We start from the raw sequence: 288358 nt of genomic DNA, 5'->3' as shown, positions 1-288358 counted from the left end.
TACAGCCTAGAGCTGCGCTAGAAAAGGATATCAGGCAAAGACGTGAAGATGCAGTGCAGGGTCATTCCCGCGCAGGCGTGCATGTGGCCGTGGATAGTTTTGTCACGGATGTTTGTCGTAAGCGCTACTTTGTGCCAAGATGCCTTCCGAAAATAAAAAAATCTGCGATATAAACGGTATAAGACGCAGACAAATGCAAGGCAAAAAAAGAACATTGCGTACTTTGCCCCGCGACATAACGCTCTTGCCACCTGTGCCCTTGCCGTTTGAAACTACACGACTTGCGCACAGAGCTCTCAAGATCTGAGGGTCTCCTCTTAAACAGTCACTTTTTGTTGAAGTGCATTTGTTGGGATTAACTGCACTTTGCACACGAGCGCTGATATTAGTGGGGGCAAGCCATTGATTTTCACTGACAGACAGGGGAAACAATAGCGAAATAAAGGAGCAAACAATTATTTATGCCAATTTTCACTGTTTATTTTGTTGCTGTTGTAAAATTGGCATATATTAATACAGCAAATGGATCTAATTGTAATTTGATGTAAATATGCATTGGCAGATCATTGTGATCAGACAGGGTCGATCCGCTGCTGGATGAAGGCCTCACCCGGCCACCCGCTGTCCCTCTCGATCCTGCCATATGCAGGACAATACATCACAATGGGCGACGTTTTCGGCAATGGCTCTTCTTCATCGCAGAGAGATGTGTTGAGTTGCTATTTGTTCTTATGCACCACTGCTGACGCAGTATCACAGGTTATGTTTTTTTTTCAGATAATATGTCAAATTAGAGAGACAAAACGGTGAACTCTGGGAGTTTTAGTTTCTGGTGCAGTGGTAAAGTTGTTGTTTTTTGTCTGCGCTGGGTGGAGATAGTGCTGTACGTTGCGTGTTTTTGTTTTACCAGAACAAGGTTAGGTAACAAGACACTGAGCAGTACAAAAAACAACAACTTCTCATCTCGACACAAAAGGCCACGATTCAAGTGCATAATACATAACGCGTGTATGTGACCATAACATTTGGTCAGCCTCTGGGCAGGCTCAATCATTTTCCCTTTGCACAACCGAAGCCATTCCAACCCATTAAGTGAAACGTCTCTATGCTGAAATGTGTGTGAGGTTGTGTTCATCTCCATTTGAGGCCCTGAACCAATCCTCCCACAGCAGTGGTACAATACTCATATTTATTTACACCAGGTTTATGATGGGCCGAGTCGACTCCTGGCTCGGGAAGCAGTGAGCCTGCTGTGCAAAGTATTATTATTATTGTTGTTGTTGTTCGATACAACATCATCAACTTGCCACGTTTTGCTACAATTTAGAGGATAGCTCTCCGACTCGTTTTCAAGTTGTACCGTGTTTTTCACTATAAGTGCTGGGAGCAAAACGTCGGACATCGTGCCGGACTACACGCGGTACAACCCAACAGCACCTCTGATCAGCACGGTTGGCAACGTACGGTGCGATAGAAGTTCAACATACGTGCATCCATTGTAGAGCTGAGTCAACCGCCAGCGAAAAGATGAGATCGACTTTCCAATGGTGAGTCCAGTGCTCTTTTTTAGAGAGCTGCAGGATCAGATAGCGAGCACCGAGCACCAATGGAGACCAGCCTTGCATATATGAGGGGAAAGTGTGGCAATCACCATGAACGTTAGACGTGGGAAAACATTTATCCCTCTATTTAAGACTGAAACATGAGGATTTCTTCACAATTCTGGCTGTCGCCTGATGAGGCTGGTTGTAATTAAAGGTGAAACGTCACGGTACTCAATTATAGATGTTGTCGCTTTACTCTCCAACACACCAGTGTGCAGTACTAATGTAGTGATGGTAAATGGATCACTATAGCGTGTAGCGCTCAGTGCTGTAAAACAAGGACATATGGGTCACTAGGAGCGTGGTACCGGGTGCTTGCAGAAAGAGCCAAATGAGTCCTACCGACAGAATAGGGAATATCAGCCACTCCACCAGTGCGAGTAATTGCCACATACTTGGGAGCATGGTGGGGCTGTTGGCGGAGGGCTGCATGTGAGGACGAGTCACCCCAGCATTGGGTGAAGCACGTGATGGGCCGGGGTGAGGAGTGGGGGTCAAAGGTGACCGAGGGGACACGGGATGTGTAGCCGGGAATCTTCTAGAGAGTGGTTAAGGGCAGAGCCGGGTAAGTGACACGTGCAAAGTAGTGTGGAACCTTCGGAAATGTTCCAGAGGGGGGCGCGGCCGAGGGTGGAGCCAGGTTGCGCCGAGAGGAATAAAAGGGGAGCCCCGATCGCATATTGGGGCTGTCTGCAAGTAAAGTGGAACCCAAATTCTACGTAGTGATAGGTTTTTACCCTTTCAACTGGTACAAAAACTGACACCTTTATACAAGGCATCATGTTTGCAATAACCACAACACCAGCAGTAAAATCGCAAACAAAAAGAAACAACTCTGATAATGATAATGATATGCACTGTCCTTGAAGTTGATTGGTCCACACCCGACACAGCTTTTCTTAGAGCCTAGTCTCCATTGGTGTTAGACCAGATGATGCCAAAAGGTGTACAACTCAAAAACAGTGCACTATCAGAGTATCAGAATACTCAGAATACTCTGATAGTGCGCTGTTTTTGAGTTGTACACCTTTTGGCGTCATCTGGTCCAACACCAATGGAGACTAGGCTCTAAGAAAAGCTGTCTCGGGTGTGGACCAATCAACTTCAAGGACAGTGCATATCATTATCATTATCAGAGTTGTTTCTTTTTGTTTGCAATTTGACTGCTTGTGTTGTGGTTATTACAAACATGATGCCCTGTATAAAGGTGTCCGTTTTTGTACCAGTTGAAAGGGTAAAAACCTATCACTATATTTGCCACTGGTAAAGGAGGTCTCATCTTTCAAATGCTACGTCTTCATCTCCATCTCTGACGTCATAGTTCAGCAGCACGTTTGCTGCTCTGACCCGTTTATAGTTATCCCGTGTGCGCAAGAGATAGGTGTGTTATAGTCCCGTGTGTAACGGTGTTATGTAATGTAGAATAAACGTTGTTGCCTCCTGAATAGTGGTTCCGAAGCAACTCATTACACTAGTAACGAATTGGCTCGTTTTGTTTACTTGACAAACCTTGCTATTTGGCTGTCGGATGATGGCGGTTTTAACAAGACATTTATATTCACGCGATCTAACCCAAAAAAAATCCTCAATCGTGAGAACATTATTTGTGTTGCACCCAGTGTCGTTCTGCTGCTCGTTCCCTGAATTACAAATTCACTATTGGCACCGTCGCTTGAGACGAATACATTCCTATAAAGAAACCCCAGCTGTGAGCGGTGCATAACCCTGTGTCATAGAGCAGCCATAGAAGGTGATGTCACGTAACTACTCCGGTCATTTCGTCAATTGGACTATTTGTCCACTCTCAGGACACACGTTTTATATATTCTGCAAAGAGTGGTTCCAGACGTAATACACACAAATGAGCATATTATACCATGAAAGCATAAGCAATAAAGGGTGCTATTTAGTTATCCCCTTGTTTGTGTTACTAGATGCATAATTGAGTTCACGTGATCTATTAAAGCTAAATTGTATTTTCTGGATTTGTAAGCCTTGCAGATTAATGTTTTCCACTCGCATAGCTTAAACAGGTGATATGCTGAGAGAAGTAGACACTGGTCCTACAGTCCACCATCATCATCATTATCAGCCATTGTCCACTGCTGGATGAGGGCCTCCCCACATGGGATGCCACGGTGGCAAGATGTTAACTACATCACCTGGTATACAGGAGGTCGTTAGTTCCATCTCGACCCTGACTCCTGCTGTATTTTTAGAGTTTGTGTGTGTGTCTCTCTCTCTCTCATCATCAACATGATGGCTTGGAGATGGTAACTACCTGGCCTGGTATACAGGAAGGTCTGGGTTCCTTCTCAACCCTGACGCCTGCTGTATATTTGGAGTTTGCGTGTCTCTCTCATCATCATGGTCGTGGGTTCGATCCCGGAGTTTGCATGTTCTCCGCGTGATTGCGTGGATTTTTTTCAGAGCCTTCCGGGTTTTCCCTCCACATTCAGACTCAACATGATTTTAGAGTATTTTTCCGCTGTAAATTGACACACGATAAGCCACTTTGTTGAGCTATCATTTGTGGCGAAGTTGCTTGTGAAAAATAACTGAAAAACTCAGTGTGGCCTTACCTGGTAGAATAAAATTGAACATAGTATATTTTTTGACAGTTTTAGTTCAGGGCTTCCCTACATCGTTGCCATGCCTCACTGTCCACTGCTGTTGTCATCCATATCACGCCTGCTTCTTCTCTGCAGTGGTCGTATTTTTTGGTACAGGTCCCCTCGGTTGTTGTGCTTGATGCGGATTGGAAACAAAACTGAATGCACATAGTTCCATAGAGAAAATCGCATTTTACCTCCAGAAATTCAACAATCCCTCTTGCCTTGTGTTTAGTTGTTTGTCCTTCCCCCGCACCTCCAATTAGTACGGTGCCAAAGAAATTCTGCAATCATGCATTGCCTACTTTATTGTTTTGATTACATTCATTAAGCGAAGTAGCAGAAAGGCCTATACTAACTTACATTGCAGTTGAAATCATTATACACGTGTAATTTGCGTATATCATTGGCAGGGATTCTTTGGTGCAATAAGGCAATCTATTAGAAGTATTACTCTTTGGGGAAGATATTAATCCAGTTGCTGCATCTGTTTCCAAGTTAAAACAAGATATAATTTCCACGTGAAGGCGTTTTGTTTGTTGGATAGTCAAAAATAACTTCCATAACTAATTAGTATGTGCTGCTAGGGCCAAACAGCTTTTTAGATTATTATTACGTTATTTCTCTTGCACGTCCCTTGCTGTGTCAGGGTCCTCATAAAAAAAAAAAACGTACAATGTGTGGTTTATAATTCCAGAGATGTTCGTACTATAGTCCTCTGAGCATTTCACTAGGAGGTCTAAACTCCAGTCCAGTGGTTCCCAACCCATCGCCCGCAGCACCCTGCTGCTCCACTAGGCCGTGGGGAGTGCGATGCAACGCTGTTGCAGATGTATTTATACTGAATATTACGAAACCTCAGATTTTTGTTGTACTGCTGCATGGTGCGCCCACAAAAATATTGTTGAGGTCCAAAAAGGTTGAGAAAACACACCTCTATATCGTCCTAGGCGTACGTCTGCGTGTCATCAAAAATAGTTAAAAGTCTGCCTCTCCACATCACAAATAAAATAAAACTGCATTTTTGTCCCTATGTTTACCGATTTTCTCCAGCAATGTTTCATGGCAAACTCTTTAAAGAGTATCCCAACCTTGGACTGGTTTCAACTTTATGAATCAGGCCTGTTAAACAAATGCTAGTTGGCTGTTGGATATGTACAGTAGCATGCATTCTATAAGCAGTGTGTGTGTTTGCAATGGGTTATGGTCGCACAATGCTTTTATAGCAGGGGTGTCCAAACTTTTTGCAAAGAGGGCCAAATTTGATCAAGTGAAGATGCCCGGGGGCCAATAGTTCCTTCTGACATTTTTTTAACCACAAAAGTTACATGAAAATACACACTGTTATAAAACACAATTACCTTTATTTTTAAAATGGCAATGTAACCAATTATAAGCCACTCAGGCAGACGTGAACAACTCTAAAAACACAATTCTGCCTTTCATTCAGTCAGATAACATTGAACAAACTGTATAGAATACCTTAAATTTCCATGAGTTAAATATCTTTGCCTCATGAACATTTTAAAAAGGAGTTATAAGTAATGCAAAGTGGTCTGTTATCATTAAACTTTAAAACGAGTGAATTTTGCCCTTGTCTTTTACAAGATCTTTCATAAATCAATAGTTTTTGTCACATCTACAGGTACATAACATCAACAGTTATAACCAAATCTTATTCAAGAGTTCTAGATTTGAAGCTTTCGTGACTGCAAGGATTCATATTCTTCGGTTTTTGCGGTAAAGTCACGTAGGTAAAAAATTAAAATTAATAAAAGTAAAATAAACTAAAAATCAGGTTCCGTCTTCAGGTGGAACCGTCACAACCACGACAGCTGTATCAAGTAAATGAGAGATTACAAGAGCTACCACTCCGTATATATAATGGTTGAAGAGGGGAAGGGCCAAGTACGGCACACTTTTTATTAATATGGTAAGGTGAGGCTTAAGACTAAGAATAGACTGCATAACAAAAGACTGAGCCTTTGTTATGGAGAGGTACGGTTTGTGACTACGCCTAGCCTACATAACAAAAGTGTGAAAAAAGAAAAAACTAAACCTGGTAAAACAAAACTGGCTGTCTATCAATAACCTGTAATAGTTGTCTGTCAAATAAGATGGTCCAAATAAGTGTAGTTAAATTTGTTTTGCATGGTTAATAACATCTTTCCAATGATTACTCAGTTTGTAACCATCATCACGGTTGAAATTATGTCTATGTTTGTATATTTTTATGGCTTCGTGTACAAACCTTTGATGGTAACCAGGAGGTTTGCAGAGCACCTTGGTCTCGGAAAAAACAATTTCATGAGAGCCCACAGAGTTGTAGCAATGATCGGCAACGGCCGAAGAATCAGTTCTACCGTGTTTCAGATCTGACGTGTGCTCGCGGACACGATCAGAAACATGACGTTTCGTTTCTCCAATGTAGCAATCACCACAACTGCAACTCAATTTGTAGACTCCAGGATACAGTAAGTCAGGAACGACATCCTTCACAGATGGAACCAGATCACGGATTTTATGCACTGTACTGAATCGGACTTGGATCTTATGTTTGTTTAGAATTTTGGAGATCTTTTTGGTCACGCCTGCTATGTATGGTAACGTGATAGTTTTGGTCAGAGAGAATAAGGTTACTCCGATCTGAACTCGATAATTTAGACAAGACTCTCTTACAAACACATTTAATGTTAACCCAAAAAATGTCACCTTCCGATTGGAACCACGTTGATAACATGACTTCTGCTTCTGCTGACTCAATGTCAGCCAAATGCAAAGCTAACCTGATTTCTAAATTCAACCTCCTATCTAAGAAGAAACCAGAGGCACACATCACAAAGCTGGATGTTAACAAGACCGTGATTAATCAGAATAACATCCCAATTTCTGACAATCTAAAAACGGTACTGGCCAAAAGACTAAATTTCGCCGCCACCCCTAAATATATACCAGTAGAGGATGTGATTTCTCAGATTGATGTAGCCCTCAGAGGCATAGGACACATCCATGCAGATGTAGCTGAAATAGCCACTATTCTTAAGAATGCTAAGAAACCCACTAGTAACATCAGCAAAAATGAACACTCTGAACTTGCGGACCTAAAAAGGAGAGATGATATAGTCATCCTCTCGGCAGACAAGGGCAATGCCACGGTCATCATGGATAAAGATTCATACAACAACAAAATCCTGGACCTTCTTAATGATGGGAGTTACTCCAAAATTAAAAACGATCCCACTAAAAGCCTAACAACAAAAACCAACAGTATCATCACGAGTTCGACTTCCCTAATCGAACCAAGCAAACGTCCCTCTCTAAAACCATCGGCGGCTAGACCTCCCAGACTCTATGGTCTTCCCAAGATCCATAAAGAAGGCACCCCGCTACGACCCATCGTGTCGACGATAAACTCTCCTACCTACAAACTAGCCCGTTTTCTATCAGATACTCTGCTTCCCTTCACAAGCAAGACCTCTTCGGCAGTACTCAACTCAACCCAATTAATCTCTGTGTTTAAGGACATGGTACTATCTTCTGATGACATCCTCATCAGTTTTGATGTAGTATCTTTGTTTACCAAAGTCCCAGTACCGGACACCCTAACAATAATTGAGGACTTAGTCCAACATGGATTGAATTCTGATGTACCTGTGCTGGTTAGGCATTGCCTCACCAACACCTATTTTACCTGGAATGGCACCTTCTACAAACAGAATGAGGGTACCCCTATGGGCTTCCCCTTGTCACCAGTTATAGCCAACATGTTCATGGAAAAGTTTGAATCAGACGCCATCCAGACATCCACCCTGCGTCCTTCCCTGTGAAAGAGGTATGTGGATGACACTTTCGTCATCTGGCCACATGGCCTCCCAGCATTGAACCACTTATTGGACCACATCAATTCTAGACACCCATCCATCAGATTCACCATGGAAGTGGAGAAAGATGGTAAACTACCATTCTTGGATATTCTGTTTGAGAGGAGACCTGACGGATCCTTGGGATATTCTGTCTACAGGAAAGCCACCCACACAGATTCCTACTTGAAACCGGATTCCCACCACCACCTATCTCAAACGAATTCTCTCATCAAAACGCTATACCACAGAGCCCAAGGCATTTCTGACCAACACCACCTGGCCGGTGAATTAAGACATGTACATCGGGCCCTCAGGATCAACGGATACTTTGACCGCACCATCTGCCAAGCTGTTTCTCCCACCATACAGAAACAGCCACGTGAAACTCCGACCAAAACTATCACGTTACCATACATAGCAGGCATGACCAAAAAGATCTCCAAAATTCTAAACAAACATAAGATCCAAGTCCGATTCAGTACAGTGCATAAAATCCGTGATCTGATTCCATCTGTGAAGGATGTCGTTCCTGACTTACAGTATCCTGGAGTCTACAAATTGAGTTGCAGTTGTGGTGATTGCTCCATTGGAGAAACACAACGTCATGTTTCTGATCGTGTCCGCGAGCACACGTCAGATCTGAAACACGGCAGAACTGATTCTTCGGCCATTGCCGATCATTGCTACAACTCTGTGGGCTCTCATGAAATTGTCTTTTCCGAGACCAAGGTGCTCTGAAAACCTCCTGGCTACCATCAAAGGTTTGTACACGAAGCCATAAAAATATACAAACATAGACATAATTTCAACCGTGATGATGGTTACAAACTGAGTAATCATTGGAAAGATGTTATTAACCATGCAAAAAAAAATTAACTACACTTATTTGGACCATCTTATTTGACAGACAACTATTACAGGTTATTGATAGACAGCCAGTTTTGTTTTACCAGGTTTAGTTTTTTCTTTTTTCACACTTTTGTTATGTAGGCTAGGCGTAGTCACAAACCGTACCTCTCCATTACAAAGGCTCAGTCTTTTGTTATGCAGTCTATTCTTAGTCTTAAGCCTCACCTTACCATATTAATAAAAAGTGTGCCGTACTTGGCCCTTCCCCTCTTCAACCATTATATATACGGAGTAGTAGCTCTTGTAATCTCTTATTTACTTGATACAGCTGTCGTGGCTGTGACGGTTCCACCTGAAGACGGAAGCTTGTGTTGCCTCCGAAACGTCGTGATTTTTATTTTATTTTACTTTTATTAATTACATTTTTTTACCTACGTGACTTTACCGAAAAAACCTAAGAATACTTATTCAAGAGTTTAATAAAACATGTGCCATATGTCCAAGTGCATTAGTGTGTTTTAGGCTTTTCACTGTTAATAGTGACAGATGTTACCGTTCAAAACACTCAATATAAGATTGATCAAGGAACAGATAACTTGCTGACACTAATGAGAAGGGTGATACTGAGATCTAGATTTCAGTGAAGAGACCAGGTCTGGCTTGAGGGCAGTGGTTGAGATGCGTAAAATGTCACACAAGTGGGAGTCACTCATCCTTGACCTCAATTGGTTCTTGTTTAAGTTCATGATTGAGAATGTTTGCTCACACAAATATGTGGAGCCGAAAAAGCTCAGCATTTTCTTAGCGAATGACCGCATTTCTGGAAACCTGCTTTTGTCCATCTGCCGGTAAAAGTCAACAAGAGAACACTGCTGGTGTTTTCCATGGCACTCATCGTCACACTGCAGCTCAATGAGCTCCAGCTGCAGCTGTGGAGGAGCATCATCAGGGTCCACGGCGAAGGGAGAAGAGAAAAGCAACATGTCATTTTCAATAACTGCAACGTCCCGAAAGTGTTTGTTAAATTCCACAGAAAGAAATGCGAAAGCTGTTGCATAACTCTTCATTTGCGACCGATGTTGTCCTGTGGGAAACTGTCAATGACCTCTTTCAAAGCTGGGAAGTGCGCGGTGCAGGGCTCTGTTTGGGACAAGTGTCTTTGGAAAAGTTGCAGTTTGGTTCCAAAGGCCTTGATGTGAGCGTATAGCTGGCTCACCACTGCATCTTTTCCTTGAAGATTAACATTCAGCGCATTCAGATGCTTCGTTATAGCAACCAAAAAAGCCAGATTTGCCAGCCATACAGGATCGGACAGTTCTTCCATTGGTTGTCCCTTCTCACCGAAAAAATGTCCATTTTCCTCTTTGAGAGAGAAAAATCGCTGCAGTGCGGACCCCGACTTAGCGACCTCACATCGTTGTGATATATTACTTCACCGTATTCAGCCTGGATGTCACGCAAGAACTGCTGAAACTGTCGGTGGTATAGAGCTTTAGAGCGAATAGAATTGATTGCCTTTGCCACTGGTTTCATAACATCGTTTAATTTGAGATGTTTGGCACAGACAGCCTGCTGGTGAATGATACAGTGAAGTTTAATATTGTTATCTGCTTCTTCGCTGACTTTATTGCAGATCAGTGTGGACAATCCACTTCGCTCACCAGCCATGGCAGGCGCACCATCGGTAATGATCCCAGAAACTTTACTCCATGGTAGTTTCATATCATCAACAGCTTCACAAACAGAAACGAATACATCTGTTCCTCTGGTTTGCCCTTTAAGGCTTTTGAGGTCAAGCAGCTCCTCTGTCACGTTCATGTTGTCATCAGCTCCTCTTAAAAAAATAAGTAGTTGTGCAGTGTCAGATGCGTCGGTGATTTCATCGCAGGCTAATGAGAAATAATCAAAAGCCACTCCCCTGTCCCCCAGTTGTCTCTGAAAATCTGACGATATGTCCTCAACTCTCCATGCCACAGTGTTGCGTGCCAGGCAAACATTCATAAATTCTTGCTTCTTCTCGGGGCAAATGTTCTCCACCAATTTTTGCACCTTCAGTAAAAGGTTTGCCATGTTTAGCTATTAACATGGCCACTTCATAGCTGGCTTTGGTGATATTTTCCTTTGTCTCACAGGCCCGCGTGAAGAATCGCTGTTGCAATGCCAGAGTAGCCTGGAGTTTTTTCACTTTTTCAGCGCGGTCACTCCCTGTTAGCGTGTCGTATGTTGTAGCATGTTTAGTCTCGTAGTGTCTCTTTACGTTGAAATCCTTAAACAAGGCAACCGTCTCTTTACAAATTAGACAAACACAATTGCCTCGATTTGCAGTGAAGAAGTAATGTAATTCCCAACGCTCCTGAAAGCGGCGGCCCTCACTGTCAACTTTTCTCTTTTTTTGCAGTCACCATAGCAGAAATTACTCGAGAAGGGTTCGCGGCACGGATCCAGAGCCAGATAGTATTAGAATGGTGCTGCCACCGCGTGGTGAAAGAAGGAAATGTTATGATTTATTTATTCTGACAGATCTAGCGAGCCATAAATAACACATAAGACCGAAGCTGCGGGCCGTGTTTGGCCCGCGGGCCGGACTTTGGACATGCCTGTTTTACAGTGTCAATGCTTCAGAGACAGAGTTTCTAGAAGGCACTTTCTTTATTAACAACTTTCACGACCTCGTCCGCACACTCTTCACAGTAGCTTAGCCTAGCCAGTACACAACACTAGCCATCTAACACTGACAGCGCTGGCTGAGATAACCAACGACTATCTTTTGTAGCGCAATATCTAGTGGAGACGTTTAGTGACAACGACGATGAGATGAAAGCAACGACGAGATGAATTCATTCCCAGCCTCGAGCTCCCGCTCTTGGCACCTTTTATGCTACCAGCATCAGCCTGGCTCGGCCCTAACTGGGCCTTCCTTCTCGAACCCGCTAGTAGGTTCCAGGAGCCTCCAGATGGGGTCCTCCGTGACCCTTTCCCTAGTTCCTCTGCTCTGCCAACACACCCGTGCGCACGCTCACCAGCGTGTGTCCTGTCTGTCTACCACGGTTGGCGCCGCTGTCGAACAGCCGGTGCTATTACACTACATCACCCCATCCCCCCACCTGTTTAAAAAACCCAGCCATCCCGGCTGATACACAGCAATGCAACCTGGTGGACAGGCAGAGCAACTCCCACAACCGAGGAACATCACGAAACACCAAAAAACCCAGCAGCTAACCAAAACCATTGTCACGATACTCCTCGTGTATCAACAACCCAACACCTGCTCCACCCAAGCAAGTCGGCGTGTGAGCAACCCCACAGCACAACCGCGACGCCCCTGACGAAGCAAAAATGCAGCAGCTGTGAGACTCAGCGCGCAGTGCAGGAAAAAAAAACCCCGTCAGAGACAGCACATCTGCGACGCCTCCCCGAGAACCGACAACGCAACTGACATGGCACTCGGTGTGCGGCGCAGGCAAAAAAAAAAGTCCCCATCAACAACAACAACAAACACAAAGCACACAACACCACACAACCCTTTATCATTGCACGATACCCTTTAACAAGCCATTTTTCCCCAATCAAGTAGTACAAGGGAGAGTCCACTTTACTGGACATTATTCACGTGAACTGAGTCCTTGACGCCAGTCCCCCACCTTTGGAAAGATCTTGTACTTCTTGGGGGCTCCTAGGAACACAAAAAGAACGTCCTAAAAGGCGCAGCCCTTCCCTGGCGAGGGCCATCTGTAGGGCCCGCAGGGACTCCCCTTCCGTCTACCTGACGGACACCCAAGCTGCTTTGAAGCAATGACAGAATGCCGTCCAATTGCCTCCCGCCGCCATGATCTCCCGAACAGGAGGCAGCCTCCATGTTTGGCACCCGGCTCCTTGCAGCGCCGCTGGATGCGGTTCACTGCATCCCGTCCCAAATGGTGCCCGCCGGCCACACCATGCCCTCCGCGGCAAAATGGCGTCCGGCAACCGCGTGGTCTCCACCGTGGGAATTGCTACTCCAGGCGGCAGCTCTGGTGAGTCCCGCGGCCCACTCGCCGTACCCTGGATGGCAGATGAGGACAGTGTGCGACCAGCTGGCCGAAGGTCAGGTCGAGGCAGCCAACCACCGCATCCCACCCATCCTTAACTAATGACTCCGGAGGATCGGCATTCCCCTTCCGCTGATCAGTAGTCGCCGCTCCTGCGCCAATGGGGTCTTTAACCCGGGTCTTGGGTCCCGGGGCTGTCAGTGGGATGACCGTCTCGCCGTCCTCGTCCTCTGATGACACTATCCAAAGTGTTTCTGTTCCTAGATAACTTCGACATTGTTACTTATACCCTAATGTCTATTGAATTTCTGCAACCACTTCTGACACCAGTTGTAGTGCCAACGATTCAGAGACAGAGTTTCTAGGATGCACTTTCTTTATTAACAATTTTCACGGTCTCGTCCGCACACTCTCCACAGTAGCTTAGCCTAGCCTGTACACAACATTAGCCATCTAACACTGACGGCACTGACTGAGATAACCAACTGCTATCCTTCGTAGCGCAATATCTAGCGGAGACATTTAGCGTTGACGACGACGAGATGACAGCAATGACGAGACGAGTCCACTCTCAGAACTGGCAGCCTCGAGCTCCTGCTCTCGGCTCCTTTATGCTACCAGCGCGGCCTGGCTCCGCCCTGACCGCTCCTCCCTTCTCGAAACCACTAGCAGATTATAGGGTCCTCCGTGACCCTTGTCCTAGTTCCTCTGCTCTGCCAACACACCCGTGCTCACGCTCACCAGTGTGTAATGTCTGTCCACCATGGTTGCTGCCAATGTCCAACAGCCGGCGCTATTACACTACACTTGTATCAGGAATTCCAGGTGATCTTTTGAAATGTGCCATGTTTTGCTTTGATTTCGTTTGGATTGGAGTCTATTGATGAATGTATGTGTTTATGTGTGGAGTTGGTTTTGTATGGTAATTGTATAAGGCGTTTCGTAGAGAGTACAGTGATATGGGAAATAACGTACAGGTTAATCGGGTATAGGAGGGTGATAGTTAAGACTTGTTCACAACTGTTGAGTGACTGAGAAACACAAGGATGAAAATGGAAATTGTGCATGTAGACTGTGTGTGCGCAGCCCCAGGAGAAATTTAGATAATACCTCATGCTATCCATGACCGGGAATTAAACACACAACGCGGTTTAGTTCAGTCTGCTGAAGACGGCACCGCAACTCCCGATATAGTCCACATACACACAATGCATTGCGACTGACATTAAATAACCATTTGCAATCATTTAGAAGTTTCTGAAAGTAGCAAAGCACAGAACCTAGGATCGCCAAAGTAGCAACATTAGTTTCAGTGTGCAGCCCTTCACTGAAGGGGAGATATGAGTTGCTTAGGATGAGCAGTGGATTCAGCTGAGATAAATAGCCACACAAGAGAGGGAAACTAATGAGCACTTTCGGAAGTCATTAATTGTTGGAAGACGTTTCAGAGAAGGTAGCTTAGGTCAAGATAAATTGCCACTGATATGTGCATAATTAGGAACATTTATTCAACATTTGTCACGATGGTTTGAGTTTTTTTAGAATTAGATGAAAAATGTGAGGACTTAGAAGGCATTTGCTCATACGGCTAATGTTGCCCACGGGGAACATTACATTTTTGGTCAAGTACGCATGCGTGTGCACGTGTGTACGCGTGTGCACGTGTGTACGTGCAAATTGTAATACAAAAGTTTAAATTAGCTCATTAAGATATCTTGGAAATGTTCGTATTTTACACGTGCACACCTGCACATGTACGCATGTGCACACGTTAGCACGTACAGTACTACTGTAATAAACGACTTCCACGTCGACTCATGACTGGTGTCTTTTATTAACAGAATTTCTGCACAGCTCCGCTCCTTCTCTCTCCGTGTATTTCCCCTTCTTCTACTGTTGTAGACGAGCCGTTCTCTTCATCCCACTGTCGAGGTTCGCCTCCCTCTCTCTCCGATCCCGCCGCTGGCTGGCGGTGTGCAGGGAGGAGAGGCGAGCTTCGCTGGGGATCTACTACGTGGTTGATGGCGAGGAGAGGTTGAGCAGCGATGCAGTCCAGACCGAGGCTTCCCACACCGACCACGAGTCCTCCCCTGCCTCCACTACACACCTGAAGAAAAAGGAAGTGCAAATTGTATATATGCCTACACACCAAACATACAACAGTCAGTAAAAACTACTATAGAATCAGTAGATACTACTATAGATCAGTAGATACTATAAAATAAGTGGATACTACTATAGAGTCAGTAGATACTACTGTAGAGTCAGTAGATACTACTATAAATACTACTGACTGACTCTATGACGTATATGTTTGCTGTTTAGGCATATATGGCTAGAAAATGTTATTTTTTTCGAGTTAAACCTGTTGAATCAACTTTTAACCCCCACATCTAGGGGAAGGAGGTCCACTTTCGATAAAGTTTTGATTCAAGCCTTCTGAAAGGCTCTCATAATTTAGTTCTCGAACAAACGGAACGCCGAGCTTTTACAATAGAAGCTGATGGTGCATCTTATAATCTGCAAGGTGTGTGTATGGTCTGTGTGGCCATATTTATTTCACTCTAACACATAGTAGGCTTTCACGACCAATATCATAATAGAAGGCTATTTTGGGTTAGATCGCATAATTAACGGAAGGAACGTCGTACTCAAATTTTACATGTTGTGGTTTAATTCTCCAACACACCTGTGTGTGGTGCAGTAGTCACTAATGAGCATGTTTTGTTTACGTGACAACCCCTACTAATTTGCTGCGCATGGTGGTGGCGATGGGTTTTGTTTCGCTTTGTTGACACTGGGCACGAGTCTGGGTGCGTCTTACTTGTCGGAATGGCATTTGATACGGAGAATACGATACAAATTGGGACATTTAAGTAATGTACTGCAGATCAATTTTACTTTGTTAACGTATTAAAGTGTAATATGGAAAGTAATGTACACAATATGGCCCAATACCAGCACATCCTTTAGCTGGCACTTTTCTATCATTCGTGCACGATTTACAGAACTTGGAACATAAACATCAAGGTCAAAGTGTCTCTAGTTAAAATAAGAGTCCAGCAATGCTCATTTCTATTGGTGGCCATTAGTCATTGGTGGAAATGTTACATTTCTATGACTAGTTTCTCGACGGAAAAATCACTACTGACTTCACAAAAAAAATCGACAATATTTGGTTTATCTTCTTGGTTCTTTCGGTAAAGTCACGTAGAAGGGAAGTAATAAAATAATAAAAATAAAACATAATAAAATCAAATATTTGATTTTATTATGTTTTATTTTTATTATTTATTATGTTTTATTTTTATTATATTTGATTTGATTGTTTTATTTTTATTATTTTATTACTTCCCTTCTACGTGACTTTACCGAAAGAACCAAGAAGATGAATCCCTGCAGTCACGAAAGCTTTCAATCGAAATATTTGGTTTTTAAGACATTTTGGAAATGAATAAGTACATTACACTTTGGGATCAAAAAGAGTATTACAATTGACAAAATTCAGTACTATGGAGAGCTGTCTGCCAATCGATGATTTTGAACGTGATGTTTAAATATGGGGGGGGGGGGGGGTGTCTTCTGTGAGATGATTTTGAACAATAAAGTTTGACTTCTGGAATACAGTGTATTCTCCACGTTAAAAGATGCACCCGGACACGTACGATCTAAAATACAGGAACAAGTAAAATGCGCCTTATACACTGAATAATATGGTAATATCATTTTTTTTTATCAATCTCCTTTGGTATTTTTACTTACTTATCCCATGCAAGAACTTTCTATTGTGAGTTATGTTATTTTCCCCCCTGACTGGACAGTGCCTCCAAAAGTAGCGGCTTTCTTGCTGCAATGCTCATTCTTTCTCAGGAACGCAGTGTAAACCTTTCTCTCTTCTCATATGAATAACTGATTTGTGGTTGTTATTCACTACAGCAAGGCTTAACCCTGCCGAAATGAATGCAGTACTATTAAAGATAAAGTTGCAGCCCTATAATTGCCTGCTCACGCAGCTGCCGAGAGAGCTCCTCTGGAGGGGAACTGGGGCTTATTCTTTCAAACTGTCCAGATGTCCTGGAAACAGAGGTAGTTACCCACACCTTACCCCACCACACGTGACCCGCTGATCTAATAACTGTGGTGCGTCCATTTACACACTGCTGGGTGGACGGAGCACTGGGAAGTTAAGATAATTTGCTCATTGTCTCCTCTGAGCTTGAAACCGGCGGCCTCGACGACATCATTCAGTCCATTGTGCTAACCATCATAACCACGTCCACCATCTAAAGCCCTGACTGTGCATGGCACCTCCACCCCCGCCAGTTATAAGCATGTACCTGCCCAGAACGAACACAATAGAGTTTGAATATATCTAGCATCAAAGTACTCCGGTGTATCGAGACAAAGTGCAGCCATCACACGGTTGCAATTACGAGGGTGTGTGGTTGTGAAAAGGAAATACATTCTTCCCACTCCATGAATTCGAGTGTCTGCGAAGTTTAAAACAAATGAAGCGCATTCATTGTCTTCTGCAACGATTGACTACTTAAAATGTTGACTTCGTGGTGTTGATGCCTAATATATTTGGAATTTTCCATATTTGTATACACATGGAAACAAGTGTGAACTCATCAACGAGGCCACGGTAATTTGAACAAAAATACCCTCTAATGGGTGTTGTCTTGTGTCAGTAATGCGTAAGCGGTAATACTGGTTGATAAAGCAGATTGTCAACAATGTTCTCATTCACATCCAGTGAAAAGGAGTATGAATACATTACGTTCAATAAAGGCTACACCTTTTTAGATGAGATTTTAGTTTACATTGTATTAATGCATGATTAAGAATCGTAAACAACCAAGGTTAGTTGATTTCTATTATATAGCGCGCCACATCGAGGGGGAGTGATCTCCCATTTAGCATGCAATGCGCTTCGTAGATTAACATCGGGGACAATGTCATGTTTTTTATTGGAGGCAGCAGAATGGAGATATGAGGAGTGTGACGACAGAAGAGAGGGGAAGCAAGGTCATGGAGGAGTATCATGATAATTATATATATTATCAACACATTTTATGATTTTGTTTCGTATAATTGGTGGTGACACATGCCTAGAATGCAGATCTGGAGGCAGTCAGCAGGAATCATCGCGTGTGCGACCAGTTACTGGAGGAGGCTCGTGAAAGACACGACTGGGCAGTTGGAGGCAGTCGCCCTCCAATAACAACAACAGAGAGCAGAGGAGTGACGCTCACAACAACGGCTAAAATGCGGCAAGATGTCACAGTAGGGGGCACAGCTGGTGCATCTGCCAGTTGTCTCAGTCAGTCAACCCATGATGGAACCTTGATCTGTCCCATGACCTCCTGTCAGCGAGCCTTTGGTACTTCACGTGGCCATAGAGTGCACATAGCCTGGCACAAGCGCATGTTGTAACATCACCACTACTTAGTGGCGAATGGAGGTTGTTGTTGGTGCAACTGGCCCATTGAATGTCCGAATAAGACGTGACTTTTGGGCGTGGAACATGACTACGAACATTATATTCTGGACAGGCTTAATTACATCACAGTTGTGTGACATTTTTTAAACTAAAAGAATAATTGCCAATACGAACATTTTAGTTGAGTAATTAGAATGATAAGCTATTTAAAATTATTAGTCTTTGACCTCATGCTGATAGACTGTTTGATGAATAATTGTTACTTGAGCTTCTAGGGGGCCGAAGCACTTGCTTAGTTTACTTGGGCCTAGTACAGTCCCTCTGTAGGACTACAACCTGATGAGCTATGATGTGGCCCGCAGATGGCAGTACAGCAAGCGGGTCGACAGTGGCAGCCCTGAGCCAGTGGTGGCAGAGACCAGCCTCACCATAAGGCAACTATGATAACAAAAGTAGGTTCCCAATTTTAGCTACCCTATGATGATAGGCCAAGTAAACGTCCACCGATAACTTGAATATTTCCACATGGTCAAACGCCCCGTAGATACATTGTGCAGAGGACATCAAGAGCAAAAAATGCACGTTTATAGAAACTGAATTCAAAACAATGTGTCATTACGCGTCAATTACTTAGACATGGCACAGTGGAACCAACTGGTTAAAATAGAATAATTAGTTGTTGTTGTTCTTATTTAAGTATTTAACTCATTTGCTGAATACTAATTTTGCCATCTTCATCCCATAACCGAGTGCATTTTCTGTGAAAATATTTTCAAAAGCTCCTTGGACCTGCTCGACAGAGAAAAACTGATCTACATAGTACCACAAACAGCATTCATGTCATTTTTATAGGCACGGTCGTTTATCCGATGCCATTCTGTTGTTTATTTCCCAATTTTTTATGGTCTACTTAAGAAAATTGGCAAAGGTGCAAGCAGGGGGAGTGATTAAAGTTGACTGCGTTTAGAGTGCGCACTATTAAATCAAAGCTGGAAATAAAACTCCGTGTATGTATGTTGAATTTCTTTTGCAGAGTCTGTAACCAACAATCCTAATTTGAGGTGCGGGACGACAAACTAAACACAAAAAAGTGTTCTAAAGAAATTCGTTATTAATATAGATTTAAAAGTGCATATCTCCAGCGGATTTTTAATATCAGAAGGAAGAACGTTCCGGACGGCCATAGAAGCGCATCTAAAAGTGCGAGCCAAAGGCCGCTTCTACGAGAATGACCGGAGTTCGCGTGATCGTTGATGCTCCTTTACGAGATCAGCAAGGTATTGTGGGTTCAATTGTGCCAAGTACTGTTAAATGGATCATTGCGAGTGCAGCCCTTTGGGATGCATCCACGTTCTGGCCGGTGCCACATTTACACAGGGGCTTTAAGGGGCTGCAGCCCAGCGAGCCCTCAAATGTTGAGGCACCCCTCAATTATCAATACTGCTTTATAATGGTTCAACACAACACGGTCGTGCTACGATACACCCTATAGCGTAATTCCATATTTGGGGCCATTTAAGTTTTAAGTTTATTTTGTTTGCTGAGTAAGAACTCAAGAGACCAGGATGGCAAGAGTGACCTGGGGCATTAATCTACCATTAGGTGGCAATGATTATTGTTGTGTGTATAATCCAATAAGTTTGTATTTTAAGGTGTAATTTTATAATTTTACGAAGTTTGACCCTGACGCCAGCACACAATGGCCTACACCTACGAATGATGCTGGGGTATTGTTAACATCCACTGTGAAGCAGATGGCACGTATTAATATTGTAGAGGAGAGAAATACGCGGAGCGCACAGTTAAGTGGGTGCAACTGAGGTCGAACAAATTTGCGTGTTGCAACATGAGGTTTGCACAGACAAACCGCCAGTAATTAAGGGGAGATGCGGGTGCAACCGAGGTCGAACAGGTGTTACGCTGTGACCAGAGGTTGCTGTCAAAGAAACGGCAGATGGAGATTGATTATTGGGCCAACAGGCGCCGGCCTGGTGGCAGCTTAAGTGGAAGTACGTGAGGACTTGGGATGAGCTGGGGGGAGTGTGTGTGAGCGAGGGTTGTTGTTGCCGGGAACCAAGAGTGAAGACATCTCGCCGCTGCCATTCCAGCCGTCAACGGGACCTCAACCCTCACGCCATTGCCGGGCGGGTGTTGGCTGAGCCCCCTGCCCGGGACAGACGGGTAAACGGGTCTGAGGGAGCGTAGGTGAGGGCAGCGGTAGAGATGCGAAGTTGCTGTGTACAGAATCGCTGAGTGCAAAGACGCTGTGTGCGGAGTCGCTGGGTGCGAAGATGCTGAGTGCAGGATAAGTGAGGTGCAGAATAGATAGGAGCGGGGAGAAGTCAAGTGTATGTGACCGTACAGATAGTTATAGGAGTACCTATAACTGGCGCAAGAACAGGTGAATAAAGTATAAGCAGGTGATGTGTTACAACGTGTCGGTGTGAGTATTTTTTAAAGACTGCAATAGTATCGTGGTTATTATACTCACAATAATAAGCAAGAGGGCCGCTGGATTTCAACTGTAAACATTATGCAACAGGTGCCACAGGTGGGCTCTGTCCGCAGTTAGAGTAAAAATTTAAATTATTTTCGCTCGTTTTAACTCTGATACAAATTGTGTATCACTATAAAAAAAAATGTAGAATTGACAAACAAATAAGAGCGACTAGCAATGGAGTTAGATCGCGTAAATATATAAATGTGTCGTTATATAAATGTGTGTTTATATAAATAACTATATAATTGTGCCGTTATCTAAATGTGCATTTATTTAAATAAATATATAAATGTGTGCTTACGTAATAAACCTCACTAATTGGCTGTGTCGGGTAGGGGTGGGTTGACATATTTACGCGATCTAACACAAAAAACCTCTATTATGAATGATGTTGGTCGCGATAGCCTACGTGTTAAACTAACAATGGAATATTTGACATCACACTTGGGTTGTGGTGAAGCAGTCAAGGGCAGGAATTAAATGCACAGAAAGGTCTCCAAACTTTAATAGACCCAGGCCCCTTCAAACTTAATAGGGCCCTGACCACAGATAAGCGGTGGAGGCATCGCCCATTCTGACAGCGACGCACTGCCGCAATGCAGTCCCTGCATGACTGCTGATGAAACGGCGCGTTACTATCCCCGTGCTGCCGCTATTGCCACGGCCAGTGCACTTCACAGCCAGAAAATCTTATTAGACCAGGAGTGGCACAAGTCTGCTTTAATACCCCAGCCTCACTGCTAGGAGATTTGTTAATGGAAAACGCTTACTCACCTAGACAAATTATTGCACTTCCAGTCAGAACTAACACATGTATGATTTTTTTCTCAAATTTACGATCTGATCCATTTTATTATATCACCAATCTGCAGTTTAAAGATGTTTCCTCCATTGCCGTTAGAAATTCAGGGGTGAATATAGACCACGGATTAATTAGTCTGTCTGCAGTAGTACTTAAATAACCTTGCATTTGATCTTTCATTGTTGTGGAATTTTTATTCTAGTAAAGCAATTGATATACACGTGGTGGTGAAAATATTTAGTTGCGAACTCAAATCATGCTCGGAGGTTGATCCAGCGCATTTTCATCACTATAGCTGATTTCCATATGTCGAGGCCGACTCGCCAATTCTATGGGAATGAAGAATTTCCACGGATGGCACAGGGCTGCCAATGAAGAGCGCCCTGCTGATGAGACCCAGATGGTCGAAACCATTCCAGAGTTTTTGTGCTTGAAAAATGATGCTAGGTAATGTTGAAAAGCCACTTTTTCTATTGACTTAAACATATGTAACTTACAGCTCATATCGTGTAGTTTGAAAAGAGAGCTAAATCAATTATTGTTTGAGCAAGGAAATACATTTACTCTGACATCAGGATGTGTTTATAAAGTTGGTGTTTTCATTGTATTAACATTAGGTACCTGTGTGAAAGGCAGGCGCTCATGCCACAGACTAAATAACCAACATGGCCGAGATCCTGAATAAAAAAAAAACTCGGTTAGAATATACAGAAAATCACAAACATCGCCCTAAACCACAAAACCCTCCTAAAAAAAGTAATGGGACTCAGTGAAGAATTCCTGGGTAAACACGTGTATATACATTATCTTTATTTATTAACATCCATTGTTTAAATATTTGAATGTACGTTTTTTTGGGTGAAAACGGGTGACTGTCATTGCTAACGGAGCGAGTTAGCCCTTTAACATGTATTTCCTATACTCGCTTACCTACCAAATCACTTAACGACAAGTTTTGTGGAACCAATTACTGTTGTTTTGAGTTCTACTGTATATAATAATCCAGCACACACAAAAGTATATTACGTTCTGAACCAAAGAAAACCAATTATCTCAGTCCAATCAGGAATAACTAAAAAAAACAATTATGTACAAGTGTTTTTTTACACTTAGGTTGATGTCAAAGTCTTCATTAGAACATGGTATGGAACATTCGCATGTCAACATTGTACTGATTGTTAGTTGTATTGGAACAGTAACAACAAGTGCAGTAGATTAATGCAAAACAAAGTTTGAGTATGGTGTTTTTGTTGTTGCTAATTTTTGGAATAATCAGTCATTAAACAATAATTGACAAGCACTGATATTAGGATATGACCATGCTGTTTGGTTCATGCCACTCTGCGACACTACCCCACAACAGGTAGATGGAAGCACATATATTTTTTACGACGTAGAATTGTAATGTATTACTTACTGTTAGTAACTCAGCTTATTGTAGAGTATTTTTAGTATACTGATGATACTATGTAGTTTATACTTTAGTTGTTTACGTGGTGGTTTTAGTTACTGCAGCTACATTAACACTCCTTCCCTTTATTAATGCTACCCCTATCCCCTCCCTTTGATGCTGCTAATCCTGCATAATGCACGGGCATAAGTAGTACTATTCACATACCTGCATTTCTCATATCCCCTCTCTTTGATGTTGCTAATCCTGCATAATGCACGGGCATAAGTAGTACTAATCACATACCTGCATTTCCCATATCCCTTCCCTTTGATGCTGCTAATCCTGCATAATGCACGGGCATGAGTAGTACTAATCACATACCTGCATTTCCCATAAATATACTAAATGCCTCTTGATATGCATATTCTTTTGTCAAGGTGCTCTTTTCCCCCCTTCCAACCCAGCTTATATATGTAGAGGTGTTACGGAGGGCAAACAAACACACTGGGCGTGGTTATGGCTGTACGCCGAGAAGTGCTTACATCCACATCCGCACCGTTTACCCTGGGGGGCTAACACGGTGCTGGGATCCCCCACGGCCCCACCCCTCAGTGGGGGAGTTGCTATATAAGGTGGCGAGCCGGAGGGCTCGGGGTTCAGTGTTCAGCCTTAACCAGCGAAGCAAGAAGACCTGCTAGATAGGCCCTGGGACTCCCCTGGATAGCTGTCCTTCTCAGGACCGACCAGGGCAAGCCAGTGGCGTGGCCCCAAGAATCCAGAGCCGATGCTCTTGTAAGAGCCGGTCTGGGGACTCAGGGTGCCGTAATCCCAGCTTAACCAGAGCTGGGTTAGCTAGCCTCCCCTAGCCCTGTAGTGGAGGACCTAGGAGTAGGCTAGATGTGACATAGATTGTTGACCTCCCTGTTAGACGGGTGAAGGGGCCGATACCCCTTCGAGTGTTGTACATCTCGGCCTGTTATGTACTTTGTGCTTAATAAATAAGTGTGCCTCCAACTACGTCGTCCAAGTCTCCTGGAACCTACTACATATATATGCTCCAAGCACGTGTGCTGTTTCATTCAGACGCTGTCGCCTCGACAGACCTGGTTTTCACCTGAGGACGGCTGCTTGCGTTGTGGCCGAAACGTCGTGAGAATTTTTTATTATGTTTTATTTTTATTATTTTATTACTTCCCTTCTACGTGACTTTACCGAAAGAACCAAGAAGATGAAGAGGTAAGGCATAGTTGAGTTTCGTTTGTCGTAGCAATGCTAACATACTCCATGCGTTTTAATTACATGAAGTGTTGATATTTGAAATTTTCTCTACACAAGACAAATTGACTGCTTCTCTTAAGTTCATTCGAGCATAAAACTCCATAGCTGGAAGCAACAGATTTGAAATACATTCACAAATGTGTGTAATAAGAATAACTACCAGATTAAAAAGCATGACTCATAGGCTGTTTAATCAATTATTGTTTAATGTAACATTAAACAAATATAAAATATTCGTGTCCGTGGCTGCAATTACTTACCTAAATTAATAAAGACATGCTTAAGAAAAGGCGTTTTTTTCTGCAATGTTATTGCAAATGTGCTTTTAATTTAAAGCCTTAGGATTTGGACACAAAAGGTGTGACACTCTCTCTCACACACACACACGTCCTGGACCTCGCAGAGGTCAACTTACGTATTCTGTCAGACTGGCAGGCTAATATATCCAGAGTATTAACCAGGGAAGCCTGCCCACTTTTAACCATGAACTCTGCAAAATGTACCAGTGCAGTGCGTGACCCCATATAAGAGAATATCCCACGAAAGTCGCGTTTTTTTTAGGGCCAAGGGACCACTACATTGTAGTTAATTATCACGTCCTGTTTCCAAATGGAAACTTGCTGAAAGAAAGACACGTTTTGATGAGAATTTGCAAGTTGCGATTGCACCTACTGGAGTGGCAGAAACAATACTTTCCTAATTTTCACCAGAATGTACTGTTGCCATTGCTCATGAGAGGCCACAAAAACGGCCATCCAGCCAAAAGCAAAAACGGCAACGCTCGGGGAAGGAAAGAGGCATAGGAACACCGAGGTGAAGGTGGATAAGCGTAGGAGGGGGGAAGGAGGAGGAGGCACTGGAACAGAGAGGGATGAATGATGCTGAGACATCTGCAGCAGATGGGACGTGATGACAGACGATCGGCAACAGTGGAGGACGGCTCGCAAGGACCATTCTCTGCCTCAAAACACTACGCCCAACATGAACGATGCTGACTAATAGGTGACTGAGCGTCTATTTTACGAGGTCGCATTCATTACACACAAAGTACCTGCAACAAATTAACCACAATACCTTGTTGATCGCGTCAAGGAGCACAAACAATAATGCGATCTCCGGTCATCCTGGCAGCAGCGGCGTTTTGGCTAGCCGTCGAACAAAGACGGTCACTGCCTCGCACGCTTTCAGATGCTGATAGTTTGTATTTACAGCCTTCTGGAATGCTCTTCCTTACAATATTAGGAAGCCACTAGAGACGTACAATTTTAAATCTAGGTTGAAGACTCATTTCTTTAGAATTGCTTTTTGTGTTTAGTGTGTTGTCATTTCTCCGCACCTCCGATTAGCACGGTTCGCTACGTACAGCACAAAAGAAGTTCAACATACATACAGACATGGGTGACAAGCCAGCTCACCCTCAACAATGGATACGACCTTTAAACTTCTGGAACACATCATCATCCGCAGAATGCATAAATAGAAAATAAATAAAAACTCTCCAGTGTGCAACTGTGGTCATCCAGAACAGACCTACAACACATAACGACGCAATGCCCGATCCCCAAATACGAAGGAGATAAACTCCTGACATGGTTATATGGGCTTGACCACCTGAATGTGAAATTGTACTTCTTGCTCTGCATCTACATCAGTAGCCGTACGAAAGGAGAAGAATAAAAAGAGGAGGATGAGGGGGGCTACTGCCAATGCCACTGTTTTCAGAGCTGGGTTTTTATAACGGTGTTTAGAAATACCCATTGGAATTAGAATATCATTTATTATCGTAATACTTAAATGGATCAAACTAATTTCATCCACAACAAAACAATGACTTAGCCCATATGTCTAAAGTAAAAAGAAAATATATTTGGTTCATTGTCCGCTCTACTTCCTATACCCATCGAGATAGCAGTTCTCAATCAGTCTATGCTCAGAACTAATTTGTTTTGTACACAATGAATGTAACTTCCATGGTGCGTGAAATTAAGCTGAAAAGGCGAAATAAAATGGATGCACTGCACCGAGTGGTATTAAGGAACGAATAGCGCCATGAGGAATTCTCCCTGCTATTAAAGTTTACGTGTTTTCCTTTAAACCGGTTTGCACCATGCATTATATAGTCCACTGTGATATCTACCTTAAAGGTGTGTATTATTACGGTGCGTACACCATATACAAATGCACAAGTTTGATTTTACAAACGAAACAAGAGTGTTTCCCTACCCTGATGAGTGTGGTGTGGTTTTGATTTCAGCGCGTAACCCTGTGCCAGTGAGTGGTGTCAATTCCACATCTCAATGGCAGGGGCTAGGATCACAAACACTGCTGACTTTCCACAAAGTGATACTTATTTTCAGAATTTGAACATTTATTTATACTGGAGGAATCCGGTTAGCTATACAGCTCTTTTTCACAGATGTCCAATAGGGCAGGTCAGAACGTTTCAAAAACAAACAATACAAAACAACACAATAGGAGTGCAATGTATAGGAAAGGTAAACAAACTACATTATTGTATCAGTGATCCTGTGACAATAATGCTATTGCAATAAAGGTCGCGGAGGCAACTTCTGGAATCAGTGTTCCTTATTAACTTTCTTCCACAGCTGTCATCGTACTGGCTCCTCTGCTCTATGGCTCCTTCACGCTGTTGGCAGACAGCGTGAGAGGGAGGGATAGAGAGTGAGAGAGATGACTACCGCTGCCACGTGGCAGGCTCTGGACCCCGCACTCCAGCGTGACTCCCCCATTCGTTCGTTCCAGCTCTGACCACGTGTTGCCCGTCTCCACCCCTTTTATCTCTGGGTCACGTGGTGCCTCTCAGCCAATCCTGGGTAACCTCCCAGGAATCTTCCAGATCCCATCCTACGGCAGAGGTCGCAACCGGGTACCCGATACCCATACCCTACCCGATACCCGGCTACCCGTACCCGTTTGCGACCCTGGTGCGGCCGAGTATGGGTACGGGTAGGCCGTGAGTCACTGGTGAGTAACTGTCACTCATTTCCCAACGTCTTGTCTCTTCTCACAATTCAAGTTCCTAGAATCAACCCACCCGCGCCTGCAACATGGCTTCATCCCAGAGGTCGCAATCGGGTACCTGATATCCGTACCCTACCCGTACCCAGCCGGGTACGGGTAGGGTACGGGTACGGCCAGGTACGGGTACCCGTTTGCGACCCTGGTGCGGCCGAGTACGGGTAAGGAATCAAAACCCGTTTGCGACCTCTGTCCTACGGTCCCAGGACCACGCCCCTAACTCGTCCCCCCATTGGCTGTGGCTGAAGCCAGCAGAGCCAATCATCTTCTTCCAGGTGTAACCTTCGCCTTACGTCATGGCCACGTCCCTACTCTTCCCATTGGTTATGGGCTGGGACCGGTAGAGTCAATCATCAATCAGGTGTGACCACTTAATCACCCAGGTGTACCCTCACATTACATTATTAACCAACATCACATATTGGAAAACAATTACAGAGGCGCTTTCTACAAATGTATCAGTTGAGTCACGTAGAAAGAAAATAAATTAAATAATAGAGTACGACGTTTCGATTGCAACACAAGCAATCATCATCAGGTATAACTAAATTTGAGAGACAAAACACAGACACGGAGACACACAGACAGACACACAAGCAGAGAGAGAGAGAACACAGAGACACACAACAGAGTGTCTCTGTGTTGTCTCTCTCTGCTTGTGTGTCTGTGTGTCTCCGTGTCTGTGTTTTGTCTCTCTCTCAAATTTAGTTCTACCTGATGACGGTTGCTTGTGTTGCAATCGAAATTTCGTATTCTATTATTATAAATTTTATTTTTTTTCTACGTGACTTTACCGAAAGAACCAAAGCGTAATTCCTGCAGTCACGAAAGCTTCAAATCAAGTTTGCATCAGTTGACTTTAAAACCATTACAGACTACGTTATTTTATTATTTTGTTACGTAACAAAACAACATCACGTATTAATTTAAGGCCTGCTTTACCTTGGTTATAATTTAAGATGTTAATTCATATTTTTTTCTTGTAAGGTAAAGGCACTGCTGGTAAGAGGGTCACCACTAGAGAGTGCTCGAGAGACCCTCTCAAGATATTTGTCAAAGGCCTCTTCCCTACACTCTGCCAGCCACCAGGGGGTTTGTAACAGGGTAGTCGTGCACTTGTTACATCGTTCTGCCGGCCAGCAATCACAACTGGTTCTATTGTAAGAGAAGCGAAAGGCGCTGGGGTTTTTTTCCCACTCACAGCCTCCTCCTGTGGGATTGCCTTGTTTGAGACAGGTGCATGCCAACTAACGGGTGGGGTGATTATATAAGAATAATGTTTACCCGATTGGTGGGAGGCCATTCATAACGAGAGTGTGCCTGGGTAATTGGCTCTGACGCTGCTAGGTCGAGGGGGCTGCATAAGCCAGCGACGTGAGAGGAAGGCAGAAGGTGTGGTGGTTGCACGTTGCTGCTACTGAAACTGGGTCTGCTGCTGATAGTGATTATAATGATGATGCTGTGATGCGCTTAATGTGAGTTAGGAATAAAATGTGGAGTTCACCTAACAGTGCTGGAAAGTCCCTTTTACAGGTTTGTTTGGATAGTCTTCTACACAAGCATTTTGCCTGTCCAAGGACGAGTGTATTGCAATAAATCTGAAACTTGCAAGCGAAAAGCAGACCGCGACGTGATATTCATTGCATTAATGCATGTTCAATCTGTCAGGGCGCGGTGACACAGACCTATTTAATTTTAAGGTAATAACCCCTTGTTCATCATGACGTCCTTTTTACTTTGATGTCTCAATAGCGTTACGGAGATCGCGTGACGTGAGGGCTCTGCCTTTGTAGTGAGGGTTGTAAGTTGACGCCGAGGAGGGGTGAGGAGGCGCCTCGGCCCCCCATGTGGAGTGACGTCAGCCGCTAATGATTATGAATGGAGGGGGTGTCCATTTGGAGGACGTCACCTGCTCATGCATATTAATGAGGGGGCTGCTCGATGTGGAGTGACGTCATGAGGGGGGCTGGTCTATGTGGAGTGACGTCACGAGCGTTAAGGACATTCCTGGGTGATTATAGTAGGTATTCTCATCGGCTGACTCACTTACAAACCTAGGTGCCTTTAGTGCTCTAGGTTTGTAAATGCGATTAACCAGAGCATCTCCGCTTCCCACCAATGCATTCTTCCCTCTCACATCCGAGGCTGCATCGTAATCCATGCCTTGAACTGCATTGCGTCTGGCATATCAGACATGTTCATTTCCATTCAAGCAAAGTTCTGTGCTGGGTTTCATATTTCATCCATAGATAGCATAATTGGCCTTATTTTTTATGTTAGTTTCTTTGTAGCCACTGTGGTATTCACTGTGTATTTAGTATCGTTGCAGTATCGGTGGAGTTTTAATTGGCAGACGTGTAATTTCCAATGTGGTGCTCCATTAAAGCTTTAATCTATAAACACAAAGTAACCAGTATGGCTCTGAGCTTTTGTCTCTCACCAATGAATCCTGAAAGAGCCGACATGAAACGTAGTCTGTCTCTGTGACCTTTTGTCATTAACGCTGAACCATTAGTGTCCCAAAGGAACCTTATTCTGGCTCTGAGATTGTCATACATACTAACCCCGAGAATCCTGAAGAAGCCTCTGCCATTTGTGAGTGGCAGAGGCTTTTCCAGGGTGGTCCATATATCTTGTGACCCCTATTTAATTCACTAAAACTTAATATGTTTGTATACCAATGGGTCTTAAATAGAGTTGAATAATCAAAGGGAAACACATTATAGGGGTCATCTCATTTTGGGGTCACAACACATCTGAATCAACCTGAACAGCACATAGCGAAGGTGGTACCACCTCGGGCAGCCAGCCGTAGGTGCCATGGAGTGGACCCAGCTTGAGATTGTAACACCGTTCACAACTCTCGTTTTGCTGCTGTGGTGCAATGGTCAATTGCCGTCCAGAAGTCGCCAGATCGTTCTCCGGGCACTGGCAGTTCAACAGTGGCGCAAGTTTCTTAAACGTCCCACCTCTGTCAACCCAACAGTATAAATGGGGCATGTCACAGTCGATCGGCAGGTATAATGGGGTAAAGTGTGGGTACTCTACATTTTTTACACTTCTGGCTGGCGTGGAAGAGTAGGCCAAATACACTCTTGAGGGTCTCTCTAGCGCTCCCTCGAGTGAAGGTCCTTCTGTCCAGCAGTGGCAGGAGGAATTAATTGCAGGTGTGCACCTATAACTATGATCAGAGCACTTATCTCAACAATAGCATGCTACTCATAATAAAGGTTTTTGGTTTAGATCGCGTTATTTACAAATGTGTCGTAACCCTCCACCACCCGACATGGCCAATCAGTAAAAAAGTATCGGGTAGTGGAGGGTTCCGACACATTTATAAATAACGCGATCTAACTCAACACGTTCCTTCGGAGTGGGCAGGTAGGAACTTGGATGGACAGCGCATTCGTGCACGACAGACAAATATGCACGACAGACAGACAAGTAATCCCTGGTGGGCAGTGTGGAACCTGATAATTGGTTCTTTACCCTTCTATCTGGCAACAAAACTGACACCTTTTTGCAAGGAGTCATGTTTGCATAGACCGCAATACCTGCAGTCATAATACAAACAAAAGAACATAACTCTGATAATGTGCACTGTCCCTGAAGTTGATTGGTCCACACCCGAGACAGCTTTCCTTCGAGCCTAGTCTCATATGGGTTGGACCAGATGACGCCAAAAGGCGTCATTTGGCGTCATCTGGTCCAACCCATATGAGACTAGGCTCGAAGGAAAGCTGTCTCGGGTGTGGACCAATCAACTTCAGGGACAGTGCACATTATCAGAGTTATGTTCTTTTGTTTGTATTATGACTGCAGGTATTGCGGTCTATGCAAACATGACTCCTTGCAAAAAGGTGTCAGTTTTGTTGCCAGATAGAAGGGTAAAGAACCAATTATCATATTTTTACTGGCAAATGAGGTCCCCATAGAGTGTGGAACCTGTTGTTCCTACCTGTAAAAACATTTATCATGAATAATTGGTCGCGAAAGCCTATGTGTTAAACGAACAGTATACTTTTCGATTTAAAGCTTTAGTGACTGCAGGGATTCATCTTCTTGGTTCTTTCGGTAAAGTTACGTAGAAGGGAAATAATAAAATAATAAAAATAAAACATAATAAAAATAATTCTCACGACGTTTCGGCCACAACGCAAGCAGCCGTCCTCAGGTGAAGGACAGGTCTGTCGGAAAGACAGCGTCTGAATGAACACTACCAGGCTTGGCAGCGTATATTTAAGCTGAGTTGGAGGGGGAAGAGCGCCTTGACAAAGGAATTTGCATATCAAGAGGAATTTAGTTGCTGCAGCTCCATACTATTAACATTCCTTCCCTTTATTAATGCTAACCCTACTTCCTCCCTTTGATGCTGTTAATCCTGCATAATGCACGGGCATAATATGACTTTGAAACCCTCCCCGCCCACCTCCTACGCATTCCACAAGTAGTGACTAATCCCATATCTGCATTTTCCATAAATATGCTAAATTCCTCTTGATATGCAAATTCCTTTGTCAAGGCGCTCTTCCCCCTCCAACTCAGCTTAAATATACGCTGCCAAGCCTGGTAGTGTTCATTCAGACGCTGTCTTTCCGACAGACCTGTCCTTCACCTGAGGACGGCTGCTTGCGTTGTGGCCGAAACGTCGTGAGAATTATTTTTATTATGTTTTATTTTTATTATTTTATTATTTCCCTTCTACGTAACTTTACCGAAAGAACCAAGAAGATGAACAGTATACTACCACTGATGTTCTTGGCAGCACAAACGCATATTTAAACGAAGCTTCCAAAATGCTGAAATATGTATTCAAGAGGTCGGGAATAAGTGATAACAGTAATGATGAGGGGGGGGGGGGCACGCATATGAGTGGGAGAATAGGAGGTGGTGGCCAGGGTGAGAGATTGGAGAAAATGGAGCAAACAGACATCTGCTTTGGAGACTACGCAGTCGTAACTCTCAGATCTGTCAACAACTGTCACTTAAACTCACATAGGGGGACGACGACGACGACAACAATTTTAATCTGAGGTTCCAAATTGCAATCTTGCTCTCATTTGTTAACGCATCTCACGGCTTGCTTTGCAATCGCCTGTAAGCTGTACATCCAACCTTGGCGTTGGTGGAATCCAAGCCAATCTCATTAGCTCCGTGAAATTTAAGTGCAGCGCAAAACAACAACAAAAAAACCATGTGAAATTTCACGGACCAATCCTGGCTATGGGAAGGGCCAATGCTCGCGGGGGCTGCGTGTGTTAAGTTAAGAGGATGGTGCTCTCCGCTGAGTACGTTTGGATGGAGTGCCAATGAGGTGTGAGCCTAGTGGGAAGCGTGCACGCCAGTTGAACCGTGACGTGGGGCTACCAAAGGATGTTGGGGGATGGCTCCCTGCGCCCAAAGGCTGCGGTTATAGTGTCACTGCTGCAACTCCTCAGCTCTCCGGCGTACCGAACATGATATTGGCTCTTGACTTCGTGAATCTACAGCAGAACCGTAATGCTTTCGGGACACTTTGCAGCACAAACAGAGCGCACGTGTTAAGGTTCCTGCAACGCCACTAGAACAGGGAGGTAGAACATAGATGGAAAGCCGTCAGGAGTGCTAATGAAATGCCTGTGGTGATGAAGAACATTGCTGAGGTCATTGTCTCAAATAGGTATTCAACGCGCAGTCCATTTCCTGGTGTATATCGCGCAGTCTGTAACATCGTTCGTCAAGCGTATTATCGTGAATGTGTAACTGCGGAGGATTGTAGGAGTTTCATAAACAACTTGGACGTTTGCGTAACAAGATTGTAACTAGCAAGCATTGTAGATCGAATTAAGTCGAATTGGTTGCAACGAGTGCAGGATGCAGGAGGGCGAGTTACTGAACCAGACATTTGTGTTTCTGGAGACCCAGAGGTCAGAGCTTCATGGTGCAGGAATACCCACAAGAGATGACCTTGGAGGTCACGTGTTCATTGTGCAACTATTGGGAACACTTGAAAAACGAAATGCATTGTCCTTGATTTACATTTAAATATTATTTTCATTAATTATGATTGATTAGGATTTAATACACGTACACTATACTCTTTGTATTGCATTCGGTGAAATTAAAAGTTCGCCTCTTGACGATACATTGTTACATCTAACAGGCTAAATTACTTTGAGAGTGGCCGATGGTACACATGCGCGTGTGTGTGTGCAGAGTAGTGTAGCGGTGGTGTAGCAGTTAGTGCGCTGCGTTACGAACCCGGCCACTCGAGTTCGAATCCCGCTCACGGTCAGCACCAGTAATGATTATTTGAACCAGTCCTGAGCCTCCCCTAGGTCGACTCAGCCTCAAATGATGCGATGTGTAAACATCGCCATTAGGGAGACAAATGCGATCGGGCGTGGTGATGGCCACCCACCCCCTAGTGTGCAGTGCCGGCCTTCATAGGTGCTCGCTAATAGTACTTTCCCCAAAAGGTCTCATATAAAGATTCCCAGCCAAAGCGAGCACCAGCTTGGAGTGATATCTGAATTGGATCCCCTGCACTACCCAGTACGGTTAAGTATGGTCAAACAACCCTCAACCAGCAGTGACATGACAAAGCACTACACTGTTACTTATTACTAATTCACATTCCAGATGAAGAGTTGTGGTACAAATTTACATAATACAATCTCAACAGTCAGGAACATAAATTAGAGCAATGCATAATTGGAAGCAGTCAAGTACCACGGAGAACACATGATTTTATTCATATACGGATACAAACTGTGCATTTGGATGATAAATACTGATAATAAACACAACTTTTGCACGTGGTAATAGAGGGCGCGCAGAAGAATCAACCTGTCAGCATGAATATATCACAGAAATGTGAAGAGGTACATGGTAATGTTTGTTTTCTAAATGAAAGGAGACGAGATCAAGAGGAGTGGGATCAAGGTTGAGCTCTTTTAAGACAGTAAGGGGTTTTGATACACACGTGGCCGAGTGAGGCAGTCGCTTTGCTTCATTTGTCCGAGTGAAGGAACCTCGCAGCAGCGTTCCAGATAATCACAATCTTGTAGATGAGCGAATACGCGTAGCCTATAGAAAAGATGATTTTTGGTGGCCACCGTGCGAGGCAGGGCGAGAGACGAGCTCGGGGATTAGCTGCAGAGATGTTAAGCTTTGGGCAGATATGGGACGTTTTGCTGAGCAATTATATTTGCAATGTTTCTGGAAGCGGGGTTGGATAGGACGAAGAGGAAATATGTTTCGGAGATTAAAAAAGAAGTTTCTGGATTGACTGAACATCATGACATTCGGAACATGTCACATGTGCTTTACCTACGATGGAATTCGTCAGGGCTCTTAAGTGGTATCACCACTATCAGCTGTTGTTTACCCACTGCTGCATGGGGGTCTCCCTACTCCATGACCATCCCTTGTGGTCCTGTCGATTCAACTATCCATTTCGCTCGCCGTGCATAAGGCGATCTCTTCACTTGCGCCTCTGTATTGGTCGTAGTTTTGGGCACATCGTCTCCTTCGGCTGCCACCACCAGGCTGTCTCATCAATCACCTGTATCTTCCATCAGCCATCGTCCACTCTAACGATGCCCTGGCTCCCACCTCCTGTACAACAGTCGATACGATGCACCTGAGGTCCGTGCATTTATGTTTCTCTTCGCGTAACTCTAAGCACGCATCTATCTACGCTGCTTTGTACACTTTTTTAAATGTTGTTCCATTTTGTTCGTCTGCATCCGCCTTTCTGATTCGTGTGGCATTGCTGGCAATGTGCCCTGATTGAAAACTTTCCTTTCCAGGCGCGATCTGTACTGCTTTTCATTTTCAAACAAGTAAACCCGTAAAAACAAAGTTTTTCACTCTAAATCCTTTATATGCTTGGCGGCTAGAGTTATCTCGTCCTCTGGCTTGAGATGGCTGAAATCTATGGGTCAGATGATTGTCTGCCAGTATTAAGCAATTGGTAATTAAATATTTAATTACTTTTCCCTAAACAGTGTAAAATTTTGGAGAAAAAAAATTCACGAAAATTAATTGTCACACACAACGAGTCTGTGTGGAAAATGTCAGCTCGATTGGATCACGGGAAGTGGGTTAAAACACGAGCGAAAGATTTGCACGGTCCTAAGCAAGCAAGCGAACTTAATATAAAGGATTTAAAAATATATTCGCCTGAGGAGGACGCGGGGATCGATCCCGCGACCTTTGGCATGGGAAGCGAGGGCGCTACCAACTGCGCTACTCCATCACGGCCTGTGGAGGGGTTACGCTCTGGGCTCTTGCACTGTGATGTTCAGCCAAAGCCATGAATGCGTTCTATTTGAATATATGTAAAATTATTTTTTTTTGCCTAAAAAGTGTAAAATTTTGGGAATTTTTTTTCACGAACAATAATTGTCTGACACAACGAGTCTGTGTGGAAAATGTCAGCTCGATTGGATCACGGGAAGTGGGTTAAAAAACGACCGAAAGATTTGCACGGTCCTAAGCAAGCAAGCAAGCACGCGAACTTAATATAAAGGATTTAAAAACAACCCATCTTGCTCTTGATCACCTATTCATTTTATTTTTATCCAGATCTGCCTTCAATTGCCTGGGTATACATTTTTTGCTGCCCTATTTGCTCTCGGTTCTGCTGCCGTACGTATACGTATTCAGCTGTGGTTTTAAGGTGTTTCCCTCGAATACGCATTCATTTTCGTTGAGGCGCTGCTCCAAGAACGAGTATTTTGATAGATACACACAATAAACAACTCACCTGACTGCACAGCTGAAGGGAGGACAGTTTAATGAAAGATGTAGAGCAGTGTTCTTCACAAATTTTCAGAAGGGGGCCACTTTCGCCGTTAAGACATCAGTGTGAGGACCGCAACACATTTGAAACCATTGGGATTGACAGCATGATGATGATGAGGGGCGTTTTCACATGTTGTGTATTGTGTCGGGGGCTGCACGTCAGTGGCCGCACTAAAGGCCACCAGGGGCCGCCAGTGGCTCGTGGATCTTGACATGAAGGACACTGCTGTAAGATCAATGAAATATTAAGCAGTCTTTTACCAGCAATTGATCATAAAAACTATCAAATATTTTGGGGGATTTTTTTTTATTCTCAACATGTGTCAGTTATAATTGTCATTCATATGAGTTACATTTCATAATGATCAGTTTATCCTGTATGAGCTGGCTCTGTAGCTTTCAAGTTACGGCCAACTTGAGGTAAAATGTTGTAAGTGTATAATTCGCTCTTGATTTAAAAAAAATGTAAGTGCAGCCCTGCAGTTACTTGCTAACGCTCCGTCTGGGCAGAAGGATCGCCACTGGAGGGAGCTCCAAAGATCTCCTTCTCGTGGAGACAGCTCCAGAGAGCTCTTCCTCTAGAGCAGTTTCTCAAACTTGTTTGGCCCAAGGACCACTCAGCCCAACATAAACATTTCCGTGGAACACCCAGCCACTCACCCCTGTCTGGTGACAAAACATAATTCGCTTCTCTACAGATACCACTAATATAAAAAAATTCATACTGGTAGGAACCTCCTGGTTACACCAGCCCACAGGGGATTATTGTGTCTGTCCGTCCGTCGTGCATCCAAAAATAGGAGGGGTGGGGCTGGGTGGAGAGAGGAGGGTGGGGAGGGGCTGGGTGGGGAGGATCTGTGTGGGGAGGGGAGGGTGGGGAGGGGCTGGGTGGGGAGGGTGGGGTTGGGTGGAGGGTGGGAGGGGTGGGGCTGGGTGGGGAGGGGCTGGTCACCCCGTGGTGCCCTTATAAAACTCAACGTTTAACCTACTCACGCCGGCTTGTGCCCGCCCTCACAGTCGGCCATATTTTCGGAATACACCACGCCGCCGTTGACCCTGGCCATTGACCGAGCAACCCAACGTACCTACCAGCTCCTTCCGCAGGAATGTGTTATAATCGGAAAATAAAACAAAATGACGCAGTAATAAGGTACATTTTTAAGCGGGGTATTAATATCTTAATGTTAGGGTAGTTTAATCACGGCAGTTTCCCTCACGTTTTTTTTTTATATAAGTACATTATACATTCATGTCTGAAACAAAAGGTATACGTCACTGAGGCAGAGGGTACACTCCCTTTGCTACATGCGACACATTGGATAAAGTTAGGTGTCCAAGTTAAATGAACAACAATAGAATCCCATTCTATTGCACAACTCTGGAAATCACGAGACAGACCCGCCACAGCAGAATAATATGACAAGCCGGAAAACCGTACGTTTTAAACGACACGCAGAGACGTGTAAAAGCCACACAACATTTTGATCAGCATGCAAAACACCATCAGCAGTTCTGGAAGAAGTGCATTGTGGTCCTATTGTCCTCTTTGGATGAATGTGACCGACTGAGAGCAACAGTGATAGAAAACTCGACCGGTTTCGTCCTCATCGGGACTCATCAACACAGCAGTGTTCACTGCTGCCAAGTCTGCCTCTGGAAGCTATATGTGTTGAGTTCCCACTTCCACACGATGAGGCCATTAGCTTGGTGTCTATACTGTGGCCCATACAAAAATAGGAGGGGTGGGGTTGGGTGGAGAGAGGAGGGTGGGGAGGGGCTGGGTGGGGAGGATCTGTGTGGGGAGGGGAGGGTGGGGAGGGGCTGGGTGGGGAGGGTGGGGTTGGGTGGAGGGTGGGAGGGGTGGGGCTGGGTGGGGAGGGGCTGGTCACCCCGTGGTGCCCTTATAAAACTCAACGTTTAACCTACTCACGCCGGCTTGTGCCCGCCCTCACAGTCGGCCATATTTTCGGAATACACCACGCCGCCGTTGACCCTGGCCATTGACCGAGCAACCCAACGTACCTACCAGCTCCTTCCGCAGGAATGTGTTATAATCGGAAAATAAAACAAAATGACGCAGTAATAAGGTACATTTTTAAGCGGGGTATTAATATCTTAATGTTAGGGTAGTTTAATCACGGCAGTTTCCCTCACGTTTTTTTTTTTATATAAGTACATTATACATTCATGTCTGAAACAAAAGGTATACGTCACTGAGGCAGAGGGTACACTCCCTTTGCTACATGCGACACATTGGATAAAGTTAGGTGTCCAAGTTAAATGAACAACAATAGAATCCCATTCTATTGCACAACTCTGGAAATCACGAGACAGACCCGCCACAGCAGAATAATATGACAAGCCGGAAAACCGTACGTTTTAAACGACACGCAGAGACGTGTAAAAGCCACACAACATTTTGATCAGCATGCAAAACACCATCAGCAGTTCTGGAAGAAGTGCATTGTGGTCCTATTGTCCTCTTTGGATGAATGTGACCGACTGAGAGCAACAGTGATAGAAAACTCGACCGGTTTCGTCCTCATCGGGACTCATCAACACAGCAGTGTTCACTGCTGCCAAGTCTGCCTCTGGAAGCTATATGTGTTGAGTTCCCACTTCCACACGATGAGGCCATTAGCTTGGTGTCTATACTGTGGCCCATACAAAAATAGGAGGGGTGGGGTTGGGTGGAGAGAGGAGGGTGGGGAGGGGCTGGGTGGGGAGGATCTGTGTGGGGAGGGGAGGGTGGGGAGGGGCTGGGTGGGGAGGGTGGGGTTGGGTGGAGGGTGGGAGGGGTGGGGCTGGGTGGGGAGGGGCTGGTCACCCCGTGGTGCCCTTATAAAACTCAACGTTTAACCTACTCACGCCGGCTTGTGCCCGCCCTCACAGTCGGCCATATTTTCGGAATACACCACGCCGCCGTTGACCCTGGCCATTGACCGAGCAACCCAACGTACCTACCAGCTCCTTCCGCAGGAATGTGTTATAATCGGAAAATAAAACAAAATGACGCAGTAATAAGGTACATTTTTAAGCGGGGTATTAATATCTTAATGTTAGGGTAGTTTAATCACGGCAGTTTCCCTCACGTTTTTTTTTTATATAAGTACATTATACATTCATGTCTGAAACAAAAGGTATACGTCACTGAGGCAGAGGGTACACTCCCTTTGCTACATGCGACACATTGGATAAAGTTAGGTGTCCAAGTTAAATGAACAACAATAGAATCCCATTCTATTGCACAACTCTGGAAATCACGAGACAGACCCGCCACAGCAGAATAATATGACAAGCCGGAAAACCGTACGTTTTAAACGACACGCAGAGACGTGTAAAAGCCACACAACATTTTGATCAGCATGCAAAACACCATCAGCAGTTCTGGAAGAAGTGCATTGTGGTCCTATTGTCCTCTTTGGATGAATGTGACCGACTGAGAGCAACAGTGATAGAAAACTCGACCGGTTTCGTCCTCATCGGGACTCATCAACACAGCAGTGTTCACTGCTGCCAAGTCTGCCTCTGGAAGCTATATGTGTTGAGTTCCCACTTCCACACGATGAGGCCATTAGCTTGGTGTCTATACTGTGGCCCATACAACAGTCCAACTACCCCCCACACCTCATCCGAGAGGAGCTGGTTCCAAGCTCATTTTTTCCTATAGTAGTGAATAAACTTGTCCGTAGTTTCAACTGCCTCGCCGGGAGATAGAACTATCAACCTGTGGATTTAAAGTCGACTGCGTGGACAATTACACCAGAGCCGCATCCGAGTTTACATATACTGTAAAACGCAACACATTGCATTGCATCAGTACGTGTCAGTATGCTGCTCTATCGATCTCCGTGTCTCTCCACACATGCATGTATGTCTCCATGTATCTACACTGGTGAAGCGTGTCGTAAATATGAGCACTGGAGAGACAAAGGTGGCCTGGCATGGTGCTGGACACCGACCCCATCACGTACCGTGCAAGTCTTCATAAGGTGCTCGCCTTCATAGGTGCTCGCTAACAATATTTGCCCCAAAAGTCTCTTATAAGACATCTTTCATAAAAGCTTTTGGGTTAGATCACGTAAGTATAAATGCGTCGCAACCCTCCACCACCCGACAAAATGTGTCACGTTAACAAAACGCCAATTTGTTACTTCTTCAGCCCACCGGTGTGTCTGAAAAGTGAATCCACAACATTTATCATTTGAGGCATCTGTTTGACCGTTTCTGTATCTGTGTCTCGAGGGCCAGCCCCCCCCCTCCTTATGTGAGACAGCACAATGATAGCCCCCCTCCCCCGACCCCTTAATCCCCCACCCCTCGTCCCCGCTGCCTTCGGTTATCCCCCGAAAATGATTTATTCCATCACCACATTGGGGCGAAGTCATCTTGCTTGGTTGCGTTTTGACACTGAAACTCGACGTACTAGGATCGCGAATGGTGTTACATTCTCTGTAATGTCCACTTTACGGCAGATGGCATTGCCTTGGCAATTCCTTACAGAAATAGTACTTAAGCAGTTGTGGGAAATGGCTCGGCGGCAAGCGTGCCATCCGCGAGACTAGCAAGCCTGCGTGCGGTACGCACTGCACATGTATAATTAATCGTTATTCTGTTTTAATCAAAGCCATTAATAAGAGCACATTGGAGGGAAGTGTCGCTGCAAGGAATTGGCAACTGCCGGGGCAGAGCTAATGACAGAATGGCAGATATTGCCTTCGGACAATAAACGCAATGTTTTTTTGTAATATTGCGTTGGCCGTGTAGCATAGGCACAAATAACAAACACTCGACCCGTTCGTCAATGACACTGCTCTTAAAGGAACTATATATATGCGTGTGTCTATGTATGTATAAGGTGATGTATCTTGCAATGGCCAAATATCTCATAGCCTCGTGGCTATGAGATATGTATACTGGAGGAATCCGATGAGCTATGAAGCTATTTTTCACAGATGTCCAGTACGCCACTTGTTGCAGAGGCGGACGGCTCCGATCGAACGACTGTCTGGATTAATACTGCGGGTGTAAATCACTGCAAATATACCCACGTTATACGTACACTTTCACGACCAATATTGTGATTCATAATTGTGTTTTTTTGGTGGGGTTCGATCATGTAAAAATGTTTGTCGTGAACCCTCCTCCACCAAATACAGCAAATTAAAATACAGGTGTCAGGCAAATAAAACGTTACAAATGTATGATTGCGTCAGCACTGCACTGGTGTTATTTTTGGAGAGGAATCTTACGGACTTTTCAATGGTTACCAACGACTACCATTGCTGGATATTACCATCCAGCATCCTCAGGTTGACATGAGCTCAAATCTTGAGACCATGAATTACGAATCACACGAAAAACACGACGCGTCAACTGCTTCACAATGGACGTGAAATATCCTGCGACATCGATCGGACGAGTGGGCAGGCTATTGTGTGAGTTGGTGTCGTGGCCCAAATGATGCCAAATAAAAAAAATGACCTGCAAAATATTCAACCGGAATTGTACCTAGTAACCATCAACCCCTTCTACCGAAACTTGGCAAGATCCTCCTGAAGAAGGGCAATTTTATAACAGTATTCCCTCGTTATTCACAAACTTGTAGCCCACGGTTTTGGCTATCCGCGAATCGCATCGGGAACTCTAAACGACTGCATCGAGAGAGAGAGAATGAAAGTGATGAGATAAAGTGATGAGATACTTTCATATGTATTTAGAATATTTAAGATTACAGTTTTATTCACCATGTTTTTGTTATGAAAATGGTCATGCATTTAATAGCGTATGTATGTATTTAAAGTACATAATTAAAAAGGGCAATATCATTATCCGCGAAATTTACTATTCACGAGCATCTTCGGAACGTATCCCTCGCGAATAACGAATATGCATACACGTGTTGTTACCTTTCAGGGCAGTGCTACTAACGATTAGTGTATGCAGCTCCCAATTCACGGGCTTATACCACAGAAACGATGTTTGGAGTTTGAAGATGCGGAGCCCTAAAACACCTGAAAGACACACCCGCGGTGTTTATACAGCAGCATTCTCCCAAAGCAACGGATAATCTCTGCGAGCTGCAAAAAAAAGTATTGCACAGCGATCACAGCACGGGAAACATAACGTCGGCAAAAAAACAACTGCGTAATATTGCAACTGGTGCACAAGGACAAACACTTATGTATCCATGTGCACCACTCCAACTACGTGTAACACTTTCTCACGGCAGAAAAAAAATTATTAAATACTTTATTTCGTCATTTCAACTGGAATTAATACATCTAATCTAAAGGGCCCCCCCGCCCCCTAAAATACATTCTGATTAGGTCCCCCCCCCCACCCCCCGAGCGAGCTAGGACCACCTCTTCTGCGATTGGCTGTGTGGGGTTAATACATCTCGCTGCAGACAATGGGTCAACTTACAGAGGTAAAACGTAAAGGCGCAGTCCGGCTCTCACTTTCTCACGTCACTGCTGCTGGAAGGTCCTCCACTAGAGGCAGCCGTAGACAGCCCGTCTGGAGAGTGGTTTTGGTCGACTCTCCCACGCTTTGCCTGACGTCTCTGACGATGACGGGAGTTGTCCACACTTTACCGACTCGAACAGCGGTGTACACATTTCCGCCGCGGCAAGAGATCGCCCTGGACTGCGACTTAACTCCGACGCCCATTGCACCGCGACATCCTCTTCGCCGCAAGAGGAGCCGCGTGCGATCAGAGCGGCTTTGAGCAATGCACGCCCGCGGACAGCCGCGGGGGTAAAGAACAAGCGGGAGCCCCGTCGTGGTCTGCAGCGCCACCCATTGCCGTTTTGTCGGGATACGCGCGCAGGTGACCGAGTAAACCCAGCGCCGCGCGTTCAGCTTCCCGGGTGCTGGGATCACAGCTATATAATTCTGTAATTCCAACACGTCTCTCGCTATGATGACCACAAATCAGTTTCGTCCGCCTATCGGGACGAACTCCCCCGGGGAGCTGCGGCGAGCGTGCGTACGTTAGCCTCAATTGCGCAACACGCTGGAAAAACAACGCTTACACAACAATACACAACAATTCACAAACACAAATCACAACAACAACATACACAGCAATACTCAACAACGCACACACTAACACACAACATTACACACAACAACAATACACAACAACACACGCACCAATGTACAACAAATACACCAATACACAGCAACACACACGCTAATACACAACAACCCCCACAAAAAAAACACACAACACACATAATAACACACACAACAACAACAATACACAATAACACACGCGCGCGTGTCTACGGTGCAGCCGATAAACTCCCAGCAATTCAATTTGGAGAGTCTGATCTTGTTATGGATGTTGAAGTATTATCATGATTATTATTTTGCGCGAGAGGATGAAGAGAAAGAGACGAGCGACACACGCATTGAGATCAGGGCGATGTCTCCGTTGATTATTAGGATGACCTTCGAGGTTAATTTTCAATCTCATTAGCAATGGACTTATAAATGTCAGTGCCCGCCATAGCATTTGTCCTTTCACACGGAGCGAGACGGTGGTGGTGGTGGTGCAAACGTGAAACCGCCAGCCTTCATGATTCGCTGATTGTTGTTATTGTTGCCAAATTTGGTGATTAATAAACGTTGGCACGTGTATTCATTGATCTCCGAGAAATAATTCAGGAGTTTTGTTATTTGTTTTTTAAGCTGCTTTAAGATACCTTATCACGCTCGTGTGAATCGAACACAACACGAAAGAATACTCTCACGGACATTAGCAATGACATCAAAGCTTCTGAACCGCACATCATTGCGAATCCGTGCTGATCCACAGCCGCACAGAGTAACGCGCATGCGAATGCAAAGCATTCGCATGCGCGTTTAATGCGCCGCTGTTGCTGCTGGAGAAGATCTGATAATCTGTGTACGTGCTGATCAAAGTAGCGCCTATTCGAAACATCGCGTGCCACAGACGAGGGTCAATGAATTATTCTATAAACTAATCTCATGCAAGCCACCAACTTTTGTAACGAATATTTAAATAGTGTTCATATGCATACGCATTGATACATATATAACAGTATTCGTTCTGTGCGAATGCACATAGTACTCATAATCGATCTTACTTATATATTCATGCTACAAAAGTAATCGCGTTTTTTAGTCAAGCTACCCATTACAAAACTAGCACTCAAATCATGGATAGCAGTTCGCGCGCGTGTATTCCATCATGTGTCTTGCTGGAATGGTGTTTGTGTGGAGTCTTCAACAAAGCACAAACACATATTCCGTGTGCGGACAGCCACACACTCACATAGCCACACACTCACATAGCCACACACTCACACATAGCCACAATCAAAGATCCCCTGTATAGCCTTAACAGACTGTAGGGACAAGTGCTGTTAGCGAGCACCTATAAAGGCCGCAACGGTACACTAGGGGGTGGGTGGCCAGCACCACGCTTGACCGCCTTTGTCTCCCCAGTAGCGATGTTTACACACCATACCAGGTACTCATTTAATGCTGAGTCGACCTAGGGGAGGCCCAGAATCGGTTCAGATAATTGTCACTGGTATTGGCCTTGAACGGGAATCGAACCCGGCTCGTTGGGTTCATAGCGCAGCACGCTTAACGCTACACAACCGCTCCCCACATAGCCACACACTCACACACAGGCACACACACATAACCACACACTCACACATAGCTACACTCACACATAGCTACACTCACACATAGCTACACTCACACATAGCCACACACTCACACATAGCCACACACTCACACATAGCCACACACTCACACATAGCCACATAGCCACACATAGCCACACATAGCCACACACACATAGCTACATAAACACACATACTCACACAGCCACACTCTCACAGCCACACTCTCACATAGCCACACACTCACACATAGCCACAATCAAAGATCCCCCGTATAGCCTTAACAGACTGTAGGGACAAGTGCTGTTAGCGAGCACCTATAAAGGCCGCAACGGTACACTAGGGGGTGGGTGGCCAGCACCACGCTTGACCGCCTTTGTCTCCCCAGTAGCGATGTTTACACACCATACCAGGTACTCATTTAATGCTGAGTCGACCTAGGGGAGGCCCAGAATCGGTTCAGATAATTGTCACTGGTATTGGCCTTGAACGGGAATCGAACCCGGCTCGTTGGGTTCATAGCGCAGCACGCTTAACGCTACACAACCGCTCCCCACATAGCCACACACTCACACACAGGCACACACACATAACCACACACTCACACATAGCTACACTCACACATAGCTACACTCACACATAGCCACACACTCACACATAGCCACACACTCACACATAGCCACACACTCACACACTCACACATAGCCACACACTCACACACTCACACATAGCCACACACTCACACACTCACACATAGCCACACACTCACACACTCACACATAGCCACACACTCACACACTCACACATAGCCACACACTCACACACTCACACATAGCCACACACTCACACACTCACACATAGCCACACATAGCCACACATAGCCACACACACATAGCTACATAAACACACAGCCACACTCTCACAGCCACACTCTCACAGCCACACTCTCACAGCCACACTCAGCTCCACACACAACAAAGACAAAGATCCCCGTATAGCCTTAATAGACTGTAGTAGCAAGTGCTGTTAGCGAGCACCTATGAAGGCCGGAACGGTACACGAGGAGGTGGGTGGCCAGCACCACGACCGACCGCCTTTGTCTCCCCAGTGGCGATGTTTACACACCACACCAGGTACTCATGTAAGGCTGAGTCGACCTAGGGGAGGCCCAGGACCGGTTCAGATAATCGTCACTGGTGTTGTGCCGTGAGCGGGAATCGAACCCGGGTCGCCAGGTTCATAGCGCAGCGTGCTAACCGCTACACTACCGCTCCCCATTAGCCACACACACACACATAGCCACACACTGACACATATCTACACACTCACACATAGCCACAATCACACATAGCCACACACACACATAGCCACACACTCACACATAGCTACACACTCACACATAGCCACACACTCACACATAGCCACACACACACACATAGCCACACACACTCACATAGCCACACACACTCACACATAGCTCCACACACTCACATAGCCACACACTCACACATGGCCACACACTCACACATAGCCACACACTCACACATAGACACACACACACAGCTCCAGACACTCACATACAGCCACACATACACATAGCCACACACACACATAGCTACATACTCACACATAGCCACACACACACACATAGCCACACTCACACACATAGCCACACTCACACACATAGCCACACTCACACATAGCCACACACTCACACAGCCACACACTCACACATAGCTCCACACACTCACATAGCCACACACTCACACATAGCTACACACACACATAGCTCCACACACTCACATAGTCACACACTCACACATAGCCACACACTCACACATAGCTACACACTCACACATAGCCACACACTCACACATAGCCACACACTCACACATAGCCACACACTCACACATACACACACATAGCTCCAGACACTCACATACAGCCACACACACACATAGCCACACACACATAGCTACATACTCACACATAGCCACACACACACATAGCCACACTCACACATAGCCACACACTCACACAGCCACACACACACATAGCCACACACACATATAGCCACACACACACTCACATAGCCACACACTCACACATAGCTCCACACACACATAGCCACACACTCACACATAGCTCCACACACTCACATAGCCACACACTCACACATAGCTACACACACACACATAGCCACACACTCACACATAGCCACACACTCACACATAGCCACACACACACACATAGCCACACACTCACACATAGCCACACACTCACACATAGCTACACACTCACACATAGCCACACACTCACACATAGCCACACACACACATAGCCACACACTCACACATAGCCACACACATAGCTCCACACACTCACATAGCCACACACTCACACATAGCCACACACTCACACATAGCTACACACTCACACATAGCCACACACTTACACATAGCCACACACACACACATAGCCACACACTCACACATAGCCACACACACACACAGCCACACACACTCACATAGCCACACACTCACACATAGCTCCACACACTCACATAGCCACACACTCACACATAGCTACACACACACATAGCTCCACACACTCACATAGCCACACACTCACACATAGCCACACACTCACACATAGCTACACACTCACACATAGACACACACACACATAGCTCCAGACACTCATATACAGCCACACACACACATAGCCACACACACATAGCTACATACTCACACATAGCCACACACACACACATAGCCACACTCACACATAGCCACACACTCACACATAGCCACACACACACACATAGCCACACACTCACACATAGCCACACACTCACACATAGCTCCACACACACATAGCCACACACTCACACATAGCTCCACACACACACACATAGCCACACACACACACATAGCCACACACACACACATAGCCACACACTCACACATAGCTCCACACACACACACATAGCCACACACACACACATAGCTCCACACACTCACATAGCCACACAGCCGCACACCCCGTGCGCGCACGCTCGGGCATTCAGAGCGCATCCGCGCCGGACAGGGCGTGGGGGAGGAGGGAGCTGTGGTGGCAGCAGCAGCAGCAGCAGCAGCAGGAGCAGGAGGAGGAGGTGTTGCCATGGCGACTGCTGGAGGAAATGGATCAGCAGTCGCATCAGGTCCGCGTCGCTGCTGATGCCACAGCGAAGGGAGGCGAGGCTCGTGCTGGGGTTAGCGCCGCGCTAGGAGGACGCGGAGGAGGAACCGGCACCGCGGTGGGTGGGGGAAGGAGCAGACGACGGAGGGAAAGGAACGGCGGAAAAGAAGCGGCGGCGAGGGGAGGGTTTCGCCAGAGGAGGGGAGATAGCGGAGCAGCAGAGGAAGGCTGGCGCGCCTTTGTGGTGAATAGACGAACACGGGCAACGACTCGGGGGAGACGCGTTGAGACAGAGAGAGCCAGACAAGACCGAAGGACGGCGAGGCGGACACGAGACCTCGTATCGCATCTGGTGTGGGAGCGCTCGCTGCGGGTGATTTTCTCGGAGGCTGCTCTCTGTTGCAGTCCCGCGTCCTCACCTCCCCACGTTCAAACCACCTCTGAGACTCTTCACGACCACCTACCTGAACCCCCACCCTAATTACCTATACTGCCCCCACCCCACCCACTAACCCCCCCCCCATCACTCACCTGTACGACTCATCCCCGACCATATTCCTGATTACCCACCCACATACTTCCCAACCCACCGAAGGGCCATAGCTTCCCCCCGAACTTCACACCCCGGATTCCAACAGCCCAGTCCCCCTCTTACCCCCCACACGGTCCCCTTTTCATCCCCTCCCACCACCAACATCACCCCGCGCCCCCCTCCCTCACTCCTCTCATCCCCCTTTTTCTCTCTCCGCCTTCCGAGCCCGTTCTAAGGCGGAGGTGGGATTGTGGATTTGTGTTTGCGGGAGCCCACCGGGGTAGCGCTGGGAGCTGGCGGCTGGGGGTGGGGGGAGACCGAGAGCATTTATTTGATTTTATTTTCTGTGTGTGTCGGGCTGGGAGGCTGGGAGGTGGGAGGGGGTGGTGGTGGTGGTTCCAAGCCCCCGGAGCGACGAGAACAGCCCCGGCGAGGCGTCTCAACGCCAGCGGGGACCGAGGAACTCAAAGACGGACGGCACGGAAGAGAGGTTACAGCAGCAGCAGCAGCGACAAGATTAACAATAACAGCAGTAATATTGGTAGCAGCAGCAAATATTACGGAGAGCAAGCGGACGGCAAGGGGACAACGGCAGCTGACAGAAGCTCAGAGCGCGGAGCTGAATTACCCCTCTCCACGGTCCCACACGCGCGCAACGGCTCCACTCTACGAGGATTGAAGCCGAGCAAAGAGCCACCCTTGCTGCTCTTCTTTACAGGCGCACACACTCTTACTCGCCGTGCGGTGGTCCACCCGATGCTGAGTGGATCGTCGGCATCAACATGAGACGCATGGGGACGCGACGAGACCCGACCGGGACCTTGGCTCCCTCCCTATGGATTCTGATTCTCGTTTCGTGCGGGTGCATCGGGGTGGCCCTGGCCGCTTTCCCCAACAACGTTCAAATAGGTCAGTGCTGTGCATATGTCGTTGTGTGTGCCTGTATGTATATATGTATTTGTGTGTGTTATAATGTGTGGTGCATGGCGTCTACGGATCGCGCGCTCACACACAGCCACGCATCCCATTCCACCCACACACAGTCACACATAGCCACACACCCCGTGCCGATCACACACAGCCACACACCCCGTTCCACTGAAACACAGCCACACACCCCGTTCCACTCACACATAGCCACACACCCCGTTCCACTGAAACACAGCCACACAACCCGTTCCATTCACACATAGCCACACACAGCCACAGACCCCGTGTCGCTCACACACAGCCGCACGGATCGTCTAATTGAGTATCTGCTGCGGTGCGTAAAAACATCGTCACTTGGGAGGCCAAGGCGTGGTTCTAAACACCCACTCCCGAGTGCGCAGTGCCGGCCTTGATAGGTGCTCGCTAACGGCACTTTTATTTGAATAATATTAAAAAGTATGGTTTCGGGCTATAGGCTGATCTTGGTGTCGCTGTACATGTGTTCCAGAACCCACCTCCCCCCAAAAGCGCATGTGTGCATCTCGGGCTTTCTCCGTGCCATGTGGCAGTACACGAACGTTCGCGTGTCAAAGTACTAGCTTTGCATTGTGCGAATCATGCTTGTACCAGTACTGTAGGGTCTCATCCATAGCCGTGTGTGTGTATCCCTTTGTTTCGGAATAAGTCTCAATGTCCCAGCAGACGCGCGCCCTCCCTCCCCTCCACCCCGTTACAGGCTGCACTGCAAACCGCATTGCACTCTCATGGAATATATATAAAAAATAACCACCGTGGATAATGAATGCGTATTAATAACACACGCGTGCGTAGAGAGCCAGGTGCATGATAATGGAGGTGGTGGGTTATTGTGAGCTCACTTTCTCGCCGTCGTTTATTAAAAAATAGTGACGTACGCGAGACATTGTTGTCGTGTGGGATGCGTGCACTGACGGCAACGCGAATGCACAGGGATTAGCACCCATGGCCCGTGCAGAATACACGCTTGTGATATTCTGCATACAAAACGTGGCCACCGTCTCTCAATCTCTCATGCTATTCATGAGCGGATACGTCTTCATTGTCTTTCTTACACTACCTAAAAGTGTCCATACATCCCGCGTCTACAAACCATCGTTTACGTTACACCTGCCGTTACGTCTGCAAACATGCGTCTCCTTTCCGTGTGTGGCTGCGTGTGTGTTTATTTGTTTTGAATGGCTTGCGATATATTACGAGACGCAGAGTGCATATACTCAGACCCGGACAGAAACACGACTGCAAAACTTTAACGGCCAGGCTCTTGGCTGCATCAGAGTGACGCCCAAATGTTGATAATTTCCCCACGCCTGTTTTGTCCATCATCACTGCTTAGCTCTACTACACACGACTCATTACATTATTGCTCTGCGCGCTGTGTTCCGAGCGTGGCTCTAAACACACACACACATCGCAGGCTCAGCCATCCGCGGCCCGCTGTGATCTACAAAGAGTGCCCACAAATTACGGATTAATCACCTATTTTCACATCAATCCTTCCCACGTCAGAGTCTTCAGGCAATTGCTTTTTTTTAACCACATGCGTTCCATTATGCGCGGGCGTACGCGTAGATTCTTCAACGTACAATTCATTGACAATGGTTGTTCGGATGGCCATCCGTCAATTTCCACGGACAAACCCCTTCCACTCTTATGATCTCCTGCAATCCTTTACGCGATCAGCGTGACGAATGCACGCACCGAATACGCACAATGGACACACACACGCCCACACACACACACATTCGCACAACCCAGAAATACCGATATTGATCACGTACGATCCCGTTGTTTTACGTTTCAATTTTCTTAATCGGTTTACCGTGCAACATTCCCCAGCATATTGGCCGTGATGAGCGTGTCCACACACGTTGGGGCTCGGGAGAGATGGATAATTAATAATATGCTACTAAGCAGGTTCACAGCCCACCCTGGCGCTCTGCTGTATATCATTATCATTATCAATCAGCCACGTCCCAATGCATAGCCGAGCAGATGTGCGCTCGCCGTTGGTCAATGCTGTACGCAGCACTAGCGGGCTTAGCGGGAAAGCAAGAGGCCGGGGTGCTGAACGCAGCAGCAGCAGCACAAGCAGCACACACCGTGGGATGCAAAGGATGCGATATTTAGGCGGACGTGTGTGTTTTTGCAATACCAAATTGCGACGCTGATTTATTTATTTTGCTTTCTACGCATGACCGGCTTCGGTGGGTAGTCAACGGCGTGCCGATTTAAGCTCAAACGTTCTCCCTAAAAGAGCGGTGGGCGCAATAACCCCCACGGCTTGCATTGAGGGGAATTGCAACGGATGAGCCGCCCTTCACGGCGTCTGTATCGTCACTTGTCTCTCGTCAATAAAAATGAAAATGACCTGTCATGCTAATGATGTTGCGCCAAATTATGATTTCAAAATTCAGTGGGTTATTAACCGTCCGGTTGTTGTGTCATTTTTTTGCCAAATGTGGACACGGGTGAAATTGTCTCAGATTTAGTTGGTTGCAACCGTGATAAATTCAGTCCAATAATTGCAATACTCTGGGTTTGCCAGGATTGGTTTTAATTCACACAAAATGCATATGTGTATCGGCAAATTATAAGTCCTTAGATACAATCGCGTTTGGTCGTCAATTTGTGTCGCGTCAAGCCTTTTAAAGATATACTATATAGATTTGATGTCACGCACATATGTTTTATGCATTAACATACAGACACAGACACCGTTGTTTGCTTTGCAATCGTCTGCTGCTCCATCGCACAGACAGTTTGAGTATGAGCACTGCAATGTCGATGTCGTATATCTGGCCGAGCCGCTGATATGTTCTTCCCAGTGACACACAGACATCATGAGATTTTTTTTATTCAATTGTTAATATTTAGCTTAAGCTATACGCCATAGATCACACTGAGATATTGATTGCAATATTTCCTTTGAAAGTATATTTGTGGGTTTACAGCTCCGCCCGTCTCATTGAAACAAAATCGTTAATGCATAATTCATTGTGAATAACGCGCATCTGTCTCTTGAGTCGGTGTGTTTGTGCGTTCATGAATTCGCTGTGTCTTTGTACGTGCGGCTTTGTGAGCATGTGTATACATGCATGTATGGGTACTTGTCTTTTTTGGGGAGCGGCAGTGTAGCGGTTAGTGTTACAAACTCGGCGACCCGAGTTCGATTCCCGCTCACAGCAAACACCAGTGACGTTTATCTGAACCAGTCCTGGACCTCCTCTAGGTCGACTCAGCCTTAAATGAGTACCATGTAAACATCAGCACTGGGGAGATAAAGGTGGCCGGGAGTGGTGCTAGCTACCCCCAGCCTCGTGTGCTGTGTTGACCTTCATATAGGTGCTTGCTAACAACACTTACCCCAGGAGTCCGTGGAAGCTATACGTGGTATATTTGTCTTTGTATTCGTGTGCATTGGTGTTGTGTGTTGTGTCTGCACGTGTGCACGTGTATACATGTGGGGTACTGGCCTTTGTGCATGTGTGTGTCAGTTTGCATGCGTATGCTGGTTTGTTTGTGCAAGTCTGTGCTAGTGTGGTACGTTTATGCGTACCCTGCTTGAGTTACATACGTGTTTACTGCTGCTGCCTCCGTGTGTATTGACGCATCTGCGCGTGTGTCTGCATGTGTCCGTGCGTGCGTAAATGCGTTACGCATTCTCCACTTCTCCACGCCGCTGGCTCCTCTTCCTTGGCCTCTGGCTCCTCTTCCTTGGCCCCTGCCTGGTTCCTCTTCATCGTCTCCGTCTGGCCGCGTGACGCGCGCCCCGGGCTCGCAGGAGGCCTCTTCACGCGCCAGGCTGACCAGGAGAACAGCGCATTCCGATTCGCAATCGTCCTCCACGACACCGCCAACGCCAACTTCAGACTCATCCCGCACGTGGAAACTTTGGAGACGGCCAACAGCTTCGCCGTCACCAACGCATGTAAGAGCCCCCCCAAACCGGGGGAGGGGTGGGAGAGCGGGCGGGTGTCTTTATTGCACTCTCACCATTGCCATGTTTCATTTTGCCCTTATTTGTCGATTCATCTTGTGTCTTGGGGACCGGTCACCTGTCATCCCTCGGCTGTGCACCGACGGCACACCGAGTAGCCTAGGCCCAGATGTGGTGTCCAATTTGTCCAGAAAATCTAGATGCATTCGTATGCGTGGTCTTCATTTACGGGCATCAGAGTCCACTAACTTAAGCTCTTTTGTGTTATTCCACTAATGGATGAAGGCCTTCCTATGCTGTCCGGTCATTGGGATTTATTGACCATATTTTACCATCGCTGATCAGTACATGTTGGTGAAGGGGCAGAGATAGTTCAGATGTCACCCGCTACTTACGTCTGATGTTAGACGTTGCCGAGAATTAAGCTCGGAACACCGGGGTTCATTGTGCAACACACTAAACAGTGCGCCACTGCTCCACCCACGCTGTTCATTATGTAGTGGTTCATTCGTAATGCAATCAATAATTTGCATGTGGTTTGATTCGCAACATATTCCGCCACGGACGCGTGCATTGTCACTGCTTTGTAAAGAGTCATAACCAACACTGGCACAATACAAACATGACATCGCACGTCTGGAAGCTGCAAGCTTTGAAGTTGATTCTTGTCCATGTGGTGAGTCCCACATATTTTTCTTTCCTCTGCTGTCAGAGCCTCAACCACGCTGTGGTACATTTGTATAATACTAATTGCTGTACATAATGACTCCAGTGCTTAATTCAACGGATGGGTACGTCTACCAATAGTTTATGCATACGTCGCGTTGTCAATGTATTACTTTAGCTATGAGGTACTTGGTTGTGCTGTGTACTTGTATGTGTGTATTCAGTTGGTACCTATGGCAGCGTAATACATACTGCCACTACTGCCTTACGCCAGGAGCCTCAAACTAATAAAACAGCCAATTCGTCATGCGGGACGCGGTGTATGCAACCGAATTGATAGCCATACAAAGGCTTTAAGAGTGAAATGGGTCCAGGCAATGCATCCAAGTTACGCTCGGGGTAGTAACCGTGGTTATTTATAAAGCAGTTTGCTTTATGAACTCATTTGGAGTCACATTATGGTAATGCTAAAACATAGAGCATATGATAGTTATTCGATAGATGTCCGTGATGTACGTGCAGGCAATGTAAGAGATAGGCAAGTGAATATTGAAACCCTTTTAAAGGCATTGGGAACTCCGATTCCAGCCATTCTGATCTATAAACTCGTCTCAGCAATGTGACAATGTACATTACGGGCATGCCGGTGTAAGTCGGGTAGCATCTGCAGCTAATTCATTTGCACTCTCTTTCTTACTGAAGAAATCCATGCTTTCATTAATCGACATTGATTAATGCGAATTTAAATTACGTTTCGATGCATACCACAATTTTTCTTGAAATTTGTCGAGTAGCGGTTGTGATCAGCCATTCTGGACTGTCTGTGTACACGTTGTGTTTGTGAAGACCGACCGCTCTAATTTTGGTTTCCCTGGTTTCATCTTCGGTATCGTTTTCTGCTGTTCTTACGAGCCTCAATATTCTCTGTTTTTACGTGAAAAAAATTGCAATAACAAATGCATTAATATCGCTACTAATTTTAGTGCATTATATTTACACGTATTTTGTATATTAGCGCAATGCAATGTCATCTCGTTTAAATAATTGTCACGCTGTAGGTATTTTCAAGAGAGTCAATGCAAAGATAATTAATGTGCATTGCTTTGCGTGGATAATTTTGAGCATTATAAGCTGGGCTGTGAAGCCTGTGCCCTTTGACACGTTCCTGGGAATTATGCAACACGGTCTCCACCTTTCAGTTTGCAGCAGATGGCATGCCTTGGCATTGCCCTAAATAAATGAATGGGTGGCTATGGGAATTAAACTGTCAACTAAGTACAAAATGGCTCATTGAAAAGATTGTTGGCCACTCCTATCCAACCGCATTGCACAGTTGCACGTTCCCATATAGACATACTTTAACTATTTAATGGGTATGCTATTTCAAAGTTTACATACAAAATATTGTACCTGCACATTCCTTTGGTCAGCATCATGTGTGGCCAATGCAGTTAATGCCTACCCATGCGATGTGTAAAGAATTGTAGGAGGAACAAGGCTGGTGCTGAATATGTCAAAAAAACAGGCCGACTCTTTCAAATGAAAGTCAGTCTTGCCATGCGCTAATGAGCAATGGTCAGTTCACATCTTCATTGATGGTCTGTAGTGCGTGATGGATATTCCACATTCCTAGGGCAGGAACTGCTGCTGACTTTCCACTCAGCGGTGCTGACAAAGTGGTACCTATTTACATATTCTGAAGGGATAATAGCTTGAGTTGATTCTGATTGGGGTTTTTTTTTATCTCGTAACATTTGGGTTAAGAGCCCAGCAGTGCTCCACCAAATAACCTGTCAGTCATTGTCACTTGGAACAATCAACACTTCTACTGCATGTGCATTTAGTTTAATTATATTTAAACATTGTTTAGATAAGCAAGTTATAATTATCAAACGGCACCATCTGCAAATTCAAATGTCACTGGGTAGTCGTTGACCCTGATCTACCATCGTTGATCCTGCGACAGGGGCCATATACACCAAGTGACTCTGCATTGCTATCTATCCAGTTCCACATAACCCTTCAGGAGTGTAGCACCTTACATATTTTTCATACAAGACTACAAACCGGTTGCTGACTTCACTAAATTAGGCAGCCTGATATATACTGCAAAGTATTTTAAACTATAAACTGTAAAGCCCCACTGAGCTATATAGCTCTTTTTCAGGAACGGCCTGGCCTCAAACGATAGCCCAACAAAAGTGGCGTATCGCATTGACATTCATAGCAGTCAAATACTCCAAACGCATATTTCTAAATGTGGAGGGAAAACCCGGAGGACCCGGAGGAAAAAAATCCACGCAACTTCACGGAGAGACAACATGCACACTCCAAAATATACAGGCATCAGGGTCGGGAACGAACTTCACGGCACCCTGTATACCGGGCGAGGGAGATAACATCTCGCCACCGCACCGAAAGCCTTCTGCCCGTTAATTGGTATACGGCATTTTTAGCCGAGCCGTGGCTCTGGTGGGAGACCTGGAGATGAGAATCGCTGGGAGATGCGGCGGTCACGTTGTAATTTACTGCCCTACGCGGTGGGACGTTGCTGTTGCCTGTTGCAGCGGTTCTTGACCTTCACTCGCACACCGGGGCATTAGGGGGGGCACTCATTACCGACATTACAATATAACCACACACAGCTCGCCGCTCGCCTATGTGCAACATTAGCTAATTGTGTTGGAGGGCTTTTAGCATTGTGGTGTTTTATCATTGAGAAAGGCGTTTAATATTTCAGCGACAAACATAACGGAATATGAAGCGAGGGTCGTGCTCTGTGAACGCTGTCATCATTTCCGTTTAGTGGCCCCAGGTTTCTCACCTTTGCAACACAATGTACGATTGTGGGCTGGACTTCATTAACAGTGTTAATAGCTGTAATGAAATAATGTGCATTCAAATCAAGGTGGCTTCCTGCTAATCCAACTGCAAGGGATAAGCAGTCATCTCCTGTTTATAGCCTTCAGCGAGGAAGTGGAAATGCTGCATTCGTATGGTGGAGATGAGTTTATCAAAGGACGACCCACCGCTGACTTCCCGCACGTTAGCGCTCATTTTACCTTCCGACTCAGCACCACGTGGTCTCGCCACAGTAACAAACAGCTGCAGAAATGGATGTTATTTTCGTCAAATGTGCAATTAACTATAGGCGTTCTAAATAAAGCATTCTCGTAATTCAACATGTTGATTGAACAATTACTACAGTTAACAGGGTGTTTATGACGACCGTGTTGCGGTTTTATGTTGTGTGTGCTTTTGATTTTCGCACCACAGCCAACGCAGCATCACCAAATAATTAGTAGTGTTGGCGATTCAAAATAGATTGAAATGTGTTTTTATTTACAAGGTAAGGCCGACGGAACTATGTAGCTCTTTTTCAGAAGCGACCTGACCACAAATGATAGCTCAAGAAAGTGGATTCTCACGTGGAAATGTATAGCGGTCAAATAAACTCAATTCACGTGTATAATCATAACCATGCGCATGTCAGTCAGCACATGCTATGTCACAATATCGTGTGAGACATCGCATCGCCATGCTTTCAAAACAATTGTTAGTGCTCTTTTATTGGCGGTACCTGAGCCAGCAATGGAAACTCCACGTTGCTATGGCAGGGACAAGTCTGAATATGTTAACTTACCCCTACGCGATGCTCCCACTCATTGACTTGACCCCAGAGAGATGATGAGTTCAGGCGGTCCCGGCTAGGAATGAAACTTATGCATTTCGAATGGAATAACTCCGCTCTGTAAGTCGAGGCATCACGAAGCATGTTTTTTTTCCATCAAGGAAAATAAACGGGGTTTGTTTTATCCATTGGACTAAACTGTTCACACAATACTACATTTAAACTGTTTGTTTTCCTTAAACGTTGCATGGAAATGCTACGACTAGGCTGGTGTCTATCTATCGTTGAATGTTTCATTCTAAACACCTGCGCCAAACCGGTTTATTAGACAATGTCTTCGAAGTGACATGCATTGGAAATAATACTTCAAATGATTAACTTGTTTTTTTTTTATATAAAAATTGATTCCTAAAAACAAGACCACATTACAAACACACCTCAGTGGAATTTGTATGCACTTTATAAATGATTAATATTATGGCCTTCTAAGTGTAAAAAAATACGTGTACTATTTTGGTTACGCAATTTTTAATTTAAACATCAAACAGTCTATAACTTCATTCCATTACCATCCCGACAGATTAATTACAACCGCTGCCAGGAATTCAACTCCGAGTTAACTACATGGACACCCGCTCACCCGTGCTTCCCTCCTACCGCTTGTCCAGCTGTAGTTGCAAACAGTCCATCTGCAAAATAGCAACCCCATTAACACTGCTAAAACATCACTGGCTCACAGCGCCTCTGATATTGGAACGCTTTGGAGCGTTGGGTGATGTGGTTAACGCATTATGCTACGAGCCTGGACGCCTGGATTAGATTCCCGGCCATGGCTGATATCGGTGGCGATGACTTGAACTGATCCTGGGCTTCCCCTAGATTGACTCACAATTGAGTTGCTGGTGTCATGTGTAATCGTCAGGAATGGGAAGAAAAACAGCGACCGGGAATGGTGCTGACCACACCACCCTCTCGTGCGCCATGCTGGACTTGATAGGTGCTCGCTAACGGCACTTGTCACATCAGTCTGTACTGTTCAATGGCTAGCCATCGAACGAAGGCGGTCACTGCATCCGCTTCTGCGGCCGTCTGGAACGCTCTTCTTTCCGATATTAGGAAGCCACTGGAGCGATGCACTTTTAAATTAATTTATGTAGAACTGCATTTTGTGTTTGATTTGTTCTCCTCCCGCACCTCCAATAAGCATGGTTAGCCACGTACGGTGCGAAAGAAGTTAGTCTTGTATAAGTGCATATAGTGGAAAGTGGTGGCACAGTGGTTAGCACCAATAGCGATCTCAGCGCTATTGGTTAAATTCCAAATCTAGGGTATCATGAGCCGAAAGTGGAATCTGACCCTGTACTCGGCCTTCTCTCCGTCTCCCTCAAATGCATTGGTAGAATACTTTAGCGTCAGTATTGGGAAATAAAAGGTGGCTGGCCGTGGTTCTGACCACACCACTCCCTCGTGTGCAATTCCGACCTTGATAGGCACTCACTAACGGCGCAAAGAAATCGAGAGATCTTTCCGTAACCTGCGTGAATGTGCACATGCAGTATAGATGACAGAGTGGTCAGTGCAGTGTAGGACGTGGGTTCTATCCCCAACTGTGTACGCTGGTGCCAAGTCGAAACTGAAACGTGTCATTGATCTCGCGTCTTTGGTTGACTCCGCCTTAAACGCGATATGGTTGCAAAACGCCAACATCAAAACTCGAGAGAGACAAAGGCAGCAGCGGGTGCATGGTAGTGGCCTCAGTACGTTTCCACTGACATATTACACTGGGTAACACAGCAAAACGATAACAATCTCCGGGATGGGCACAGACTCCGCCTGCTTTTGGACGCATTCGAAAATCATAGGATTATGCTAGAGGTCGTGGGCTGCTTGGCGATGATAGAAAAATCTGAGTAGAAATGTCTCCATATGATGGTGATTAACGGGTGACCCACCTGCACGCTTATCTTTGTCTCTGCCAAAATGCGGCACGTAACAATGCCGGTGCAATTGACTGCGCTTCTAACCATACCCCTACCATGCCAATGCGTTTGAATGAGTATTAGAGTGCACGTATGCTCGCAGAATGGATGCCATTAGGACGGGCGTCCAACTATCTCCCAAACATCATCATTTTGGAAATTATATCACCAATAAGCGTTTTGATTCAATAAAAATGAAAAGTTTATTTCGCATTTGATCCATTCATATTGCGCAAAGCTATAATGAAGGTGCTCTGTTTCACACACCGAGTATAGTCTGCATTGGTTTCACAGTCAGGGACGATGTTGCATATGTATTTATCTGGCACGGTTGGCTATGTGTGGTGAGAAAGAAGTACAACATACATACATACATGCAAGTTTGCACTGCAACGAAGGCGCACGAGACCCTCTATTTTTCAAATAACGTCACGGGATAGTAAACCTACACTGTGAAGCAGACGCATGTTTGCTGAATGCACCTGCAGTGTTAACGAGAGCAGCCACTGGGCTCGACCAGCGAACCTCTGCAACAGGAAAAAAAATAAAAGATGGAAATCGCAAGTTGACGGAAGACAGCAACCGCAACGCCAGAGGTGTTGACGGAGAACTTCGCAGCGCATGCCGTGAGAGGATTGACGTGTTTTCAGTCTATGAACATGCATTAATGTCACGCCTTTGATAACATTTCGAGGCAGCAGCTGTGTATTCCAAAAGCTGCATTCACCTTATGAATTGCTGTCCCCCTTCAGAAGCCTTCACTGTTTGACCTGCCCTTGTGTGCACAATAATATTCACATTTGTGAAATGCTCAAATGCAGTTTAATGTCAAAGACATTTAGCCTGACCTGCGTCATAGGGGAAGCATACAATGATTTTCAAGCGCAATGCAAGTTTAATAATAGCCTGATATGGCTACCAATATATAAATAGATGAATGTTTTTTATTTCTTCGTGAAGCAACATACGAACTGTAAATCAGTTTCACTGTTATAATGTGTGCGCGATTGATTGATAATTCTACTGCTGCAATTTTGCCTGCGTTCGCGATTCAAAACAGCTCCTGCGGACGAACCGTCGGGAAAGAATGTAGCTTAAGTACAATGTAAGCAATAACTTTCCAAATTCAGCTGCTTCGTACATTTCGGTGCCCGATGCACAGGTTTGTGCACGATATAATGTTTTTTTATTATTAGAACCTCGGCAAAAATAAACTGTGCCAGCGAGGTCTCCATTTAAGAAGAACAGACAAAATCCACTCAGAGTGATGCACTTCGGCCATTTTGTCACGATCTGAATCGGGCCCGTGATGTTTGTGTGAGTTGCACAAGCCATCCGCCAATGAGCACGTCCATCATCTGCAACGGATTCATGGCCATCCTGGAAGCAGCTATTCAACGTCGTCAGTTATCACTCGGCTGCGCAGATAATCACCTGGAGGTTTGATGGTTCTTATTCGCCAACACTGTCATCGGGCAGCACAGGTATAATGTCACTTCAGACAGAACATGCTTGGATTGCTTAATGCGGCAATTTTCTGACCGCTCCTCCAGGGTTACCACAATGGCCTGATATCTAGGAGAGGTGGCATCCGATTGGCTCATTAGCCCCTCAGCAGACATCATTTTAGGGGCCCTGTTTCAGTCTATGATATCCTACTGAGTTCATCATCATGAACATCAGCAATGATGAATCCACTGCTGGACGAAGGCCTCCACAAACTGCCACTACCTCTGACGATAGTGTGATGAAACAATCCGTCCAGCACCTGCACGTGAACTGATTTAATTGCTCCATCTCCCCAGTGGGCGACTCTTAGATGCATTCCGTACCTTGGCTCCCACTACGTTATTATGTTTAACCATCGTCCACGAGATGACAGAATAATGGTGGGCAAGATATATAGATGCGGTGAGATAAGAGAAATGCAGATAGAGAGATGTGGTGAGATGACTGAAGACAAATTCAGAGAAGAAAAAGATGTGAGATTATTTGGCTTGTTCAGAATCAGAATCTTTATTTAGACTGTAGGAGGAATCCGATTAACTATAAAGCTCTTTTTCACATATGTCCAGTATGGGCGGATTAGCAAGTTACAAAAGCAATCAATACAAAATAAAGAAAATGGTAAATAAGTCACGAATATTTAAAATAGTTATATATGTCTAATTTATCAAGCTTGGGCAAGGGAACAAAAACAACAACAAAACAGACCGAGACCACACCAAGATAACACCACACAGCAGTAGTCCCTCAATAAAATGGCACATCAACATTGTTACGTTAATCAGCATGTTATATTTATTAGGATGTGAATTCGAGCTGACATTTGACGTACCCCGATTTTTTTTTTATGAACCTGGGGCCCCTTGAGCCACTTGGGGGTTTAAGCGTTTGCTTGGTTTGTGTAAAGTTCAGCCACCGCTCATGCCTGGGAATAATGGTCTCGACAGCGTTGTCACAGGATCTTCAGTGGCCATTTTGAGGATGGATCTACACTCATGCAATGCCACACGGAGATTAATAGCCGACTGCAGCAATCGAAATGTTCACAAACATGCAAAATGGCCCGATGGCACATGCACAGACTGCAATGTTTCCAAGCCACTGAAACACACACACACAGTTTATCCGATTCCATTTTCCCAATCTATTTATTGGCCTTTGGCCATTAGATTTAATCAGTGCTCGTAAAATAGCGATAATTCATTTACTCTTGAACACAAACAGGCAACTCTCAGTGACCGGAGTTTAGACGTTAAGCATAATTGTGAAATTTGGTCGTAGCCCAAATAAAAAAAACGGATGCTCTACACCATACAGTAATTTACTTGTCATCATCATCAAGAAAAATAAACTATACGAATTGTTTGGTGATGGTGCTGCTGTGTTGGCGGTGGCGCACAAGCACAATTAGCACAGTAGCTCAACACGTTAGTCGATAACAGCATCTTAAAACACCGTCTTAACGGAGTAGTAGCCGAGGAATGTAATGCGTTTTCCCTTTAATGCAGTCTTACTGACGAATGCGTTGATTTCTTCCCTTCTTCCTGATTTGTGCATGGCTTCAATGAGAGCTGCTGGCTACGCACGAAATGGTATAGAGGTTCCACTGCGATGGAACTGCTTTTATATCATGCGCACTTCCCTGTCCGGATCTGCTTCGTCCGGGTGTTCATCGGTGCCCCGACAACCCTCGCGTGTGCCCTTCGCGCTCCAAATCCCCTCGATTCCACTTTCTGCTGGGGCTGGCAAAAAAAGGCCGCTATTGATGACGTCTTCCCAAAATGAAGACGCGTCTGGTGTGCCCCGGCCGTTCGATACCTCTTTCATACGCCTCTGTCCAGTGCAATCGCCGCGCACGCACACTGCGTCGCGAATGCGGAGTAAATTGCGCCTAACATCTGGAACTTTCCAACGCACAGGATGTGTGCACACGCGCACACCTGGAAGATACAATAATCACTGTTAAGGCATTTAGGGATACATAAATAGCATCCATCGATCTTGTTTGTAACTGGTTTAACCTGGAAAATGCAATTAGCATGTGTAACAATCTATTATTAAAGTGTCTTATTATGCCTGTGCACATGTGCACGTGAGTGTGTTTGTAAAATGTATACAACGCATTAGAAGGGTTGAGATTTTTTTTTTGTAAAGACGCTTTTGTAAAGATGTTATACTATGTATATAATCTTAAATATAATGCTCATTCTTACGAGCCATAGATAACTTCTCTCTCAAGGTACAGACATTCCACATTCCCATTCCGAGTTCAAGTCTCAGAATCATGGTAAGTAAAACAACACGTTTTACACTGTCTTTACGTGACATTCACTGATGTTATATATGCCAGGAAATGTTCTCGTCTTGACTCACGTATTATCGAAACACGGATTTTATTTGTTGTTTTGCCGTTCTTCATTTTTATTAACACAATGACACTTTTGATATATATATACACACGTGATAGTATATAGGAATTTACAATCTGTGAGTCACGCAACATACGACATTGGCAATGCCGAGAGCATAACCTCCCTTTCTCCGGTAACCTGCGCTCGTTAAATTGCATTGTCCCATGCCTTATAAATTGTACATATCCCTTGCCGTCTCGTGTCCCGTGAAGGTGCTATGGTTTGAGTCTCTGAACCTTAAGAATATGTTCTCATTCCCAAATAATCATAAGAACACAAGGGCAAATATAAAAAAGAAGAATAAACATGCCCTATATGCTCTCTGCCGAGTCATTCTTGGCATTATGTGCATTTCCCATGACGCAGAAGAGTCTCAATCGCCTTTCACCTTGTGTGTGGTTTATTTGACATAGAGAAAACAGCTCATCCAGCGAGGGCCATGCACCATGCAAACAGCTCCCTGGGTTGTATGCGCGCGCATTGCTCACTCTCGGCCGCGCGATAACCACACGAATGAACGCACGTGGGAAGTGCTCCCCGTAGTGGTTAGAGATATATTGTAGGAATCGCAGGAGCTGTGGCTCGTGCCCGGTTTGTCCGCGACAACATCGCAACGTAACTTGCTCTTTTGAAGCGACATCGGCGCATTTTCTGTCATGCACGCACGTGCGTGGAATGTTTAGCGTTTACTGCACTTCGTTCCCTGTAATATGATGGATTTGTAAAGTATCAACGGCCGAGTTAAACACAAATTGTAAGGTGAATATTGAGAACAGAGATGTGTTTGTCTTTACTGTAGATTTGTAACACTAATTTTTCCACCTGTATTGTTTAATTATTCTTCGTATTATTATTGAGCTGCAAAAGCATATACAATGTAACTGATATTGGCCAAATACTCCAATGCTTCAAAATGACCTGCAATGTATTCACATTAGATTACAAACAGCAGCATGCTGTCCTACTGAGAAGAGTCTTGAGACTCGGCGAGGGTAAGCAAGCATAATGATCCATAAATAAAGCTAACAATATCTGACCTAAAATGAATGCATTCATTTGATTATTCTGCAAAGTATAGTGTTTCGTGGTTCAGCCCGTTATGTTTGTGAGTAGGGCACTCGTTAAAATGCTGGACTCACAAGTTCAAGGCTTTGAATGCAAATCGCACTTGGGGATGACTCAAGGTGTCATTCATACGGGATCGACAAAATTGATACCACTTTGTGAGAAGCCAACGTTGGTCACATGATGTAGAGACTGGCCCCCGCCATAGAAATGTGGAATTTGTGAGCATTCAACATTGGTCATATCGTGGAGATATTCGCCCCCACCGTAGGAACGTGGAATCTCCACCACTGGTTTAAGGCTGCCAATTAAGATGCCTGTCAACACCCATTGCTCACTTGAGCTTTGGCTTGATTCAATTAACGATGAGCGCTTTCCAACCAGAGGCAAAATCCTGTATTCTATGAGAATTGGATTGCGGAAATAGCGAAGTTCAGCGGGATATGAAATTACTATATCCCCCCGCTTCCGCAATGGAAATTTGACTCGAGCAGAAAGAGTGAGCTAATGTAATTGTTGTCGAAAATCAGAAAATAGTGATTTTTTTACACCACGAGTGGTGGAAAAGTGTACAATCACAGCATGATACAAATTTTGCAAACTATACAAATGTATGGTGCTTTGAAAGGCAATGATTGCTGGAATGCCTTGGACCATAAACTGATGCATGTGTTGCCTTGAAATGATCACATCCTGCGTATTGTTTAGGAAAGAACATTGGTATATATAAAGGCAAATATTGTTTGCCAGGTGGGATACAGGAATGGGAGGGTTCGAGAGGGGATATATTGCACGTGAAATAATCAATGTTTGTCACATTGCTGCCACCGTTTCATAATAATCAATAAGAATTATCATCGTCATCAGTTTCATCATTGTCATTATCAGCAATGTCACCCCTATAAATGTACATTGACAACAGCGTTACCTTGACTGCCAGCGGTAACCTGCCTGTCGATGTATCTTTGATGTATTTGCTTTGCGAGGAGCACTACATCAGCTGCTGTCCCATCGGCTTGGAGACATTATAATAAGATCCCATAGCACTCTGCACAAAATTGCTGCATTTGTTGTGTGTGTGTGTGATAGCAAAAATTGTGTTCATATAATATATACTATCTCGTGTTATCTCACGTGAAGCACAACCGCTGCCTATACCCTAATGTTATACAATGATACACTGAATGTCCATGCAATGAATGCTGATTGTTACTGCGAGTCTGCAGTATATGTCTGCAATCAAACAATAAATACGGTACAACCTAGGATGTAAAAATCACATGTCCGCTCTGGCCACTTAACTGCCCACACCCAAGTGCAGTATTTGTACAACGCGTAATTGTAATTTTCTGTAGATGTTCATAAATCTGACCTTGTCACACATCCGCCAATACCTCGGTTCCCGGCGAGTCGGATATATGGTGTTGTACTGTGTACGGTTCATAGTGTACACATCGTAGTGTACGATTTAATTATACAAAAGGTAAACAGTGACAAATATTGACGCTTTCATCATGAGCATGATTATCATTCCGTGTCATCTGGTTGAGCCTCAATATCATCAAATTAGTGTCAGTACGAAACTAGGATGTAATCGTATTAAGTGCCATTAATTTACTACAGCAGGTTATAGAATAATTGAAAATGAATATTCATGAGAGTTTCTAACAAGATTGAGTGAATAGTTTAGTTTGTTGTCGTTCCCCAGTACCTCCGATTAGCACAGTTGGCTACATACGGTGCGAAAGAAGTTCAACATGTATACTTAAATAAATAAGTGCATATTTTTGACACTTCATCCTGGAGCCATCACAATAGAAAAGGCTCAGTTTCCATAATGTCAGCATAACTCGCAGTTTGCATAGAGTCATTTTGTTTGATTCCCACAGAGGTCCAGTAATTACTACAGCGAATTACTAAAGCATGCCATTTTCTGTAGGCTGGGCATTAAACACCCGCTGACATTCCCAGTGCAGTGTGCCAGTCATAACCGTACGTCCACAAACAAATGGAGCAACCTAACAACAGCTACCTCGGTCTTTCTTGTAAATGATGCATTGGCTCTGAGTGAGCGCTCACCCAGTAAAATAAAAGACATTGATCTGAATCGATCTATCTGGCATGGAATGCACGCAGCAGACACAATGTGCTTGCATTAATTTAATGAAAGAGATTGTTTTTATTTACAGCGAGCTACGAGCCAATTGTAATGTGGCCCGAGCGGGAGCGCGTTCGCCGCTTCCTGTAAAGGTTCACGGTGCGATTCCAGTGGCTGGCCAGGTTATTGCTGGGAGTGTATTAACCTCAGCAACAAACAAATACTGGGCGCTATCTGCTTGACAGTGGACATTAACAGTTATGTGACATGGTGAGCAGGTGTACGCCGTTGTGTGCCAGCGTCATGGTCCAAATTTGCCACAATTTGAAAAATAACCCACAGATTTTTCCATTGGGAATACAGGGTGTTTGATAATGATGAACTCGATTTGAAATCGCTATATCTCTGCAACCACGATCCGCCCATGAATGAAACTCTAACCATTTGAAAGGGCGGGGCATAGAGTTTCAAATGATTACCGTTAGATGCCTCTCCCAGCGCACAAACAGCCCCTAGCCTCAGTCATTCGCAAGACACACTGTCTCAACGTTGGATAGGTCGCACGGGACCCAAAGACTTGGCGCTACACTCTTGGGCCCCAAGATCCCCAGACATCACACCCTCCGACTTTTTCTTGTGTTTTGTGCCACCATTCGCGACTAATCTGGATGATCTCAAAAACATAATCACGGCAGCGGTGACTTTATTGGAAGAAGACACTTTGAGAGGCGTCTGGGACGAATTCAACTATCGTCTCGATGTTGTCCGTACAGCAGGTGGAGGACACATAGAGCATTTATAAAATGGTTAGTAAAACTTGATAACTCATTAAACCGTTTGTAACTTTTTGTGTAATTGTAACATGTTGCCATCGTGAAATATACTGCTTTGAAATTGGGTCAAACTTTTTCAAACACCCTGTATACACAGAGAATCACTACCCCCCCTGTTAAAACTTGGTAGTTCTCTCCTGAAAATTAGTCATAATAATAGTTTGAAAGGGAGAGCTGCACAGAACACACGATATTGTGTGAGCAGTGTCGGCTCCGTCTGGAGAGAGATACGCCAATGGTAGCCCCGATGCATTTGTGTCATTCCTATTGTTGTTGTTATGGGAGGCAACCGCCTGTACCGCGTAAGCGAACAAAGAAAACACGTTTCAGAATTACAGTTTTGCACAACTTTTCAGGAGCCGAGCAGGTCCGAACACCTGTTTACGATTGCAATGCTAAATTACGCATCAATATTGTATGCTTTACACGGTGACATATACTGCTCTGCAATATGATGGTGGCCTTCTGAAGCCATTCATCAAACGGTCATAGGAGTCTGGTGCGTGAATACATGAATCCTAATCACACCTTAATAATTCACGCATGTATGTATGTGTTATCAGGGAGAACATAATGTTACTTTTAATTCAAGATATGCGGTGAACGTAAGGGGTACAAACGAACGGTCGCGTCAGAGTGTACACACAGCTGAGCGAGTGGAGGTAATCGTCTCCATTGGCAGGCCCAGCATGTAAATTACAAATTCCTATGGTGGCGTCAGTCTGGCCATAGAACAAAAACTGTTGACTTGGAAAAAGTGTACTCGTTTTATAAATCCACGAATAAATTAGATTTGTTTGTAGTTAGACATGCACAATTGTAGGTTATATATATTACTGCCAACGTATTGTATTTTCATGAATATACTATATTCTAACATGAATAATTTACTATTTGGTGATGTTGCTGCATTTGCAGTATGTGTGTGTATGTTGAACTTCTTTCGTACCGTACGTAACCAATCGGAGGTGCCGTCCGTGCTAATCGCAGTAGTGCACAAGCACAAAACACAAGAAGTACAGCAACAACATCTCAACACATTCGCTAATAGCACTGCATCATAGAATGTTCTAGGAACAAGGGCCATTGCGTACAAAACCACTTATGTAATATTTTGGTGTTTAGTTTCATATTTATGCATGGCATACTTCTGTAGGGTGCCTTCAATCTGTCGAGGAAATTGCACATTCATAAAATGAGGAGCAGTCGATTCCGAAGACAACAATTTAATTACGTTACGTAGAATAATACTGGTAGGAACCTCCTGGTTATACTGGTATGAACCTCCTGGTTACACCAGCCCACAGGGGATTATTGTGTCCGTCCGTCCTTAGTGCATCCAAAAATGGGAGGGGTGGAGAGGGGAGGGTGGTGGAGGGTGGGGAGGGGCTGGGTGGGGAGGAGAGGGTGGGGAGGGGCTGGGTGGGGAGGGTGGGGCTGGTCACCCCGTGATGCCCTTATAAACTCAACGTTTAACCTACTCACGCCGGCTTGTGCCCGCCCTCACAGTCGGCCATATTTTCGGAATACACCACGCCGCCGTTGACCCTGGCCATTGACCGAGCAACCCAACGTTCCTACCAGCTCCCTCCGCAGGAATGTGTTAATTGTAAAACAAATTATGAACCCACTTGTTGTGCTACCTCGAACAGGCACTTAATTTCTCTGAATAAGTGTGCACGTGTGTGCAATCCGTTCACCCTGCTCTCACACTATTGGATTACGTGACCATGTGCCACCAGCGATTTGTCTCTCAGAATGAATACAGAGTTTGCAGTGCTTACGAATCATACGACACGCACAGCGTTTACAGCAAGGGACAGAAAAAGTAGTGTCATTACAAAGAACGCATACATTATCCGTTTCAGTGAGATGTTTTGTTTAACCGGTAAAAATGGTAAAGATGCAGCCTTGCAAGTGCTCGCTCACATTACTGCAGATTGACGTCTCTGAGCGTGATGTTTGGACAGTATGAATCATTCACATGCTAACCAAATCATGCAAACGCGGCCATACATATTTACAAATACATATTTTGAATCTAGATATTATTTTACGTAATACGTTTGGTCATGGAGCTGTTGATGTATTCTCCAGCTTTTCAATACAAACACTGAACATTCCCGTGATTTAAAAAAGCAATACATTCGTGTAATTTCACAAACCAGAAATCTCACACTTGATGGAGCCTTTATGAGAGATCAAACCCTTTAAAGACTATATGATTTCTCAGGAAGAAAATTAAATCTTTTAAACAAATAACAATTCATGTGAAAAAGCAAGCGGCTTCTAAGGTGTCACGTAATCACTTGATTAACCACACAGCCTTAACATACTGTATACGACTTTTGTAGCCAGAAATTACTGCGATTCCACATCAACCATTTCCATGCCATACGCTCGGAAAGCACACCCTGTTGTTTGAGTGCGGAAAGCTTTAATGGCTTAAAGAAATGTCCCCGGTTCCTATGGATGCTTTAAGCGTGGGAAGGAAAGATTTGAGTCATTATTCCCTGCGACTGTCGGACTCTCGACACGCCTTCCCCAGTGTGAGCTGCATACAGATTTTGGATCGTGCTGGGTGTTTTTTTTTATTCACCCTTCCTCCTCCTCCTCCGTGATGTTGCAGTTCAGTCCATTCGAAAACAATGTTTGTTGCCCAATTATGCCTTATTAATCAACATTCACTCTTCCGGCATTTTCAGAGGTTGCGTGCCTAGTTTGTTTAACGTCCTATTTGTATGGTCCGCACTGTGCTCATGGTGTCGTTGTGGACGGTCTCATCAGTACACCACCGCCGCTGCTGCTGTCAGTGCTCTGATGGCAACCTAAGACAATAGAACCACAATGCAGTAACAAATTAGCATGTACTGTTTACGTGACAAACCTTACTAGTTGGCTGTCGGGTGATGGCGGGTTTAACGACACATTTATATATTTACGCGATCTAACCCAAAAAAAACTCTATTGTGGATGATATCGGTCGCGAAAGCCTACGTGTTAAACTCACAATGCAGTTCTTCAGGGAATTCCCGATGGTTTCTGCATTTGCCCAAAGGCTGTGTGCTCTGTGCCACGTGTCTGCGTATTGTTTGAAACTCGTGCAGGGTTCCAGCCTAATGGGTTCTTGTCGTCGTTTTTATAGATTTTATTGAACATCGCCATCACCTTTTGTCGGTTAAAAGAAAAAAAAATCAGTGGAATTAAATGGTATGTCCATTATGCAGTCGAAAGTCCACAGCGGCTGATCATATGTTTGGAAATGGGGACTAGCTTTAGTTTGCAGTGGCAGGTCTTGTTACGTGTAATACAATGTGTGTCGTAATCTTAATTATGGAGCTTTCGTGACTGCAGGAATTATTCTTTGGTTCTTTCGGTTAAGTCACGTCTAAAGATAAAATAATAAATTAAAATAAAAGCATATTACGACGTTTCGATTGCAACACAAGCAATCATCATCAGTTTTCTAGTTAGATCATCATCTATAGTTTCTAGTTAGATCATCATCTATAGTTTTCTAGTTAGATTTTTTGTTGCTATTTCTTTTTTTGCCTGATGATGATTGCTTGTGTTGCAATCGAAACGTCGTAATATGCTTTTATTTTAATTTATTATTTTATCTTTAGACGTGACTTAACCGAAAGAACCAAAGAATAATGTGTGTCGTCTTGCACATTTGTGTTTGTTAGTTTAGAATGTTGATTAAGGAAAAGGCACCCAGTTGCGTATTTTACGGACATCACAATCATTAGTTTCTAATTAAAACATAGACGTTTTAAAATGTTATTAAGTGGAATTAATTTGACGGTAATTTCATAATTCAGGTTCATAATGAAAGCAGGTATGTACTGCGATGCTGCGAAAGGAAAGAGCCCTACAATTGCTTACTCGTGCGACGTATGGCAGAAGGGCCTCCCACTAGATCAGTGATTCTTAACCTGGGGTGCACGCACCACCTGGGGGTACGATATGCCCGTTCTGGGGTTGTGAGAAATGGCCAGATTTTTTTTTAAATGGTAAATCAGCGAAAACACAAATTAAGCACGGGCATGTAAGTATCAAACCTATGTATTAACATTGCAATATTTGTTGACGGTGGTACAAGGCTAAAGTAAAGGTTAAGCACCACTGCAGTAGAGGAAGCTCTGGATAACCTCTCCAGGGAGTATTTTTGGCCTTCTCGTCCATCCTGACCAGAAATCTTGAAAGAGGTGGGAGAACCCACACTCTTTGCTTCTTTCGGTAAAGTCACGGAGAAAGAAACTAATTAAATAATAGAATACGATGTTTCGATTGCAACACAAGCAGTCGTCATCAGGTAGAACTAAATTTGAGAGAGAGACAAAACACAGACACGGAGACACACGGACAGACACACAAGCAGAGAGAGAGACAACACAGAGACACACAGAGAGACACAACATAGACACAACATAGACACACAGAGACGTTTTTAGTACCCACACTGTTCTCCATCACACGCGACATTCTCATTGACGTTCTGTGGTGAACCCATTCATACTGCTGGGCGGGGGGCGAGGGGGTTATTTATCAATTTAAGGGGCTCCACGGTGGTGAGATGTTATCTTGCTCGCCTGGTATGCAGGAGGTCGCGGGTTCGATGCCGACCCTGACGCCTGTATATTTGGAGTTTGCGCGTTTCTCTCCCCGTGGTCGCGTGTATTTTTTCTCCGGGTCCTCCAGTTTTTCTCTCCACATTTAGAAACACGCGTTTCGACTATTTGGATACTTTTGCTGCTATAAATGTCCAAATGATGAGCCACTTTGTTGAGCTGTCATTTGTGGCCAGGTCGCTTTATAAAACATACGTTAATACCTCAGTGGGAATCTTTATTTGAAGCTTTCGTGACTGCAGGAATTCATACTCTTTGGTTCTTTCGGTAAAGCCACGTAGATAAGAAAATAAATAATATATCTATTATTTATTTTCCTATCTACGAAAGAACCGAAGAGTACCTCAGTGGGCGTTTCCTGGTCGGATGGGGATGGTTTAGTTTTCTTCGTAAGTATTTGTGTGTTTTTTTACCTTTCTAGTACTTTACCTTTCTATCGCGTTTTTGTATTGTTGTTGTTGTTGTAATGTCCCTACCCGTCACTCTACTGGACATCTGCGAAAATGAGCTTTATAGCTCATCGGATTCCTCCAGTATAAATACATGTTCTCATTCTGATTTAATAAACTTGCCCTCATTGTTCCCACTTCCGCGCCGGGAAATATAATTGAATTGGCGACCTCTGGATTGAGGGAACCATTGCACCGTGGCAGCATATACGACATAGTCCACACTATTTCTGTGAACATTTAACTCAAAAATGTCTCTCAGATACCAAAGAAAACACTTTTCTGGAATGAATTGTGCTTTCAAATTCTTGCTCCAGCTATAATGAGAGCAGACACAAACATATAATGCTTGCAGCTGGATTGAATTCTGCATAATCATAATGTATTTTGGTTTTCCTAAGCACAGAATATATATACAACACAGTGTTCACTATATATACGCACACACTTATACATATGCTGTAGTATATATTTCTGTACATAAAAAGGAAGGATCCTCACCATTTAACCAAGATAGGCTGTTGGGGAAGGTGCCGTTAACTATATCATTCGAAATAGACACGGAGCGATGCACCGACTCAACCATTACAATCGATTGACGTTCATAACACATGCATCAAGTTGCGAGTGGACGAAACCATGATTTTGCGCCCATGCAAATACTTTGCACATGGTACATATAGACTAACGGAGCAAATAATGAAACTACTTCGTGCACACGTGACAGAAAGCAACCAACTTGGAGTGCAAACCAAGTTGGTATAAGTGAGAGGAAGAAGCAAAGATAATTAAATTTTAGAACCAAGCCGTGACAACGTACGTGTGTGAGTGTGCGGTAGTGGTGTGTGTGTGGTGTGTGTGTGTGGTAGTGGGGTGTGTATGTGTGGTGTATGGCTACACGTGTGATGAGAAGGCTGGTGCAGCACAAGTGCAGGACTGGAGCCTGTGCTGTTTACTCTGCTACACTCCCCCCCTCGCCATTCCAACCCATACCAGATAGCAAAGACAAAGACCCCCCGTTTAGCCTTGATAGACTGTTGGAGCAAGGGCTGTTAGCGATCACCTATGAAGGCCGGCATGGCACGTGAGGGGGTGGGTGGCCAGCACCATGCCACGGCCGCCTCTGTCTCCCTCAATGACGATGTTCACACACCGCACCGGGCACTTATTACAGACTGAGTCCTCGGGGAGGCTTAAATCTGCTTTAGATAATCGCCACCGGCTTTGGACAGATCGGGCCCTGAACTCGGGTCGCCGGGTAGGAGCACAGCGCGCTGACCGCTCCACTACCGCTCCCCCATAGCAGACAGCGACGGTGGAAGGAGAAACATTGACAGGGCCGAGTGAGTGTAGCGGGGGACCGTGTGCATAAGCGTGAAGTGAGATCGTTTGTATGCATATTGAACTTCTTTTGCGCCGTACGTAACCAACCACGCTCATCGAAGGGGCGGGGGATGGACAACAAACTCACACAAAAAGCAGCTCTAAATAAATGAGTTTTCAATCTGGATGACTTAAAAGTGCATAGCTCCAGTGGCTTCATATTATCGGAGGGGAGAGCGTTCCAGACGGTCGGGGTAGCACATGTGAAAGCGCGCGTATGCGGTGACCGTCTTTGTTCGATGGTCAGCCAAAAGCCGCTGGTGCTTTAAGACTGACAGGGAGTTTGCGCGATGATGGTTCATGCTCCCTGGCGAGAGGACGCTCGTCGGCTTTGGTCGACCTCTTCCCGGAGGGTTGGGATTCCCCCTGCAATTCGTCACTGTCGCGCCACATCGCCCTCCTGGTCTCCCGCAGGTGTACAACCCTTGTATCACAACCGTTTATAGACAACCTCTCGGTAGGGGAGTTTGATTCCATAGTCTATTGGCCTGCGGCTGATTAATGCAGTGATAGGCCGTACATTCCGAAGTGATGAATACCCAGCGGTGGAGGCGGCGAGGGTTGGCGGATCGCAGAGATGTTGCAAAACTCCCTTCGCATGGCGGTCGAGGTGCCATACCCTGGCTCTCCAGGAGAATGTTCTAAAGCAAAGTGTGGACTAATATCATCTTTACCTTCTGAATGTGAGAGAGTGGGCACACGTGAGTTTTCTCTAGTAGGTTGAAAAAATCTGAATAGATAGGGAACTGCAGAGCTTGGAAAAATTTTGACAGCCATTTGCACCATCTGGTTGCGTTCTAGGTTTTCTCTGCTTCTTGCGTGATCAGGAGGTTTAATTTGCATGAATGACCGAATATAAACGTAAACATAACTTGCCTTTTGCCCGTCCAAGGACGGGTGTATTGCAGTAAATCTGAAACTTGCAAGCGAAAAGCAGACCGCGACGTGATATTCATTGCATCAATGCGTGTGCAATTTGTAAGGCCGCGGTGACACAGACCTATTTCATTTTAAGGTTATAATCCCTTGTTCATCACGACGTCCTTTTTACTTTGATGTCTTAATAGCGTTACGGAGATCGTGTGATGTGAGGGTTCTGCTTTTGTAGTGAGGGTTGTACGTTGACGTCGAGGGGGGGGGGAGGCGCCTCGGCCCCCCATGTGGAGTGACGTCAGCCGCTAATTATTACGAATGGGGGTGGGGGGGGGGTCCATTTGTAGGACGTCACCTTACAATGATTATTAATAAGCTGGGCTGTTCGATGTGGAGTGACGTCACTTGCGCATGATTATTAGTGGGGGGGGGGGGGGGGCGAGTACTCCATATTGAGTGACGTCACCCGCTCATGATTATTAATAAAGAGAGGTGGGGGGTGTCAATTTGGAGGATATCACCTGCTCATGAATATGAATGAGGTGGCTGGTCGATGTGGAGTGACGTCACGAGCGTTAAGGACAGACATTCCTGGGTGATTACAGTAGGTATTATTACACATGAACATTATTTACTTAGTGATGGGGAGTGTTTCGTGGGTGACGGTACATGTTGTAAGGGAGCTTTTTCAAAAGGGCAGTGGAGGTATGGGCAGTGCCCTGGATTCAAGTGTATAGTGCAATGCCACGTGTTCAATTTAGGCTGAAATTACTCAGGATAGTTGTCAGTTCCCATTCAAGGGAACGAACTCAAACGACCAGAATAGACTAATTCGCAAGAGTAACCTTGGTCAACAGAATAACAAAATCACAACAATTAATATATCGTTCCGTACAGCAATTAAGCAAATGGAAATAACAGAGAAAAAAAACTGGTTCAATACTGCACAGACAAATACCCACGTCTGCTAAACGTCAAGTCTGAATCGAATAATTCCGTATAAGGTTGAGTTGTTTTGGCATTGGAAATCACACACACAAAATATATATCGACTAAATATGTGCTTGTCTGATCGTAGTTTCTCTCGGCAGACAAAACAACAAATTCTGTTTACTTCCCGTGTATGGCAGCACTTTATGTCATTTCCAAAAGTTACAGTATTGACACTCGTGTGAGGCATAGCACCAGAATGTTTGCTTACAGAATTATTATGTTACTAGCCTACACACTGCATTGTTACAAATTGTTCTGATGTGCCTGCCAACTGCTGAACTCGCCAAGCTTATACGAGACGAACGAGCAAATAACCTCGGTGGTCACAACTGCGACAACTGCGATGGTTGGTTGCACGAGACGACCCATTAAAACAGTCTACACGATATACCTTTCCAGTGAGCACCTTTAAAAAAAAGGAGAGCGCTTGCGTGAACATTCTCATGCCTCAGGACACGAGAGCTCCTATTATCCGCGGCAGTTGTAGGTTCTGCAACACAAACTGTTCACTACACCTATTCATTTATATTATCTTGCGATTATCAACAATTTTTACCGATAATGTACGCATGCTGAACTTATTTTTACACCGTACGTAGCCAACCATGCGCGTGTACAGCTGAGCGGCTTCCTTTCACTCAAATTATTTTTCGTAGATCAGAGGAGTCGCGTGCCAACTTCGTGCTCTTATCAACAGGTGATCCGCTATTTATTACCTCACGCACAAGAGGAGTAAAATCGCGGTAATAGGAACACTGCAGGTAATAGGATCAGTGATATTGAGTATGTCCACCGAGACAGTATGACCCACCGAGGAGATGGAGCGATGAAATCAGCTCGTGCGTAGGTGTTTGGTCGATTGCCATAACGTCGGATTAAGTGAGGTGAGGTGGCGAGGACTTTGGGAGGCCTTCATCCAGAAGTGGATGGATCACGGGTCACGAAGATGATGGTGATGATGATGCATTAAACCATCCATCGCTTACACCGAAGAGAATGAACGTGCGTAAGGGCGTTCGGAGGAGTGAGTACGTGAACAATGTGAGCTGCAATGTAAACCCTGCAGGGATGAACACTTTACAAACGCCCTCCCCATTCTCAGCAGAGACGCGAGGAACAATCGGGGCATTGAGCCACGGCAGTGGGAGCCGTGTCGAGCCAACAGAAGGGGTGCAGCCTATTTGCGCGTGTTTACTGCACTCCGGCCCGAAAGGGTTCTGGCTTCGAGACAGGGTCCCTTGTAACGATTACGGCCTGTTTCTCGCGTCTCTCGAGATTAATGCAGAGGGGTGCACGCTTGGAATTGCGCAAGAGAGAGAGAGAAAAAAATGAAAAGAGAAACACGCGGATCGGAGAACGAATGCGAACTGCTGCAGAGACGTTATATTGAAAAGCGAAGAAGAGATCTGTAGGCACATCGCTCGAGGCGATGATAATGGATTGTCCAGACCGATGACAGAGTGGCAGCCGAGGGCGAGAACACGACCGAAACCATTTGCAGCGATGAGATCGGCTTTGCGTAGGAGCAATATGGATCGTTTCCATCTTGAAACCATTTAGTGATGGCACCGATTTGGGATTGACTTCATCCAGTCGTGAATAGAGCATGGCACAATCATCAGCTGTGCTCTGTTCACTACTGGATGAAGGCTGTTGGGCCAATTCCTTTCCAGCTCAGACCCCGCTTGCTTGCCCATTGCCACATATATAGCATTGTTGTAGCTGCTCTCTCGCTGGTTCAGCAGTTCTACTGCTGAATTAAGTTTTTTTCCGCCTGAGGACGACCGCTTGTGTTGCGATCGAAACGTCGTGATTTATTTTATTTTATTCCGATGTGACTTTACCGAAAGAACCAAAGAGTATTGTCTCAAATGTTCAAACCGCATGGTAATGTTGACCCAACGGTGTATGTTCACTGGGTTCACACACACACACTCGTTCTTGTGATTTTGGTCATTTCCATTCCCAACGGCGTATTCAACAGAGAGACTCGGGAGGGAATCAGCTACGAGTCTAAAAATGCATCAAACGCCTCGCGGTTCCATCAGATTGACACTTAAAGGACGCGTGGCAACTGTCTCCGGCAGAAGGCAGTGGTGGCCACTTCTAAATCGTTCCATACGTGCGCCTTCTGTCACAGAGTTCTGCAGAGTGGGGTGTGGGGCGGGGGGGTGTTGATTTTTGTCTACATCTAGATAGCGCAGTCGGGAACAATTGTTTTATGAAAGAGCAACGGTGCTCCTTCTAGCTGCAAGGGGGTGGTGGTTAATGACAGCGCACGACAATCAATGCATTTACTTTTGGTACGGCTGCACGCCCGACGTGCACATCTCCTCTGTGGGCATAAACAGAACAGCTGGCGCTACTTCGGATGCCCTAGATGGGACTCTTTATGAGGCATATATTAATTTCATATGTCAGAAAGTAATTATAATTTTTTTGGGGTGGAGGGGATTGCTACAATTTTTTTATGGTGCACGCGTCAACAATGACTAAGAAGCGGTACAATGCATTCTAATGGCTCTGTATGGTTTGTATTATAGGATGGCTTGTATTAAATTTTGGTTTGTATTATATGATGGTTTGAATTATAGGATGGTTTGTATTATAGGATGTTTGTATTATATGATGGTTTGTATTATAGGATGATTTGTATTTTGGGATGGTTTGTCTTATAGAGTGTTTTGTATTATAGGATGGTCTGTATTATAGGCTATTGGATAAAAGGGGTTATGTGACATCTTTATTTGTTGCAGTAAATTTCCTGGAATTTTACCAAAATAAACACGGAGCACGGTGATTTTTTTTATCTGCCTGGCGCCAACGAAGCATACATAATCACACGTCTCTTTCAAGATGTACAGTGCACTTTGTTGAAGGCGTATGCGTCACTGTGGACTGATTGCAAACCGAGTTGCCGAGCGTGCATACGATATATGTATGCAGCTACCATCCTCAACAGGAATATGATACATTTGGGCGGCATTGCCCTACGCATTTGCGACTCCGCGTTCAGTAGCTGTTGGAATCTCTGTCACGCGATATTTGACGAACACAACAGCTTCTTCCCAATTGAAGAAATCACGTTCCCCGTTATGTGCTCGCGAGCGGAACTCGTCCTGCACGTGGGAAGTCACGAGTAAGGGGGTCGTGGTGGTGGAGGGAGGGGGCAAAATGATCGGACGGCCACCCCCGGCCCGTGTGTTCTCGCACGCCAGAGAGACACGCCGTTCGTCGCAGCGCTTGTCCCACAACGGCCGTGCCGTGTCCCCGTGAGCCGTGGCGTGTGAGAGGCGCGCGCCAACGTGCAGGGCACGTCCTCAGTAGCCCGCGCTGTGCCGATGCGACCCGTCTCTACAGCAGTGAGGCGCGGCTCGCACGCTTCGTATGCAACCCGGTGCACCGGATTCAAACTATTGAACGATACATATTTTTTTACTTTACCAGGTATGTATTGTGTATGCATGTTGACCTGCTTTCGCACCGTACAGGTGAGGCCAACTGAGCTATGTAGCTATTTTTCAGAAGCGACCTGGCCACACATGATGGTTCAAAGAAAAGTGGCTGATCGTGTGGAAATTTAAAGCAGCGGAATACTCTAAACGCACGTTCATTCTGAATGTGGAGTAAAAAACCAGAGGACCTGGAGAAAAATTCCACTCGGCCACCATAGGGAGAACATACAAAACTCAAAATATACAGGCGTCAGGGTCGGGATGGAACCCAAGGCCTCTTGCATATCAGGCGAGGGAGGTAACATCTCGCCACCGTGGTGCTTCTCAATACGGAGAGGACAAAAGGAAAAGGTGCAGCCCTGCAATCCCTTGCTCAAGCCACTGCTCGTAGAAGGGCCTTCAATGGCGGCCTCGACGATGAGCTCTACAGAGCTCTACAGAGCTCATCGTCGGGCGTAATATTTGGCCTATTTTTCCATGCAGACCAAACGCCTTGAGAGTAGTAGGAGCAACCCATACTTTACCCCACTACACACGACCTTCCGATCGACTAACTGTGGTGCAACCATTTATACTGCTGCGTAAACAGAGGTGGGGTGATTTAAGATACTTGCGCCATTGTTTCACACTGGCGTGCCTTGAAATGTAATCGTTCACCTCTAGATTTCACGTTCAGTGTGCTAATCATTGCGCCGTGGCAGCGTCAATACGTGGAGTAAGCGAATGTAATTGGCTACTAAAACTAGAGCCATGACGCTTTAGTCCTGAACTATTATTCCAGGAAACAAAATGGCGTACATAGTTTAAGTTGCATTTTCGTGCAATGATTCCTGGTCTTAATTGTACCGTCGTAATGGGTTCCAGAGTGCACATGGAGTGCTGAAGGTGCTTTTTATAACTCAATGAGTGTCCTTTACCTGCAGTAATAGAGATGTAAATAAACACGGTGACTTAAATAAAAAGATGTGGTGAGACAGCCTGAAATTATAAGCCACCACGTCACTTGAGTAATTATTGTTATTGCCATGGAGTTGCCTCCTAAATCTTTCTGTTGCTGAAAATGAATTATAATTAGATTAGAGCCATTTATCAATGCACTGCTGGATGATGGCATTCCCATGCTATGTGGGTCATGGAAATGTATACCATACTTCACCAAACGGAGCAATGCTGGTTGATGAAGGAGGATACCAGGACTTGTTCAGATAAAACACGCCGCTGACGTTAGGCTGGGCTGGGAATTTAAATGAAGGTACCAGGTTCACCAACCACCTATTGCTGCTGTTGCTATAATTAATTCGCATAATTGCCAAGGCATTCTTTTAACCGTAAACCTAACATGCTCACGCCATAGCCAAAACACCCAATTGTACACTTACTAATTTATACCCTAATTGTTTCAAAGAAATAACAGTACATAAATAAGTAATATTTCCCAAGTCTCCCCGTCTAAGAAACAATACATCTCAATCGGCTGTCAACTGATTAAATCAATTACGTCGTGCAAAATTGATGAAAACCATAGCTTTAACGTGCACTGGGCAACTGTATTGCCTCACCTGACAGTGTCGCGTTCGACACGAGCAGCGTAAGAGAATGTGACTGGTGTTGAAAGTGACAAACCTTCAAAGTATAAAGTAGGACACCAGAGGAAAGCCAGACAAATACGAATTCCCACAGCTCCCTCTGCTTGCAGATCAATGGCATCTGCAGAGGTGTTGTGCAAGCAGCTAGTTTGCCTGTACTGTATATCATCCACACATTATATTCAACCCACAGTAAAACTATATTGGATTGTGTACGATTATTCTGATTATACACGTAATCCCCGCCTGCTATGTTAAGCGTGTGTGTGCTTATCTCATCAACGCAATTCAGTTGAACACAACGTGCCGTGTTGTTCACTTCTTTGTGCATTATTGTCCTTAACGTTAAAATGTGTCCAGAAAAGGCATCAAGGTTAAAGCACGCTGGGCTTGACATTATGATTATTACAATTATTATGTTTGCTCAACGACAGTCACCTTTACATGCCGAACATGTGAGCGTGATGGCCGTATTCATATTGCGATTATCTTAACAGCGCCAAAGAGGACCCCTGGCTAAATGTGCATTCAGCAAGAGTGCCCCCGTGCATGTGATGAGAGGCCAAACGTAATTCAGGTTTTACGGGACAATTGTGTTAAAAAATGTGACTCCTGGCCTGGGCACTGCCCACACTTGGAAATTTGATCGAATGAGAATGAACGTTTTATGCGGCCGAGGCAGCGGAACAGCAGACGCTACACGTGTCTGTGCTGTGTGACAGAAAACACTTATATGAGCACTGGGGATCGCTCTTCTGCACATGCCTCGTGCTTGTAAACTCTTAGGTACACGCGCACGGTGGCGGTGCTGGGCCTAAGCAAAGCAAACAAAGGCCTAGGGGAGCAAAGCAGCTCAGGCGGACTCATATGCATAGGGATGTATCAACTGTCAGCGAAAATTCAAATCCGACTAAGCACACGCTAATTCATGCAGAAAAGACGATGAATCTGCCTTATCTTCTCATCTCTATCTTGTCTGGATCTCTTCTCTTTTCTCGCTACGGTACATCTATTTCTTCTCTCGATATGTATTCTGTCATCTCACAAGGTTTTTCTTTCTTTCATGAATTGAAAGAGGCACTCCCCAAAATAATGTATGCCCCCCCATGGGCTAGAAGCACCAATACAAACACATTTCAAATCCTGGGCAGCGTCGTCTTGGCCCAACAACCCCTCCAGGTTTGGTAAAATAACCTCCACCCCGTAGTGGAAAAGTCGGTGCTGGAGGTCATACAGAGAAAAAAGGTTCCAGGTATAGCAATATGGAATTTCCACTACTGGCTCAGAGTAGCACCTATGAAGGCCAGCAGGGTGCATGATGGGATGGTGCGGCCAGCCACACGCCCGATTGCCTTTGTTTTCCCAGCACTGACAGTTACACATTGTACCAGGCATTAATTTACGTTTGAGCTGGCCTAAGAGAGGCTCAACACCTTTTCAGGATTATCGCAACTGATATTAGCCATGGCCCGAAATGGGACCCAGGTCCGCCGGTTCGTAGACCTGTGCGCTAACCACTATGCCGGCGCTCCCTCAACCACGGTGGTTTTACGCAAACGCATGCATACACCGACACTCACACGTGCACCCAAAGGTCACCACTCTCTGTCACAAAAAAATTGTGACTCGTGCTAAAACACACGGGAGGCGTAACATGGTCAGTGTCACACCTTGGTGTCTCTGTCTCCCATTGCTGACACTGATACACCGAACCAGCCACATGTGTATTACTTAAGGCTCAAGCCAGACGAGCATTACGTTACGTTTTTCCCTGGCCCCGTCTCCATTACATTAAATAAACGGCTGTGTAGAGACTTAAGGGTATTGGCGGAACAAAGAGAATATATACGCAGAGTTATTAAGCACATTGCCAGTCGCTCCATCCAGGTGTTTTATTCTGAATTGTTGCATCTTGTTGTCATGATTTGTTTCATGAATTGATAATTTCGCCTCGTGTATTTTTCATTTGTTCTGTCTTGTTCACAGTTGTTTTCTTTCGCTCCAATAGCCTAAATAGTAACTTCAGCAATTCATTTGCGTATTGTTTGAGTAAATTGTAACGATTCAATTCTTACACATACGATTTTATCCATGTACCATGCGCATTTTAATTGATTAATTGATGCCAAGATTATTGTATTACAGTTATAGCCTCAGAATTAGATCTAGACTGCAAGATATAATAGTTTGTTTGCTGTTTTCAAACATTCTCTGTGATATATTTGTATGTGTCCGGCGGTAATCGTGAAATGCAAGTACAGAACATTGTTATGTTATGCTCTTGCTACCCTGTGTACAATTCTTGGCCATTTATTATCTTGAAGGCAGCATGCTATTGGGTTGCAATGGGGTCACATACATTTAATATGTCAATGATAAGTCATAAGGATGTTACATGGGTTTATTTTAGTTAGGAGCAACGGTCACGTGACCATGTTTAACAAAGATTAATTTCAATTAATATTTATCATTAGTAGTATAAATATCACATGTATAACAATTTCACTGCTTTACATGACGTTATAGTCATTTTTTTAGGAAGGCCTAATTTGTATAAGCAAAGTTGGCGTGAGTTCGCTGTAATTCCATTAGAGCATAGAACTCCTGCCCAGAATGAACGAGCGCAATGGGATGGGGCATATAAGCAAGAGGAGGGTAGGTGGAGGGGTAGGAGGTGCCTTAGAAGGGGAATGAATTATAAAGAGTAACAGATGATATATGTAGCACAGTACTGTATATACATATACTGCGAAGTGGTCTCATTTAGTGCAGTAGCATTGCTCATTAGAAGAGTGGTCTCTGCGTTTGCTTACATAACTTTACTCATTAAATATGTGTGCTGCGTAATCTACACAGAACAATGGCTCACTTGAACGGTTGCCACCTGTCCAGTATTTCGCAGGGTTCTTCTCTGTAAGTCTCTCCGGGATATGAAAACAGTGGTGGCAACCTTATTCACATTCTTAGGTTTTTTCGGTAAAGTCACGTAGGTAAAACATTACCGGACACCCTAACAATAATTGAGGACTTAGTCCAACATGGATTCTGATGTACCTGCGCTGGTTAGGCATTGCCTCACCAACACCTATTTTACCTGGAATGGCACCTTCTACAAACAGAATGAGGGTACCCCTATGGGCTCCCCCTTGTCACCAGTTATAGCCAACATGTTCATGGAAAAGTTTGAATCAGACGCCATCCAGACATCCACCCTGCGTCCTTCCCTGTGGAAGAGGTATGTGGATGACACTTTCGTCATCTGGCCACATGGCCTCCCAGCATGGAACCACTTCTTGGACCACATCAATTCTAGACACCCATCCATCAGATTCACCATGGAAGTGGAGAAAGATGGTAAACTACCATTCTTGGATATTCTGTTTGAGAGGAGGCCTGACGGATCCTTGGGGCATTCTGTCTATAGGAAAGCCACCCACACAGATTCCTACTTGAAACCGGATTCCCACCACCACCCATCTCAAAAGAATCCTCTCATCAAGACGCTATACCACAGAGCCCATGGCATTTCTAACCAACACCACCTGGCCGGTGAATTAAGACATGTACATCGGGCCCTCAGGATGAACGGATACTCTGATCGCACTATCCGCCAAGCTGTTTCTCCCACCACACAGAAACAGCCACATGAAACTCCGACCAAAACTATCACGTTACCATACATAGCAGGCGTGACGAAACAGATCTCCAAAATTCTAAACAAACATAAGATCCAAGTCCGATTCAGTACAGTGCATAACATCCGTGATCTGATTACATCTGTGAAGGATGTCGTTCCTGACTTACAGTATCCTGGAGTCTACAAATTGAGTTGCATTTGTGGTGATTGCTACATTGGAGAAACGAAACGTCATGTTTCTGATCGTATCCGCGAGCACAAGTCAGATCTGAAACACGGCAGAACTGATTCTTCGGCCGTTGCCAATCATTGCTACAACTCGGTGGGCTCTCATGAAATTGTCTTTTCCGAGACCAAGGTTCTCTGCAAACCTCCTGGCTACCATCAAAGGTTTGTACACGAAGCCATACAAATATACAAACACAGACATAATTTCAACCGTGATGATGGTTAAAAACTGAGTAATCATTGGAAAGTTGTGATTAACCATGCAAAAAATATTTAACTACACTTATTTGGCCAATCCTATTTGACAGACAACTATTACAGGTTATTGATAGACAGCCAGGCTTATTTTACCATGTTTAGTTATTTTCTCCTTTTCACACTATTGTTAGCCTCACCTTACCATATGAATAAAAAGTGTGCCGTACTTGGCCCTTCCCCCCTCTCCAACCATTATATATACGGAGTGGTAGCTCTTGCAATCTCTCATTTACTTGATACAGCTGTCGTGGCTGTGACGGTTCCACCTGAAGACGGAAGCTTGTGTTGCCTCCGAAACGTCGTGATTTTTATTTTATTTTACTTTTATAAATTTTAATGTTTTACCTACGTGACTTTATCGAAAAAACCTAAGAATATGAATCCTTGCAGTCACGAAAGCTTCAAATCTAGAACCCTATTCACCTGGCATGTGCGCACCATGGTTTTCACGACGTAGATTAACTATTTTATCAACGTGTTACTTAAAACGTATGCTATTTGTTAAAGTGACATTTTTGTTCACGGCCTGAACACTCGAAGTGTAAAAAAGGGCCAAGTGTCGTTCTGCTCCCGTGAGCAATATGCCAGCACTTGTCTCCAGACATGGATCTGAACCGATTGTGGAAATTCTACAATTCCCAATGACAGGAGGGGGGTGGGTTCAGTATCTGCAGAGGATGATCACTGATGACTTGAGTCATCAAATTGGAACTCATCTAATCAACTCCAGGGGAAGATGCGATGAGTCGACCCTCAATTTAAGTGTGAATTTACAACCCAGTGACAGGGAGTAAAAGTGCCATAATAACGGCACCTCCGGGACAAATGCCCGCGAAAAGTGTGTACCCAACTCCACGCGTGGTTGCCGCACATGTAGACTGCATGCGGGGGTGACACGGAGCCCAGTAGTAGAGCATTCGTTGCTTGTCACAGAGGTTTATGGTTTGAATCCAGTGGTTTCCCTGGTTAAAACTATGGTGTACATTAACCAAAGCAGCACTCGCTGTCAGCTTTAAAGTGAACGTTAAAGATCCCGTGCCGTCATTTTCAGGAGTAGGCCAACGTGTGCTGGCGCCATGACCCAAAATTCGCCGGAAAAAAACCCCCGCAAAATTACTCAAAAGGAATAAACATAGCAATCATCGACACACACACAGAAAAATACACGTGGGAAGACCCTCCTCGAATCGAGTCGTGCGGCTTTGAGGCTCCGTGAGGCTTTCCTGGGTAAACAAGCGCTACGGAATAATAATATCACATACTAATAAAAAGATCAAATACCAATATGGAGTAGATTACTGAGCGGACACCGTGCATTGTGTGAACTCGATGTGGGAGCCTCACGATGAGTGTTGGGAACGCGTCTCCCGTCCCCACATGGGGGCTCCAGTTCCGGTCCATCTGGCCAGGTGATTCTCTTTCCCAGTTCATTGTAAAGTCTCAACGCAAATTACAGTAGTGCCAATGACCATATTCGCGTGCTTGCGTATATAAAAACAAATGTTTTTACCTTTCGACACGTCCACCTGGGGTTTGGGGGTACAAAAAAAATCAAGTGGTTTTAATTCAACATTTCATCAATAATGCATTGTGTAAATACTCCTACACCTGCGCAGCTTTAGTAAATCGAAGTGGCATTGGAATAAAGCTTGTTTTGTACAGTCGTGTCATTTTACTGTGCAAATTAGATCTAGCAGCAGGGGACGTTGCAGCTTCATTTGTGATTGCTAAGAGGCACTGGCCTCTGTTCGCTTTATAGAGGCACTGGCCTCTGTTAGCTTTATAGAACCAGACGTGGGCTCGTGTCTGGTCATAGAACTATAGCGGCGGGCACGCGTTCCAGGCAGGGGTCGTTGGACGTGCAGCAGCCGTTCATCTTTTCCACGTCGCAGCAGTTCAGGACTAACGATCGTGGGGACTCTGAAGTGTTGTTATATGCATGGAATCCCTGTTGGGGGGTGGGGGCGGGTGAAGGGTGATATCAACAATCGTCAAGGGGGCTCTTAGAAAAATCTATTGGGTTCCTGACCCCCCTGCCCGTAACGTAAACACTCCCTCTGGGATGAGGGGCGCGCGCTTCTTCGCTATTATTATGTTGTCCACCAGCAGAGGGCCCCCTTTCAGCCGTGGCGCCCCCGGCACCAATTGCAACTGTATTAACTGGCCCCCTCGAATGTTGCGGTGCCGCACGTTGATGACCGTCCGTTAGGCACAGGCACAGAGGAATAAGACCTCTGGTGCACCTATGCCTCGAAGCGATCCCCCCCCCCCCCCCGAATCAACGGTATCACCAAATCAGAAGTCGACACCAAGCCGCATTCACAGATGGTCAAGAAATATTGCCACTTCGTAAATCGTGCACCTCCAACCAAACACCACTGTCATCGATGATGAAGCTGCGCGATGAGTCTCCCAAAGGCAGCTTGGCTGACCATAAGCCGACACGCGTCGGCCATCACGTGACCACAGCGTGAAATTTAAATTGTCCACCTGAAATCAATCTCTCTACGGGGGGAGGGGGGTCATCATTACCACGCTTTTGTATCGATGTGAAACGTGGGCGCTTCTTATCGACGACACATGAGGCAGCTCGGTCACTTCAACGTGTGCCCCGCCTGAGATCAATGTGTGACATCAAGTGCCCAGACGGAGATCCTCCGCAATGAAGTAGCACAGAGGTGTGACACGTAACGGGGATTAAAAGCACGACGTTTAAGTCACGGCTTCATTGGGCTGGACAAATGGTTTCAATTTTGCCGACTCCAGGACTGCGAAGGCAGTCTTCTACAGCCAGCCAGAGAGCAGCACAGGCACAAGTAGCAGGTCCCTCCTCTGCTACAAACACCACAATTAAAACACGTACGGGGACTGTTCAGTTGACAAGAGATTCGTGGGTAGATGAAAGCTTTTTGAAGAAACTCGCATCAGTCACCTGCAAAGGAAGAGGCATCAGAGCAAATAAATAGAAGGCTGCACGGCAAGCAACCGGTGGCTTCACCTGTGCTGTCTGCACGGCAACGAATGGGCCGTTCTCCCACTCGCATGCCCGTCACCGACTGACCTTGTGAATCTTAAATGTAACTTTGTTTCTCACCTCGTGCGTCGCGGTCAAGTTAAGACTCTTTCAAACGCGAGTGTTATGGTCGACAGCATACGCGGCGGGGGGGCAAGTTGTGTTGTGGTGAGTGTACTGCGTGATGATCCCAGCGACCCGGGTTCGCTTGTTCCTCTTTCCACACGCACTTGAAAGCGGGCTCTGCTGGCCTGGGAATAGCCTCACACTACCTGGGCCCTCGGACCCAATATGCAAAGGAGGGTTCCATCGGCTCATTCACTCCCAATCAATTAACCTCGCCTTCCTCTCTCACACCCCACTATTTTCTGTGGCTGAGAATGGTGGATAAGATGTAGGGTAATATTTTTTTTAAACAAATTGCAAATGAATCCCCTTCACGTGACCTCGTATCCACAATCAAGACACTGACTGCGCATTCCATGCACATCTTATCTAGGATTTTATATAGTGCTTTTATCAAAGCGCTTTACAAGAATTATGTATTGTACATTCATATTGGCTGATGGGGAAATGGTATGGGGTTTGAATGTTGCGGAGAGGAAGGGATGGAAAGGAAGGGTGATGATAGGGAAAGGGAGGAGCGAGGTTAGGATAGTGAAGGGGGAGTATGATTAAGGTTTAAAGGACAGGGACAGGACGTAGTAGATGGATACACTATTGAAAAAAAGATGAGGCTTAAGGGAGGAACGAAATATGTTTAGTGATATTGCCTGTTTGATGTGAAGTGGGAGTTTATTCCAATGGAGAACCAGGAAGGAAAATGAGCAGAAACGTGACTGAGCACAGGTTGGGGAAGTGAGATAGAGTGGGGCAGAACCATCGGAAAATTGTAAACGAGGGTCACGGATTTGAATAAAAGGCGGTAGTAGACGGGAAGCCAATGGAGTTGGACAAGGAAAGCAGAGGAATGAGTGTGAAAGCTTAAAAATAATCCGGGCCGAAGCGTTTTGAATCTGATATCTGAACCTGACCTGGGCCTTATCCAGGTGAGTAATGTATGCATGTTGAACTTATGCGTGTTGAACTTCCTTTGCACTATACGTAGCCAACCGTGATAATCTAATCGGAGGTGGGGAAACGTACGATACATTTCCTAGCACGAGGAATGAGCATCAGCACCGAAGAACCAAAGGCACCCGGGTGTGGAGTTGGCCACACCAAACCCTCATGTGTTGTGCCAGGTCTTAATAGGCGCTAACAGCAATTGCTCCAGTTGTATATTAGGATAAACTAGGAATATTTGTATGTATACTACAAGAGAAACCTTCTTATTTATTTTGATATGGGTCACGCACATCGTGGATTATATTATGCCGTGAGGCTATCTGCGAATTTACCTCATTTTTCCGCGAGGGGATAATGGCGGATAATTGTGGGGTATCTGGATGAATTTGCGGCACAACTCCACGTAACCGTGGCAACATTACGGGAAATAGAAGTCTCCAAAGCGGTGGTCTCTGAAGAACAACTCGCTAGCACGCATACGTGGTCTGCACTCTTTACAACATGCGTATAATAAACATGAGCACGCGGTGTTAGCAGTTTCAAAAATAAGGCTTAACCCGGAATTGTATCGTTAACGTTCGTGTTAAAATCGTCCCAAGACCTTATGAACACCTGTGCACTGCCGTAGTCATGTATAACTTCACAATTGATTTGTGTCATGAATGCGCACTGCAGGCCTCGATTGATGTTGCCGCAATGTTGCCATTTTAAAACACTCGGGGGGGGAGGGGGGTGGACAGTGGTGGCCACTGCGACGAGTGGTTATTGCTTTCTTATTTTAACCCCAATTCCTAATTGGCACGCATGACTGAGACGTGGGACATTTTCTGTACTGCCACATTCCATTTCAACGTTGCATAAGCGCAAGTTAATTGGATGAGTGAATACATTTTTCGTTTAAATGTCGCTCTGTTAAGACGTTTTTGGGCTTGCGTGAGCAGAGGTTGGGGGTGGGGGGGGAGTAAGGGCTGCTGGTACAAGAGCGGTCCTAATGATGATGGTGTGCTGCACGAGGTAGCTGGAAGGAGATGCTAACCATCACCTGCTGCATAACCACCTGCACTGATTGCTCGAAGGGATGCGCGCGCGTATTGACAGATGGCAAAAACCAATTAAACGCGTACCGCTTAAAATCTTAATTGCCTGACGTAAAACATATTTGGTCAACACCTTTCAGGCAATACCTTGGGTTATTGACTCATTCACGCACACCGTGCTGCATTTTTGTTATAATCCTGACAGATTCAGACGGCGGTCGTATAACACAACATGCGATGTTGATGGAGCCGACATAACTGGGATCATGTGCGTCTCATTCCGCTGTATCACCCCTGATGCCCGTTGCTGCCTCGTGCGAGTCGAGGTTAGGGAAGGAAATGCACTGTGGGTTATATCGAGGGATATATGCATTGGTAAGAATTTCCTGGGGGGCTTTCTGTATTTTTTTTTTAATCTATCGTTATGAATTGAAGATAACGGAATGTTGCATGGTCTCTAAAGTAAATTTGACACATAGAGAAAACTGTTATAATCAACCCTTAAATGTAATGCTGTGTCCATGCAGAATTCATCTTGCAAAGACAACTTACACAGTAGAGTTTTGTGTAGCGTTGGGTTATTCTGCGAGCTGCTGTGATGTAATGATATTACGATATATTATTATACAATATCAATAAGATCCGAGATAGTCGTAGCATTCGTTTTTTCAAAATATCATCATTATGTGATGATTATATTTGCCAATTTAACATTTTCTTAAATATTGTATTCATAATATTTATATAAGAAGCGTAGATTGTAAACGTGCAACGATGAGAAGAGACGTTCTTATGCAGTGTGAACAGCAGTTGAATAACTTTTCAGTGATCTTTATTAGTACCGAAAGTACAAAATAAAAAAAACAATTACAAATCGTCTTGGTTCTTTCGGTAAAGTCACGTAAAATCCCTGCAGTCACGAAAGCTTTAAATCGAAAAAAATACAATTACAAAGCTACAGCAAAGCCTGATATCGCGATAACTGTTGTGTCATGAAAGTTTATATTGTATCATGAAAATGTAACCCGAGTATTAAAATCGAGCATTGGGGATGATTTCCCAGCATTGGCCTAGAATTCATTGGAAAGCAGCCAAAAGCCACACAGTGACTTCTGCAAATGTTTGAAATTTCCCACCCGACATAGGTCAGGAGGCACACAAGGAGTAATGCTGTGCATATGTCAGTGTACTGAGCCTCCACGACTTACATACTCAGTTTGAATCCCGGGTTTCCAGCAGGGTTAGATTGTAAAGGGCCCAACTAATTTGAAAAGCCCTGTTACCAATCACCACAAAGAAACAAACCATCATTTTAAATATGTAATGATGAGAATACCTATAAAATGAATGCAGGCAAAGACAAAGAGATTTAACAACGCACTAATGTGTGCAGCATAGCATGTCTAACAGCTTCTCATCCTTATCCAGACGACCAGCTCAAAGTCAAGTAAACCATTGTTATTTGCAATGACTCTGTTGCAAGTTTGGAAATTATCTACCATCCAAGGCGCCATTACATCGAACACACAACTAAGGCAAGAATAATTTGAGAAGGAACTGAATGTGCGGCTATGTTGTTGTGGAGACGATCAACTCCATCGCACTGGACAGCAGTGACACAGAGCCACAACATGGGACTAGTTTTATCCTCATTAGGGCTCATCAGTAGAGTACAGTACAGTTATCATTAACAAACCAATATGATTAAAAATAGAATTAGTTCAGTTAAATCCAGCTGTAAGTCCATTGGTGGCTTGCACAATAGATACACTATGATGTGAAGAGAGTGCGGTGGAGTAATGTGTGGTTACTCCTACCTCTTACAAAACTTCTTTACGGGGTTTCTAGAGCTCTCCCTGGAAGAGGCCCTTCTGCCAGCAGTGGTGTGAGCAAGCAATTGGATGGCTGCACCTTTTCCTTTTCTATGCTAATCATTTGCTAATTTACACTTGTGGAACTAATAAGAGAGACATTACAAATGCGACAAACCATAGACACCACACAGGTAGAACATACGATGGAAGGGGGTGGTAAGCACAGTTACCTGTCTAAATCCTGTCCTGTTATTTTCATACCACTCCACAATGCAGTAGCTCTGCTGCGTTAGTGGGATTCATCGTGAGGAGGGATGGTACACGGTGTGCCTGTGTGATTACTGATAGCATAAACAGGTGGGAAATAGAGTTATTTTTATAATGAGTCATCCGTCGTTCCCATAGTGATCCACTCTATGTATGCATGTTGAACTTCTTTCGCACCGTATGTAGCCAACCATGCTAATCGAAGGACAACAAACTAAACACAAAAAGCAGTTCTAAAGAAATTATTTTTCAATCTAGATTTAAAAGTGGATAGCTCCAGTGGCTTCCTAACGTTGGCAGGAAGCGAATTCCAGACGGCTGCAGAAGCGCATCAGAAAGAGTACGATGCGGTGACCGTCTTTGTTCACCAAAAGGTGCTTCTGCGAAGGACGACCGGAGTTCACGTGATGATGGTCTATGCCCTTTGACGAGATCGGCGAGGTTTTTCGTTCCAATGCAGTGGCCAAGCATACGAAGCCACAGAGCCTCGTCTGCAGACCCATATATTGTGCCGCCAGACGCCCAATCCCAGAGAAGTGCCCATCACAGAAAAGATGGTGTTCACTGTGCCACTCATACCTTGGAAAGGCATTTCAAAAGCCTCCATTGGTGTCGAAGCAATTTTAATGTTACAATGGGTCAATTTAAAATCGTATTTATCCAAGAAACATATCCAATTTCAGAGTACAGCATTACACCATGTATGTAGGAAACGCTTCACAAGATGTACAGTACGTATTCATATGTTAAGTGCATGCAAGTGGATATTATGTAAATGGTATTTAACGTGTGCATACTGTATATATTCCACTATATGCACTGAACATGGGTGAAGGCAATGTTTAGCGCATCGCACTTATGCACCCGGATATATGTACGTTTAACTTTTTTTTCACTATACGTAGCCAACCTTGCTAATCGCAGGTGCCGGGGAAGGACAACAAACTAAACAACGAAAGCAGCTCGATCGAGATCTACCTGGATTTGACTCCTGGCGCTGGTGGTGGGTGTCTGAAACCGGTCCTGGACATCCCGTTTCAGCCTCCACTTTAAATAACATCCATGACCAACATTGCGTTGTGGTCATGTTTTTTTTTCGGCACGAACAGCTACGTTTATCATGTTCATTGAATTGCTAAAATTCACTGAATAGCTGAGGGGAGTGAATCATCGCATCTCTCTGATGCACACCCAGGATGTGTATTTGTTTTTAATTGCTCCAATGAATGCACTATTTAGTGTTGCTTTGCTTGCTAGCATAATGCTGGGCACACACATACCCATCTCAACAGCAAATTAACAAACCAGATCAATCGATGCTAAAGCACTGGGCAAAATAGTAAGCCAAATAACTCTGCTCTGATGCAGACCTTAGCTTAATTCAAAACATATTAAATACCGCAATCTAATTATTATCAATATAATAGCGAATATTGTTATGACTATTACCTGCATGACAAGCTGCTAATTCTTCCCATATGTGAGTGTGTGCGTGTGTGTTTTGATAAGCGTAATTGCTGCACATAAAGGCTTTAGGAAATTATTGATTGATTGATGTACTTTATTTAACAAGGTAGAAGTCTGTTCTGATTTATTATCTCTTGCACGAAAGACCTGGATAAACATAATTACTGTTTATAGGAACGTGACTTTTATTTATATTTCACCGAGTATTTGTCGTGGGTAAATTTTCCAGATTTTTGTGATGTGGGTAATGATGCCAGCACACGATTGGCCTGCCACAGTGGACAATGTCACAGGGTCTTGGTCGTCTTCCTTATAGCCGGCAGTGTGCTTTGGGTAATTTAATGCAAAAAAATCAACAGGGTGGCTACATGAATCGAACCATGTTGACTGGCCCAGCGGTGAGTGTGCTGACCACTGGACAATTCAGCCGCCTAATTAACTCTAAAGCTTTTAAAAAATAAATGTCTTTCGGCAGTTCTTGGCATCGTCGGGAGGAAAGAAGAACTCAATAAGTGATTGCTCAAATAAAGATGTGCGGATTCATTTCTAAAATTCGATTCTAAAGAAGCATGTTTAATCAACATGGTATCGTGCAGCATTTTTACATGTTAATGTGAACCCTCTTATATAAATGTCAATGCATTTTATATCGTGACATATTGATGGATTCGTTTAATGTAAGTATTACGTTCGCTCAAGCAGAGTCTGGCTTTAGAAAGGACCACACAGGCTACCTTGCATGGCAATGGGAAGGGTTTGTGATGGCTATAACCTGTTCAGTGTAAGGCTACACAGTGCCTGTTAATTCACATGACAGCTTTTGCAGAATCCCCAAACTTCATACCAACTTAAAACGCCTATATTTTATGTTATCATGATTTTTTTAAATGTTCAATATAATGTTTTGAGTCTTAATAAATATTGACACAAAACCACTGCCGTTACGGCGAGGAGGCTTTCTGTATTTATTAAGAAAATGATGCATCAACCAATAAGCCCTCTCCTTTTATACCATTACACGCATTGGCCATGAAGTAATTTTCATGCCAAAATGTTTTATTTATAATGTGGTGTGTGCTTTAAAATGTGGATGAGCGGCCAATTGAATGTGCAAACAGCAGGACGTTTTGTCACAGGCATGCAATGTTTCATTTAGGAAGCATTTAATTTGCATGTAGTTATTGCTGTTGGGTCTCTTTGGGAGCCATTTTTGCACCACCAGGGGGTTTAAATCAGGCTCCGCAATGTGACGCTGGCTCCCATGCTGCCATGCAAATTAGTCCACCCAGGACATCTGCAATAAGGGGCCTAAATCATGCATCTCATTTAACTGCCTTTTGGCCAGGATTAAATAGCAAAGGGTCAGGTCTGCTGTTTAGGAGGGGATGTTTAGGAGGGGAATGTATGCATGCGTGCATACAATGCAATTGTATTTTTTTTATACCATCAAAATATAAAGCTTCATCATGTAGTGCTTTCACCCACGAACAAACAAAAAAACACTGCTGATGATATATGTTGCCGACGTTTGAACGACACAGTAAAAACGAATATATATTTATTTTATAATGGATGGTACCTTCATGGACTCCCTGCATATTGTGTACAATAGGAACAAACAAAACGTTTAATGTACAAAGTTTCAGATTTTTTAAAATATTTCCACACTCCTCATAGCTGTTGTTGATTACAGAATTTGTGTTCTGAAGTAATCGAATGGCAACAGCAATTGATGAAATGTAAAATTATATATTTAGCCGCTATGTGGTCTCACATTTTCAATTAATACAATTACATTATGACGATAAACACTCATGCAAATTCATATGCATGATGAGGAATATAATTCTATGGAATTTAATATACACACATTCAAAGGGTAGACTGTGGTGGCAAAGCAAGGGCCTCCAAAGACAAAGATCCCCCATTATAACCTTAACAGACTGTTGGGGCAAGTGCTGTTAGTGAGCACGTAGGAAGACTGGCATGGTACACAAAGTGTGGCGAGCACCACGCCCGACCGTCTTTGTCTCCCCAGTGACGATATTTACTACACACCGCACAAAGTACTAATTTCAAGCTAAGTCGACCTAGGGGAGGCCCAAATCCGATTCAAGTAATCGTCACTGGTTTTTGGCCGTGGGCGGGAATCGAACTGATGTCACTATGTTTATAATGCAGCGTGCTAACAGCTACACTACCGCTCCCCATATCCACCATCACACGCATACACTGTGCAATAAATCTTGCATACATAGAACCAACAGGAAAAGTTAAACAGGAAATAATCTTTGAAGAGCCCAAAATTGGGATGGCAGGAGCGACAATAGCCATATTATTACGTGATTTTCAAGAAATGCAATTCACAGTTGACGAAGAGAATTAAACAATTCCGCCAAATCCTCCAAACACAATTTTATGTTAATAGTGAACAGGTTCAATATAATTTATTGAACAATCACTTTGCTGCACAGTTGTCATCAATCTCCCACCAGTGCAGCAATGCCAATTTGCCTCTCCATGGCCTGTCGCACATCCACTGCATTAGCTGGAAATCCGTGGACAATTTGTTTATGCAGCACACGTACGATGCCCGTACTTATTAATGTGCGCTTCCTGCTTAGCAAAGGATAATGCGGGATAGTGAAACACATACAATAGGATGGCATGGCGAGATTATAGTGATATTGCGATGATGATTATTATTATTTGCATTTGTTTTCCCCTTATAAGTCTCACTGAGCCTCAACATTCTTCTTCGGGAGGGCCTTGCCAAGTTGTCACAGTAGGGGTGATGTTTCTGTTGTGTGTAATCCCAATTGAGTAATTTGAAGGTAATATTAACATTGGGATGTTTGGTCAATACCAGTTGCATTGTATTTTCAAAATTAGCGTCATATACAATTCTAATATATGCTTTGAGCTGTTTGTCAATCTACTGCAGGACGGTTACACACCACCCTTGACCATACTTCACCACGACGGTCAGTGCGAGTTGGTTATGGAGGTTAGGCCCAAGACTAAGTCAGATGTCACGTGCCACCAATGTTATCCATGGCTGGAAATCAAACTCAGATCACCCCATTCAGTCTGCTGTGTGCTAATGATGCGCCATCACTCCCTCACAGTGAAGCAAGTGACAGCAGTGGCGAGTAATATCTGAAGTGCTCCCGGGGTCTCCACCGTGCGTGTGGTCGCACTGACGAGCGTGGTTGGTGAAGTATGGCCAGACAACCCTCGTGACCGCCACACTGTATGCAGAGGCTTTCATACTCGTCGTGGAATACTGCTGCTTGGAAAACATTGTTAATACCATTGAAAAGGCTATGGGATAGGTTTGGCTAAACATTTCATTGGTATATTTTTAGTGATTTGCTTACCTTTCCTATATGTCACACTTTTTTCGTGTTTTTGTATTATATGTTATTGTAACATTCGCCCATACTGAAGATCTGTGAAAAAGAGCTTCAGAGCCCATCGGATTCCTCCAGCTTAAACAAATATTCTGATTATGAGAGTGGTTCGGGCATTTCACTCGCAAGTGGACGGTTGTCGCTTCCAACAGCACATAGGAGGGTCAACTCAGCCGATCATCCCACCAAAAATGGATTTAATGTGGGGAGACTGGGATTGTCTACGGTATTGTGGAATTTCCACCACTGACCCCGGGCCACCAACACAGATGAGCAACTGCCCCATACTCACTTGAGCAAGGAGACCATCATAATTTGTATTCATATTGCAAAGGGATGCTGTTATGGTCTAATGGTCAGCATGCTGGACTTGCAACCCAGAGGTCGCCGGTTTAATCTCTCGGCACGGGAGTTGAAACAACGGTGCAAATATCTTAACCCCCCCCCTACTCCTCCAACCGCCTCCGTCCACCGAGCGGTGTAAATTAGTACAACCGCAGTCGATCGGCAGGGTAGCTGTGGTGGGGTAAAGTGAGGGTAACTCCCACCTCTTCCGAGATGTCTGGGCAGCGTGCAAAAGTGGGCCAAATAGAGCTCCCTCCGGTGGAGGCCCTCCCCCAAAGCAGTGGTGTAGAGAAGCAATCGCAGGGCTTCACCTTTAACCGTCATCTTTGTTTGTGGGCTCTCATCTACAACATCCAAAAGTGCATTTTGGCTTAACCCAGTTACATTCAGTCCACTAACGAGTGCTAACATCTGAAGACGAATCCATACCCATGGTTGCGCCAACTGCCAATTAAAATATTGACGATGAAATCCTTTCAGGAGAAAGCTTAATTAATCTTTCATTTCGGCACTTAAACATATATATATATTTTGTCTTCGGTATACAGTTTTGGGTATGACGTATGGATTTGTGAGGTGGTCAGACGATTTTGAGAGCACGATATTAAATGTATGCACAGGCTCACACCATATTGCTTTCTTTCAATCAATACTGTAACCCATAACATCAATGCACATATACAATAAGCACACACATGCCAGACTTGAACATAACCCTAAAATTAAACTGAATGACTTATTTTCTGCTTCACTTTCAGAATGTTATGACTACACCACGTGTGTGTGTGTGATCCCATTGACCTGGTTCGATTAGTTGCCATAGTCATCATGGGTGGAATGTCAAATGTGAACCTGAAATGGTTCCTCTCTTCAGTTCACTCATTCTTAAACGAGTTGGCTTGCGTATTGTGCAAATATTAGTATGGGAAAGACAAAGGTGGACTGTAGTGGTGTTGGCCAGCACACCGCACCTTCACTTGCTATGCTGCCCTTAATAGGCACTTACTAACAGCCATGCGTCCCCGTGCAGTGTGTGCACATAGGTCACAATGGAAGTGTTTTGGGTTAGATCGCGTAAATATGTGCCATTAAACCCACCACCACCTGACACTGTCGATCAGAAAGGTTTGTCACGTAAACAAAACATGCCAAATCGTAACGACTTCAGCACACCGGTGTGTTGGAGAGTAATCCCACAACATGTACAATTCGAGTACGACGTTTCGCCGGTAATTACATCCAGCCTCATCAGGTGACAGCCAGCATTGTGGAGAAATCCTCCTGTTTCCGTCTTAAATATTGGTCGCGAAAGCCTACGTGTTAAATAAACAGGAGTCACCCTGCGTGTTAGTGCTCACGGGCTGCGAAGGGGCCTGTTCTTTTTAGAAGGGAGGCGTTGGAGCACACTTAAAAATTGTTTTAATGCGGGCCCACGTTTTGTCGCAATTTCACAAGATCCATCATCAGCAGGACGGAGGCAATTGTGGTAGCGAGCGCATTGCGATTAGTGGGGATGGGCCCCCGCCAAGTCCCATGCTATCGATTGGCAACGTGGTTGCCCCCTGCTGCTTGTGAGTGCTGGGCAGCAGGAGGAGGAAAGGGCCCTCTGGGGAAGAGGCTCCTCAGTCTCCGATCAATATGATAAATTTACCGTACCTCACCATTTATTGATGCCTAAACTGAGCCTGTGTTTCACCCACTGTCTCTCACCGGCTGCGCAGGATGGTATTCCTTCACTTTGGTGGGGGTTTTTTTTAGAAAGCAAGATAAACAACAATTAGTTTGGGAGATGATTTCAAGGCCACGCTGCTCTTTATTAAAGGTCTTTGTCTCTGTCGTCGGGGGCAGATGCAATACAATATTTGGCACTAACGCTCTCGCAGTAACATTGGATTTATGTTATTTTTCGTTTCAGTTGCTGTACATTGATAATTGAAAATAATTGAATGTGAGATTAATACAAAGTATAGCAATGTGTAATGTATCAATGTCTGATATGCATATATATTATTTATTCACCTATTACTCCTCTTGAAAACATTCAAATTCATATCATAAGTGATATTTACTAAGGAGCCATACATTTATGAAACTGCACCATTTTGTTTGTCAGGTAAAGAACATTAATTTGGAAAACAAATGTAGAACCATTACTGTGACACAACGGCTGCTAATATATTTTACGTTAATGTGAACCAAAGGAAACGTTCTTTTAGTTTCAATTACATTTTCTATACCGCGGCTACGCAGTGTTCAGCACGATGAACGCAGAGGTCACCCCACCCCCGCCCCCCCCCGTGTACAACGTGTGCACACACTGTTAAAAAAATACCGGCTTGGTCATTTCTCCTGGTTTTCAAAGTATAATACACGCCATATTTAAAGTGGCGTGTAATATGAATACTGTTTCTTACATGTAAATTTCACATTACAATTGAGTCCATTTTATTGAAGAAAGAAATCACATAATGGTACCTTTTCTCGTGAAACAAATGCTATACTCAACTGCTTCATACTTTCCATATTATACTCTCCACATTAATACTTTACATATAAGTCCACAATTATAAATATAATACAAAATTAAGCAGTTTCAAAATCCACTTTGCTACGTGTAACAACTAAACAGGCTCATAGTTTACCTCAATTTGTGCAATTTTGTAATGTCAATAGTTAAACAATTTATTCTAATGCGAGTAAACATTTTGTAATCTCCACAATAACTTGGTTCTTTCATGACGTATGACCAGCGTGGAAGAGTAGGCCAAGACTACAGCGCCCTCGCAGAGCTCTCGCGCTCCCTCTGGTGGAAACTCTTTCACCAGCGGTGGTGTGAGCAAGCAATTGCAGGGCTGCATCTTGACCTTTTCATTATGCTATGACTTCAAAGCCTCGACTATTGGAGGTAATTGGGTGACTTGGGTGGCTAAAGCCGATGCCAGAGCATTGAGCTGACCGCTGACATTCAGAGTTTGATCCATACAGCCCCCCACCCCACCCGAGTCAAAATCTGATTCTGTAGATTGTGGGTTTATGCTCTCAGCCAAATCACTGTGTTGCGTGTGAAACAAATAGCCAAGGTCAAAGTGCACGCTTACCATAAGAGACGCATTGTGTGGTGCTCATCTCCACCATTTACATTTGAGCCAGTGGTGGCAATTCCACATTCCTATGGCGACCCGATATTGTTTCCTATCTACAGTTAACATCAAAACTGGCCCCTGTCCTCTCCTCCTCCTCCTCCCTACAACCCGCACTGAACAGAATGGTGAAGTATGGTATGGGGGAGACCTTCATCCATTTTGTGGATTAAGAATGAATGGAATTATCGAGTAATTTTATCGTTACGCTCCAGGTACTCATTTGAAGAAAATCAGCAATTGCTGTGTACGTATGTACATTGGACTTATTTCGCACCGTACGTAACCAAACCCTGCTTACCAATAGATAGCCTTGACCACTTGCCATTGCAACGAGGAAATTCCACCGTCGACTTCAGAGACGAGAGCTGCCGCAACCACTAGCTTGAGTGTGGAGACACACGACGACGCATGGTTTTGCACGCCTTAAGCAATTCTCTCCATCCAAATTGAAGAGGACACCAAAACTGTGCTTTGGCTCACGGGTGAAGAGGCAGTGCTGAAGAAGTTACTCAACCACAATGCGTGGATACAGGAAATGTCAACACAGCACTGCTGGTTATGCATTAGCAATTACGAGAGCCGCAAAGGGTATGTGTTTATCGTGTTTGTTTGAAAACAGTCGACCATATATTCAAATTAATTTATTTATTTAAACTATAAAAAAATAACGATTTCGTGATTACAAATGAATGCCTGCTGTTGAGGGATTATTCTTGAGCCACCCTTTTTCCTTATAAACTCCCGTATTAAAGGGAACAAACGCAGGTTAATAATGATAATACACTGTACTACCATGAAAGGGCAGATAACGTGTTTTTCTGTAAAAAAAAAACACCCGTTAATATTGCAATATTGACTTACAAGTTGTATTCAATGCCCAAATATTTATCGCATAATGCTCCATCTCGTCTTCACGTGCGACCATGGCAGTATTATTCTTTTTTCTGAAAAAAACCCAGCTTCATGACTTTTAAACAAATATTTTTTTTTGAAACAACATCTCGCATCTATATTCTTTGGGTCTTTAGGTAAAGTCACGTAGAACAAAAATTATACAAAAAACTACGACGTTTCAATTGACGATTGCTTGTGTTGCGATCGAAACGTCGTAGTTTTTTGTAAAAACTAATTTTGTTCTACGTGACTTTACCGAAAGACCCAAAGAATATGAATTCCCGCAGTCACGAAAGCTCTAAGTCAAGATCTCGCATCTACTATTGAATCAGTAGTCCTTGCAAGCAGCGAGAAATGCTTACAATTCCCACCCAGTTATTTTGTTTAAATCAGTGAATTAAACTTGTTCAAGGCAAACTAAACAACCATTTCCTCATGAATCACGAAGTGAAAGCCACTTGGCTTGCAGGGACGCTGATAAGAGTTTCGATGGGTTTTTTTTTTGTAAACAGCGTTCATCGTTCATACTGGTTGCATTAAGTTCTGGCTTGTTTCACGTGAAGACATTTTTTTTCTTTTTAGCTCTCGTTAGTTCGCGCAAATGTCCTATAGCTGTCGCCATGGCCGACATAATTTGCGCCAGTTCGCCATTGCCAGCGAGCTGGTGGCCTCATGGGGGCCTCACCAGCCGAGATAAAGAAGTCTGCAGAAGTCGGCGTGTGCGGTGGGCAAAAACAAAATTTGATTGTGAAACCAACTTCTACGCTAGTTGCCTGATTTAACAGCCGCCGCTGTGTTTTGGTTTGGCAAACTAAGGGCCAGGTGCAATGCATTCATTCATGAGAAAGAGGTCATTGGAGCGTACATCCAATGCGCCCGTGCTTTTCACCAGTTCAGCTGAGCTCACGACTGAATGTTTAATGAGCGCCTGTTGGCTGAGTGTTGAACCCTAATTCCCCAGAATCCACATCTAATTAAGGGCACGTGCCGATCGTTGACAGCAGTAATATTTGATGACAATTTGTATTCACTCTAGAATGATTTATATTTGAATTAAGCACGTTTTTTGTCGAGAGGTAATGTCACATGTTTCAGATCTTGCGTGTTATTTTCCTCATATCGTGAACGTTTTCTTTAGAAATGTTTGTTCTTTAATCGTAAAATTGCCAAGGTTTACGTTTTAAGTTTAATAATTTGGCTTTTCAATTGGAATTGTTTCTTGTTACTTGTAAAATGTTGTTTTTAAATATATAAATGAAACAAGTATTTTTATGTGATATTTATCAAAGAATAAAAATGCAACATGTCTTGATTTTTTTTTATAGAACTACATCATTCTATGAGCACATTGTCCATTAAAATAATTCAAACACATCACCTTAAAATACTGGTCTTGGCACCTAATTCCACTTAATGAATCAGACCTTGGTTACATTTTCTCTTCTTCAGTTGCATATTTAATCTCGATACAACTTGGGCTACAGAATTGCTAGCCTTGGTTTGTTACATTAAGCTCCAGTTTCGATAAGCACAAAAATGCCAAGGTCATTGTGTACCCAGTGTGTTGGTTGTGTGGGATTGCTTTATTGCATTTGAGAAATGAAGCTGAGCCTGTGTTGTCTTAATTCATTACCAACACCGGATACTGTCAGTTGAGAGCAATTTCACAACAATTGCATTATATAAAGCTTGTATTCAAATAACTCCGTTCAACATAAGCTGGTAGATTTAAAAAGTGTAGAGTTGCTTGTGCTGTACATCTGAAATGATTGGGTCTGGTTTATTACGTAAAAATATTGGGCCAATCGAGTGATTGGCCCAAGATAGAGTTATACTTTGCATTTACGTTTTACCCATTTGGCTCCACAGCAACGTACAATGATTTTGTGTACAGTTTAGCATTTTGTGTTGAACAATGAGATCCCAGAGGTTACATGGAGATGTCTCGCCAATAACAATGTGGCAATCCTGCACCTTACAGGTCCGAGTCCACTGACGCGATTAGAAGGTGGGCATTGTCATGAGTTTTCTTGCTTAATCAAATGCTGCTTGATCGTATGTTTCTTTAGACGTGGACATAGAAAGAATGTCTGCTTATAGATCTATGTGCATTAGACAAACCTGCATGGAAATGAAGCATCTCGCTAATGTGGAGAGATGAGTGAATGTGTAGATAGTTGAGTCAGAAAACAGGTTTGCAGGTAGTTGGTATGTATGCATGTTGAACTTATTTCGCACCGTATGTAGCCAACCGTGCTAATCGGAGGTGCAGGAGAAGGGCAAATGTGCTAATCGGAGGTGCGAGAGGAAGGTAGTAATGAGTGACAGGCACAATTCTGTCTATCAGACAATCGCTAGTGACTTCAAACTGAGTGGAGCTCACAAAGAGACTGCAGAGAGAAACTGAACTTGATTTATATTTGAAATCGTGACCTTTCCATCACAAGTCCAGTGCTCTACCTACTGAACTGTTCTGGCCACTTATACTTTATCACACAAATGCACTATATATAGATACCAGTATTGCCTCCTATGCCAACGTGTCATGTGAACCTGATTTCCAAAGGCTTATCTCTGCGTCACGTAGAGAATCAGTTTCTATAAACCGTATGCAGAATATTTAAAACATGTTAAGTAGGGATGTCTGCCAAGTTTACAATTTTCAATTTATCACTATTTCATTTTATTTTCATATCTATGCTACAGTAGTTATCGGTGAGACAGTTTTGGCAAGGACAAAAAAATGGTGCAAACGAAAATCAATTTTCTTTTTTGCTGCCTTAGCCACTAACATGGAGGGGGGGGGGGGGAAATGAGTTAAATTGAAACGTGCGAGATCTTTTTGTGTGCTACACACACTTAGGTGAGAAAACACGATCCTCTCCCAAGTCTCAATGAAGAGGCTCGCTTTATAGAGTGGCCAATCCACTCAGTGTTGCTTTTCACCATGAAGGTATCATTTGCAATAATCGTGAGTTATGTATACGTTCCAAAGTGCACATCTGTCTGTTTGACCAAATATTGACAAATGTGGTCTCGGTGGAACCAGAATGGCTGTTGGGGGGTCTTCATTGCACTGCAATTGGTGGGTTAATATTTGGACCTTTGAAGGAAGGAAATGTTTCCGTGAGAATTTGTGGAGCTTACAACGAGGCCATTTGTGAATGTCGATGTTGCAATTTTAAGCCAATCAGGGAAATGTCTTTTTCCTTAATTAACTTATTGTCATTGTAGCTGACGTATTACATCCACAAACAGGGTTTTCATTTCTTATAATAATGATAACAGTATTATACTGAAATATACAGCTCATTGTCAGTCCACTAATAGTTGAAGGCCTCCCCAAACTATGTGGGTCCTGAGGATTCGTTGACTATACTTCACCACGCTGCCCAGTGAAGGTTGGTGAAGAGGGGGAGGGGTGCGGAAGGGTGCAAAGTGCAGTGCCCTAATCACTGCACCACCACTCCACCCACACGTGACCCCAACAAGGCCACGCAATGTCAATAACCCTGCTTTCATTTTAACCTCACCTGTTATGAATGTTATTATTTCACCGAAGCGGCAATATTTTGCATATTTGAATAATATATGGTGTGGCTGATTAGCTCAAGGGGATAATATCAATGTTTGGAGCATAAATATATATGAAATTCACGCTCGGAGTCACAGGCACCTGCGGGTACAGTACTATAACAAGTTTATGGTCTTTGGCAGCAGAAACAGCAGGCTAGATAAATAAGAAAAATGGCTTAAATCATCTCTGAAAGCGAAACATGTAGATCGCAAACAAAAAAACAAGTCACACAACAATCCCATGTGAAAAGCACATGGATCGGTCTTCTCTTCAGCTGGAGATAAATTTCGAATATTTCAATAAAAATGAGGCAAAGGCTTACGATGTTACCACAGAATGATTCTACAGCTAGTAATACAACTACTGTGCTGTTGTAGGGTGTTGTGTTATTAATACCACTGCCGAAATGTTAAACACGTAGCCCTATGATTATACCTGACTTTGATTGTGCACATCTGCAAAGGTTGTTGGATCGTGAAAATGTCTTAATTTGACCTGAAACTCTCAACTGGCTGAGCCATGAAATGGTCAGGAAATGAGGACATGGCAAATGCGTGTTTGTAAGGAATTGAAGTGATATCTCCTCACATGCATGCTTTTCTCCATATATTCTCAAATGCAAATCGCTTATTAATGTATTTCTTAAATACCCCAATGCAGGACCCTCCTGAATACACTTTAATACTCAGTAAAGATGTCCTATGTAATAAAGACCACTATTTAAGTATAATGATAATTACAATGATTGCCAATAACTGGGATCGCATTGATGATATAACACTTGCAAATTGATGCTTGCCTGATCTATCCAAGAACTTAGTCACACAGTGTGGTTAGCTTGTATACAGCCTGCATTTCACAAATAGCATTATTAATCTCAGGTGCAGATAGGCTTTCACAAAATTTGGCCTTAAATATGGAAACACTAATGCTCTAAATTTTCACAGAAGCCACATTGCCAAAGGCTTTCGGCCAATTTCTTTATTAGAAAACATTAAAATATGACTGTATTCTGGGCAAGTTTGTTTTATTATCCATTTAAAACCGACTCTGTTAGATTAACAGAATCTCAGGGCCAATAATGCAACAACAAAAAATCTTCAACTAACATTATTAAAACAAGTGTATAACTTAAATGTGCCCTAATGTTTTATAAGTTGTTCATTGTATGCTCTTAGCAGTGAAAGTTTTTTAGTTCCAGTGATAATTTTATTTTAAACTGCACACAGAAGATGGCAGGTCATAATGCACGTGTACCTGCCAATCTGTCAATCCACTGCTGGATGAGGGCCTCCACACACTGTCTATGGACATGAGCGTTGGTTGACTATACTTCACCATGCTGATCATTGTGGGTTGGTGAACATGTTGGGAATATAGAACAACAATGGATTTTGCTGGACTGCCCTATACAGCCCACACCACCTACTGCACTTGTCTGTTGCACACAGTGATCACCCATCCAAGCAATTGCCTAGGCTAAAACCTGTTTAGCTTTCGATGTTTGACGGCATCGCATTTTCCATGTGATGGGTCACTTTATGCTACAGTAGCCAAGATCATTTAAACCTTGAACAATATCGTTGTTGTCCACTGTTCAATGCCCTCATTCCGGTACGCTACAGTAAGATTGCTGGTGATGGGGCAGAGTGTAGTTGGGTAAAATGGAATTTCTTTGAACTGTGGAAGAATTAGAATAACCATACACAAGGGGATATTGTTGAAGGAATATGCTGTGTCACAAATTAAAAATGTTGGAAACCCTCTGTCTGCAATAATTATCATCAGCATCATCATCGCGTAATATTTACACCACCCCTTCCATGCAGGGCATCATCGTGTAATATTTACATCACCCCTCCCATGCAGGGCATCTCGAGTTGCACTGTGGCAGGGGTCTCCTGGAGGCAGGGGTCCCTGTGTAGCACAAGTTGAATGCAGCACCGGCCAGCAAGTGGGCATTAGTCTGTCAGTCGGGGGGTGATGTTACAATGTAGCTCTCCCATTAAGGAATTGCAAATAATTGATTAATTTGGAAGAAAAAAATAGGATCATAAAGCCGTTGCACCTGGCCTCGTGTTTTCAATAACATCACGGGATCTTTAACGTCCACCGTGAAGCAGATGGTGGATATTCTTTACGGTTTATACTCCCCCCAAGTGTTAACCAGGGTGGCCGCTGGGTTCGAACCGCGAACCTCTGTAACAAACGGAACACTTGCTAACCACGGGGCCACATCACTGCTCCATGCAAATGAGGTTATCAGTTGTGTATAAAGCCATATACACGCTCGCTCAACATGACATTAGCAATAGTTGTAACTATCGTGATCCTGGGCCAAATCAAAGGAACGTTTTTATTTTTGTGGCGGAGGTTGTCCCAAGTGGACAGGGGGAGTGGTAGAATTCACCTCGAGCCCATTCTCAAACTAGTTAATCGATGGGCAGGTTATTTGTATCAAACGAAGCTTCGCTTTTAGGACTCACCAATGCTCGCTTCTTCTTGTGAAGTCCTGAGCAACTTGTTTCAATTCGACAGCGAAATATAAAACCTTGTCATCGATATAAAGAGAAATGCTATCGCGCTAACGAGTCGATTTGCTTGTAAATATCACTGCGTGGTCACGTGCCCTAATGTATTTCGCAAGGGTTAATGTCTTCCTTATTCTCAAAACCAATCACTTGTGTTTCTCCCTGTGTCTCCTGTAACCATTCACAGTTCTTGTCAAATGGGCATTAGTTGCGTGCGATGTGGACTATTTAACTTCGATGTCAAGTGACAAAAATGGGGATTCATGTTTAGCTGAGCCCAGGTGGGGGTGGAGTGTATGTGTGTATACATGTATGTTGAACTTCTTTCGCACCGTACGCAGTTCTTATGCATGGGCCTAAGTCATGAAGCCACTGGATAGTGCTGTGAAAATCTAAAATCAGTGTTTGGTGGATTTTGTAATTTAACGGGAAGCATCACCCGAAATCCAATGGGATGAGTAAGCATGTGTGTCGACCATAAATAGGGATTCTCTAACTCATCACAACTCAGAAGAGGTTAAAAGTATTGACCTTTAATGCGAAGGGAAATGCAGTGTGTTAAAGTAATGAGTTACTGCTGCTGTTGAATCAATATCTTTCATTGAATGATATGGCTGCTTCCAAACGGGTTTGATTACATCTCATTTTTGTAGACATCAACAAAACTTTGACGTGTTTTAGAATGCAAGTCAGATTTTTAAAATAGTTATATAAACCAAGCATGTTTGGAGCATTTTAGTACGAAAAAAAAATCTGTATCATTATAAAGGTAAAAAAAACAGCTGAATGTTCCCCTGTTTACTTCGAGATGAAATAGGCCTGATTAACTTTTACACTGGTACAAATCTTTGTAGCAGATGATCCTCATTTTTCTTGTCCCTGTCAATTTAACTCATTTTAGTGTACTCACTATTCACGGCTAAGGCAACGGAAATAAATACATTTGTGATTCTGTGATGGGGTGAGACATTCAGTACATTATTGCTTTTTTTGCCGAATAGCGATAAAGGGGAGTCATTTTCTTTACGGCAATGGAATGGAGTAACGTATGGGTGAGTTAGAACAACACAGTAAAAACACGCCTAAGATATATAACAATAATAATTAAAATGTATGATGTGCATTCCATGCTAGCATCACAATGTGCAATGCATGAAAAGCAGGAAACAAAAACAGAACCAATTTAAAGAGATGAGTTTTCACAGCAGACTTAAATATCGCCGTTATTTATTTAACAGGACGCAACCCCGTTACGATGAATGATTTGTTGTTATGCCACAGGGCTCGGCACACTCGTTGTACCGTCTAGACAGTTGAAGGATTATTCAGGAAGGGTACTTTTATTCTCCTGTCCTTTGTATATAAGACAACGTTCAAATGTAACATTCTCGATATGAGAGTGTCACGCAATTCATCTGAAGTTACTCGATATCAAATGTTGTGCTTTGGAAATGATCGAGAGAATTGACAATGGAACTGCTGAACCCAAAAACCCGTAGTCGTTGGGCAATCGGACAGCACGCTGATCGCGACACACACAACGATTGAACGCACAACGCACATTATTATTCTTCATCTGGTAATAACTGTGTCGAATTGTTGCCCTTGACAATCAATTATATATGTGTTAATACATATGCATATTGTATAGATGCATATCGGTATAGATTCTGCATGCCACCACAGCAGCAAAAAGGAAAGAATAAAACAATTAATTTTGCCACACAATTGTGGCGACTTGGAGGGGCTTAATCATTGCATCCGTGATGTTTCCTAGGCTACACAACCGCACGGCATCTTCCTTAATTGGTTACACTGTAAACAAAACCGGGTTTTTTTCTCATTCACGGGGTTCGTTTCATGAAGGGAAAAAACACACACAATCAAAAGGAAATCTAACGACAGTATAATGGGATGCGATTCAAAGCAAACAACTTACAGTAACTGTAAGAACCTACCTAACTGTGCATACAAACTAACGTAAAGAGGACAAAAGAGGTTAGGATGAAGGCACAGCCCTGCAATTCCCTACTCACACCATCGCTGGCAGAAGGGCCTTCACTCGAGGGAGCTCATATGAGGCATGAACAAAAACGATATAAAAATGCTTTAAGAGAGACATCTCACGTGTTATTAGGGTAATTTTTACAGAGGTCACATATTCTTAGGTTTTTTCGGTAAAGTCACGTAGGTCAAAAAACATTAAAAAGTAAAATAAAAGAAAAATAAAAATCACGACGTTTCGGAGGCAACACAAGCTTCCGTCTTCAGGTGGTACCGTCACAGCCACGACAGCTGCATCAAGTAAATGAGAGATTGCAGGAGCTACCACTCCGTTTATATCTTCAACTAACATTAAAGGCTCAGCCTTTGTTATGCAGTCTATTCTTAGTCTTAAGCCTCACCTTACCATATTAATAAAAGTATGCGGCTCTTGCTCCACCACCTCCTCCAACCATTATATAAACGGAGTGGTGGCTTCTGCAATCTCTCATTTACTTTATACAGCTGTCGTGGCTGTGACGGTACCACCTGAAGACGGAAGCTTGTGTTGCCTCCGAAACGTCGTGATTTTTATTTTATTTTACTTTTTTATGTTTTTTGACCTACGTGACTTTACCGAAAAAACCTAAGAATATGAATCATTGCAGTCACGAAAGCTTCAAATCTAGAGGTCACCTACTCGGGGCGCCCCTGAATCCCGATCCTGACGCCTTGTATATTTGGAGTTTGCATGTTCTACCCGTGGTCGCGTTGATATTTCTCAGGTTTTTTCCCTCCACATTTAAAATCAACGTATGTTTAAAGAATGAGACTGCTCTAAGCCACGTGGTACAGCTATCATTTGTCACCAGGTCGCTTCTGGAAAAGAGATATATAGCTCAGTGGGTCTGACCTGGCAACATGAACATATCGAAAGACCTTACTCTGTGGAAATGCTTATCTTGTGATAAGTACAGAGATAATCAAACGAGGCTCCTCCTCTCGCCTGGCTCTCATTATCAAAAAGATTAACTTTCACAAATTTGCGTCTCTCTTTGGCCAAGCAAAACGCGATTTAGCTTATCGACTGTATATTGGTTCTTTGTTATTATATATGTATTACTACCTTCTTAGACGAGCGTGTTCGACATATGCTTCTATTCTGGGCTTGTGTGGCTTATTCATATTATAGGTAATGAAATATTGGCACTGCTTCCACTTTTTTCCAGCCAGATAATCATAAGTGCCATCATATTCACCTTGTTTGTGCTATCCATTCCGAACTTCCCATCTCGCAATCCCCGCGTGGAAACTGGTTTCCATTTTAGCCACACTGTTAGCCACATTCATCGTCATTTTCATGCCTTTCCGAGCCTAGGCAATATGATTGGGTTTTTTTCAGGATCACTAGCTTGAAACTTTGTTCAAGGAGATGAGATTTCAAGCTACTTTCCCGATTGGATGTGGGTTTTGTTATCATTAACTATGGCTTAAGACACGGTTTGGTTTACCCAACAACATAAATAAAATACGTTCATTTGGCTCAGAGAGGAGAGAACGACATTTTCTCCTGGTAGGTTCAAAAGTAAATACAGTACTGCAAACTTTATCTGAAAACCTCATGCGCTGCAAGCGATTTTTACACGTGGCTCAATTAAATTAAATGAGAGCATAACACTTCGAATGCTTTGTAATTGGTTGGAAAAGGCTCACATATTGTGCTTTGCGTGGCCACACCGATACACATTTAGAGTATTCGGCTGCTATAGATTCCCACGCTTTCATTTGTGATGGCCAGGTCGCTTTCGAAAAAGAGCTATATAGCTTAGTAGGCCTTACCTGGAAACCAAAAGATGTAAGTTAAATTTAGATATGCAACCCATCATTGTCATCATCAGCCATGGTCAATGCAGTGCTGGATGAACGCCTCACTCATTGTTGCTGCCATCTCTCAGATCCTGCAAAGTGATCCACATAGCACCGCCACAAGTGTTGATTTCGTCATTCCATCTCCCCGGTGGACGTGCTCAGAATAGCGATCCCTTCCTTCGCTGCCACTACAATATTCATTATTTTATTGGAAATCTGTGGGGAAAGAGATTCACAGCCCATCGAATTCCTCCAGACTAAATTAATATTTTGATTATTCTTGACCACAGTCCATCAGCTCTTCTAGGGATGGGTCCGGCCCACGCCACACTTACTTTTCTGAACAGTTTAAGTGATATAATTAATCTGCGTATGTTCTCTCATTCACGTGTTCCTTTCTGTCTAAACTAAACTACTTAAACTAAGCTTTTAATTTTGTATTTACCAGGTAAGGCCCACTGAGATTTCTAGCTCTGTTTCAGAAACGACAAGGCCACAAATGATTTCGATTTAAAGCTTTCGTGACTGCAGGGATTCATCTTCTTGATTCTTTCGGTAAAGTCACGTAGAAGGGAAGTAATAAAATAATAAAAATAAAAATAAAACAATAAAAATAAAACATAATAAAACAATTCTCACTGTTTTATTATGTTTTATTATGTTTTATTTTTATTATTTTATTACTTCCCTTCTACGTGACTTTACCGAAAGAACCAAGAAGATGAGCCACAAAAGATAGCTGAACAAAGTGGCTTATAGCAGCCCAATACTCTCAACGTAGGTTGATTCTTAATGTGGAGGGGAAAACCGAAGAAAAATCAACGCGAGCACGGGGAGAACATGCAAACTCCAAATATACAGGCGTCAGAATCGGGATCGAATCCACGAACTCCTGTATACCAGGCGAGGTAGTTGACATCTCGCTACCGCGGTGTCTCTCAATGTAATTCCAAGAATGCATCTCTCCTTGCTTCTTGAAAAAAAAATTCTGTTTTTTTTGTTTTTTTTCAAGAACTCCGGTCTCTCTCAACTGCTTCATCCTGCAAATAGCGTCGTGCTCTTATGCCCATAGGATACTGTGCGATACGGTAGTTGGATTGCATCTGAGTACGTATGCAACGCTCAGATGCGCTGCCACATTTGTGTGCTTCGGAGAATGCAAACACTGTTTGCGGCAGCTTCACAAATTCATGTCTGTCACGCCTGCACAAGGTGACATCTCGAACGTTGAGTGCTCGCATTTTATGGGGCGGCTGTTTAAAAAATAAAAAAGAACCCACAAGCTTGCTTCGTTTTCATCATCATCGTCTTTGTGCCGTGCAGCGTCGTGACTCTGCACAGCGCTGGAGTAAGAGGGACTGCGTAGCAGCTCCCCCATCTCCGTTCATCTGATGATGCACAGACCACCCCTTGATATACCCCGCGTTATCGCCGAGGCCTCTCTGCAGCTATAACCGATTTGACTTTTCTGAAACGACGAATGACAGAACCACTCGACCCCCCTCCCCCGCGACCCGTATCTCTGATGATGATCCATGCAACTTTGAAAAATCGGGCTTTCTGTTATCCACTAAATAAGTAAGAATGGCCCAAAACGATGTTTGTATGTACTATGTTGAACTTCTTTCGCATCGTACGTAGCGAAACGTGCTAACCGGAGGTGCGGGGATAACATATGGGGGGGACACATTCATCAATTACATTGTGGCCTTATAAAGGAATATGTATAATCGGCGACGTTTCGAGAAATTGCCCTTCTTCACGATACACAATCCCATCAGAGGCGAGAGCCCAAGCCCCACCTCCTGCGTTCTGTGAAATTGCAGATGCGATAGACAGAGACAACAAGCACCTGTCGCGAAAATGACGCTGCGTGCGGTGTTGCTGTGTGTTGTGCTCAAGGGGAGCGGTGGTGTAGCGATTAGCGCGCTGCGCTACGAACCCAGCGAGTTCGATTCCCACTCACGGCCAACACCAGTTTACGATTATCTGAACCGGTCATGGGCCTCCCCTAGGTCGCCTCAGCCTCAAATTAGTACCTGGTGCGGTGCGTAACAACATTGCCACTAGGGAGACAAAGGTGGTCGGGCGTGGTGCTGGCCACCCACCCCCTCGTGCACCGTGCCGACCTTCATAGGTGCTACTCGCTATCAGCACTTGCCCCAACAGTCTGTTTCAGGCTACACGGGGGGGATCATTATCTATTTTTTTGTGCTCAAGGCAACGCAGCTCAATAGAGTCATTAGAGCCGCACCGCAGTCCACAAATGTACCCGCAACCCATTCGGATCCCCCACAGCCAGGCAGCCTGAAGGCCGCACATTACTCGTATGTCTCGGATGCATGCACGCAGGTCCTGCTGGTGGTCACACACGCACCACCTGGATGCACCGGACAGGCTTCAGTCGGGGTCCGCGGGCAGTCGAGATCATGTGCAGCAAATGCCGCTGTTGTTTTTTTTCACGTCGAAAGATGGGATGAGAGCGGCAGTATCAATGCGTATCACGCTGCACTATAAACCTAGTGACCTTTATTCAGACAACGATGTATCAATGGCGAGGTGATATCTGAAGCAGTCCCGGGTTCGCTCTAAACATCGTGACCTTTATTCAAGACAACGATGTATCAATGGCGAGGTGATATCTGAAGCAGTCCCGGGTTCGCTATAAACCTCGTGACCTTTATTCAAGACAATGATGTATCATTGGCGAGGTGATATCTGAACCAGTCCCGGGCTCGCTCTTTCACTAACCCGCACTGGCCAGCGTGGTGAAGTATGGTCGTTTTTCCCCATGCGGCTCGGAAGCAAGTGGGTTGACAGATGGCTTGTACGTGTGCATGGTTCCCTAACTACCCTTGGCAGGTCCAACACGCTCGCTTCGGCATCACGCTGCTGCTCGCACATGCATGTGACAGACATGAGCAATGTTAACCTACCGCATGTTCCCCCAAGGAGAGGCTTTGACGGGTATTTTGCAATTATAAAATGCAATGCTTTCCCTGATGAAGACCGCTTGTGTTGCGATCGAAACGTCGTGGTTTTTAATTGTATTATTATTTTGTCGATCTACGTGACTTTACCGAAATAACCTAGGAATATATAAAATACACATGCTTTAAATGTCTCAATTTAGTGATCGTACGTTTGATAATGTACAGCCCTCTGTCAATCCAGTGCTGGATAAAGGCATATCCGCGCCACCTTGGTCGTGGGGTGTATGTGAACCATACTTCACCACACCGGTCAGTGCAGTTTCGGTGAGGAGAGATGTAGATATCACTCGCTCCTGGTGGTCGCCCTGGTCGAGAATTAAAGGAGGGGGTATGGGGGGGACCCCTCCACCCGTCGGAAGTAATACTTGTATTTACGATGGTTCAATTGAAAAAAAAATGTAATGTGAATCTTTCACGGCAAAAAATGTCAACGACGCACAGTGTTTATTTGAGGCGTGACTAAAGGACATCGCAGGGGGATGCAATCATTGCTGGTGGTGGTGTACGGGTGGGTACGATGAGAAGCGAGAGACTATCAAACCTAGAGCACATTTTAGTCCGTTCAGTGGCTGGCTATCGCCCTCTACTGCCAAAGACGGCGTACTTGTTGTATCACGATAACGTTGCACATTCGTGGGTCTCGCGTCACAACATTGGAACGGTCGCTCTGGATGTGTTATTTATATAAATATTGTACTATATTGTATTCGGATAGGGTTTTTTTTTTCATCCTAAAAATTAAATGTGATTTTATGTAATATTGTATGAAAAAAAGCCGCTGTAGATGTTGATATTGGTTCACAGTTCATTTAAAGAATAGCACAATCAATTAACTGATGTCCAGCCACAGGGCCGTGTGGATATGGATAGCATAGCCTGCAATCGAAATGTCTCAATTTCAATACTCAGTCAAGGATGGACTCGGCCCTCCATCCTCCGGGCGTTGATGGGGTGGGGGGGGGGGTGCGGGAATCGTCGCTCTCTGAGAAGGCAGCAGCAGGTGCTCAAATGATAAACTCATCCCTGCCATAGGGATGTGGGTATTTCACACCTGGCTCAAGCTTGTACACTTGTTTGAACAGAAAATCACTGACGGTTTTTTGCGTGTGTACAAATCACCAATGTTGAACCAATCACACTTAGAATTAACAGATAAAATGGCCACATCTGATTGGGACCATGTAGATAACATGGCAGTTTCTTTATCTATTATCAGAGATTTGTTCATGAAGCCATCCAGATATATAAACACAGAAACAACTTCTTACCGAGAAGATGGGTACAAACTGAGCAATCATTGGAAGGGCGTTATTAACCAGGTAAAGTCTTAACCTACCAGCCTAGGTCAGCTGTTATTTGCGACTCTCTGTGTGTCTTTCTCTCTCTCTCTCTGTGCATCTCTCTCCGATCTCTACTCCAGTGACCCGGGTGCTGCCACGGGGTCCACTTTCTGTCCCGCCTTCTCCCCCCCTCTCTCCTCCCCACTGCAGCCGATCTCTCCAGTACTGCTGCGATGGTCCACTTAACTCCAGTGACCCGGGTGCTGCTGCGAGGTCCACTTTCTGCCCCGCCTCCTTCCCCCCCACTTCTCTCCCCCCCTACTGCCGAATCTTATATAACCTCGTGCCACGGCAGATCTCTCGCCTACTTCAGCAGTTTTTTTTTCTTTCTGTGGATGTCCCACCTGATGACGATTGCTTGTGTTGCGATCGAAACGTCGTGATCTATTATTTTTCTACCTACGTGACTTTACCGAAATAACCAAAGAGAATGTTGGACCATGTCCATAATTTCCGGATACACAGTCCCCGGGTTACGGAATACACGACTTGCAGAAATCCGACCTTAAGGAAATGCTCCCGTAAATCATGTTAAAAATATTCAATACGTTTTAATGCTTACGTTAGTTACGCAAGTGCAAGTCTTGCAGCGTGGGGATGTTCTGGATGAATATGGTGGAGCGAGGCGTGAGGCGGGCAGCCTTACGCCTCACTCGAGCTTCACTAGGATTAAGGTCAATGGAATTTATTTCTATTTTGGGGGAAAATTGTACAGTTTCCGACATACGGAAAATTCGGGTTACGGATCGTTCCCGGAAACCTACCCCTTCCGTAACCCGGGGGGGACTGTCTGTTCTTATAAGGACGTATTAATTGTATGCAGTATCGATGAAGTCAATCTCACCTCTAGTACAAACCTTCACCTGAATTTTTCTCATTCAAATCGATGTTAAACATCCCCCATGACGTCAAACGGCAAGAGTAGGCCATTGTGTGCCAGCGTCAAAGTCTAAATTTGGCAACTTTTTTTATTTGACCGCAAATTCACTCAGTTGAGAAATAACAGCAATCATCGCCACCCTACTGGCAGACGTCCGTATTTAACATGTTTTAAACATTCTGTATACGGTATATAGAAACAGATTTTATACGTGACACAGTGATAAGCCTTTGGAAATCATATTCACATGACACGTTGGCATATGAGCCAATACTGGTATCTATATATAGTGCATTTGTGTGATAAAGTATAAGTGGCCAGGACAGCTCAGTATATAGCACACCGAGCTTGAGATGGAAAGGTCACGATTTCAAATAGAAATTAAGTTGAGTTTCTCTCTTTGTGAGCTCAACTCAGTTGGAAGTCACCAGCGATTGTCTTATAGACAGAATTGTGCCTGTCACTCATTTCTACCTACAGTTGGCTTCGTACAGTGCGAAAGAAGTTAAACATACAGACGAATGCCCCAGGTCAATATTGCAGATGAAACAATCCTGGTCTTTTGGGTTCTGACCAGGTTAAACTAAATCAACTTGACACTTATTTTCTCAATGACACATGAGTGATATGAAGGGATGTTATTGTCCTAAAAGAAAATATATGGAATATCTATTACTATAATACTCTCTATTTCACGATCAATACAGTACTTATACAACAACGCGTGTGAAAACCCCACATTGTTTAATGTAAACGTATTCTATCTGAATACAAACGAATCACGGATCTATGAAGGAGGAATGGTCTACGTATCTACGTTGTTTATTATAGCTAATTGTACACTGGACTTATCTTCATGATATATAACAAGATTTCACAATGCAGAATAAGAACCTTTATTCAGACTGCAGGAGGAATCCGATGAGCTATGAAGCTCTTTTTGCACAGGTGTCCAGAATGGGCGGGTAAGCAAGTTACAACAGCAAACAATGCAAAAACACAATAGGAGTGCAAAATAGAGAAAATAATGAGTCACTAAATATAAATACATAATTCGTTAAGTCCGATGTATCAAACTTGTACAAGGCAACAAAACCAACAAAACTGTTCCAGACCACACCAAGATAACACCACACAGCAATAGTCCCTCAATAAAATGCCACATTAACATTAAACTTTCGATACACAGGCAAGGATCAAAGTTGCAAATCACATTCGCAAATGTGACTGCTGTATCCCAGCACTAATCTTCTGCTTAAGGATAGTTTTGAAGGGAGATTTCCGATGTTAAGGGAGGAAACAAGGTTGTTGTTCAAAAACGTTGGTGCTGCAATGGAAAAGGCTTTGTCACCTATTCCAATGCATTTCCATGTTCAGTACATGACTGGATCCTCCTATCAATTTGGAGGTCCTTTGGAGACAGAATAACCATGATAAGAGTAGCAGTTGGGGGCTCATAAATAACTTTACAAGCATTGCATCAATTTCATTGTCTTGCTTGCATATTAATCAGATTTTTTTTAAATATGCCCCTTTGCAAGCACCACATCTTATCTTTAACCATTTCCTCAATCTTAGCATCATCAATTAGTGGAGTTAATGAAAATAGTGATTTATTACATCTGTAATTAGATAGTAACAGGAATATAATATGTCACATCAAACCATAAATTACTCATCACATGTTTCGGTACATGGATTGAATGTTACTGTATTTGTCTTGCGACTTGCACCTTACCATTCTGTGGATGAAAGTGCAGCTAATAATCATATTTCTGCCGACCACTCTGCTCTCTGCAGACAATTACGATTTAAAACCCCGAACATCAAAGCGTTGCCGTGAAAGTGTAAACAAAACTTCCTCAAACTGGATTTGAAGATTTCGTGACTGCAGGAATTACTCTTTGGTTATTTCGGTAAAGTCACGTAGAAATAAAATGAAATAAATAATGGAATACGACGTTTCGATTGCAACACAGCAATAGTCATTAGGTAGAAAACAAACCTAGTGAACTTAGAAATACAAAGCAATCCAACACAGAGCGTCGGCTAACACAACAGTCAGCACCTTACCTGGTTGATTACGTTTTTCCAAAGATTTCTAAATTTGAGAGAGGCGACAATACACAGACACGGGGACACACAGACAGACACACAAGCAGAGAGAGATACAACACATAGACACAGAGAGAGACACACAACATAGGCTAGGTTTGTTTTCTACCTGATGACGATTTGCTTGTGTTGCAATCGAAACATCGTATTCTAGTATTTAATTTATTTTCTTTCTACGTGACTTTACCGAAAGAACAAAAGAGTGATAACTTCCTCCCCTGATTTGCATAAATTATTGATTTCGGTCCACAAATGTCAAGGTTGTTTGCGCTTTCGCAAAACATGGCAAGTGTTGACATGGCAATTATAACTTGCGTGTAGCGTTGTTACACCCTTGAAATTTCACTGATAATTGCCTTGCTAGCAATTCATTAACGGAAGGCCCACATACGAAGAGCAAGAAAAGATTTAGTCGATAAGTCTGAGCGTATTGCATCCACTGGGAAAAGCATTAAGGGCCTCGTGTCAAGAGATGTGATCAATTTCTCATTCAGTATCAGTTCATATATATACATTGTCCCTTTTCATGTGGTTTATACAACTAAAAAGTGACAGTGTTGTCTACGATTCAAATGAGTGCGAGAGAAATGCTCATCGGATTTGGTATCCCTGAGACAGTTGCTGCTTCAGCAAAATTACTGAATTGCTGGAGCAGTCACAGCCTGATGACGGATGCTTGTGTTGCTTCCGAAACGTCGTGATTTAATTTATTTGTTTTCATTAAAAAAATGTTTTACGTGAACCGAACAAACCAAAGAAGATGGTGCCAGTGCCAATCTTGATCCGCATTCCACTCCACACCCATCATTCTACTGGGACTGAAGCAGCGGGAACCGCTATGTAGGAAACCAAATGGTAGGCTGGTCTATATAAGAATGTGAACGTTTGTTTTCCTCCAGCTTAAGGCTGCCAATAGATTTTGAATGCCACCCCACGCTTATTCGAGTTTGGAGACACCTTGACTTTGGTGTGATGGCATATGATGCTTACATAATTGAAGCGTACTACTATATACGATATCGGAGTGGAATCAATTGCTCGCCTAAACTGAACACTCAGTGCCCGATTGCTGAGCCACATTGGGTCAGCCGCTCTGCACAGAACAAATGTGCCCAAGTCAGTTTTTTTTTATCGTCAACGTGCGATCTGGATGGAGAATGAACACGTCCCGTGATCTCACGTAGTAATTCTCATCGTTAGAGGGATAACCCCCCCCTCTTCCCTCAAAGCGATGCGATGAATTGTCGTGATTCTGGGTTGCGATTCCACTTAAAGAACGATCAATGAGTGAATCACGTGAAGCAATGACACGTAAATATGGATTATGCTCACTGAGGCCTTGCTGTATGAGGGCCTCGTGAGGATAATGCAAGTCGCGGGGATGATTTGACTATACTTTACCACGCTGGTAGGTGCGGGTTGGTTGAGGTGGGGACCATAAACCTGGGAGTGTAGAGGTACTGTACAGCAATGAATGTTGGTGGACTACCCTCTGCTGCCTAGCACACAGCCCCACTCTGTACAGCAGTATTTAAGAAATGTCCCATGGATAAATGTGAATTTTTATCTTCGTAAGCAAATGCATGTTTGCATTAATCACATAAAACAACATTGATTCTTACATAAACAATTTGCACAGTCAGCTCAAGAATCAATATTAATCAATGCATCGTCACACCTCTACCCATCATGATGTTGATTAGTATTAGTTGATTGAAATTTATTACCGTGTGAAAGCAACTTTTGTACCTTGTTATTTCTGTTTGTTCAGAAATGTAACTGTTAATCAACAATGCATATGGATTAAGGGACTTCTTTTGCAAGGGAAACCGATGAAATAATGTCATAAACTTGTGTATATAGAAACAATGTGTCAATGGGAGGTGCTTGTTTTCTGTTGTAAAGTCAATGCGAGGTCTTCCCATGCAACAAGCATTGTGGACCTGTCAGAATGTTACGACAATCGTATCAACCCTGGGAGAGTTGGATGGTTAAGCAAATATAGTTATTCTTTGTTGTATATATAGTTGGGGGTGTTTGGCTATTACACTCATAAAAACGGTCTATACTCTATGAACAATAATTATTAATATTTAACCAGGAAATAGTCCCGGATCAGCTCCGGCCTGGCTCTGGCGGCAAGTGAGCCAGATCACAACTGGCTCTGAGCACGCTCCCGGTTAAGTTCAGGATTTCCATAGCGCTGAGCCAAGCTACGGCAGAGCTGTTCAAAAGCACCTGTTAAATAAACCGAGTGCCTCGAGCCTGAGATGAGCCGCGTTAGAGCCAGAGCCAAGCGGTGACTCACAACACGGGCCTGAGTCTCAAGACTCTTTCACGAGGGTTGTTAGCCGTTTTTTTTAATGAATCGGTGTTTGGTTTACTGTGAGAGGAAACCTAACCATGTTATGGAAACAAATCCACGCATTACGAGGGGGTTAACGGTCAACACTGTCACCACGGGGCGAGATTGTTAACTACCTCGTGGGTTTGATCCCGACCCTGGCGCCTGCTGTATATTTGAAGTTTTCATGTTCTTCCCGCGGTCGCGTGGATGTGTCTCCAGGTCTTCCGGTCTTTCCCTCGACGTTTAGAATTAACATGCGTTAATAGAATTTGGCTGCTGTAAGTTTCCATATGATGGACCTCTTCGTTGAGCTGTAATTTGTGATAGCCAGGTCGCTTCTGAAAAAAATTGCCACATAGCTCAGTGGGCCTTACCTGGTAATATTTATTTTGGCCACACCAACAAACTTACATCGCTTGGCAAGCCCCCGTGGTCACACATCCAATAAATAACCAGGCTCATCACTGCTTAGCTTCATATATCTGGTCAGGTACCTTTATTGTCAGATGAATAATTATCTAAGAACCCTGAAAATGTGCTATATTTGCTTAGTTAATGACGGCAGTATTTGGTATTTTCATTAAAATAATAAAGTATTTCGCACACATGCGTAGGGGCCTGGGCACTGATAAGACGCTTATCCGGCTACCTTTTAATTAATTTCTGGCCACCTTGTTCATCAGTATAATTGTAACAAGATTTCCATTTAACTTTAATTCACGTATTTTTGTGTTCACGTGTTCATAATGTGCTGCGAGCATTATTTTAATTGCATGAGGGATTTGATGCACGTATACGTTCATTGCCCTTTCTGAATTAAGCAACTTGTGTTAATGCCATGTCTCAACTCTCAACCTCGGACATTTTTCACTTCGTTTTTTTTCCTTCTTCATCATAATTTTGGAACTTATTTTCTACACGTTGCTTCTGCCAGCGCAAGCATCTTGCCTGCTGCTGAGATTCAGTTAGTGTAATGTCAATATCGGGATATATATATACTGATCACTATCACAAAAAATAGATATGTCAACGATTGGGTCATTAATAGATGCCGTGAATATACATGAATACCACCCAATGTGGTCTTCTACTTATCCAGAAAAAAGAGAGCCTAATTGAGTGTCAGAACTGTTTCCGTTAGGTCCTGCTTGCGACGTTTGACATATTTATAATTACAATTCTGCAAGTTATTTTACCATAAACTGCTTCACTGAGTCTTAAGACTCTTAGAGGAGGGTTCTGCATTGGCACGTTTGGCTAATTACTTTAATCGGTGTTTGTCCTGTGGAAGGAAACCGGCGTACCTGGAAACCCCCATGCATACAAGGGGATATTACTCAACGTTTTATACAGACGGATTAAAGCCACAGACTCATTACAGTTACTGGATTAAATCTGCAGGACCACACCCATTGCTGTGCTCTCGTCGATTTCCACCTCACAGTCCTTGCAGCTCTACACCTATAACACCTTTTATGTACTGGTGGTCCCCCCCTCATCTTTATATCACGCATGGAGGTCGTGGTTTCTGTTGTAAACTACCGTATTGCAAATGTTTATCGTCGGGATTTATACATTTATTTACGTATTCCGTAGGAGGCCCCAGCAGTATAGGATGCATAGTTGATTCTGCAGTTGGCTTGGTCATCAACATTGGATGTATCGTGTTGCCTTGTACCGTGTTGTGGAAATTGAATTCCCGATCAAGCTTGCGCCATGGGCTTCGTTTCAAATGCCATCATTCGGCATTTATTTCATCAGTGGCCTCTGCAGGATGAGTGAGAATCCAATTCCAACAACAACAACAACAGAAACCTCTCTCGCTCAATATGACCGAGGTGACTGGTAAGCTCGTGTAGATAACACGAGCCAAACATAAGACTGCCGAGTCAGCGCCATCTAAATCTGGGTTTCCAATTCCTCCCCCTGCAAGGTGAGGTGGAACTTGAGGGAGAGTTTCGTGGTTCAGCTCACGCACCAATGATTGCACAAGAGGCCTTCATGTAAATGCACTTTTAAATCAGTTTCACTAAACTGACTTACGAGATCTAGAACTGATTTTCGTCTTCTGGAGAAAACCGTAGACCGAGACAAAGCTTACTCCCTATTACCAACACGCTCGAACCAGCGTGGCAAAGAATAGTTAAATAACCTTCCTGTGATGCACTTACACCTTGGCCCCAGTCCCCAGCAGCTCTGGACCCAGCAGCCGTGGCGTTGGCTGCGTAGGTGAAGAAAGCGAGGGGGCTACGCAAGGGGTTACTCGGAATCACTGGTGGTGCGCACAGGCGCCTTTTGGAATCAACCGTCAACATCGGAGGGATGTGATTGAGGACAGCGGCTTGGGGAGGGCCTTCATCCAGCAGCGGATTGACCGAGGTGCATGATCATATTGGTGGACTGCAGACATGTGAAAAGGCAGCTTTAGCGTCGCATGAAGGAACACCACGCATCTTGTGTTTTTTTTTTTACAGGAGGCCTGTGGAATAGCCACTGCATGTTGTTTTCTGCTGTTACCTATCGTTTCGGACTTTCACTAACATGCCATCAGTTTGTTTTGTCTGTCTATATTGCGTTGTAGGTGTGTACTCAAAATCACTGTGATTCTGGTTGAGTGGTGCTGGGCTTGCGATCGGAAGCGTATGTGTTCCAACTTGCTCAGCGCTTTTCTCGGTTTATCATCTCTATGGTAGATATATATAATATGGTGTGACCTTATGGGAAGTCGTCACCAAGGGTCATCGTGATGAAAAGACGAGCGAAAGCAATTTCCATCACTGGCTCGGGATGTGTGCCGTGGTGGAAGGGTTGGGCACGCTGAACTTTGCAGTCTAGATGTCACTGGTTCGATAAGCAGATTATGGTGGGGTAAGAGTCAGTTAGTTGACTTTTACGAGGTAGAAATTTGAGCCCCCACGGACTCTTTTGACAAAGTGGACCTGGTTGGAGGAATAACACAAACAAACAAGCCAGCTTCATGCTGTCGTTTAAATGTAGCTGTAACGTGCGATAAGGTTCTAAATAACGGTATCATATGAAGAACACAAATGCGTGAAAATATAATGACAAGAGGTAGAGCTGTAAATAAATTACAGAGGATAGTCATTTACAGCGGGTGAAGTTAACGGATTAACGTAACAACACCACAAGAGCCAACGCGTCAAGGGACCCTGTAGCATCGCGTTGCACATTAAACCAATGTCTTTGTTCAAGTTTTGACAGAACCTGGCTTAATTTAAAGAGTAATACGTTTAATTTACTTTTTGTATAAAAGATCTTCCGTTTTATTGCATTTGTATGTGTCCAGGCCTGACATGTCAAAAATGTTACTTCATTAACACTGAGATGATACATTATTCGGTGACAACTTTCGGTAAAGATAAGGAATTGTTAGAACAAACAGTCTGGAACAAATGCTAATTTAGTGGCCTTTGATTTGGTTAGACAACCACATTTTTATTATACTTTTCAATTAAAACTTTATCTTTTAACAAAAAATATGGAGCTGTTAGATTTAGTTATCTTCCAGAAAAATATTAGTATGCGAGACTGCCCAATACAATCCTATTGATGCCTCCACCACTTCTGCTGTTGCTAATAAAACAAAAATAGGTATAATTTCTACGTTTGCCATTACTCCTGAAACTCATTTCACAAATAATCACCTGGTGGTTATCTATTTTTTCGCTGTTTTTTATGTTATTAACGTGACATCAGCAAATGCATTCGAAATCGTCGCAGCGGGCAGTAGAACATCCTCTTGTATGTACGTTGAACGTCTTTCGCACCGTATGTAGCCAGCCATGCTAATCGGAGGCGCAGGAAGAAGATCCTTAAATAGTGCAGTATCCACACTAGGTGGAGCACCTTTTCATATGCCCTGACAAGCATGTTCATCACTTGGTAAGCCACTTTGTTTTTTTTTTATCCTCAAGTAACAACAAACACTTAATCCGGTGCAGTCATCAGTAACCAGAATCGGACAAATAAACTCACTGCTCTTTAGAATTTGGTTCAAATTAATTACAGGTGGCTCGCCCAGAGTTTAGCACAGGATGAGAGCCGTGTACCAGCCGGGTTCTGAAACAGTACGGGCAGTCCTCGACTTACTGACACAATTCGTTCCTAAGACCCGTTCGTAAGTTGTAACACATTAATCTACTGTATTTAAATTCCCCCCCCCCACACACAAGCACTCACTCTCAGCATTAGGCCGACCCATTAAGTCTTGCGGAGGATAGCTCAGCTGAATAAAATAGTACTGCGGTTAAATTTTCCAGTGAGAGTTTGCGTTTTAAGTCAATGTAAAAAAAAAATCATGGAAGCTGGTTCGTAAGTGCGGGTGTTCGTAAGTCGGGTGTTCGTAAGTCCAGGACTTGTCTGTATGATCCCCCGGCACCATCGCACCATTTGACCGGCCTCGTGTTAAAGCAGTCAGGTAGATTGACGACCCAGACCTCACTGATTCGCTCCAATCGCGCATAATGGCTTGCTCTTATTTTTCTAATTCACGATGGATTTTTGTTCTAAAATTCCACAATAATTTCCTTGCCGTGGAATCTTATTTCATAAATGTGATTAACTTTCAAAAAAAGTGTAGAACGTGAGAAAACTCATTTTAATTAGTTTACAATCATTGTAATGGATCGCGCAAATGTAACTTTCTTTTTATTTCAGAGATTACGGATCCTCTAAATGAGATAAAACAGTAAATAGATTTTAGCATGAGATTAGACACCTACGTGAACTATCTGTTAATGCAAGAGACTCACTAATCGCCATTCATTGGCACGGGATTCCGTGAAAATTAGTAGTTTTTTCTTCCGTTTCAGCAATCATCTATAGAAACCTAATTAATTCCAGTGTAATTAGCGTTCAGTTGTTTTGTAATCAAGACACGCCACGTGACCTCGTGTGATTTATTGCACATTTTAATTATGATTGATGGCACTTGCGCTCAGGTCAACCGTGACGCTAAGCTCCGTTTTAATGGAATGAGTTCAGGAATGTCTGGGCCCAATGCGGATAAAGTGGATCGTCGGACTTTGATTAGATGGCATCTCTTGCAGTAATGCGTTAATTATCAAATCATTAATAAGGGACGAATGTCAGACTTTCGAATGCAAACTTGCGCAATCATTTGGGTTTTTTTCGTCGAGACCAAAATAATTTATTATCCCCACTTAATATCCGGTGATTGACCAGGTCGCGTTTTGACAGAGCACTTCCATCACCGTGTAACGGTTGTGAGTTATAATCTGTTGCCTGGGGTTCACGAATGAGTGCCACGTTGTGGGAGGTAGAATTTCCTCCACCTGATCAGGGCCACCAATTAAGATGAGCTCTGCTCGATGCTCGTTTCAGAAAGGATTGGGATGCACATCTTGTCGTTTAGATCGCCCTAAGCTATACAACCTATGAATGTCGCCTACAACTGAATGGACAATTCATTTGAAGAAGTAATGGAAGCATTCAACACACAATGGATTATATTAAAATGCCTGGTTATATGACAATTATTCTTTTGAGCTCCCCCAATTAACATTTGTTCCACCCCTCGCTCTTATGTTGTTAGTACCTCACTAGTCGAGGGGCTCCCCATGCCTTCCAGGCTGTGGGTGATAGATGGCCATACTTCACCACGCTGGTCAGTGTGGTTTGGTGAACATGGGTGGGGGGGGGAGATGATGCAGAACATAAATCTATTTTGCTGCACTGCCCTCTACTGCCCACAACGCTACTGCACCTGTTTTTAATGCAAGGTGGTCACCAAGGCAATCATTATCCATAGCTTTCAATACCTGACGAAATTTGGCACGTTACGTGTGGTTTGTTCGTAGGCGTTGCAATGGCATCACAGACGAGCATCAGCAATTGTTTTTGGATACATTACAATATAAGCTAAAGCCTTTTAATCCTTGGAGTTCAGTCATTATTTCTTTGTTCATATGAACATGACTCTAAGTGATAGAGAAATATTTTGACTCAAGTTGGAATTCCATCAATTTCCGAGAAAAAACTCCAACATCATCTGCCACGGACGTGGCCCAGAGAGCCACGGCGAACCCATCATCAGCATCTGACTGCAGACGGTTGCTTTAAATTACACCTTGCCTTAGCAGCGTTCCCGCCATGTATTTATCCTGCCTCAGGAGCTCTCTCGCTATATTTTTCACCTGATGACGATTGCTTGTGTTGCAATCGAAATGTCGTGATATTGTTATTATTTTATTATTTTTCTATCTACGTGACTTTACCGAAATACGCAAATAATTTAAATTACACCGTGGAGATTATACATGGCTGTATGTGTAGCCAATTACAAATGATTACTGATTACACATTTTTTCTTACTCGATTCTAGTTCAGCTGTGCTCGCAGCAGAATGTCATGAAAGTAAAGCAAAAGAAGTGTAATTTTTACCTTTCAAAGTAAGCAATGCATCTTCTCGTTTTAAAAATATGGCCCATGAAAGATAAAATCATAGACCTCCTATTCAATAGGCCTGTTGTTCACAGTGGATCGGGTGGGTACCTTTTCATATGCAATGCATAGTGTTCTTGCATCGCAATTAAACAGGACAGTATTGATTGTCACAGCTTGAATATGTCCACCGTAATTGAGTGACAAACGAAAGTAAATAACATGTTTGTTTGCAGCCATTGATGATTTGGTTGTGACTATCAACTTAATACATTTGACGACATATTTAGATCATAGGTAGCTAGCTGTCTGGATTTTAAGACAGAATCTCAGTGGTACCTCGTGCAGTACATGTCCACCACACACATGAGTATTCGTATACTCATGTTTCTCAGGCTTTGCCCTCTTTTGAACACGTTTTACAATGGCCTAAATTAATATGTGCATGCAGTTATGTACTGCAGGTTTCCCTCACTTGTGCGATTTCGCGTAAATGCAGCGGCAAACCTATGTCTACCCAAAATTCGCGATATGCGGTTTAAATTCACTTATATGCGGCTATACGGTCAGATGTGGGACAACATTGTGTACTGCGTGTGTGCACTGTGTGCTTACTCCACTCAGCAGGCAGGCTGTCTCGTGCGGTGCATTGTGGGTTGGGTGACCGTGCGAACCATGCTGCGCGATTTCACTTCATGGGCCCCTTTATTTGGAACGCATCTACGAGTACCGCATACAGCGAGGGAAAACCTGCCGTGCATTCTGGCAGCTGGTGGTCTCGTGATTGACACATTCATGATCGAGCCAGTTCACATGGTAATTTGACTCCAGCATCCTACGTGCCTATTCTGCCGGCTCACACCTGGTCTCATAAACTATATTGAATTAAATGTATAAAGCATTAATGAATGCTTGAGAAGTAATTGTATACGGACCTGCACACTGAGGAATGTTACAATTTGTGTTATAATTTTAAACTGTTTGCTCACAGCTGTCAATACAATTCAGACAGCCCGTCATCCAGAAAGTTATATTTTGCTGCTGGGAAAATATATTTGAGTGTCAATGAATGTATTACCATACACTTGACATTGTCACATTTAATTGAATCACTTTTAAATATTATGTTCTTGCCTTGAGCACATTCAGAGCTCTTGTTGGTGATTGTATAAGTTGATGCCGCCATACTTTCACCATAATATGCATTTGATATTTAGAATCATATATGCCTGACAATATTTTTGCGTTAAATAATGGGTTCCTAGTCTGATCCAGTTGTGTGTGCTGTATATTACCTACTAACAGGTATATCAGGTTAGCTGACAACAAGTATAGCACTTATTTAGTTGTGTGTTTTGTCTGCTATAAAGTGGAAATTAAAGACATCACTAATGTCATCAAAACCCCACAATTTTAAGATATCCAACCAAACTCAAATCACGCAAAAAAAAGTTCAAGAAAACACTAATCTAATGGTTCCTTGCTTACATCATTTGTCAGTGTCCCTTGCTAAAAGTATTGTTTTATCGTTAAAGGCCATAATCACCTGATTAAGCGAAGGACTGAGCATTGAGAATATTATATTTAAGATAACATTTGAGGTTTAGACTGCTCCCGAAGTGTAACGGTTCACACACTGGGCTTGCAATCCGGAGGATTCCAGTTTGATATCGCGGCGCAGCAGTTGGAACAAGAGGAACGTTTCTGAATGTCCCCCGCCTCCATCCACCACAATACAACGATCGGCAGGTCGCAGGTTGTGTGGTGGTTGTAAAGTGTGGTTACTCCCACCTCTTCCAAGACGACTGGCCAGTGTGCAAGAGCATGCCACATACAAACCTGGAGAGGCCCTCGAGAGCTCCCTCCAGCGGAGGCCCTACCACCGGTGAGTGAAATCAAGAGGGTATACGGCCTACTCTTCCACTTTTCCCGGACTTGTTGCAATAGGTGGAAGTACCCATGGTCTGCGGTGAACCCATTTATGCTGCTAGTTGAACAGAGAACAGAGTTTGGAGGGGGGGGGGGGGATTGATAAAAAAATAACTTGCACCGATGTTTCAACTGCCGCACCGGATGATCGAACCAGCAACCTTTGCGTTGCCATTGTGCTGTGCACTTAACCATTTCCACCGCACGGCAGCATCCCCGATTGGCTTTGTATGTACACTCTCCATTGTTTTGTGACGGGACCTGCCAGAGGGTCCATCGCTGCCGTGATTGGGAGGGGCGACGGATTAGAATGGGCTGAATGCTGAACATCCCCGCGGAGATGGAACGCTCCACAGATTAATGGTAACAGCTGTTGTGCTTCGTAAACATGTAAACATAATGCGGGATGCATGTAATTAATGATCGTGGCATAATGTCGACACCTGGTCTGCCTAACAACGGAAAACGATGCGCTCGCATGCGACAAAGGTGAATATGTTTATTGTGCAGCAACTGAGAACATTTTCAAGGGCATGTTGGAGCTATAAAGGTAGGAATTAATGTGGTGTAACTTTCCAAGTGCCACGGATATTATCTCATGTGCGGGCTGGAGTCATGACTGCTGTTAGAGAACTCCAGCCAAGTTTGGCAGTCGGCACTGAACATGTCGTGGTGATGTGGCCAAAATTACACTTGGCCGCATTTGGCTCCACTGTGCTGCTAAGTAACAGAGGCGTCACCTTAGCACTTGTGTCAGGCTAGGTGCACTTTGCGGTTATCAGGTCAAGTGTCGGAGGCTTGCTGGCAGGAGATGACTAACCGATGCATCACCTCTGTTCCCCGCTGTCAAACCTTCAAATTACAAGAAAACTCCAGCATGTATTATTTGAGCTCGATCTACAGATCATGGTTAGAGAACTTGAGTGAAAATCCTGGTCAGGTGTCCACTCAGCCTTTGTCCCTTCTGTGTTAGTAATATGAGTCTCCCTTTGTTGGAAGTCAATAGTTGTCATCCTACAGATAGACTGAAATGAGAATGTGGAATTAAATAATACAATTATAATGCAGATTTTCAGGTGGGGATTTACTGAGTTAATGAATTGAACAGTGATTTAGAATTAAAATCTTTACTCATATTGGAGAAATCGGAAGAGCAACACAGCTTTCTTTCGCAGATGTTCAATATTTGTGTATTTAGGTGAGAATTCAAGGGACGAGGAAAGTCTCATTTGCAGCAGTCAACTGAATTGATGCCAGCTCCTCAAGACCCCTGTTTGGAGTTGTGATTATGCACCGTAAATATGTTCGCGTAAAAGCGACTGTGGGAGGAGCCCGATGCATTTTGGTAAGCTCACTCGTAACTTGAGAGTGTAAAAAAGATCAGACTGGCCTCATACAATGAGCAAATCACAGCAGCAAAGAGACCTGGCCGCAAGCAGGCAGGACTCCTCGCAAGAAAATAAGGCAGATGTTGTTTTTAATGAGCTAAGCATCACGTGGTCCGATGCTGACGTATACATTTTTTTGGAAATGATCGATTAAAAAAAATCATTACTTTTGTCCAAACCCATTTGAATTATCCAATGCTTCAGGTCGAATTCTGCACACAAGCGCAGCTGCTCGAACAGTCTGCCTCTTGTCAATTATCTTCTAATCAATATTTCTACAACACTTTACCTTCTTGTGAATCGTCTTTGCTCATCCATACCCTTAAATATGTTTCTACCAAGAGTGTTAAATACCGCCAGCTTCTGCTGTAATTATTTTAAGGGCATCATGTTGGGCATACAAAACAAACGAAACAGTTTGATTTTAGAATGAATTTACAACCATTTGTCAATCCACTGCTTGTTAAAGCTCACCCCACACCATGTTGGTCATGGGGTTGTTTGACCATACTTCACCACACTGGTCAGTGTTGGTTGGTGAAGGGGAGGCCATGATCGCTGCGGTTATCACTTGTCACTGATGTTAGCCATAGCTGGGAATTGAACTCAGGTCGCTGGGTTTGCCAGGCAACATTCTAACCACTGCACTACCGCTCCCACCATATCATATATGTTTAGAATAGATAAAGTCATGGCTTATATTTAGATTTCAGTATTAAAGGTTCCTTCGTAAAAAAGTAAAAGTTGTTTTATTTGGAGCCAATGGTAAATTTAACACCAAGTCTTTCACCAACGATATTATGCATTTCGATTTAAAGCTTTCGTGACTGCAGGGATTCATCTTCTTGGTTCTTTCGGTAAAGTCACGTAGAAGGGAAGTAATAAAATAATAAAAATAAAACATAATAAAACAATTCTCACGACGTTTCGGCTACAACGCAAGCAGCCGTCTTCAGGTGAAGAATGAGACAATGCCAAGCTAGGAGCTTATATATAAGCTGCGTTGGAGGTGGAGGAAAGAGCGCCTTAACAAAAGAATGTGCATGTGAAGAGGAATTTAGCATATTCATGGAAATGCGTAGGAGGTGGGCGGGGGGGTTTCAAAGTCATATTATGCCCATGCATTATGCAGGATCAACAGCACCAAGGGGGGGGGGTGCAGGGATTAGCATTAACAAAGGAAAGGAATGTTAATGATATGTAGCTGCAGTTACTCAACCACCACGTAGAAAACTAAAGTATAAACTACATAAAAAACTAAAGTATAAATAGCATAGCACCATCAGTATACTTACTATACTCTACACTAAGCTGAGTTACTAACAGCAAGTAATACATTACAATTCTACGTCGTAAAAATTATATAATATGCTTCCATCTAAACTTTATTCTATTGCATCAACGAGCATATACCGTACTATATACTGCCAACATTAAATTATATACTGTATTGCTGTAAACCAACCTATATCTTATACATTTAATATAACACTATGTATTATTCTACCCACCCTAATGTGTGTCGAAATGGTTTATTACGTCCTTCCAATGATTGCTAAGCCAGAATCCATCTTCTCGGTTAAAATTGTCTCTGTGTTTGTATATGTGGATCGCCTCATGAACGAATCTCTCATGATAGCCAGATGGCTTGCAGAGAACCTCTGTCTTGGAGAAGTCAATGTCATGTGAGCCCACTGAATTGTAACAGTGATCTGCCACGGCTGAGGTGTTTGTCCTACCGTGTTTCAGGTCTGCCTTATGTTCACGGATGCGGTCCGAGACATGTCGTTTGGTTTCTCCAATGTAACTGCTACCACAGAGGCAACTTAGTTTGTAGACGCCAGGGTACTGTATGTCTGGAACCACATCTTTTACAGACGGGACCAGATCACGGATTTTATGTACTGTGTTGAATCGGACCTGGATCTTGTGTTTAATCAGGATTTTGGAGATCTTTTTTGTGACCCCAGCAATGTAGGGTAAGGTGATGGTCTTGAAAGGCTCCTCAACAGGATCCTTCTTGATGGTTGGAGTGATGGCTTTGCGGATTGTGTAGTCGGAGTAACCATTAGCCTTAAGAGCTTGGCGTACGTGTTTGAGTTCACTGGAAATGTGTTCATGGTCGGAGATGCATTGGGCTCTATGATATAGAGTCTTGATGAGGGAATTCTTCTGGGATGGATGGTGGTGGGAATCCGGTTTTAGATAAACAAGAAACCGGACCCACACATTGAAAAGCTAGATGTTAACAAAGTCGTAATTAATCGCAGTAACAGTCCTATTTCTGAAGGTTTGAAATCCGTTTTAGCTAAAGGACTAAACTTTGCAGTCACACCTAGACACATACCAGTTAATGATATAATTGCTCGAGTAGATGTAGCTCTCAAGGGCTTGAGTCACATCGCTGCAGACGTAGCAAGATCTGAAATCTCTGTAACCCTCAAAAACGCTAAGATGCCAGCTAGCAACATTAGCAAAGATGAGCGTTTTGAATTAGCTCAATTAAAAAAGAGGGATGACATTGTCATCCTCTCAGCCGACAAAGGCAATGCCACTGTCATCATGGACAAAATAGAATACAACAACAAAATTCAAGAACTACTCAACGATGGCAGCTATACAAAAATAAAAAGAGACCCCACCAACAGCCTCGTCTCCAAAACCAACAACATCATTTCTGCTTCAACCGCATTAATTGATCAGACCAAACAGTTCTCGTTGAAACCTTCTGCAGCCAGGCCACCAAGATTGTACGGCTTGCCAAAGATACATAAAGAAGATACACCTCTTCGTCCCATTGTCTCTACTATCAACTCCCCCACTTACAAACTGGCTCGTTTTTTGTCCGAAATCCTACGGCCTTTCACTGGAAAAACCACCTCTGCAGTACTAAACTCTACTGACCTGGTATCGACAATCAAGGGGATTGCCCTGTCCCCAGACGACCTGCTTGTCAGTTTTGATGTGGTTTCCTTGTTCACCAAGGTGCCTGTGCCTGACACCATCGCAATCATTGAAGACTTGGTTCATCAAGGACTGAATGCTGGGGTACCCCCCCTGGTGAGACACTGCTTAACCAATACATACTTCACCTAGAATGGAACCTTCTACAAGCAAATTGAGGGCACCCCAATGGGCTCCCCCCTATCTCCGGTTGTAGCCAACATCTTCATGGAGAAATTTGAGACGGACGCCATCCAGACTGCCACTCTACGCCCGACCTTATGGAAGAGGTACGTAGACGACACTTTTGTCATCTGGCCACATGGCCGGCCTGCTCTAGACCAATTTCTCGACCACATCAATTCCATACACCCAGCCATCAGATTCACCATGGAAGTCGAAAATGATGGCAAGCTACCCTTTTTGGATGTCCTAATCAAAAGGAGACCTGATGGTTCAATGAGCCACTCTGTCTACAGGAAAGCCACCCACACGGATGCTTATCTAAAACCGGATTCCCACCACCATCCATCCCAGAAGAATTCCCTCATCAAGACTCTATATCATAGAGCCCAATGCATCTCCGACCATGAACACATTTCCAGTGAACTCAAACACGTACGCCAAGCTCTTAAGGCTAATGGTTACTCCGACTACACAATCCGCAAAGCCATCACTCCAACCATCAAGAAGGATCCTGTTGAGGAGCCTTTCAAGACCATCACCTTACCCTACATTGCTGGGGTCACAAAAAAGATCTCCAAAATCCTGATTAAACACAAGATCCAGGTCCGATTCAACACAGTACATAAAATCCGTGATCTGGTCCCGTCTGTAAAAGATGTGGTTCCAGACATACAGTACCCTGGCGTCTACAAACTAAGTTGCCTCTGTGGTAGCAGTTACATTGGAGAAACCAAACGACATGTCTCGGACCGCATCCGTGAACATAAGGCAGACCTGAAACACGGTAGGACAAACACCTCAGCCGTGGCAGATCACTGTTACAATTCAGTGGGCTCACATGACATTGACTTCTCCAAGACAGAGGTTCTCTGCAAGCCATCTGGCTATCATGAGAGATTCGTTCATGAGGCGATCCACATATACAAACAAAGAGACAATTTTAACCGAGAAGATGGATTCTGGCTTAGCAATCATTGGAAGGACGTAATAAACCATTTCGACACACATTAGGGTGGGTAGAATAATACATAGTGTTATATTAAATGTATAAGATATAGGTTGGTTTACAGCAATACAGTATATAATTTAATGTTGGCAGTATATAGTACGGTATATGCTCGTTGATGCAATAGAATAAAGTTTAGATGGAAGCATATTATATAATTTTTACGACGTAGAATTGTAATGTATTACTTGCTGTTAGTAACTCAGCTTAGTGTAGAGTATAGTAAGTATACTGATGGTGCTATGCTATTTATACTTTAGTTTTTTATGTAGTTTATACTTTAGTTTTCTACGTGGTGGTTGAGTAACTGCAGCTACATATCATTAACATTCCTTTCCTTTGTTACTGCTAATCCCTGCACCCCCCCCCTTGGTGCTGTTGATCCTGCATAATGCATGGGCATAATATGACTTTGAAACCCCCCCGCCCACCTCCTACGCATTTTCCATGAATATGCTAAATTCCTCTTCACATGCACATTCTTTTGTTAAGGCGCTCTTTCCTCCACCTCCAACGCAGCTTATATATAAGCTCCTAGCTTGGCATTGTCTCATTCTTCACCTGAAGACGGCTGCTTGCGTTGTAGCCGAAACGTCGTGAGAATTGTTTTATTATGTTTTATTTTTATTATTTTATTACTTCCCTTCTACGTGACTTTACCGAAAGAACCAAGAAGATGAATCCCTGCAGTCACGAAAGCTTTAAATCGAAATTTAACCGCCTCTACGGGGAGGGTTTCCACATAACTTTGAGATCCTTCAACAAGCTCCGGGATAAGAAGGCTCAGCTAATCGAGTCTCTCACCTTTCTGAAGAGATGCCGCGACTCTAAGGTAATACCAAACGCATTTACACTAACATCTGCTGCTGTAACTTCTTCTAATGCGAAACGAATTCTGTCTAGAACTAGTTTAGCCCTTATCTCAGAGAAAATCAGACTTACGCGCACCGAACTAGATCAGTTAGACAAGACACTCTACAAATCACACTTATCTTTGAGTGTAACAATGTCCACATCGGATTGGGAACATGTGGAAAAAATGACTGCCTCTTCAGCTGCCGCTATGTCGACTAAATGTAAGGACAACTTGATTTCCAAATTCAACCGCCTCTCAAACAAGAAACCGGACCCACACATTGAAAAGCTAGATGTTAACAAAGTCGTAATTAATCGCAGTAACAGTCCTATTTCTGAAGGTTTGAAATCCGTTTTAGCTAAAGGACTAAACTTTGCAGTCACACCTAGACACATACCAGTTAATGATATAATTGCTCGAGTAGATGTAGCTCTCAAGGGCTTGAGTCACATCGCTGCAGACGTAGCAAGATCTGAAATCTCTGTAACCCTCAAAAACGCTAAGATGCCAGCTAGCAACATTAGCAAAGATGAGCGTTTTGAATTAGCTCAATTAAAAAAGAGGGATGACATTGTCATCCTCTCAGCCGACAAAGGCAATGCCACTGTCATCATGGACAAAATAGAATACAACAACAAAATTCAAGAACTACTCAACGATGGCAGCTATACAAAAATAAAAAGAGACCCCACCAACAGCCTCGTCTCCAAAACCAACAACATCATTTCTGCTTCAACCGCATTAATTGATCAGACCAAACAGTTCTCGTTGAAACCTTCTGCAGCCAGGCCACCAAGATTGTACGGCTTGCCAAAGATACATAAAGAAGATACACCTCTTCGTCCCATTGTCTCTACTATCAACTCCCCCACTTACAAACTGGCTCGTTTTTTGTCCGAAATCCTACGGCCTTTCACTGGAAAAACCACCTCTGCAGTACTAAACTCTACTGACCTGGTATCGACAATCAAGGGGATTGCCCTGTCCCCAGACGACCTGCTTGTCAGTTTTGATGTGGTTTCCTTGTTCACCAAGGTGCCTGTGCCTGACACCATCGCAATCATTGAAGACTTGGTTCATCAAGGACTGAATGCTGGGGTACCCCCCCTGGTGAGACACTGCTTAACCAATACATACTTCACCTGGAATGGAACCTTCTACAAGCAAATTGAGGGCACCCCAATGGGCTCCCCCCTATCTCCGGTTGTAGCCAACATCTTCATGGAGAAATTTGAGACGGACGCCATCCAGACTGCCACTCTACGCCCGACCTTATGGAAGAGGTACGTAGACGACACTTTTGTCATCTGGCCACATGGCCGGCCTGCTCTAGACCAATTTCTCGACCACATCAATTCCATACACCCAGCCATCAGATTCACCATGGAAGTCGAAAATGATGGCAAGCTACCCTTTTTGGATGTCCTAATCAAAAGGAGACCTGATGGTTCAATGAGCCACTCTGTCTACAGGAAAGCCACCCACACGGATGCTTATCTAAAACCGGATTCCCACCACCATCCATCCCAGAAGAATTCCCTCATCAAGACTCTATATCATAGAGCCCAATGCATCTCCGACCATGAACACATTTCCAGTGAACTCAAACACGTACGCCAAGCTCTTAAGGCTAATGGTTACTCCGACTACACAATCCGCAAAGCCATCACTCCAACCATCAAGAAGGATCCTGTTGAGGAGCCTTTCAAGACCATCACCTTACCCTACATTGCTGGGGTCACAAAAAAGATCTCCAAAATCCTGATTAAACACAAGATCCAGGTCCGATTCAACACAGTACATAAAATCCGTGATCTGGTCCCGTCTGTAAAAGATGTGGTTCCAGACATACAGTACCCTGGCGTCTACAAACTAAGTTTCCTCTGTGGTAGCAGTTACATTGGAGAAACCAAACGACATGTCTCGGACCGCATCCGTGAACATAAGGCAGACCTGAAACACGGTAGGACAAACACCTCAGCCGTGGCAGATCACTGTTACAATTCAGTGGGCTCACATGACATTGACTTCTCCAAGACAGAGGTTCTCTGCAAGCCATCTGGCTATCATGAGAGATTCGTTCATGAGGCGATCCACATATACAAACACAGAGACAATTTTAACCGAGAAGATGGATTCTGGCTTAGCAATCATTGGAAGGACGTAATAAACCATTTCGACACACATTAGGGTGGGTAGAATAATACATAGTGTTATATTAAATGTATAAGATATAGGTTGGTTTACAGCAATACAGTATATAATTTAATGTTGGCAGTATATAGTACGGTATATGCTCGTTGATGCAATAGAATAAAGTTTAGATGGAAGCATATTATATAATTTTTACGACGTAGAATTGTAATGTATTACTTGCTGTTAGTAACTCAGCTTAGTGTAGAGTATAGTAAGTATACTGATGGTGCTATGCTATTTATACTTTAGTTTTTTATGTAGTTTATACTTTAGTTTTCTACGTGGTGGTTGAGTAACTGCAGCTACATATCATTAACATTCCTTTCCTTTGTTACTGCTAATCCCTGCACCCCCCCCCCTTGGTGCTGTTGATCCTGCATAATGCATGGGCATAATATGACTTTGAAACCCCCCCGCCCACCTCCTACGCATTTTCCATGAATATGCTAAATTCCTCTTCACATGCACATTCTTTCGTTAAGGCGCTCTTTCCTCCACCTCCAACGCAGCTTATATATAAGCTCCTAGCTTGGCATTGTCTCATTCTTCACCTGAAGACGGCTGCTTGCGTTGTAGCCGAAACGTCGTGAGAATTGTTTTATTATGTTTTATTTTTATTATTTTATTACTTCCCTTCTACGTGACTTTACCGAAAGAACCAAGAAGATATTATGCATGATAACGTTTTTTGGGTTAGATTGCATTAATGGAATTTTGTCCTAAATCCACCTTCATCCGACACAGGCAATTAGTAAGGGGCGTCACGTGAAAAAAAAACATGCCAATTAGTTGCTACTTCAGCACACCGGTGTGATAGAGAGCAAACCCACAACATTTACAATTTGAGTATGATGTTTCACTGGTGATTACAACCAGCGTCATCAGGTGATTTCCATAATTCTGGAAATGGTGAATGTCCACCTTAAATTGTGTTCATTCGTATGGATTTTCTGTGGTGCACTGCAAGGTTCTGTAGTATTTGTCTAGGGAACAGGCCACACCCTGCCGGTGATGCTTGGAAAGTTGAACAATAACAGGCATTGCCTAAATGTTGATCGATTATTTTTTTGCTGCTAGACATGAACGTTATTCTATTTTGCGTTTTGATGCTGAAGCACATTTATTTTGTGTCATGTATGTATTTATTTACCTGGTTAATAACACAAACAAAAATTTCTGTGAGCTTACGGTTTGATTTGTTCAACCATGTGCTGACAAATGTGAGATAAAAATAGAGTCCAGAAACGGTCGGTATCATCGGATGCCCACAAACCATCCACTATTCCTCCTATCGTTTTGGACTCACCCAGTAGTCTTAATTTCGATATGATAGCCCCTCACATGATTAGTAGACCTTTGGATACTAGTGTCATATCCCAAATGGCATATTTGAAACTGACTTCAATTGACAAGATAACATTTGAAAGTGACTCTTCTTTGTTTGTCCCCAAGGGTGGCATTGTAACTTAACTAATATGGTCCTGTAAGGGTACTGCAGATTGCTATCAATGCATTTTGCAGCATGATTCTTCCCATACCAAACATGAAGTTGCATGTAAAAGTGCTGGCCGTTGATATATGCAAATAGTGTATTTGAATAACCCAAGGGTTTTTTTTATCCTTAAAATCATAAATCTTCTAACACAATTGTTTATCGTTTATGAGAGCCCAGGATGGCATGTTACAGGTAAGCAGAAGTCAAGTAAGATTTAACTAGGACTCACACTGTGTCTCTATATGCATCGGGAGCCTTGTATATGCTATCCACTAGACCACCTTGGCTTCATTATCCAACCTCACTGCCAGCCTCTGCTTTGTGTTTTTTTAACCCAGAGTACTGCATCGGCGGCAAGTAATTGCTGCACTCTGTCTTTGTCACCAATATGTACCCTCAGAGCTGATTGTGTCCGAATCAAGAGCAAACAACACGTAGGAAATAAATTATGTTGGATTTTATAATACACTAGTGGGAAGTACTCGGCATTGCCCGGGTCATATTTATATTTCAAACCTACTCTTAAAAATCTAACAACAGTGTATACTGTGGTGGTATCTGCTATGATTACATCAGTGCATACCGACTGTGGTGGTACCTGCTATGATAACAGCAGTGCTTAACGACTGTGGTGGTACCTGCTATGATTACAGCAGTGCATACCGACTGTGGTGGTACCTGCTATCACTACAGTAGTATATGCTGACTCTATAGCAGTATTTATCGACTCTATAGCACAAAATACTCACCTGACAGTGGCATGGTGAGGCCTAGTCCCGTGTGGCAGTACTTGCTATGATTACAACAGTGCATATCGACTGTGGTGGTACCTGCTATCACTACAGTAGTACTTGCTGACTCTATATCAGTATATATCGACTAGAAAGCACAAAGTACTCACCTGACCGAGTGGCATGGTGAGGCCTAGTCCTGTGCAGAGCCTTCTGCCTCGCCTAGATTGTGCAGATGGCCTAGGTGGCACGTTGACAAGCTGCTACCCCTGAACCTCCCCTCCAGCCACTATCTCCCCAGCCACTCTGCAGTAATATAATTTCCTATAGTGGTAGCATGTAGCGACTGTATAGTAGTAATAACTGCACACATCGGGGTGGGGGGGACATCACACAGTGAAGAATTTACCTGAGCGTTTGGTGTATTTTTATAGGATTTTTTACGCGAAATAAAATGTCCCCCTCACTCACTCCCACCAAAGACGCGTGAGTTGGTATGGTCGTGCACGTGTCATAAATAACTAAATAAAATGGAAGTGCTCAAAAATCGCACAGAATCGCTAATTAAACTAATTAAAAGTTGACAGATGTGAAAAAGGAATAGCGCTTGCTCACGGCGGGGCTTACGGCGTGGTACCTGGCTATTTTTATTTCACGTAAACCCCACCGATAGAGAGCCAAGTGAACGACCACACACAAACCCACACACAAACCCCGCCACAAACCCAAACACAAACCCTGCCACAAACCCACACCACCACAAACCCTCACACAATTTTTCCTTTTTTATATATATAGATTACTGCACGTCTCCTCTTCCAGTAAAGCCATCTCTCGGCTGTTGACTCCAATGCGACAGCATTCAACATTGCTGCAATTCATTCTTGCCTATGCTATAGTTATTTTCTCCAATGGATAGACTTGCCTCCACCATGGGAAAGTGGAAATTCCCACTATTGGCTTATAAATGTCCCATTCTATATTTCCTCAGCACATCCTATGAGCTAGAGATTTACTAAAATAGGGTGGCGCAGTGGTCAGTCCGTTGCACTATGTACCCAGTGACCTGAGTTTGATTCCCAGCCACGACTCACATTAGTGACAAGCAATATCTGGGCCGGTGCTGGGCTCCCTCCTTCACCACCCTCCACTGTTGAGTGTGGTGATGTACGACCAAACAACTCCACGACCAATAATGGCGTGGTCAAGATCCCTATCTAGCAGTGGATTGATAAAGGACTGTAAATTATTTTTTATTATACAAGAATACGTGATTTTAAGCTTTCGTGACTGCAGGAATCCATACTCTTTGGTCTTTTTGGTAAAACCACGTAGGTAGAAAAATAATAAAATAAAACAAAAAATATATATCACGACGTTTCGATCGCAACACAAGCGGTCGTCCTCAGGTGGAAAAAATAACCCAGCAGTCCTACCTCTTGTTGAGAGGTAGGACCTCTTGTTGTAACAGCTCTCTCGCTGGTTCAGCAGTTCTACTGCTGAATTATTTTTTCCGCCTGAGGACGACCACTTGTGTTGCGATTGAAATGTCGTGATATATTATTTTTGGTTTTATTTTATTATTGTTCTACCTACGTGACTTTAACGAAAGAACAAAAGAGTATAGAATAAGTGAATTGACGTGAAGTGACATTCGATTAATTATAATGAAATGTAACAAGGGCGTGTGAGTTTGTGCACACTTATAATAATGCAAGTCTCTAAACTTCTTGACTGTTCCACATTCACCAACGTAATTGATGATGATGGCTTGCCTGTACACGTAATGTTGCACATAAGAAAATGGCAGAGAGGGGGCAGCTGGTATTTGTTTATGTCGGCTGTGTCAGGTTTGTCAGCCTCGTTCCTCAAGCGTGAGCTAACCTTTAGGCTGCTGACAACGATTTAATGGCTCTTCTCACCACAGTAAATGGTTGCACCCACACAATCCAGACGGTCCATCTCACTTAATGAAGTGGCCCATGAGCCCTGCGCAGAGACAACTGCATACGCTTAATTTACGAGCACAGATTCCAACCAATCAATATCGCTGCAACGGAGTGTCAACATACGTGAGTAGGATTTGGCGCTCACCATTTAAATTGAGTCTGTGGGAAATCCAGGCACACAGTGATGGAAATGAGCCGGAACGCCATGGTGCGAGTGAAAATTTGAACCCCGTGACTATGTTCTGGAAGGAATCAAGATTCATCTTTTTTTTTACTCAGAGATAAGATTCCTAGACTAATAGAGAGACCCACAGACATGCACACAGACCCACAGACGCGCACAGAAACCCACAGACACGCTCAGAGACCCACAGGCACTCAGATAAACCCACATACATACACAGAAACCCACACACAGAGCGAAGCTCCTCCTCCTCAGATCGAATGGGGGTGGGGGAAATAATTTATGAGTTCCCCCAGTTATTTGCTTTGATTTCCAGCCCTGCTGGCACCGATTGGGCTGGCAGACAGTCACTACTCCACTTCGCATCTGTGCATTGCTAGGCACCCACCCACCTACCCATCGAGCAGCCTACCTACCAGTGACAGTTTTAGGAGGACAAAATGGTACCACTGTGGGTTTTTCAGTGTCACGTGAGGCATGGGTTGACTACATTCAATGCGATGGGAGTGCAGTCATCAGTGCCCACTCCATCGGATAGGCAGGGCCCTGTCGCGCCTCAAATGTGCAGTGGAAAGATATCATCACAGGTAGGCCTGGACTGACTATAGGGCAGAAGTCCCCGGGAAAATGCCCGGTGGGTTCGGTCCATTCCGAGGGCCGGTCTGTGTGGGGACATTTGCAATTGTGATCAGAGTAAAAAAAATGTAATTAAAATAATGTATTACTTCTAATGTGTACACTTCGTTGCTTATTTACGCTCTCAGTTATGTACGCTCTCAATCCCATATTCGGCAGTCCCGAAGATTATTTCTCACCGGTCCATTTGATTTTTGGACCCAACCCAAATGGGCCAATGAGATCGCACGGTAAAATCACGCGAATACATCACGTCTGAAATATAGATATTTAGTATACAGCTTTTTCACGCACAACCCATTTCACAAAAAAATTTCCAATTTCCCACAGCCCGAATTTGGGCCGGGGGGTGTTTAAAAATTGCTGTGCCGATGTTCGAGTCCCAGTCCGTCACTGATCACAGGCGTGCCTTCATCTCACCGTGCTTCACATCCACGCCTCACCACCGCGCTCCCTTTCATCGCTATTATTTAAGGAGCTTTCCATTCTCCCGAATCTTACGAGTCACCTGGGACCCCCCCCCCCCCCGTTCGTTTCATGAGTTATTCGCGTACCCCCCCCCCACCCTCGAGTACGGCCCATGCAGCCCACACTGCCAACTACCATCCACCTGAAAAGTCAATTGGGGGAGGGGGGGCACCATGGGGCCCCCCACTGAGGCCGCATCTTCCCACCTGCCCACCCCGACCCCCACTTGCATTTATTGTTTGTATATGTAACAACAAAATAGCCACTGTTATGTCCTTTTCTTAATCCAAGAAAACCTCACATAGATTCCATTTTCAGGAGGGCACTGCTTGAGATGTTTGGCCATTTCCTTTTTACATTATGTTTTGCATGCGGGAGAGGAGACTTAAATAAATTAAACACACAAGCACGCGCACTCGCGCCTCAACTGTGCAAATGGATATAAAGGAAGCTGCTTTGTAGTATTACCCTTTCGCACCAGGCTAATGTGTAATCAGTCAGCTTGGTATTTCGAGGGGTAATAAGGGGCAGGGATGGCCCAGATTAAAATAAAACAAATACAGATAGTGCAATAAATCTTGACTTAAAGCTTTCATAACTGCAGGAATTAATATTCTTTGGGTCTTTCGGTAGAGTCACCTAGATAGGTTCAAAGAAAATAACTAAAAACTACGTTTCGATCGCAACACAAGCGGTCATCATCAGGAAAAGGGGTTAGCTTCTAAAGGCAAACTGTTTATAAGGGTTTGAAATGGGCGTAGCCCAAGTGTCAGCAGCCAATGTTAATGTCAGTGGTGGGCAGCGACCGCGACGGTGGTGGGTTTTCCACCAATCAAATGGATACCAGGTAAAAATACATTTAAAAAATATATATTCAGTACAGCTGTGAAATACTGAAGCAGATGCAAATGGGCATTTTGTTCACGGTTGTGGGCTTAGTGATCACCAACCATCGTTGTTGCTAAATATCGTATCAACACTTTTGGAATTTGAATATAAAAAATTCGTAGGGGCTTGAGTCTTACAGCAAATTAGCAGTTGATTTGCAGTTGAAATAACATTGTTTGAAGTTGCGATATTTATAAAACGTGTGAAACTTGTGAGATGCTGGCATCAAAAATGTCTCAATTCCTGTTCCCAATCAAACTCTAGAGAATGATTTGTTCAAATCACAGCAATGCCAGAACGAAAGCATGACCTGGTTCTCTGTTCAATTTGGATGTCTATCATCTATCCCATTTCGAATCTGATTGTGGAAATTCATTGGTGGTGTAAATAAAGTCAGACTTCTGAAAGATTATTAACAAGACTCTCACCAAAGGGAGCACTTTAATAGCTATAACATACATTTTTTGCAAACACGTTCAGTTTTAGAACCATTTCTTATGAAAGTCACTGAATGTTGGGCGCAAAAGAAGGATTGCGAAAAGGGGTATAAATGCAGCACCTAGGTCAATCTGCTCAAGCAAATCATATCAAGGGTAGTGTTTATTGAGCATGATTTTATTGACTCTACCCAGTAGAATCACTCATAATCCATCAGCAGAATATGGAACATGTTTGATTTGACTAATGAAGGTAATATCCGATTGTTTGTATTAATAAATCAATTTTCATCATTTAATAAATTCACTAGGTGAGGGGGCTGGTGAAATCCAAGTTCGCGTTAAGAAGGGATTCCAGAAAATATATCCAGTACTGTGCTGTGTAATCAAAACAATAGATGGTTGGTTAATTTATTTAACCTGGATGAGAGTCCATTGAAATTCGAAATCACTTTTCTGAGCAAGATCTATTAAATTCCTGTTAGCTAGCAACCGCTATATTGGCAAGTTGCAGTGGAATATATTTGGATGTGTGATGTGTGTGCTCTAACGCGGGTACGCAATGGTTTACACTGACATAAGACGTCACAAGGTGATCATTGGAAATATACAGCAAGCAATACACTTTATTAACACCATGCATAGTAATCAAACTGGTGACCGGTTTTCCATGTAGCTTTCTGCCATTGCCCTTTGCGGTTCTCTCTAATGTTATTTTACTTCGGATTGTTGCCGCGTGTTGTTCGGTACGATGTCCTGTGTTTCGCTCCACATCGCGGGAGCCTTTTTTTTCATGAACCGAATCCTACCGAATCCAAACACAAACTCAAAAACAGTTGACTTGTTCAGCGGTCGGCATGCTGACCGGCAAAGCAAATGTAGTTTCGCAACCAATATTATCCATAAGAGGTTTTTGGGTTAGATCGTCTAAAGAGAAATACAACTCTGGCTGTCCGCCTGATGATGCTGGTTGCAATTACTGGTGAAACGTTGTACTCGAATTGTAAATGTTGTGTGTTTACTCTCCAACACACCGGTGTGTTGAACTAGTAATGACTTGGCATGTTTTGTTTTCGTGAAAAACCTTACTTATTAGTTGTGTCGGGTGGTGGCAGGTTTAACCACACATTTCTATTTACTTGACTTTACCCAAAAACCTCTATTATGGACAAAGCAATGATGCACTTTGCCCGCGCATTGCATTCTATGGGTGGCTTGACTCACAACCGAAAACTTGCAAATCCGGGGGTTAAACGTGCCCGCATATCCCTGCTGGGTCGACGATATAAATATCACTCTGAGAGAATAGGGGAAATCGCCTCCCGTCCAGAGAATACGTCGTTTCTACCGCTGGCCCAGAGGGGTCAGTTAGTGATGACACCAGCCCGGTTGCTCACAGGAGCACTTTGACTTACTGGTGCTGCAGGGATTTGTATTACTCATGCACACACAAGGGGCGGTCAGAGCGCATTGCATTGAATACTAAATCGCAGCCGGCACAAACAATATCCCTAATGGTAATATCCCTTTGCTGTGCAATATACGGGAGCCATCCCAACCGTACACATACCCCAACTGACAGCTTTTTAATTGCTTTATTTTTTCGGAATCCATCCTTAAAATGTAATCTATTATATACCGCGTTTATTTTTACTTTTGTTTGTTGCATGTGTTTGTATCGCCCATCTGCAGGGAGCGGTGGTGCAGTGTTAGTGCGCTGCACTACGAATAAGGCGACCAGAGTTCGATTCCCGCTCAGGGCCAACACCAGTGACGATTATCTGAACTGGTCATGGGCCTCCCCTAGGTTGACTCAGCCTAAAAGTAATACAAGGTGCGAGGTGTAAACATCGCCACTGGTGAGAAAAATGCGGCCGGGCGCGATGATGGCCACCCACCCACTCGTGTGTCGTGCCGGCCTTCATAGGTGCTCACTAACAGCACTTGCCCCAAAAGTCTGTTAAGGCTATACGGGGGATCGTTGCCTTCTTGTTGTTGTGCGTGTGGAAAGTAGTGGCACAGTCGTCACCACACTGTTAACCACCTAACCAGTTAGCTGAGTTAAATTGCTAGCCATGGCTAACAATCACCGGCAATTGATACCTCTGAACCTGTCCCGGAGCTCCCATCGGTAGACTCATCCTTGTGCAGTGCGTAAACATCAGCACTGGGGACGCAAAGGCAGCCAGCAAGTTTATGGCCACACACCGCTCACAAGTGAGCCGCGTCCACACGAACTGGATGCTCACTGACAGGTGCTCCGCTCACAGTGAGCTTGCGAGGGTCAGGGCTCTTTCACAGACGATAACCAAGGGTGCTGCAAAGGTAAAGGGAGCATTCCACGTTGGGTATCGTCCAAGATCACCCTATTGTGTCTGCGGTGCCAATTTTTCTTTTTACAAATTCTCGCGGACTGTACTTTCCCAGGCAAACTGAGACTTTGTATCTTGGTGTTTATTTTCCCCTCTGCACATTGCTATCTTCAAATCGAATCAGGTTCAATTCCTGACCAAGCAAACCGACAGCGGTTGCGATGTGAATCTAAACTAAACTATTTTTTTTATTTTATCAGGTAAGGCCAATTCACCTAAATAGCTCTTCTTTCAGAAGCCACCTAGCGACAAATGATCGCTCAATGAAGTGGATTATCACATTGAAATGTATTGCAGCCAAATACTCTAAATGCATGTTTCTAAATGTCGAGGGTAAAAATCGAGGACCTGGAGAAAATCCACACTATACAGGTATCAGGGTCAGGATCGAACCCAGGCGAGGTAGTTGACATCTCTCCACCGCGGAATCTGATTTTGGCTAGGTTGGCTCAGGATAAATTGAGTATCTATTGAATTGTGCTGATGATGTCTGGAGTGGGAATACAAAGGCAGGTAAGTGTGATGTTGAAGACATATCCTATGTTAGCCTTAATATATACTTGCTGGCATCTCTCATGCTAAATGGGAAATTCTTATGTTTGTACGTGTGAAACAATGCACCGGGATGTTTGTAAGCACGGCAATTTCTGCGTAACATTCTTTATTCGTACCGTTCCAATAACGCTCCGTGGCCGAACTACTTATAAAACACACGCATGTATCGTTTAAAATTCAGTGCAAACCTGACCGTGACCACCACCCAGAGGAGAGGAACACAAATATTATTCATGTCAACTTTTGTCTCCTGTGTCCATTTCGACTGTTGCAACCATGTCGGTGAATTGGGACGTCAACTGAGCAGACAGATTGTTACTCAGAATGTATCTTAGATCACAACACAAGTTGTTTATTGTGCCACACGGGAGAGCGGGGGAGGGGTGATTTTCATACAAGTTGCACTTCCCTGTTGTTTGATCGTGTTGTATTTTGTCATCCATACAACCGTGTGTGAAGCCACTTGTCCCCCAGTGTGCCTGCACTTAAGTCAGGGCACTTCTTGCCTTTGCTCCTTCCACTTGGCAGAAACATATGTGGCCTTTAAAAACAAACAAAACAAAAACCCCTCTGAGTATAAATCTATATTTGCATTTGGTTTGAGAAGCCACCATGGATACAAAGAAAATCAAATGGTTAATGGGCTGCAGCTGGTAATTATTTAGATTCACTATTCCTAGTGGTTTAGAAAAATGCTAATCCAACGTGGCGCTAATGTTAAAATTCATGAATGTAAAAATAATGGCCACACTTCTACTATGAGGATGATGGCGTGGTATAATGGTTAGCACACTGGACTTGCAATGGTGGCGAGATATTAACTACCTCGCCTGGTATGCAGGAGGTTGTGGTTTCGATCCCGACCCTGACGCCTATATATTTGGAGTATCCATGGTCGCTTGTATCTTTCTCCGGGTCCTCCGGTTTTTTTCTCTACATTTAGAAACACGCGTTTGGATTATTTGGCTGCTATGAATTTCCACGTGATAAGCCACTTCGTTGAGCTATCATCTGTGGCCAGGTCGCTTCTGAAAAAGAGATATATAGTTCAGTGGGCCTTACCTGGAAAAATAAAAAAAAAATAGTTGTTTAATTTAGCAATGAAGAGGTCACTGGTCCAATCGCTCCACACAAATAGTTGATACAACTGATACTTTCTGAAAGTTAGTTGAATGGCAGATGGTAGGATCAAATATGGGTACTCCCACCTGTTCCAAGACGTCTGGGAAGCATGGCAGAGTCCGGTATTATACTCTCTAGAATGGCTTTCCATCTCGTTGAGGCCCCCACCACCAGCAATGGAATGAGAAAGCAACTGCAGGGCTGCGCGTTTACCTTCCACTGTGAATCATGTGCACTGAATGTTGATGGCTGCAAATCTTGTTTGCTGGCACAAGCGCCAAGGCAGGTTGCAAGGGTTGTACGGTTGACCCCTGCTTTTGTGGCTGACCTCTACTCAGCAATGCAACAAGCCGTTGTCAGTGTGCCATACACTGCAGAGTTACATTATAATATCTTGCAACATCAACTGCCACATTGTGCCAATGTCAATTACATTTTATTTTATCCTAAAACGTTATCTTCATTTTCTTTGAACAGTGGTATCTGAACCGGTCCTAGGCCTCCATAGGTCGACTCGACCGCAAATGAGTACCCAGTGCAGTGTGTAAACATGAGCACCGATGAGACAAAGGTGGACTGGAGCGGCTGGACACTCCGTGGTGTTGTGCACCATGCCAGCCGCAATAGGCACTCGCTGACAGCACGTACCCTAACAGTCTCTAAGGATTCTAGATTTGAAGCTTTCGTGACTGCAAGGATTCATACTCGTTGGTTTTTTCGGTAAAGTCACGTAGGTAAAAAATAAAATAAAATTAATTAAAACAACTAAATTAAATTACGCCAAAAGGCGTACAGCTCAAAGACAATGTACTATAAGAGTAATGAAAGCTCTGGGTGAGCATCTACATCATGGGATCTCCTTTGCTAGTACCAAAATATAAGAATAGGTTTTTCTCCTTTTTTCTGGCAACAAAACTGAAAGCTTTTACAAGGAATGAGCTGTACGCCTTTTGGCGTCCTCTGGTCTAACACCGTTAGAGACGAAGCTCAAAAGAAAGCTGTCGCTGGTGTGGACCAATCAGTTTCAAGGACAATGCATATATTTTCAGAGTATGTTTTTTGTTTGCATTCTGACCACAGGTATTGTGGTTAATGCAGACATGATTCCGCATAAAAATGTTTCAGTGGCCAGGCATGTTTCTTTGATCACGGCTGCTGAGCACAGGTCCAAAGCGCCAAGGTTGTAACAAATTGGGAAAAGAGACGATAGGAGGGAATTTCTAAGTTGAGTAATGTGAGCAGAAAGAGAAGTGTGACCTATACCGGTGGTTAGTCGCCTACTTATCGCTCTTGTATTGCTACTGCCATGCTTGCTATTCTAATCAACTACCTTAGTAGTTGGCGCTCATTACCAGCACTTTCTTCTTTTATCCATGAAGTGTAAACAGGGGATATGTGTCTCTTTGTGTGTGCACGTGTTTTTGTGCGTGTGTGAAGAGCGGTACTGGTGTATCGTTAGCACACTGCGCTACGAACCTGGTGCCCCTAGTTCGGTTCCACTCACGGCCAACAGCCGTGGTGATTATCGGAACCGGTCTTGGGCCCTCCTAGGTCGACTCTGCCTCAAATGAGTACCTGGTACGGTGTGTAAACATTGCCACTGAGGAAGACGAATGCGGCCGGGAGTGATGCTGGTCACCTCACGCCCTCGTGTGCCGTGCTGGCGTTTATAGGTGCTCGTTTACAGCACTTGCCATAACAGTTTGTTAAGGCTATACGGGGGATTTTTGTATTTTGTATTTGTCTTGTGTGTGGGTGTTTGTGCACTTTTTTGTATGCATGCATGTGAGCGTTCTAAAATCTGATATCGATTTAAGACAAAGCTTGGAAAGTGGTGTAGAATGTTCTGATGACACTGGATAAATGTTCTGGCTCATATGTCAAACGTATTTGTTTTCATGAAATTAAAACGGAGTAATACATTCTGCTTGTAGGCGACTAGTGAAGATAGTGATTCATCATTTAAGCTCCATCAGCACGTCTGCCAAACATGAAAAAGCAACACAGCAAGATTCAGCCACAACAACAGCAGCGATGAGTATAACATATAACATATAATTACGATTATTCACGTTCACCCAGGAAAGCCTCGCTGATGTCCCTGCGTCGAGATGTCTCCTAAAGTCGTGTTTTGCATGCGGGATGAAACCAGAGTGGCCAGAGAATAGCCACCCTTACAAGGGAACACTTGCTGGACTGCCTTCTGATATTAACAATATATTTGGGAGTTTCATACATTTTCATTACCCACCAACCCTTACCTTGAGGTGTTAACCCGTTCACTGGATATGTTTATTCAGAATTTATGTACTTAAACAGAGACATAATGCATGACCTAAATTCATGACAGCAATTTACAGACTCATATTGTACGTTACCTTTATTTTTGTATCATTACTGTCACAAGCATTACCATTGTAAAATATTCATCATAACAATAATTATATTAAGTACAGCCCTTTGCCAATCCACTGGCGTATGACAGCCTCCTCCAGTCACGCCTGTCCGATTAGCACGGTTGGCTACGTGCGGTGCGACAGAAGTTCAACATGCATACATTCAGACAAGGGTGCTATTTGACCACACTTCACCACACTGGCAAGCGCCGGTTCGCAAAGTGGGGCCGTATGCATTTATGTTGAATTTTATTCGCACCGTACGTAACCAACCATGCTACTGCGAGGTGCGGGGGAAAGGACAACAGACTAAACACAACAAGCCGTTCTAAAGATATTCGTTTTCAATTCAGTACAGTGGTGTAGTATATAGTAAAGTATAGTGTATAGCAGTGTATAGTGTATCGTATAGTAGTATATAGTGTAGCACGTAGTGTAGTGTATAGTGTAGTATGTAGTGTGTATGTGTAGTGTATGTTAAACTTTTTTCGCACTGTACGTAGCCAACCATGCTAATCCGAGGTGCGGGCCAGTACAGATTCGGATATCGCTCACCACCGACGTTAGCACTGGCCAGGAATCGAACCCAGATCTCACATGGTTCACAGTGCAGCATGCTGACAACTGCGCCACTACCCCTACAGGATAAGTCATTTTTTCACAGAAATATGGTGGACCAATCTTGTGGATTCCCGTGTCTTGCACGGTTGTCCGCAGACAATAAGAGGTTTTTTTTTGCAGACCCTACAGCTGTGGCACATGATATGAGTCATGGATAAGTGGAATTATTCCGTGTCCCATTATTATTCTGAACGATAATCGCTTTCACTGGTAACCTGGTGTAGGATGTTAGTGTGAGACGAGCGGACTAACCTGTCAAATCACGTTCGTCCCACCCACGCTGGGTGAAACGCCGGCCCGTGGTGCCACCTCCATTTCTAGCACACGGTCCACACAGCTCTACTAACCCCCTCCCATCCACTGCGAGCTAGTTGGTAGCAACTACACGGTCCCGTGGCAGGGAGCAGTCTCTCCGGACAACAACCGCGGGCGGTGGCCTGCCTGTCACGCGATGTGTATACGTTAAACTTATTTCGCCCCATAAATAGCCAACCATGCTAAACGTAGATGCGATACCCGTGATGCCTTCTTGAAGGCGAGATGTCAACTACCTCGCTGGTAGCCCTCACCAGCCTTGCTCTGCGTGTGCTCGCCACATTGCGAGGCAGGACTGTGGCCTATTGCTCACCAACTGCAGTTAAAAATACAATAATGCCAGAATACAAGTTTTAGCTTAATGGTCGTGCAGGAATCTATTGATGGCACAAATCTCTTTAATCGTACAGTAGTATCTGTCAAAAGAGAAAATTATCTGTCATGCTGATGAATGGTAAAAAATGCATTATAAATACGCTTTAGGATGGTGATTTGACTAGTTATCAACAGACTGGCTTACGTTTCAGCCAGTTTTCTTTTTACAATGGACGATGCGATTATCACTATGATCGTTGTTTTTTTGTCACCACTATCATTATCACCAAAGGATTAACTACATTTTAGGCTTGTAACATAAATTGATATTTAAGACTCGGTGATATAATTCGGAGAGTAAAGCATTCTGCTATGCAAGGTGCAATCCAAAAGTTATATTTTAAATATATGGCATTTAACTCGTAATTTAAGTATCTAACTGCCGTATTGATGTGCGGACTTCTCGGCAAATTGGCTGCCATCTAATAACTCAGATGTGAGTTGTTTCAGCCCAACAAATTTCAGTTTGTGGCTGCTCCACACAGCAGCAATGCGGCCTTCATCAGGGGGTGATGGTTGGTTTCTGGCACTGCACACATCGCCTGCCATCCAGTCTTGCTGCGACGTCATTCAAAACGATGGCACCATGTGACAGTTAATTGTGGTATCGCTTTCCCAACAATCATTACTTGGCTGAAGATATCTTCGTGTACAGAGGACTGCAGAGCCCGTCCAATTGTTGGTGCTGGCTCACCGCTTCACTGCTGCCTTGCGGCTTGTCTGTGCTTCCTCAGCAATCGTTCGTATTACTGTGAAGCAAATTTCCCAACTACTCAGTGTCTTGACCTTTCACCCTTTGCTTCCCGCGTGCCTCTCTCCCAGTCTGCTCGCAGTTTTCGCGTGGCGTTTTTGCCATTTTTGGCTTCTACGACAAGAAGTCGGTGAACACGCTGACGTCTTTCTGTGGCGCCCTGCACGTGTCCTTCATCACGCCCAGCTTCCCGGCCGAGGGAAACACGTCCTTCATCCTGCAGCTGCGGCCGTCGATCACCATCGCCCTGCTCGACCTCATCGCGCACTACAAGTGGCGTCAGTTTGTCTACCTGTACGACACCGACCGAGGTGGGCCCGCGGCGCCACCGCGCTGCTCGTGCGTTCGACGGTGTGCGCGTGTGTGGAGATTGTGGCGGTGTGCGCATGTGGCGGGTGTGCGTGTAGGGAGCGTGTGGGGAGCGTGGTGGTGCACTTGTGTGGGGAGCGTGGTGGTGTGTGGGTAGCGTGTGGGGAGCGTGGCGGTGTGCATGCGTCTGGATCGTGGCGGTGGCTGTAATGGAGCGTTTAGTGCATATTGCAATTGATACGTTTAACTATTTATATTTGACCAGGTCAGGCCCACTCAGCTATGTAGCTCTTTTTCACAAGCAATCTGGCCACAAATCGTAGCTCAAGGAAGTGGTTTATTACGTTGAAATTTATAGCAGCTAAATACTCTAAACGTATGACGTTGATTCTAGGTGTGGAAGAAAAAAACGGAGGACCCTGAGAAAAATCCACATGACCACGGGTAGAGAAAACATGCAAACTCCAAATATACACGCATCGTCAGGGTGGGGTTCTAACCCACGACCTATTGCATACAGAGCGAGGGAAATAACATCAACAGAAGAGGCTTGATTGAAGCTTACTCTACAACTGTTAGTTCTCATCGTCACTCACGGTCAATCCACTCTGGACGAAGCCCTCCCAAATTCCATTGACATCTCTCGCACCGTACAACATTGATAACCTCAACAAAACACAGATCATGCCTTCAGTGATTAGTGATCTTCATTTCTGGCATCTTGGGGTTTAAATGTCTCTTGGGCGTCTGATTAAAAAAAACCGTGGTCATTTCATTAACAGCAACAACAAAATAACACTTGTAATTTTGAAAAAAATTAGCTGGGGATTGTTGCTTCCTCAAAAATTAAGTAGTGAGCCACCACTCGGCACGGGAGACATGAGTCCCAGGTGTGTGTGTGGTCCCCCTGAGCCGTCAACTGTGGAGCCAAACTGCTGTGGTGGCCTGTAGCCAAGGGAGGCATTACGCCTGCACCCCCCACCCAGCAACTAAACCAGTGGCTCCTCCCCACCGAGAAGCAAAACTCGTAACACGGAGAGATTGCTCTCAGTGTGTCACATCTCTGCTTAAATTAGTATCCAGCTGCTTGTCCGTGTGGCTGGGTGGCATGCCAGCCGCAAAGGAGTGTGGGTAATGGGCCAGAGCGCTCATCCCATTCCAATGATGTACGTGTGTGTACATCATCAGTTTATCTTCCAATTCCGTTTCGATGGCATGCTTGTATGCACGTGTATGAATGTCATCGGAATGAAATCAGAACTAAAAAGGTCACGCCTGAGGGCGTATGGCACAGTTTTGCGGCAGGTATCGTAGAGTGTGGTCATGCCACTACAGTGAAACGGACCCACCCTGCAACTTGCAGACATCTCGGAACAGGAAATAATTAACAACAACAATAACAAGAAGAAAACCCCATGCAGTCTGTTTCACGTGATCGTGTCACAATGGTGTGATCCATGGGAAAATATTTTTTTCAGCAACTAAGTCAGAAGTCAAGAGTTGTTTCCCTTTCTTTGAGGGAACCAAACAGTGCTGAGCAATATGAAAGGGATTCCAGCATTCCAGGGATATATTTTTGGGATCCTTTTTCGACAAATTATACAATGGATAGCTGATTGAGTCAAAGCTGCTGTCTAGGAGTGGATCCTTGCTCTGGAGCTACATTATGTATACCTGTGACTTTGTGATTGCACCACATTTAAATGGAAAACGAGTGTGTACTATGGCCATGAGAGCTGTTTATAAAGACGTTGTACCGTGCATCAGCCCCACCAAACAATCTGTCAGGTCAGCTGACACCATGAGGCTCTAGGCCCTCGAATTTCTTCATTTACAATAGGAAGATCATGAAGATTATGATGCAACACATAATTACGTGGCTTCCTTCCTCACAGAATATCTAAGAATGGTAGTTTGCCATTTTTCTCCACTTCCATGGTGAATCTGATGGATGGGTGTCTGGAATTGATGTGGTCCAAGAAGTGGTTCAATGCTGGGAGACCGTGTGGCCAAATGACGAAAGTGTCATCCACATACCTCTTCCACAGGGAAGGACGCAGGGTGGATGTCTGGATGGCGTCTGATTCAAACTTTTCCATGAACATGTCTGTTTGAGAGAAGACCTGACGGATCCTTGGAACAATCTGTCTACAGGAAAGCCACCCGCACAGATTCCTACTTGAAACCTGATTCCCACCACCACCCATCTCAAAATAATGATCTCATCAAAACGCTATACCACAGAGCTCATGGCATTTCTGACCAACACCACCTGGCCAGTGAATTAAGACATGTACATCGGGCCCTCAGGATGAACGGATACCCTGACCGCACCATCCGCCAAGCTGTTTCTCCTACCATACAGAAACAGCTACTTGAAACTCCGATCAAAACTATCACGTAGCCATACATAGCAGGCAATAAGATCTCCAAAATTCTAAAGAAACATAAGATCCAAGTCCGATTCAGTACAGTACATAAAATCCGTGATCTAATTCCATCTGTGAAGGATGTCATCCCTGACTTGCAATACCCTGGAGTCTATAAACTGAGTTGCAGCTGTGGTGATTGTTACATTGGGGAAACAAAACGTCATGTCTCTGATCATGTCCACGAGCACAAGTCAGATCTGAAACACGGCAAAATTGAGTCTTCCGCCGTTGCCGATCATTGCTACAACGTTGTGGGCTCTCATGATATTGTTTTTTCTGAGACCAAGGAGCTCTGCAAACCCTCTGGCTACCATCAAAGGTTTGTACACGAAGCCATCCAGATTTACAAACACAGACATAACTTCAACCGTGATGATGGGTACAAACTGAGTAATCATTGGAAAGATGTTATTAACCATGCAAAAATAGTTAACTACACATATTTGTACCATCTTATTTGACAGGTACTTTTCTACTTTACCGAGTGTTGACATCTCCAGCGTTTAACAGTACTGCTTTTTTGTATTTGGATTCTCAACCAACACCGGTTTAGGTCGAGGTACACCGATTGTTCTATTGCACATTGACGACGTTCGCCAATTTCTCTTGTAGCCCCACCCACCACCCCCACGTTCCATTCCCTGGTTACCACATTCAGATGAGCCCTTCCCCCCTTCACTTGTATTTAAGGGCTGGTCTCTGGGAATTTTGCCTCACTTGATGCATTAATTTTAGCTGTGACGGTCCCACCTGATGACAAAGACTTGTGTTGCCTCTGAAACGTCGTGATTTATTATTTTATTTTATTTATATTATTACTTTTAGTAATTTTATTTTTTACCTACGTGACTTTACCGAAAAAAACCTAAGAGTATGATCCTTGCAGTCACAAAAGCTTCAAATCTAGTTTTTGGGTTAGATTGCGTTATTTATAAATGTGTCGTAACCCTCCACCACCCGACACGGCCAATCAGTAAAAAAGTGTCACGTTGACAAAAGACAAATAGTTCACTACTTTAGCCCACCAGTGTGTTGAAGAGTGAATCCACAACATTTCCACATAGCTTAGTCTTTTTTTTGTAATGTCACTAGATCTTAAACGTCCACCGTGAAGCAGACTGCACATAATATATTGTTAATTCACCCTAATTGCCGATTCTCATTTGGGTTTCGGGGATAGCAGCTGCTTTCTAGAGGAACATTACTATAGAGGAACATTGTTGGAAGCCAGTATCATGGTTCTCAAAAAAATATTAGTCTGATGTAACTGTGGTGATGAAGTTTGTTTTCAGCTGCAAATATTTTCCATGCTTGTCACTCCTTGTCAACGTATCTACATATCCTCTGTGATGGGAGGTCCGAAAGTTCGTAATGCAGAATATGTCAAAGCGAAATAAATGTAATCAAGGAAAATAATGGTGAATGAGATGTATAGATTTTTTATATTCTGTCCATGAATTCAAGATATTAAACGAATTTATTTTTTTGTGAAGAACATGTTGGTACCCCGGGGTACCAAATAATACAAAATGTCTGAGGCAATAAAATATTTTATTTCTGGGACACTATTTTTTCCAGGGGTGTATTTAACTGTGCGACTGGGGTACCAAACAATCCGAAATCAGTGCTGGTGATTGGGAATCCAGGCCATTACCTGCCTTTCTCAGCGCTCTCAATGAGATCGAGGACTTAAAAAAGTATTTTGAATCCAACTTCATCGCGACTAGCTGGGAGAAGCACATCCTGGCATTCATGTCGAGCACGTCAGCATCAGCGGCAGGAGCGGCATCCTCTGTGGCAGGTGTCTCTTCGTTGGTGGCAGACCCGTTATCTTCGGTGGCAGAAGCGGCGACATTCATGACGGGTGCATCATTGGCTTCCAGGACGGCGTTCTCGCGATTGTCCACGTTATCGAGCGTCGAAAGCGGTCATTGGACGGTCGGTGTTGGTGGTTCGCAGCAGACCGTTCCTCGTCGCATTGTTCGTGAATGGTGCAATCGCAATATGATGGCGTTGCAGCATGTGATCGCCAAGCTGGGTCAAGAAGCGATTAACAAGATTCAGAACGATTTGGCGTTGATGAAGACATCCGGTATGGATCGGAATGGAAGCAGTCTGAGGGGATCATTATTAACATGATCCAGTCAGGGCTATCGGAAATTGAGATTCGTTTGATCATTCCTGTCGGCGGTTCCAAAGTCGCGCATCTACGTAAGGTCCTCAAAGATGGAATTTACATTCTTCATACGCAAGGCACATCATGCGCTTGCCAATGCTGATCTCGACGCCATCAAACAGGACTCCGAAACATGGGAGGTTGAAGATGGCTTTCCCTGTGCTCATCGGCGACCCAAACAATACCTCGTCACGCCGAAGATCATGTGGACAGAACTCTATCGGTGATACAATGTCAAGATGGAGGCCCAGGACTGTCGTTTCGTGTCTTTTTCAAGATGGATTCAGTATGTCCATATATACTATCCTGGTCTTAGCTTGACGCATACAGCCGAAGACGTTTGTGACTGCTGGATTAGAATCAATATCCAGCTCGAAGGCAAGGATCTTCTGGATGATGAACGTAAACGCTTACTGCCATCGGCCAGCACAGAATGGTGTCCAAATTCGTCAAGGAGTATGTCAAACAACACACTCCTGATCAGAAAGTCCTTGACACCGTTGTTCCGGAATACTACGACGACAACAACAACGCAGCCAGTGTTGACCCGAGTGGACTGCCTGTCAGTGCAGGAATCAAACGGCCTTCCCACTATCTAGATTCAGATTGAGGATTTTGGCGGTAGCTTCGCCATGCCGCACTATGGTCACATTTGCCCGTCCGCGGATTACTTCAATTCCAACCTGATGGTCCAGAACTTCGCCCATTCTATACGGGCTGGGACGTGATTTTGAAGAAGCACTTCAAGCAGATGCCAACCTGCTACACGTTCAACTACTTTTTTGAGATCAATGAAGGGCTCGTTAACATGAGACACCTCGGCTCGACACCCGACAGTGAGGTCGTCCACGTCCCGCTGATCAAGCAGGAGAATGTCGAACTCGTCCATTGATCGATTATACATGATTTGTTCGGCGACAATGTAGACACGATCGAGCAGGGGACGTTGCAATCAATCCATTTGCCAACGGCTCCTGTCGGCAGCCTGACGATAAAGAAATTGCTCTCGCTCGCAAAGAAGTACTTTTTTATTCCTCCAGAATACCTGCCATATTACCCGGCAATCACGAGCGAGATTAGCTCGCAGATCGACGACCCGATTCAGCAAGCAATCCCCACCCGTTCGAACAAATGCCAGCTTGTTTCGATTGACGCGATGGTGGATCCGGACACCGCTGCGGCACCAAAGGCGAAACCTGGGTGTCTCAAGAAGAAAACTGGCATCGCTCCGGGGCAGAAATTGATCCTGTCTTTCTTTGCCAAACATTAGCATAAAAAAATCTGTTATCGAAAGATTCAACGTTGAATAGTGCATCGTGTATAGCTCGTCGAGATGAGTCGATTGCCGCATCGCCGACCATCAACAGACCAAAAATGACTGCATCACGGACATTGTGCGAAAGCCAGGGTACTATGGTACCCCGCGGTACTGCCATAAGGGTAATATGTGAATGCAGCACATAACAGTGTGAGGGCATTATTAATGCAGCGCCTCAAGCCCATAGTCACCAGATTTTAATTTATCTATTTTTGGTTGACGCTTTTAAACAGGTTTGAAGGAATACTAAAAACGTTTTTGAACTATAACATCCATTCTGCCGGGAGATGGGTTATTCTGTCAATAAGTTCAGTGCACATAAGTTCAGGATCAGCTTTGCACATGTCTGAATCCAATTGGTTTGAAATCAGCCCAAGTTAAAATGCCTACATTTTTAAGGAGTTATATGAAAAATCCCTGTAGTAGTCATGGAAGAATTTGCCCCAATGATTTGCCTGTGCATTTATTTAAAGAATTTGAACAAAAAGACCCTTTATAAAGAATCAGAATTAGAACATGTATTTATACTGGAGGAATCTGATGAGCTATAAAGCTTTTTTTCACAGATGTATAGTCGGGGCAGGTAAGAACGTTAAAACAACAAACAGTAAAAAATATGATCATAGTGCAGAGTACAAGAAAGGTAAACAAATCACCCAGACACATACAAATACAACTAAACCATTTCCATCCTATCAGGCAAAGCCCACTGAGATATTCACTTATTTTTGAGAAGCGACCTGGCCACAAATGATAGCTTAACAAAGCAGCCCATAATTTTGACATTTAGAGCACCAACATAATTTCATTGCGTGAATAAAATGAGGCATCACAAGTAAAGCATTAAATGAAAAATAAATAGATGGCCATGTGGTGCAGGGCTCAGAGCAGTGAGCAAGCACTATTGAGATTCTAACAAAAATGTTTTTACCAGGTAACGTCCAATGAGCTATTAGCTCTTTTTCAGAAGCGGCCTGGCCAAAAAAGCGGCTTATCATATGTGGGAATATATAGCAGCAGCCAAATAATCTAAAGTCGTGTTTCTTAATGTGGTGGGATTAAACCAGAAGACCTGTAGAAACATCCACGTAAACAGGGGGAGAACATGCAAACTCCAAATGTACAGGCGTCAGCGTCGGGGATCAAACCCATGGTCTCCTGAAAACCAGGCTAGGGAGTTAACATCTCGCCACCGCAGTGAGAGGGAACGATTCTGGGTTAGAATGCCACTGCCGCCCCAATCACAAATTAGTCTAATCACTCATGACAAGAACATAACTTTGTTATTCACTTAATTTGGCTAAATTCAGGCTCCAAGATTTTAAAAAATGCTAGTTTTACCGCCAAGTGACAAAATATGTCTCTATAGAAGGGCAAATGAAAAAGTGTCCCCGGCGAGTGTGAGGATGTAAAAGGTCCCTTGCAAGGATTGCAGACGCATTTCTCCATCTCTTTGTGTGGCCCGTTTGATCATACACGGGGTTACACCATACTCAAAGAGTTTCATATGGATACTTCATATCATCATGTGATGGCATTATCACCATTGGACAATTGGAATATAAATGGAATATAAATGAGCAAATTACAAATTCTAGAAAATGTATTCTTCCAAATAAGTGAACCTTTGCAATTGTTGTTTACCTGTACTCATTACTTAAAGCAAGTTAATGTTCCACAGCAATATATGACTAAAATGAAATAAGCAACAACATGTTTGACAACAATTGTCATCTAAAACGCATACCTAAAACAATACAATACATGTGGTATAGCATGGCGATAATAACACAATATATATGGTATTGCATGGCTATACGACAATATATATGGTATTGCATAGCTATAACAATACAATATGGGGACACATTGGTAATATGGACTACTGCCAACAAGTGGTGTGTTGCAATAAACACAGAACCTCACATGTTCATCCAGCTTCATCAGTGAACATTTTTTTTCACCTGTTGTTAAAACTTATCCAGACTAGGACCTTGAGACTTAGTAACCCTTTGTACAGAAGACCTAAGAAGCATAGTTGTTTGGGTATGTCTCTGTTTTGTTAATCAAATATACATATTATGATTTACGACACTGGTAGCACAATAGCCCATGTTAGAAAATATTATTTTTAAAGATTCACACTATAGCAGAAAAAATGAATGGCCGATTACCTGGGTGGATTCCTGCCTGGCTGAGTGCCATGCTCCCAAGTGCACATGCACGGTGTTGACGTCACCGCAAATGAAAAAATGAAGCCAGATAATAAGACAAATCAACTGTCTTCTAACTGGCTTAGAGGCAAGGGCCTATAGTGAGGGAAAAAAGTATTTAATCCCCTGCTGATTTTGTACGTTTGGCCACTGACAAAGAAATGATCAGTCTATCATTTTAATGGTAGGTTATTTGAACAGTGAGAGACAGAATAACAACAACAAAATCCAGAAAAACGCATGTAAAAAATGTTATAAATTGATTTGCATTTTAATGAGGGAAATAAGTATTTGACCCCCTCTCAATCAGAAAGATTTTTGGCTCCTAGGTGTATTTTATACAGGTAACAAGTTGAGATTAGGAGCACACTCTTAAAGGGAGTGCTCCTAATCTCAGCTTGTTACCTATATAAAAGATACCTATTCACAGAAGCAATCAATCAATCAGATTCCAAACTCTCCACCAAGGCCAAGACCAAAGAGTTCTCCAAGGATGGCAGGGACAAGATTGTAGACCTACACAAGGCTGAAATGGGCTACAAGACCATCGCCAAGCAGCTTGGTGAGAAGGTGACAACAATTGGTGCGATTATTCGCAAATGGAAGAAACACAAAAAACTGTCAATCTCCCTCAGCCTGGGGCTCCATGCAAGATCTCACCTCGTGGAGTTGCAATAATCATTAGAACGGTGAGGAATCAGCCCAGAACTACACGGGAGGATATTGTCAATGATCTCAAGGCATCTGGGACCATAGTCACCAAGAAAACAGTTGGTAACACACTACGCCGTGAAGGACTGAAATCCTGCAGCGCCCGCAAGGTCCCCCTGCTCAAGAAAGCACATATACATGCCCGTCTGAAGTTTGCCAATGAACATCTGAATGATTCAGAGGACAACTGGGTGAAAGTGTTGTGGTCAGATGAGACCAAAATGGAGCTCTTTGGCATCAACTCAACTCGCCGTGTTTGGAGGAGGAGGAATGCTGCCTATGACCCCAAGAACACCATCCCCACCGTCAAACATGGAGGTGGAAACATTATGCTTTGGGGGTGTTTTTCTGCTACGGGAACAGGACAACTTCACCGCATCAAAGGGACCATGGACGGGGCCATGTACCGTCAAATCTTGGGTGAGAACCTCCTTCCCTCAGCCAGGGCATTGAAAATGGGTCATGGATGGGTATTCCAGCATGACAATGACACAAAACACACGGCCAAGGCAACAAAGGAGTAGCTCAAGAAGAAGAACATTAAGGTCCTGGAGTGGCCTAGCCAGTCTCCAGACCTTAATCCCATAGAAAATCTGTGGAGGGAGTTGAAGGTTCGAGTTGCCAAACGACAGCCTCGAAACCTTAATGACTTGGAGAAGATCTGCAAAGAGGAGTGGGACAAAATCCCTCCTGAGATGTGTGCAAACCTGGTGGCCAACTACAAGAAACGTCTGACCTCTGTGATTGCCAACAAGGGTTTTGCCACCAAGTACTAAGTCATGTTTTGCAGAGGGGTCAAATACTTATTTCCCTCATTAAAATGCAAATCAATTTATAACATTTTTGACATGCGTTTTTCTGGATTTTGTTGTTGTTATTCTGTCTCTCACTATTCAAATAAACCTACCATTAAAATTATAGACTGATAATTTTTTTGTCAGTGGGCAAACATACAAAATCAGCAGGGGATCAAATACGTTTTTTCCCTCACTGTAGTTGGAAAAAAGCCACAGAGCCATTTTCCTACGAATGTCCTGGCCTCTTTCCCTCTATTCCAGTGATCCTTAACCTTAACTACAGCCTTGCACCCCTTTGGTTCTCAATCGTTATTTTTTCATGTAAATAAATAGGTTTGATGAAATAAAGTTGTTGTACTTATGTGACCGTGCTTAATTTGTGTTTTGATGATTTGCCGTCTAAAATAAATCTGGCCGTGTCTCGCACTCCCAGAAAGGGCATCTCACACCCGCAAGAGGTGCGTGCACACCAGGCAGTGCCGGATTAAGCTAGTGCGGGACCTGTAGCATCTATATATAATTAAAAAAGTAAAAAATTGTCTGTTTGTGGGTTTGTGTGTGGCTTTGTGTGTGTTCGACGCTTGCGAAGGATTTGGCTCTCCAACGGTGGGGTTTACGTTAAATAAAAATAGCCAGGTACCATGCCGTACGCCCTGCCGTGAGCAAGCGCTATTCCTTTTTCACATCCGTCAACTTTAAATTAGTTTATTAGCGATTTAGTGCGATTTTTTTGCGCTGTATCTTTATTTACTTATGACGCGTGCACAACCATACCAACTCACGCGTCTTTTGTGGGGTGGATGGCCCATGCCAAGTCGCACGCCTTCGGTGGGAGTGAGGGGGGCATTTTCTTTCACGTAAAAAATGCTAGAAAAATACACTAAACACTGAGCTTAAATCTTCACTGTGTGATGTCCCTTCCACCCCGATGCATGATGCAGGTGTTACTACTATACAGTCGCTAGATGCTACCACTATAGGTCGTAGCGTAAATATTACTGCAGAGCGGCCGGGGAGATCGTGACTGGGGGGGGGGGGTGGTCAGGAGTAGCAGCCCAACCCCAGCCAAGGTGCCACCTCGGCCGGCTGGACAAACTAGGCGAGGCCGGAGGCTCTGCACGGGACTAGGCCTCATTTGTGCTATAGCAGGCATGTCCAATCATGGCCCGCGGTCAGATTTCATATGGCCCACAGCTTCGGTCTTATCATGTGTTATTTATGGCTCGCTAGTTCTGTCAGAATAAAAAAATCATCAAACTTTAAAGATGTAATTCCTCCTTTCACCACACGGTGGCAGCACCATTTTAATGCTCTCTGGCTCTGCATCCGTGCCGCGAACACTTCTCGAATCATTTCTGCCATGGCGACTGCAAAAAAAAATAGAAAAGTTGACAGTGAGGGCCGCCGCTTTCAGGAGCGGTGGGAATTACAATACTTCTTCACTGAAAATCTAAGCAATTGTGTTTGTGTAACTTGTTTAAGGATTTCAACGTAAAGAGACACTACGAGACTAAACATGCTACAACATACGACAAGCTAACAGGGAGTGACTGCGCTGTAAAAGTGAAGCAACTCCAAGCTGCTCTGGCATCGCAACAGCGATTCTTCACGTGGGCCTGTGAGTCAAAAGAAAACATCACCAAAGCCAGCTACGAAGTGGCCATGTTAACAGCTAAACATGGCAAACCTTTTACTGAATGTGCGTTTATCAAAGACTGTGTCATGAAAATGCTGGAGAACATTTGCCCCGAGAAGAAGCAAGAATTTATTAATGTTTGCCCGGCACGCAACACTGTGGCACGGAGAGTTGAGGACATATCGTCAGATATTCAGAGACAACTGGGGGACAGGGGAGTGGCTTTTGACTATTTCTCATTAGCCTGCGATGAAAGCACCGACGCATCTGACACTGCACAACTACTTATTTTTTAAAGAGGAGTTGATGACAACATTAACGTGACAGAGGAGCTGCTTGACCTCAAAAGCCTTAAAGGGCAAACCAGAGGAACAGATTCATTCGTTTTTGTTTGTGAAGCTGTTGATGATATGAAACTACCATGGAGTAAAGTTTCAGGGATCATTACCGATGGTGCGCCTGCCATGGCTGGTGAGCGAAGTGGATTGTCCACACTGATCTGCAATAAAGTCAACGAAGAAGCAGGTAACACTATTCAACTTCACTGTATCATTCACCAGCAGGCTGTCTGCGCTAAACAACTCAAATTGACGATGTTATGAAACCAGTGGCAAAGGCAATCAATTCTATTCGCTCTAAAGCTCTATCCTATCGACAGTTTCAGCAGTTCTTGCGTGACATCCAGGCTGAATACGGTGACGTAATATATCACAACAATGTGAGGTGGCTAAGTCGGGGGTCCGCACTCCAGCGATTTTTCTCTCTCAAAGAGGAAATTGGACATTTTTTAGGGTGAGAAGGGACAACCAATGGAAGAACTGTCCGATCCTGTATGGCTGTCAAATCTGGCTTTTTTGGTTGACATAACGAAGCATTTGAATGCGCCGAATGTTAATCTTCAAGGAAAAGATGCACTGGTGAGCCAGCTATACGCTCACATCAAGGCCTTGGGAACCAAACTGCAACTTTTCCAAAGACACTTCTCCCAAACAGAGCCCTGCACTGCGCACTTCCCAGCTTTGAAAGAGGTCATTGACAGTTTCCCACAGGACAACATCGGTGCGCAAATGAAGAGTTATGCAACAGCTATCGCATCTCTTTCTGTGGAATTTAACAAATGCTTTCGGGACTTTGCAGTTATTGAAAAGGACATATTGCTTTTCTCTTCTCGCTTCATCCGTGGACCCTCAAGTTGCTCCTCCACAGCTGCAGCTGGAGCTCATTGAGCTGCAGTTTGACTGATGAGTGCCGCGGAAAACACCAGCAGTGTTCTCTTATTGACTTTTACCGGCAGCTGGACAAAAGCAGGTTTCCAGAAATGCGGTCATTCGCTAAGAAAATGCTGAGCTTATTCGGCTCCAAATAGTTGTGTGAGCAAACATTCTCAGTCATGAACTTAAACAAGAACCAATTGAGGTCAAGGATGAGTGACTCCCACTTGCGTGACATTTTACGCATCTCAACCACTGCCCTCAAGCCAGACCTGGTCTCTTTACTGAAATCTAGATCTCAGTATCACCCTTCTCATTAGTGTCAGCAAGTTATCTGTTCCTTGATCAATCTGAAATTTAGTGTTTTGAACGGTAACATCTGTCACTATTAACAGTGAAAAGCCTAAAGTACACTAATGCACTTGGACTTATGTAAATGCTTTAGCGATTCAGAAATGTTGGATAATTCACTCATGTTGTGTTGTATTCTTCTCTATTAATAATAATTCGCTAGCTTGTGTAGTATTTTGTTAGCTTTAGAAGACTTTATCTGATGTGTTATTTTAACTGCGTTTGGTATTACCTTCGAATCTCTGCACCTTTTGAGGAACGCCAATGAAGATATCAATTTTATCCGCTTAATGCTTACTTCTTATGGAGAGGCGAATTCTTTAAACAAAGGGAGGGAGCAGCAATGGGCTCTCCTTTATCTCCTGCTATAGCAAATTTGTACATGGAAAACTTTGAAACCAGAGCACTTGCCTCGAGCACATTAAAACCATCCTTTTGGTTTAGATATGTGGATGACACTTTGGTTGTCTGGCCACATGGTAAAGATACACTTACCGATTTTCTAAATCATCTCAATGCACAAAACCCGGCCATTCAGTTCACCATGGAAATGGAGGTGAATAACACACTCCCGTTCCTGGATATTTTACTTGGGCATGGCCTAAATGGTAAAATAACACACAGCGTTTACAGAAAGCAAACGCACACTGATGCCTATCTATCTAGCACATTCGCATCATCACCCAGCTCAGAAATCCTCTCTTATCAAGACGCTCATACATCGGGCTAAAACAGTGTCAGATGGTGAAAGTCTAGTGAGAGAGATTAAACATGTTAAAGAAGCACTAAGACAGAATGGCTACAATAATGCTCAAATTAACAGAGCACTAAATGCCAAATCACGATCGCAAAGCAACACTGCGGAAAGCTTCTTGGTTCTTTCGGTAAAGTCACGTAGAAGGGAAGTAATAAAATAATAAAAATAAAACAAATAAAATAATTCTCACGACGTTTCGGCCACAACGCAAGCAGCCGTCCTCAGGTGAAAAGCAACACGGCTGCTTGCGTTGTGGCCGAAACGTCGTGAAAATTATTTTATTTGTTTTATTTTTATTATTTTATTACTTCCCTTCTACGTGACTTTACCGAAAGAACCAAGAAGATGAATCCCTGCAGTCACGAAAGCTTTAAATCGAAAAATAAAAATACCATTTATCTCAGGAGTAACTGACAAATTAGCCCGTGCTTTGCAAAAGCAACACATTACAGTAAGATTTAGTACAGTACACAAAATTTAACAACTAGTAACGTGCACTAAAGACGAATTACCTAAATTATCAACAGAAGGTGTATATCGGATTAATTGTGTATGTGGCAGATGCTATATTGGACAGACAGGGCGTAACGTAAGTGTAAGACTAAAAGAACACCAGAGAAATATTAAACTATCGCAAACACAACTGTCGGCAGTGGCAGAACATGCATGCCAACAGGGACACTCAATTGATTTTGACAACGTTGAAGTGTTGTGTAAAACTAGTTACTACTGGCAAAGACTAATTAGAGAATCCATTGAAATTGAGAGAAACAGAAATAACTTTAATCGCTCAGACAGCTACAAGCTTAGTGCGGCCTGGAAGCGTATTATTAAATAAGATACATTACAATTCCTTATAAGGGAAACAAACACTAACTGATTACTAATGTAGCATAATCACAATAAAACACATTCCAAGTGATTACTAATCTACAACTCGCATCATAACAATAGCCTGATTACTAATCAAGTATATAATTACAATAACCCCTCCTCAAATCTTTGCACCTGATGAGTTAATGAGTTAATGATGACGTCACCCTGCTGCTGCTCTATATAAGAACGGGAGACACAGCAGAGCCTCACCATTCTGGCGAATTGCCCGATGAGGAGGGGGAAACGGCCCTGGCTTGCCAGGGGAGACACCAGGAGCATCGAGGTGATCCTTCCAGCCCGTCCGGATCTCAAGTGAGACCTAGCCACCAGCCCCGAGGCCATGCGAGGGCCCTGACCGTGTGGCCAGGGATGACCACGCTGCCAAGAAGCGGGGACTTCTGGAGAATGGAGACGGAAATCGCAACAGACGAAGAGGGGAAACGGCGAGAGTCAAGGACCACGAGGGCCACCCGAGTTGCTGAAGGAGATCGGGATGACCGAGCCGCCCAGCTTATGCTCGCAGCAGATGAAAAGGAAGCAGGGAGAGCGCCAAGAGAAATGAATGCCACCTGCACTGCTGAGGGAGCCAGGGACGACAGAGTCGGCCAGACGGTGACTGCAGGAGACAAGAAGAAGACGTGGCGAAAGCAGAGGGCCACCGACACCACCTGTGCCGCCGGAGGGGACTGGGGCAACCAGACCGACCCGCTGGCAGCAGGGGGATGCGTGGAGGAGGCACGGAGACGGATGGAGGGGAACGCGGCGGAGGCATGGCAGAAGGAGAGGATGGAGGAACTGGATGGGAGAGCGGGAGCTGATGGAGTGGGTGAGGGAGGCCGAGGAGAAAAAGGTATGGCGTCCGGAAGCAGAGAGGCGAGTGCCCCCGAGTGTAGGGTGGGGAACGAAGCCAGAGAGACGCCAGCAACCCTGGGGCAGGGGGAGGCCCGGAGGGAGAACGGGACGGTGAACGCTGGACCGGTGGGAGCTGGGAGGCCCCGGGAACGAGACGGGAAATGGCGAGGCGGGGCAGGGGTGAGTCTGACACCACCTCATGTCAAACGACATAATTGCGTCAGAGTAGTGATGAAGGACGAGGTAGCAGAAGAAGTGACCATCGACCGAGCGACCTTTGTACGGTCAATAATGATGGGCTTGCTACAAATAGAGCCGACAGACTTGTACTGTTTGATAACTCTGCCGGGAGGGAGGGCGCTTGATGTAAGCTTCAACTCAAGCCCCCTGCTACAAAGATTTATGACCCGCTTCGAGGAAAAGGCGGAGGAGAAGCCATTGATATCAATGAAGCTACAACTGTTATCAGAGCTGGACACGAAGGTGGTGACTATTTTCCTATACAATGAAGCCCTACATGACCACGACGTGGAGGTCTGGCTAAGACAGCACTGCTCGGTACTGTCGGGCTGTAAAAGGGTGAGGGACTCAGTGGGGATATGGACAGAGGCAAGACAATGGAGGGTGCGGCTAAAAACAGAGGGAGGGACCTTGAGACACATCCCGAGTGCCCTGAACATAGGAGGCAACCGGGGATATGTTGTGTATGCCGGACAACCTAAACTGTGTAGGAGGTGTGGGGGAAGCGGTCACCTGGCCGCAGCGTGCAAGACAAAAGTCTGCTATAGATGCAAGGCACTGGACCACGAGGTAGAAGAATGCAGTGTTCCGGCACAATGTAACCTCTGCGGTAGCCGAGAACATCTGTACAAAAATTGTCCGGAGTCGTACGCCAACAAGGTTAGGGCGTATAGGGTAGGAGGAGCGAGGGATGAGGAAGGGGGTGGGACCAAACTGGACCCGGATAAGGAACTGGTGAGGGAAGGACGAGGGGAGGTGGCTGAGCAGCAGCCACCAGCGACGGACGGAGGGGAAGAAGGGGAGAGGCATGCAAAAAGAGCAGAATCGACATCGAGCGAGCAGGAAGAGGCGCTGGCGGGGGAGGGGAGCGACGGCATGGGCAGCATCTCTGAGACGACCGTGGAAGACTGGGCGGAGGCGGTGGAGGAGGATGAAGGAAAAGGGGAACGACAGCAGGAGGAAGGCGGTAGCGAGACATGGGAGGGACCAATCGGAAGGAAAAGGATGATACGGAGAGCCCCAAAAAGAGGCACCCCTTCAGGCAGCACGGAATCCTCGGACTCCTTGCCGGACACAGAGGCCTCGAGGGAGGGGATGGAGGAAAGGGGGGAGAGCCGGCGCAGGGGGAAACCCTTGAGAACAAGGGGCAAAATGAAATTGCGGGAACTGGCGAATGAAGACGGTTACGGAGGGCGAGCGGAGAAGGCCGCTTCAGACTGAGACACATCCCAACATGGAACTTTCCGTGGCGTCCGTAAATGTGAGAAGCTTGAAGGGAAAGGGGAGGAGAGGAGCAATAATATAACTACTGCAGGCTACCAAGTGGGAGGTGGTCTTCCTCCAGGAATGCCACCTACCATACACCCTGGGCCAGGAGGAGCTGTTGGAGAGCTGGGATGGCTACTACTTTTGGTCCGGGAGTAGTGAAAATCGATGCACGGGGGTGGTTACCCTCCTAGGCAGGAGGGGTATACAGATAGTCGGGTCCCAAGAGGTGATCCCGGGCCGTCTCCATTATGTGGACGTGTCTTATGGAGAGGCAGACCTGAGACTAATAAATGTGTATGCCCCCACGACGTGCACAGAAAGAGTGGACCTATGGAATAATGTAGCGACCCTGCTCGTGACGAGATGGCAAGTCATAATGGGGGGTGATTTTAACTGCCCGTTGTGCCTGGCAGACCTATTATCGGTGGCTGGGAGGAGGAGGCTCGACCCTTCCTCTAGGAAGTTGAAGGAGCTGATAGAGGATTTTAAAATGACTGACACCTTCAGAAAGGTACACCCGGTGAGACCGGGATACACGTGGTCGGATAGGGGCGGTAGAACACAATCACGAATAGATTTCATCTTTGTGTCTGCCAATGTGAAGGTGGATGGAGCAGACCTGGAACCCTTCCCTTTGTCAGATCACAATTTGGTGAAGGCAAAGCTCGGTATTCCAGGTGGCCTGAAGATCGGGAAGGGAACCTGGAAAATGAATGTGTAATAAAAGGACTCAGACACTTCTTTCTGTCTTCGTGTCCTTTATTTGGGGTTCGCGTTCTCCTTCCCACACGGCACTCCTCCTGAGACTCTCTCCCTGGCAGCCCCACATCTGCCTTCGCTCCCGTAGCCTTCCACGCTCCTGCAGCTCCGCTGCAGGCTCTTGGTGCAGCCCTCTGGCTGCTCCCACAGCAGCTCCATCGCTGCTCCCTGTTCCTCCGTGCGTGGCGATCTCGCCACCTCCCAACGTCAGCCCTTCGTGGCCTTTATGGCTATCTCGCCATCTCCTACCTCAATCCTCCACTCTCTCTTCCACCCCGCTGGCTGGCGCCGTCATGAGCCCCTCAGCCACCAGGCTGAGGCACGGCGACCACCCAACGTCTTCACCACCCTTCACTCCCCCGACTGACCCAGATAGCTTCCTGTCTCCCCGCTATAACTTCTCCCCCACGTCACCCTGACTCCTCCCTCTCGGATCGTCATATCCGCCCCGCCCATTTACGCCCGCATTACACTACCCTCCCCCGTAGAGAAAATCCCAGCCGTCCTCGGCTGAAACAGAACAAAATAATGCGGGCGAAGGCATCACAATCAGGAGTCCCCCAGACACAACGGAGATTATAACAACAACAACACAAGCAACGAAAGGGGAAGTATCAGGAACTGGAACAGAACACCGGCCTGTCCTCCGCGCAACATCAACAAGAATAAGAATGGCACAATGAACAAAAACGGCAACTGACACGCAAGAACGGCCAACGCGCACAACCCAGAAATGTGATGTTTTAGTGCGTGTCCATGTTGCAGTTCCATCCGCTCGGCTCAAGTCCAACGTCAAAGAGCAAGTGGTAGAGCAGAACGACGAACGGCGCTCAATTGCTCCTTCAAGTCCTCATCCAGCTAGCACACCAGGTAACACCCAGTGCGACGGGAGCTGAAGAATCTGTGACGAGAAGGAGAATCCAATCCCCTGAGGCACAGCACAACAACGCACATCCGCATGTCGTACACGACAGCCACCCAGCCTCAGGGTAGTGGAGATGATGTAAATCCAGCCCGCTTAAAAAAAACTCCCCATAAATACCCAAAATAACGCAATGGATGCCCCAGTATTTACATTTTAACAACAATATTATTTACACGTGACAACAACAACAACAAAATTTCCTGCTCTTACCCACCAGCAGTCCTCCCTTGAGGACCAGCAGACATCGCACGTACACAGCATGTACCCACGGTCACTCTCAGCAACCCAACAAAACGCCTAATCGCACACCCTCGCGTGGAGAGAGCCACGCTCCCCAGCGGTAACGTTTAACTCGCCCTAACCCCCACCGTGGTCGTCAACCCACAGCAACATCCACTGACCATACTCTCAGCTAGTGCAATTTCGGGGATGAGCAGCAACTCGGCCACGCTCCTCCCTTACTATCCCATCAGAGATGGACACACACCAGCCTCGTATAGTCCGATGCTTTATAGCCCAGGGAAGGTTCATCCCCCGGCAATGCCAGACCCCATGGACTCCCCCCACGGGGCAATGTTCTCTTATAGAGACAATAACACCCTAACCCAGATCCCGTGAGCCCCCGGCACACCAGGTTCAGTCTGCCACCGCACAACTGAACCATGACTCCCCGAGCCATATGAGCACATGGCCCATTAGTTTAAGACATACCACGGAGGTTTTGCCTCCGGGCTGTCAGGTCAGCCATCAGCCATAGGCCGATGTGACCACAACTCGTGCATCACCCAATCAACAATGGCAGGCATAACAGATGGAATATTTGCCCCACCGCGGTTTTTCCCGCGCGCTCAAAATGGCGGCCCCCTTCGCCCAGCGCGTTCGCGCAATATCTCGCGCGCACTCAAAATGGCGGCCCTTTCCGCAAAGCGCATCGTCGCCATACCCCGCGTGCGCGCAAAATGGCGGCCCAACGTGCGAACACGTAGGCAGTTTTCTCCATTCGTGCACCCCAGCTTCCCTTAGCTGGGGGTCACAAGACGCATCCCCCGTCACGTTATAACAACCCCACCAACGATAGACGCACAGCCCCAGCTTGCTGCGCACAGCTGTCATATCGTGGAATTTTTAACCAATATTTTACCAACCACATTGGTTACACAACCCAACTCGCCAAGCAACTCGTGGCTGCATGCAATCAACCAATACACGACGCCACTTGGCGCCCATTTACGATCCCATTAGCATTAACATCTAAGCCACCCACAACGGCGTCATCGCGCCCCCCCATTTTCAAAAAGCTCAATTACCCCTATAATATACACGCAATGTCGTGTGCACAACACCCATACAACCAAATTTTTGGGTCCCACTCTATAATATACACGCAATCTCGTGTGCACAACACCCATACAACCAAATTTTTAGGGTCCCCCTCTATAATATACACGCAATCTCGTGTGCACAACAACCATACAACCAAATATTTGGGTCCCCCTCGAATTTGTTACCAATTTCCAACAAGTACGCACAATATAATAACAATCTCAATTCCAATAGTCAACCACTGCATCGCACCCCATAACCATACAGAACGGTATAACAGCACATGCAATCAGCATATCGCGATCACACGCGTACATTTAAGCACAATAGCAAGCAGATCTGCAGGCAACCAACACACCATTAATCCTGTCGTAACTTTGCAGCAACAACACAATTATTCTCTCTCTTGCAACAATCACATCGCACACAGCACCTCGCAGCACAATACACAAAAAAAATATATATATTTTTTTTCCAATTAAGCCCATCGCACAAGGTAGCCCACAAATAATACAGCGCAAGATACCCGACGCTCCCAAGTTAATAATTAACTTCACCATCAAGATAACAACTCCACGCAGCAGCGCACACACACAATTTGACACTCAGCAAATACAGCAGACTCTCCGTCCATTCTCAACACACGCACACACTTATTGACACCAAGCAACAAGCAGATAGCGCGTTCATCGTTATTACACACATATACACACAGTCCGAACCGCGCTCCGCACAATCGAGTCATAAGAGAAAACCAAAATAGCCCCCCCCGGCCCTCGAAAGATGAGTGAGGTGTGTGTTAAGGCCGGGTGCGTATCGTTATGACTCGCCCGGGGCTGCAGCAAGAAGAGGACGGCAGGGTGGCAACTTGAGACGCCTCGCAGAACTCGTTCGGCGACTTGACGGCTCCGTTGTCACGCACCCGAGCCAGGACGGGAAGCTCCCGCCCCAGCAGCTGCAGCATCGGCGTCTTCTCCTCGCAGCACGCCCTCGAAAAACAGCAGCTCACAGCAGGCTGCTCACCCCGCGGCACCTCCAGATGGCAGCGCAAGGCTGCCTCTCCGCCGCGATGTTGAAGATGGCGGCGTCCTCCCGCCGCGGTGAAGACAAGATGGCGGCTTCCCGCCGTTTCTCCCCTGCCACGCCCAAGATGGCGTCTTCGTGCCACGTGGCAATGGCGCTGGCAGCGCAGGAAAGGCGGAGGCCTGCGGATCACCACCGGGCCTCCCCGACGTCGTCCTCGGCGTGGTGAACTCACACAGTTGCGCCAGCACGATTTTCAAGGTCCCCATCTGCATCACCATCTGTCTCCATCGTAAGTTGGCGTCCTCCGGCACAGACAGGTCCACCGACGCGGCGACACCTTGCTCACCCGGACCCGTACTCGTTCCAGAACGGATCTCCTCTTCCATCGCAGGCAGGTCCACTGTCTGAGGAAGGTCGTCGTCGTCGGATGATGTAGCAGGAATATTTTTATTTCTTCTTTCTCTCAGTTGTTTTGAGATGCCGTTTCACTTCTGACTCCAGTGTAATAAAAGGACTCAGACACTTCTTTCTGTCTTCGTGTCCTTTATTTGGGGTTCGCGTTCTCCTTCCCACACGGCACTCCTCCTGAGACTCTCTCCCTGGCAGCCCCACATCTGCCTTCGCTCCCGTAGCCTTCCACGCTCCTGCAGCTCCGCTGCAGGCTCTTGGTGCAGCCCTCTGGCTGCTCCCACAGCAGCTCCATCGCTGCTCCCTGTTCCTCCGTGCGTGGCGATCTCGCCACCTCCCAACGTCAGCCCTTCGTGGCCTTTATGGCTATCTCGCCATCTCCTACCTCAATCCTCCACTCTCTCTTCCACCCCGCTGGCTGGCGCCGTCATGAGCCCCTCAGCCACCAGGCTGAGGCACGGCGACCACCCAACGTCTTCACCACCCTTCACTCCCCCGACTGACCCAGATAGCTTCCTGTCTCCCCGCTATAACTTCTCCCCCACGTCACCCTGACTCCTCCCTCTCGGATCGTCATATCCGCCCCGCCCATTTACGCCCGCATTACAAATGTAAGCCTGTTGGAAGACAGAAGGGTCGTGGAAGACTTTGTAAGGAAGTACGAAGACTGGACGACCCTGCAGGAATGCTTTACCACGAGGGTGGAGTGGTGGAGCATGGTGAAGGGCCGGATAAAGGCCCTCTTCCAGACACATAGTATAAGGAGGAGTGTAAACAGGGAACTGCAGCTGTGGAATGCTAGAATCGAGAAGAAGCACAGGTTACTTGAGCTGGGATTCCCGGTGGGTGAGGATATACGGAGATTGAAGGGAAGGTTATCCTTGGTATTGGAGAAAAGAGGCAAACAAATGGCATACAGGGCAAGGGTCAGGGCAACGGAACAGGGAGAGAAATGTACGAGTTTCTTCTTTAATAAATGCAAGGCAGGAGACAACACACTTAGGGAATTGGTGAGTCCGGTCAGAGGCAGGCAGGCAACGACAGAGGGTATGATAGAGATAGCGGAGGAGTACTATGGGGAGTTGTATGGGAGGAAGGGAACGGATAAGGGAATAAGGGAGGCACTACTAGGGGAGCTAAGACATGAGGTTAAGAACCCAGAGGTACTGGGAGGGAGGATCCAGATGGAGGAAGTGGAGGAGGCAGTGAGGAGGCAGAACAGGAATAGGACGCCAGGACTGGATGGAATTCCAGCAGAATTCTATATTACATTCTGGGATTTAATGAAAGGGGACATGCTGCAAATGTATAGGGAAATGCTGGAGGGCGGACTGGTGCCAGAAGAAATGTGTGAGGGGCTCATCACACTGATGTATAAGAAGAAGGGGGACCAGAGAAAGTTGGGAAACTGGCGTCCAGTTACGCTCCTGAACTCGGACTACAAGATCATGGTAAAAATAGCTGCGACGAGCCTGGGGAAGGTGGTGGAGGGAGTAGTCGAACCCGACCAGACGTGTGCGGTGCCAGGAATAAGGATTTCGGACTCCCTGATTTTATTAAGGGAGGCAATAGAGGTAGAAGGGGAGAGGGGATGTCCCCTAGGGCTTCTTAGACTGGATCTTGAGAAGGCTTTCGACCGCCTCTCGCACGAGTATATGTTCGCAGTGTTGGAAAAAATAGGAGTGAGGGGACCCTTGGTCGATTGGGTGAGGCATCTTTACCAAGGGCTCAAGACCAGACTACTGATAAATGGGGAGCTCTCGGGGACAATTCCAGTAGAGTCAGGGGTGAGACAGGGGTGCCCGATGTCCGCGGTTCTATTTGTAATGTGTATGGAACCCCTTGCACAGGCAATGAGAAACAATGAGGAGATTAAGGGAGTGACCATCCCCGGGAATAAGGAACAGGGGAAGGTGGCGCTATATATGGATGACGTAGTCGTGCTCTGTAGGGACGTGGCATCAGTGTGGGGGGCCATGAAGGAGACAAACCGCTTCGGCCTGGCCTCCGGCTTGAAGGTGAATGCGAGGAAGAGCGAATTGATGGCCTTCGGGGACCCGAGACTATTTGAGGGCCGGCCGCCTGAGTTGGGGATAAAGACAGAGGAAGTCAAGGTCTTGGGAGTGTCCTTTTGCCGAGAGAGGGCGGCGGAACGAAACTGGGATGGGAGGATAAAGCAGGTAAAGGGACAGTTAGGCAAGTGGGCCGGGAGACGGCTCACGATGGAAGGGAGGATTCTGGTATTGAGGGTGGTGGTTTTACCAACACTCAACTACCTCGCATATGTGTACCCGCCAGGTAGGAGGGAGGCAAGAATCCTGGAATCGCTGTTGTTTCGATTCATTTGGGGAGGCGGGATGGATAGAGTGAAGAGGGTGGTGATGTGTAAACGCGTCGAGAACGGGGGGAAGGGTGCCCCAAATATTGCACGTGTGCTGTCCTCAATTTTTGTGTGCAACACTTTGAGGTTATTCTTTTCCGAAGAGCCCTGGGGGAAGGCCGCTTGTTATTTAAGGTATCGCCTGATGTGGCTCCTGAGGGGGCTTGGGATGACCCAATTACCGGCGGGCACGCCCTTGGCCTGGCCACAAGGATGGCTGAATGCGGCGGTGGGTGACTACATAAAAGAGTACAATTTGAGTCAGAGAGGGGGACCGTGGAACTCCAAGGAGGTATTGGCCGAAGTAAACGAAAGGGAGGCCTGCGAGGGGTTGATGGGCGCGAAGAGGACTATGTACCGTCAAGTGTGGAGGAACACTTCATCAATGGTGCTCACAAAAGAACAGAGAGATCTGTCCTGGTTGGCGGTGTGGGATAGATTGGAGACGAGGGGCTTCATGTTTTCTCGCCGAATGGCACGTTCGCCCAAATGCCTGAGGGGCTGCAACGCAGATGAGGACGTGGTGCACGTCATGGTGAAGTGTCCCTTCGCACAGGAGGTGTGGAGACTGAGCAGTCCGCTGTTGTCCTGGTTTTACCCGTCGCAGGTGACAAGTCGGGACATTATGTGGGGAGTCTTAAGGGAGGTGCGGGGAGATGACAGAGATCGAACGTGGGCTATAATAGGCGCGACAAAGGAGGCCTTGTGGGGAGCTCACAGAAAAGAGTTGGATGGGTCCCCTATATCACCGTTGGGGGTGTGCTACTGGGCGAGAAGGTTGCTAGAAAGGGTGATGGAAGTAGACCGGGTTAGGCTGGGATACAAGGCCGCAGGTGTGAAGTGGAAGTGGCCCCTACCCGGGGTGGGGTAGCGAGGGGACCGGTGGGTATAGGGAAGGGATAGTGTAGGATGGCCATGCACATTTTAGCCGGCCTGCTAAGTCGTGTGGGCGAGGAATGTACGTGTTCGATCGGGGGAAGGCGATGTGATGGAGCAGCGCACGGGTGAATGGTGGTGATGAATGTGAATAAGGGGAACGGGGCGGTGTGCGTTATGGCGGCGAGCTTTTTTGTTGCATTGTATGTGGGTGGAGCCCGCGGATGTGACGGAGACTCGAAGGGGCCAACCGGGGCACCCGGGAAGGAGTGGTTTTCAGTACTCTCTTTGGTTTTCCTTGTACCCGCTGAGAAGTTAATAAAAACCTTTAAATCGCAATTACCAGCGAAACGTCGTACTCAAATTGTAAATGTTGTGGTTTCACGCTTCAACACACCGGTGGGCTAAAGCAGTGAACTATTTGTCTTTTGTCAACGTGACACTTTTTTACTGATTGGCCGTGTCGGGTGGTGGAGGGTTACGACACATTTATAAATAACGCGATCTAAACCCAAAACCGTTGATTATGAATATTGGTTGCGAAAGCCTACGTGTTAAACAGTATAGTACTATACTAATAGAGCAAGTGCAGATTCATTGAACCTGGAATTGATAGATTGAAATAATTTACCACTGGGCTCTTGAAAGTACTGGGCCCGTAGTATATGCTACTATTGCTACTAGGATAATCCGGCACTGACACCAGGTTAAGAACCACTGCTCTATTCCATACCCAAACACTTTCCTCTCCCTCCTCCTTTATGCTGGCTTTTCTTAGCGACTGTGGCCTAGTTTTCTGACTCGTGAGCAGTGTACCTTTGCTGTATAAAAATGTAACCTTTACACCTGGGCTTAATATCTCACGGGATGTTGTCTGGGGTATTCTAACCCCTCACACACACCCACATCTGAGCGCTGGACAGCTTTGGCTGCAATGGATAACAACGTAAGAACATTCTAATTTAGATGCAGTTAACTTGGTATTTGAAAATGCTGGGAAATTACCTGCAAATAAATTGGGATTTACACATTGCAATTCCCAAAAACTTGGTAGGACCCTCTTGAAATAGAGTTGAGATTCATTGACATTCTTGGGTGAACAAGCGTACAATTTGTTCAGCACGCAACAGCACTGCCCATTATACTACGCCAGAGGTGCGGATCAAATACATCAAGCAACTCCATTTGTGCCATCGCATCAGTTACTGTGTTTTACCAGTAGCTTTTCAAATACCGTAGGAAACAGTGAGAAGCACTCATTTTGGCAGTCAATGGTAATAAGTAATAAATAATGGTCTCTAGCAAGGGTGACTATACAGTAGCCTGCAAAATCGCATCTACGATTAGCACGGCTACGTACGGTGCAAAAGATCAACACACATACATAGAGATGCGTTGATTCCCATTCGGCACACCGGGGTGAGTGTAGCAGCTACTCGTAGTTGCAGGAGTCACGTGACAACATTACATACAACATATACAAGTTGAAAAATAAGATTTTTTACACTTTCAATTTGACACTTATTTTGAGCTAAAAGAATCAACCTTAATGAATGAATGAATCATTGCACCATTGCACCCTAAGTTAGTGCGGAGTGGCACTGCGCTGGCCAGGCTGATCGCGATCGTGCACCAGCTTATCCAATTGATTTGCATGGGTGGTGAGGCGTAGGGGGGATGCGTGTTACTCGTATTCCCAATGTGGAGGCGCTTGCTACGGGGTGGCTGGTTGAGAAAGGTGCGATTTCAGGCACACCGCTGAGTTGCAAATTAACCGGCGATAATCAGATAATTAGTGCTGGAAGCTGTGCACAATTGTGCTCAACCTTAGCCTAATGCAGAGTAAATTATTTTCAACGGCATCGTGCCCAATTAACAAAATAGTCTACATTAGGAGCGAGGTTGGCACATGGCAAGGATTGACTTTGCGCTGGCTTATTATAATCAATGATGTTCTTTCCGATGGAAATATGAGGAAAATGCTGAAACAATATAACAAAAAAAAATGCTCTGATAATATATGCATTGTCTTTTAAACTGATTGATCCACACCAGAGACAGATTTCTTTTTTTTGCATGTTCACCACAAGTACGTGTGGTTAATGCAGACAGGATTCTATTGAATAAGGATTCTACACTATGGGAACCTCATTTGCCAGCAAAAATATGATAATTGGTTCTTTACCCTTCTATCTGGCAACAAAACTGACACCTTTTTACAAGGAGTCATGTTTGCATAGACCGCAATACCTGCAGTCATAATACAAACAAAAGAACATAACTCTGATAATGTGCACTGTCCCTGAAGTTGATTGGTCCACACCCGAGACAGCTTTCCTTAGAGCCTAGTCTCATATGGGTTGGACCAGATGCGCCTTTTGGCGTCATCTGGTCCAACCCATATGAGACTAGGCTCTAAGGAAAGCTGTCTCGGGTGTGGACCAATCAACTTCAGGGACAGTGCACATTATCAGAGTTATGTTCTTTTGTTTGTATTATGACTGCAGGTATTGCGGTCTATGCAAACATGACTCCTTGTAAAAAGGTGTCAGTTTTGTTGCCAGATAGAAGGGTAAAGAACCAATTATCAATAAGGATTCTGTTCGGTGTTTTAACATCTTGACACCTGTTTTATTGCAAGAAAGGGTAAAACCTATTGTTATATTTTAATACTGGCAAGAAAGGTCCCATATTATGCTGAAAAATGTTCTAAGAAATAATTATTCACAGGAAGATGTGAAAAATTATTTTAACTGTGGTCTTGCAAATTGAAGATATTATTTAGTACATGGACCACTGATACAGTGTGCACAAAGTTGACAGTTTAGATCTATCCATCAGCTGATAATTTTTACGAGGGATTTTACCAACGTGAGCTGTCTCCTGTCATGAAAAATTGAATCCCGATGGCATCATCCGCATCTGCTGTTGTAGAGCATTATGGATAAACCATAAATAACCAGAACTCGTTTCTGTGTCCCCTCTTTCAAAACGTGTTAGTCCATCGGCCTATTGGCTTTTAATGCCAGCTTTACCCAGCAGCATTTGTTTAAGCAAGCAAACTCTGCACGGGTTCCAACCTTTTGGTTTTCATCAGCAGATTCTGCAGATGAGACAAAAACACGTTTTATAAATATTTGGCAGTGTTTTAGCCTCAAACCGAAATTGAAATATTCAGAATAGCAAGGGACAGTATATTCTATAACCTATGACAAATTAGAAATTTATAAACTGATTTATTAAAAGTGTTAATTAATTAATTATTTCATTTGTTGAACCGCGAACAACTATGCATCAACCAATTAACAAGTTAGAGTCAATGTGTGCAGGTGACTGCATCGAGAGGCATTTCAATCTCATGGCCACGTCTCCTGGATAATTCATCCACTCGGGTCTGCATATATCGCAGTCTGGGCAGTGATGAAGGAGGCCGAGGTCAAAACTCAGACACACTACGATTACAAATGATGGTTCAGCCAATCAGGATTGATTGCTTTAAGCAGGGTTCAACACACCGAACTTTGCTTCATATGAGCCATGATTGAGGCCCTTTCTGTTCGTTAATTTCCTTCTCGTCTTAAGATAATTACAATTATTACAGATTTTGATTCGGTTATTCTAAGCTGGAGTGCTTTAATTATTGCAAATTACTGGCCTTAAAAAGTAGCTACATGGATTTTGTATTATCGCTGACAGATTTTCTTTTTTCATAAAGCCACTTTAACTAAATATATAGGAGCAGTAACATAGTGCTTAATGCACTTGTGCTATAAACTTGGAAACCTGAGTTAAATTATAATCAGCCAACAGTGGCGGGTAATATCTAAACTGATTCTGGACGCCCCTTTACCAACGTGCAATGATCCAGTGTAGTGAAGTATGGTAAAAAAATCCCATAATTCACAAGATGCGTGAAAGTCTTTATCCACGTATGTTTTGACAAAGGGCTGAAAACAAAATGTCACATTTTTTTACAATAGTTAGTATTTTACCAATAAATAAAAAAAAATCCTCCCCGCAAAAAAAATGTATAACCTTGTCACATGTAACCCCATAGGCGATAACAGTACGCAAATAAAATGAAAATGCTTATAACAAATGTAATATATTTATCAGGTAATGCTTAATTACATTTGAACACTTATGCTAGGAGAAGGTTACATTGCAATGTTTGGGCAATTCATTTATTTAAGCCATGTGGCAGGGATTCAGGAATATATAGAGAATACTGAAAAGTATAGATTTGTGAACCTACTTGCTGTACTGCTATCTCGTTGCCACTCTGCACCCTGTCAGGTTTGGGAGTGTCACCCAAAATACTCTTCGCACTATAATACACGACTATATTTCACATCAGTAGCAATACAGTGTGTTGACAGTTGCGTTTTTAGAATATAATTGTCGACTCAACAGTTGGAATCTCAACACAACCACATGCAGCAATGATGCATGACTCTGGTTGACGTTGGACTACTTGTTTTTCGGCATCACGTGGACATCAGGGAGTAAAAGACAACTTAAGAATGTGGTGTTGAGAGATGATGCCACTTTGTCATTCATTGTTTCTGAACTCTCAATGCAAAAACAGTCCAAGTTATAATGCAGCATTCATTCAACAGTTTGTACTTGTGGAATTGTGAATCTTTCCCGTGGGCTTTTCTATTTATAAATTATTTAAGGACTTGCAGTTCTCTGGTGCACACACTTCTTCAATTTCGTCTCTGTGTTAAAAAAACGTAGCACTTTTAAAAAGTATACATAATTGTTTTCAGTGGCTCTGGTGGCCAAATTCATTGATCATACAATATACACCCAGTGTCTAAGTTATTAAGTGTTACTTATGAGGCTTAATCCACTCCATTGGGCACTTAAAACCCATATGACCATGCTGGTAGGCACAGTAGCTGTCTCACTTACCCTAATTTTTACTGGGGTACAGAGCACTTTGTACAGTCATGAAGGGAATTGGGGCATTTAATAGGTTGTTTGCATTCCCGTGGGCTCATAAAACTACAGCTTTTGATCTCGGTGGGAATCATTGTCCTGAATACTGCATGTATATTTTAGCGCAGAAAGGTGATATAGTACCATCTGATGTCAAGTGAATAAACCCATCAGATCATCGCATTGCATTAATGGAGACAACAATGGGACAAGTGCATTGCCAGTACCCTGTAAGGTATATGAGGAGTGCTTGGGTAAGTCTGCATATTCTACTCAAGTGTGGTGCTTGCAGCAGAGTTTAGAATTTGTAATTGAAGGTACGGAAGTGACTCCCAGTGACCTTCACGTGCTGTCACGGTGAGATGAGCAAATTTCAATTCCAACGAAGCAGTGAAGTCACGCGAGAAGCAATACAAAAACGGTCTTGCGATCAAGGCTTTAGACAACGGTATGGGGGCCGGGTACATGGCACTCGAAAGGAATTGTCCTGAATACTAACAATGATATCAAGTTGCATCAGCAGTTTTAGGTGGCTATCCTGCAAGATTCGTGTAAGCATTGCATGGAGTGACGCTCTCTGATGTGAGGTTATTTTTTATTGTTATGAAACTATACATCTCTGATGTAAACGCAGATCTAAGTGAACAAGAGACATGTGTCAAAGTATTATTACTGGTTTTGTCTGAGTTAATTGTTACCTTTGGGAGATACAATTGATAATTGATGGCGAATGGAAAATATGCTTTTAATGTAGGCACTGCATCAGAATGTTTTGCCACTTACTTTTCATGAGTGGGATATTCTGCACATAGTACCTGGAGAAAACCCACACACACACAAGGGAATACGATTTCCACCCGTAAAATGGGATTGCCTTACGGCACTGCGTAAGCGATAATCCAACAGTCACACAGTAGGTAAGGTCCTGCTCCACGAGCCCAGTTACCTGGGTTTGATTATTTTGCAGCTATGATTAATATCTGTGGTCCTGTATGTATGTTGAACTTATTTCGCACCATGCGACGCCAAGCATGCTAATCGGAGGTGCGGGTCAAAACCAGTCCAACTCTTCACCAATGGTTAACTGTGCAGTATGGTGAAATATGGCTCAAAAACTCCCATGACCGACATGGCATGGGGAAACCCTTAATTCAGCAGATGATTGACTATTATTTTATCGCTTTTGTACCGAGTAAGTGAACACGAGTGTGCACGCATGAGAGTGCATCTATAGAAGCATTATCCACGGCTCAGAGAATGCATAATTGATCTGTGCATGCCCAGTGAGCATGGACGTGTACCTCATGAACCTCACATTATGCACGCTATGCGTGTGTGTGTACATACAGGGAGCGGTTGCATAATCATTAACACACTGTGCTACAAACCCGGCAGATGGAGTTCGATTCCTAGTCACATCCCAACATCAATGGTTGTTATCCGAACCAGTCTTGGACCTCCTATAGGTCCACCCTTCCCTGCCCTCTCCCCTTTCTACAAGTAATTGGTACAGTGTGTAAACATCAGCATTGGGGAGACAAAGGTGGCCTGGCATGGTGTTGGCCACACCATGGCCTCGTGCACCATGCCGGCCTTCGTAGTTGCTCGCTCGGCCTTCTGACTGTTGTTGTCACTACACCGGCGGCGGGGTGGTTGGCGGTGCGGGATCTTTGCGCATCCAGGCCTGGGAGTGCTGGCGAAAGTGATCCAGGAGGCCTCCCAGCGCAGGTGGCAGATGACCGCGCGATGCGTGGAGAACATGAACGACGAGGAATACCGGGCCCTGCTCGAGGACCTGGACTCCCGCAAGCAGCACAACATCGTGCTGGACTGCGAGCCCGAGCGCCTGGATGCCATCATGTCTCAGGTCCAATTGAACGAGTGGTCTGGTTGCGTATGGCGCGAAAGAAATTTCCACCTGCGCGTGTGCGTACGTGCATTGTCACTGGGGGTTGCCGGCTGTTGCTGGGTGTCCCAGGATCGTTCTCCATCTGAGGTGAGCTACCCCTGGGAAATCTGCGAGGCTTCCTATCTATACTCCTGTGTTTACAAGGTGTAAGGACCCATGGCCCTGGATAGGCCACAGAATGTTGATGGAGAGTGGAAAGCGGTGCCGAGTTGGTCTGTGAGGCTTGGCACATCTCGGGGACGTTATTGTGTAGGAAGCTGAAGTGCATACAGTGATAGTTTATTTCATTTTTTATGGAGAGTAGGATTTCCACTTACTTGTCCGTGGTTCTAAACTACTATGAACTGAATATTATTTGACCAGGTAAGGCCCACCAAGCTACGTAGCTCTTTTTCAGAATATACCTGGCCACAAATGATATCTCAACTAAGTGGCTCATGATATGGAATGTATAGCAGTAATATACTCTAAACGCATGTTTATAATTTGGAGGGAAAAACTGGAGGACCCAGAGAAAAATCGACGCGATCATGGGGAGAGAGACACGCAAACTCCAAATAAAGAGGTGTCATGGTCGGGATCCAACCTACGATATCCTGTATACCGGGCGAGGTAGTTAATATCTCGCCACCGTGGCGCCTTCGAATTGTCCTCTGGGGTACTGTAGCTGTCCTGGGAATTCCTACGCATTATTAATCCCAGTGGTTGTCCGTTACATTTAGTTCTCCCCCCTTCTGTTCTTGGGAGCTATCCTCCTCCCCATACTGTGTCGCAGTTATTTGTGCCTCAAAGGAGGTGACTCCATGGGTCAGCACTGCCTGCACAGGAGCAATGGCCGATTGTAATGTTATAACGTATATTCAGAAGATGCATTGAGTTATATTTAGAATAGAAAATCTGCACAGTATGAAGGCTCTTTCTCAGGAGGGTCCTTCATTGGGATGTTTGGTTAGTTTGGTTCTATTAGTAGGCGTTTGGGAGAACGTCAGAGTACCTCGAGAAAACCTCAACCCTCGTGGATACCTCAGAGTTCTACACTTGCTGTACGGCCATCTTCTGGCTGCCTCACAGTCCATCAGGATGGGAGTCTCAAAGCACACAACGACCTTGGCATGGACTACCGGAATATGCAGCTCTCCTTGGGCCGTATTGTTCTAACGATCGTGTATATGTGTAGTGGTGATACGCGCTGGGATTAGGGATCGTATGCCAGCGCGTAATGATTGGCTGTGTAGGTGGTGACGCGCGCTGACGGTGGAGGATCAGGGGTCAGCGCGGGGTCGTGGGTTACGGGGTACTGATTGGCTGTGGGCCGGTGACGCGCTGAGAGGGAGTGATCAGGTGGCAGCGCGGTGTGATTGGAGGAGGAGTGTTAACACGCGCTGGGGAAAACGGATCGTAGAGAGAGTGCGTCGTGATTGGTTCACTAAGGAACGATGCTCACGTCGACGTCTGCATCAGCTCCGTCTCTCGTGAGCAGGGGCTATAAAAGGGGATGCACACAGGCGTAAGGGCAGTGTGTAACCAGCGAAGAATGAAGACGGGGATGAAGACCTAGGGCCCTGCGGTACCTAGTCCCGCTGTCCTAACGGGACCGGGACTCTGTGTAACCCAGAGGCGAGTGTAGTGTGTGTAGCCATAGGCATAAGGTCTACACGAGCCGAATGCATTGTGTGTAGCCAGGGACATAGGGTCTACACGAGTCGAGTGTATTGTGTAGCCAGAGGCATAGGGTCTACACGAGTGAAGTGTATCGTGTGTAGCCAGAGGCCTAGAGTTTACACGAGATTAGTGGAGTGTGTAGTCGGAAGACGGGAGACCACACGTTGTATTGTGACACGTAAAGATTTAATAAAAGTGTGTTCCCGTCAAGAAGTTCCTGCCATCAATTCCAATACTTCAACTGGCGTCAGAAGTGAAACGGTCTTCCAAGCATGGATACAAGGAAGACCCGTCGGACCCACGGGATTGACCGCGGGGACAACCTTGACGACTCGGGCCAGCTGGCATCGGGGGGTGAGGACGAAGAATTGCCCACGCTGCAGGATCCGCCGACGGCGCCGGACGAGCGACGGGGGACCGATGCCGTGCTCCGCGAGGCGCACTCCCGTCTGGCGGAGCTGCTGCTCGCCGCCGCGTCCATCCTGGCGGAGATCAGCTCGTCGGGAGGAGCGGGGACGGCGGCGGACATTTTACAGGATCGCCCCGCAGTTTACCGCCAAAATGACTTGGCGATTCCCGCCATTTCATCTGCGCCGACTTTTGGCGGGATCGGCCATCACCACGTGGCAGCGGTTCTCCAAGCGCGCCCGCTTACGTCACCAACGCGCGCTGCGGACCGCCATCAGACACCCGCCACTGGGGCCGCCATCTTACACACCGACAGGGCGGCGGTGAGGAACCACGAGGCGGAGGACGACTTCATCTTTCAACAGCGCCTTCCCACATTGTCAGCCTTCAAGGCGGAAGGCGGGGACTGGGGCCAATTTCAGCGCAGGTTTTTGGCGCATCAGGAGATGTCCGCCTGGTCCGACGCTACGGCGCTGCGGGCACTGCCTGCCTTGCTGGACGACAACGCGCTTGCGGCCTTCACGTCCGCACGCAGATCGGACCGCTCCACGCTCAAGGATGCGCTGGCTCTCATGGCCAAGGTCTACGGTCCTCCCTCGGCGTGTCGCCATCATTTTTATGCAAGGCGGAAGGCGGACACGGAGACCGTGCTCGCCTATCGCACGGCGTTGCTGGCTCTCGCCGACGCCGCGTTCCCTCGTATGGACGAGGAGGGCAAAGATGCGATGGTTTTGGAGCAACTGCTCAAGTTGGCGCAGGACCTGGGGGTCCCCATCAACACGGCCGACGATATCGATATTTCTTCCTTGCGGGTCGCTACAAGTATACAAGCGCACGAGGTCCTTCAACGTAAACAGGTGGTCGTCTGCAACGCTGCCGTGGCCTCGGCTCCGGGCCCGGTAGTCACCGAACCCCAAGTCGTCAGCCCACGAGAGGAGGCGTTCACCGCGGGACGACTGGGGGACTGGAGGTCGGGGGGTCGTTCGCCTCTGCGATCGGCCCGCAAGCTGGAGCAACCGAGATCTCCGACGACCCTCATCACGTGTTATAACTGCGGCCTCCGGGGCCACGTGGCGTCCGGCTGCCGCGCCCCACGTCAGCGCGCCATGGGACTTCGGCTGGACGACGAACAAGGCCCCAAGTCATCCCTACAAACCCCGGCGAGTCGCGGCACCTCACATGCTCGGCCCGCATACTCGACACGCATGGTCCGTCGCGTTGCGGCGGAGGAGAGCCGGTTAGGGTTCGGGGATTCGGTTCGGCGAGGGGGGTTCGGCCGGGTCCGGGGAGACATTAAATGGTCGGAGTTGGGGCACAGAATAGTGGCTGCCAGAGCAGGTTCATCCGTCGTTACGGGATCTATTGATGGGGTCGAGGTCAGGGTGTTAGTGGACACGGGGGCATCGGCGACTATTATATCGGATCTCATTTACAACATTCTCCCTGTACAATGTCGTCCGCTGCTTCCAGTGGATGTGCCATTTTACGCCGCTAATGGGGGATCGTTGGGCATTATCGGTCAGATTAGGGCGTCTATTTGCATTGGGGATATCAAATTGTCGGGACCCGTTTTCGTTTCGTCCTCCCTGGCGGTTCCTTGTCTATTGGGCACTGATTTTTTGGCAAAAATGCCCATCAAAATTCTCATTGATCAGCATTGCATTGAACTACCATCGGGTCACCGTATTTCATTTTTGACGAACCCTACTGAAATTCGGACGGCGTGCGCTACGATACAAGCGTTGGCAACACAGACCGTGCACGTGCCCCCGGGTTCACAAATGTTAATTCCCCTCCGGTTGCGGAAACCATGGGTGAGGGAAACCTCGGATCAAGGCACGCTCTTGGGTCCTTCTAATAGGGCTGTTGGAGGTCTCGATTTGTCGGTGGCTCACACTTTGGTTGGGGCTGACAGGGATCCGGTTGTCATGGGTTTAAACGCTGGGTCGCGGCCGGCCGTCATTCAGCAGGGCACCGTGCTAGCTCACGCGGCACGGGTCCCTGCGGAAGAGCGGCTGGTTGCGCAGGCTGATCCGAGCCCCACGCGAAACGTTAATCCGAAGGAGGACCTCGAATGGGTCGATTCGCTGTGCGCGCGACACACAAATGCCGATGCTCTGTCGCGATTGTTGCCTTGTCACAAATGTGCGTGCTTATCGGGATCGGCGCGCTGTAAACCGCCAGTTACGGAAGGTATGGGGGCGTTGGTTGCGACCGCGGGCACACCAATTGGGGATGTTCCTGCTACCCCAGGGGGTCAGGACTCGCTGCTCTCATTGTCGCTGATTGAGTGGGGCCGTCTCCAAATGGCGGACAGCTCTCTGCTAGCATTGCGCCGAAGGACGGGGGGTTCCGAAGGTGACCATGAACGAACTGGCTCCTACGTACTTAAGCAAGGCCTGTTAATGAGATGGGATAGTTTGTCCCGGCGGCACGCGATTGTGGTGCCTTCTGCTGTGAAGGAGAAAATTGTCCTGGCCGCACACGAACGCCTCTTGCATTTGGGAGTTAACAAAACGCTTGCCCTGCTTCAGCGTGACTATTATTGGCCGGGAATGGGGAGTGACGTGGTGAATATTCTGAAGGGTTGTGTTGAGTGCGCCAGACGGAAACCACCGCCCGTGGCAGCTAATCCACCGCTGCAATCTATTCAGGTCTCGCGCACCAACGAGCTCGTTGCGCTCGATATTCTGGGGCCTTTTCCTAGTCACGCCTAGGGGTAATAAGTACCTGTTGGTGGGGGTCGAATATTTTACCCGGTGGCCTATGGCGTGGCCACTCGCCAACCAGTCGGCGGCAGCTGTGACGGACGCCTTTGTCCAGGGCTACGTCCTGGACAAGGGGGCTCCCGAACGCTTGCTGACCGACCAAGGGAAACATTTTTCGAGTAAATTACTGCAAGAGGTGTGCGACCTGTTGGGTACCAAGAAGGTGCGTACCTCCCCGTACCACCCGTAGACGGACGGGACGGTGGAGAGGCTTGACAGGACATTGACTTCTATGCTGTGCCAGCAGGTGTGTGAGGCACATGTTGATTGGGACCTGCAGGTCCCTGGGGTCCTCGCCGCGTATAGAATGGCCCCCCATGCAGCAACGGGATTTTCCCCGTTTTATCTAATGTACGGTCGGGAAGCCGACCCGCCCATGGAAACGCAGCTGGGTCTGCCCGCACCACGAACTAATTCGAAATTGGCAGAGCATATTAAATTTAATATTCATAAGCTGACAGAGGCAAGAGAGGCCGCACGGCTTAATTCGCGGGCTTGCCAAATTGCAAACGAGCGGTTGCGGGCACGGAAGGTGTCCGTGCACAATTGGGAACCAGGTGACAGGGCCTGGCTGCATTGCCCTCAGGCACCTTTGGCTACGTCGCCTAAATTGTTGAAGCCGTGGCGGGGACCCGTGGAGGTCGTGCGGGTTGCACGCCCCCAGTGCGTTCAGATAAAATGGGGAAAACGCCGTTGGTACGTCCACCCCTCCCGACTGAAACCGTTCTCGCCTCCGTATGGCCTCCCCTTGTGTCGTGAGGGCCGAGCATGTGACGTGACCGACGGCCCTGAGGGGGAATTGTCTTTGCCTGCTCCTCACATGTCTCCGCCTGATCCGCTCCCAGGTGTCTCGGAACTGACAGCTGCCGACCACCGGCGGCCGGATCTTCACGGCGGGGCCGGTCCTTCCAGGCCCGATCCGCGCCGTCTAGAGCTGCCGGAGCCACCGGACGGTCGCCAACGTCCCGTCCCATACGACGGACCGGCCAGACGGACTCGCGCTAGGTCGCGCTACTTTGTGTGACCTACCACGTGAGGAGTCGAGGCAGCCGGAGCGCCTCGGCACTGCGTTTAGTCAGAGTGACACTTGGCGTGTTCGTTTTACGGTGTTCGCTTTTACTGTATTGTTCGTCGGGCTGTATATTGCTTCGTATTTAAGTGTTGTGTTGTGTTGTTGTTGTTGCGTTACGGGGCACACTGGGAGGTGGAGTTTCTTTATTACTGCGTTGACGTTAGGTTGTGTTGTTGGTTAACAGCCGGGCCGGCTGCAAGCTATGTGGGAGGGGGTGATGTAGTGGTGATACGCGCTGGGATTAGAGATCGTATGCCAGCGCGTAATGATTGGCTGTGTAGGTGGTGACGCGCGCTGACGGTGGAGGATCAGGGGTCAGCGTGGGGTCGTGGGTTACGGGGTACTGATTGGCTGTGGGCCGGTGACGCGCTGAGAGGGAAGTGATCAGGTGGCAGCGCGGTGTGATTGGAGGAGGAGTGTTAACACGCGCTGGGGAAAACGGATCGTAGAGAGAGTGCGTCGTGATTGGTTCACTAAGGAACGATGCTCACGTCGACGTCTGCATCAGCTCCGTCTCTCGTGAGCAGGGGCTATAAAAGGGGATGCACACAGGCGTAAGGGCAGTGTGTAACCAGCGAAGAATGAAGACGGGGATGAAGACCTAGGGCCCTGCGGTACCTAGTCCCGCCGTCCTAACGGGACCGGGACTCTGTGTAACCCAGAGGCGAGTGTAGTGTGTGTAGCCATAGGCATAAGGTCTACACGAGCCGAATGCATTGTGTGTAGCCAGGGACATAGGGTCTACACGAGTCGAGTGTATTGTGTAGCCAGAGGCATAGGGTCTACACGAGTGAAGTGTATCGTGTGTAGCCAGAGGCCTAGAGTTTACACGAGATTAGTGGAGTGTGTAGTCGGAAGAAGGGAGACCACACGTTGTATTGTGACACGTAAAGATTTAATAAAAGTGTGTTCCCGTCAAGAAGTTCCTGCCGTCAATTCCAATACTTCATATGCAGCACTTAGCACGCTGAGGCACAATCTTTGCTGCCTGGGTATGACTCATATCCAGGTACAACATCGACAGCATTTGACATTTAAACCTGGTCTGGACCTCTCCTTTGGTAACTCAGACTAAAATGACTACATTGCACCATCAGTCAACATCAACAAGACAGAGGCTAAATAGGGTGAGTGAACGTGTTGTGTGTAAGTCTCAGTGGGGTTGTTTGCGCTGTACGTAGTTTTTCATTGAATACGATTACGAAGGAGGCGATTTATATTGAGCAGTTTAACACGTTGTAGTAGGCTTTCAGGACCAATATTATCCATAAGGGGTTTTTGGGTTAGATCGGAAACATATAAATGTGTCGTTAAACCCGCCACCACCCGACAGCCAATTATTAAGGTTTATCACGTAAATAAAAACCTCTTATGGATTATATTGAGCACTTTCTGTCCATTGCTGAGTTGTGCAAATAAAAAAATCCGCATGTACGAATTAAGCTCTAGTGTAACAAAAACAGATCTGCAATAAAGTTTTGACTTAAGCACAAAGAGAGTTCAGCTTTTAAACGAAGGGACAATTAGGGACAAAGTGTGCTGAGAAGTCCTTTACACAATTAACCACTCGTCGGCTTCGTGCCATTTTACTTGGCAGATTAATCGATGTTTTTTTAGTGGTTGCTTTAACTGTTTTTTTTTGTGGTTGCTTTAACTGGTTTGTGGCCCTATAAGTCTCATGCCTGTATTCGTGCCTTAATGTATTTATTTAATTAATAACCACCCTGATTGATGTAACGATTCTCTTCCTGCAGGCTGTTAGTGTGGGCAAGCATGTGCGTGGCTTCCATTACATCCTGGCTCATCTGGTAAGTGTGCAATAGCTCCGGCACGATATCAAATTTGGTGAGCGTTTAAATGTGACTGAATCTCAGAACGCTGTGCACAAAAGGAAAATGCTCAAATTGGCAGCCTGTATAGACATTCGTCACTAATAACTGTAAACATTTATCACATATACACGCCTCTGTGTGTTGCGAATTTGAGTAGCAATGTGTGATGCAGTTGCATTACTGATGCTGCTGTATACAAACTCAATTTAATAATAAAGAGCAATTTTCATTGGATGTATGGTGGGCTCTAAGTGGCTACAGGACAGAAAGGGAGAAGAGATGGCAGTATGTCAATGATGAGTGACCGTAACCATCAGCAGGCTAGTGAAAGTTTTAAGGCGACACTTTACCAGGGAAAGAGAGAGAGTTAGGTTCGAGAAACAATGAAGAAAGCAGCGATCGATGACGAGAAGAGAAGAGCGTGGCTGTGGTGGTGGGGACACGCCTTGAGGAGAGATCTTGAGAACGTGGGAAGCAGAGTTCTGCAGACGGACGTGCAAGGCACTATACGAGATGGGAGCGCAGAGATGAAATGGAGAGCACATTGATACAAAGCAGCGGGAAGCCACAGAAGGAGGAGCAGAGCCACTGTATACATGGAAGCGGAGAACTATCTCACAAACTGTTTTTTTGTTTTACCAGGTAAGGTCCACTGAGCTATATAACTCTTTTTCAGAAGCGACCTGGCCACAAATGTCAGCTCTACAAGGTGGCTTGCCATGTGGAAATTTATAGCTGCCAAATGTGGAGGGAAAAATCGGAGGACCCGCACAAAGATCGATGTGACGATGGGGAAAACGTGAAAATACTCTTTGTTTTTTTCGGGAAAGTCACGTAGGTATACAGGCGTCAGGGTCAGGATGGGGCCCACGACCTCATGTATACCAGGCGAGGCAGTTAACATCTCGCTACCATGGTGCCCCAGAATAAGAAACAACCAGATGGATTGTTACGCTGCAAGACCACAAAGGATGGTGAAGTTGCATTCAGGAGTTGATAAGATAAAGGGGAAAGATTATGTTACGGATAATTAAATAAATTTACTTTTACTCCAAATTTGCACGTAAAACATATTATTCATCGGAATGATTTTAAGGCAGGGTTCGAATCTGTTGACAATCTTGCGCTAGTGGTGGAAACGTATCCTCTGTTCAGCAAATACAACCACTGCTTCATGTGATTAGGTTGGCCCCTGACTGAAATGTTAGCTTGCTACCTTCCAAATGCGAGTCAGGGGCTCTTATCACAGCACCACCTGGCCACATTTCACAGATAATTCTGCACGAATATCGTAGCTCGCGGTACAGGTTTGTAAGACACCCTTGTATTGAGTTAATTCACTTTGGCAGCGTGTTACGGCAGCTCAGTAACTAAAATGTGCTTTAAGTTATGGACTTAATCAATAAAATATATGTAACGTCACGCGTACTGCACCTCTGAGTGATGAAATTAGATTTTTTTTTAAAATAAACGTATTTGCATAATGCTAATTTTGGTCAATTAAGGTTGAACAAAATGTCACCTTAGCTTATATTAACACATTAAGTTATTCTTTTGGCACATAATAGAAATATTAATTTAAACTTCATATACAAAGCACGAGAAATGAATTCAGCTGAGCAAATGTGAGTATTTTTTTTATTCTGATGCAAATTAAAGGACGTCATTAGACAAGCATGGGGTTTCACTTTCGATGGAAAATAATTTTTTTGTGGCTTGGAATACTTTTCCCATTATGGATATTTACTTGTAATTACTCAATCATAATGGCCTTCATCACGTCACTGGAAAATAAGAAATAGCAGCAATAGCCAACCAGCTACGATTTTTTCTTAGATTTGTATTTTACCAGGTAAGGCCCACTGAACTATACAGCTCTTTTTCAGAAGCAACCTGGCCACAAATGATAGCTCAACGAAGTGGCTTATTACGTGGAAATTTAGAGCCGCAGCACACGATGTTGATTATAAATGTGGATGGAAATACCGAAGGACCCGGATAAAATTCACACGACCACGGGCAGAACACACAGGCGTCAGGCTCGGGATCTAAGGCACGACCTCCTGTATGCCAGGCGAGGTTTAACAGGATTCAGATTTTAATATGCCTGTATAAGGTGTGATGACAACTATAATTTGGTAAATAAATATTCTCAAGCTGTGAGCTCATCCCGTCCAATGATCCCTCCAGTGGTCTGTATAATAAGCACCACCGTGTGAGTGCCACTTGGCGTGAAGTCACTATTGTATATGTTGCCTTGTGAAGCGAATTGCCATCGGAATCAGAAATTCCAACATTGACCATCATCAATGGAAATGAGAAAATAAACACAGGCACACAGATAGTTGTTTTGAATTCTAAATAGTTTACGAGTCAAGTTACTGTAGGGTTGAATTCTTTGACAATATTTGTATATATGTCAGTGGCACAATGCTATGTGCTCTGCAATGCGAACCTAGCCACTCAAGTTAAATTCTGGGCCATGGATAATGTTAGAGGGGAGTTGGCGAAAAAGTGAGTTAAACGTTGTATTAGTGGGGAATGCTATTAAGTAGCTTATTCTAATTTTCAATATGCTGGCGTGAGTAGTTAGGTTTATGCTGAGATATTTATATATATATCTAAACTACCGTGGTACTAAATGTTACACGGTAATTTTTATTATACACCATTGCAATGCAGCCCCAACGGCAGTTTCGCCCAGTGCTAAATATAAAAGTTTAATATGTTCAATCACATTGGCGTGCAATGCTGTGGCATTAAATCATCACACGTATTAAGGTGATAAAATGTTTTATGTTCCTTGTCTTAGTAAATTTAGTCGAGACTTTGATTTCAGCATCATCTGTAACTGACTGCCGCGTTGCACTTGTGGATCATAAAACAAGTCCATAATTTTGACAGTAGATGTACATAAACAACGAATGACGGGCACGTCACACCTTGTAGAGGAACGTCTGAGACGAGTGCAAGTGTAACGAGGTAAAACATTTTAATTTACCGCGTAGCACACCGACTCACCTTCTTCTCTAAAGATCCTGCAAATGAAATTACATTTGCAGTGTCGAGAGGAAATTTCCGCAGGGCTTTATTTCCTTGAGGCTGCGTTTATTTTTTTGTCACGGCCGCGTTGACATAGTTACGATCCTGCAAGAGCGAACCGAATCAAATAATCCAGTGGCGTTGTCTGTTTCATAGAGAGCGACCTCGGGCTACAGAAGATGTTACGTCCTTCGATTGGATCGCGGAGTGTAATTTTGTATCCGTTGTGTTGTGGCGCAATCCTCCCTCGGCAAATTAATATGAAATCGACAGCTTTCACACTCGACGGAGCAGCAGCAAAGAGAGAGAGAGAGTGTGTGTGTGAACATTATGGGACTATCTGGCGTGCGTGAAAACGCCTGGTTTCTATATTTATTAAAGCGGAGCTTTTGCTCGTTATCGCGAGCCGTGCCACCTGTGCTTAATTTTTGTTTTGATGTAGTGTCGCATCATGCCGCCAGATCTATGCTGGCAATCCGATGTTATATGTACTGAACAAAAAAACACTTTTGAGTGGTATGTTTTTATTCTTTTTATAGGCTGTATTTTTTTTGTTTCAGAAAAGCCGCCACAAGCCCATTTTTATGTTGAGCAGATTATTTTCAATTAAAACGTTTATTCCTCTTCATTACTCGCGAACAATTATTCGGACATCTCAGTTGTGATAATCTTTTGAAAATGCTCTGAAAAGGAAAATATTTAAAGCATTCACAGTGGTACAACAACTCGTTTGCACCCTTTGTTTAGAGCAAATGTTTGGTGCTTGACCAAGCAATGACGATCAGTTATGGATATAATAATAATAGCAATAATATAACAATAATGCACATGCATTTGTCTATCCACTGCGGGAAAAAATCCTCCCCGTGCCGTGTCAGTCACTGGGCTTGTTTGACCATACTTTACCACACTCTTCAATGTGGGTTTTTGCAAGCTGGGTGCCACGCCTTGGCTGGTAATCAAACTCGGGCCCCTGGTTTCATAGCACAGCGTGCCAATCGCTGAACCACCGGTGCCCCATTTTTGTTACAAGCTTCGTATTCATTCAGTCAAAGGAATTGCAGACCTCAAGACCATGCTGTTTAACGCTGACCTCATGAACAGAGTTGACGATTGTTATTTCCAATAATTCCTCGAAAATTAAACGGGGTTTTTCACACGTTTCGTGTCACGATTGTAAATTTCGAACGATTGTACATTTTTGTAATAGTACTCAAATACAATTAGAAGTTTTGATGTTATAAAGCATTTATATGCAACATCTCCAGACCAATTTGAGACAACACATTTTCTGGATGTATTTTTATGATTGCTGAGCACAGGCTCAAAGATCTGAAACGCCAAGTGGTCAATAGCAATCAGCACTGTTGAATGTGTAAAAATAAGATCATCTCCGATTTATAGGCTTTATAATTTAGATATATGATCCAATAAAATGTATTTTTCTGAAGGTGAGAACCAGGACATTGCTACGAACGTGACCTTTAGTTACCATGTGGAGCTGTTTCAATTACCAGGACATTCACCATTGTACACACAAGTGACTCCGTTTGATGGCGCTTATTAATTTAATTACAAGTTAATTGTTTTTGTTGACATATATATTTTGCTTATTAAATTATCTGATCTCGATTTTAATCAACTTCGTTTTTTGGCGGTATTTTTTTTCAATCTAACTATGCAATAATGTATGCAATTGGAAAAATAAAACGAAATCACAATGAATACCCTGTATTGTCAGAGGGGATGATGGCCAATAGCACTCGTTATGAAGTGCTTGCCACAAATTAACTACAATATCTTGCTGATCTCGTCAAACAGCATAAACCATAATCACACGAACTCCGATTATTCTCGCAGCAGTGGCTTTTGGCTGGCCATCATACATCGGATGCGCTTCTGCGGCCGTCTGGAATGCTCTTCCTTCCGATATTAGAACGCTTACCAGAGTTACGCACTTTAAATCTAGATTTAAAACTCATTACTTTATAACTGCTTTTTGTGTTCAGTTTGTTATCCTTCCCTCGCACCTCCGATTAGCACAGTTGTCTACATGAACACATATAATAACAGTCGCAGCCAAGGAATGGAACGTGTCCGAGAGAACATCTAGCGAGGAGATAGAGCGATGGAATCGTTCGTGTGCAGGTGTTGGGTGGATTGTTGTTACATCGCAAGATCGTGAGAGGTGGCGGCATCTTGGTCACGCCTTCATCCAGCAGTGGATAAACCACGGTTGATGATGATGCTGATTTTAAACTTAAACTGTTCTGCTCTTGATAACTAAGCTGTGCACACATCATTCCTTCCATGAATTAGGCAACATTCAACTACCTTTCATCAAATACAACATGTAACCACACACCCCTGCAGAGCAGAGTGATACTTTGTTGGAGGACATAGAGAGGGCATTGCTTAATCAGACTTCCCATGGCCGAATACTAACACGTGGCAGCGTGCCAACAGCGCGGGGGAATGTAATGGTAACTTTTCTTTTTCTGCCAGAGCAGCGGTTTTGATGGTTTCGTGTTGGCCCGGATTGTGTCGCTTCGCAGGGCTTCACGGACATCGACCTGGAGAAGTTTCAGTATGGTGGCGCAAACGTCTCAGGCTTCCAGATTGTGGACTACGAGGACCCGGCGGTGTCGCGCTTCATGAAGCAGTGGAATCAGCAGGATGAGCGAGAGTACCCAGGCTCTGAGAGTCGCATTCTCAAGGTGCCCCAACATAATCGTTATCATCATTAATTTCCAATCATCAATCGTCAATGTATCCGTTCATGATCCGTCCTTCGGTCACTCATTCGTCCATCCGCTCATAATCCACATATCCATCCATCCATCGTCATGTTTCATTCTCTCAACAATGCGCGCTACCGCGATGTAAAGGTTAGCAGCACACTGGACCTACAGTTGAAACAATGGGGGACGTTTTTCAAATGGCCCTGCCTCTCTCCACCCAACAGCATAAATGGATGCACCACAGTTCGTCGATCTGCAGGTCGCGTGTGATGGGATGAAGTGCGGGCACTCTCACATCTTCCAAGACGTCTGACCAGAGTGGAAGAGAAGGACAAACACCTTCTATAGGGGTTCTCTAGAGCTCCCTCCAGCAGAGGCCCTTCTGCCAGCAGTAGAGTGAGAGAGAAATGTCAGGGCTGTGCATGTACCTGCACCTAATTAACGTCGACCCAAAATGAATTATAAATCCGCTATCCACGGTCATGCATTTTAAATGGACTGCTAAATCCTGCCTCCGTCCTTTTGTGATTGCCTAAAGCAGGTGAGCAGGTGTGCGCAGTCACCCACCAGAGGGGCGCGGGAGGGTGTTTCGCAGCCCCCTCGAGTCAAGCGTCTTGCCCAATGCAGTCTCTGATGTGTAAAACGGCTCATATATCTTTACATGCGGACGGAAGAAGAACGGTGCTCACGAAATCGATCGGCCAGCTCTTGTCAGTCTTTCATTCTACGGACCCCTACACATTTTATCTTAATTTACAGCTTTCGTGACTGCAGGAATTACTCTTTGGTTCTTTCGGTAAAGTCACGTATAAAGATAAAATAATAAATTAAATAATATCATACGACGTTTCGATTGCAACACAAGCAATCATCATCAGGTATAAATGAAATAGCAACACAAATCTAACCAGAAAACTATAGACAGACATATAAGCAGACAGATATCACCAAGATACATAGAGAGAGAGAGCAACACATAGGCACACAGAGAGAGAGCGTCTCTGTGACGAGGCCTTAAATAAAGAGAGGGGGCGGGGGCGGAGAGAGGGAGGGGTTAGAGAAAAAATTATCATGTCAATGGGTAGGACGACGGGTGGTAAAGTACGCAAGCTTGAAAATTAGGAGAACGGGAGAAAGACACATTAAATTAAATAACCTAGCAAAATATCGAAATGTAATGTAATGCAACACAGAGAGTCGGTCAACACACAATTAACGCATAGCCTGGTCGATTACGTATTTCAAAGATTGTTAAGTTAGAATTTAAGTGTGAAAATTCCAAGGAGAGACAAAACACAAAACACGAGGAATGGAGACACACAGACAGAGCAGAACATAAGAACAACAAAAAACGAGTGGAGACAGAAAAAGTACACTAAATACACAGGCAGAGAGACATTCGCGACTGCCCCAATGGGTGTCTGGAACTTCGCTTTTGATCTTCCTTGGGCCACCTGAGAGTGACCGCGGTGCCTGATTTGGCAGCCGCACTGCAGCTCACTCTTGCACGATCGGCGATTTTCCCGCATTCTCACATGTGCCTGTCCCTGATCGTATTCCCTCTCTTGGCTGCCGTTCTGTCTACTAATTTAAGACCAGAAGGTGGATTGCTTCACTAGTCTGGCAAATGGCCCGATGATGCTGGATGTAATTACCAGCAAAAGTCACGGAACTCAAATTTTAAATGTTGTGGATTTACACACCGGTGGGTTGAAGTAGTATCTAATTGGCCCGTTGTTTACGTGACAAACCTTACTGGCTGTGTCAGGTGGTGGAGGGTTACGACACATTTATACTTACACGATATAACCCAAAAACCGTTATTATGAATAACATCGGTTGCAAAAGCCTACGTGTTAAACTACTCATTTGTTATTTTTTTATTCTTTAGGTTGAGTACGTTAATTTATGCTTCCTGTAAGTTTGTGTCAATTGTGATTTGTGTGTATGAGTTACACTGCCATGGTTTTGGCTACCTTCCCATTGCAGCACACACATTTAACTCCCATTGTGAGCACTGGCGAAAGTGCATGAATTTTGTTAATTTTGTTTCTCACAGATGTTGTCAAAAGAGCGCTATCAGTGTCACATCATGAGACAAAGTATCCACTGGGATCTCTCACATGGTAGTGCTTGCCTTCATGTTAGAGAACAGCCCATGGAAGCAGATATTACAGAGCTACCTCTGATATACCTTCAAGTGACCTCATTTATATATCAGTTTGACACGTAGGCTTTCATGATCAATAGTATCCATAATAGAGGTTTTTTTGGGTTAGATCTGGCTGTCGCCTGATGATGATGGTTGTAATTATTGTCGTGGGTTTACTCTCCAACACACCAGTGTGCTGTACTAGTAACGAATTGACATGTTGTATTTACGTGACAAATCTTACTTATTGGCTGTGTCGGGTGGTGGCAGGTTTAACGACACATTTATATTTACACCATCTAACCCTAAAAAAATATATTATGGAAATTTAGATATGTTTTAATTTATTTCCCTTGAGGTGTGTGTGTATTATTTATGTCGCATGAATGTTATCATTCATTAATCATTCATTGCCGATATTTATTTCATTTCTAAACCCAGCGTATGCATGGTAGTGGAATCTGCACTCATCCAAGCATCATTTTTGCTCCCATCTCCCCCCTGGCTTGCTCGCTGCCACCTCTACCAACCTGGCTATTGCACAGCGCATGATGCAGTGCGATATTTAAATCAAAACCATTCTCTCTGGAAAACGACAAGCCTGGATTTCCAGCATTCTTGCGTAAACCCAGCTAAGGTGTTCAATTGTATGCGTGCCTTTGCTATAGCAACCTCTGTGCACATCTATCGCGCACTACATGACTATATTTAGATATATATTTTTTGGTTCTTTTGGTAGATAGAAAAATAATGAAGTTAATACAAATAATAATAAAAATATAAGAATATAAAATGTATTTAGTTATTTTGCTCTCCTAATGAAACAATGGCGTGAGTTACATTTTATCATAAGCAGTTTGTGCTTGCACACTCCGGAGGACCCGGCATCCTCGCTGCCACACCACCCACGAAGACAATTCAAGCTTTATTTCAGGCAGAATTCGCCCAACCACAGTCACAACCATTTACGTTCAACAGACAGACGAAGATATGCATGTTGAACCTCTTTTGCACCGTACGTAGCCAACTGTGGCTAATCGGAGATGCGGGGTAAGGACAACAAACTAAACAAACAAAAAAGCAGTTTTAAAGAAATTCGTTTTAAATTTAGATTGAGTGGTAATTAACGACTGTTTGTCTAAACAACGAAAGCTTAATTACATTCGAGAGTGAACACATACATTTAAAAGGTGTTGTATATTTTTTTTATATTTAACTAAATATTTGTTTTGATATTTTTTCTATGATTTATAAGAATATCATTACCATATTTTCCGGATTATAAGTTAGATGTAGCTCAAACTTGTACCCAGTGTCAATCCCACACGTAAGAGATTATAAGATGTGCTCCCAACGTGTGCTGTAAAACAAGTATAACCCGTAAAAACAAAGTTTTTCACTCTAAATCCTTTATATGCGTGGCGGCTAGAGTCCTCTCGTCCTCTGGCTTGAGATGGCTGCCACCTATGGGTCAGATGATTGTCTGCAGTATTAAACAATCGGTAATTAAATATTTAATTTGTTTTCCCTAAACAGTGTAAAATTTAGGAAAAAAATTTCACGAACATTAATTGTCTCGCACAACGAGTCTGTGTGCAAAATGTCAGCTCGATTGGATCGCGGGAAGTGGGTTAAAAAACGACTGAAAGGTTTGCACGGTCGTAAGCAAGCAAGCAAGCACGCAAGCAAGCGAAATTAATATAAAGGATTTAATAAAAGGGAAATGGTGCATCATATAATCTGGAGACAATTGCATTATAGTAATTCCCTCGTTATTCACGAACATGCTATCCTTGATGTTGACCATCCGCGAATTGCATCTGGAACTCTGCATGCCTGCATCAAGAGAGTGCGAGAGAAAGAAAGTGATGAGATAAAGTGACGATAGAGAATGGTAATAGATTATGTATGTTTATTGAAGGTAATTCATAAAAAAGATAGGTGTTCCTTGGACAATATAATTGTCTGCGAAAAGGTGCTATTCACGAGCATGTCCGGAACGTATCCCTCGCGAATATTGTAGGGTAATATAAATGGCCAGCACCTTATAAACCAAATCAAGACTAAATGAGGCAAGGACTCTCCATGTGGTCAGTAACTGCAGTCACACATGTGCCATGGGTGGAAAATTACAGAAGTCAGAGCCGTTTGTATTATTTCAAAGTATTTCCCAGATGGGGGTGGTTCCACGCCTGTAATTCAGTACTGTCGAGGCAACGAGGCTTGGTGGATCACGCACATTTTGTGAAACTCCCTTCCCGTGAGCATCGAGGTGCTATGCTCTGGCTCACCAGGAGAAGGCGGTACAGCAAGTGTGGACAAAGCTCCATGCGTTACATCTCTACTGAACAGAGTGCCTTTCCCACTTCTCTGTGGTTCCTCGCTGCTACGAGTGATCTCCTCTCTTCAAGAGTGAGCACACACTGTGCGCGTTACAAATGAGTTTGCATATCCATCCATCTATATTTGAGATTACTAAAATTTACTAGATATTTACAAAGCTTCTTCACTCTCTGACATCTTAAAATCCTTACCCACCACATAAATTATTTCGCTTACTGCATCAGCCTTCCATCACCACCACTCTTCCATCCCACTCTTCTCCTGGAGTTCATGAAAATACTCCTATATCCAGAAGAGTCTTAGGACTCTTTTTCACGAGTCCTGCATTCCAGCGTTAATTCCATTTTAAAATCGGATTACCTACTTCGTGTGGACCCATATTAACGGGTGCCTTTTATTGGTTAAGTTAGATTTTAAATCTTGACTTAAAGCTTTCATAACTGCAGGATTTGATATTCTTTGGGTCTTTCGGTAAAGTCACGTATATAGGTTCAAAGAAAATTACAAAATAACAATATTTTGTTATTATAACAATATTTTGTTATTTTCTTTGAACCTATCTACATCACTTTACCGAAAGACCCAAAGAATAAGTAAGATTTTATAAACCAACTATTAATGAATGTACTTTTAGTGTTGTTTTCACACTCACGTTGCATGAAATAAAGATTTATATTGCCGCTTAAATTAACTGTAAAGTGCTTTAGCTGTGCAATGAACATCATCCGAAAAAATATATGTGCAAATTACATTATCATGGGGGATATGTGAACTAAAGCATTACTGTACATTAGTTGTAAGCAGTGTCCTCCGAGAACACATAAAACATGTGTTTGAATCAACATATGTCTTTCCAAGACAGCATCATATTTTAAGAATTGTACATTGTTAGCGTTGAGAATAATTTATTTAATTAATGCTGCCGTACATTTTTTTTATCATGCAAGGAAGGAAAATAGCATTTTGGACAAGCAGAATCAATATTGTGTTGTTCTCGCTAATAGTATCCCAAAAGTGCCATTTGATACAGAGGCATGAACAGACATCTTTCCAGAAACACCAGAAGACATCTGGGCCCTCCTATAATGCCTGAGGAGCAATTTTGGAAAGAGACATGCACAGAACTTCGTTGGATGTCTCCCCAAAGGGCTTTTTCACATCGCTATCATAAAATGACCATCATTTAGCTGTTTACATGAGTTACCATCCTTATTTAATTTCAGATGGGCGTGCGGGTATTTATACTCGCGCGTCAGCTCATAGCGTATACAGTACATGGCTATGCCACACGGGTTTTCAGCATGTACAATGATTTTCTCTCAAAGCTACTGCGCCGTAACAACTAAAAATAAATTACAGCCCTTTGCCCAGTCCTTTGCAGTGAAAGTACTCTCCCCATGCCGTGTCGGCCATGGGGATAGATTGAACATACTTCACCACTCTGGTCAATCTGAGTTGATGAATGGGGGGGGGGGGGGGTCCCGGACCAGTTCAGACTTTACTGTAAGTACAATCCCAGTCGGGATGAGCAATGAAATGATAATCACAATCAAGGAAATGAGTACCAGAGGGAAGCCACGATTGGATGACCCGCCACGACTGGACATCTGTGAAAAAGAGCTTTATAGCTCATCGGGTTCCTCCAGTTTAAATGAATATTCTGATTATGGATGCCATATAAAAAAGCCGGCCATCGCCATCGGAGTTTCGAAATCTCTACTGCTGGCTCAAATCTGCCATGGAGAGGAGGAGCACCACCCTACTCTCGTTTGAGCAAGAAGACTTTTGAGTCGACTCGCATTGCTTGCACGGTGCCTCATTGGACGCGTGAAATTGCACACGTTGGGTTGAACCTCGCTGAGGGGCTCCTGTAAATATACAAAAAAACAATACAAAATAAATAGCAAATAATAGCTCTCCCACATAGAGCGGCACTTACACTTCGTTCCACCAAGCGTCGCGTCGTTGTCGCCCCGACTTTCTTGCCACCCTTTCTACAGTTCACTTCGGCGCTGACCTACGACAGCATCCTGGTGATCAGCGAGGCCTTCAAGAACCTCCGCAAGGACCGCTTTGAGCTGTTCCGCAAGGACAACGCTGGGGACTGCCTCGCCAACCCCCCGGTGCCCTGGCCGCAGGGCTACGACATCCAGCAAGCCCTCAAAAACGTAAGTGGTCACCGAGGCACCCGTCTAGTTCACGGGCCAACACCTTGGTTTTTTTGTGTTTAGTTTGTTGCGAAATAAGTTGTTACATCAGTATTGCAAGTGAATCTTGCAATAGCCTTTATTTACAATGTACGTGATCACGTAATCAACAATTAGCCATGTGCAAGAAGTGGCATCGGTAAATATTTACAACCGCCTGTGGTACCAAATGCTGCTCTGGCTCACGGCTTTTTGCATCATGAAGGCAAACACAAACAAACACACCAACACACACAAATCAAAACACACGCAAACCAACACACACACACGCGCGCAAACACTCACACACAAACCAAAACACATGCAAATTAACATATGCAAACTAGCACACAAGGGTAGGATTGAAGTAGGCATGAGTTTTTGGATAAATTTTTTTCCAACATATTTTCTTAGTTAAATGCCCATTTTGAGATTTTATTTCGTATATTTGGATTGGAATGTATTACATTTAAGATAACTCTCATTGGTTAAACATTAATTTCTACATCCTTATAATTGGAATGTTAACAAAAAAAATAATCAGTAAAAACATGTTATATATACAGTTTTAGCGTTTTAATAAATTGCGCAAAAAATCATAAACATGTCACTTATGTCACGTGATGGTGGTGGGAAATGCACAGACAACATGGAATCTGATATAATTAGTAAAATCGGATCAGGTGAATTTAGTATCTTCGCAATATTCTCGGATTAGCTGATAATCAGGAACAAATTGTTGTTTTGCAGTTAAATTCCTCAACTGCAAATCCCAGATTGTCCAACTAAAGTTGGAAGCGTCAATAATATAAATTTGAATGAATTAGCGTCAGTTTTCTGAGCACCTCTACGGCACCCTCTAATGATATCACCAGGGTATGAATACCTGACACGGAGTGAATATTCATAAATTATTACAGTGAGGGAAAAAAGTTTTTGATCCCCTGCTGATTTTGTACGTTTGCCCACTGACAAAGAAATGATCAGTCTATAATTTTAATGGTAGGTTTATTTGAACAGTGACAGACAAAATAACAACAAGAAAATCCAGAAAAACCCATGTCAAAAATGTTATAAATTGATTTGCATTTTAATTCAGGAAATAAGTATTTGACCCCTCTGCAAAACATGGCTTAGTACTTAGTGGCAAAACCCTTGTTGGCAATCACAGAGGTCAGACGTTTCTTGTAGTTGGCCACCAGGTTTGCACACATCTCAGGAGGGATTTTGTCCCACTCCTCTTTGCAGATCTTCTCCAAGTCATTAAGGTTTCGAGGCTGACGTTTGGCAACTCGAACCTTCAGCTCCCTCCACAGATTATCGATGGGATTAAGGTCTGGAGACTGGCTAGGCCACTCCAGGACCTTAATGTGCTTCTTCTTGAGCCACTCCTTTGTTACTCTTAGTTCTTTCGGTAAAGTCACATAGGTAAAAAATGAAATTAAAATTTATAAAAAAATAAAAAATAAAAAATCACGACGTTTCGGAGGCAACACAAGCTTCCGTCTTCAGGTGAAACTGTCACAGCAAAAAATCTGTATCAAGTGGAGAGAAGTCCCAAGAGGTCGACCTTATATACTGGTTAAGGGGAGAGGAGCCAGGAAGGGCCTCGGGAGAGGAGGAGTTGTGAGATGGTCAGTACTGCTGCTGGAACTGAGCCTTTGTAATGTAGATGGCATATGTAGATAAGCCAGCTAGGACTAAGCCGCCTTTTGTTATGCTGCTGGGTGGGTAAATTAATTAAATACGATTAAGCCGCCTTTTGTTGTGCTGCTGGGTGAGTAAATTAATTAAATACTAAAATGGAGAGTACTGTTAAACGCTGGGGATGTTAACACTCGGTAGAGTAAAATAGTGCCTGTCAGATAAGATGGTCCAAAAATGTGTAGTTAAATCTTTTTTGCATGGTTGATAACATCTTTCCAATGATTACTAAGTTTGTACCCATCATCACGGTTGAAATTATGTCTGTGTTTGTATATCTGAATGGCTTCGTGTACAAACCTTTGATGGTAGCCAGAGGGTTTGCAGAGCACCTTAGTCTCGGAGAAAACAATATCATGAGAGCCCACCGCGCTGTAGCAATGATCGGCAACGGCGGAAGACTTAATTTTGCTGTGTTTCAAATCCGACTTGTGCTAGCGGACACGATCCGAGACATGACGTTTCGTTTCCCCAATGTAACAGTCACCACAGCTGCAACTCAGTTTATAGACTTCAGGGTATTGTAAGTCAGGGATGACATCCTTCACAGATGGAATTAGATCACGGATTTTATGTACTGTACTGAATCGGACTTGGATCTTATGTTTGCTTAGAATTTTGGAGATCTTTTTGGTCACGCCTGCTATGTATGGTAACGTGACAGCTTTGATCGGAGTTTCAAGTGGCTGTTTCTGTATAGTGGGAGACACAGCTTGGCGGATGGTGCGTTCAGAGTATCCATTCATCCTGAGGGCCCGATGTACGTGTCTTAATTCACTGGCCAGGTGGTGTTGGTCAGAAATGCCTTGAGCTCTGTGGTATAGCGTTTTGATGAGATACTTCTTTTGAGATGGGTGGTGGTGGGAATCCGGTTTCAAGTAGGAATCTGTGTGGGTGGCTTTCCTGTAGACAGAATGTCCCAAGAATCTGTCAGGTCTCCTCTCCAACAGAATATCTAAGAATGGTAGTTTGCCATCTTTCTCCACTTCCATGGTGAATCTGATGGATGGATGTCTGGAATTGATGTGGTCCAAGAAGTGGTTCAATGCTGGGAGGCCATGTGGCCAAATGACGAAAGTGTCATCCACATACCTCTTCCATAGGGAAGGACGCAGGGTGGATGTCTGGATGGCGTCTGATTCAAACTTTTCCATGAACATGTTGGCTATCACTGGTGACAAGGGGGAGCCCATAAGGGTACCCTCATTCTGTTTGTAGAAGGTACCATTCCAGGTAAAATAAGTGTTGGTGAGGCAATGCCTAACCAGCGCAGGTACATCCGAATTCAATCCATGTTGGACCAAGTCCTCAATTATTGTTAGGGTGCCAGGCACTGGAACTTTGGTAAACAGAGATACTACATCAAAACTGACGAGGATATCATCAGGAGATAGTACAATGTCCTTGACCATAGAGACTAATTGGGTTGAGTTGAGTACTGCCGAAGAGGTCTTGCCTATGAAGGGAAGCAGAGTATCTGATAGAAAACGGGCTAGCTTGTAGGTAGGGGAGTTAATCGTTGACACGATGGGTCGTAGCGGGGTGCCTTCTTTATGGATCTTTGGAAGACCATAGAGTCTGGGAGGTCTAGCAGCCGAGGGTTTTAGAGAGGGACGTTTCGTTGGTTCGATTAGGGAAGTCGAACTCGTGATGATCTTGTTGGTTTTTGTCGTTAGGTTGTTAGTAGGATCGCTTTTGCCTTGGCCGTGTGTTTTGGATCATTGTCATGCTGGAATACCCATCCACGACCCATTTTAAATGCCCTGGCTGAGGGAAGGAGGTTCTCACCCAATATTTGACGGTACATGGCCCCGTCCATCGTCCCTTTGATGCGGTGAAGTTGTCCTGTTCCCTTAGCAGAAAAACACCCCCAAAGCATAATGTTTCCACCTCCATGTTTGACGGTGGGGATGGTGTTCTTGGGGTCATAGGCAGCATTCCTCCTCCTCCAAACACGGCGAGTTGAGTTGATGCCAAAGAGCTCCATTTTGGTCTCATCTGACCACAACACTTTCACCCAGTTGTCCTCTGAATCATTCAGATGTTCATTGGCAAACTTCAGACGGGCATGTATATGTGCTTTCTTGAGCAGGGGGACCTTGCGGGCGCTGCAGGATTTCAGTCCTTCACGGCGTAGTGTGTTACCAACTGCTTTCTTGGTGACTATGGTCTCAGCTGCCTTGAGATCATTGACAAGATCCTCCCGTGTAGTTCTGGGCTGATTCTTCACCGTTCTCATGATTATTGCAACTCCACGAGGTGAGATCTTGCATGGAGCACCAGGCCGAGGGAGATTGACAGTTCTTTTGTGTTTCTTCCATTTGCGAATAATTGCACCAACTGTTGTCACCTTCTCACCAAGCTGCTTGGCGATGGTCTTGTAGCCCATTCCAGTCTTGTGTAGGTCTACAATCTTGTCCATGACATCCTTGGAGAGCTATTTGGTCTTGGCCATGGTGGAGAGTTTGGAATGTGATTGATTGATTGCTTCTGTGAACAGGTGTCTTTTATACAGGTAACAAGCTGAGATTAGGAGCACTCCCTTTAAGAGTGTGCTCCTAAGCAGAGCTTGTTACCTGTATAAAAGACACCTGGGAGCCAGAAATCGTTATGATTGAGAGGGGGTTAAATACTTATTTCCCTCATTACAATGCAAATCCATTTATAACATTTTTGACATGCGTTTTTCTGGATTGTGTTGTTGTTATTCTGTCTCTCACTGTTCAAATAAACCTACCATTAAAATTATAAACTGATAATTTCTTTGTCAGTGGGCAAACGTACAAAATCAGCAGGGGATAAAATACTTTTTCCCCTCAATGTAGTATTATACAGACGTCTCACTTAACGGGCGTTCTTTCAACCACAATCCGCTCTCACAAGCAATTAATTTTTAGACCCATTTGTTCGCAAAACGATAAAAATGTCCACTTATGGAACGGACACCGGTCGATGAATATGCATCCCCTGGCAGCAGGGACGCACGGTGGCCCACATGTGTTTGTTTCACAGCTCTCCGAGTACTCCGCGTGTTTGGTCGTGTGGCATAAAGGGGGCCTCGTGGTGGCACTGTAATGGGTGGGTGTGGGGAGCGCTCACAGCCAACACCAGTGAACCAGTCCTGGGCTTCCTCTAGGTCGACTCAGCCTCAAATAATAGCGTACCTGGTGCGGTGTGTAAACATCGCCACAAGGGAGACAAAAGCAGCCGGGCGTAGTGCTGGCCACCCACCTCCTCGTGTGCCCAGACCAGCCTTAATAGAGGTACTCGCTAGCAGCGTTTGCCCCAACAGTCTATTAAAGCTATACGAGGAATCTTGCACTGTGGTTCTTCAAGTGCGGTGTTATATTTGATGCTTTATTACGTTATTTTTGTATTATATATATTTTTTTCTCACGTTAAAAATGTTGTTCCCAGAGTGCAAAATGTTTGGCCTCAAACGTCTATTTCAGCTTTTGACATGGGAGTGCGTCAATGGGAAGACGACGATCGTTGCTCACGAGTTTTCGCTTGCCGAGCTATTTTTCACGGAGCGTGTCTCGCTCGTTAAGCGAGAGACACGCGGCTGTACCATAACACTGTGGGATGCTGCCCTTGGTGTTACGGTTAGCGCACACTCAACTTCCAATTCCAGAGGTCACAAAGTTCAACCTCCCACTCATCACTACAGACATCTCAAACACACAAGCATGCAGCATCATCGGTTCACGCTTCGCCTAATGCAACTCTGTACTCACCCGGTCCTGACAAAAAGCCTAAAAAAACTCCGTCTACAAAACCACCTCGCACACACTGTCATCACCTCCCACCAACTGCGTCTGACCTCCGACTTCCATCTCCGGGTCTTCCACTGACTCCCAATCCCCATCAAAATTACCTTCGAAATTGCCTGCCTCTGCTACACTGCCTACAGGGCCGGTTACCCTCCATACCTCTCGGACCTCCAGACGCCCTGCTCCAAAACCACCACCAGAACTCTCCGCAGTTCTACCCTGGAGTTATTCTCGAAATAGAGAGTCAGGACCGCGATCGTCATGCGTCGTTTCTCTGTTGTCGGCCCCTCTACCTGGACCATCCTCCTCCACATTCGCAGCGCTGTCTCTTTACCTTGCCTTTAAGCGCCTTCTCAAAAACACACATTTTTATTGGACTTTAACTTGAACTGATCTCTGAGCTGGGCTCCGTGCATGGGAAATCCACTGCATCGTGAGAGTATTCACCTACAAGTCACCACATATGACGATGTTGCGATATACCAAAGACAAAAATCTCCCGTATAGCCGTAACAGATGGTAGGTGCAAGTGCTGTTAGCAAGTAGCACCTATGAATGCTGGCACAGCACTCGAGGGGGTGGGTGGCCAGCACAACGGTCGGCTACCTTTGTCTCCAGAGCTGTAATGTTTACACACCGCACCATGGTACTGATTTGAGACTGAGTGGAACTAGGGGATGCCCAGGACCAGTTCAAATAATCATCACTAGTGTTGATCAAGAGCGGGAATTGAACCCGGGTGGCCGGGTTCGTAGCGCAGTGCGCCAACCACTGCGCTCCCGCTCCCCACCATCGACTCAGCTCCTGCACACGATTAACACAGATACATGCTAATCGAACATATTTCATCACACCCTCTGCTCGTGAACATCCTCATGGACGCGTTCTATTTTAGGCGGCCACTCCATAATGAATTTGGACCATCAGCCATCAAAGCGGTGTGTTCTGCCCAAGCCCACCGACTTGTTTTAACAGTTTGGAAGAAGTCATGAACCTGCATGTTGTTTCTCTTTCTGCTTCTCAGAATAATCCTGAGCATGCATTTCCCCATTCCCTTCGGTGTTATACTAGACAAATATAGCTTCAAATATACGTAGGTGTGTGGCAAGTTTGCCATATGTTCACCTCATGCCTGGACAAACCAATAGGCATTCGCTTGAAAAAACTTGCCCATGCTTTCAACTGTACATGGATGACAGGAGAATCAGAATATAAATTATGTTTTTTTTATATATACAAATAGGTTTAGCGTAAATAACGAGACTCCAGAATATATGTTTAGTGTGAGGTGTTGAGAGCTCGGTGTATTGAGCATACAGGAGAGAAATAAGGGAGTGCTGGAATTAATTATTAAAACAACAGCATGACCCTTCAAGAGATTTGGACAAGGGAGGCTGATCATTAATGTGTTGCAGGGGGAGCAGTATTCCATTAAGAACACGCGTTCGTTTTAATGAAATTGTGTTCATTATTGTACTGGGAAGGAGCATTCGGAAAAATGAACAGGGGCATTGCAAAGCTTAATTTCTGCGATTGTTCCATACATGGAGGAGACATGTGGATTGCATGTTCCATTAGTCACAGCGATGGGTTGCACTGCAAAAGGTAATACGACGACACAGCGCGTGCATCACAAAGTGTGCTATTACGCCTTACTGCCATTGACGAGAGATATCCACGGCTTAATTGTGCACGCTGAATTCAGAAATGATGAGCGCTAACACTTCAAAGGAGGCGGTGTAAGCTCTATTTGATCCTTATGGCGGTACACCAGGGTACCAAATAATACAAAATGGCCGAGGCAATTTAATATTTTATTCCTGGGACACTATTTTTTCCAGGGGTGTACTTAACTCCGCGACTGGGGTACCAATCAATCCGAAATCAGTGCTACTCCGCAATGTCGAAATGTAGCGAGGACGATTGCGCTGAAACCCTGAATGCTCGTACGCACCGTAGTGGTGCATCGTGTACAGCTCGTCGAGATGAGTCGATTGCCATATCGCCGACCATCAACAGACTAAAAATGACTGCATTGCGGACATTGTGCGAGAGCTGGGGTACTCTGGAACCCTGGGGTACCGCAATAAGGTTAATTTGCCAAAGATTAACATTCTACCAACGGCTAAATCGCATGAAACGTACCCGATCTCTTTAGATCTCGGGAGCTAAAGGGGCCGTCCATAAATGAGGGGGGGGGGGGGGTCAGACATTTGTGACGATGTGTGACGAGGGGGGGGGGGGTTGAGAAATGTGACGTCACATCAAAATGTACAACTTTAAATAAAAATACAACACGTTCTACTTAATTAAATATACTTTTTAATGTTTTCTCCTACAACATTAGAGTGCAGCGCTACATTGAATACGCACTACAATGACAATAGTTTAAAGCGATTTGAAGCATGTTTTATATTTGGGGGGGGGCAGAGCTTTGTGACGTCGTGTGATGAAGGGGGAGGGGTCAAAATCGCGTGACGTCATTTTTGGACGGCCCCAAAGCAGGGTTGAGCTTTCATGTTGCTTGGATCGTTGGGTGGATTTTTCTCCGGGTCCTCCGGTGTTTCTGACCACATTTCGAATTAACATGGCGTTCAGAATATTTGGCTGCTGCTATAAATGTCCACGTGGTAAGTCACTTCCTTGAGCTATAATTTGTGGCCAGGTCGCCACGGTGGTGTAACACTTTGCTCACTCGACTTACAATTCGGAGGTCGCCAGCACCGATTAGATCTTCTGGTGCAGCAGTTGAAACGACGGAGCGAGTTCCCCCCCCCCGGCCCCCTCCCCCATCTCTGTCCACCCAGCAGTACAAATGGGAACACCACAGGTTGCGTGTGGTGAGTTCAAGTGTGGGTGCTCCCACCTCTTCTAGATGTCTGGCCAGCATGGAAGACATGGCCAAACACCCTCTAGAGCTCTCTTTAGTGAAGGCCCCTTCTACCAGCTGAGGCATTAGCAAGCACTTTCAGGGTTGCACCTTCATCGCTAATACTTCATTGATACATTCTATGTGCATACCTTGACAGAGTTTTTACAGTGACTCATTGGTTATTCCGGCTACCTTTAAAGCCTTCCTGAGTGAAAATTTATAAAAATGGTATCAGTGCCAAGATAAGACATTTAAGGCAACAGCCGTTGACTTTCGACAGAGAAGAGCATATGCTAAGCTGTGAGAATAGAGACCTGCTTTGAAGCGTGAAACTTAGTTTGAGAAAATAATGTTTCAGTCTATCGCGTGTCGGCACACATGAGAACTTATGGCACCGTTCCATCCAATCACAAATGAGGCATTTTAACGTTAATTAGTGTCTCTGCAGATGACAGCAAGTACAATCTAGCCAGAGTTAATATAAAGAGTCCCTCTACGTTGTGTTAGCCATATGTTTCAGCTTCATAGATGAATACAAATGCAGCGTGTATCCTCCAGCAGGCAACTGTAGTTGTTTCAGAACTTTTAACAGAGTCTGGGTCAGACTCCAACAGCTCACACCGAAAGACAGAGTGTACCTATGTGCCAATGAATGTTAGGTTTTTGCTCATTTCGATAGGTAAATGCCATGTTCCTATGGTAAAATTTATTTCCACAGTAAAAACCACGCATTGGTAATTTTATTTGCCCTCGATAGATTATTTTCATGATCATAGGTGTTTCCCCTTTTTTTCTGGCAACAAAACAGGTGCTAAGATTTTAAAACACCAAACTTAAACCTTTAACAAGGAAGCATGTCTGCATTAACCACAATGCTTGTTGTCAGAAGGCAAACAAAAACATACTCTGATAATATATGCATTTTCTTGGTTCTTTCGGTAAAGTCACGTAGAAGGAAAATAATAAAACAATAAAAATGAAACATAATAAAATAATTCTCACGACGTTTCGGCCACAACGCAAGCAGCCGTCTTCAGGTGGAGAACAGGTCTGTCTACTTGACAGCCGTCTTCAGGTGGAGAACAGGTCTGTCTACTTGACAGACCTGTTCTCCACCTGAAGACGGCTGCTTGCGTTGTGGCCGAAACGTCGTGAGAATTATTTTATTATGTTTTATTTTTATTATTTTATTATTTTCCTTCTACGTGACTTTACCGAAAGAACCAAGAAGATGAATCCCTGCAGTCACGAAAGCTTTAAATCGAAATATATGCATTGTTCTTGAAACTGATTGGTCCACACCAGACTGCTTTCTTTTGAGCGTCGTCTAAAACGGTCTTAGACCAGAAGACGCCTTTTGGCCTAATTCTGTGAGGTGAGTTACACGAGCAGCCACTCGTTGCCGAAGCCTCCGTATTTCCGTTTGTTCATCTTCACGGCAGGGTGGTCTAGCTACAGTGAGGGAAAAAAGTATTTGATCCCCTGCTGATTTTGTACGTTTGCCCACTGACAAAGAAATGATCAGTCTATAATTTTAATGGTAGGTTTATTTGAACAGTGACAGACAGAATAACAACAACAAAATCCAGATAAACGCATGTAAAATTTTTTATAAATTGATTAGCATTTTAATGAGGGAAATAAGTATTTAACCACTCTGCAAAACATGACTTAGTACTTGGTGGCAAAACCCTTGTTGGCAATCACAGAGGTCAGACGTTTCTTATAGTTGGCCACCAGGTTTGCACACATCTCAGGAGGGATTTTGTCCCACTCCTCTTTGCAGATCTTCTCCAAGTCATTAAGGTTTCGAGGCTGACGTTTGGCAACTCGAACCCTCAGCTCCCTCCACAGATTTTCTATGGGATTAAGGTCTGGAGACTGGCTAGGCCACTCCAGGACCTTAATGTGCTTCTTCTTGAGCCACTTATTTGTTGCCTTGGCCGTGTGTTTTGGGTCATTGTCATGCTGGAATACCCATCCACGACCCATTTTCAATGCCCTGGCTGAGGGAAGGAGGTTCTCACCCAAGATTTGACGGTACATGGTCCCGTCCATGGTCCCTTTGATGCGGTGAAGTTGTCCTGTTCCCGTAGCAGAAAAACACCCCCAAAGCATAATGTTTCCACCTCCATGTTTGACAGGGAGGATGGTGTTCTTGGGGTCATAGGCAGCATTCCTCCTCCTCCAAACACGGCGAGTTGAGTTGATGCCAATGAGAGCTCCATTTTGGTCTCATCTGACCACAACACTTTCACCCAGTTGTCCTCTGAATCATTCATATGTTCATTGGCAAACTTCAGACGGGCATGTATATGTGCTTTCTTGAGCAGGGGGATCTTGTGGGCGCTGCAAGATTTCAGTCCTTCACGGCGTAGTGTGTTACCAACTGTTTACTTGGTGACTATGGTCCCAGCTGCCTTGAGATCTTTGACAAGATCCTCCCATGTAGTTCTGGGCTGATTCCTCACCGTTCTCATGATCATTGCAACTCCACGAGGTGAGATCTTGCATGGAGCCCCAGGCCGTGGGAGATTGACAGTTCTTTTGTGTTTCTTCCATTTGCGAATAATCGCACCAACTGTTGTCACCTTCTCACCAAGCTGCTTGGCGATGGTCTTGTAGCCCATTCTAGCCTTGTGTAGGTCTACAATCTTGTCTCTGACATCCTTGGAGAGTTCTTTGGTCTTGTCCAAGGTGGAGAGTTCGGAATCTGATTGATTGATTCTGTGAACAGGTGTCTTTTATACAGGTAACAAGCTGAGATTAGGAGCACTCCCTTTAAGAGTGTGCTCCTAATCTCAGCTCGTTACCTGTATAAAAGACACCTGGGAGCCAGAAATCTTTCTGATTGAGAGGGGGTCATATACTTATTTCCCTCATTAAAATGCAAATCAATTGATAACATTTTGACATGCGTTTATCTGGATTTTTTTGTTGTTATTCCGTCTCTCACTGTTCAAATAAACCTACCATTAAAATTATAGACTGATCATTTCTTTGTCAGTGGGCAAACGTACAAAATCAGCAGGGGATCAAATACTTTTTTCCCTCATTGTAGATGTTATTTTTATTTTTATTGAACCCATTTCAACAGTCACAGCAGAAGAAACGTAGATATACAAGTAAGGCCAGGGTGTCTGGGAATTGCGTCCTCTGGGTAGGCTATCTCCAAAAAACAGGAGCTTGCTAAGGTATATAAGGTTATTTAGTTTTACCAACGAGGTATGTTGAACTCTATGGCACTGTACAGTATCACAGAGACAGTGAGCAAAATTAAAAGAGAAAGGAACTTGATGCAGGGTGGCGAGCTTAAGAAGTGTAACTTCTTCTGTTTGTTACATAAATAGCGTTGTTTGAAGACCAACTCCAGAATTATGACTCTAGATGTTTGTTATTAGGCCACAACGTAGCTCCTGGCAGCACTGAGTGAAGACCTACAGTTCCTCCATGGAAACAACGGAGCCGGCATGCGTTGATGATGCACCCCCCATCAGCTATGTTTCGCAGCCACAATCACAGCACTGGCTTTAATTTAGCACCAATAATTAATCAGCCGTGACCTACAAACCGAAATTTCATACACTTTAGCATATATAGTGAATTACATTTGGTGCAATGTTCATGTGATTTAAGGTGCAGGTGAACTTATGTAACATTTGCATAGCCCGTGGCTTTTGTGTCTTCTTTTCAATATCAGCCTATGGAGGGTCAGGTGTCAGGATTTACACCACCTGTGTCATCTGCTAGCAGTCATGTTCCATTGACTTCTGCTTTTAAAATGATGTACGCTTAAATTAAACACCTTTTTGTGACGCTGCGTTGGGAGATGCACACAAGCCCAAATACACACAATCTCAACACGTTCATCAATAACACTGCCCTGAATGGGAAAGTAGATAGATAAAGGGATTTTGAGTTGGTATACTGTAGGTGCTGTTGCAAATAATTGCATGTTTCTGAAACACTAACGCGTTTGCGACGAACACATTGCGTGTTGCTTTCTTTCAGTGCCACTAATTCCACAATCTGGCTTCATCAAATCAATGTATTCTAGTCTCCTTTTTGCACTTACATTAAAACTCGGGATTACTTCACGGGGAATGACAACCCCGTGCTCGAGGGAGTCTTCTGCTGTGGAGCCCAGGTGTTCTCAGATATTCTAGGGCTTGAGCAGTCGTATCGCTTGCATCTGCTCACTCACAGAGTGGGGGAGAGGGGGTTGGTTAAGCCACCTTCGTGAAATGCGTATTGTCTTGCTTGTTCCTGGCAGGCGAAATGTGCATGAGACTGTTTACTTCCCCCTGGCACAGAGTTCCAAAACCTATACTCTGCCTTTTTAGTTTCGTTTGTTGTCCTTGCCTCGCACCTCCGATTGGCATGGTTGGCTACGTATGGTGCGAAAGACGTTCAACGTATATACAAACAGCTGCTCCTGCTTATAGGAGTGGGACATGGAGGAGGTCTTGTGGAGTGGTCTGAGACTTGGGAGGCAGTGTCATATAGTCAGAGGTGTCATTTTCTTTGGTGTGGTCAGAGGAGAAACCACATTGAGATGCTTAAGGAAGGAATTGTTTGAAGGTATATGAACATTAAAAAAATGTTCCCTTTAATTTTCGCATATGTTGAGCTTTTTTTGCTCTCCCTAAATAGGTACTTAGCAAGTTCATTTGTTGAAAAGAATGGAGCTTTGTGCATGGTTGTGCACGTCGGGTTTTCACTTTTTCAAATCTAAGCACCAGGTTTAATTAACTCGTGATCACTCTGTAATTTGACTTTTAACTTCCTTACCAATTTGGTTTTTAATTTTTATGGAACTTGACTAAGTTCATTTGTCTAAGAATATCCCTGAGCATCCAGTGCTCTTAATGCATGTAGAATGAGCGACTTCCGTGACACGTCGTGTAGAGGGTACTCTTCTTTATTCCACGTACAGGCACAGCACAGGCCAACGTTATCGGCTTCCTCTCCAAGTACACACTTAGAAATTAACGTTCTACAGACTACACACACGGTTTATCACACAGCGGGTTCCGCTGACATTCCCGAGCACTCCAGAGCAAGGATCAACGGAACCGCAAGCATTTGGACTGAGTCCGCCACGCTGGTCCATCAGCGGGGACGGCCTCCTGCTCCCGCTCGGGCGGCGCCCCAACCACCGGATCGACCGAAGGCGTGGACTGTGGCACAGGAGGCACAAGAGCAGCAGGGTCAGCAGCAGCAGGCGCATCCTCGATCCCAGCGAGGTTCCGAGCCCCATCCACGGTCACAGGCCCGGCTGCTGTGGACGGCATGACACAGTCCTTCCAACACACGCCCTCTGAACGCATCAACCCCAAACCGTTGGACACATCAGACACCGGCAAGCCAATCGTTGGAGATGAAGAGGTAATATGTGGATGTACAAACGGCTTCAACCGAGAAGGATGGACAAACCAACGGCGACGGCCCACCCGGATACGCACACATTGTGGCCGTTTCACCTCGACCACTTCCATGGGAACCTTGCCAGGGCTTAGGTAACTTAGGAGATGTACTAACCGGCACCTGGGGGAAATGCAACCATGCTTTGTCGCCGATGGACCACGGCAACATGTGATCCCGCTTCCCCATTACGTTCATTGCGCGCCTGTGTTTTGGCGGCGTTAACTCTGGCCGCCTCTCGAGCCGTAGAAATGCGCTGTAGGAAAATTTGCACATGCTCAGACAATCTGGACTTCCCTTATACAGTGACGAACCCAATTGGGCATCTATACGGGGCACATTCTCTCTCCCATACATCCTATACGCAGCAAGCACACTCGGCACATGCAAATCCCAATCCATCTGCCCAGCGTCGACCGCCTGACAGAGCATGGAGGTCAAAGTTCTATTCAGGCGCTCCACCATCCCATTCATCTGTGGGTGGTACGGCAATGTCCTAATTTTCCTAGTACACAAAGCGTCGCAAACCTCACGCAGCAATTTAGACGAGAAATTACGCCCCTGGTCAGTGAGCATTTGCTTCGGGGCTCACTTGTCCATCATTTAACCATACAAAAACGCCTCCGCAATGGAGGCTGCCGACTGGTCAGGCAGCGGCCAAGCCTTAGGCCATCGGGAAAAATATTCAACCCCCACTAAAATAAATGTCTTCCTTTGTGGAGTAGCCTGAAAGGGTCCAAAGATATCGAGCGCCACCAATTCGTTGATACGTGAACCCGTAATGGATTGCAGCGGCGGATGGGACTTCCGCTGCGGCGGTTTCCTGCGCGTGCATTCAACACATCCTTGGATCCATCTGGAGACATCAGCTGTCATCCCCGGCCAATAATAGTCATGCTGTAGTGTCAAGAGGGACTTCTGGATACCAAAGTACAACAGATGATCCTCGTGCAGTGCGCGAACCAAGTCACCCCGGAGAGCGGTGGGGATGACAAGCCGCCAGCGATCCAACATATCCTCTCTCTACATCAAAAGGCCATCATGAAGAATCAATCGGGGCCCATCAGCTGACGCGATAGTTTCCCGTGCATTTTGCGCGCGACCCCGCAAGACCCCTAAGGAATTGCCATTCAGCTGCTCGTGCAGCCAAGCAAAACGTGCAAGCTGCAACACGCTATCAACCGGCGCAACCGGCCCAGTGGGCTGCGAACCAGCAACCACAGACATAACGGCAGCTGGTCTACAATGGCCCGCCCCTGATGAACATGGACAACGAGGCGATTGAGGCAACTGGGACAAGGCATCTGCGTTACAATGTCAAGCACCCTTCTGATATATCACGTGGAACGAGAATTCCGGAAATATTTCAAGCCAATGCGAAAGTTGGGCAGAAGGTTGTTCGACCATCAGGGAATTCTGGAGGGCCGCGTGATCTGTACAAACAACAAATTCCCTGCCGTAGAGATAAGGCCTGTATTGTCGGATGAAATAAACAATGGCCAATAATTTCCTCTGAGTGACACAATAACGACGTTCCGCGGGGGAGAGGACATGGCTGCCATACGCGACCACCTTCTCAACCCCGTTTTAAACTTGAGACAAAACGGCGCCTATGACCGTGTCACTCGCGTCAGTGTCCAGGATAAATGGCGGGGAGAAATCTGGATACTGAAGGGCTAAAAACTCAGCCTCTTCCTCCGGACCCCACCAGAACCTTTGATTCTTAACAGTCAAAGCATGCAAGGGTTTGGCGACCACAGCAAATTGCGGCACAAACTTATGGTAGTATGATGCAAACCCAATGAAACTGCGGACATTACCCACACACTTGGGGGTCGGCCACTCGCGCACACATACCGTTTTTTTTACAGATCCATGGCGATGCCCTCAGCACTAACAATATAACCCAAATAGCGCACTGATTTTTGTAAAAAATTACATTTCGCCGGCTTAAATTTCAGATTGACTGAGCGCATCCTAGCAAAAATGGAATGCAGATGTAGGCGATGTTCGTCAAAAGTGTGGCTGAACAGAATTACATCGTCCAAATAAATGAGACCAGAGTCCCACTGCAGGCCCATCAAGACGAGTTCCATGAGTCGCTGAAAGGTGGCCAGAGCCGAATTCAAGCCCATCGGAAGGCACTTAAACTGAAAGAGTCCCTGGGGCATGTGGAACGCGGTTTTAAGCTTTGAGGAATCGTCAAGGGGAAGTTGCCAAACCCCGAAGACAAATCGAGAGTAGAGAAAATCTGCACACCGAACAAGGCATCCAGGGAGTCGTCCATGCACGGGAGCGGGTACGCATCAGCCACAGAAACTTTGTTCAACTTACGGAAGTCAACATAAAATCTAAGACTACCGTCCTTCTCCTTAACAAGCACGATGGGCGCTCCCCAAGGGCTATTAGATGGAGAAAAAATATCGGCGGCCAACATGTCGTCGACCGCCCGTTGTACACGTTCATTTTCCACTGGGCTCAAACGGTACGAGTTCTGATGAATAGGGCCGGCCTCCTCTGTGTCGATACGGTGATGCAACAGGGAGGTCCGACCGATATCAAATTCACTCTTACTGAAAACGTCAGAAAATTCGCACAAGAGCAACCGCAGGTCGTTCCGTTGCTCGGGAGACAACTGAGAATTCTCCTGACACAGAGCTTCAGCCCACATCTCATCCGTCACCCCAACGTGGTCAATAGCACCCACAACAATCTGCTGCGTAACAACATAATGTTCATGAAATGCGGTGGTGGCGTGAGCCAACACCGTACCCGCCTGAACCACCACCGCAACCGAGTCCACGTTAAGCACTTGCAGGAATGGGACCTGGTCGGAGCAAAGGACCGTCTGTGCACCAACTAGCGCCAGTCCACAGGTCGTCGTATTCGACGGGGTCAAAAGGATCCCAGCTGCTGAATCAACACTTTTAATTTCCTAACGATAGCGTAGCGGTACAAGCATCTGGGATCCTGGCGGGATCTCCACCGCAACATCAACAAGGGCTTGTACCGTGACGCATACTGTCAAATGTGGTTGTGACGATGGCAAAAAAAAAAAAATTTGACCCAACGGCATTTCCAAACAACCCTGGTCAATGAGGATTTTGATGGGAATCCTCTTAAGGAAATCGGTACCCAAGCACAGCCACTTCGCCAATTATGATGCGGGCATTCACCTGGCCAATGATGCCCATGCTCCCACCATTTGCCACTACACAAGCATTTGATGAGCCAGAATCGACAACAATGAAATATAACGTCTGAAATAATGGTAGCCAAGGCTCCTGTGTCTACCAAGACATGCACCTCCACTCCCTGCACCGAACCCGACACCGCCGAAGAACTCTCAGCCGCTGCGACCATGAAACGCGCCAATTTCCACCACTGTGTCCTCGGGCAAGGCCACCCCTGCGAAGCCGAACCCTGAAGCCCGGTGCCAACGTGTGGGTTATGCTGAGAGCGAGTTAACCCCGAATTATCAGATGTCTAAGATTGCAAAATGGGTCAGGTGTCTGATGTGTACCGACTCGCCTGTTGGGATTGAGGTTGAGCCTTCGAAGGGGCAGCGGGCGCCGGAGAAGCAGTCAGTGTCGGAGGATGATTCTGGCATCCCCTCGCGAAGTGCCCCAGCTGGCTGCAGTGGAAACAGGCCAAAGGTAGCCTCTGTGCCATCCAGTCCTCACGTTGACGTGGTCTCCAGCTCCATCGATGGCGTGCAGCATCCCCCTGTCTCCTATTCTATGGCGGTACCACAGCAGCGCCGTCCCCCACCGAAGACGCATCGTCGGCCGGAACCACCACCAATTTGCTCGGCGACCCTCCCTTCGGTTCCCCATCTCGGCTGGGGTCCCCCATCCACGCCGCGATCTGAGACCAACGCTCTAGATTTTCGTGGGCCTGAAGACATCTGGCGGCCCACCGGTACGTTTGGATGTCTTTGTCACACACAGGTAAGACCACCCCCATGTCTCTAGCCAAGTTGAGGGCAGAGTTATGAAGACTGCAGATTGTAGACCAGCTAGACTAGGACCCTGGGACCTCGAGCCCAATGTCCTTCTCAGGGCCGGGCCGAGCTGGGACCAGTGGTCGGGACCCATACCTTGGCTGGGTCGGGTCAGATAGCCTCCCCTAGGACACGGATAATTGGCAGGCTGAGAGTGAGCAGGGGCAGTGTTTAGGTCACAATATCCCGGAGGCCATACCTCCCTAGATAGGGGGCGTAAGGAAGTTGTCGTAGTTAAAAATAAACATACCGTGTTGCCTCTATCTCAACGTCTCCATCTCTATAAAATAACCCACTACACATGGGTGAGTGGTGCATAGCGGGATAGGCAGCTCGGACAGACAACCAACGTGGACATGTAGGACTGTAGCATTATGTGGTACGTGTGTCAGATCCCTTTTCTTCAGGGAAGGAAGGGGAAAAGGGGGGGGGGGGGGAGTCAGTCAAATTTCAATTTCAATCAAGTAAACTCGAGGTCTCTGGAGTGGCATTCACGAGGGAACCCCAGATCTGTGTGAACTTCCCTTCCCTATTCCTCAGTTTCAGACTGAGGTGTTCTAAAGCTGCTAGGGCAAATAGGGAGTTATGCCAGAGGGTTAATGAGGGGCCCCATGATTCTTCCAGGAGCTCAGAATTTTTTTCTAACCGAAATGTTAAATGCTTGGAGAAGGGTGTGTTGGTGCCTGGTGATATCTTGGGATTTAAGGTCTAGGACGGAGGTTTCAAGGCTAAGTTGTATCTAGGTGCCAGACATCACGTTGTACAGATCGGTTATTTTATCATAGACTATCCTGATGGTGGAACACTCCCAGAAGTTGTGAATGTATGTTTGGATGGTGCCGGTGGGCACCTAGGGTAGTCTGGGGATATGCTCTAGGAAAATTTAGCCCTCCGTTGATTCGTGAGATATGTGCCATGAAGGAACTTAAATTGAATCGTCCTGAGAGGGAGAAATCTTAGACCTTGCCGGGGGTTGTGCCAAATTAGTTTCCAAGACTCTGATGGGAACGGGCAGCCCAGCGCCCCCTCCGAAAGAGATCTGCTTTTTGGTCTCACCTCGTTAGAAACCAGGAGCAGGAGTTGGTATGCCTCAGAGATTTTATAGTGGGTCTTCTCTTCAGTTAGCCATACCCATATCGGGGAGGGGATCTTTCGGAGGTCAACATCCCTTGCCTTGTTAATAGAGTCCCTGATCTAGATACATTTGAAAAAAATCGCTATTAAGGATGTCATGTCGCTTTCTAATGTTTTGGAGAGTGTCCAACACCCTGAATCAGATGAGAGATCACCCACCCTCTTGACCCCCTTGCCCCCAATTCTGAGGGATGGATTATCCCACATAGAGTCGCTGGAGGCCAAAGGTGATAGGGATCAGTCTATTTCTCAGGATCCAGAGGGTTGTGTTGACCGAGGATAGTGGTTTAAAATCCGAGTGCTTATCCCGAGGATGCGAGTGGACTATACCTTCAAGGCTTTAGGGGATACTCATGCCTCTTCCCACTTCTTCCAGGAGCCCCATCTGTTCTTATTGAGACAATGCTTGACCATAAGGAGGCCTCCCGATAAGTAGTACTTAGCAAAATCAGGTAGCGCCAGCCCAGCACATTTCTTCCCTTGAGTTAAGATATCGTTGTCGATCCTGGCCACCTTGTGGCCCCAGACAAAGGAGGATACGAGGGAGCAGAGCTTACTGAATAATTTCTGAATTATCTTGGTCGGGATCATCCTGAGATGGTAGAGTGTCTTTGGAAGAGTCATCATTTTGACCAAGTGGACCCGATTGGAGTGACAGCAGGATATCGTCCCAAATGGCTTGGAAGGCCTCAATCTCCAGAAGAAGGAGGGAGAGTTCTCTTTGAAGAGATCCGCTAGGTTGTAAGTGATATTCACCCTGAGGTACTTGATTTGGGAGGGGTACCACCTGAAGGGGGAGACGTTGGGTTGAGGTCTTCCTGAAATCGTGGACTGAGGCATGATATCTGACTTTGTGACGTTGAGTTTATAGCCTGAGACTGCACCGTACTCCGCAATAAGCTTCAGGAGGGCAAGTATTAAGGTTTTGTGATGGTAAGCAGAACATTATCCGCATATAAATTTACTTTCTTTTCGACTTGCCCATAGCGTATACCTAATATCTCCGGGCTACTTTGTATCCTGGCTGCCAGAGGCTCAATTGCAATTGCATACAGGAGGGGGATTAAGGCGCATCCCTGTCTCGTGCCTCTAGTGAGGGGAGACCTCTCTGAGATAGAGCTATGCACTTTAAAATCTAGATTCAAAACTCATTTCTTTAGAACTGATGTTTGGGTTTAGTTTGTTGTATTTCCCCTGTATCTACGAGAAGCATGGTTGGCTGCGTATGATGCAAAAGAAGTTCAACATATTTACATTTAAATTGCTGCATGGACTGCGTTGAAATCTTACATACCAAATTTACAATTCAAATCTGCAATAATGATTACAATGGACATTACATGTTGAATCTGCAGCATGAATCCTTAGATTTTATATAGTCATCTTTAAAGGGAAACGGTGTGGTTTTGTGGAATTAACTTGCAGATAATTACATCAAAGTATTCTTGGTCGAAATTATTTCTTAAATCAATCAAATGTTCAATAAGTGGGAATGTCTTATTAGTATTCTATTAGTGTTCTTGGTTGATTAAAACAGCCCACGTGATGCAGAATCCCCGTACATGTGTAATGCGGGCGTAAACGACCTTCCGGATGTGACGTCATGGGGGGAGGAGTTACGTCACGTGGGGGAGAGGGTTCAAGTCTAAAAGGGGAGAAACCGGAAGAGGAAAGGGAGTTGTCGGAGACTGGGATAGAGAAAGGCCACGTAGGGCGGAGGGTGAGAGAGTGGCGAGATCGCCACATACACAGAGAAAGGTTCGGCACCATCGGCCAGCGGTGACCGACCCCGGAGAAGCGGGAGCAGCGAGGAGGCTGCAGAGAGCAGCCGGGGGCCTGCAAGGGGATATCGGCAGCGGGGGTCTGCACGAAGAGTTCAGCAGCAGGACTGCTACGAGAGAGAAGGAGGCTACGAGAGCGACAGCAGCCTGGGGCTGCCAAGCGGAGAGTTTCTAGGGGAGAGCCATGTGGGAAAAGTATACGAACCCAAATAAAGGACACGGAGACAGATACAAGCGGTCGAGTCCTTTATTACACATGGTTGCCTCCTACTTCCTCTTCAATCCCATGGTTTTCATTTAATTTGTAGACTGTCTCTGGGGGTATAATATATTACCTGGAATAGTCTGCTATAGTCATGTCCTATACAGAATTGGGTTTCTTTGAGGTGTGTTAAATATGGTTCCAACAATTCTGTTCCCTTCATTGCACGTATATTCATCTCATGCATGCCCTAGCATTTAATTGGTATGGCTATGCACATTGAAGTCTCTGTAATGTAAAAGGTGTCCCTATTACGATGGTGCCATGGGTTCGAATTTAGATTTTCCAATTTTCCCTTATCGTCCCATCGTTTCTATAATTAGTATATTACATTCTACTATGGTGCAGTGACCTTAAGTACAATGTAGGGTTTGTAATGAACATGCATAGGCCCTTTTATCTTATTTAGTGGCACCTTACTGAATTTCATAAATGTTCGGAGGTTACATAACGTATTCTGGGTATTGGGCATTGCTGAAAACAACTGTGGTATCATGAACGAATTGGCTAAACACCCCCACGCAGGGCCCTACTTAAAAAATGTTGACACATGTTTATGCTTGTTTGGCTAAAGTAGTTTGTTATTATAAATGTTTGGCATGGTACATTAGTTGTTTCAATGTGGGTTCCTGCCCCTGTTTATATCATGTTTTCATTCCAGTGTGTCATGCGATTAACGTTTCCCAGGATGAACACGTTTTGAGAATGAGTAAATACTAGGGTTGTTAAGCGAGTTAACCGGTAAACCAGTAACCATATGGGACTTTTCTTGTCAGTATCTAAATATAAGGATAAAACTTATTCTTATAAACTTGCAACTGTTTTCAGATTCGATTACCATTTCCGACAGCCAGGAACCGGTCATCAATTGCAGTGGAATTTTAGAAATTCACCGATGGGCGCGTGCGAACATACAAACCAGCGGAGCGGACTAAGCCACCATGTGGCACATATGTCTGTGTCCAAGCCGCCGCCCCCTGGTCACTTAGTTAATGTTAATAATTAGAGTCACTGAGCGCGATTCAACCATACTCCCCCCAGCCACTACCCATGACCCTCACTGTTTTTACCACATGGCACAATTGCCCTCATTTCTCGGTTAAAGGTAAAGCCCAGGAATTGCTTGTTTGCCCTATTCTTTCAAACTGGTCAGACATTTTTGAAGAGGTGGGAGTACTGCCACTTTACCTCACCACATGTGCAGCTGATCGACTGTGTTGTACCCATTTGCACTGCTGGGTGGACAGACGAGGTGGCACTGAAGACACTTGCCCCATTGTTTCAACTGCCACGACGGGAGATCTAATATTAACCGACGACCTCTGGATTGCAAGTAAAGTGTGATGACCATCACACCACGGCAGCTCCTATGATTTTCAGTTATTTAAACATGTTGGGCTTATTGCTGTCAACATGTATCGTTGTGGATCAAATCTGCAATGCATGAACAAATAATTACAACAACCCTAGTAAATATCCACGTTGTTTTAATCATCACTATTCCAATAAACACTTTGTTTATCCAGACTAGTATTACTGAGTCTCACGGCTTGGATTAATGAGGGCACTCCTTGGGATGTACAGGGACTCTATTTACGAGCGAGTTAGGTACCAGAGGTCTATTCGTAGTCGGTTTGTTCGTAAGTCCAACTTTACTCCTGTCAATTCCAAACATGCTGTACGGCGTGTACACTTAACAACAACAGGCAATGGCGGTGGCCCAGGCAGAAGTGCTGGGAATGCTGGATAATGATACAGAGCAACCACCGCCATGTATTGCGCGGCAGTTAAACTTACGACTCTGCGTCCGAAGAGGCAACTGGACATATGGACAGGTTTGTTCATATCTCTTGAAAGTTCGTAAGTTGAATGTTGTAAGTCGAGGAGTCCCTGTACGTATACATGCGGATTTCCTTTTTGGAGGATTCAACCTGTAGGCTAACAACCAAACTTCCAGTTAACAAACATACGCATACAAGAGGCGATAACTCAAACTCCAAACACATCTTTTAAAAGTCTGACTCCACCTTGTTACCTTCTTTCTACCGGCACCACATTTGCGCATGAACATATGTGCCTGTGTAAACCACCAACATTGCCTCGAAGTTACAATTATGTCTAAGTTGCATTGAATTATTGCCCCCAAATTCTGAGCATATATCACCTCTCGCTTTAAGACAACCACCAAATAACATAGCCACGCACTGTGTTTGTGCATGAGGTGATAATGACAAGAGGCCTAATCTAATATCCTTCATGGGCTTCTTTTATAAATCGCCCTACACTGCTCCTCAGCATGTATGTTGAACTTCTTTCGCACCAGACGTAGCCAACAATGAAAACCGAAGGTGTGAGGATGAACAACAAACTAAACACCAAAAGCAGTTCTAAAGAAATTAGTTTTCAATCTAACAGTGTTTAGAGTTCACTCCATACCGTCCGTACAAGCAAACTTTGAATGGCAATGAGCGCGCCTTGGCGAGAACGTGCAGTGGGTGGCTGGGCTCCGGGCTAAGAACATTAACCTCGCTGTATTTGAGGACGTACATAAGAATTCAGAAAGTGCATTTTGAATTCAATTGCTGAAGGAGCTTCCAAGCACAGGGAGCGAAATGTCGGACATCGTACCAGATAACATGGGGTAACAACCAGACCATGTCAAAGAGCTCCACAGCGTAACTGCAAAGACCTACGCAGCAGTTTACTTGAGGCAATTGTTACAAACTACAGTGTAAGACTAAGTTAAAACTAGGATGCTTGCCATGTTACGGCGCCATAGAAATTGACATTATCATTAACAATTTTGGGCTCAGTGAACATTACACGGTAATTCGAATGTCCACATTAACACAGCTGCCTCCTCCCTAACATACAGTACTCCCATATTATCCACCGGCACAGCTTCCCCACACAATTACGAGTTTCGAAACGAATTTTCTAACGTTGCCGTTGGACAGTAATAAGCACATGGAAGCAAGGAACGGGTCACCTTAATGAGGGCATCTAATTATTTCATTAGAAGGTTTTTTTTGCCAAGTCGGTGATGTGGAGAGAGAGAGGTTCTACTGGACAGGCGCTGGACATCAAGGAGGACATTTTTTTTTGCGCCCACAAAACATAATCCAGGCAGAAACGTGGCGTGGGAACTGCAATAATGAACTCCGTAATAATAAGATGGTCCCGTCTGCCACGGGACCTAATAGCTCACCACAATGAATTCACGATGCAATCGTCGTGTGAGCAACGATATTTTAAAACGCACACCAGGTTATTGTAGTAATTGACTTCAAAATGGCCCTCAAGAAACGTCCAGTGTTTTAAATATTACCGAACAACAGCGCCTTGTTAGTGCATCTTGATTGTGTTAAGGATTGTGTTACACACCACTATTGAGTATACCCAATTAATGAATTAGATTCCATGAAGCCAGACATTTTATAAAACTGTACTGGGCTATGCACATCAGGTTACACGTTGTGTCATAAAACCAGAGGCCAAATGAAAATATTCAAATCCTACTTTTATGCGGGAAAATTTAATTACTTTATGGATTCATTTTGATAGTATATCACTTGTAAAATACAGCTTGTTTTCAATACAAATTAAAACAAGTATAGGAAGCATACTTGCCGATGTAACTGGCTGTGTTTCGTTATTGTCCTTCCCCCACACCTCCAATTAGCGCGGTTGGCTATGTACGGTGCGAAAGAAGTTCAACATATGTAGACAATAATAGGGTTTTCCCCTTTTTATGCCAACAAAACTGAAACCTTTTTAAAAGGAATCATGGCTGCATTAACCACAATACGTGTGGTCAGAATGCAAACAAAAAACACACTGATAATATATGCATTGTCCTTGAAACTGATTGGTCCACACCAGAGACAGCTTTCGTTAGAGCCTCATCTCAAACGGTCTAGTTTCAAGGACAATGTATATATTATCAGAGTGTGTTTTTGTTTGCATTCTGACCACAAGTATTGTGGTTAATGCAGACATGATTCCTTGTAAAAAAAGGTTTAAATTTTGTTGCCAGAAAAAATAGAGAAAAACCTATTATTATATGTTGGTACTGGCAAAGGAGGTCCTCATGATATGTACACATACTTTACGTGTCAGCAATGTTGGGAGGTTTACTTTTTTGAGGCTTTAAAAGTGACTTTGCGTAATTTCACTACGTGTATTTTCCTCATATTGCACGGTCAATATGTTGCTTGATTACGGTTCTGATTTCCTTCTTCACAATCGCATACATTTGATCGATTTAACATGAACATAGCATCATCGCCCCTGGAGTGGAGAGTGTGATGCCATGGTGCAATGGCCAGCACACTGGACTTACCTCTAAATCCCCTGCCGGTGCAGCTGTTGAAACAATGGCAAAGTTGCTCAAACTCCGTTCGCCTCTGTTCAGTCTGCAGTATAATTGGGGGTGGGGGGGGGGTCGCGTGAGAGCAGTAGTCGTCAGTGTTGGAATTAGCCGCGGGATACTTCAACATCTTCAAATACGCCTCGTCATCGTGGAAGGGTAGGCCCAAACACCCCCTGGGGGGCTTTCCGGAGGGAATTTCTGCTGGATTAAGACATTCTACATGGTGTGGGGGTGTGGGGCTGGTTTAGATTTCACTGTGGTCAGAAATCAAACTCAAGTTACAGATTTCGTAGAGCATTGTGCGAACCGCTGCACCATAACCTCCCCACGCTAATCTATATGTTAGACAGTGTTATATATGATTGCCCGTACATAAGTGCAGACATCGAATTGTATCCTTGCCAGCAATCTCTTATGAAATCCTGGTGTTCTGTTTGTCTGTCAACTAAATTATGAGAGCCTTTTAGAAGGCCTGAATCAAAATTGTATAGAGGAGTGGACCCCCCCAGATGTGGGGGTAAAAAGTTGATCCAACAAGTTTACAACAACTGTCGACCCCCCCCCCCCAAACAAATATTCGTATGAATATAAGCCTACACACCCTACATACAATAGTCAGTAGTATCTCCTACACACCCTACATACAATAGAGTCAGTAGTATCTGCACACATGGGGGGGGGGGGGGGGGAGGAGAGAACATCAGTGGGGACTATGGGCGAAGCGCGAAGGGTTGAGAAATGAGAAGCCCTCCGCAGGAGCTAAAATTTCGGCGGCCATGGGCCGCCAAAATTATAGTTATAGTCTAACAAAAGGCCATCTAGTCAAGGCGTTTACCTCAATTGCGTGAAGCACAGATATCCTATGAGGAATCATACAACACCTTGATTCATGTTTGATGATTGCACATTTGTAATATTTAAAAGCCCATGTCAATCAAGCACCTGGATGAAGGTCTCCCCCCATGCTTTGTTAGTCATTGGGGTTGTTTGGCCTTTCTGCAAGCTCTTCACGCAGGCTGGTAATAGACAATCCCAGGACCGATTAAGATATTACTTGCCACTGATGTTAGCCACGGCTGGACACTGAACTCAGACTGCGGGGTTCACACTGCAGTACACTCACACCAACACCAAAAAACCAATACCGGCCATTTGCCACTCAGTGATGGTGACGCCACCACGGCGCCTGTGCCAGGTAACACCACACATTTTGATGAGATGCATGCAATTGAAGAGTCAGTTATTAATAGTAGATGGAGTGAGTGAATATGGTCCTTTCTTTATATAGCTCCCAGTCACAATGTTTGGTTTACCGTAATGCCAGGTATTGTTCTGGATCTTGTAGTATAAGACATTAAAATGTTTATAAGACTTAAGAACACGAGTCTCAATGCGACTACACTGTGTATACCTCCTGTTTTACCAGCTGGCAGTTTACCACTCTGCTCCACTTACTATTTATGTGGCCTTGTAGTGAATGTAATTACCAGGCCGGGGACTGCTTTATTCGTAATGGTGACTGTGCTTTTGTTGTGTCTGTATCATTACTATTATTATTGTATGTTACCGGGTAACTCTGAAGGCTGGTGTCAATTCCGGACACGAAGTTGTAGAATTTTAATTGTGTAAAATACACAGCACATGGCCTTAGCAGACTATACGGTAGATTGCATACACATCAGGTATCAGCCCATTTAAATGAATAGTGCATTGCAAATCGAATTGTGGAACAGAGCATCCAATAATGAGGCTGCCATCCTTGTGGAAATGCATGCATGGTTTTAATCAATACAGCTTGGAAAATTACTCCCTGGCTGTGCAGTCAAGCTCAGAAATTCAAAACACTGCAGTTTATAGCTAGGAAACATACATCATTTTGCAGGTTTAGGGAATATGCTCTGAAGAATTTGTGGGGCATTTAAACTAAAAAAGCATTTTTTATATTAGCAGATAAGGCCCACTGAGCTATATAGCTATTTTTCAAAAAAATGATAGCTCAACGAAGTAGCTAATCATGTGGAAATGTATAGCAGCCAAATGCATTAAACGCATGTTTCTAAACGTGGAGGGATAAACTGGAGAACCCAGAGAAAAAGCCAAGCGAACCACGGGGAGAACATACAAACTCCAAATAATCAGACGTTAGGGTCAGGATCGAACCCACGACCTCCTGCGTACCAGGCGAGGTAGTTAACATCTCAACACCGTAGCGCCCATGCACCAGCATCACCCCTTTCATTCTAGTTCTCGTTAAAAAAATGAATACCACCTCCTGCCCATATTTGTGTCTCCACATTGAACATGTTTTACACATCTCATCAGCAGCAAAGGCAGTGCCTCCTTCCAGTAGCATTGTGTTAAACCAATGCCTCCTTCGAGCAGCATTGGTTTAACACAAAAATCTCCGAACTGCGTTGACATTGATTGTATGAACAGGAAGGTGTTCTTAAACCAATGCTGGTGAACTACTCAATGTTGAAAGGCAATAACCATTTTGGTTGTAAGATCTAGTTTGTTCAAAACTACAACCCACTATATTCATTGAGCTGGCTAGATCTGCTTGAATTATAATTAAACACTGTATCCACACGCCAATTTGCCTGGACTGATGTTAGACATATGTGTTAATTCTAGATTTGAAGTTGTCGTGACTGCAAGGATTCATACTCTTTGGTTTTTTCGGTAAAGTCACGTAGGTAAAAAATTAAAATAATTTAAATCACGACGTTTCGGAGGCAACACAAGCTTCCGTAATTTGCTATGGCGGTTCCACCTGGTTTTTGTGTTAATTGTGTTTATTAAAAAGGTCAGTAATTGGAGATGTTGATGGGATTACATTGGGCTAAGACAGATTATTTAAAGTCCTAGACATGTGAGGTCAGTGCCCCTTCAGAGGCGCAGCAGATTAAGGTGCTGATTCTTCTTGTCCATTCTGCTGCTCTCCCTCGGTTGCAGTCCAAACGGCACCAGTTCCCCAACTCAATACGGCCAATTACGCGCCCAGCTCCTCGGCAACTTGTTCCCTGACGTTTACTCACGTAGCTTTTGCTGTCATGAAGTATAACGTCTAATCCAAATACCGTAATGCAATTCAATTTTTAAACTGCATGCTGCACAACGTTAATCCAAGTTTTAAACCTACTCTTTCTTTGCATCACTCTGAACTACACAATGAAATTGATGAGCAGTAGGCTCCTTTGAAATTACCCTGAATGGCCGGATCTCATAAAAAAAATTGCTTGGATAATGATAGGGCACACGGACTGGCCATATGTAGAATCGTAGCTTTCAATGTGTGCACGGTTTGGGCCTGATGAGATCCAATGGATTAGGGATCACAGCACGGGTTAACGGCATCGTTCAGACTGTTTAGAAACGTAAGCAAGCTTGGACAAGACATGTTGTTGCAAGGGTCAGTGGCCTATGGTTAACATTAACGATGTTGCGGCAGCCAAGGAATGGAACTCATCTGAGAAGGATCCACCGAGGAGATGAAGAAATGAAATCAGCTTGTGTGCAGGCGAGAAGTTGATCATTACATCGCAGGATCATTAAAGATGGTGATGGCTTGGAGAGGCTTGAATCCAGTGGTGGATTGACCGTGGCAGATATTGATGATTCAATCAGCAGATCGGACGCGAACCAATCAGCCAATAAGGTAACATTAAGTCCATATGCAGCCAATCAAAACGACTCAATTGTTTCTAAAAATGTTTCCCACAATATCAGATCAGATTTAAATATGATTTAAATATGATTTAAATCTGAACCTATGGTGTCACTCCTAAAGTAGAAAGTGACAATGTACTCCCAGTTAAGTTATTAAAATAACAGTAACATTATCAGGAAATGGCAATGCAGGTGATTAAACTGTAAAGTTGCATTTAAATCTATAGTAATAAATGTACAGCCCTTTGTCAATGTATCTAGATGAAGGGCTCCCCTGGCTGTGTGGGTCGTTGTGCTACATAACCATACTTCACCAGACTAGTCAATATGGTTTGGTGAAAGTGGGGCCCAAAACAGGTTCATGGTGAAGGTGGAACCTAACACCGGTTGAGATAGGGGCCGTCTATAAATGACGCCACGCGATTTTGGACGATTTTTGACCCCCCCCCCATCGTCACACGGCGTCACAAAAAGTCAGACACCCCCTCAAATATGACGTCACAAAGCTATGCCCCCCCCCCAAAAAAAAACATGCTTCAAATCGCTTTAAACTATTGTCATTGTAGTGCGTATTTAATGTCGCGTTGCACTCTGATGTTGGAAGAGAAAACATTTATTAAAAAATCGATTTTATTAAGTAGAACGTGTTTTCTATATTTATTTAAAGTTGCGCATTTTGATGTGACGTCACATTTCTCAACCCCCCCGCTCCCCTCGTCACACATCGTCACAAATGTCTGACTCCCCCCACCCCCAGGGTGCGTGACGTCATTTATGGACGGCCCCATATCACTCAGGAGTGATGTCGGCCATGACTAGGAATCAAACCTGTTCAGCAGTGTGAAGGATTGCCACGGTGTGAATTGCCTTCGATCAGCAATGGATTGACAATGGGGGTGCATGTTATTATACCGTACAATAATTAATGGGCTCATTGTTTTTTCGCTTACGCTTGTTTACCCATGGAAGCCTCACAACACTTTCTGATAAGGGTACTGTCGGGTTTTCATGGCAGGGGGCGATGATTGAAATTCATAATTCCAAATTGAGCGATTACCATCCACCGCAGAGATGGTTTCAGCTATCTTGTATGACTGATGGCATTGCTATCACCGACGTACTTTCGCTGTGACGTTTCTGTGTTCACGTTTCCCATGCAGGTGAAGACCCACGGCCTCACAAAGACAATCCAATTTAACGACCTAGGCCAACGCACCAACTACACCCTGGGCGTCATGGAGCTGAGAACAAACGGCCCCCAAAAGGTACCTCCCCGTCTGCTGATTGCCGAGTTATTTTGTTATTTTGTAATTGTGTTGCACTGTTTAACAACAACAATAACTGTTATTTGCCTCTAAGTGGCCGGTGACATCACCACAGCGCTTGTGCGAGGCTCAGTGCACCTGGAGGCCACGTGAAGTGTCGAAGACTCGCTGGACAGGAGGTTACGGGACAGACCCAGGTGTCATGGGTTCAATGACTGAGATGACTGGCAGATGCAATAACTGTGTTGCCCACTGTGCCAACTTGCACTTTAACAACCATCTGGCACTCCGCTCAATGTAAATGTAGTGACATAGAACGGTCACTACTGTGTCGGCCCGTACGAGGGCTGGGGGCCCCAAGGGGGTGCCTGGGGGGTCACGTGGTGGAGGGATCCGGACCTTCCCAGAGGTGGGGGAAGGGAGGCGTGGCCTTGGGAAGGGAGGCGTGGCCTGGACAGAGCCAGCCACGCCTGGGCGGAGCCGGCCACGCCAAAGCAGATATAAGCGTGGTGTGAACAGCAGAGTGAGGCTGTTGTACTGTACTCCGAAGTGAAGACATCATTGGTCGTCAAGTCCCGAGTCGTCGTCCTGGGCCAGGCAGGCCGTTGCCTGCCTGGTCCAGTCTGTGTCGCGTTCCAGAGTGTTAGTGAGTTGAGGAAGGTGGTCACCACCTCATGTACAGTGTTATATTACTTACCGTTTAATAAATAGTGTTGCCTCCAAGCTGCGTGTGTGTGCACCTAATTCGAACCCACTACATAAACATTGCTCCTCAGCCCTCCATTGTTGTTCGAGGGCAACTGCCTCCAACTGCCGAGTTGATTTTTGCACGTGCCTCCTCCACAGAAGCCGATCTTGACACAGCTGGTACCACTGATCAGCAAATCCAATCTTTTCTGCATTCAACAGTATCAATTCAGCCCATCTCTTCTCCAGACCAGGCGGCACCTGTTTAGTGCCCTCTATCTCGCCAAACAGAAGCCTGCAGTGGCTGGACATGAGGGCGACATGACCCAGCCTTTGCAGCTTCACCTGCTTTAGGAGGTCACTGATTAGGACTGTGTCCAGATGTTTCAAGGATCTGGGAGCTCTTCACAAAATCCCAGGCCGATTAAACCCAGGATGGATCATGGCCAGGCCAGCCTGAATGTGTGTTTTATCTGGCGCAAATGTCCCTTTTAAATGACTCCACAAGCGTAGATGAGTGAGGGCATAACTGTGACCGAGAAGATCCGTAGTTTCGTATGGAACAGCACACACCCACACACAAAGAATGACAAAGCCAGCCGGAAAATACACTCCACCTCTCTCGAACAGCATGAGGTACTTGATAACAGCACAGCTAATATCGCGAAGGGAATTGCCCATCTGAATTTAATAACTCCCACTGCCGTAGATGCACAGAGCATGTGTGCGCATTTCCAATAAACGGAATGATAGGTTATTATGCTGATGGCTGTAGAGAACTACAATGGGCTTGAGAAAGCTTCAGGTTTCCAGCAGGGCCAGTGGGCTATGGGGGGTGGGGGGTGATATTATGCCAGCCACAGGACTTACTGTAGCTGGCACGACAGAACGCTTCGGTTATGACTATGGGATCTCGCCAGAGAAAAAAAATCAGGCCCTCACATACACCGAGTGTGATGGTTTCCAGCCAGTCACCATTGACCGTGCGCTATACAAATGTGCTTTACATTGAATTTGTCTGGCCCAGCTCCTGACGAAATATTTGGAGGATAGCACCAAAATATTGTAATCTTGTATAGTGATGTAGTAATTTTAAGTCTTTCAAACGTGTTCTATAACACACCTTCATGCTAGTGGTGTACGAGTCAAGGCCAAGGCATTGTATCTTGATCATTGCAGTGGTAGAAGTATGTATGTATGTTCAACTTATTTCGCACCATAGGTAGCCAACTGTGCTAATCGGAGGTGCGGGGGGAGGACAACATAAGCAGAACTTTCTTATGTGTCTGTAAACATGAATACACATTTTTAATTGTTCTCATTTACATAGTAGGAAGGGGGGTGGTCTCCATATACAATTTATGTTTATTTTCTGCAAACTACCACTCATTTTACCCCATAGTAATGATGGACTGAGTAAGATCCCAACCAATATTTGAATTCGCAACGTGCTAATTGTGAGCTCAGCGATCCAATCACTGTGCTACTTGACTCAAGGTTGGGCCGCATACAGACGAGAGCAAAAGTTGCATCACTGAAATATTTACACTGCAAATATTCCGCACCAGGCAATTGCAGTTCTTAAACATTAAGGCCTGGAATGTTGCTTTCTGGCAACAAAACGGGTGTAAAGATGTTAAAACACCAAACTGAAACCTTTTACAAGGAATCATGTCTGCATTAACCACAATTTTGTGAATTATCACTATGTAACACAATTTTTGTTCCTGGGTAGTAAGTAGTAAGCTACACCCATTTCAAACATTTTAGTTTGCCTCAGCAGCAGACCATGCTTTCCCACCTGATGATGGGCGCTTGTGTTGCACCCAAAACGTCGTGATTTATTTGATTTTATAGCTACGTGACTTTACCGAAAGAACCAAAGTGTATGGATTCCTGCAGTCACGAAAGCTTCAAATCAATATTGTTATTTCCTAATTGCTTACGCCTAAAAAGTATAGAAAATTAATATTATTCTCCACAAACTTATCTTTTGTGACCAGGACAGTGATATTTTGAAATGTACCTATTTCAATGAGAAAACGGGCAAATTTGTGTCTTTTCCTTCTTTGGTTCTTTCGGTAAAGTCACGTATAAAGAAAAAATAATAAATTAAATAATAGCATACGACTGTTTCGATTGCAACACAAGCAATCATCATCAGGTATAATGAAATAGCGACATAAAATCTAGCCAGAAAAAAAATATAAACAGACATATAAGCAGACAGATATCACCAAGATACACACAGCGGGCAACACAGGTACAGAGAGGGGTGATCGTCTCTGTGGGGTGGCCTTAAATAGACAGAGGGGGGCGGAGGCAGCGAGAGGGAGGGGTTAGAGACAAAATTTACATGTCAATGAGTACAACAAAAAGGAGTGAGCAGGCTTAGGGGGATAAAGAAACACACTAAAATTAAATAACCTCGCAAAGTATCGAAATGTTATGTAATTGACATGTAAATTTTGTCTCTAACCCCTCCCTCTCGCTGCCTCCTGCCCCCCTCTGTCTATTTAAGGCCACCCCACAGAGACGATCACCCCTCTCTGTACCTGTGTTGCCCGCTGTGTGTATCTTGGTGATATCTGTCTGCTTATATGTCTGTCTATATTTTTCTGGCTAGATTTTATGTCGCTATTTCATTATACCTGATGATGATTGCTTGTGTTGCAATCGAAACGTCGTATGCTATTATTTAATTTATAATTTTTTCTTTATACGTGACTTTACCGAAAGAACTAAAGAATAATTCCTGCAGTCACGAAAGCTCCTAAGTTAAGATTGTGTCTTTTCGTTCACATAAAGTCAGAAAACAACAACATTGAATCAAAATTAACATGTATTTGTACAAAAATAATAAAAAAATGACTACAAAAGATTTAGAAGTGAGTAGTTTGTATAGATTGATGATTATACTATAAATCACTTTCACGAATCAGCCCCCAAATATAGTCCCCATCAAGTTACCGTTATACTGTCATTGGTAGCGGCGTTAAAAGTCCAGTATATCCTGGTGGAAGCGCTTGCCTTGCTCCTCCGAGTACGCTCCCATGTTCTCTTTGAATTTATCAAGATGAGCATCAAGGATATGGACTTTGAGGGATATCCTACAGCCCATTGGGCCGTAGTTCTTCACCAGAGTCTCAACCAGCTCTACATAGTTTTCGACCGTGTGATTGCCCAGGAAGCCACGAACCACTGCAACAAAGCTGTTCCGAGCTGCTTTCTCCTCACGAGTGAGCTTCTTGGGGAATTAATTTCACTCCAGGATCTTCTTTATCTGTGGTCTGATAAAAACACCGGCTTTGACCTTTGCCTAGGAAAGTTTAGGGAAGAAGTCTTGAAGCTACTTGAAGGCTGCCAACTCCATATCTACAGCTCTGACAAATTGTTGCATAAGGCCCAATTTGATTTGCAGTGGTGGCATCAGCACCTTCCGGGGGTCTACCAGCGCCTTCGTGTCCCTGCTGTCCCAAAGGCAAATATAGCAGGGAAACTTGGTGAACCCGCCTCGGAAACCCATCAGGAATGCCACCATTTTGAAGTCTCCGATGACCTCCCAACCGTACTCATTATACTTCAAGGCATCCAGCAAGGTCTTGATGCTTTTATAATCCTCTTTGAGGTGCACCGAGTGAGCCAAGGGAAGAGATGGGTACTTGTTACCATTATGGAGCAGCACGGCTTTGAGGCTCCTGGATGAGCTGTCAATGAAGAGGCGCCACTCATTCTGGTTACAGGCGATTCTGATTGCCTCGAACAAACTGGTCACATTGTGGCATAAGCAGAGCCCATCTTGACGGGTGAAGAAGCTGCAAAAAGGTTGGTGATGCTTCCTCTGATGTGTGACTTGCACACTTTCATCCAACAAGTTCCACTGCTTGAGCCTAGATGTCAAAAGCTCGGCATTGGACTTGGTGAGACCAAGATATCTGATAAAGTCGTTGAGGTCTTATTGGTTGGGATAGTATGGGTTTCTTTCCTCAGCTCCACCTCTGAAATTGTCATCTTGTTCTACAACGTCTTCCTCGCTCTCTGACCTGCTGCTCTCTTCTAAAGACAGCTGCTCTCTCTCTGGAGTAGTGGGTACGGGGAGCTAATGTCAGTGTGGCACCGGGGCGATGGATGAAGGAAGGTCCAGATACGTGATAGTAGGTGCAGTCTTGCCAGTCCGACGTTTGGAAGGGTCCACCATGCAGATGTAGCTTGAGTGGTCAGTGGGTTCCCACCAAATGTTTGGGATAGTGAACTTCATAGTTCTCTTTTCCCCTCTGTACCATCCCACAAAAATACATTTATTTCACCCATGACTAATGTGTAAGAGATTCTCAAAACACTTATCAGAAGTTATATATTTTTTCAATAACATTGAAAATTGAAAAAAATTAATATTTAACTTTTACAATTTACATTTTTTAAACAAATTTTATAACATAACATTCCGAGCAACAATTGTATATCTTACCTTCCAGAGTTTTTTGCATTGCTCGCAGATGAAATGAGGTGCCCAGGGTTTGTTTTGAGCCCCGACAAGCATGCCGAAATATGCCTTGTAGGCCTCAGAGTACTTTTTCGTTCTTGTCTTGATAAATTGGCCACAGACATAGCAAAATGCGTCTGCCGGATGCTTGCAGCCTGTTGATGCCATCTCTGAAAAATGTAGATATGTATCCACTTAGGCGGCTGGAACTAAACTGTAATGGTGGCCTTAAAGCCCCTGTAATTATACCACTATTTATATTACTGGAAAGTTATAGAATGTTCTAGAAGTTACTCCAAGTTTACTCAGCACTGAATATATCTGGAATGTTCTGGAAAATAGGTACATTTCAAAATATCAAAGTTTGTGGGGAATAATAGCCATTGTATGTACTTCTGAGGCAAAACCAATTAGAAAATAACACTTACTACCCAGGAACAAATAAATATAAAAAATTTGTTACACAGTGTTACACACATTCCAATTACTTTTACGCTTGCCAGACAGCATCTCATTGTTAAGGTGACACATATTTCATATAAAATTTGTCATGGTAATTACTGTAATCCATTTTTATTCATATACAATAGGACCAATGTATAAAAAAAACATTAGACCATTTGTATTGCAGTGCTCTATAAACGTCTGACATTATCGCACATCATTAGAAGATTCGTGGATGTGCACCCAATGCTCAAATAGGATCCGCTCACTTTTGTACTCTCTAGTGTGAAACATTGGACATCAAATTGCGTCAATTGGAAAGGAATATGTCCCGGGTGTTCTGTCTTTAATAATAAATGCATCCCTCCCTACAGCCTTGTTCTTTCACCTCTTTTAAGATGTGTCTGCACACCAAGTGTGACACCACATCACCGGAGGCTTCTCATGTTTATCTAAGATTGAGCACGTGGAACGTTTGCTCCTCTCCGTTTGCAGAATTGCGATATGCTGCACAGACATGAGCCGAGTAGACGCGCGTCAGCCTGTCCACCTTAGCGCCTGGTGTGCAAGGTCACGAGCCTTGTATACCCACTTTCGCATGACGCGTATACTCTGTTGTTCTCTGCCAGTCACGTTTATTCGAACTAAGATGGCAGAAAAATACATACGTGCGTGTATTATATGTTTGTTACTTGCAAACACAACGTGCCCGAATAGTCAAAAAAGCTAAACTGGGAATGTGTGTGTGTGGTAGTGCAGCGGTTAGCGCGCCGTGCTATGAACCTGGCGACGCGAGTTCGATTCCCGTTCACGGCCAAAACCAGTTACGATTATCTGAACCGGTCCTGGCCCTCTTCCCCTAGGTCGACTCAGCCTCAAATGAGTACCTGGTGCGATGTGTAAACATCGCCACTAGGGAGACAAAGGCGGCTGGGCGTGGTGTTGGCCACCCACCCCCTCGTGTGCCATGGAGGCCTTTATAGGTGCTCGCTAACAGCACTTGCCCCTACAGTCTGTTAAGGCTACACGGGGGGATGTTTGTCTTTGGCAGCGGTGAGTGCGCTGTGCTGCACTATGAACCCGACCACCCGCGTTTGATTCCCGCTCACGATCCATAACAGTGGCGGATGTCTGAACTCGTCCTGGTGGGCCTCCCCTAGGTCGACTCAGCCTGAAATGAGTACCTGGCGTGATGTGTAAACATTACCACTGAGGAGACAAAGGCGGTCGGGCTATACGGGGGATTTTTGTCTTTGTGAATATATAACTATAAATATATCTCCAGGCGATCCAAATATAATACTATATGAGGGTAAAGATGCGTCTCTATATTTACTTGCTCATGCCACTGCCGGTGAAAGGGGCCTCTACGACGGGAGATGCAGAGAGTCCATCTAGAGAGCATTTTTATCCTACTCTTCCGAGCTGGCCACTTTACCCCAGACGCAGGTGACCTGCCGATAAACTGTGGTTATCCCCCTGGGCAGACACGGTGGAAGGACTTATGAAACTTGCATGTCGTTTAAACTGCCACCATAGGAGGTCAAAAATCAGAAACCTCTGGATTGCAAGTCCAGTCTGCTAAACCATTGCACCATTGCAGCATCAGATGTACAACATTGTCCATGCACAAAGGTCCACCAAGTGCCGATAGCATGGCTGCTATTAAGTCAGCCATGCAACATTATTCGTCTCCCCTGTACTGATGTCCACTTGTTTATATAGGGTACGTGTTTATACAGGGTACGTGCTTTTATAGAATACGTGCTTATATAGGGTACGTGCTTATAGCCACACATAGACCGTTTTTTGAGGGTTTGCAGTTTTTCTACACAGGTCACACACTGTACGAATGTATTCCCAATAAATGATGTATGGCCTAAATCAATAGCTGAATAATTTATACCAGCATACTTGGTACAGATTCTGGCTGAAATTAATTGAAGTGCCTTGCAGTTTACTGCCTCTCACGCTCTTCCACAAAAACAGCACTTACGTTAACCAAACCCGTGGCATTCTTTTTCCTGCGTTTTTTTTCTAAAGCAGATTTTCAGTCAGGTATAGTCTAAACAATGTGCTTATTGGAAGACAGCTGTTCCAACTATAGGAGTGCAGTTTTTTTTTCCAAGTGCCCAATTATTTGTATTAATGTGTAAATCAAACGTCGATGTATTTGCACCTCAAAGTACGCTCATGAATTGATATATAATTTGCATATATAGAACGGCTGTTTGTTAACGGTAGACTGCTTACTCTTTGGTTCTTTCGGTAAAGTCACGTAGGTAGAAAAATTTAATTTAACAAAAAATAATATATCACGACGTTTCAATCGCAACACAAGCGGCCTTCCTTAGGTGGAAAAAATAGTTCAGTAGTTCCACTGCTGGATTATTTTTTCTGCCTGAGGACGAAAGCTTGCTTGTGTTGCGATCGAAACGTCGTGATATATTATTGTTTGCTTTATTTTATTTTTCTACCTACGTGGCTTTACCCAAATAACCAAAGACTATGGATTCCTGCAGTCACGAAAGCTTCAAATCAATGTAGACTGCTTATTATCACTGCGAATAAAACAGTGGCTTGTTCTTAATGTAGAAGAGTCTGAAGCTTACACGGGCTGCCATAGCTTAATATTTCAGGCACATAGACGCGATGCTTCCTATGACATGTCCATTTATTTCTGCCAAAAATGCCAATATTGTAAAAACAATGACAGTGTCCCCATGTATTACTTCTACAGTAGAACCTCTCTTAACGACCACCCCTGTTAACGACTAATCGCTTGACGATGGGCCTGCATAGAGCCCAATGTGGAGTGTATAGTAGTGTATAGTGTAGTGAATAGTAGTGTAGAATAGAACCCCTCTTAACGACCACCATTGTTAATACTTTATTGCTTAACGACGGGCATTCCATAGAGCCCAATGTGTTCGCTTACCGACCATTTCCCCTGTTAACGACGGGCTGGTGTTGGTACAGTAAATATTTATTAATGCATCGATTAACCATGTTTCTTGTATTGTTATGTGTTTATAATTTTGTTGGTATGTTTATATATCAATATACATTGTTGACATTTTGTTAATACGGTTTTTGGGCGAAAAAGGGTAACTTTCAAAGCGATCGGAATGAATAAAGCCTTAAACTTGTACTTCCTATACTCGCTTAACGAACCAATTACCATCGTTTAGAGGGGTTCTATTGTATCATTTTTTTGTATTGTTTATTGTTGTAACATTGTTATCCGCCCCGACTGGACATCTGTGAAAAAGAGCTTTATAGCTTATCAGATTACTCCTGCAGTATAAATAAATATTCTGATTCTGATTTGTTACACTGTCCAGAAATAGTTTTGGCACACCGCTGCATCCACCTTGCCTGATATTGTCATCATGGTCTAAACTTCTTGATGAGATTCTAGGAATATTAGGTACAATAATAAAGGATTATTAGTACAGTATTCCCTCATTATTCGCAAAGGATACGTTCCGGAGATGCTCGTGAATAGCACATTTCACAGATAATAATAATATTGGTCTACCTTAAATAAATACATGAGTAAGCTTTATCTCTCACCACTTTCTTGCATCACATTCCCTCTCACCACTTTCTCTCTCTCTCTCTGTGTTTTGATGCAGTTCTGTAGAATTCCAGATGCGCGCACAGCAAAATCGCGGACAGCAAGTTCGTGAATAATGAGGAAATACTATATTATGTCGATGTACCTTGTTCTCTAGTGGTAGTGCATTAGGGGCCGTCCATAAATGACGTCACGCGATTTTGGCCGATTTTTGACCCCCCCCTTCCCCCCTCGTCACACGGCGTCACAAAAAGTCAGACCCCCCTCAAATATAACGTCACAAAGCTTTGCCCCCCCCCAAACTATATTTCCATTTTGAAAATAAAACATGCTTCAAATCACTTTTAACTATTGTCATTTTCGTGCGTATTTAATGTGGCGCTGCACTCTGATGTTGTAGGAGAAAACACGTATTAAAAAGGAGGCGTTGGAAAGCTGAAATTTTGCATAAATTCACTTTAAAATATTCAACGTCTAACTAAAACTGCAGATGTTAACAATATTATATTCACATTCTCTTATAACTATAAAATATTAATAGTAATTATAACTTTAAAAAATACTTGAAACTTTGTAGTAGACTTAGCAAAATGGAGAGTACAATTATAACAATCATATATTCATTCCACAGAATGAAAAGCCCCGGTAGAATCATTAAAATAAAAATGTTTAATAATAATCATATTTTTTTTTACAAAATGTATGCTTCTCCATTCTCTGATGGAGAAGCAAAATGCTTTTTCATGGAAAAAATAAAAAGTGACTTCAGTAAATTAAAATAATCAAATAGTCAATAATGAAAATTAATCAAAATGAGTGTTTTTATAACAATTATATTCTTAATATTTATTTAAAGTTCCGCATTTTGATGTGACGTCACATTTCTCAAACCCCTCCTCCCCCCCTCGTTACACATCGTCACAAATGTCTGACCTCCCTTCCCCCCTCCTAGGTGTGTGACGTCATTTATGGACGGCCCCTTATGCCGGTAATCTAAGCCAGCTTAGCAGAGTTCCAAAAAATGTCGAGTGAATAATTATTAGGCCATGTATACGCGGGAATCTTAATTGGTGTTGTGTGTATTTTTTTGTCGCGTGATGTGTTGCAGATTGGCTACTGGTCGGAGAGAGCGCGGAACTTGGTGATCACCAACCAGGAAATGCTCGGCAGGAATGGATCGGGCAAAACTGGCAACCGGACCGTTATCGTCACCACCATCTTGGTGAGGGCAGCCTGAGCAGGCAGTGCGGCGAGGGCTCGTGGCCCCCACGTCTCTTTGTCACCACTCCGCTGCGCACATTCTCTGATTGGGCCAGGGACCACGGCTTTTGGAGATGCTGATAATGGGGATTTTAAAACGAAGCCTGATGGCAAAAAATTACACTTTTTGGAAAAATTGAACTCCCATAGCTCGCTGTCAACAATTGCATTGCTCCAGGCCATTTGAGCTACGCCTCTACAGACCTCAAGCAGCCTCGCCTCCAAGTGCAGTATGGAATTACAATGTAATTAATTGCAGTAGATCAAACGGTTTGATTGGTGAAATTGGCACTCAAAACATCTTATATCATCCGGGATTGTTTTTAATGGTTTCAATAAACACATATCTACATAGTTTTTATGTTATACAGTGAATGTGGGACCTTTAGCCTTGGGTATTCATGAGCATCCTTATAGTATTGTCCTCTATCTTAAAAAAAAAGAATATATACATTGAACACCATGCGCCCAGAGACCCCTGCCTGGGCACATACGATGCCATAAGGATGTCTTTTTTCATCTCTGTAACATGGTAGGGACAATGTAATGAAAGTCTTTTTGTGAGAGAACCTTAGAGCCCATGAGGTAGGAGGCATTTACGCCCCCAAGTCTCTGGATTTTCAAAGTTCATCAGCAATGAAGAGGAGACCCGAATGGCATTTGTCAGTGTGAACACCAGTAAGTGAAGAAGAGCTCCTTTAATAATGTACAAATGTCAGCGCGAAGATGATAACATAATGATACTTTATAATTGGCTGCTCTTTGCCAATCCACTGCTGGATGAAGTCCTCCACCCTCTGTGTTGGTCACGTGGGTTATTTTACCGTACTTGCCCACGTTGGTCTGTGTAGGTAGGTGAAGGGAGGGCCCAGGATATTACTCCCCAATGATGAAATATTAATTATTGGTGTGCTGGTAATCCTTCTTTGCAGAACATGTCGAAGCACTAAAATGCATTCTCAACGAATGTATGTGCTCCAGATTCCTCTGCTCTTATATGCATAAATTCACACACCCTACTTTGATATAAATCACAGTCGCTCTCAACCTCTAAGTCATTGTTCTACAACGACGCTTGCGATTGATGGTCCGAAGATATTTGTTGATCCTTTGATCCACAAGCACACAGGCTTGAATAGAACCATGCAGTGACCGTCTTCAAAGCCTCCCCTGATGGTGAGGCTGTGAGAGTGATAATCCAGCCTGTCACTGCATCTGTATGCATTGTGTTTCATTATACACAGTGGCTCTGCAGCTCGTGCAGAGTGCACAACTACAAGTCAATGAACATCACATGATCATTAACATAAACCAATGTGTACATGTCACGGCACTGTTGTTGATGTGATAGAAGTATGCACGTAGTTAAACCATGGATACCATGAGGAAATGCGAGATTGCCTTGCGATACACGGAGTGATGCTCTGCATTGTGGTGAAAATTCCAAATTCTTAGATTGGAAAAACTGGCATGTAAACATGATGACAGGATATGTGAGGGAGCACTGAAAAGCACGAAATTGTGTTACTCAACGTAACTCTTCTGTTGGTCTGATCTCTATTAGAATTCTTGAACGTTCTTCTGTGCTACATATTTTGTCTTTCACATCTGGAAAGCATTAAATCAATACCATTAGAGCAGGGAAGTATTTGACATTATTCAAACAAGTTTCACAAGTTTTCGAATTTACTTTCACCATGTCATCCCTTTGTTTCTTTCTTTCCCCATTACGTATCGCGTGTCTGTGTGGCATGTTCCCGTGACTCACATTCTGTCTGACCTTGCCAATTCTACTAAAGCAACAAAAAAGTAACCTAAAACCAATCTAAATAAAATAAAAACGTCTTGCAATCGAAAAAATGGCATCGTAAAAACTGTAACCCGTGAATAATGTTGGAGAGGCCGTCCATGTTTTGCCGTTACAAATTTCTCTGAGACGGATAATTAACTTGTTGCCTTTTTTACTCCAAAAAATAGTACAATTAGCATCTTAGGCATTTTTTTCAAAGATATGCAATCATTACCATGAAGAGATCACTCTTCATTTGTGAAGCAGACAAAATAACTGGTGATTGATTTATAAGCACTGATTATTGTATATCCTCAAAGGGTTTGTAATACCACTGTTGACTATAATGGAAACGGGGAAGTTGCTCACTAATTGCTTATGCAAAAAATTCCCTCGGTGTAAATAGTAATAAACGTAATACATTTGGTGTTCGCGTCATTGTTATAGCACAAGGCTGTCACGAAGGCGCTGCGTTTCACATGCATAGTCAGAGTTTCATATCGGTGGGTGACGTTGCTGTGTGTAATCCCAATTGAGTAATCTATGGGAAATTTCCGACTTTGGTCAATTTGGACCGCGATGCCAGCACAGAAACGGCCTGCTAATTCCAAATTACATAAACTGTGAAGCAGGCGCCATGTACTTGTGCGGTTAATACACGCGCAATAAATATAACCAGGGCGACCTGTTATATTTGAACCTCATACCTTTACCAAGGAATGGTGTTGAGTTTAGCTTAAAACACTGATGAAAACAAACAAAACAATCGTTTTCCAAATTTTTTTTTTACAGAGCATTGACATATGGGCCCAGATCACAAAATTCACTACGACTACTCCTCCTCAGAACCTGCTTTGATCTCAGATAGCAGTCTAGGATTTGAACCCATGATCTCAGGAGTAATGGCTCAGTACTCTGAGATGGGCATGGCTTTCTTGACAATTGTTTAGTGGTTGTAGTTGTTTGTTGAGGTGACCAAAAGGTTTTTATTATGGACGAAAACGAGCCCTGCTTGACTGATCTGGACAGATGCGTAACTGTCTGCCTCTTAGCGATGGAGTTATCGTGTAATTTGTTTCGTCCAAGGTGCTGTTGCCATGTTGTTGATACTTTAATTTTAAACCTGTCGTTCTATGTCATCCAGTTTCTCACGTTCATTTCCCAGTCTTCGCCGTTATTTTCAAAGAGATGCATTGACTACCAGTGGATTTTAGTCGAAAAACATTTCATCATTCTTGATGTAACTATACATATTTAAAGTGGGAATGAAAAGATCAATATAGCAATGTATTTAATTTACTTTAAGCCAGAACTAACAATACATATTAGAGCATTATTTTTTAGAAATATACAATTAATGGGTTGAATAGTCAAATGTTTTTTTTTAAAGGTTTACTAGATTATGTTATTTGGGGATATTGTAAGAATCTCGTTGAACATGGTAAATGTTGACAATATTACATTTTAAATAAAGACATACATTGTAAAATATGTGTCTTCTGGTTGTCACTGCAGCTTCCTCTCTGTGGAGTAAATGCAGTATTATTATTTTTTTCAATGTCTTCATATTTCACTGCCAGAATTGCAAATGTCGTTCGTAATATTTTTTTGGGAAGAGGTCACCTTAAGGTCACGAGTTGGTCGAGAAACAGAAATTTAATATTGCACCAAAAATTCCCAGCGGGTATAACAACGTGTTCGCCGCCCGGCTATCTTTCGTAAACCACTTTTACCCATGGATAAAGGTTCAAGCTACTTTTATCAGTAAGCTATTTAAAAACGATGGCTCCCAGCCAAGCATTTGTCAGCCTCCTTGAAAGTCCGGAGGGTTATGCAACCAAATGGAGACCGTAAGTGGGATTAGACATTTTTACTTTCAGGTTTTTAAATTTACTTGGGATTTGTTTTTGATTAACTTTAACATGGAGTGTCGATTGACCAACAGGGACATTCAGTTTTAACTTTAACAATTTGATGTTTCAAGTTTACAGGTAGCAAAACAGACCATCTTGATTCTCAGCGTGCGGATCAACATCTTCTTGGGGCACTGCCTCGATGGCAGTGGCCTGGGGAGACCTCCATTCAGCAGTGGCCTGACCATAGCTGATGATGTTAATGATGTATTCTAATCCAGGGCATTGCCTTCGATTGTCAAACTTTCCCTCCCTCGCTCTCCCAGGACGCGCCGTACTTCATGCTCAAGAAGAACCACGAGCAATTTGAAGGCAATGATAAGTACGAGGGCTACTGCGTGGACCTGGGCCAAGAAATCGCTATCCACGAACAGTTCGAGTACAAATGGTCGGTGGTGCCCGATGGTGCCTATGGGGCACGAAATCCTGACACCAAGGTCTGGAATGGCATGGTTGGAGAGCTGGTGTATGGGGTGAGTATTCCCGTAGTCAGGGCCCAGAGCATACTTTAAATGTGTTCTCCTTTTGCCAACAAAGTACGTGTCCTTTGTTCATTCGATTTGAAAGTTGTGTCTTTCAGGAAAAAAAATGCCTTTGAAGAGAACACCAATAGTAAATACAGAGGGCTTGAGAAGGACAGTCTTAAGGGATGATGGCCAATGCTCAAGAGTAATCCTGGAGTGGGCAATCAAGGGATGGAATGCATCTGAGAGCAATAACATCAGCACATGTGCAGGTGCTATGTGGATTATTACGTCACAGGATCATGAGGGATGGCGGTGGCTTGGGGAAGCCTTCATCTAGCAGTGGATTGACCATGGCTGATAATGATGGTCAATATCTTATCAATAATGTTTGTATGCGATAGCTTATTGAACCACATTAAAGCCATTATTGTAAACGACACAAGATCTTTGTGTTGTTTTTTTAATAGAATTCTCATTATCAAGAATCTACAAAGCTAAGTGTTTAGGCTGATAGTGTTTTTAATGCTATGATCACACCACTCCGTTATCTGCTGTTATCTAAATCGATTGCAATGGTTGTACATATTAAGTCAGGTAGCATTGCGGTTGATTACTCAACTCACAATAGATATGTCAAGAGTTCAAATCTAAGTTGAGGGATAACTCAACCCATCATCATTCTGTGGCCAGTAAAATGGTTGCTATTTTGTGGGTAGTCAACAGTGGTTGTCATAGGGAGAGGCTGGCTCCTTCCACAGAAATGTAGATTATTACCCCTGGTTCAGGACCAACAACAAGGATGAGTATCCCACAATGTTGTTGTGAATTTGGAGACACTCTTTAATAACGCTTTCCAAACTCTGGCTAAACACGCATTGGATGTGGCTGTCCATCCATCTGTCTCTATGTTCATCCGTATGTCTGTCTGTCATTTTATTGTAAAGTTGTGTTGCTATTAGGGACTTTCTCTATAGAAAACCAGCCAACTTTGCTTACAGAGTTGCCCAAAGCTTGGCAACAAAAACAGACTCAAAGAATATTCGTTGGCACGTGACGTCATCTTGTGGAGTCGCGAGTCATAATCACATCTCCCTGGCCGATGATGCTACTACATACATGTGATATTATTTTGTTGTGCGGCTTGAAACGGAACGTTGTTGTCACTAATTGAATACCTAAAAGCAGTGGTTCTCAACCGGGGCTAAGCGGACCCCTGGAGGTACGTGGCAATGTCCCAGGGGGTACATGAGGTTATTCATAAATGCGTAAAATTATATCGTACATGAGAGTCATTGGTCAATAATCATCGATGAGTCTGCAAATATCAAATAACTATGATACAATTTGAATACATATGGTAACCTAGAACGATATAAAAGACCTTTCTAAACTCATTGATTATAAACAATGTGGTTTCCAAGAGTAACCAGCAAGCGTGAACACATTACATAATGTGCAGAGCTTCCGTTGATTTTTTTCATTAGCTTGGAGTTACTAGCTATTATGGAAAGTGGACAATGGGTTAACATTTTGATGTTCATCATTCATACATTTATTTCTCAGAACCATGTTGGGTCAGGCAAGGGGGTACTCGGTTGAACCAACATTCAACAAGGAGGGTACAGTAGCCAAAAAAGGTTGAAAACCACTGTCTCAGAGGGAAAAGAGCGCATGTTGGCAATCGTTCCAGACTCCATGCGAACGCGCGACATTCCTTCTTTGTCTGACCGTTGGACACTGCGCTGTGCACACTGGCAGCGGGCAGACATCGCCATCGCCCCGCTCACCATCTCGCTGGTGCGCGAGGAAGTCATAGACTTCTCCAAGCCGTTCATGAGCCTGGGCATCTCCATCATGATCAAGAAGCCGCAGAAGTCCAAGCCCGGCGTCTTCTCGTTCCTCGACCCGCTCGCCTACGAAATCTGGATGTGCATCATCTTTGCGTACATCGGCGTGAGCGTCGTACTTTTCCTGGTGAGCCGCTTCAGCCCCTACGAGTGGCAGCGCGACGATGACACCGACGTCGAGCCCAACGGCAACGGTGGGACCGGCGGGGGTGGAGGAGGAGGGGGCAGCGGCGGTGGTGCGGGGGGCGGCAGTGGTGGGGGTGGGGAGCCCCCCAACGAGTTTGGCATCTTCAACAGCCTCTGGTTCTCCCTCGGCGCATTCATGCAGCAGGGATGCGAGATCTCGCCCAGGTAAAGCGCTCATCACACCTTCCTGCTTTGCTCACCCTCTGTGGACATGCCGCAGTGGCAAGATGTCAACTCCCTCGACCGGTATGCAGGAGACTTTAAGTCGGGATCCTGACGCACCTTATGTGGGTATATAGAAATTTGAATCCTATTAAACCTTGCCTAGTATGCAAAAGGTCCTGAGTTTAATTCCGACCCTGAAGCCAGCTGTATATTGAATGTCATGCTAAGGATGTGTCCATGTCTTTCAAATGTTCACAGTGTTGAGAAGGGCTAGTTCTCTGCCACACAGTGATCATCATGGGCGCCACGGTGGCGAGATGTTAACTACCTTGCCTGGTATAAGGAGATCCTGGGTTCGATCCCGGCCCTGACGCCTGTATATTTGGAGTTTGTATGTTCTCCCCGTGGTCGCATGGATTGTTCTCCAAGTCATCCGGTCTTTCCCTCCACATTTAGAGTCAAAATGCGTTTAGAGTATTTGGCTGCTATAAACTTCCACATACGCCACTTGGTTGAGCTGTGATTTGTGGCCAGGTCGCTTCTTAAAAGAGCAATATAGCTCAGTGGGCCTTACCTGGTTAGATAAAAAATTGTTTCATATTTTAGTTTAATGCCATCATGCCTTCCACCATACCTAGCTAAAGGCACAGCTGCAGGGGCCACAAGCTGCAGGAACATGGGCCAACTTTTGACGTCCACATTTTTTTTATCGAGATTCCACGCTTAAGCCCATGGGATTGGACTTGTATAGTCATCCCAGCAGGAATTATAAACCAATGCTTTCTCCTCCCTGCCCCCCCTCCTCTTCCATACTCCCAACCCGGCCTTGGTTAGAAAAGGAATACGAAACATTTTAAATATCCTTTTTTTGGGGTGAAAAAAATAAACAGAGAGGACGCAATGCAAACCCAGCACGGACGATTTCATGCCCTCTGTCATGATTGCAGTTTTGGGATCATTAAAACATGATATAAAAAAAACAGTTCATTCTCTATTAATATCCCTCTGCATCATAGCAGGTCATCCTGCCAAAATCTGGATCTTTGTTGCTGTACCCGTTTTGTGGCAGGTCGCTCTCAGGGCGGATCGTCGGCGGCGTGTGGTGGTTCTTCACACTGATCATCATCTCGTCATACACGGCCAACCTGGCTGCCTTCCTCACCGTGGAGCGCATGGTGTCACCCATCGAGAGTGCCGATGACCTGGCCAAGCAGACGGAGATCGCATATGGCACCCTTGACTCTGGATCCACCAAAGAGTTCTTCCAGGTATGCGGCTGGGGCAGGTGCCAGCAAACCCACGCTTCCAGAGCCGCATGCCGCTCTTTAAGGGTTGCATCGTGACCTTTTATTTATGAATCCTTTTCCATTCCAATTACGTACGTATATGTCATCAGAACGGAACACTGAATCCCCAACCCACTGCTTGCCCCTGATGCTGAATTCCCAGCTTGCCGCTCATCCCTAACGCTGAATTCCCAGCCCACTGCTCATCCCGAACGCTGAATTCCCAGCACGCCACTCACCCCTACCGCTGAATTCTGAGCCCAACGCTCGCTTCTAACGCTGAATTTCCAACCCAGCACTTGCCCCTGACACTGTCACATGAACGTTAATGATTCGCCATCTAGGCGTCTATATGAAGAGCGTCTCTAATGAGTGGACTATGCTGCAATGTGTTAAGGTGTCGTTGTACATGTTGAGTTTGTTACATTATAACTCAAAAAACATGCGCAAAAACCATAAAAAAACATACGTGGTAAATAAATTGTTCTCATAGACGATTCATTCACACCTTCCAATGGATGCAGCACTCTTATAGCACTTTTTTTTTATGCATAGATGATAATCTGCGTCAAACTGCGTACATCCGATACATCGCCGCCGTATTTCGGAAAACAGAGCTCATTAGGTAAACCGTGTAGAGCCGAACAAGTGTTCGTGAAAGCCGCGTTGGGCAAGGTTTTCTTGTGCTGTACTTAAATTCAGCCTTGATAGAAGTACTGCTTATGGAAGAAAGAAAGAATAATCTAGATTTTAAGTTTTCGCTTGCATTACATTGCAAGAAAATATGCATCACCAATGGCTAAATTACTCCATGAAAGATGTGCGGATTATTAAGTTTATGAGTTTCATGAAAACCCAAATGGCACGAAGCTGCCATATGGGTCTATGTTAAAGGAATTCTTGATAATTTTTTTTATAACATCCAACTCTAAAAAAATGCAACATTATGTTTTCCTTGAGCAGTAGTCGCGAACTGCACGTAATTTACGAATTACAGGAGTTCACGGATTATTGCAGCACACAGTTCTGGAGTGCTGCTGTATACACAGCGTGTATTCGAGCTATAGGAGTCCAGAACAGCGTTTCAGGAACTGTTTTGGTTCCGCTCCTCCCATCCATTTCATGTTATTCGATGCAAATGTTTTATTCAAATATAGGGCACAATACAATTACTTATGGCTAGGTGTATCTTGCACTCCAAGCCAGCTCAGCAGCTTTCCCGAAAATATCGAGTAACAAAATAAACTCTGAGTGCACACGATATTCTGATCAATCCAACTACTTCTGATAACAAACATACCGTATTTACTGTTTCCTTTGCATGTTTTTATGGTGTCTGATTAAACCCAAACAAGCATTTTTCCGCACTTACGTATGTATGTATGCTGAACTTCTTCCGCAACACACGTAGCCAACTGTGCTAATCGGAGGTGCGAGCGCTAATCCCGGTGTAAAACCCACCTCCCTCTCACGATGCGAACCCATCCCCATCCTGCCCTCATCTTCACGCAGCGCTCCAAAATTGGCGTCTACGAAAAGATGTGGCTCTTCATGAAGGACGCCGAGCCTAAGGTTTTCGTGAGGACCAACGCCGATGGCGTGTCTCGAGTGCGCAAGTCCAAGGGCAAGTACGCCTACCTGCTCGAGTCCACCACAAACGAGTACACGGAGCAGCGCAAACCCTGCGACACGATGAAAGTGGGCGGCAACTTGGACTCCAAGGGTTACGGCATCGCCACACCAAAGGGATCGGCATTAAGGTGGGTGGAATAGTATAACAATGCGCGAGCGGCCGTCAGGCAGGCTCTGTCCAAGAGCACCCTTTCCCTTGGCGTCCTCTCTTGGTCCGTTTCTTTATCCCCCCCTTCTTGTCTCCTCTGCTGTTGGTGCGGCCGCATTGCCATTGTTGGTTGTTATAGTATTCCACCCGCCTTGATGCGTGTCTCTTGAGTTGTTTCGTGTGTGTCGTGGGTGCTCCTTCTGCCGTCTCGTAAACATGTTGAGGTGAGATGAGGTGACTTTGCTCTCTTCTGTGCTTTGTGTTTCTTATTCCACACTGTTTATATGTATGTGTATATATATATGTGTGTATGCATTCATGTGTATACATATATATATAAATCGGTTTTCACTATCAGTGCTGTCTTTGGTGCTGCTGCTGCTGCTGTCATACTAGTATCTCGATGTGATGGGCTTTGTACACTAGGAAACGTTTCTCAGTGTAACAGAAGCAAATTTTTGCCAACCTCAGACTTAGTTTCATAAGTTGTGTCCACTTTCTCCCACTATCTTTCATCACCTTAGTAGCCTTCCACAGGGCAAACAAATCCCTTTTGTATAATGTATGCGTTTAAAAGGGTATTTGGCTGTTTAGAAAGTACGTGGGTCACATACGCAGTCACTGTGAAAACCCCTTTACCGTTCCACAGAGCCAACTCAGAGAGAGGGAAACCACCTACCAATCATTTTGGCGGCAGGGTGGTGCAGTGGTAACACTTGTGCCACACAACAAGAAGGCTCTGGGTTAATTTCTCGACTCTTTTGCCTTTCTGTGTGGGGTTTTATGTTCTCTCTCTGTCGTGCAGGGGTTTCCTGCGAATTCTCCAGTTTCTTCCCATAGCAAAAAAACACGTGCAATGTGACTGGTTTTGTCCAATCATCCCCAATGATAATTACTGAATTGAAATTGCAAAAAAAGGCACCACCCTCGAATCTGAAGACTTAACAGGATGCTCCTGAAAGAGGCTTGAGACTTGGTGAGGATTTCCTGGGTAAACAAGTGTAATAATAATTATGAAGGACATTCAGTAAAATGATGTAAATATCAATGTGTCTTTAAACCCACCACCACCACCCGACACAGCCAATTAGTAAGGTTTTTCATGTAAACTAAAAGTGCCAATTAGTTCCTACTTCAGCACACGGTCGTTTTGTTTTCGTAACTAACATTACTAATTGGCTGCGTCAGGTGGTGGTGGGTTTAACGACACATTTATATTCACGCAATCTAACCCCCCCCAAAAAAGCTGGATTATGGATATTGGTCACAAAAGCCTACAACGTGTTTAAATGAAATTAAGTACCCTGAGACTGAATGTATATAGAAGTTCCTCTGATGACAATAGCTGGTCTCCCTCTACCTGAAGTGGTTCTGTGCCCATCGCCCATGAGAAGCAGGTGTGCTGTTGCAGAGTTATTCTGTAACACTGAAGAAGGCTGAAAAGCTGCTGCAATCTAGTGACTGACACATATCCGGCACAACCAATAATATCTGCAGAAAGTAAGTCTGCTGTTGTTGCACTCAGAAATCTTGAATGCATGTCATGAGACAATGTGACATATATACATTACTGTATAGAGATGTATTTTAAATCCTTGGTTATTGTTGTAATTTCCCCATTAATCATTGCAGATATCCAAGGGATACCTTCTGTGCTTTCTTGTGTCGGTCATTTATTTCGTACAGTTATGCGAGTCCCAAAGATGTTTCTAACGCGATGTATTTCTTTCAGGTGGATATATTGGTTCGAGTTTTCACCTTTGTTGGATGTCTGTAATATCCTGACTCACTGTGTTGTTCTCTCCTTCTTCCTAAGCCTCTCGTTTTCTTTTTCAGCGACTGACTCTAAGTCAAAAATGAGCGTGCCATGCTCGATGTTTGAACCGTGTCGTTTAATGCTTGCGATAACATTCCCTAAGAAAACCACATATCCCTATAGGTCCTGCAGACCATGGCCACAGTACGTTGTATTGGCTTGCCTCTCATGGAAAGCACAGCTCGACTTTGCTAACCAAATGTCACCTTTGAATGCGGTGCAACGATGAGCAGTCCCCCGGTCATTCTAATCCAATCCCCCTTCATATTTTGGGGCATTGGAATCAGATGCTGCAATGTGGGGGCATGCACAATTGAAAGTGTGGCAATTATAATGACATCAACAGCAAACCTCATAAGCATAGCACTCGGAGAGTGTTAAGTCGATATGTGTGCCTAAAATATCTCGCAACGGCAGTAAAAAAAAGATGATAATTTTGACGCCACCTCCCTGTCATAATTACCACACTGACAATTAATACATTTTTGCTACGAACGTATAAGCCATTGCTTTATGATTTGGCCGAGAGGGCCACCACTGCTTAGCGTAACATTTCAAAAGCCACGCTGCATACGGTGCCTGTCTGAGCCAGCTGACGAAGTGTGTTTCCTCCCACCCCTGCCACCCCCCAACACTCATCCCTGCGCCCTCTTACCTACCCCCCCCTAACAACAATGTAACGGCCGCGGTCCCCAAAACGCCGTCGCCCGACCACCCGCACCTCATAACTCCTCGCCCCGACCCCCAAGAGATGCAGTTAACCTGGCCGTTCTAAAACTGAACGAACAAGGCCTGTTGGACAAATTGAAAAACAAATGGTGGTATGACAAGGGCGAGTGCGGAAGCGGGGGAGGCGACTCCAAGGTTAGCTTCGGCCTCCCTGAGCGTCCGTCCGTCTGTCCACCCGTTCGTCTGGTAACCTGGCGACTATCTTCGTAATCGGCAAAGCTGCATCGAGCTGAGTGCTAGCCGGAGAAAGTGAAGAACATTGGAGGGGGGGGGGGGGAAACTATCTGATGATAATAAAGGAGATTTTACAGAAGCGTTGACAATTGTTAAGTTTTACATTTTAATTGGAATCCCAAGGAAGTGGCTCAGGCGCGCAACCAAAGGACTCAAGTTATTTTTGCTTTTCTCGTTATGGAAATTCGTGTAGTGCATATATGTAACCATTCATATTGTAATGAGTTAAGCAGAAATATCCCTATAAGATTCAATAAATTAATAGTTTGCTGAATATACTTTCATGCTATACATATGTTGGTTATGCATTTATAGTGAAACGTGCACACTTTTGTTGAGAGTGTATGTTTTACTACCAGGTATAAATCCATAACCATTAGACTTTGTGTTTAATGTAAAAAAAACTTAAGACAATATTCCTTTGGTTGCTAGGGATTCACTCATTCTATGTATCTAAACGATTAGCCTTTCACTTTAACTTGATTATTAATAAAATCGGGTTATTAAAACAACTCATGGCCAAACATGTTTAATTGGCCTGAAAGTGACCCGTCAAACCGCGAATAACTGCCCACGTGCATCATAAGGTAAACCAAATCCGTTCTGCGGTTGAAACGCCATTTTGACATCCGATCGCTCAATTTAACGTGGACCCTCCGTGATGTCAAAATGAAATGCGAGCAACGCCATCCAGAGAAACTGTCAATTAGGAATTTTTGGACAGTGAAGTTGACGGAGGTCGCAGGAAGGAGTGCAGGCGAGTCTTCGGTGCTCGAAAATGCGCTCGTGTGCAGTTCAAACTTTGCCGATTACCCAAAGCGATCGCGTAGGGCTTAGGGAGGACGTCTGCCACAGGAAGCTGCAAACTCCCTCGGTGCCGTGCGTCATCGCTTTGCGGCCGCCCCACGCGCTGAATGATTTGTTGGCATTCAATAACATAACATAACGCGCGATGTGCTGTTATTTATGTTATTCCCTCCCGGTACGAAAAGAACTCCGGTAAACCTTGCCGTTTTGAAACTGAGTGAGGCAGGAGTCTTAGACAAGCTGAAAAACAAATGGTGGTACGATAAAGGGGAGTGCGGTGGCAAGGACTCTGGAAATAAGGTTAGTTGTTGCCGGGGGAGGGTGGGGCCTCCCTTTCTCTCTGTGACGATGCGCGGACTGCGTGCGGTGGGCGTGTATGAGTAAAAGCCATTTTTTTCATCAGAGGAATCGTTCTCACAGCCGCCAAACAAACATCTATCTGCAGCGTTGCTCTCAAATTGCCCTCGTCCAAGTGGCAGTTGGTGAGCCAAATCCACTTGGTCGTTTCAGAAAAGAAAATACATTGTTGGAAAATGTATGCCCTTTCATAAGTGAACAATATTTACTAAGCCTGTGACCAAATGACAGTGTATGTTGCACTTCTTTCGCACCGTACGTATCCAATCGTGCTAATGAGGTGCGTGGGAAGGACAACAACCTAAGCATAAAAATCATTTCTAAAGAAATGCGTTTTCAATGAGTGCATTCTATCTTGAGCAAACCCCTGAGTCTGGCCACGTGCTTGGATGGGCGACCACCGCGCACAAACGAGGGTTCCATCGGCGTGTGGGCTCGTGCGTGGTGGGCAGCAGACGGCAGTGATTCCATTGCTCCTCCTAACTTCCACGTGGATGCTCCCACGTTTCACGGGCCCCCGCACCGACCAGTGGTAAAATAACCGCCACAGCCTGCACGGTGTAGGGTGGCCCTCAACCAGCAGAGGATTGACAAAAGGGTATATTTCATTTCAGTAATTACTTAGTAACACATATACATTCTGCATTAATACTGCTTAATTGGTCATGTGTATTTGATTACAGTAATTACTTTATTTTACAAAAATCTATAGATGCGTGTGAGTGCACGTGATATTGTATGTTTGCACATACACTCGCGCACGTTTATGGTACATGGGCTTACTAAATGTTGATGCCATTCAGAAGTATTTACTTGAAAATTAGACTGACATAAAATGTTCAAAAGACTGTGAGACTGCGTTCCTGATCGATATACAACAAATGGCCATTTTACCATATCTCACCGTACATTTGGTAACTTGTGAAGGGTAACAGTTGATATATGCAAGCAATTTCTTAGAGAACATAAACATCCAGTGACTATGTTGCTAAGAACAATTCCAACACATGCCGTATGCAGTAGAGGAATGTGTCTGTACCTTAATAACGTAATTACAGTACTGCATGAGATCGAAATTCTCTACGTATAAAGTAGCTGTCATAAAATCTGTTTTAATGGTATTAACATGAAAAATACTAATTCACTTATCTACAAATTGGCTGTATTTACACCCGTGTTTATTTCCCAATAGTACTTTATATGATTACATATTTATAATGTTTGTAATATTGTAGAAAAAATGTTTGTTCCTCTTTAAATATTTTGTCGTGCAAAAAATGCAAATGTTACATTCTATTCAAGTTTTGTGATGAACATTGTGCAGTCTTCTGCCAGTCAAATTGGTGATCCGTCGAGTCAAGCTGTCACATTTTATGACGCCTACTACGAATTAGTCACACTTCACTCTGAGATGGCTTTGTAATGCATGCATACTTCATTCTAAAAATAAATATATAGTTTACTGGCATTTAAATTCACAGTTTAGCGAAATATTACGTTTGGATTTTCTCTTGTCAGTCATGAATATAGTAATGTCAATTCACTTGGCTGCATTAACAATTAATGCAGCATTTAGCTTTTAGTTTTTTCTGTGAAAATATTTTGAGCCTGATGTGTGCATTACTTAAAACTGAATGCCACAATTTAATTGTTTATTTGATGAGAGTTTTAATCATACAGGGGCGGGTACATGCAATGCTTTTTAAATGTATTAAATTTTAGTGTATATTTTTTAATGAAAATTGGAATTAGCTTTTTACAACCATAAATTTAGACTAAGATACTATATTACATTTTATATTCACAATTTGGTTCTAGATAGATGATTACTGTTACCTTGGTGCCGCATATAAAAAGAGTGCAATTTTGCCCAAAATCTATTGAACTGTCATGATTCTGTCATGAATAACAAGATTTTAACTTTGTCTAAAATTATACTTTTGCTCACGTCAAAACAAGCCCCGAATGAATACACGTTACAAAATATGGCAAGAAACCTCACATTAACTGTGAAAACTAACATCAAGCAATTATGAATCTTTCACAAATGTGGCAAACATCCATCAAGTGTGACAAAACATTAATTTGGCCTGACCAATTTATGGTGGAAATGTCACTGAGCTGCAGAGATGTTGAACGTTAAGTGTAACCACTAATGTCATTTTAACGTTTAAATGCCAGAGAATTGCATTTGATGACATTTCTAGCGAGTCTTGAAAATTAAAATTCGCCGTTTATGTGCACTTCCCTCCAGATTATTTACTTTAAAAATGAAAGCACTGATAATTATCTAAATAAATCCATTAAAATATCGTGATGCACTTCTTATCGACATAACACATGGCAACACAAACCCACAAAAGCATTGGCCTGATTTATTTTTACAATGACAGTAAAGCAAAGTCAAATACGTCCATGCACGGTGCGAAGCAACAACCAAATACAAATGTTAATGCTCTGAATAAAGTGACTCCTACCAACTGGATAACGCACATGCCAATGTAAAAAAATCGTACACAAAATCCTACTTAAGATAAGCCAACAGATACTAGTCTTGAAATGCTCATATCAAACCGGTGCACTAATTTCTAGGACTCACAAATTTTAAACATAATTAAATTTGGAAGATAACTTTGACAAATTGCACTGGGCCATTCCTCCCCCCGTCTGTCACGCGAGAAAATTTTACTGCATAGGCAAAATCACTGCTCAAATTTCCCAATGTGGAGACAGACTGCTCTTAGGTTGATTAAGCTTTCATTGAATGCACCGAATAAATGTAACCTGTGTTGACGTGCCGTTTTCAAATATTAAGCCAATTCAAATATATCTGATTATTTCTTAAGAGCAATCTGGTATTTTCAAAAAGGCAAAAACTTTAAAACATTTCAGAAATTCAGGTTTTAATAAATATTAAATATTTGAATGCATGACTAATATGAAATTACTATTTAAATGTAAAATGATAATGGAGCAGATAATATGTATTTATAAAGTAAACACATAACCAATTACATTACATTCACATCTCAAACCATGTATTTTCCCGAGTCCCATTCAAAATACTGTGATAACCAACCATCTGTAGTATTTGGCTTGTGTTTGGGCCATCATTTGCCCATTCATAACAGCAAAAGAAAGCCTGGCAAACATTTTGTATGCTGCACCAATAACACCATTGCATAAATACGCACAAAGTGTACGCTTGCTGCAGCATAGTACATTTGGCATTTGTGGCAAAATACGTACTGTATTGCCGATGCTGGCAAAATATCGGCAACTGTACAATCCGTGCTTTCCAAATCCACACTTATTAAAACGTAGATAAAAATGTTATTAACCTGTTGATCTTTCTCAACACTTCCCTACCACCACCCTAAAACGTCCACCTCTCCCTCTATCCATCGCATGATTCTCAAACCTCATCGTCGGTTGGCCGATTGCGGCTGGCCGGCCACCCGCACGACCACAACGCCAACGGGATAACTCCCTGCTGCGACGACTACGTCCACCCTCCTGCCTGCCTACCTGCCTGCCCGGCCCGCCCGCCTACTCCACCCCGACCCTCCCGTTCGCGCGGAATAGGACAAAACGAGCGCTCTGAGCCTCAGCAATGTGGCGGGGGTGTTTTACATCCTCGTGGGAGGGCTCGGTCTGGCCATGCTCGTGGCTCTCATCGAGTTCTGCTACAAGTCGCGCACGGAGGCCAAGCGTATGAAGCTGGTGGCGCAGAGCCTTCTCAAGCCGCCGGCGCCCCCTCCGCCGCCGCCGAACTACAACCCCACGTCAGGAGGCAGCCAAGCCAATCCCGGTGTGGGGTTCACGTACAAGGAGGGCTACAACGTGTACGGCACCGAGACCATCAAGATCTAACGGCACAGGAGCAGCAGCTCACACCCCGTGAGCTAGAGCAGAAGGAAGGCTTTTGAGTCCGACCCTCCCGTGCCTCCATTTGGGAGACTAAAAAAAGAAGATTTTGTTGGCGAAAAAGCCATTCGCGCACGTAGATTTGGGCTCTTTTCTTTTTTCTCGCTTCTGTTCTATTTTTGGAACGTATACGTTTGTGTTACATTGTAAAAATGTAACATTATAATAAGCGTATCCTGGGGGGGGGGGGGGGTTATCAAAGGTGTCCGTTTTATTTCTGCCTTGTTGAACGGTACAGTGTTCTGTTTTTGAACTAGGTTGCAGCCTGGCCCTATTTGGTTCTGGTGCGTGCTTGACTGTAGTTATGATTTACACATCTGCATTAACACATAACCTGTTCTGTTATAGACAGGGTACTCAAAGCATCCAACATTATAAGCTTTTTTCCCTTCTTTTCGACTGTCAAATGATAGATGAAAGAAAACAAATCTAAAAAGGATAGTGTTTGTTAAAATATAACAGTGCACAACAAGATTTACATTTGTATATACAATATACCTTTAACAATATGCCTTTATAGGTGTACATGTACATGTACATTTTTTCAGCCTTGATTGTATATATCTCAGGTTTCATGCACTTCATTAAGCTTTTTTCGCTTCAGCATTGGCTGTTAATAAGCATACATCATAATGCTACCACAAACTTCATCCATTCTGAGCAGTTTATTTTTTGCTCGGGTTTTTTTCTCCTTTGGTCAAATGTGCATAATTAGTTTTTACATGTCTACGCCTGCTTGCACTGCAGGCAACGGGCAGAGTCAAGTGAACTTTCTGATGCTTTTGCGAAACTTCATATAGCCGAGGCACAGCTTTTTCGAAAGCCAATTTACAGCGGGATGCAGCGATGAGAATGATCCTGACACTGCAATTATCAACTCAGTCTGCAACGGTGTGCCCCAAAAATAGATTTCCTCCGTGAAGTAACTGCAAAAGAGTAGCACATCTTGAGTTGAGTTTGAAGAGCAAATATGAACCCAGATTGTAGACTGACTCACGAATAACCATCCGTGGCCCCAGTGACATGAGAGATTATTTGACCCTTACCCATATGGGGTCGCAGAATGACATTGTTTTATTGTTATACCAATGCCCTGGTAAATCCTTATAATGGCGCTGTGCAGGAGCCTGTGGGACATTATGGTGTACGTGTGGACGGGTTGTGATTCACGTTTCAGGACACCGTGGAAGAACTAAGCTATTCACTGACGGAGCCGTCGAGACAAACATTGATTGAAAAGAGGAACGGAATTACGGTCGTCCCAGTGAAGATGTTGGTCCTGGACTGTGCCAAAACTTGGCTTTTGAGAGTGAGAATGACCTTTGTTTATTTTTTTTATGTTTATGAATCGCAGTGTGGGGTCTTTATGAGATTTAAAAAGACGAAATGAGGAAAATGAAGTTGGAAGCTCGTTTGACAAAATGCACCGTGAACTTCTACACCTGCCCGAAAATTAAGTGGGTTGTGCACGCATTAAAAAACAGCACTGCATGGACTCCGAGACAATTTCACTGAAAGCGCAACAAGTGCGCTAGGACAGTAAAACTCTTTCAAAAGAGTGAAGTGGTAACTTTAGGAATCTGTTAACATGGCATGATTCTCAGAAATGGTCTGCAGCTTCTCGGAATTCAGATGTGGAAAAAAAGGAAAATGTGAGGAGGCAAGAGATGGGAATTTTTTGTTGTAGGGGAATTTAGAATGACATTAACACCCCACGGATAGATTAGCAACCTCTTTTGGCATCTGAAATGACAGGCATCTACGGGGGACTGACTGTTACTTTCACACAAGCACTGTCTGGCATCATGAGACCTTGCTTATCAGACATACGCAAACATATCAGTGTTTTATCCCAAAACGGACTTTCAGCGCAACACGCACACCACACAACTCTGCTGCCTGTAGCTACAAAACTTGGGTATTAATATACATATATATGTAACTTATATATACGTGAATATATAAATGAGAGATGGGGGGGGGGGCGGTGGGAGATCAGTACATAAATACGCGTGCAGTATTGGCATTTCCATGAAACATGCGAAATAATGGAAGTTGTCACACATTGCTGACATTGAAGGCTAAAACGGTGCTGCTTGCCATGCAGAGTTGTACCCCGTTGCTGTCATACCCCCCCACCACCCCCAAATCTGGCCGTACGGGCGAATCGGGCGGTGACAACGCAAGGGGCGATGGGAATGGCCAAACGGAGTGTGCTTCAGTGTGAAATTCCAAGTGAAAAGAGTCTTTGCTGGAAGCGCTCAATGCTACGATCAAATACTAAGGGAGCAAACATGTAACATTCTCAACCAGCGTTGACATCTAAAAAGGGACTTCTCTGTACACGGGGCAACACTTATCACACCCTCAGCCTTGAAAGGAATCAGAGCAACACTTTAAAACAGTGTAATATTTTACAAGTCTTCATTTTTTTATTGTCATTATTATTTTTACGATGTATGCATTATGCAGAACAAGAGCTTGCTTGTTTTAATGTTAATATAAAAAAGTGTTATATGGAGCCAATGGTACTGTATGTGAAAAAGAAAAGTATTTTAAATGTTATCACCTTTTTTGCCTCACCAATTATTGATAAATCACTCATGCTTGTGCGATCTATATTGAGAAACATTGCTTTATGCGTTTTAACAAAAAGTATATTCCTTTTTTGTTGAGAAAATGTTGGCCATAACCACCTATACATAAAAAAAAAACTTTTTCTGCAACTATAAAATTAATGGAGCACATGAATTATACGTACATGGATATAAACGCACACATCGAAATATACCATACTTGCATCTACACATTGTACACAGACAAATGCACATACAGTTTTCACAACGACAGATCACCTGTATGGCGTTAACATACTGTTGGGGCAAGTGCTGTTTGAGAGCACCTATGAAGGCCTGCACGCACATGAGAGGGTGGGTGGCCAGCACCACGCCCGGCCGTCTTTGTTTCCCTCGTGGCGATACTTACACATCACACTAGGCACTCATGTGAGGCTGAGTCGACCTAGGAGAGGCCGATGAATGGTTTAGATAACAGTCGCTGGTGTTGCCCGTGAGCGGAAATGGAACTGATCGCCGAGTTCGTAGCGCAGCATGCTAACCACTGCGCCACTGTTCCCCACTGTTTGCACATACAAAATACATGCATACATATGACATCGTATTTCCAAATGTCTTTCCATTCAATTGCTCATGTAATGGTTCATTAGAATGAACCGTGGGACTACTCTGACAAGTGTTTCATCAGTAAATAGATGTACTGTAATGTACTAGCTTCAGGAGTTTATTAAATATGTTTTTCTTTATTTGATTTTTATTTGTGAGTATTCCATCAAAAGGACTGGATGCAGTGAGGTTGTTTACAACAGGAGGAGCTTGAAACAAACTGGATGTACAGACAGCGATGAAGGCTCTTAACACTATTTTGTCATTCACTGCTTGTAATGGGATTGCAGGCCATTGCTTCAGTATTTGTGCTAACATGTTGTAAGTAACACAAAACAAATTATAGATTATTGACATGTGGCCATTTTCTAATCCAATAAATTTGCAAGAAATTAAATTGTTCCGAATCGCGTGTGCTGCTATGAGTCATAACGTGAACTGTGAGTACGATGAAGGGTGTCACATGGCGGGGTAGACATCCCACGTTTAAACACTGCAGTTAAAAAAATTTTGTTGAACACTTTATAGAAGCATAGCAATACATTGCATCGAAATTTGAAAAAAATACAGTTGAACATGTACGCTTTCGTGACCAATATTATCCATCAAGGTTTTTTAGGGGTTAGATCTTGTAAATATGTGTCGTTAAACCCGCCACCACCGGAGACAACCAATTAGTCAGGTTTGTCACGTAAACAAAACATGACGATTACTACTTCAGCACACAGGTGTGTTGGAGGGTAAACCCACAACATTTACAATTCGAGTACGACGTTTCGCTGGTGATTACAACCAGCTTCATCAGGCGATAGCCAGAAATGTGAAGAAATCCTACTTCGGTCTTATGTATTAAAAGAAAATACCCCAAAATCACTCATTGGGATTATATACATCAAACATCGCCCCCTACTGGCAGACCAATGCCAATGATACTCACCCTGGTCTCTTTGAGTTCTCACCTGGTTAAATAAAATTAACTTAAACATTTGTTGATACTGTAGTTATAAATGTAGGGAGATAACATATAGAGGACCTTATTTAAGTCATTCATATCAGCCATGATCTATCCACTGCTGGGTGAAGACTTCAAGGATTGGAGCACTTGAACCCATCTTATCATTCCATTGCCAATGTTCCCTGCCTCGGCTGCTACTCTAATCGATGCCTCCAGGTTCGTGATTGAACAATAATTAGTCGGTTTCGCAAAATGTGTGCATTTTTCGAGTTGTATTGTTAGTCTCGACCACGAGTCATCGTCTATTCTCTCAACGTCGTTTTCTGCTGAAAGCCCACTTGTGTTAACAGTGAATATAGTGTCTGACGTTTGTGTCTCTTTGTTTGTCTCTCGGTGTTACAGTTAAACCCTTATAATGTTCGCAGGTTTTCTAACAGCGTTATTCATGACGAATTTTATAGTCGTGTTTATTATTAAACATTCTCCGGGGTTGTATTTTTTTGTTATATATTTGCGGCAATAGCGTGCGCGGCTGACTGACACTCGACCGGAAGTCGTGAGGCATGGCAGCGCTCTTCCTCTCGATCCGCCTCTATCTGCCACACTCTTTACAATGGTTTTTGAAATGCCACACCGTGTAATAATAATTTAGTCATGAACTAATGTTTGAACGTTTACATGGTTATGTTCATCATCGTTAAAGGTAAGTTAAATAGCAAAACAATACCGTGCAATATATGTATTCATTCATCTATGCACAGTTTATATGTTAATGTTTAAACGCAATGTACAGCAATCCATCGCGGACTTTCCAACCTCGGATTCTGTATTATTATTTGTATACCAATTTACCAACCGCAGCCTGAAATATGTGAATATCCACGAACGAGCACGGGGTCCCGCCAGACGCATTTACGAATTTCGAGGGGACCGCGGTTCTCCGCGCCACAGCGCCACCCGTGCCACGCTGCGTGGCTTGATCAGAGCTGTCCCTCTTTGTTGTAATGTACTGTCATTCTCGCAGCATCATGGGCTGCGTCGCATCGCAACCACATTCACATGAAGCCTTTTCCCATTCTGCAAGTTGCAGGGTGGGTGTTCTCTTTTCACCACTGAATCTCGGAACGCGCAAGCAGTCCAGCGTTCAATTTATTTAGAGAGGCTTGGTGCCATTGTTTTTAAAGATTATACTCACCGCAGAGAACCAGTAGCGACACGACCGCACCCTATTATGGCTAACGCCAAACCGTGCCACACGCTCTCCCGCATGGCCTTGCGGGAGCCTCCGTACGTATTCCAACCTAAGAACGTACCGATAACGTTATTTTATTTCCGTTTTTCTTCCGATTCCGTTCCGATGATGTACATGTACGCCTGCCCACTCATTTGTCATTAATAACCCATTCCTCCCGTCATTGTATTGTCAGCAGCATCATCGTTAAAATTAAGGGTATGTACAGTTAATGCAATGTTTATTTATGTTTTATAATGGTATTGTGTAATTGACTATTTTTATTCGGTGTTTAGTTCATTAACAGGCAAGTTCGTTAATCTATGACGAGTCTGACCACGGCTGTGGTTCCCCGAACCCCTATTTCCCATAGGCCCCTGTGCTTTACAAACCGCGGGTTTGCCTACCTGAGGCCTTTTCCAGGAACCTAACCCCTGCTGTTGACGAGGGATTACTGTATGTTTATGCCCCTTAAGCCCATTTTCCTCACAAGCTTTAAGTATTAATATTCGCCGATTGAATGTTCAGGCCCTCATACAGGAACGTATCTCTGCGAATATTAACGGTTTAGTGAGATTCAATACATGCCCCTCTCCATGCGTCTTCGTGCACTTTTCAGTTTTTACATTTTATTGTCATTGATATTCATGATAAAGTTAAGTTTTTAAAAGGCACTCCAACTGGCTCTCACCTGCCTGCATACAAAAAAGGAAGGCTCCCAGACATGGAATAACTCTGGACATCATCAAAGAAGTGGGACCAAAATTAGTGGAGCTATTTACTAAATGTTGAAAGTGGCCTCCTGTCATGCGCTAACCCCACTGTTGTCCAGAGTTCCTAAAATTGTAAGCCAACAGCTTCTGCAGCAATCACACATTTTTTGGGGGGGCTGCTACAAAACTTCAACTCTGACCGCGAAATTGGAGTACATTCGGGTTCCGCAGCATCACTGGAAGGGTATCTCCCAAGAGTTGCAGTGCTTGCAGGCAGGCGCAGCTCGGCAATATACTCCTGCAATGCTCTCATCTGGACGTTGACTCCATTTGTGAAATTGAAAACCGTGGCGTTATTTGAAGGTACAGGGTTAAGATGAGATTTCGCAATCATTGCAATCTCTTACTGCACCTGTGTCAGGACTCACAGCATCAGGAACAAAGAATGGCACAGTAAAGAGAACTGCAAGCTTCAGCTCAACATCAAAAATACCACTTTGCTTCTGAATAAAAGTCCAGCCTTTTCCGCTGTGCAGCTCCCAAGATGCTCCTTTCTCAAGTACAGAATGCGGGAGTGGATGGATGGGAGGTAGAATTCAGTCGGATTGAACATTAAACTAGGAGCCAGCAGCAGCAATAGAAATACAATTGCAACTATTATTGCTGTTATGAAAAGCGTCAGCAGCAGTATCAGCATCGGTAGCAGTAACAACAGCAGCAACATAATTATCAACATGTATGCTAGTATAATTGCCATCAGTCAGTAGCAGCAATATAAAGGAGACACACAATAAACAGCGCACATGCGCTTGTAGAAAACGACAGACAATATGAATGAGGTTGTATGGACGAGATAAAACAATTCGACGAACAATACAAACACACACGCAAGACAGTACAAACAAGACGGGACAAACCAGATAATACAGTGAGACGGTATCAATGAGACAGTACAATTAGAAAGTATTGTTTTCACGAGACATTAGAAATGAGACAATGCAAAACAGACAAGCAATGCACGTAATTCAGACAATAACATTTGGGGCCATCCATAAATGACGTCACGCACCTAGGGGGGGGGGGGGAGTCAGACATTTGTGACGATGTATGACGAGGGGGGGGGGGTGAGAAATGTGACGTCACATAAAAATGCGCAACTTTAATTAAATATAGACAACACGTTCTACTTAATTAAATATACTTTTTAATAAATGTTTTCTCCTACAACATCAGAGTGCAACGCCACATTAAATTACGCACTACAATTACAATAGTTTAAAGCTATTTGAAGCATGGGGGCAGAGCTTTGTGACGTCATATTTGAGGGGGGGTCTGACTTTTTGTGACGAAGGGGGGGGGGGGTCAAAAATCGTCCAAAATCGCGTGACGTCATTTATGGACGGCCCCTTAGACTGACAATAATAAAAACAATACAAATGAGACAGTGTAAACAATGATTTTATTTTTTTACAAAGAGTCACGGGTAGAGGAAAACATACATATCTGGAACATACACTTTAACCGGAGGTAGGGAGTTGACAGAGCATACGTGGAGAATAGTAGAGACGAGAGGGGAGAGGTAGGAGCATACGTGGAGAGTAGTAGAGACGAGAGGGGAGAGGTAGGAGCATGAATGGAGAGCAGTAGAGAGAGACAAGAGGAGAGAGGTAGGAGAGTGCATTGAGAGGAGTCGAGAGAGACGAGAGGTAGGAGCATCCATGGTGAGGAGTAGACAGAGACGAGAGAGGTCGGAGAGTGCATGGAGAGGAGCAGAGTGAGACGAGGGAAGAGGTAGGAGAGTGCATGGAGAGGAGTAGAGAGAGAGGGGACACATAATCTGAGACAAGTCCAAGGATGATCTTGAAGATGGCGAGTGTGATCTGAAATTGATACACGATTGGAATGTCAGCCAGTGGAAGGATTGGAGTATTTGGGTGACCTGTTTCTTATTCATGGATGTGGCTAAAACAAAAGTCATCAAACACTCCAAGAAGCTTTCTTTGACGGTAAATCTATATTATCGTTAGGAAATCTAAACTTCGACATTATGCATATGTTGAACCATTGCGTTGTAATTCCAGTTATGTTTGTTAATATGTTAATATATATAGGTGCAATAGCAACGCTTTTAAATGTCCTCGTTTTTGTGAACCTTTTAGAGGTGCAAATTTACTCAAATAGATGTTACCATGAGTGACAGGGCCTCTTATTCTTAGGTTTTTTCTGTGAGTGACAGGGCCTCTTCCTGTTCGCGTATTCACTGCGGGATTGTGGCCTCCCCAGGTGCTGCAGGTTGTCGGTGTTATTTGAACATACTTCACGCTGATTTAGCGTGGGTCTGTGAAGTGGGTGGCGCAGGATCGGTTCAATCATCACTCCCCAATAAATTTAATAGCGATCAGGAATTCAACTCGGGTTTTCGGGTTCAAAGCGCAGTGTACAAACTACTGCAACAAACGCTCCTGTATTCATGATTCAAGAAAGATCGTTTCCTCTACCGGTGATTTGATGCTTATTTCCAAATGCACAACTGGACGTACTGGGCTACCTGAAAACTGCACGCATTTTGTGAAACCGACAAATTATTGTTCAAACGCGAACCTGCAGGCATGGAGTAGCAGCCGAGGCAGGGAACACATTGCCAATGGAATGATAAGATGGGTTCATGTGCTATAATGTTTGGTGAAGTTTTCACCCAGCAGTGGATAGATCATGGCTGATATGAATGACTTACAATACGGTCCTCTATATGGCAGGTCCTAACCCTGCCATGGTGCTGATGGCCTACATCCAACCGAAGCACCAAACAGAATATCGATCTGATAGCCCCATTACTTTTCTCACTAAATGTTTTCTTGTAGAAGTAGCATGGGATTAAAGTAAAGGCATGCTTATTATAATCCAGGTAAAAATAAATTAATTCCCTAACTTGCACACTGGCACAAGCAATATTTCGACTATAGATTAATCGAGAAAATATAGTGAAAATACTATAAGTTAAAGTCTGATTTTTTTCGTTATTGGATAATCCAGAACTACCTCCTAATTTGTTACTCTATACAAACCAAGTGTTCACACAATCGGTATTCTTTTCTCATACATTTTATTAAATAACTTCTAAATATATTTGGTAAGACCTTGGTTTGTGAGAACTTGGATGTCTGCATTAAATGCTCGGCAAAGCAGATCCACAAATAGATTATATGCCTTGATGTGATTTGTACAACTGAAATTGCAGCAAATGGTTGATTAAAATATCTATGACAATGCAACATCTATAGCCGAATTGACACAACTATTCAATCACTCCCGCAGAAACAGACGCTTCGCGGTTAACGGTGTGAAACGGTAACTGAACGTACTTCTCACCTATTAATTGTGAATGTGTCGCGTTTGCAATTGATGGCTGGCACAACTGTGCAACGTTAAGGGGGTACCACACCGAATGTTTCAGCAAAAGTAGATGAGGGCGAGGGGAAGGGTAAAGCAGCAACACTTAACACGTACTGATAATCACACTGCAATGTGAGACATCGCGCTGCACTCGCTGGATTGCTTTCCCCACTCGACTGAAAAGGCCTAAATCATATCATCAAAAGGTCAGAAAGCGTGAACTTTGCACGTACGGGTCACGTTGCAGCAAATGTGCGTAAGGGGCCGTCCAGCCGTCCATAAATGACGTCACGCGATTTTGGGCGATTTTTGACCGCCCCCCCCCTTCGTCACACGGCGTCACAAAAAGTCAGACCCCCCATCAAAATATGACGTCACAAAGCTCTGCCCCCTTCCCCCTAAAAAAAAACATGCTTCAAATCGCTTTAAACTATTGTAATTGTAGTGCGTATTTAATGCGGTGCTGCACTCCGATGTTGTAGGAGAAAACATTTATTAAAAAGTATATTTAATTAAGTATAACGTGTTGCCTATATTTATTTAAAGTTGCACATTTTGATGTGACGTCACATTTCTCAAACCCCCTCCCCTCGTCATACATCGTCACGAATGTCTGACCCCCCCCCCCCCAGGTGCGTGACGTCATTCATGGACGGACCCTAAAGGAGTATATTGTTCCAGATAATACTGTAACATGTACGCAATTCCGCGTACTGTACTTTTCACATAGGGCTCATTTTACAGCAAACATGCGTAGTCTGTTGTTCCAGATGATACCTCAATATAAATGTACATTTGTTTTTCAGACTTTATTGCCTATTGGAAACGTGTGATGAGACAATCCATTCAGAGCTCTTGCTAGGCAGTGAAACCCACGTGTTTTTGAACTTCTTCTTTCGCACCGTACGTAGCTACCGACCGTGCTAATCGGAGGTGAAATAGAATGGCCTTGTAATTGGAGGTATCAAAGAGCTGCTTCTGGATTCCAGTTGATTGTCGTTTATCCAGCTGCTGCTGCTTCCAAAGTTATCCGGCTGCGGTCCCAGGCCGATCCGGCGAAAATGGTAAAGGCGCTCGAAAGGGCTGCAACCAGTCCGGCGATCTCACCGCGGTGTGCGTGTCAATAAAAAAGTAGCTACGCTTGATTTCAGTGTCCAAGCATTATATAAAGCACATTATACACTGCATACAACTATTTAAACTATATGAATACTGCACGTATAGAAATATTGAATGACTAAAAGCTACGGTAGTAAAAACAATATATACGGTGCGATCCGGAAAAAAAGTGCGCTGTGTAATTCGGCATCAGTCCGGCGATCGTCAAACATAAGTGTAGCGATGTAAATGGGCTGTGTACACTTACCTGCAGGGGCAGACACAGTCCAGCAGGGGCAGTCGCTACAGTATATCCTTAGCCCCAGAGTAGGAGGGGGCTGTGGGTTGTTATAGGATCCCCAGGGACCCCTTCCAATAAGAGGGGGCTACGGGGTGTCCTGGGATCCCCCGGAGCCCCCTCTGGAACTCTCTGGAAGGTAGGCGGAGCCAGGGGCTGACGCACCGGTGTTGTGTATAAAAGCCGGACCCCTGGAAGGGTCCGGGGCCAGTCCAAGACAAGCTAGAAGACCAACTAGCTAGGACCCTGGGACCCCTAGCCCCGCTGCCCTTGTAAGGGCCGGGACTCTGTGGGCCAGTGGTGAGACCCTGGGAACCCCCGACCCGACGTCCTTGTAAGGGCCGGGTCCGAGTGGGCCAATGGTCGGGACCCGCACCTTGGCTGGGTCGGGTCAGTGCAGACTCCCCGAGGGCACTCGTAACCGGAGGACCCGGAGCCCTAGCACCCGTGATAGGGCACGCTAGCCCGGAGGCAGTACCTCTCCAGGCAGTAGTTAGAAGGGCCATCGCCCTGTGTAAAGATTGGGCTGTACTGCAGAGTTTGTATTGAATAAAAGTGTTGCCTCCAAGATTCGTCTCCGACTTCCATAAAACCCACTACACAAGTGTAAAAAAGAGCATACATAGTGCGCACATCACAACATGCAGAGGCTTCGAGATTGGTGTGGTAAGTACGGTACAGTAAATACACTTTTTCACAGTAGGATATATATTTTTTTCTATGTGTATATTTATGAGTTTCATAGAGCAAACAAATAAAATAATGACACCACCTAAATACATATCATACAAGAATGTGCAAAAAATATATTAAAAAAAGAAAAATTTACGTTTATGAAAATCCAGCACCCCGTCCCCACTCTCAAAGCCGCCAGATAACACTATGTAACACAATTTTTGTTCCTGGCTAGTAAGTGGTATTTCCTAATTGCTTAAGCCTAGAAACTATAGAAAATGGCTATTATTCCCCACAAACTTTGCTTTTGTGACCAGGACATTGATATTTTGAAATGTATCTATTTTCATTGAGAAAACGGGCAAATTTGTGTCTTTTAGTTCACAAAGTCAGAAAAAAAGAACATAAGAATCAAAATTAATATGTAATTATACTAACGTAATACAAACATGACTACGAAAGATTTAGAAGTGAGTGATTTTTCGAGATTTACGATTATACTGTAAATCACTTTCACAAATTCAGCCCCCAAATGTAGTCTCCCATCATTTTCTCGTTATTCTAACCTTGGTAGCGGCGTTCAAAGTCCAGTATATCCTGGTGGAAGTGCTCGCCTTGCTCCTCCGAGTACGCTCCCATGTTCTCGAATTTATAAAGATGACCATCAAGGATATGGACTTTGAGGGACATCCTACAGCCCATTGTGCCATAGTTCTTCACCAGAGTCTCAACCAGTTCCACATAGTTTTCGAGCTTTTGATTACCCAAGAAGTCACAAACCACTGCGACAAACGTGTTCTAATCTGCTTTCTGCTTACTAGTGAGCTTCTTGTGGAATTAATTGCACTCCTGGATCTTCTTTATCTGTGGTCCGACGAATACACCGGCTTTGACCTTTGCCTCAGACAGCTTTGCGAAGAAGTCTTGAAGGTACTTGAAGGCTGCCGACTCCTTATCTACAGCTCTGACAAATTGTTTCATAAGGCCCAATTTGATGTGCAGTGGTGGCATCGGCACGTTCCGGGTGTCCACCAGTGGCTCCCACTTGATGTTGTTTCTCCACACAGAGAACTCGGTTCGCTGTGGCCAGTCCCGCCTGTGGTAGTGCGCCTTGGGGTCCCTGCTGTCCCAAAGACAAAGATAGCAGGGGAACTTTGTAAAACCGCCTTGGAGACCCATCAGAAATGCCACCATTTTGAAGTCTCCGATGACATCCCAGCCATATTCATCATACTTAAAGGCGTCCAGCAAGGTGTTGATGCTGTTGTAATCTTCTTTGAGGTGCACCGAGTGAGCCAGGAGAAGAGACGGGTACTTGTTAACATTATGGAGCAGCACGGCTTTGAGGTTCCTGGATGAGCTGTCAATGAAGAGGCGCCACTCATTCTGGTTACAGGCGATTCCGATTGCTTCGAACAGACGTGTCGCATTGTGGCAGAAGCAGAGCCCATCTTGACGGGTGAAGAAGCTGCAAAAAGTTTGGTGACGCTTCCTCTGATCTGCGACTTTCATCCAACAAGTTCCACTGCTTGAGCCTAGACGTCAAAAGCTCAGCATTGGACTTTGTGAGACTAAGATCTCTGATCAAGTCGTTGAGGTCTTTTTAGTTGGGGTAGTATGGGTTTCTCTCCTCAGCTCCACCTCTGAAATTGGCATCTGGATCTACAACGTCTTCCTTGCTCTCTGACTTGCTGCTCTCTTCTAAAGACGGCTGCTCTCTCTCCAGGAGTGGGTACGGCGAGCTCATGGCAGTGTGGCACTGGGGTGATGGATGAAGGATAGCAGGTGCACTCATGCCAGTCCGACGTTTGGAAGAGTCCACCATACAGAAGTAGCAGTTACTTGAGTGGTCAGTGGGTTCCTGCCAAATTATTGGGATAGCGAACTTCATGGCTCTCTTTTTTTCCCTTCCCTACCATCCTACAAAAAGACATTTATTTCACCCATGACTAATGTGTAAGAGATTCTCGCAACATTTTTCATTTGATATATTTTTCAATAACATTGAAAATTGTTAAACATTTAAAAATGAAAAACTTTTACAATTAAAAAAATTAGAACAAATTTTATAACGTAAAATTCCGAGCAACAATTGTCAATCTTTCCTTCCAGAGTTTTTTTTTGCATTGCTCGCAGGTGAAAAGAGGTGCCCAGGGTGTGTATTGATCCCCGACAGGCATGCCGACATATGCCTTGTTGGCCTCACACATCTTAGCAGATGCTTCCACAGAGTACTCTTTCGCTCTTGTCTTGATAAATTGGCCGCAAACATAGCAAAATGCGTCTGGCAGATGCTTGCAGCCTCTTGATGCCATCTCAGAAAAATGCAGATATGTATCCACTTAGGCAGCTGGAATTAAACTGAACTGGTGGGCTTAATGCCCCTGTATTTATACTACTATTTGTATTACTGGAAAGTTCTAGAATGTTCTAGATGTTACTCCAAGTTTACTCAGCACTGAATCTATCTGGAATGTTATGGAAAATAGGTACATTTCAAAATATCACTGTCCTGGTCACCAACGCAAAGCTTGTGGGGTATAATAGCTATTTTTTGTACTTTTGAGGCAAAAGCAATTAGGAGATAACACTTACTACCCAGGAACAAAAAATTACTTTGTTACAAAGTATAATCGATGATTGACTGTTTTCAAGTGACAAGGTATTATCCACGCTCTCGGGGATGAGGGGGGGCTCAGTGGGTATCAGGAGTTTTCTTCAGTAGGCTTTGCACTCACTGGGGAATTTTTACATATTCCTCACGGATAAATTGGCATATGAGAAGAACTGTGAACGTCATAGCCCACAGTTATCAGTGTCGCTCACGTAAGCCAATCCAGAGGCAACTTTAATTACAGACGTGTGCTGCTCACCCTGGCTTCATGCAAGCTGTGAAATTGTATTTTCATGTACAGTACTACACTATTGTCAAGCCACATGTTTTGTTTGGTGTACTGATATGATCTCTTGCAGCATCCAGAACCATTACCAAATCATGCAAGTTGTGTGTAAAAACTGATGTTTACTTTTTGTAGCTGTGATATTTTGACCCTATCTGCTAAGGTTTTTTTCACCTGCAGGTAATAACACTCGCAATTCATGGTTTCCTTGGTGATAAGATATTCGGTTTCAGAAATGAACATCAACATTCACTACATTCATAAAATCTAAGTATCAACACCTAAGCTGAACCGTGTCAGACTTTAATGTAAATACATTGAATTAATGCACTTATGCTCTATTTCCTTTGGCTTAATTGCAGTCATTACATTAAAGTGAGCACGTTCGTCAATAGGATTGCAATAATAATTCTTCAGCAGCGCATACATGATTTACGTTCCAGGCCATTCAGAACAAACAATTGATGTGCTCATCTTCTTGGTTCTTTCGGTAAAGTCACGTAGAAGGGAAATAATAAAATAATAAAAATAAAACATAATAAAATATACGCTGCCAAGCTTGGTGGTGTTCATTCAGACGCTGTCTTTCCGACAGACCTGTTCTTCACCTGAGGACGGCTGCTTGCGTTGTGGCCGAAACGTCGTGAGAATTGTATTTTATTATGTTTCATTTTTATTATTTTATTATTTCCCTTCTACGTGACTTTCCCGAAAGAACCAAGAAGATAAATCCCTGCAGTCACGAAAGCTTTAAATCGAAATTGATGTGCTGTGAAGAAGAACCATTGCCTAAAATGTAATCGATTATATATTTCATTTTCAGGGAGTGTTATTGATTAAAATGTTGATTGTACTTTTACATCACTCTCAACGCAGTAGCATAACCGAAAAATGCATTATTTGCATAGGGAGTCTATAATTGTGTTTCACAGTGTAAACCGCGGCCATACGCGACTGTATATGAATATTTATACTGGAGGAATCTTATGAGCCTATAAAACTCTTGCATACACACGTCCAGAAGGAGTAATATGGAATGCTTTTGAACTCATATGTTTCATCTCTTAAAACTCTCCCCTCCTAATACTACCGCCTAAATGTACATATCATTCCTTTGCTATGTTTTGCGTCTTAAAACCAACCAACTTAACGACACAGCAATTGCCGAGCGTAATATTTCGCCTCGATTGTACAACACAATGTTCCCACAAGGTGGCAGCAAAGTCTTCCTGAACGGACCACGCCACGTGTACCAACTTCCAAGGCTTTCTGCAGTCATCACATGGAGCGTGAGATGGCACTGTTGACGCGCAAACCTTTAAAATACTGCGCGATACCCCTCCAGCATACACAAGGAGCGGTTCTCAAGCGGGTGGTTAACGCGGACTCCGTGGGGGTACGTGGCAATGTCCCAGGGTTACGTGATGTAATTTTAAAATGTGTGGAAATTATAGCATACATGAGAGTCATTGATGAAAAATCACGTATGCATCTGCCAATAGAAATAACTAAGATAAAATATGAATCCATACGGTAACCTCGAACGTCATAAAATACCTTTAAAAACTCAACGATCGTAAACAATTTGGTTTCCAAGAGTAACCAGCGAGGGCGAACACATTATGTCACGCGTGCAGAGCGTCCATTGAATTTTGTTTTATTCGTAGTTACTCGCTAGTTAGCATACCTCACAAAATGGACAATTGAATGCAAAATATTGACGTTCAATATTCACATTTATTTCTCAGAACCATGTTGGGTCAAGCAAGGGGGGTACTCGGTTGAAACAACATTCAGCACGGGGGTACAGTAGCCAGAAAAGGTTGAGAACCACTGAGCGAGAGCATCGTATGCATGCATTACATACCTGCCCCACGCCGGACTAATAGATGTTGCATTTACAATGGAATGGGTTTGAGCAGGAAATTGTATAGGGTTGGAACTCATGGAGCAATGAGATCGTTAAGTGTTACCTTAATGTCATTTATATAGCGCCTTAACCAATACGCTTTACAGAGAAGCAACTCACGGTAAATATGAATGTAATGGTGGAGAGATTAAATGAATAAAATAGATGGGAGGAAGCAATGGGCGAATCTGTGATGCATTGAAGGCGAAATTGATAACAGTAAATGATGATGAATTAATTTAATGAATGGGGAATGAGTGATAGAATGAGCGAGTCTACACGCAGCCTGTGTCACCTCCTCCTCTGATGTGCGGTGGGATTTTCTCTGGAATATCAGGTGTCCTCTTGTGAACAATAAGCCATTGTGAAAAATGATAGCTCGGCAAAGCTGGTACGTGCGTACAGACACGTACAAACACAAAGACATAGACCCCTTACAGCCTTAACAGACTTAGCGAGTAGCACCAATGGAGACCAGCACCACACCCGTGGTAGTGGCGTTAGTAACTACATTATCAGCTCAGGGGGCGCAGGAATCGGTCAGGTGGTGCCCCAATATTTGATTTGTTTGGCGAGGTCGCACCTAGGCAATTATATTTGCATAACCACATCATTACGCTCATGGTCTCGAACATTTCACACTGTAGGTGCGCCCCTTCGCAAAATGCAGCCACTACAGCTCCGTAGTACCTCTTTGCAATATTATGTTTGTTTCTCAGTCCACTTATCCTGGTGAGGGTCCGTGGTGGAAGCATGTTGAGTAACGCGGTCCAGACCTCCCTTTCCCTGGCCACAGACTCTAGCTCTTCATGGGGAATTCCCAGGCGTTCCTAGGCTAGCTGATCAACACAGTGCCGCCAGCATGCCCTGGGTCGGCCCCAGGGTCTTCGCCCAGTGGGACATGCCCGGTAGAGTTCCAGGTGGAGTATGTCAGGGGGCATCCTTACTGGTTTCTCTTGATCAGGAGGAACAGCGGCTCGACTCGGAGGCTCTCCTGGATTACTGAGCTCCTCACCCAATCATGGAGAGTGAGCTCGGCAACCCTGCAGAGAAATCACATTTCGGCCCCTTGTACCCGCGTTCTCATCTTTTCATTGATTGCCAAAAGCTTATGACCATAGCTGCGGGTGGGAATGTAGATCGACCTATAAACCGATAACTTTGTTTGAGAATTCAGCTCCCGCTTCACTATCATGAAACGGTACAGTGCCCGCAACACTGCAGATGCCGCACTAATCCGCCAGCCAATCTGCTCCCACTTACCATCACTTGCGAAAGAGACCACAAGGCACTTAAACTCCTCCACTAAGGGCAGCTGTTCCCCCCTCACCTGGATAGAACCATGACCTCTAATTTGGAGGTGCTGATATTCATCCCAGCTGCTTCACACTCAGCATCAAACTGCTCAAGTGCATGCTGGAGATCACAGACTGACGAGGAAAAGAGGACAATATCATCTGAAAAAAGCAGCGACGCCACCTCTATGAACCCATATTGGATACTCTCCATGCCTCGGCTGCGCCATGATATGCTGTCCATGAAAATCACAAACAGGAGTGGAGACAAGACGCACCCTTGGGGGAGTCCAAAACCAACAGTAAAAGATGTTTAATTAACACTAAGAATACGAACAGAGCTCTCACTCCGGGATAAGAGGGACCAGATAATGCACAAAAGTAGTACCGATACATCATACTACCACAGCACCTCCCACAAGACGTTGAGGGGAACACAGTCATATGCTTTCTCCAAGTCTACAAAGCAGAGGTAGACTGGAGAAGCATACTCCCAAGATCTTCAAATATCTGTGAGAGGGAAAATAGCTGGTCCATTGTTGCACGACCATGACGGTATCCACATTGTTCCTCCTGAATCTGAGGCTCGATTTTCAGGCGGAGCCTCTTTTCCTGCACTCTGGCATAAGCTTTACCTGGGATGCTGAGGACCGCAATTTGCCAATACAGAGGTACTGCACCCACCTTCCATGCAACATTGAAGACGCATGTTAACCACGACAACTCCTACACTTTCCAGCGCTTTCAAAAACTTTGGGCGAATCGCGTCCACTCCAGTAGCTTTACCACTACGAAGGCCCTCGAACGCCACAGCGACTTCAGCAGCCTCCTGGGAGGAGGGCATGTCCACCAGGTTGAGGAGCTCCTCAAAGTGTTCATTTCACCTCTCGATTATCTCCTGAGTTGAAGTCAATATTACGCCACCCTACTGAAATTAGCCTGGGCTACATCCCTTTGACTCCTCCTCAGGTGTCGGATATTTTGCCAGAACATCTTTGAGGCTGCCTAGTAGTCCCTCTCTATGGCCTCTCCAAATTTCTCCCACGCCCGGGCTTTCACTTCAGCGACTGCTACAGCTGCCGCCCTCTTAGCAAGCCAGTACCTTTCAATCGAGTCAGGAGACATTTTTTTCCGAGCATAGCTCAGAAAGCCTCCTTCAACTTGACAGCTTACCTCACCACTGGTGTCCACCAACAGGTCCTAGGGTTGCCGACATTACAGGCACCAGTTGCCATCAGGCCACAGCTTTTCACAGATGCATCCACAATTGAGATCCTGAACATCGTCCACTTGGACTCAATGTCCACGCCCTCCCTTGGAGTGCAGGGAAGCTTTCCCGGAGGTAGAAATTGAAATATTTATGCATTGGGTCTTCCATCAGACGTTCTCTGAAAACCCGCACTATTCATTTGGGCCTTCCACGTCTATCTGGTCAGTGCCCCAAGCATTGGATCCGACTTACCATCAAGTGGTGATCAGTTGACAGCTCTGCCCCTCTTCATCCGAGTGTCCAAAACATACAGCCTTAGATCCGATAATACAACTATAAAGCCAATCATTGACCTACAGCCCAAGGTGCTCTGGTACCAAGTACACTTATGATCATCCTTGTGTTCGAACATGGTGTTTGTCATTGACATTCCGTTACTAGCACAGAATTACAATAACATCTTACCGTGGGGGTTCAGATCGGGGGCCATTCCTCCCAATCACGCCTCTCCAGATTTTCCATATTTCCCACGTGATCATTGTCGCCCAGTAAGATTATGGAGTCGGTAGGTGGCACTGTCGAGCACTGCACCCACCAAGAAGGCCGAATACTCTGAACTACTGTTTGGTGCATAAGCACAGACAACAGTCAGAGTTTTCCTTTCTGAGACCCGAAGTTCCATTGAGATGACCCTCTTATCCACTGGGACAAACTCCAACTGAACAGCACCCAGCCAAGGGCTTGTGAGTAGCCCAACACACGCCCGGGGCCTCTCACCAGGGGTTACTCTGGAAAAGGAGAGAGACCACCCCCAATCGATAAGTTTGGTTCCAGTGCCAATGCTGTGCGCTAAGTTAAGACTGACTATATCGAGTCGGTACATTTCCACCTTCTCCACCAGCTCTGGCTCCTTCCCCCCAGCGATGTGATATTCTACATCCATCGCCAAGGTCCAGTCCGTCGGAGACCATCCCTCTCCCTGCCATACAGGCATTGCACCCGCCCACAATATTGTTACTGGTTAAATTAAATAAAAATATGGAACGTAAATGAAAGCATTTTCAGAAAAAATGCATTTAAAATCGGGTTCAGATAATTATTGTTACGGGTGTTGGCCGTGAGCGGGAATCAATCTCGTGTCGCTGGGTTAATATCGCAGTGCGCACCTACAACTAGGCCTCGGCAAGGTAAGATAAAAGTTAAAATGTAAAAACAAGTAAACCCATAAAAACAAAGTTTTTCACTCTAAATCCTTTATATGCGTGGCGGCTAGAGTCCTCTTGTCCTCTGGCTTGAGATGGCTGCAATCTATGGGTCAGATGATTGTCTGCCAGTATTAAGCAATTGGTAATTAAATATTTAATTTGTTTTCCCTAAACAGTGTAAAATTTTGGAAAAAAAATTTCACGAAAATTAATTGTCACACACAACGAGTCTGTGTGGAAAATGTCAGCTCGATTGGATCACGGGAAGTGGGTTAAAAAACGAGCGAAAGATTTGCACGGTCCTAAGCAAGCAAGCGAACTTAATATAAAGGATTTAAAATATATTCGCCTGTGGAGGACGCAGGGATCGATCCCGCGACCTTTGGCATGGGAAGCGAGGGCGCTACCAACTGCGCTACTCCGCCACGGCCTGTGGAGGGGTTACGCTCTGGGCTCCTATACTGTGACGTTCAGCCAAAGCCATGAATGAGTTCTATTTGAATAAATGTAAAAGAATATTTTTTTGCCTAAAAAGTGTAAAATTTTGGAATTTTTTTTCACGAACATTAATTGTCTGTCACAACGAGTCTGTGTGGAAAATGTCAGCTCGATTGGATCACGGGAAGTGGGTTAAAAAACGACCGAAAGATTTGCACGGTCGTAAGCAAGCAAGCAAGCACGCAAGCAAGCAAGCACGCAAGCAAGCAAGCACGCAAGCAAGCAAGCACGCAAGCAAGCAAGCAAGCGAACTTAATATAAAGGATTTAAACAACGAGCCTACCTTTACCCTACCTTTTACCTTACCACAATACAATCACTCTACCCTACCTATTACCCTTCAGCAGGTAAGGTAAAAGGTAAAAAGCAACGAGCCTATCTTTACCCTACCTTTTACCCTTACCCCATACAAATTACCCGATTACAGGGTAATTACTAGGGAACTACTGCACATGAACAAGGTTTATAACTGTAAATGCTAGGTAGAGTGCTTTATTAATATAGAATACCCTCGATGATTCCAATTTTAAACGCTTGTTGTTGTTGTCATTGTTGCCGTTGTTGTTGTCGTCGTCGTTGTTGTATCCTCAAATCTTGCAACTCAATTTTTACCCACTTTCTAATGTGGTATCAACTGCAAACTTCGTACTTATATCATACTGATGACAAGGCTATATTCTATCATTAAAAAATATATATTTCTTAACATTTTTTTATATGTTATGTTTCGGCTTGGGTCTAATTGTCCACGGTCAACTGACGTTGGCTGTAATTGGCCACGGTCCCTTACGTTATGGCAAGCTTCGGGGCCACTTCCTGGAGTCGTGGAGTTCTGCCATTAATAGTGCATTTAATAAAAGAGTGTTTTTAAAAAAGTTTTTTTTAATACTACTTATTAAATGGAGGCCACGGACTGCGCCACGGAGCTTTTAGCGGTAAACAAGGCACCGTATTTACCAGGTAATACTTTGCGCTACCTTTACCCTACCGGGTATTTCTTCCGAGCTACCTTTACCCTACCCTTTACCTTACCCCTTGGCATGTCGACACCTTTACCTTTACACTTTTACCCGGTAAAAAGGGTAAATTACCTTACCTTGCCGAGGCCTACTTACAACAGCGCCACTGCTCCCAACGCGGACATACAATACTAAAACCACCATTTGCTATTAAGTATGGGTGATGTCACCACGGTGCTTGTACCAGGCTAGGTGCACTTTCATGTGAAGTGTCGAAGGCTCGTTGTCAGGTCACGGGACAGACCCAGGTGCCTTGGGCTTGACTGACTGAGATGACTGATGATGCACCACCTGTGCTCCCCACTGTGCCACATTCTGTTTTTTATCTGCCTTTGGTCCTTCGCCCTCCGTTGTTGTTGGGGAGTGACTGCCTTCAACTGCCAAGTAGCATCCTTCATGAGCATCCTACATAGAGGCCGATCTTGACACTGCTGGTACCAGTCTTCGGCACGTCCAATCAGCTGCATATCTGTAACAGTGTGAGTGAGCGCTATCGTGCCAGGTGAGCCGAAGTAGTGAGGTTACATGAGGTAAGGGGTGGTTAGGGGGGAGAATCCTCCAAAAAAAACACCTTCTGGAAGCAAGAGCACCACTCAGTCTAGCCTTAATTGAGGGCGGGATACAAATTCGCCAGTCAGGATATGCCAGGTGAGGGGGAAGTCGACAGGGCTATGCGTGAACGGTGGCAGGTGTTGCCAACAGAAAAAATCTGGTTTAATATAACGAATGTTCGAGGTTCCAATGGGAGGATGATGCGAAGTTGATTCACTGGAGCCGAGCGGTGAGAGGCAAATTTCTGACACCCCGTAATCGGCAGCTGATTGGCTGCCTGTTGGACGGGGGGCTCCTGGAGAGGACCAACTGCTACTGCAGGGCGGGCGGCTGAGTCACCATGTCTGTGGCTGCGTTAAGTTGGTTGGGGTGCTGTTGAAGATGCCAACCAAGTCCCGAGACTCACCGCATGGAGTTACTTCGCTGAGTTATTTAATGTGCGGTTAAAAGCGTTGTGGTACAATAAAAGCGGATTGCGATGGAACCACCGATCTTGCTGATATTCGCCAAAAAGATGAAGGGGGCATGTAAAATTATGACTTGATCCATGGATCGATTGCCAATGAATCGTCACGGCAAATAACTCGACTAGCCTGGTATTTTTTATTTCAAACTTTCGTGACTGCAGGAAGTATAATTCTTTGGTTCTTTCAGTAAAGTCATGTAGATAGAAAATAAAATAAACATAATAAAAAAATAAAAATACAAATTAAAAACCAAAAACTCACGACGTTTAGATTACAACACAAGCGGTTGTCATCAGGCGGAGAGAAAGGGGAGCAAGCCTCCAACTGCAACTGTTTATAAAGGCTTGAAATGGGCGCAGCCCAAGTGTCAGAAGGAGTGGGGGACAAGAGGTGTGGAGCAGCATGAATGGACGAGCCAAAGCTGTGAGTGGGCGGGGCACAAGAGCCGTGGAGCCAGCTCTGAGCGGCGAGCCGCGCAGTCCAAGTGTGTCAGCAGCATGGGCGGGGCAGCTAATGCTGATGCAGGAGAAGAGAAAGAGGAAGAGAGAGGGGGCAGAGATCGGGGTAGAGATATGGGGGAAGAGATAGATGAGATAGGGGGGAAGAGGGGTATATATGCATCTCGCTCCACACATCCACACTGCTGACGGTGGAGGTTGACAAGAAATTACAAATCAATTTACGACCCAAAGTGGTTGATGACATCTTTCCAATGATTGCTGAGTTTATAACCATCTTCTCGGTTGAAATTGTGGCTGTGTCTATATATGGGGATGGCTTCATTAACGAATCATTATTGATAGCCAGTGTCTATCTCCTTTGTGGCTGGCTCACACTAAATAGATTTCTCTAAAACTATGGTACTTTGCAAGTCTACTGGCTATTATATTTTCTCATAAATTTTGACATCCATTATGATCATTGGATTATGATTTCCATTTTTATCTTAAACGTTATTCCATGAATGCACAAACGTCTATAAAAAGTTATGTAAAAATCGAACATCAATTCTGTTGTATCTGTAATTCGTGGATTAGAATTTTTAATAAAATCGTACGTTTTCAAGATGGCTGCCCAATCAACTTTGAACTGGGTGCCGGATCAACTGAGCGAAAACGATACAATCAGCCTCGATTCACAATCCACAAGACCAGATATGGGCAAAGACATGCCCCCTTGGCAAAAGTCATGCTCACTTCCATATGTAACGACTCTGACACACGTTCTTACTTAGAGCCTTTATTTTACAAACAACCCTATCTATAGGTTTGGGATTCGTTCAATGTTTGAACTTTCCTTTCCCGCTGAATATCACCTCTCCTTGTGCTGTCCCATTTTATATTTCCCGAGCCACCTTTTTGGAAGCTTCGATCACCCCACACCCTTCAGCCAATCTTCGTCCTCCAACGGTTGTCAACCATCGCCCCTACAGACAACCCTCGTTTCTGCCTTTTACATTTGAATCTATCCTCCAATCCCTTTGAAGCTCTCATCTCCTGAACAATCGTCTTTGAGGCCTCCCTGCACCAATCAGATGCCTTGGTTGACTTCCTGACTTCGTTAGGACGTGCGCTTGTGTCAGGAAAGTGGTCTGTTGCTTCGGTCATCACCCCCTCCGTCTCCTTTTCGTCGTCTAACACCAGGAAGCCAAGGGGAACACTACCCACCAGAGCTTGATGAAAACATGACAATGTAGCCGTGTTCAACTTGTCATAATAAGCATTAATATGAAAAAACAATTGGGTAGTGCGAGTATTTTTGGCGTGTGGATTATGCACTTCTCACAGTTCATAAAAACCCAATAATAACAACACGACTTTGGGAGCAATGGGGTGCGACAATCTCCTGCTCCATCAGGAATAGTGTCAGTGTAACTGCTCACATTTTAAACGGGTCCTTGTTTGCTGCCCAGAGTACGCTGTGGGGTCCAGTCGTGGATCGTGATCTATTTTGTTCGGTTCTGTGGGCGGTACAGGAGCATGTACAGGCTACTCAGATTCTACGGGTGGCTGTTGTGGCATGTTGGACACCCCAGATTCCAGCGGAACAGGTCATGGAGATGAGGTGGTTGGGTGATGATCAGAGTAAGTTTTGAGACACAACGAGTGACCAAACCAACACCGACATACCAACTGCACGTGTACGCAGTGTGGTCGATTTACCTCTACGATTTCGACTGGACCCTGCCACAGTTGATGCTGTTTGGGAGAGATATGCAATGGGACCTGCGGCCAACGTAACAATGCCTTGTTTCTTCTTCTTGGTTGGATCCTGCCACAGTTGATACTGTTTGGGTCTGTCGAGGAGACAGTCAGACTCTGTCTCCTCGACAGACCTGTTCTCCACC

At 44.5% G+C, this 288358-nt stretch overlaps 1 protein-coding gene across 3 annotated transcripts; it reads left to right on the top strand.

The window, feature by feature from the left end:
- Nucleotides 1–48129: 48129 nt before the first annotated feature.
- On the top strand, nucleotides 48130–267881 carry LOC133342862 (glutamate receptor 2-like). Of its 3 annotated transcripts, none has more exons than XM_061552205.1 (16): nucleotides 48130–49491; nucleotides 53333–53479; nucleotides 153563–153802; nucleotides 184963–185147; nucleotides 192854–192907; nucleotides 198529–198690; nucleotides 205210–205377; nucleotides 235550–235654; nucleotides 245957–246070; nucleotides 250077–250283; nucleotides 252036–252475; nucleotides 253545–253743; nucleotides 255274–255521; nucleotides 258107–258247; nucleotides 259313–259427; nucleotides 263070–267881. In XM_061552205.1, the coding sequence occupies exons 1-16, from the start codon at nucleotides 49365–49367 to the stop codon at nucleotides 263355–263357; spliced, it is 2940 nt and encodes a 979-aa protein (XP_061408189.1). In that variant the 5' UTR covers nucleotides 48130–49364; the 3' UTR covers nucleotides 263358–267881. The 3 variants fall into 3 exon arrangements, with proteins under 3 accessions (XP_061408189.1, XP_061408188.1, XP_061408187.1); XM_061552204.1 differs by lacking the exon at nucleotides 259313–259427 and having other exon boundaries at nucleotides 48132–48423; nucleotides 48948–49491; nucleotides 258107–258221; nucleotides 263070–267880; XM_061552203.1 differs by lacking the exon at nucleotides 258107–258247 and having other exon boundaries at nucleotides 48133–49491; nucleotides 263070–267880.
- Nucleotides 267882–288358: the final 20477 nt, after the last annotated feature.

Source organism: Lethenteron reissneri, chromosome 16 (genome assembly GCF_015708825.2).
Source record: "Lethenteron reissneri isolate LAM-NWPU_2019-01 chromosome 16, ASM1570882v1, whole genome shotgun sequence".
Classification (NCBI taxonomy): domain Eukaryota; kingdom Metazoa; phylum Chordata; class Hyperoartia; order Petromyzontiformes; family Petromyzontidae; genus Lethenteron; species Lethenteron reissneri.
Note: the sequence above shows the minus strand (reverse complement) of the source record. Positions and strands in the feature narration are given on the sequence as shown.

Excerpts from the sequence above, each read along its gene's own strand:
- LOC133342862 (XM_061552205.1), top strand. The coding sequence starts at position 49,365 with ATGAGACGCATGGGGACGCGACGAGACCCGACCGGGACCTTGGCTCCC. Across the intron at positions 192,908-198,528 it reads ATTACATCCTGGCTCATCTG|GGCTTCACGGACATCGACCT; the intron begins GTAAGTGTGCAA and ends GTCGCTTCGCAG. Across the intron at positions 198,691-205,209 it reads CTGAGAGTCGCATTCTCAAG|TTCACTTCGGCGCTGACCTA; the intron begins GTGCCCCAACAT and ends CCCTTTCTACAG.